The sequence below is a fragment of the Melanerpes formicivorus genome, unplaced genomic scaffold (genome assembly GCF_026170545.1).
Source record: "Melanerpes formicivorus ecotype bairdi unplaced genomic scaffold, bMelFor1.0.p_v2 SCAF_60, whole genome shotgun sequence".
NCBI lineage: Eukaryota > Metazoa > Chordata > Aves > Piciformes > Picidae > Melanerpes > Melanerpes formicivorus.
Genome location: NW_027142412.1, coordinates 2,121,976 through 2,409,547, shown reverse-complemented (window position 1 = coordinate 2,409,547; position 287,572 = coordinate 2,121,976). Strand labels below are relative to the sequence as shown.

Below are 287,572 nucleotides of genomic sequence, written 5' to 3'. Positions count from 1 at the left end.
TTCTTGGGTTCCCTTCCAATCTGGCATTCTGGGATTCTGTAATCCTCTTTTCTGTAGGATGTCCCATCTCCTTTCTGCCTGAATGGAAGAACACGAGCCCTGCCACTCACTTAGTCAGGAAAATGCACTTAACCCTTTCCCAGCAGGTTCAGCAGATGTTACTGCATAGCATTTGAGCTAAATACAAGCTTTTTAGTTCCTCCCCACCCCATCTCATTTTTCTGCAATCCTTTGCTTCTTGCTAAATCTGTATCTGCCCTGGGATTATTTAACTGCATGAGCAGCATTTTCCCCTGCCAGAGCCCTGCCTGTCAGTGCAGGAGCTCTCTCCTTTTAATACAAAGCAGTCATCCATAAATGAAAAGAAGGTGAAGAGGGTTCAAGGATGCACACCAGTGGAAAAAAAGGCAGGCCATGGGTGCTGGAGCAGCACGCCTACTGTGATCTACCTTGCCCACCCACCTTGAGCAGAGGGGCTGCAGCAACATCTTTGTCCTCTGAAAGCTGTAGGCTGCCTAACACAATAAATAATGCCTTGGAGCAATGTGACCTGTGGCAAGCAGTAAGTGATGACACTGTCAGCCGTACACAACTGTTGAAACAACCAGAGTGTAATCATCATGCTGTACCCACGGAAAGACATTTGGCAAATGAGATTCCATTTTCACATTGGTCTGTGCTGAGCATGTCAATTTCCAGTGGGACAACCAGCATTAGGGATGTGTAATTGATTGTCTGAATTATAATAAACAAGCTGTGACAGGTGATCATCCATCATATTCCTGCTGCATGTTCCAGCACCACTGCGAGACATGCAGAGAGAACAGGAATGAGGAAAATGAGAAGTCAGATTTGCACAGAAAGAGAGAAGAAGAGGTAATATGGAAAAGGATCATGGTGGAAGGGAGAGGGGACTGCAACCAGTTAAAAAGCATGGATGGAAGACAAGCCATGGAGTTAAAAGCATGGATGGAAGAAAAGCCATGGAGTTAAAAACATGGATGGAAAAGGCTGATCGATTTCTGTGACATGTTAGAAATTTTGTTGAATGAGAAAGTTCCTTCTACTGTTCCTGCCACTGAGAACTGGCAGATTTGCTGCAGTGGCTGGTATTTGAAGCCAGGCGTGCTGAGAACTGAATACAGAGGAGAGGAAAGCATAAAGGAGGAGCTGTGATTAGAGTAGAACCAACTACAGAATAGCGCATGTCTATGTCTGTGAGTGAGAGAATGAGGACTCCACAGCTTTGCTGTCTTCTTCAGGCTTAGACACTTCGGTCCACAACTGAAGTGACAAAAGCAGCAGCAGGTTTTTATGGTCATGCTAAGGAGAATTCTTTGCCCCATGCTTTGGTGTTGTCAGGCCCGTGCTTTACAGTGACACTGTTTCAGAATCCCAGTGAGCTCAGTGGTGGCTCTTTCCTAAGGAGCAGGGACAGGAGCCTAGAGCAGTTCAGATCTTTTGTTCCTTGGACCAGCCTTGCCAGGGAGGAAACGATTGGTCTTGGAGAGGAATGTGGAAGTGTACTGGGGAAAAAATAAAAATACAAATAGGGCAAGTGGTGTCTCTGGCTAGATTGGCCAGTGGGGTTTTCCTGAGCGTTTGTAAGCATGCCTTGGCAAATCAGTGTGGGCTTCCCTACCCTCTGTACTGAAGAGAGCTAGGCAAGCATGGAGTGTGGGAATTACTTGCCCTTTATTATACCCACTTTCTCTTATTTTACTTGTCTGTACAGTATGAATGATCCTCTTTTTCTTTTTTTTTCTCCCAAATTTAGGCAATTTTGGATCTTTCAGACTTGCTCATGGGCAGCTTTCTGCCATTATTTGACAATCATCCAAGCTGTTCTGGTATTGCTGTCTTTGCTGTTTGAGCACATGCTGAGATAGTACCCCTCCAGGCTTTTGCCCATAAACATCTGAAATTCACTTTGTGCCAACATGACAGTCACCAGAAATGGTGGCAAAACTGCTTGTGCAAAATGGATATGGACACAACTACTGCAAATTCACCTGAATGCAGCAGAAGAATGAAGTAAACCTGGTGGAAATTGGTGAAATTATTGTGAAATTTTGAAGACAAATGGTATTACAATCATAAAAGCTGGAATTTTAATCTGATCAAGTAGCTGTTGGAAAAGATTTCTTACTGTGGCTTAAGCTTGGAGTTTAAGCTTTTTTTTTCCAGAAGGTAAAAATAATCCTATGCTTTTTTGCTGATAGTTGACTTTGGTGACACATCTCTTACTGAGGCTTCCCCACCCAGAGGTCAAATGTCAGTCCTGTCTGACTGAAATCCTGAAATCAGTGAAGCAGTGGCCGCTTGATTCCTGAATTCTTTAGCAGGAATTTGATTTAGGCATCCAAGTCCTCTGTGTGAACAGAAGTGGTGGAGAGGAAGGTGCAATGTAAACCACTGGTTTCTGAAACTGGGATCAAAGATTCACAAGTTGCATTGAGTTGCCAGGCACCCTCAAAGGTCACCTTGTCCAATGCCCCTGCAGTCATCAGGGACATCTCGAACTAGAGCATGTTGCTGAAGGGTCCATCAAGTTTGACCTTCGATGTCTCAGGGACAGGGCCTCAACCACATTCCTGGGCAACCTGTTCCAGTGTCTCACCACCCTCATTGTGAAGAACTTCATGTGGGAATGGAAAAGCTTTCTCGTGAAGCAGGATATATTCTGGACAGAGAGTGTCTGGATCCAAGGCAGAATATTTATTTACCTTCTCACTGTTTTCTTTTCTGGTGGTTGTTTTGTGACTCAAGGAAAACATGGGAAAGAGCTACATTTGGAGATGAAGTGAATAATCTCTGAGGAGGCTTTATCTATTAAGGGAAATGGGAGATGGTCTGGACTGGGAAGCTGCAGAGTTCCTGGTGTTTGACTGTAAGTAACTGCTGCTGGCACAGCAGGGGTTTGTTTTGGCCCAGACCTGCCCTGGGAACAGCAGAGAAGCTAACGCTCTTGGAATTCTCTCCCTTTACTATTCGCTCAGCAACTTGGCTTCAAAAAGAGTACTAAAAAAAAATAAAAAGGCAGGAAATGTATCCAAATATTGAGGCCAAGGTTTGTATGTGAAACTGTGAGGAGGGGTTTAAAGACCCAACAATCCTGATCTCCCTGACTAGAAAGTTTGAAGGGGGCTGGAAGGAAGGGTTTGTGTATAGATGGAGGGATAGGAAGGTTTTGGGGGCAGTGGGTTCTGTTCTGAAGAGCTTACTCAGCCCTGTGTGAAACAGGCTTGTGATCTCAGGAAAGGGAGTCACCTCCTTCCCCAGAAACACTCCACATTTGCAGGATCTGTAGCAGGGAGAAGAAAGAACTGAGAGGCTGTAGGGAGGGAAGAAGCAAAAGCTTTCTTTTTTTTTTTTTTTCCTTCATTTGGATGTTTCTGCCCATGCAGATTGTGTTGTTTCCATTTGTACTCCTGCTTTTCCCCCAGGGCTACCCTCTTGCTTCCTTTTCCAGAGGTCGTTGGTTTTAATGTTCAGCTCACATGTGGGAGGTGTAGCAGGGGGTAGTGAGACAGCAATGAATCCAGCAATGGCACGAACAAAGCACACCATAGGATGAAAGTCATCCAGTACATAATGGTTGAAACTGGTTCAGGTTAAAACATCAGATCTGGGATTTATTTTTTTCTTCATTTGTAAATTGCAGCAAAGCTGTTCAATCAGCTCACCTGGGACATGGCTTACTCTGCGTGAAAGGAATGTGAAATCAGAATTTCAGCATGGGTACTATTTGTTACATTATGTATTTTTAGCCCAGAGGATGAATTACAGATCTTAAATACCTGTTTCAGCAACTAATTCGCAGCCCTGTGGCCAGATCTGGAACCTTCAGATTATGTACAAAGCAAAGAGGATAGAATTTGTTACTGTTGTAATGGTTTGTGAAAGGGCAACCCAACAGCTCCCACCCAGGAACATTATCCAAACAGTATTATTTGTAATCCCAGACTTCCTTGCAAATAGGGTTTCCCCCTCTTTTTCTTTCCTTTGTCCCAAGCCCCAGATCATCTGTTAAGGTGGACATGACAATATTTTTCTCCTCTTTTTTAGATTTATTTTTTAAACATAAACAGAACTGAACAGAGAGAAGAAATTCTCTGCAGCCTCAAGATAGCCAATTTTTTCACTTGACCTTTATAAAAAGTCAATCTGTGCTTTGCTCCTTTAACATGAAATCTGAAGTGCCCTCCAGTCACTTCCTCACAGTATTCATTTTTGACCATAAGCAAAGCAATTCTGTGTTTGCTCTTTTCAGGAACTGCTAATGCTCAGGAGAGAGAGGATTCATTTCTGCTTTTCATTTGTACTGGGGAGTTCAGGTTGCAAAGAGTTGGTGTCGCCACCACAATGTCATTCACTTTGCAGCTAACTGTGCGTTGCAAAATGTCAATGCAAAGCTCAGTTTGAGAGAGATAATGGGTAACTGTAGACTGAACAAGGACTGAAACTCCAGAGTTCTGATTTTACATCTGTTGTTGCCAAAAACAAGTTAGGCAAGTTGCATAGGCCAAAAGTGGCAGCTCAGTTTGGGTGACTCAGCCTTGTAGATGCCCCACCAAGACACAGTGAGTCTAACTTTTTGGAGCAGGATATTTCCAGGTGATGGGTCACAGGAGCTGCAGAAGTCCTTTGTTATGTTGGACAGGTGTAAGAGTGTATGTATGGAGTGTCCTCTGTGAATTAATATGCTTCTGTTTCACAAAAAATCCCAAGAGGGCTTTTTTCATATAATTTGAGGTGTTCTGGATGTGGAGCTTTTGTGGGAGATTTGTATCATAGTATCAGAATGAGTGTATCATAGTATCAGTCAGGGTTGGAAGGGACCGCAAGAATCATCTAGTTCCAACCCCCCTGTCATGGGGAGGGACACCCCACACTAGATCAGGCTGGCCAGAGCCTCATCTTGACACCTTCAAAAACCTCTGAGTAAATCTTGTTAACTTATTTGGCAGACTATTAGTAACTTCAAAAGATGGAAGTTACTTGTAAAGATTGCTGCTGCACTGGGTTTCACTGAGTAAGTTCTGCACTATGAAGTCCCTTGATCCTGTTCCTCATACTGCACACAGTGTGTGTATTTTTGGACACAAACGTGTGCTTATCATGCCAGCTGTTGCTTAAGCATTTCCACAAAACTCAGGGTTTCCAAAGAAGATGCTGCAGTCTATAAATGGTAGTGAAGAGTCACAGATTCCCATCAATATCATGCACTTACTGTACTGCTGGGTTAAATTTATATGCATCTACATAGGTGTCACTGGGCTGAAACTCCTATTGTGGTGTGACTGATCATAGCAGTGGCATTGCTTTGCTGGCTGAACCAATGTTTGTGATCCACCTGGTTCTGGGATGCCTTAGAAAAGCTGTAAGGCTAGCAGAACTGCATGGATTGAACATTATCTTGTTCACACAACCTTTATTTTTGCACATAGCCATGATTTAATCAAGGATTACATTTTTGGAAGTTCAAACACTGTGCAGTATGCCCTAATTGTGTAGTGCTCCAAAAATAGAGTTAATGCCAAAAATCAGCCATGCAAAATAAATTTAGTATCTCCTCTTCAAACTTTCTAATCTGTGATAATAAAAATTCTGCTTGCAAGGTGTTTTATGTATTTGGTGACAGTATGAGGCATTTTAGTTAGGACCTCAAAATGCTTTATGAACACAGATTTGTAGAGTCTTGTGAGGATCAGTGGAAGCGTGATTGCAGGGGAAGTCTGCAGTACAGTTGGAAGGAGAAAAAACCTAGGCCTCTTGATTCTGTGACTCCTTTCCTTTAAGCAGAAGGTCATCCTTTCACATCTGCAACTCAAAAGCAAAAAAACCCAACCCAAAAAGTGATTTTTCTTCAGTGCAATGAGATGTAGTAATTAGAATATGGAAACAATGTGTGGCCTCTGAAAGTGTACAGATGTCACTACTGCAGTTTATAGTCACTTGGGGTTTTGTGGTTAACTGGAGATAGAACTCTAACTGTCCTCTTCCAAAAAGCAAAGACTCTTACCAGTTAGGCTAAAAAAAGACTCTGCCCTGGCTCCTTGCTGTAAAGGGCTTGTGATGTTCACATGTGATAAAGTAGGATTCTGAACACTTTAAATGATAGTGTGTCATTCGTGTGTACATGTGAAGGATGCAGCAGTAAGAGTTCCTGGACAGTTTTTAGTAGCTCTTAATGTCTGCCTTATTAATCAGCCAATTCATTTAATGCAGCTTTGTGTGCAGAGTGATATGGTTCTATGTTGGATAATTTATTTCTCTTGTACAAAAGACTCATTGTCCTGGTTGGCCAATATGACCTTGGAAATGTGTGTGTGTGTTTCTCAAGCAACCTCTATTTTTCCCCTCTTTCTGCTTTGGTTCCTGTTTTTAGCCATCTGCTTGATATTACTGTTTGCCTTTTATGCCTGCAGAACCCTCCCAAGCCATTGCAAACTGTGCTATCCAACTCCTCTGCTGTCATCCCAGTGTCACCCACCCATAGTGCCAGGGAATAATGATGCACAGGTGTTAAAAACCATCTTCACTGACATGCTTTCCTAAGTGCCTTGGTGTCTGAATATAAGGTTGGTCTCTAAGCATTCATCAGAGCTGAGAACCAGGATTTTAGACTTTGTTAGAAATTGTTTGACTCTGGGTTGGTGGTGGTCATGGGGATAGATCAGGAGAACATTGTACCCTTTTAGGGTTTTAAGAAATAAACACTGCAAGACCAGCTCTAGACAGAAGAGTGGTTTTCTTAGGCTGGGCAATAGAGCAAATTTTCCTGGCCTTGTCCACACAGAAAGTTCTACTGACCCACCTACCCACAGGGGTGCAATTCCAGTGCTCAGCTATCCCAGCATAGCTTACCACACACATGTGCTCGTTCCAATGTAAAAACAGCCACTCAGGGAGTTCTGTCATTACAACAGTAAGTCTGTGTCATGCATATCCTCAAGGAGAGAAAATCTTTAAGTGCTGAAAGCTTTAAGAAAGAAACAGAGGTGGCTAGTGAAGGGAAACAATAAAGTTCTGCTACTCTAAGGAAATTGGCTTCCTGTATTTGACCTTGCCTAAGCTAAGGAGTAACTAGAGTGCTACCTCCCATTCTTACAACAAACATATATCTGCATCATCTTGGCTATGTACTTTTTTCCCTCCAAAAGCATATTATTTGCAAGACATTTGAAGATGTCATCCATTTGCATAGATTTCAAGCAGCCCAGCAGCCTGGCCAGAACAGTGGCTACTGCTGCAAGCAAGCTGCAGAGAAGATCCTACCTATCCTAGCTATATTAAACTCACTGTGCCTGTGTTACAGAGCACAGAAGCATGTTATTTTTACTCAGGATTTCCCCAAAGTCAATATGGCTTCCTACCCTCTTTTGAATTCAGATGAACTTTGGCTGATGCCCAGAGGCTGCAGCCACACTTAAACCTAAGCTATGTTGTTCATAGGTGGGAAAAGCAGCAGCCCTGATTTTCTCAATCATTATGTGAGCAGGAAGTTTTATTTAGCCAGAACCAGTGACCAAAAGGAAATGCTTTGTGATTGCTTTGTTTCTCCTTTCCCAGGAATTATGCCTTTCCCTGGACTTGTTAGCAGTGAGCCACTTGGTTTGCAACACCCATATCCAGCCCTTAAGGACTAAAGCAATAGATCTTTAAACTGAACATTCATGCACAAAAGACTGCTGTCCATCTTGCACTTTGTAACTAGATGAAGAGAAGGAAAGGAAAATATCCTCTGGCAGTTTTTGCCCTTCCATACTTTAAGCACCACCTGCTTTTCAAAGTGTTCCTGGAGTCTGGAAGTGAATAAATCCTTGGAGAGGAGAGTTAGTGTACTGAACACAAGTGAAGTGGCCAGGGTTGAATGAAAAATACTATTTATTGCCTCATAATTCTACCCTTTCATATGCATACTTGATAAAACACATATTTGTTGTTAGCTGACGTGCATATAAATGCTCCTCATTTATATAGCCCAACAAAGGCCTGCTGCAGTTCTAAAAACTGGACATATTTTTGCTCCAAAAAGGTCACTCTTAATAAGTTTTAATTACTTCTTATATCCCTACTATGGCTTTTTTATTCATTTCAGTCTGACTGTTCCTTCTTTGTGGGTAGGTTCTGGGCAACACAACCAGAGCAGCTCAGGAGAGGCTGGGTGTAATTTCTGTGTAACAGGATGAAATATTTCTATTGCTGGCATTCAATGGGGATGATTAAAAGGGGAAATCCCTCCATGCAGAAACCTTGAGGTGAGAACTAGTGAGGAGAAGGTAGCCATCACATTATGCTTTTTTTGCACATGCTTTACGGTGCCAAGAACATTGCAAATAAAATAACACATAAGCAGATAAGATGCCAGAAAAACCACTTCTAGCTGAGGTTATTGTATGAAGCCCGTGATTGTTCCAGCTTCAACAGAGCCTCTTTGGGGAGAGAAATGTTTGTGTCTGAGTCAGCCATTGTCTTTTGCAACAACCTCAACATCAATGCACTGGAGTTCAAGTATTACTCAAACTGCCTGATTTCAAAGATAGTTCTGTCATTGTAGACTCTCCTCCAGATCTGAAGTACCTTCTGTTTCCAATTGTTGTGAAAGTGTGCTGCCCTGTAATAGAGAGAGTTTTCATATCCACTTGTAGTGAAGAACAGAGATGGCTAACCAGCAAGGAGAAAGCAGCAGATCCTCAGCAGTAGAGGACAGACAATTTTGTTGTCTATTATCAAGCTATGCTGGCATGATTTTCAAACCAACAACATACTGCTGTAATCACCACCAGGAAAAGATGTGAAGAAGAGAGCCTCACTGCAACTCCTTCAAGCTATTTTTTTAAACTATTCTAAGGAGTCATAGAAAAGATTCTTTGTGTTCTGGAAGGAAACTATTTCTCTTCTGCCCCCCTCTTTTCTGTGAGGAGAGGACAAGAACCCATTCACATTCCTCTGTATCTGCAACAACAGTGAGGTTCCATAATTGTTATGAAACATCCCAATTTTCTTAGCTAAAGAAGATTAGGACATAGCTAGAAAGCTTCATAATAATCAGGGAGACTCTTCATTAAGAGGTTATTGGATATTAATTGCCTATTGATACTGCCAAATATTTTATAAGTAAGTTACTTTTCAGTCTACAGTTAAATCATTGATGCTTTTGCAGAGACCACTAATGCTTGTGTGGCCAGTACTACAGAGGATATTCTGGCATTGTATTACACTACAGAGATGTGTCTGAGGGCATTTATGCATGAGAATTGTCATTTTTGGTCAGGCAAGCTGAAGTGGCAGGTTGCAAAGTGCCAAGGAGGTGACAATGAGCTCTCTTTCACTAAAAAGTGGGGGGACCATGGGCTGGCAGCATGTCAGATAATTGCAAATTGATTTGCCTCTGAATCTGGGAGAACCCTTCGAGGGAAAGTAGTGGTTTCATTTAGAACAAGCTAGGAGTACTAGGCAGAATTGGGTTTTAATGGGGTTCATACAGACAGAACAGAAACCAAATTTGAGTCTAACAGGCACACGCAAGATGGAAAGAGAAGCAGAAAGCACGGAGCAGCTGAGAGGCTCGGCAAGCAGTGCTCAGGCAGCCAGTCTCCATTAAGGTCCTATCCATAATTTATGAGGTTTGAAAACCCAGGGGACTGCCCAACAAAAAGGGAAGAATCCTCCCAACTACCCTTCAGAAAGTGATGGGTACATTGTCCCAGAAGAGAGCACTCTTAGTAAGTAATGGTTCACTTTGCCAGTCGAGGTGATAGAGCACTAATGCACTACAAGCCAAGCGCTGGCTTCCCTTCCATCCCACTCCGTTGCTCTGCTGTTCAGGGATCACTGCAGAGAAGCAAGGCTTTTTTTATGTCATCAAGATGACTGTTATGTTTATTTTATTTTGAGCAGACTGCAGGAGGTAAACCCTGCATTAAATTTCCTCTCCATCCAGGAATGCCAATGTCCTCCTGACCACTTGGTTAACAGGTAAAGGTTTAAAGGTTTAACTCTTTATTACTCTGGCATGGGTCTAAAAATACTGGGTGTCTATTTCAATAATTCTGAGGTTTAGAAGAACCCATATTAAGAATTTTGGTTCAGATAATTGAAGTTCTAGAACAAGGTGGCTAGCCTGAAAATGTGGATTTGGACTTTTCTTGAAACACTGGGACTTGGTCCTTACCAAGGTGCATGTCTTTCCAGATGAAGTTATGGGCCACATCTGCTGTCAGTCACTGAAGCCTACTGGGTGCCTACATTACTGGGTGTTCCAGTTGTGTTTTGTACCTGCATCAGAAAATCCCCTTCCACTGAGCATTTCTAACTTCTCTTCAGCACAAATGCAGCATCGAGAAGCAAAATTATTAAGTGAAATCTCTTCCTCATCAGATTAGTTCTGCTAGAATGGAGCTGCAACATGCAGTGATTGCAATGGCTGAAGAAATGGAGCTTGGGAGTGAGAAGGTATTACTCAGCTGTCCATGTTTTATCTTCTCTGTGAACTTTATACAGGAACATAGACCTGAGACTGGCCTCCTGGGTCTTCACAAGGACTGTGGTTTATGACCTTTTCCATCAAAGAGGAGAGGGAGGATCTCTGTGTTCATACATGCCCAGTTTATTTGCAGCAAGCTACAGAATTCTAGAGAATATAAAGCCTAAGTCTCAGACACTACAAAGTTTCAACTACCCAGAATTCTGCAGACAACAGAGAGCAGAGTTGAAAAACTGCAGAGATCAAAACTGCAGAGCTATGAACAGCTTTGGCTCCATTTTACTCTAGCACTCAGGAAGTACCATGGTGAATTCTCTTCTCAGACCTGAGAAGTCTCAGTTCCTCCTTCTTCCACAGTAGGGCTTCCTACATCCTGCATGGGATTCAGTTTGACAAGGAAGATTTGTAGAGGTCTTCATGTTCTTGAATTGATGGAGCAGGCCTTAGGGTGAGACAAGCAGAAGATGCCTGAATCAGAATGTTCAGATCACCAGTGGAGATTTATGTCAGTAACCTGAGGGAGAGGGGCAATAGTGTTGGTCCTTCTTCTGAAGCAAAGGCAGAAATAAAATTCTTTAGCCAACTACAACAGAGACCTACTATTAGTCTCTGAGTACGTGAAAGAGTGGTGTAAAAAGGGGGAGGGAATCCATTTTTCTTCAAGTTGTGGTGGGCTGAACAAGAAAAAACAGCCTATGTGTGGGCAAGGAAGCCTCAGACTAGGTTTTAGGAAACCTTGTCTAATGATAGTGGTGAAAAAGCACTGAAAGTGATTTCTCAGGGAAGTTGAAGGATTTTAGAAGAATTTGTACAAGCACAAACTGATCTTGCTGGAGAGCAGGGAGAAGGACTAGATGACAAGATTCTTCTAAGCTGTGATTCCATGATTTTATGCTAAGTTACACCTTTGAGCAAAGTCCTGGGCTTGTGGTGCTTAATTTGTTCTACCCCATTTTCATCCATCTACCACAGACAGAGAGTGGGAGTAGGCTAGGAAAGTTTATTCCTGTGCATCTTTCTTTTTATTGTTATGCACCTTTCCTCTTACTCATGTGCCCCCATCCTTTCAGACACAGAGTTCTCACTCCAACCTGGAATCCAAAGCACAACTCAGTGAGATTAAGATGACTGAAATTTAGAAAGGGCTGCTTCTGAACTGCTCAGATTACACATTTGGCCTCTTCCCATGTTGGCACATGCTTCTGTGGGGAGCCTATGCAGCCAAGGTAAATGCTGAGCAAGCCTTTCTCAACCTTTATGCCAATACATGGGAGTCTGGCAGTGAAGTCTCATCCATCCAGACGTGCTACATTGCCAGCATGTGCCAGGTAGTTCGAGCTGCACTCTGCACAGCACTTGTCGAGTGAATGTAATACATAGAATAGTGTCAGGCTTAATTGTGCTTCCTTTTAGGTACAATTTATTCCTTAATGCATGGCTGTCAGTGCCTAGACCCTAGGGGCTGAAGAAAATATGACCTGTGGGTTTATGTTTGGCCCATAAAAGTGATAGATTCTTTCTACCTATCTACATACCTGTAGAGTCCCCTGTGACATCTGGTTCATCTGGGAGGCAGTTTAATGTTTCTTTTGCCTCAAGGGGTTTCATTTAATACTAGCAAAACGTTTTTGGTAGTTGCATTTCTGTCTCTCTAACGACTTTCTCAGCTGTGCTGTGCACTTCTGTAGAGATCATGTTACTTCCACTTGACAAGAGCAGGAGGTCACCTTGTAGGAGCAGCCACTGCAGTCAGTGGACATTGACCTGCCAAGTAATGAATTAGGGAATTCAGGAACATTCCTAAACCGTATTCTTGCTGCATTCATGTCTCTTTTATAAAGCTACTCAGACCAGGGATCAGCAATGCAGACCATTTTCAGACCATTCACAGATTCACAGAGTGTATTGGGTGGGAAGGGACTCCCAAAGGTCATTTTATCCAACCAGCAGGGACACCTCCAGCTACATCAGGCTGCCCAGGGCCACCTCAAGTCTGATCCTGAATGTCTCCAGAGACAGTGTCTCAATCACATCCCTGGGCAACCTGTTCCAGTGTTTCACCACTCTCACTTTGAAGAACTCCCTCCTGACATCCAACCTAAATCTCCCCTGCTCCAGTTTCAAACCTTTGCCCTGTCACCACAGGCCTTTCTAAAGAGTCCCTGCCCAGCCTTCCTGTAGGTCCCCTTTAGATATTGAAATGTGGTTACATGGTCCCAGATCTATGGAGAAGTTCACTGAGCATGGATGTCTTCCAGATTATCACTCAGAGGCCTGTAATCAAATTAGCTTTGTTTTCTTCACGTTCAAAATGGTTTCTAGGCTTTCCAAGAAAAGCATCAGAAATGCTGAGCCAAGATGACTTCTGCTGGTGTCTGCTGAAGGAGCTGAAATAAACAGTTTTCATTTTAAGTCTCCTTAAAATTGTATTTTTTTTCCATTGTATACCTCTCTGCAGTCTTGCAAGAATGCTTTCTGCCATCCTTAACCATGTGTGTGTGTGGCAGGCCTGGCTTTTGCCTTGCTCTGAACAGAATGCATTAGGTCTATTTGTCATTACCATAACCTTTGTCTCTAGACATCTACTGATGGTGCTCAGGTTTTGCAGCAATTATTGTTTGCTGTAGCTGGCCATGGCTGCTCTTTCCATGTTTCATAACCACCTTTACCTTTACCATAGCTGCACACTGCCATTTGGAATGAGACCACCTGGGAGGAACAGATGTGAGTTTTAAGTGATGAGAAGGTGTTAACTGATTCTCTTTGAGCTTTCTCTTTTCTCTCTCATCCACCAGGTTGTCTGTACATTTTGCTGTAGATACTGAGAGAACATTGTAACAGGTTTGTGTTCAGATCTCTGGATCCAAAGTCTTTTATTCTGCTGTTGCTGATCCTGACCTGAGAAACTCTGAGGAGAACTGGTGGTGTCTTCACACCATTAGGAAGGTTTCAGTAGAAGGCGACCTACTGTGAGATGGAAGATCAGTGCTCCTTGCACAGTCCTGTCAGCACATTTCCAGGCTCCTGTGCAGACAGCCCTGGAGGAATTTGTCTTGCTGTTGGAGATGGCAGTTGTATGGAGGGTCATGAAGAATAGCAGAAGTAAACCCAGACACTTCTAAAACAGATTGAGGGTGAGTACAGGATCCTGTGTTTGCTCCAGACATGATTTTGCAGAAAACCCAGTGTTCAGCTTGTTTTGAAAACAGAGAGATACTTGTCAGCAATTACTGCTGAGCCAGGGAGAGTACAGTTAAGATAGATAAACTTGTCAGCTTTGTCAACTGCGATGATGGAAGAGCAGAAGGGCTTGCTGTAAGGTTGAAACAGACCTTTGCATTTGAGATGCAGATAGTGAAAGTTGCTCTTGCATAATGCTGCAGAATGGTTGAGTTGCCCTTGTTTTTTTATGCACTCATTCCACAATTGCTACTGGAAAAAGAGCCATGAAGGATAGGCTAAGAGGATGGCAGTATCACCAGGACTCATATTTGCTGTTGGCAACTTTTATTTGTAGGTCTAAATGACCAAACATTTCCATTTGAGCTCCCTTTGCTATTCAAGGGTTAATTGGACTTCTTCTACACACTATTGGTTTGCTCATCATCTAGCTTTCATACTCTCTCTTGAAAATTGTAGCTGCTGCTGATTTTTTCCAAAGGATTTTCATAGCCTTGGTTGAATAACTACCTCAAGGGTACTTCTCTTCTAAAAGTCTGATAGTGCAAGTGTTTCACTATGACACCAAATTTGAGACTGGCAGTGGGTACACTGAAGCCTTGAGAGTGTTGGGCTCTGCTAGAGGCATGGATTCATAGAATGGAATGGTTGGAAGGGACCCTAAGGATCATCTAGTTCCAGCACTCCATGCCATGGGCAGGGACACCTTCCCCTAGACCAGGTTGCTCAAAGCCCTGTCCAACTTGGCCTTGAACACCTCCACAGGGAAGGGGCATCCATGACCTCCCTGAGCAATCTCTTCCAGTGTCTCACCACCCTTGCTGGAAAGAATTTCTTTCTAATAGCCAATCTAAATGTAACCTCCTGAAGCTTCAATCCATTCCCTCTCATCCTGCCACTACATGGTTGGTTAGAACCATGAAGAGTGACTTGGAAGGGCCAGGGAGAATGAAATATTCAATGAACTTTCCAAATGCATAAACAGAGTGTATCCAAAACTGTTACCAGGAATTTCCTTTCAATGCTACCACTATTTTTTTATATAAAAGTAATAGTAAACACATTTTGGTTTTGTAGGGCCTAGACAAAATAACATCCTCTGCTCTGATTCCTGAAAGCCAGCAGAGGGAGTGAAAGTTAACCACTAAACCACCTTGGGTAAAGCTGAACTGAGGTACCAAGGAAAAATCTTTTGCACACACAAAAAACAACCCTGCACATCACATTCCTTTCAAGTCCCATTAGAAATGGAAGACTAAATAATCAGTCTGCCAGACAGAAAAATGTGATAGTAGTAACCAAAAAAACCCCCAAACAACCCCAAACATTTGAATTCCATGCTTCTAAGTGGATCTTAGCAACAATAACATTAAACAAAATGAAACCATAAAAAAGTACTCACCAGTGCCATGTTCATAGCCAGCATGGAGAACTTGATGAGGCTTCTGATGTGTTCTCTCTGTGACAGATGCTAGCTAGCATGAGGGAGGTGAAAAATCTGTGTGTTGTCCTTGGCTTGTTGAGGCTGTTGTTGTGTTTGTTTCTATAATATTACTCTCTTCCCCACCCCACACCCTGCAGTAACTCATGGGTTTCAAACACTTTTGCTCAGTCACACTGAAAGATGTTTAGTGTGTCCTCACTAATATACATGAAATGCTGTTCGTGTTCTCTGCTGAGAAGGTAACTGTGGCTTTTCCATCTCAGGTCTCAGATGTGTGTGAGAGAGTGGGAGAGACAGGGAGAAAAGGAAAGGGGAAGTGAAAAGAGTTGGTTTGTGTATGTATGTAGGTAGCTTAAAAAAACAACCCAAAACAATCTGTTTTTTGGTTCTTGTAGAGTGTATATTACATATCTAGAAGACTTTCAAAGCAAAGACTCATTTCAAGCAGAGTAAGAGAGGGAGATCTTTTCCAAGTGATAAATTTTAAGACCCATCAGCCAGCTTTCAGTCAACTTGGTGTTTGTCATGTTGGAATGTGTGTTTGGACAGTGACTTTTGACAAGGGCTTGCAGTGACAGGGCAAGGGACTATGGATTGAAGCTTGAAGAGGGCAGATTCAGTCTGGAGGTTAGGAAGAAATTCTTTTCATTGAGGATGGTGAGACACTGGAACAGGTTACCCAGGGAGGTTGTGGATGCCCTCTCCCCGAAGATGTTCAAGGCCAGGCTGGATGAGGTCCTTGAGCAATGTGGTCCAGCACCCCATGGCAGAGGTGCTGGAATGACAATCTTTAAGGTCCCTTCCAACTCAAGCCATTCTGTGAATCTATGTTGCTATGATTCTTAATCAGAATTTCATATTACAGAAAATTAAATGTCTTCTGCAGACATGAGACTGGAGGAGTGGTCCTTGTTTTCCCCCTGTTTGCATGACACAGATGACATGAGCATAAACTCAGTGAGTGAGGTCCCCATGTATCAATTTATCAGTAACAATAACATAGAAAAACAAAAACAATAGAACATGCATCTGTCTAATTAGTAATTACAGATTGTCAACTGCTTGGCCTTGTCTAGACCAGTTCTGATGTTAATAAATGGAAACAGTTTTGCTGTCAAAATAAATCCTAGTGGTTTGGCTTCTCAAGACAGGAAGATGAGTACACCGGCAGGTTGACTGTGAAACTGTAGCTATGTGGTAAGGATAAACTAGCTAATGAAAAGAATACATGTTTTTTTAAGTGGTACAAAGTCAGGAACATTGGCTTCTTCTGAATGAAATTGTACTCTTTTCTATTTGCTGCAGACAGATCCTGTCCAGCGATGCCATCCCTAAACCATCTGCATTGTAGTCTGTGTACAAGTTCTAGTGTAAAGAATTTTTTACCTAGTAGGGGATATTTATATCAGCATCAGCTCAAAGGGCAAAATATCTGGAGGTTTGATTCATGAAGGGAAATGAAAAGAGTTTTTTATGCACAATTGTAGTGGTTTGAGCCTTAACTGGAGTTGAAGAGCTCAGATGGTAGCAAAGAAAAACTGAGGATTCCTCCCCCCACTCCCTGAAGAGACTGGAGGTAAATCTACCAAAAAATAATCTGTGGTCAGTTTGGAAGTAGGAGAAAGAATTTTTTTTAACAATATATATATAGCAAAACCAGGGAGGATTTACAAGGGTAAGGAATAAGGATGAATAGGAAAATATACAAAACCAGAATTTGGATGGCCTTGTATTTCCCTCGATGGATGTGGATTTCAGTCCTTCAGAGAAGCGTAGATGCAGCAGGGAGAGGATCAGGCCTGACCATGTGGCAGAACCAGGAGGCTGGCAGCAGCTGTGGATCCTTTCAAACAGGCGAGGCAGGAGCAAAGAAAAAAAGATGGCTGCCATGCCTATCCCTTTATAGTCTTGCTGGACAGGAAAGGGGAGTGGAACAGACCAACTTAGACCCAGGGGACTTCTCCTCCCAAGAGGGAGAACTCATGTCCACCTGGATCAGGTTTCTTTTGTCCCCTAGGGGAAGCAGGGCACTCAGAACCCTCTCCCCCCAGGATGGGTGTAACCCAGCACAACAACTTAGAAAAGAAGTGCAAGAGAGAAATGGTCTGATAGTCTAAAATGTTTCAGTAAGTCACAAATGCTGTGAGGTTGCAAAATAAACCCCAGAACACACAGCATAAAACCCTGAGGAAAAAGTCAGGGGGGAAAACGTTAAGGATGATACACAGGAGTGTTATTCCTTGAGGTAAAACGAAATGATGAAATTTGTTCTTGCCTATGAGTCAGCATACAGAGGAGCACATTTCTAAGAAATATAACAGAAGGAGTCTCTTAGTCACTGACTAAGACTGAGTAACATTCTTAGAATACACTAATTGCTGCACTCCTCAGGATTAAGGCCTGGATAGCCTCTTCAGTCTCTGATTTTCATAATTGTATGGATTTGTTCAATGTTTCAGTACATGGCAGGTAATAATATTTCATATTCTTGCAGTGTCTTTCAGCCAATTATTTTAAATGGTTTTAATTAGTACTTAAAATTGCCCTTTGTGATCAACAAGTGCTCTGCTTGGTACACACAAGCTGGTAAAGTGAGATGAGTGTGAAATGCAGATTTATGGAGACGGCCCTCTGCACTGAAATTGTGCCAGGGGAGGTTTTACTTGGAGATTAGGAAAAAATTCATTGCTGCAAGAGTGGTCAGGCATTGGAACAGGCTGCCCAGGGAGGTGGTGAGGTAACCATCCCTGGAGGTGTTCCAGGGTTGTGTAGACATTGCACTTTGGGACATGTTTTAATGGCCATGGTGGCATTGGGTTGAAGGTTGGAGCCAATGATTTTAAAGGCCTCTTCCAACTGAAACAATTCTGTGATTCTATGATTCTATAAGATCTGTGCATCACTTGGAGTCACTGCTGCCAGAAGAGAAACAGAGAAACACCTGATCCATGTCACTAAGTAGCTCATCCTGAGCTGTATATATGAACTGTCCACCAAGGCCTGTCAGCAGATCAGGAATTATCCAGTGAGTGAGTTTGTGAATTATTCTGATAAAAGTATGTTCAAGGATTTGACATCCAATATGTGAAGAAAGTGAAATTAATTGGAAACTTCTGCTGAGCTGTAGGAGACATTTATTCAGCTGCCGTTGACAGGGAAGACTTTACCAGATGACACCTCATAAGCATTACTTGCTCCTCATTTTATGTACTCCAGGTAAAGTCCAGAGCAGTGTAGTGAAGAGTGCTCTGATTTGACACAGAACTAGAGAGTATGAGGATCTGAATCAATGTTTGAAAAGAATCAAAGGCTCTTTTGTCTACTTTGACACCTGATACTCTGCAGCAAAGATTTCCACTTCCAATGAGTAAAACTGCCGTAGGCCTTATTTCCTACTCCAAATGTCCAGGGAGTAAATCTCTCCAATTGTTAAACTGCATCAATAGAGAACATCAGGAGGAATGTGCAGCAGAATGGATATAATGTGAAAAACCTACAAGGCTGAAAATAAAACCTAAACAACTCTCTGATCTGCACTCGTAATCCCATGGTGCAGCTGACCCAGAATTGTAATGCAAATATTGTAGTTCAATCAGGCTATTTTAAGACAGGATAGGAATGAGGCTTCTGCTTTCCCCAGAAGGAATGTACATCATTGCCTCTTCTTTAATTTCCTTTTGATTAAAAAAATATTAGACTGTCTGAAGAGGATGTGCTGTGTGTTGAGGGAAAGAGCAAAATCAAAAGGAATGAGAAATACAGGTGAACTTGTCAATTTGAGTTCACTGGGAACAGCTGGGAACTTTTTGTTAGATGCTTTGCCTATCATTCAGTTTGCCTGATTAGAAAATTCTATTTCTTTCCTCCCCCCCCCCCCCCCCCCCCTTAAATTCTACAATCTACCATGAAGGGATCAAGGAAAGGTGAGTTCAGTTTCTGTGCCATTCCTCCCTATCCAGTTGCTGAAGGTTTATTTCTGTAGCCGTTAGCTCAGTGGACAGGGAGATGCGAGGCTTTGATACCTGTAGCCAAGCAAAATAACTGGTAGCAAAACCTTTCCTTTGGAACTTTGGCTGCTTTTTGAGGTTTGCAAAACACTTGCAAAATGCAAGAAGGTCTTAGAAAATCTCCAAAAGATTTGTTGTGGTTTTAGTGTTTAACTGACTATGCTGGCAACTTTCTGTGTAGTCTTTGTCTGCTTTTCAGCCAAATGGGTTAGCTTGTTGTGGTCAACATGGGAGTTTGAGCAGCTGCCAGAGCCTTTGGATGGCTCATGGATAAAACCTATCCAGGCCCAAGAGATTTAGCAGAACCCAGTTTTACTGTGTTTCACAGTCTCTAAGAAAGTGTTTGGGAAATGTCAGATGCAGAAAACATCTTTTAAGTGCTGGGGACAGTGGCTCTTCCTGACAGCATCATGGAGACACCAGAGAAAAGAGTAGTATTTAGACCAAAAAATCTGGGATGATGGCTTTCCTGTGAAGAGGACAATAAAGAAGGTGTAGGAAAGAGAACTGCTGACACAGAGAGAGAGTTATACGCTTTGTCAGGAATATCCTCAAGCAATGGAATGTTGAATTAGTTGAAGCTCTTGAATTTCTATTTTGGTATCTGCTTTTACTGGCCTACAGCTCATTTGCATTGGGGAGCTGTAGAATGGCAATGGGAGTGAATGAGATACTGGTATCATCCTTTAACATGAAGATTTACATGTGGGAGATAGTGAAAAATCAGACTCTGCACTGCATGAATATACACATAAACCCAGGTAAAGGGATGCACAGAACTCATTTAATTCCTGACTTTAGGGAGCCTTCTGTTCTGTCGAGGTTTCTCTGCTTTAGTGTGGAATATTATGTAACAGTTTCTAGTACTTTGTGTGTTGATCTGTCACTCCCACACTTCTCTGCTGCAGCCAAAGACGGTTCTTCGCACAGGAAACTTGGAAATGTGGAATTTTAAATCCTTCACAGGTTTCATGAGCTGATCTCCCCTTCCAGAGATGCTCATCCCATTTGATACAAGCTGCAGACAGTTGCATGGATTTTAAAGCTATGTGGGATTAACTGGGAGATTCTTTATGCAGTTTTGTGTGTTGATGAAGGGACCAAACTCTTTGTTTTCTGGAGTCTAGGTGTGAGGTGCCATGGAGTTGTTTGCTAAAAGTGTGAACATCCTGAGCAAGATAATACTGTGATTCCCAAAAAATGCCCATAAACCCATGCCTGCATTCTCCCCTCTTCAGTGGTGTCCTGTGATAGGACAAAGAGCAATGGACACAAACTGGAATACAGGAACTTCCACCTCAACATGAGAAGAAACTTCTGTGAGGGTGTTGGAGCCATGGAGTAGGCTGCCCAGAGATGTGGAATTTCCTTCTTTAGGGACTTTAAAGAGCCATCTGGAGGTGTTGCTGTGTGACCTGCCCTAGATGACCTTGCTTGGCAGAAGGGTTGGACTCAATTATCTTCAGAGGTCTCTTCCAACCCCTATGATTCTATGATTCCCAGTGTGGTTTTGGATTTGGTAAAGACACTTCCTTTCTTTGGCCTTCATAATTTTTTAAGGGTTTGTGTTGTGTTTTGTTTTGTTTTGTTTCTTTAGCTTCTTCCCCTCTTCTGCAATGCATTAGTTACTATAGTAACTATGCTGTGAATGGTATAGAAAGAGGCTAGTGCACCCTGGCAATGAAGTATAAAGCCACTTTATATAATGGTTTAAAAATTATATCATGGTTTTGAAAATAAAACAGTTTTGTGGTGGTTTCCATGACCACTTATGTGGTATAAGCACATATATAGCACTCTGAGGTCATCACTGGTAATTACTGAGCTGTGTCAAAAGAAGCGTGGCCAGCAGGCAGAGAGGTGATTCTGCCAAGCTACTCTGCTCTGACCTGTGGACCTCACCTGAAGTGATGAGTCCAGCTCTGGAATCCTCAACACAAGAGAGACAGGAGGACACAAAGATGCTCAGAGGGCTGGAGCACCTCTCCTACAAAAACAGGCTGAAAGAGTTGGAGCTGTTCAGCCTGGAGAAGAGAAGGCTCCAGGGAGACCTTAGGGCTACATTTCAGTGTTCGAAGGGGATCTACAGGAAGGCTGGGGAGGGACTGCTCAGAAGGGCCTTTGGTAATAGGATGAGTGGCAGTGGTTTGAAACTGGAGCAGGGCAGATTTAGGCTGGACATCAGGAAGAAGTCCTTCACAGTGAGGGTGGTGAGGCACTGGAACATGCTGAGCAGGGATGTGGTTGAGGCCCTGTCTCTGAAGACATTCAGGATCAGACTTGATATGGATCTGGGCAGCCTGCTCTGGTTGGAAGTAAATCAACCCAATGCAATTTGTGAATACATGAATTAGCCTCTTCTACCAACATGTTAACAGCTCTGCCTGACACTCTGCTCCACGGGCAAAGTGTTCTGAAATAGACATACAGGCACCTTACCACCACCCCTTTTCACCTTCTGAATGTATTTAGCTATTACAGAAAAGTAATCTGGACCTGCAGGCAGAATGTTGTATTTGAGTTAGTTTAACTTCCCCTTACCAAACAGAGGGTTGGTGAGGGCTTGCACCATTTGCAGGGGATTGAATCACCTTCCATCACTATATAAATCTATAGACACTATAGTATAAAAGCCATTTTGGATGTGCTGTGATCCTCTTATCTCCCCAGCTAGGCTCAGTATTTTCAAGGGTGAATGGCAAGCACTGCAGAAAGCAAAAGCAGAGTAGGAAATGTTTGTGAAGCCAGTTCTGACCTGTTGCTTCAGCGTAGCTTCAGGAGACACTGAAGTACAGGGTATTTCTTGATAATGATGTATTACACACCTGGTAACTTTGGCCACTTCTGGTCCTAAGAGGCTTTTTTTATTATTATTATTCAGAGAGCATATTTAAGCCCAGCCTGGTGTAAATTCATACTTTAGTAATTGTGTCCTACCTGTCCCTGGAGTTTTGAGCTAAAGCATTACCATTCATTACTGCCTGTCCTAAACACAGTGCTGCCAACTCTCAGGATTTTATTGAGTCTCAGGATAGTTGTTGTATTTTCAAGGGGTTCCAGCTCCTGAAGTAATGCAAATATGTGAAATCTTTTTCATTACATAAAGGGCACACATCTAATTTTCACAGCTGGGGGAAAAATCTTGACCTAGCAACTCAGTGCACTGTTAAGGCTGGAAGAAAAGTAGTCATTTAAAAATATGTTCTCCTTAATATAGTCTCTGATATAAGCAACTATCCTTCTGGTTCCTGACTCATCAGTTTAGGATGTTTAGACTTTAGAGTAAGGTATTGTTTGTTTGTTTTGCTCTGCTTGGCAGCTGGAGTATGTCTCTCCCTGGTAGAATGTCCTTTGCATTGCTTCATACAAGAGGAAGTGTAAGCTAGAAACTCATTTGGAATATTCTGAGATCCTCGGATGGAAGCTGTGAAAAACACATCTGTACTCTTAAATATGCATTAATTAGTGATGTATATTTATAAGTCAGTTCTTAAAATCTTATTCCCATGATCTGAAACTCTGCTGACATCTCTCTCTGAGTGTGGCAGATTCTCAGTGAGCAGGCTAATTCCTTATGAAAACCACTGAATAGATGCATCTGGAATACAGGGCTCACTTTTGGGCTGCTCACTCCAAGGACACTGAGGTGCTGAAGCAGGTCCATGGAAGGGCAATGAAACAGCTGAAGAACCCAGAGAACAGGTCTGGTGAGGAGCAGCTGAGGGAACTGGGGTTGTTCAGCCTGCAGAAAAGAAGAGTGAGGGGAGACCTTCTGGCTCTCTATAACTCCTTGGAAGCAGGTTGGATCCAGGTGGGAGCTAGTCTCTTCCACAAAGCAAGTGACAGGGTGAGAGGAAATGATCTCAAGTTGCCCTAGGGGAGATTTAGGTTGGACATGAGCTAAAATTTCTTTCCTGCAAAAGTGGTCAGGCATTGGAAGAGGTTGCCCAGGGCAGTGGTGGAGTCCCTGTCCCTGGAGGGATGTAGAAGTCATGTAGATGTGGTGCTGAAGGACATGGCTTAGTTGTGACCTGGCACGACTGGACTCAGTGATCTTAAAGGTCTTTTCCAACCTAAATGATTCTACAATTCTTAGGGTTCTAAGGGTACAGCGAGTGAAAAGCAATAGTTACAACTGGAAATTGGCCAGGTACTGCAAGATGCAGAACAGGAGAACAGCAGTGTGTGCATGCAATTGTGTGTGCCCATGTGGTTGGTAGCGTTCAGCACTGGAAAGGCAGGGGGAGCACTGGTTGGGGAAAAAAATGGTGAGCAGATTAATTCAAAGCTACCTGCTTTCTGCAGGTCTCCAGGGCTCTTCCCTTTTAAATGCCTGCAGCTGACCACTGACAGATAATCTCAACTCATCTCCATTGTCAGTGTCCTGCACTTCATCACAGAGCAGCTCAAGCTTGGATTTGTTCCTCCTCCTGCAAGTTGTGTCAAGTATTCCTCACGGTGCAGTAGCAAGATGTTTATTTTAATAACGTCAGCTGATGGATTCCTGTAACTTGGAGCCCAGAGAAGGGGAAAGAGCAGAAGAGAAACTGAAATGATGTTGCACACACCTCTGGCTATGGAGCCCAGTAACCTCTCCAAAGCACTGTCATACTTCAGCCAAGTTAGAGAAGGACTTGGAAGCTTGCTTGAAGCAGGCCTAGGAGGAACTTGCATTGTTCACATTACTGTTGGTGTTCTCTGGTGTCTGGGCAATGGCCAACAGGAAATTCCTAGGAGGAATCTTTCCACATTTTTTTTTAATTGAATTTTATTTTTTCTTAATACAATATTGGGGGGGGGGGGGGGGGGGGGAATAAGGAAAGAATGAAATTAAGTCTTACAGAACAAAGGAGCTGGTATCAACCTCAAATCACAGAGATCCAAAGTTTTGGGTCTCCTTTGTGATTTTATTTTTCCCTCTGCATGATTTATGACCTCACACACATTGTCTCTGTGATATCAGAAGGGGTTACCATGGGAACCATTTTACTGTCAAACCCAAAAGAATTTTGCAGAGTTCTTTAGCAGCACAGGACACACTGCAGAGCATAACCCCCTCTCTATTTTTATCTGGATGGTAAATCTGTTTTATTTGGCCCATGATTTTTTTTAGCTCTGTCCTGCTAGAAGCAAGAAGAAATCTGGCAAGACCAACAGCAGTTGCACCTGTTTAATCAGGGGCTGAATTTGTCCCTACATGCAAAATCTTGGGAATTTCCTTTCTTGTCTCCCCCTTCCAAATGACTGATAGTTCCCAAATGCTTTAACATATGAGATTAAGCAACAATCTGTTCATACGAACTTTACAGGAGCAAAAGCTTGATAAGTAAGAGGAAGTTTGTCTTGCTGGGATTTGGGCTATTTTAAAATGAGAGTGCACAATATCGAATGCAAGTGGTGCAGGATGAGGTATTGAGGATTCCTGTTTTGCTTCCAGAAGACCTCCAAAATCAAAGGAGGTATTTGGTAGTTTGTGTTATGAAATGCGGAGCTCTCTAGTTTGGGTTGAGATATGAGGGTGAGACTTGCTGTCTTCAGCTGTTGTGATGGATGCCCATGACTGAAGTGGTGTTATTGAGCATGGGTAAAATGTAGCAGGACGTTCAAAGCCCAGCTGAAAACCTGGAACAAACCTGCTAAATACTAAATGTTAACATGTAGCAGGTTGAGGAGACTTAGAGGGGCCAAACAGAAAGCTGGGGACAGACTTTGGAGCAGGGCCTGTTGTGACAGGACAAGGAGTGATGGTTTGAGACTAAAAGAGGGTGATTCAGAATGGAGAGAAGGAAGACATTTTTTTTATGCTGGGGGTGGTGAGAGCCTGGCCCAGGTTGCTCAGAGAGGTGGTGGAAACCCCATCCCTGGAACCATTCCAGGTCAGGTTATTTGGGGCTCTGAGCAACCTGGTGCAGTTGCAGATGTCCCTGCTGGCTGACTGCAGGGGGTTTGGGTTGGATGACTTTAAAGATTCCTTCCAACTTACATCATTCTATGATTCTATATCCATAAAAATAGCAAGTGTGTGTGAGGTGAATATATGCTGAGAACATGGATCTTCCCTTTCCAGAGAGCACTCTCCTCCCTCTCTCAAAGCTAAGAGGCAAAGCAAAGATCTGTATTTCTAGGTGCAGGGCTTCTGCAACTTCTCTGGGTAGCCTGTGCCAGGGTATCATCATCCCTACTGTAGAAAAGTTCTTTCTCATGTCTGGTCTGGATCTGCCCTCTTTTGTTTGAGGCCATCACCCTTTGTCCTGTCATGGCAGGCCCTGCTGGGAAGATTGTTCCGTCTTTCTTGTGGGCCCCCTTATGTACCAGAAACTTTCCAGGTCAGGTTGTTTGGGGCTCTGAACAACCTGATCCAGTTGAAGATGTCCCTGCTGACTGCAGGGAGGTTGGACTGGATGAGTTGTAAATGTCTCTCCGAGCCCAAAGCATTCTACAATTCTATGCAAGTCTTAGGATCAGATCTACATGCAAGTCTACACACAGAGTTTATCATAACAGGGGAACAGCCTGGTTTTCCTTCAGAAAAATTATCACCCTGTGCTGCTGAATAAAGTTGTTGGAAGAAATGTTAAGAATTCCTTTCACATATGTGTCCTGCTCTGGTTAAGATTCCTCAGCTGCTGAATTTAGTGCCCCAGACCCGTTGCTGTACTCCAAAAGACAAGTGATCTCATTGCCGTATATTTGCTAGTGTAAAAGTAATCCCCACCAGGGGATAGCAGGTTAAATGCCATATGGTTAACCCCAGCAGTTCTGCTTCCAATGGTTCCCCCTCTTTGGGCATACATCAGCAGTTTGCAATGTTTTGCTGAGCTTTTGTTTTGTAACGAGGTAACCTGGGGAGGGAGAGCACGAGAGGAACAGTAATTACTGCCGATTTATATCTGCTCCCTGTCCAACCCACCTCTACAAATGGATTCCTGTGGACCCAAGCAGCTTAGAAGTGGATCTAAGGGAATATCGAGGATGCAGAATCCCAGCATGGGAAGAAGAAGGAAAGTGCTGCTTAAACATTGACACATTGCCAGATGTAGTGCTTTTTAACATTGGTGTAGGCTTGTTCACACTTGTCAAATCATCCTGGGCTTGCTAATGCTGCATTTTCATCAGCTACATTAGCTCACTCTCTAGTCCCACTCTTCAGCCATGCTCTTCACTTCTCCTTTCTTACCTTCATTCCACTGCCCTTTGTTTTCCCTTTTCACCCTTATCTTGTGGCTATTTTCTCCCTTTCTTTCTGCCTGACTCCTCCTTGGATGAAAAGAATCCATCTGACCCAATCTACATTTTTTTTAGAGCACGTAGGTTAAGCAGATGCCTGTCTGGAGGAATTTCCAGTCTCATCCTGATGTAGGCATGCAAGGAGCACATCGACCGATACATGACTGGGAGCAGTTAGCTGTTAATCAGCAACTGAAGGATGCACACAAGAAATATGTTTGGGATTTTCTTAGGGGGAAAGCAGCAAGGCAGTGGCTGTCTGCCCTCAGGAAAATGGATGCTTTTTTTGGAGCACCAGTGGGTAGTGTCGGTGAAGACGTGGAGTTCAGACCTGAGGAGCATTTTCTGTGGAATAGTAGGATGCACCAAAATAACAGATTACAGTAGGTGGGAGTTTCTTATAGGTGAAAAAGTGTCTCCTAATTTAGTTGTGGAAAATAGCTGAGGTTTACAAAGAGCTGTAAAAAAAACCACACAGAGTAGCAGAAGGTTCCCTCTTCCCTCTCGTTTCAAATGTACACAGCCAAAGGAAGTATTCTCCTTCCTTTGTCCCCTCAGCTCTTCTTCCCCATTTCCCTGTGTCACATGGAAGGATAAAAAGAGAACACTGAATGCAGAGTGTCTGATTTGGTTGGACAGGAGAAATACTGAAAAGATCTTTGCTGAGGGCACATCTGTAGGCAGCAAACAGGGGTGAGTGGAAAGGAGATGTCCTGAAAGGCTCTTATCTAGCATCTCATTTCATCCAAGTGGGGGATGTCTGACAAGTACAGACAATACAGCAAGGCCAGTACTAAAACCAGACCCTTGCCCTGCAGTGGTTTGGGAGCTGCTGCTGGAGGGAAAATGTTAAGCAGCACAAAATTCTGTAGGATCACTGAGATAGTGTGAACTATGTGGGTTATGTGGTTTAGCTGGTAGTGAGTGCTCTTGGGGGCAGGTATTGTATTTTGTTTCTTTTACTCTAGGTTGTAATACCTTGTATTCTTATGGTGAAAAATGCTAATGGGTCTAAGTTTTCTTTTCACACACAGAAAGCTCCTTGATCCACCAGAAAATGGAAGAAGAACTACAGATCTGTTCTTCATAACATTACAATGGGTTTTCCCTGCTTTGGTACAAGCTTAATGTGTCACATCCACACTCAATGTGATCTAGATTCCTAAATCTGAGAGTTACCAACCTTGACTGAACTGTTTTGGAGTCCTCATCTCTTCTGCATAGCAAGAGAACATAACCAAGTGGGTTTAAAATGAGTTCTGTTTCTTGCTGTTGTTGAGGGAAGGGGCACAGTGTGTTGAGGGAAGGGTTATGCCTTGTTCAGACATAGGCTTAGCATAAGTCATTCCCATTGTGTACCTGAGACTCTTCTGTGTTTGGGGAAATACCTGCAAGGGACTCCAGTGCAACTCAAGGCTGTTTCTTCTTATTGTATCAATTTTCACTAAGGAGAGCAGACTGGCACCCACCTGGCTCCAGCCTCTTTCCAGGGAGTTGTAGATAGCCAGAAGGTCTCCCCTCAGCCTCCTTTTCTTATGGCTGAACAATCCCAGTTGCTTTGGCTGATGCTCATAAGGCCTGTCCTCCAGACCCTGAGTCCAAAGCAAAATTCCAGGACCACATTTAGTGGACTCTTTGATCTACTGCTGTGCTCCTATTGCAGCAAATTATTTTCAGGATGTAGCCAGAAGTGGCTGTGGTTTAAATGTCAGAATTAAATGTAAAGATGAGAAAGAACTACTCCTATGCCTGTATCCCAGTTCGTCCCAGTAGTTCACACTGTGAGCAGCCCTGTACCTGCCCCACAGCCACATGTTAGCATTAGGAGATACAACAAGTTCTGCTCTTTGCCTGCCAAATCCCTACAGTGAATTCCATCCTTCTTTCCCCCATACATGACTGGAAACTGAAGATTTATAAGAACCAGAAAAAGACTAAAACTAACACTTGCCATTGAGAAAGGAGAAGAGTAAATGGTGTGGTATGAGGAGTCCTTAGCCCCTCCTGCATGCTTATGCATGGCACTGCAGATTGATCTCCCTGCTGTTCAAAGGACAAGGATGTCTAAGACAACCTCAGGGAACTCATTTTGGATTCCCTGCCTTCCACACCAAAGTTAGTCTGATGAAGAAGGAAACTGGAGGTAAATGTTCCTGCTTTTAATCTGTGAGGTGGGGCAGCAATTTCTAGCTGCATGCTATCATTTTTGCCACTACTCTAAAAGAGGAAAGCTTTTAAAACTTTCATCTTAGAACTGGAGAACAGCTGGGGTGAGTCAAGCCCTCAGTGCCCTGTGGCTGGCTGCCCTTTCTTCTCTTTTCAGGGCTGGCACCAGTGTAATCCTTTGGTTCTTCTGAGAAGGGAAGGCTGTGTTTGTTTCTTTGGAATCACTAAGATGCAGCCCTGGGACCCTATATTGGACTTCTGGTTAGAGAGAAGAGAACTGCTATGGATGTGGGTGCAAGGAGAAAAGATTTAGGCCTGCTGCAGCCCCAAGACATGGGAAGGGATGGGACACAATGGATTCATGGGCTGAAGCAGGACTGAAGGCGGGAGTGCTGCTAGAGGACAGGGGGGTTCTGCCATATGCAGTGGTTCATACGGGGTGAGGAAACAAAGGGATGCTTGGAGAAGAGCAGTGCTGACATTGTTGTCAAGTTAAGCTTTTTGTCCTCATTAGTCCCACGAAATTTCATGGAGACCCAATCTAAATTATTAGCTCCTAATGCTATTGTTTCTTGCCTTGTTTTTGTGAGAATGTTGTAAATCTTCATTCTTGTGCAGCTCTGCTTGATAATGCATGGATGCTTGGGCACAAGATTTCCAATGTTAGTTAATAAAGCTGTTAGGATTGGGTTATCTGTGTCTTGGAGCTGGCAGTGTAATCAAAATACATTAATATTGACTGAGCTTCAGTGTTTCTAGATTCTCATCTGAGAGTTTAAACTCAGCATGCATAGGAATAGGAAGAAGGAGGTTTATGGACTGTGTGTGCACGGAGGAATGATTTGTGGAAAGTGCTGAACCTTCTCGTTTAAAGCTTCGGCAGCAAAAGCCTAGAACATCTCAGTTTCACTCCTTCATGCTGATTTATGGCTGGATTTGTAAGGAAAGAGAGAACAACCTCATTTCATTATATGACTATGGACCATTCAAAATAAATCAGATCCCAGAAACAAAGAGACAGCTCTAGATTCCTTTTACTTGCTGGGTGGCCTTTAGGATTCAGTGTTTCAGGGATGACTGGGATGTCATTTCTTGATCCCAGGGGCTGGATCTTGGCCAAAACTACAAAATACTGCAAGACCAACCCGAAATAGAAAGTGATGTTTGCATATACCTCGACTGCAACCACTGTGGCTGTTGTAGTCTGATGTGTTCTGTACTAGTTTAAATAGGAATTTGTTCTGCTTGCTCCACCTTAAATCCTCCACCATCTGCCTTTTACACATTCAAAATAAGAATTTTCCCCTACAAAAGTAATCAGAATGATATAGGTCTAGAGAGGAAAGCACAAGGATGGTACAGAGGAAGTTTTCCCTTAGATTTAATTTGGGTAAAATTAGTTTTGACCTTTTCTTCCCTCTCCTATTGCTTCTCTTCTCCTGTGAAAGGGGAATGAACGCTGGGATTTCCAGGTCAGAGTACAGGAACATGAATCAGACCAGAAGTCTGTGGGAAGCTTGCCAGTGCCTGCCTACTCCTCACTTCTGTCTGCTGCTCTGTAATATGTATGATTACTAAACACTGCTCTAAAATAAGGAGAGGAAACAGGTCTTGCTCAGCATGGAGAGGAGTAAAACCAGAAAGCAGGGGAAAGAAAGCCCTCCCAAACAGACTGTTTAAGAGATGCAGATTTGACTGCAGACACTTGCAGCATTACTTTTACTTCAACTCACCAGGCAACACCAGGTTTTTCCTTAACTCCATCAAAAATGGATCTTGTCCTTTGTGGGCATTTTCAAGGAATCTGCTCAAAAGCTTTTCAATGCATGTGAGAGGAAAACATTTGCAGGGCTGACCTGCTGCTCAATACAACCCTCAGAAAGCCAGAGCCCTCCAGTTGTCCCCACTAAGCTACCAGTCTTGATCTCTCTTGATTCAACCAGTAATAACTCTGCATTTGCCTTGCAAAGGTGCAATAGCCATTTGAGATGAGCATCAAGTCAATTTTTTAGCTTAGCTGCTCCTTCCCCATTTGCTTTTAACAGGAGTTGTGCTGGCAGGTAAACTTCTTCATCCTGCATAAAAAGAGCTCAGCAGCTGACTTTGTGCTCCTTCCCCTCGTGCTGCCATTTCCACATGCACGGCCCTAGCAGCAGCCCTGCCTGTCTTGTAGTTGCAGGTTAGAGGCAGAAAAATGTCCCCTTTCTGTCAGTAAATAGCACTCCTGAGTGTTTCTCAGCTGGTAGCCCCAGTCCCCTGAAGCATTTTCATTGATTTTGCAGGCTGCAAGGAGGGTAATTTGTACCTCAGAGAGCCACAGTGTTGCTCCTGCTTGGGAAGAGCCAGCTGCATGTCAGATTCCTGCTACTCTGGTCCTTCAAGAGAGGCTGTCAGTTTGACTCTGCTTCAAAACTGCCTCAGTTTAACAAGCCTGCTGTTAGACTGCAAATTCAAATGTAAGCCTTCATTTTTTCTGCTTTCTTGACACGATTATTATATGTATCAATGCAGTCTAGAGATGCAAGCAGGAGAAGGCAAACAAGCATGTTGGGTGCATCACTTGGGCCACACAGAAGTTGTACATGATGCCTCTGGGTCTTTTCTCAGAGTTCATATCCACCCACCCTTACTGCCAGCCCAGGTGGAAATGGCCTCTTCAAAACCTGTATGTGCCTGAAGGCATCCTGAAATATCGATGGAACCAGAGCGTTACCAGGAGGCTTCTTCCAGCAGCCTTTGCTCAGGCTCTGGCTGCCCACACCTGACTCTGGTTGTACCAGAGATTCAGACTGAGAATTGAAAGCATCATTTCTCTGGAGATGCACTGAAGCAGCTCAGGAGAGCATCAGCTCAGCTGGTGTCAAAGAGCTGGAGATTTTGTTAGGAGAATCCTCTGTTGCCACCTTTTAAGAGCCTTTTGTAGAAGGAGCTTGAGAGAGGGAGACTCTGAAAAGGGAGAGTGGGGCTACACTCTTGAGACTGTGATACCCTTCTGAGAAGATGTCAGAACAGCTCTAGGATTATGCTGGGAATGCTGTGAAGTCATAGTATACAGTCTTCACTTTTTTAAGGGAAGAAACAGTCACAGATTGGTTTGGCTGACAGGCTCTGTCACACAGGTCCATGAGGCTGCACCTTTCTGCAGGTGAAGGAGAAGGATGTCTGTGGTATCTCATTTTTGTCCTTCCTAGCTGACAGTTAGTGGTCTGTGTCTAAAGAGCACAGACTATCAAGAAAGAGATCCTACCTCTTTTAAAGAGAAAGGTGAGACTACAAGACTGCTGGAGGTCACCTTTGTGCTGCCCAGTTTGCATGCTGACAAACACAGCTGAAGGGTTCCGAGGGCTCGGTTACACCGAGTGAGGTCAGTGGATGTTTTTTGTGCTGCTCCTTAGCTGAGCTGAGGTTGCACAGAGTCACTCCAGAAGTCTCCTCAGCTTCCAGAACTGTTTATTGCAGGTTTGCCTGCTATTGCTCTCTCCATTCATTGCCAGATTTTGTGCAATGTTAATTTCTTTTTGTATTATACTTCATTTGGCCCCCTCAGTCACACAGCATTGTGTCTGCTTCCTGAGTGATACATTTTGAGCTGGAATGTGCTGCAAGGACATTAAAAAAGGGAATTTAGCCACCCCTCCACCCCGTGGGATTAATGAAACTGTGGTTCTTTTATTTTTGCTCTTCTGACTGTTCTCCACAAAAGGAAAAATATCTAAGAAAATTGCTTTTTATTTTCCTAAAACAAAGGTCCCAGGCAGTGAATGCCCCACAGAAAACAGGGCTTCAAGAAAATACTGTAGAATAGAATGATGGAATTGTTTGGGTTGGAAAAGACCTCTAAGATCATTGAGTCCAACCTTCAAGCCAAGACTATCATGGCCATTAAACCATGTGCCGAAGTGCCACATTTCTTGGACACCTCCAGGGATGGGGACTCCACCACCTCTCTGGGCAGCTTGTTCCAATGTCCAACCCCGCTTGCAGCAAAGAATTTTTTCCTAATCTCCAACCTAAACCTCCTGTGGCACAATTTCAGGCCATTTCCTCTTGTCCTGTCATTTAATACTAGGGAAAAGAGACAAACCCCTTGCCCAGTGCAACATCCTTGCAGGGAGTTGTAAAGAGGAGTCAGGTCTCCCCTCAGCCTCCTCTTCCCCAGATTGAAAGATCCCAGTTCCCTCAGCTGCTCCTCACCAGACCTGTTCTACAGACCCTCACCAGTGTTGTTGCTCTTCTCTGGACACGCTCCAGCACCTCAACATCCTTCTTGGAGTGGACAAAGCTCTAGCACTCCCCCAGATACAACAGCTCTCGTGGTAGACAGCAAGAAAAACAAAAGATGCCACCCATCATGAATGCTCAGGAGAAAATGCACCATGTTTTTCACAACCCCCCCCCCAACACCACAAATGAAACCAGAACTCAAACAAACAAACAAACAAAAAATACCCAAGTCATTTATTTTTATTCTTGCCCTCCAGCTGCTTTCTCACTGGCTAATTTTTCTAAGCAACTTTATGATCCTAGGGTCAAACACCAAATAAATGAAGCTCCAAGAGTCTGGGGAAAGCGGAGTTTACTGTCTATGAGAATAATGAATGAGAAATGCTGGCAATAGCTGATTTATCTCCTTCACTGAGCTCTTCTTAACATTGTGTCCTGTTTTCTTTTCAGAGTCTGAGTATTTTTATTAGGATAAATGATGTGACTCTGAGGATAACCTTGCTCTGTGGTATTATTTACAAGCAAAAAAGAAGATATTTTTGTCCATTGGATATAAATTTGCCATGTTTTGGTTTCATCCTAGCTTTATCAAGCTGGTGCAGGTTTTCCAGGAGGCCACATGTACAACTTTTGCTCTCCAGTAGTGTTGGCACCATGTTGTCACTGATTTTAGAACTGTTTGTCTCTGTCTCCTATGAAGACAGGCTGAGAGAGTCAGGGCTGTTCAGCCTGGAGAAGAGAAGGCTCCAGGGAGACTTTAGAGCAGCCTTCCAGTATTTTAATGGGGCCTCCAGGAGAGCTCGAGAGGGACTTTTGACAAAGGCATGAGGTGAGAGGTAATGGCTTCAAAGTGGAAGAAGCTGGATTTAAATTGGACATTAGGAGAAATTCTTCCCCATGAGGGTGGTGAGGCACTGGAACAGAGAAGTTGTGGAGGCTCCAAGGCTGTAAGTGTTCAGGCAAGCTGGTGAGAAAGCTGGTCTAGTAGGATGTGTTGCTGTCCATCATAGAGGTGATGGAACTAAATCTTTAAGTCTCTTCCAACCCAAACCCATCCTATGACTCTTTGCTGGACTGCCCTGGCATTTCTGTGCACTCCATAGCCAGCACCCTGCAGTGAGACTTGTGACTCAACTCATTGGCCTTGCAGGTTATGGGGCTCTGCTCTTGTGCTGCTCTTCCACAAACATCTGCTCTGCATGCTTGCCATGTGTGTTAACCCACAGCTTAGTAAATGGTAGAGTAAACAAGCAGAGTGGCTGCAGCCCAGCAATTTCTGGCCTCCCCTTGCACAGCAGTGTACTCCCACCGAGCATTGTTTCATATTCAATCCACAGCCATAAACCCATTCACAGCTGAAGGCATTTTCTTGTCCTAAGGCCATCTCCAAACCCCACACAATTAGTACATGTGAAACCCTGCTCCATTTCTAGCAACTGATTCTGTTGGCTCTCTCTTTTCCGCTTGGCTTTCTGCTGAATCCCACTTCATTTTCAAGATCTTGTCTTGGGTTTGCCTTTGTTTTCCAAAGTTGCTCTGCAGGGTGGCCTTGTCCTGCAAAAGCAGATCGTTGATGAGCCCTCAAGGTCCCTAACTATGGAGAGAAAGCTTATGTTGTATAGGAAACTTCTAAGTTTGGGAAGGCTCTCCTGTCTACATCCTGATGCTTTTCTTGTCTGTAACTTTTCAACAGGAGTTAAAGGACAATGAATCAAGTTCTGAGTCTTACCTTCAGCCCTTTGGTTGCTGTCTCAAGTTAAGAACCATCTGCTGACCTTTGATGTGAAGGTGCCAGGACCTTTGGTGCCTGCAGTTGAGTGTAAATCTGGGACTGCCCAATTCTGGTCTGTCTGTAGCCTTGACTGCTGTGTTTTGTCCCTCCTTTCTGATTTTCAGTAGCTTTTCTGGTTTGGACTTTGAAAAATGCTTCAGTGATCACTGGCTGAAAGTAGAGAAATCAGGGGATGTCTAAGGTGAAATTTGATTTACTGAGGATTCTGTACCCAGGATAGGATTCACTTGTGACAAGTACTGCTGGAAAAATATTTGCTAACAGAGTCTGTGAGAATGTAGCTGTCCAGTGGCACTGTAGCATTGCTCAGGCTAAAGGCAGAGAATCACAGAATGCTAGATTGGAAGGGACCCTAAGGATCATCTGGTCCAACCTTTCTAGGTAATGGTGGAGTTGAAGTGAGCTGGCCCAGCACCTTGTCAAGCTGAGTCTTAAAACTGTCCAATGTAGTGGAATCCACTGCTTCCCTTGGGACATTATTCTGATCTCCAGTTGTTCTCATGGTGAAACATTTTCTTCTGCAGCTCAATGGGAGTTTCCCCAGCACCTTATAGTATTCAGCAGTGAGGTCTGAAGCAATCCACGCTTCAGCCAACAGGATTCCTTGAAGGTATTTATTTACTCAAAACCCAAAAAACACAACCAAACCCCCTAGACCCTCCAGAGGCTGACTGCTGCCAGGGTTTCTTATAAAAAACGTCCTGTTGGTTGAGGTTTTGGGGGGAGGGCTGGGGGTTGTGTCTGGCTGTGAGGGAGCAACATGTCGCTGTTGTCGGATGTGATGTGGAAGTTGCTCTGGCGACTCCGCACGGCTCGCTGACTGCCAAGGTAAATAATAGCAAAAGACATGCATGCACTATTATTCTCATCATTTCCTGCTGCCCTCAGGCAGTAATAACTTACACACCCTATTCTCCAAGTGGTTCTAATTTATTTCTCATGAGCAGAATTATCTCATAAGCAAAACTCCTCCCCTCTGCAGCCGGTCCTGCCTCTTCTTTTACAACTGCCACAAATGAGGTGACCCGTCAAAAGAAAAGATTAGGCTAATCCTATTTACTGTTAACTGCTGAAACAGAAAGGCTGCAGCACACAAACTCCTCACACTGCTCTGCTGCCTCAGCTGGAGCTTTGCAAGTCTCCCTTTCCGAGCGCGAGTTCTGCATGCGACGCTGCCCGCAATTCTGCAAACATATTTCATTCCTTATCATCCCAGATGATGTTTCTCATGCAGCTTCTGCTTTTATATCTGAATCTTAGACTGTGATATCCTTGTTATTCCAGTCCCACGTCTGTCATGTGCAGCTTGAGCTTGATTTGCAACATGCCTTTTATATCAGCTACTGAGCTTCTCTTGAGAAAGAGCAACAGAGAGAGGAAGCAGCCAGTTTTGTTTTCTTTTCACATTAAGGCAGCCACATAGTTCTAGGCCTTCAATTTTCCAGTGTTGAGGGGCATCTTTATTTTTTTCATACTTTTTTTCCCCTTCATTGCCATCTCTATTGACTTTTGAATTGGTTTTGAGAGTGCAGCAAGTGATGTGCAGTGAGGACCGTAAGATAATTGAAAACATAGCGGAAAACACACAGCAAACTGCGATTTTGAAGATTGGTTAAGCAAATAAAGTGACTCAAAAATAGCATCAAACCATTTCAATGATTGCTTAGGTTAAACTGCACTCTGCAAAGGATGTTCCTGGGCTGGACTGTAAGGAAAAGATGTCCCTGGGCTGGGCTCTAAATCCCACTTTGTGACTCCACTCCTGCCTTAACATCCTGAAGCATGAAGGTCTGCAGTTTTTTCCAAGCTGAAGAGTGAGGGAATTGTTCCTAGGTGACTCACTGCTGAAATTGATATTTAACTTCTTGGTCTTTCTTATTTTTGGGGGGCCCAAAGAATAAATTTCTTACAGAATGCATTTTACATTTTGGTTTTGAATAGACTGCAGTGCAAAAGCACAATGTGACTGTGTGAAACCGCCGTGTGCATGTCTCCTCTAAAAAGGTTTTTGTGCTTCCCAGCCAAATTTCTTAGCACCTACAAAGGTACAGAACTCAGAAGCAGACACTGCAAATCTGTAGCCATGCTGCACATGGTTATAGAAATTAAGTTGTTGATAGAGATTTGTAGCAAATGCTGTTTATTTGGGGAGACTGTTTACAAAGGTGTGCAGTGACAGGACGAGGGGCAATGGCTTTAAGCTGGAGAAGAGCAGATTTAGATTGGATGCTAGGACCAAGTTCTTTACTATGAGGGAAGTGGATCACTGGAACAGGTTTCCCAGGGAGGTGGTTGGGACCTCTTCCCTGGAATATTCAGGGTGAGGCTTGACAAGTCCCTAGGCAGCCTGATCTAGTTGGGGATGTCACTGCTGCCTGGAGGGATGTCAGACTAGATCACCTTTGGAGGTCCCTTCTGGCCTGGGCCATTCCATGATTCTATGAATGATTTCTCCCTTATAGTCATGTAGTTGAACCTCTGAACTGGAAAACAGGATTTGTCTTCCAGCACCTTTTCACTTTCTCAGTCCCATGCACCAATACAGCATTATGGTAACTGGATTGCAAAACATCTGAGTTGTTACTTTTCTCAGGAGTACACAAAATACTCAGGTTTTGTTAACATATTGGAAAGCAATCAAGAAAAATAAGGATTTTTCCTCTTTCTATTCCGTCTTTTACATACTTTACCCTATTGATGGTTGAGTGGGTGGATGTGCTGTGATGTTCTGAAGTATGGGCTGATTCTTATGAGGAAAGACTGAGAGAATTGGGTCTGTTTAGCCTGGAAAGGAGATGGCTGAGGTGGAATCTCATTGATGCTGATCAATACTTCATAGTATCATAACATCATAGTATCATTCAGGGTTGGAAGGGACCACAAGGATCATCTAGTTCCAACCCTCCTGCCATGGGCAGGGACACCCCACACTAGATCAGGCTGGCCAGAGCCTTGTCCAGCCTGGTCTTAAACACCTGGCTTCAAGGGTAGGTGTCAGAAGGATGGGGCCAGTCTTTCTGCAGTGGTGCTCAGGGGCAGGACAAGGGGTAATGGGCACAAATTTGAACATCAGAAGTTCCATCTAAACATAAGGAAGAACTTATTTAAGAATGATGGAGCACTGGAGCAGGCTCCCCAAATAAATGGTGGAGATATTCAAACCCCATCTGGATGGGTTCCTGTACGACCTTCTCCAGGTGAACAGTCCTGGTCACAGGGATTGGACTCCATGATCTTCAGAGGTCATTTCCAACCCCTTCCATTCTGTGATGGTGAGGATCAGGCCAGTTAGTGTGGGCTCTGTAGTTGTGAGGCTTCCTCCAGGGCTGCTGGCCTAGTGAGTGAAACTTCAGCAGGGCGATGGAACTGGTGGCATGGTGAGTGGGATAAATCTGTGAGGTTCATCATCCAGCAGATGAAACTTGAAGAATTTTTTTGTATTATTTTCCCACCATTCTGTTCAGGTTGGGCTTTTATAGGGCTCTTGTTTCCTTCTTTTTGTGACTAAGTTTTCATCTCCCTTTCCCCCCACCCCTTTTTGAGTGGCCATTGTCAAGAAGCTCACTTGGCAAGGATTTAATTTTGATCTAAGACAGTTGCTTTGTGCTAAATAAAGCAGCAATTAATTATTAAAAGCATACCTTTTGTGGCTGAATATTCTCCCTCATAGCTGTTAAACTCTCTAAGACATATTTTGCTTTTTAATAATTCATTTTTTTAATTTATTTTGTGAGTATACAGTAAGTGCTTTGTGGGGAGCTGGGAGAAGTATGCTCTGGCTGCTGTTTGAGACTGCTGTGTGACCCAGGATCAGTTCCCAGCTCTGATCTGTGCTTCCTGAATGGCTGAGCATGGAGCTGGAAGTATCACCTCCATCTGCCTTAATGCCTCTGCAAAAGCAGTTGTCAGGTTACCACTGATGAGCTTTAGTAGCTCTTCTCACAGGACCCAGAAGGACCCTGCCTGTCAGTCTGTTCAGGGAGCTGTTCCAGAGACCAGAAATTTGAGAATCATAGAATTGTTTGGTTGGAAAAGCCCTCTGAAATCATTAAGTCCAGCCACCAACTTAACACCACCATGGCCTTTAAACCATGTTCCAGAGTGCAAGTGCGTGCATTTCTTGAACACTTCCCTGGGTAGCCTGTTCCAATCCCTGACCACTCTTGCAGCAAAGAAATGTTTCCTAATTTCCAGCCTAAGCCTCCCCTGGCACAACTTCAGGCAATCTCCTCTTCTACCACCTGATCCTAGGGAGGAGAGACCAACTCCCCCATCACTGCAACGTCTTTTCAGGGAGTTGTAGAGAGCAATGAGGTCTCCCTTTAGCTTCCTCTTCTCCAGACTAAACAACCCTAGCTCCCTTACATGCCCAGCAAAAGTGAGGGAGGCTGACAGCAGAAGCTGTGTGTTCTCCTCTTTCCCCATTGATACCCTTGAGTCAGAACAGTGCCTGCCCAGGATTCTTGAGCGAAGGTGTAGTTGTGTCCTCGTTGCCACCGCAGCTTTGCCCTGAGAAAAACTGGTTCTGTACTGGTTGTGTAGTGCCAGGGAGATGGCAAATGTATTTGCTTAAGGCTTGAAAGATATTTATGAGCTTTGGTAAGGAGGAAATTTCATCTTTGAACAAAGCCTCACGCACTAGATTCTTTGTGAACTGCCTCAAGCCCTTTGCTGTAATTATTCATCTGATGTGCAGAGGGTGGATTCAGCCCAGCCTGCTGCTGCTGCCAAACCGCCGCCGAGCGCCGCAGCGCTGCGCTTGGAGCCTCTGCTCTGTGCTGAGGACACCGCAGGAGCCCGTGAAGGCTGGAGCTAAACTCAGTTGGTGCCAGCAGTCTGTGCTGTTACGGTGTGGGAGCTACGGTGGCAAAGCAAGAGCAGGAGGAAATGGATAATGGGACCAGACAGGCAGCACTTCTTACCGGGGTGATAGAAGATCTTGTGCTGCTGAAAGTGCCGCTTGTTTTCTAATGAGAATGAAGGCTGCAGCTCTGACTTCCCGTTGCACGTTAGCACTTTCTGCAAGGGATGAGAAATTTGGGAGCTGGCCAGATTCCAACCTACACTAAGTTCTTATATTTTGCCTGCTGAGCTTCTCTCTGCAATTTCAGGTACACTGAGTGCCCTCCCCTCATTATCCTGACCAGTTTAATCTCTGTTAGCAGGATACAGTGTCACTTGCCACTCCAGAAAGGATGCACTACAGTGAGCAGACTTCTCTCTCTGAGTGCATACATGTGTGAAAACAACGAGTGATGGACAGGGAACATTTTTCCTTCTTTCTTACCACAGTGTCTTTGCCTGCAATCTGAGGGAATGTCTGCTCTTCTGAGGCAAGGAGGATAATGGTCCCAAACAAGGAATGATTTTCTCCCATATAGTTCTTAAGAAGGTGTAGTTGTGTCCCTGCTGCCAGCTTTGGATACTACTCCTGTGGAAGGAGGCTGTCTCCAGGGTTTTGAGGCCAAATAATTTAAGGATTCAGACAGTTTAACAGTTTGTTTCAGCCCCCATGTCTATCTAGTGTAAAGAGCCAAGCACTTCTGAGAAGACTGCAAAGGTCTGGAGGCTCTGAGTGAACAACTGTCTAAAGATAGCCTAAGGATCAGTAAGTGCAGGCATTTCAGTATAACAGAGGCTGTGTGAATTTGTTCCTTAGGGCTAGATATGGTAATAGATTTTATTCATTAACTGATTAATATGAACTTGGAGAAGAGTCCTGGAAGCAGGGATCAGAGCCCAGAATTCCTTCTTCCAAGTGTGTGTTGTAATGACTGGGATGCACAAGCAGGCTGTCCTTTTCTGGCCAAAAATATCTTCAATCATTTCAGCCTAGAGGTACAGCAGAGAGAGGCTGCTCTATGAAAAGTGAGTACTACCTGTTGGAGCTACTGAGAACCAGCACTGAGCAAGAGTCATCTCTGCTCCACTGAAAAAAAGAAGTGTCAGAAAGAGCCTGTCCAGAAAGGGGGTTCTGAATTCTGGAAGTGCCTTTCTTCAGCTCTGAGTCTGAACAAGGCACATGATCCTTAACAAAAGGGCAGAGTCCATATCTTCATTGCCCACTGCTGACTGGCACTGGGCAGCACCCTGCTTTTGGACTGCTGAGGAGGTGAGTGCTCGGGTAACTCAAGGTTCTGGCATCCATCCTGAGCAATAACCCTGGGCTCCACCTGCAGCCTGGGAAGACTAGAGAGCAGTTCCAGAGGCAGAGTTAGCTGATCTCACTTAGATGGCTTTTTTCTGTCATCCTGACTTAGATGCCTAGGTCAGGACAAATTTATCCCACACTGGAAAGCTGAGATTTGGAAATTTAGGCTGGGTTTTGACACAGTAAAGAGAGGCAGAGGAAAAGTTTTTTATAGTTTTGGAAACCAAGAGTGAATAGGAAAAAAATATTTTGCAGAGGAGGTAATGAAGTGCCAAGGAAGGCACCTGAGGCAGAGAATGCAAATATCTTCAGGAAATACCTGCTGGAGCTTTTGTTTTTAGAAAATGGATTTAGAAGGCAGAATATAGAAGTAGGGAAGTGGGACTAAGAGCAATCAAACCAGGCAGATCTATGGCCAAGGGTAGCCAAACTCTCTTCTTGAAGTTTCAAACAGGATTTCCCTCTGTTCTTAACAGCTGAAGTGCTGAGAATGTACTTAATTAATCAAACACGAAGGGGCCTGAGCAGCCCAAAATGAGGCCCACTGAGTGAAATCAAAAGAGTAGATAGTCCCTGCCCAAAGGAACTTACAGTGGAGGAGAAGACAAAGGGTTAAAAACAAAGAGATCAAGGGAGGCAACAGCAGCAAAATGCATGGTTTGTGATTTTTTGAGGGGTAGAAAACTCTGGAAGTGAATGAGAGGTAGGTAGGAAAAGACATAGAGGTGATTGATGGTAACCAACCTGGATTCACCAAGGGCAAATTCTGCCTGAAGAACTTAGTGGCCTCAGTGGGACTGAGGCACCCTCGGCAAGTTTGCTGATGGCACCAAGCTGTGCGGTGCAGCTGGCACACTGGAGGGTAGGGACTTGGACAGGCTGGAGAGGTGGCCCCAAGCCAACCTCATGAAGTTCAGCAAGGCCAAGTGCAAGGTCCTGCACCTGCATCAGGGCAATCCCAAGCATGAATCCAGGCTCAGTGAAGAGTAGCTTGAGAGCAGTGTGGAGGAGAAGGACTTGGGGATGTCAGTTGATTAGAAACTCCCCTTGAGCCAGCAATGGTTGCTGGCAGCCCAGAAGGCAGCCATGTGCTGGGCTGCATCCAAACAAGTGAGAACAGCAGCACAGAGAAGGAATTCTGCCCCCCTGCTCTGCTGAGACCCCACCTGGTGCACTGTGTCCAGTTCTGGTGCCCCCAGCACAAAAAGGACATCAAAGTGGAGACCATGAAGATGATTAAAGGGCTGTAGCACCTATGGGGACAGGTTGAGAGAGTTGGCACTATTCAGCCTGGAGAAGATAAGGCTCTGGGGAGACCTTAGGGCAGCCTTCCAGTACCTGAAGAGGGCTACAGGAGAGCTGGGGAGGGACTTTTGATAAGGGCTTGTAGTGACAGGACAAGGGGCAATGGATTGCAGCTTGAGGAGGGCAGATTGAGACTGGAGATTAGGAAGAAATTCTTTCCAGTGAGGCTGGTGAGACACTGGAGCAGGTTGCCCAAGGAGGTTGTGGATGCTTCCTCCCTGGAGGTGTTCAAGGCCAGGCTGGATGAGGCCTTGAGCAACCTGGGCTAGTGGAAGGTGTCCCTGCCCATGGCAGGGGGGTTGAAACTAGGTGATCTTTGAGGTCCTGTCTAATCCAAACCATTCTGTGAAGTTGCCAGCTCCTCCCACATATCATGTGATGCCCAAATTACCAAATCATTCTGATTTCCAGATCAGCACAGTGGCATGAGATAATGCATTTTCATATTCCTACAAATTCCTCTCCACCTTTTGCTACAACTGCATCACGTGGCTGAATTTCCATACATAGCATCTCCTTGGCCTGGGCTCCTTCCATTTTGTTGGGTTTGTTTCCCTCCTGTGTGTGCCTGATTCTTAAGATCTGTCTCCTTGAGAAGACAGAAGACTTTCTTTGTAGTAATTGGGAACTGCTTTTGAGTCTATCTCTGGAAAACAAGCTGTACCTCTTGGTGTGAATGATTATGCTACACTACACCCATTCAAAAGCAGGGATATTGCATGTTCTGAGGGCAAGGGGAGACGTCGAGCTTAGTTAAAAGAGTGCACTGAAATTGGCAGGAGCGTTGCAGCGTGGTGCTGATCAGACTGCTTATGAGAGCAGCAAGTCTGGAATGTGTGCTGTGGAAGCAAGGGAGAAGAGAGATTTCAGCTACCTTCTGCCCAAATTAATTAGCATTATGTAAGTGGAGAGAAAAGCAAAAATGTAAAGGGGAGGGAGACATCTGTTATGTCTCTGAGTGTTCAAGCTTGCCTGCAAATAGAGGTCTTCTGAAAAGGCAGAAGTATCTCTGTGCCTTTGAACCAGTGAGGGGAGGAAGTGATGAGTTTAACCATCACCAGCCACAGATGATAGAATGTGAGAGGTTGGAAGGGACCTCTGGAGATCATCGAGTCCAACCCCACTGCCAGAGCAGGATCACTTAGGGCAGGTGACACAGGAATGCACCCAGGTGCGTTTGGAATCTCTCCAGAAAGGGAGACTCCACAGCCTCTCTGGGTAGCCTGCTCCAGGGCTCCAACACCCTCACACCAAAGATGTTTCTCCTCACATTAAGGTGGAACTTATCCTTGTTCTGTGTCCTATTGCTGGGCAACATTGAAAAGCATCAAAGCACCTTTGTCTTGACACCCACCCCTCAGATATTTATAGGCATTGATAAGATTCCTTCTCAGCCTTCACCACACTGAACAGCCCCAGATTTCTCAGTCTTTCTTCACAAGCCCCCAAATCATCCTTGAGTCACTGACTAAAGTCCAGTGGTGTGGTTATAGCTGCTCCTGGCTCTACTCTTCCAGTTATTTATCACAGTATCACAGTGTCACAGTAGATTAGAGGTTGGAAGGGACCTCCAGAGATCATTGAGTCCAACCCCCCTGCCAAAGCAGGATCACCTAGGGTAGTCAGCACAAGAAATATGAATAATTATTATCATGTTATGATGGAGATTATAGAGCAGCAAAGTGTGGGACAAACTAAACCTCCTGGTCCTTTCCCAAGAAATCCAAGCAGAGTGGCAGTGTCTATCAGACTGCTGGATAAAATTCCCCAGCCCTCTTATCTGCAGAGTAAGGAAGTTTTTTGCAGTATCAAGGAATTCTCCCTCAGGAATGTGTTCTGTTTGCTCTAAGGTGCTGCTGGCAGAAGCGTGGTGGCTCAAGACCACTCTTGAATGTGTACCAAGCAGAGAAATGATTACAGTGGCAGGGTGGGAGGTAATGTTCCAGCAATTTGGAAATGGCTGTTGAGGGTTAGCTTGTTTAGTTAAGGCAACACTTCTCTGAAACAAGACGTTAAGGCAGTCTGATTCCTTCTCCCCCTGCTGCTTTTCTTTGGTGGATTCTATTAACGTGTGTTGGGAGGAATAAAAGGAGCGAGGTCGGGTCAGACTGCGTGGCAAGGAAGGTCAGACAGGGTTAAGCAGGTCAGGTCACATTTCTGTGTCTTCTGTGGTTCTCCAAGAATTTGGGGTCACTGCTCAGAAACTCTGCTATTTGATCAGCTGGTGGTAATTTGAGCATTACACAAGAGCAAGTGGAATCAAAGCTGATTCTCGGAGGTGAATGATTGGAAAGAGGCACTGAATGGAACACTGGGACATTAAAAAAAAATAATAAAGACACCAGTCCTTCATTTTATTTCCATTTCAAATAAGCTATCGTGGCTGGTTGACCTAGAAACTAGCAGTGTCTGGCTGAGCAGCCAGAAACGGGCGTCTCACTGCGCTGAAACTAACGCAGCAAGGTCCAGGTGGCCGGGAAAGGAGAACACCCAGCTCAGACATGTGCAGGAGGTGTTGTTTCTGCGGAGAAAATCAACCTGTCACTCCAAAAAGGGCTGGGCACCAAGCTTGGACAATAGCTACTTTGAATATCTGGTAAGAGATGGAGTTGTGTTGAAGGGCTAAGAATAATCTTTCCCCAGTAATTGCAAAGTATTTAATGACTTGGTTTAAAAAGTCTGCTCTCACGAAGTAGTTTTCATCACCATTCATCAGGCTGGCAAACTGAGACAGTCAGAGGTTAAATAGCTTGCCTGAGGTCACAGCAGACCAATGGCAGCGCTGGAGGTAGTGCTGAGCTCTAAGCCCTGCCTGCTGAAATTGCTGTCTCTGAAAGAAAGTAAATTTGTGGTGGATAAATTAACTTCTCTTGAATGACAAAAATGTCAGTAGAATCTAGAGGGGTAAACCCCTGGCACCAGCAGCTTGGAGAAGGTAGTGCCAGGGTAGATTTCCTGTTCCAAGGGGAATAGAAGAAGATAAAGGAAAATGATGTTTGTTTGGGGTCTTTAGGTTTTGGTGTTGTTTCCCTCCCTCACCCCCCCCATCTCCTCCCTCCTCCATCCCCACCCCAGGTCATGTAGTTTGAGTCCTGGATAGGATTTTGGCTCATATGTTCCCAAATCTCTTGCTCTTTGTAGGCCAGTCTCATTGCAAAGTAACATTTGCAGGCCTAAAAGTGGCTGCACACACAGAAAAGCAAATCCACTGGAGACTGTTAGCTTATTAGAAACTTCTTTAAGAGTTGCTCTGGGCAATGAGAGATTCATGCAGCTCCCTTCCCCCTGCATCTCCTTCTCTTGAGTTCTCCAGCCCTGGGAATGACTCTCCAGCACACAGAGCTTATGCTGGGAAAAACCCCACCTTTCTAGTGGGGAGCAGAGGGAATACTCTCTCTATACATTCAATAAGGAAAGTCTTGTCAGAGACAAAAAAGAATTTGTTTGCAGCCCAGCAAAGGAAAATGCATTTCAAGGAGACAGATTTCATGGGTGCTTTCCTGAAATGTTTAGGACCTACACATACCCACTTATATCACTCCAGAATTTTGTGATGCAGCTCAGAGTTCCTACTTTGTTGTTTTCTTCTGCCCACTCCTGCTTGGCAGTGTTTTGCTCTGAGCATTGGTTTTGGACCCATAACAGATCTCTGCACAGTGATCTCGCTGCACTGTGTTCTTTACAGTGTTTTGCTCTGTTCAGATGCTCCTGCACCCCTCAGACTCTGAGCATGCTCTATGCTTGGCGCAGAAATGGCTACTTCTGAGTTCAGTTATGGTTGGAGTAGAAGCAGCAAGCCCAGCAGCTTGTGTTTATTGCAGCACTCAATGGACTTACAGCACAGCTTAATTTTATATACGGTAAAACTGACATACTGCAATAGTTTTATATGGAGAGAGTGCTTTTTAACAGCCCCAACACATTTCATTCATGGCACATTTACCCAGTTTCTGGGTCTTGAGAATACTGCTGTTGTTTTAGAGAACAAAGGAAGAATCACAAGTGTGATACTACATGAACTTCTTTGGCTTATCATCTGCTTCACAAAGAAAGGAGCATCCTTGTACTTGTGACTATTTGGTGATCTGCTTGAAGAGCAGGGTTAGAGAGGTAAGTCTTCCAAGAAAGGCAATCCACCATCTTATCCTAAGCCACAAAGCCCCACCGAGCTCTTCTCCATGCTAAGGCAGCTTCTCCAGCCTCCTGTTGTTTGGAGTGTGTGCTCAGATCATGCTCCACCCCTAGAACACACCCATGTGACTTATTTTTCAGATGTATTTGAGGAAGAACACCACAAATCAAATTTTGGTGGCTAAGTATGATCTTTCCCTACCTGGCAATAAAACAGCCACTTCAGCATTTCCCTTTTGACTGTGAAAAGCCTGAAATGCAGACACTTCAGTTCCATTGCCTCATTTCCAATGGCTTGTTAATAATGTGTACATTTCATTTTCCTCTATAGTACTGTCAATAGCAGCTCATTTCAAAACAACACCCAGGCAAATAAACCCTTACTGTTTATAGCAGGAGGGAGGAAGATGAGTGTCAGTCAGTCAAGGCTAGTTCCAAATATGTCTTCAACTAGGCTTCCTACAGAGTAAGTGATACTGGCCGGGTGCCATCTAGAGTACTCAGGGCTATAGCTCTTTAAAGAGTGTTTGTTATGGATTTCCACAGTGGAGATGTTTACCAGGGAAGAACAAACAGATCCAGCTACTGTGTTTCCTGGTAGAAGGGCTCTAAACTGTTTACAGTGTTGCCTCATACTGTTTAGATTAGTTTCACTTTCTGGATGTTGTTTCATCCTGCTCTTGTGTTACTGTTTGGGTAGATGCAAACTAGCTGAAAGAGCTTTTCCAGACTCCCATAGTACACCAGTGGTCTGGCAGAGCCTCACAAGGGGCACTTGTCTTAGCACTGGGCTAGGGAGTAGAGCAGGGGTTCAGCAGAAAGTATTCAGATTCATTTGCTCCAGAACAGTACAACTGTGGAGCTGAGGCAGGCTGGGAAGCTCTTCAGCCTGCCCACTCTGCTAACATTCAAATCTTTGAGCTTAAACCAGTCTTATGCTTCAGGGTTATTCACCTACAAGCTCATTTGCTTGTTCAGACAAAGCCTGGGACAAAGCCATCCTGAAAGCTTTCACACCTGGTCTGTGGAGTGTGTTAGGGTTGTGTTGTACCTTCAGAAGGTGCTACAGAAGGTTGCTCCTGTCCTTAGGCTTGAATGATACAGAGAGCTCAATGTAAACTGGAGGATGAATTTCACTTGGCAGTCACTTTTGTTTCTGCCATAGCCTCAAGATATTTGCACTATATTTGTATAGTTTGCTTCTTTCGCAGAATCATGGATCCATAGGATCACTTAGGTTGGAAAAGGCCTTTAAGGTCGTTGAGTCCAACAATTCTCTAACTTCTTCACTTCTCTTAAGGAATATTCCACAGAATTTTTCTAGTTTCACAGAACTCTGCAGTGCTTCAAGCAGTTATCCAACTTACAACATGAAGGGACAAAAAGTTACTGCTTGTGGACAACCCCAAATATCTAAATGCTATTTTACAATATTTTTATAATGCTATTTTACATCGAAATTACATTCTTTAGGGTGTCTCCACATGGCATTTGCACAAAAGCAAATCTGCTAGGGCAATTTATTCTCCCATGAAGAGCAACACAGAGGCATTTTTTGGATGTTGTTTGTTTGGTTTTGTTCAGAGGGGATAGAGTTGGAGAGCAGTTGTGGCAGCAGTGGGATTGCAGGGACTGAATGTCAGAGTATTGTCACTGGGCAATGTGGCAGAAGATAACACTGAGGGAAAAGCATGGGCTAAAGGATGGTGGCAAACTGGGATGAGAGGGGTTTGGAAGTCCATCAGGGACTATGTAGTGTTAGAAACTAGAGAAACTCCTGAGGTAGAAAGAGACATCCTAGAAAACATGATCAAAGCTGCACTGAGGGAGATGTCCCTGCACAGAGTCTTCAGCCTGGCCTGGTGCTCAGTATTTGTTTTCCTTTTCCTTGCTTTTTAATTGCTGAGGCCAATGGCCATTAAGGCAGTGGACCTCCTGCTATTGGCTTTATTTCTACTTTTACAGTCCTGTCAAGCAGCAGTAATGCAGATAAGCTGCTAGATGGAAGCTGTTCAGACACTCATTAAAACTATACTGAGAATTACAAGGGAAAATTCTGCTGTACTGATATCAAAAAGAAACTTAAAATAGAAGAGATATCAGTTCAGAGCTGCCAGTCAGATGGCAGCTCTCAGCTCTGCTGGGCCAGCTCCTGCCTCCCTTGACTTCAAGATTTAGCCAAACCTATTATTACACATTTATACAATAAAGATATGGCCATGTTGAGAAGAATCCACTCCCTGCATGACATAATCAAAGCAAGCCCTCACATAAAGCACTTCATGCCTGCTCTCTCTGCATTCTGCCAGGGCAGCTCCTTGAATTCCAGCAGGGATGCTGTTGACTCCAGCCCCATGCTTAAACTCTGGCACAGGTACCTGCACTCTATTTCCTAGTCACGTCTGGCCACAGAGTTATGCTGTAAAGTGTTAGCAGGCTTTGAATCAGGAGAAGCTTTGGTAACCTTTCACTGAGGTTTTTGACACAATCTATTATTTACAGTCCAGTTTGTGAAAGGAATTCAAGAGCTGAGGCTGGCAGCAGCAAAGCAATCCAGCAAGTGAAACCACTGCCTTCTGTGCAGTGTGTCTTATTGGGTAAGGGCAGCTATGCAAAGAGCAAATATAACAGTTTCATACCTAGGTATTGCCAAAGGCAGGGCCACAATCAATGCCACTACTCATTAGAGCATTAGCGTGGTTGAGGTGTCTGAAACAATGAACTTGAGAGGCCAGGGCAATTTGAGGACACCTTCAGTTTAAAGAGGTGTACACCCATAGCCAACAGAAAGGATTAGAGTGCATCTCTGACGCAGGTAGGATGGAGGATACCTTGCTGTAGGGGTAGCCATGAACCTGGCAGATGGATGGGATACAGACAGTTGCTTCCTGTTCTTCAAGGACAGAATATAGGTTTGCCTCTAGAGGAGGGCACATGCATGCTGGCTAATTAATACAGCCATGATGAAATGGCTCTTTGGCTTAGTTCTCTCTCTTCTGACTTCAGGCTTGATGAGCCTGAGGAACAGAGAGCTACACAAAACCACTGCAATGTCTTGGGACCTTCCAGCCAACAGAGAACCTGCTTCATGATGGCTGTTTTGTTGGAAATAATATCCATGTACCTGTACAGAGCTCACAAGCATCCTTCCCTCACACACAGGTTTTAATGTGGCACTTGAATAGCTCCTGTCACATTACAACTACAGTATCAAGCAGCATTTGGGCCATATCACTCTGCAGCAGGAAAACATACTAGAAAGTAGGTCTTGGAAATAATCCTGCTGGTTCCAGTAATCAGAGTATACAGTGGGGTTGAAAGTTCAGAGTGAGTTAGGGAGTGCAGTCAGAGAGTTTCACTTCACTGAGTGCTGGACATGACATATTGTCTCTGAAGGGCTGCTGGAAGGAGGATTTCTCCTAAGTGAGGCATAGCCATCAGCTGGGCCTGATAAAAAATGCAAAGTTTACAGAACCATTTCTTCCCTGGAACCTTCTGTTTGCCTTCCTCAGTGAAGAATAAATTTCTTCAGAGCAGAGACTGGGAAGGCAAAACTTGCTCTGTCTCTACATTCAGAGGTGCAAGTTCCACATACTGGAAAGTTTCTGGACAGCTCTGTGATGGTTTGTTCATTCCTTCTTCCCATACCCAGTCACTGTCATGGTGGGTAAACTAGAGCTGTGTGTAGGCTGAGTTCCTGCTTTTATATCCTCCTGCCTCTTTGCAATTCCTGGCTTCTGGTGGATCCTTCCATGAGGGACACATACAAGCTATCGTGTTTTAGAACCATCAGTAGATCAGTACTCCACAAAACAGTTTAAGTCCTTTCAAATCCCCTTTCCTCCATAACATCCTGCATCAGTGACTGTCACCCTTTCAATTAGGGAGAAAAACCTTTGTCTCGTCTGGTTTTAAACTAATTTATCAGATTTCTTCACTCTGGATTCTTAATCCTTGTAATGTGTGAAGCAGTAAATAGTATTTTATCCATGTTACCCATAACTCTCAGGATTTATCTCTCTTCTCTGAGCTGAAGAGAAGTAATTAATCCAACTCCGCCACCTCCCTGGGAGCCTGTTCCAATGCCTGAGCACTCTCTCAGCGAAGACATTTTTCCTAGTGTTCAACCTAAACCTCCCCTGGCACAATTTCAGGCCTTTTCCTCTCATTCTACCACCTGACACTAGGGAGAAGAGACCAACCCTCCCCCCACCTTTCAGGGAGCTGTAGAGAGCTATGAGGTCTCCCCTCAGCCTTCCCTTCCGCATACGAATGAATTCACAGCGCACAGGTGACATCAGCAGAAACTTGGTCACCCTCATTCACGAATCACTTTTCTTCCAGAACACAGATGTGGATCACAGGCAGCAGGTTTTGCAGATGCGACCATTATTTGCTAGGACACACTCCCAGAATTATCTTGGCTCCACAACAGGCATATTCCTGTGTGAGAAAGATGTGCAGTGACCCCATTCAAAACATTAGTTGCTATTAACTGAAAGAAGAGTCTCCCACACCCCCTTATCAATGCCTTGCTCATGAATCTCAGTTCATATAGTGCACCCCTTATTCCTGGACCAAAGAAAGGGTGAGTGTGTAACTTCTTCTCAAGTCATTTCACCATAATTAGACTTTGATTTGTCTCTTTCAAACCTTTTTTCCTTGCCAACTCTTTGAGATTACTATGAGTAAAGAGTTTAAACAGCAACTTCTAAGGTTCTAGCAGATTCTTTTTTTGAGTGGGATTTGCTTATAGCTACTTTCTTAATCCTTAAAGCTTGTTTTTCCCTTTCAGACTGTCTGTTCAGATCACTTTGTTTTACTTCATGTAAATACTCCAGCACACTTCAGAACCAAACAGTGATGAGTGTGATTAGAATCAGGTCTTTGTTAAGTAGCGTGAGAAGATCCCTTATTTCATCAAGGGAGATATATCACCTCTGGTGCAAATTATATCATGCTGACAGAGTGAAGTGTACTGTAACCTGATGAAAAAAAAGAGCATGATCTAACTGTGTTGTTACAGGAGGAGAGAAATACACACACTGCTCAAAACCAGGATGGCAGGAAGAGGTCAGGCTCTTTCCTTGTTTTCATTTTCTGAAGCAGATAGTGAGGTAATTGCTCCTCTGGCTGGAAGGGCACAGCCAGTGTCTGGCTGATAGGTGGGTCTTACTCATTTGCTCTTTAATTGACAGCTGACAGTATATATGACAGGGACAATCACAGGAGGAATGATGAAGAGCCATCTCCAAGAGAAAGCATTACAGGACTCCAGCTTGTCAAATTGTACGCTGAACACTTTCTAAAGCCCTTTTTGCAGGGAAACAGATGGATTGTTTGCAGGCAATAATTGAGACCATGTCCCCTTCCTAAAATGCTTTTGATGTCAGGGCCAAATTTCATTTACTGTTACATCAAATCTCAGATTAAGTCATTATCTACTTCATCCAAGGCAGCAGAGACAGTCTGGATTAATACAGGGGTTGTTGGGAGGAAGATCTACTTAAAGTACTTGTATAGCAACAGAGAAAGGAAAGCAGTGTCGTTGAGAACTAATACAAAGCAGAATAATTTAGGTCTGTGGTCTTGTTTGCTGCACTGCTGGGCACAGTGCTTTGCTGAATAGATCCCAAAATAGGCTGCAATTCACAGACTCAGCTGCCTGTACAAAAATCAGCTGTGATTTCTGGATGTCAAGTAGGGGAGCAGGGCTCATAGGGGATGTTACAAATAAGTAAATCCTATCTTTTACTGTCAGTGCAGGTTAAAGGCATCATTGTATTCAAACCCATGGAAAGAGAGTAGCAGGACTGCTTGAAATATTGTCCTGTGGACACAAACCAGGCTGTTTTATCACTCTTCTCAAAGCTTGCTTGATTTTGCAGTTGAGGCTGAAGCTTCTTGCATGGACTCACTATACTCCTGCCAAAGCAAGTTCTTCTTGGGTCCTGCAGTCACTGACACTGCCAAACCTGCCAGGTTTACTGCTCCTTTGCTACACTCTTCATTCTAATCCCTTGCTACAAAGCATATTTCTGCTGAAGAAAGCCATTTCCAGGTGAAATACAACACAAAGCTCCCACTACACTTACTTTGTAAGCCTAAGTGCCTATTTTTCAGCTCATCAGGTGTATCAGTAAATGTACCTGCTCTTTGTGTTTGTTAAACCTCTACTTAAACTGGGCTTTGAAATGGCAGAAAATTGCAGGTTAGGTTTAACATTAAGGGGGGCAGCAAGGGGGAGAAGGCAAAAAGCATTGTCTGGTGGATGAATAAAGGAGAAAGGAAGCTTTTTATTTCCCCCTCGCTCATTTTTCAAACAATGGTGGCTGCACTAAGGAGGGAATGAAATGTCCCGTGGCCTCTATGATAGTCCTGACCAAATGTGTTAAATCTGAAATTTATCCCAAGATTTGAGGGGGGAAGAATGTTCTCAGCCACATCTGAGTTCTTGCCTGTAATTCCAACATGAGAATTTTTTCATGGCATTCTTTTCTTCTCATTCTACACTGCCAGGAAATATGGCTCTACCGAGATGACTCTAGACCGCTCCTATCCAAATAAAGTCTCTCTTAATGTCCTGGGTTATGATTTGTTCCTAGACAGTCACCACATCACCAATAATGTGTAGTTATCCCTACACATCAGCTGAAGTTTTCCAAGTTGCTTGGATAATTAGCAAGAAAATAAGTCTGTAATGTCCTGTGTTGTTCCTGTCAAGCCTGCAAGTGTGTGGGAGCGAAGGTGCTGTAGAAAGGAATCAAAGAATGGAGTATTTTTAGAACATGTTACAAATGGCAGGAAGGTTGCTGGGGTTTCCCCACATACACACTTTTGAACTACTCAGTTCCATATTACCCAAATGATAATTTTCTGCACATGTATAAAGCAAAAATAGTTTCATTCTTAAAAGATGTGATTTGGCACTTAGGGCAAAATTTTCCTCTCCAATCTGCAATGCAGATGCCTTCACCACAGAGGAGATTTCCACTGCTGCTCTGCCTGCCTTCCATCCACAAACCTTCCACTGAGGGCTCTGGGAGCTCCATGCCTGGGCTCTGCTCAGACCTCGCAGAACAGGCCAGAGGGATGAACATTCCCCTGATTTACCTTGAGTGCCCAGGGCCACAGGACAAAGACTAATGTGCTGGTAGCCGCCATTTTGGACATGGCTCTTACAGGCTCCAAAACCCTTCTTGGAAGAGCTGAGAACAGGCTGCGGTCTGTTGGAGAAGCTGCTCTTGTGGCGAGGGTTGGCAGAGCCCTGTGCCTAGTTTCTCTCCCCTGAGTGGAAGGAGAGGTGATAACTCTGCAAACCTCCCAGCGCAAATTTGCCATCGAAAACAAATCATTGCAGGCTCTGCTGTGTGCAGGGCTGCTACCAGCACGCAGGAAGAATTCATTTCCTTACAGTGCTGCCGTCAAGATGTCTGTGTCTCCTTCCATTAGCAGCTATGCTGGAGCGCTTGGCTGGTGAATCCACCACCATCCCTCCAACCCATCCCTTCTGCCACATACCCAAGATGAGGTGCAAAAATTCTGCAGGGAGGAGACCCTCAGGATGGAGTGGATGTGAATCCTCTCAGTGTTTGCACAGGGGAAGGTTCCCTCTGCTGTGTAGGAAGAATGTGTTAAAGCCAGTACCAGTTGCAGTTTCTGTGTGCCTTCAGGCGATGCAAGCAGGATTTTCTCTTTAAATCACTGCTAATTAGAATGAATAAATCTAAGGAAATAGCAGCAGTGAATATTAATTGAAATGAAGCCCCAAATCTCACCTAGACCTATTCTGCTTTTTTCCTGTTGTGGTTTTTTTTTTCCTTTTTCTTTTTTTTTCTGTTAAGAATCACACAGATACATTTCTGCTGGGTGTCCCTGCCTAAGAAAGTGTGAAAAGGCAAGTGAAAAATCAGAGACACCAAAGGAAAGGTATTTTGGTAGAAATTTCCATCAGAAAAATTTATTCAGCCATGTTCAAATCTCTTTCCTTTTCCTCCCTAAAACACTGGGTTTGAGAAAAAGAGAAGAGGGGGAAGACAATCATCCAGCTGAGCTTTCCATGCCAGATGTGGCAAGCAATTAAAGACACAGAGGGAAAACTGGAGAACTACTCTTTGTTCAAATGAGACCTGAGCACCAGCAGTCCTGCTGAGCATGGCTGGGGCTTGGACACACCAGTCCAAGTCTTTTAGCAGTTTTGAAGTGGTATTTGCCTGGTTTCCAGGACTGAAGGTGGTTCAGGGGAGCTCGTGAAACATCTCCACAACACTTTGCAACGCCCTGCAAACAGAAGAAAGGGCATAGTGAACTAGTGTTACACATGGTGGCTGGGTACAGTTCAGAGAATCATAATAGTAGAGACTGGAAAGGACCTTTAGAGATTATCCAGTCCAACCCTTCTGCTAAAGCAGGATCACCTAGGGCAGGTGACACAGGAATGCATCTGGACAGGTTTTGAAAGTCTCCAGAGCAAGAGACTCTACAACCTCTCTGGACAGCCTGTCCAAGGCTCCAGCACCCTCACACTGAAAAAGTTTCTCCTCCTGTTCAGATGGAACCCCCTGGGTCCCAGCTTGTACCTGTTGTGCCTTGTCCTATCACTGGGGCACCATTGGAGAGGACCTGGCACCTTCCTCTTGACATCCACCCCTCAGATATTTATAGACATAAATAAGGTCCACTCAGCCTTCTCCTCTCCAGATTAAACAGCCCCAGGTCTCTCAGTCTTTCTCCGTAGGAAAGATGTCCAAGTCCCTTCACGTCCTTGTAGCTCTCTATTGGACTCTCTCGAGCAGATCCCTCTCTCTCTGGAACTGGGGAGTCCAAAACTGGACACAGTATTCCAGATGTGATCTCTCCAGGGCAGAGCAGAGCGGGAGAAGAACTTTCCTTGATGTGCTGGACTCACTCTTCATGAGGCAGCCCAGTTGGCTTCATTTTTCCAGTTGCAAGATCTCAGTCTCCTGTCAGTCTTGTACACTTCAGTCTCCTTTGACTTCACTGAGGCCATACACAATTTTATTGTGTTTGCAGATCCAACCACTTGATTTGGTGATCTTAACACCAAAGCAGAAAGTACAAGAGCAAAACGGCTACATTTCACCTGTGTTGAAATGGTGCAATAGAAGACTAGCTCACCTGAGTGCAGCAAAGGCAGCTTCACCCAGCAGTGACACTGGATGGGATTAGGGAGAGTAAAACTATTTTTGGAGAACAGACATTGTAACAGGAAGCCAACACATTTGTGCTCTATAGGAAGACTTTGTATTTAATTCCTCACTACTCAAATTTCTGGCTGACTATTTAAAACTAATTTCCTTTATAGAATGTGAAATACAGTATCCCATACACCTTGGTCTGGAATTTTGGTCTATATAGGGATATTACTTTTAAATGTCTTGGATGGGATGAAAAGCCTTTCAGTTTAAGTGCTTGACTTGCTTCTGTGGCTCCTGTGTTTGGTTTCTTCTCTATAATTTTTTCCATAACCTTGGGCACGTCTCTTACTACCTGTAGCTCATTCAAACCCAGACTGGATGCCAAGAGCTGGAACCTGCCTGTTAACTTTACCCTCTCCATAGACTTGAAGAGAAGCCTCAGTAAGGAGGAAATTGAAAGATTAATTAAGATCCCTTGCTCTGGCATTAATCATTCACTCAGTAACTTGTGTATAAGGTACAGTGGGATTAAGTGGCCAACGCTGATTTAAGTACATCAAGTGGACTATTTTAGAAGAGAAGGTGCTGCCTCAACCTCCAATGTGTTCTTAGAGGTAGTGCTCTGCTTACCTGATTTCTGTATTTTTATTGATGCATTACTGATCTTTTCCATTTAGGGGAAGTGCTGACAGAATCAAATTATCCTTTCCAGCCACAAAATAACACAAAAGTCAACACAATGTTTTAAACCTTTCCCTTTTTAAGATGTAATCAACACCAGCACTAGAACACATCTGAGGTTTGCAAAGTTATCAGCTTCAGTTCCCCCAGACCAGCTTGGAGTTGTCCCATTACCTGCCTGGTAACAGAGGCAGTGAAATCCTGGTCCTAGTGCTCAGTCTCCCAACCCCTGCCTGTTACTGCGTTACACAAGAAATCTCCAATTTAGCCTCTAATCCTGGCAAGCATTTCTTGGACCACATCATTGTCCTTTCATGTTGGCCAAGTTTAACAGGGGAGAAGGAGGAGGAGAAAGATTAACCAGCTGCTTTTAAAAGCCATCAGTGCATACTGTATTTAGTGAGAAGGGTAATAAAGCCCAGCTCTGGTCCTTGTGTTTGCCTTTTGGATGAAGACATTGTGTTCTAATTGGGGAAGGGAGATTACGTTTTCTTGCGCTTGTGTCCTGTGATTGGTGTGGGGCTTAAAGACGATGAGGAATAAACTCGTGCTCCAAAGGAAGTTGGCAATGAAGTTTGCTCTATAAAAAGAAACCTGCAGTTAGGATACAGTTTCCTATTCTGAGTCAAAGCAGGGTGTCAAGTCAGAAATTCCAACCCAGCGGGGCAGGAAGGATTCCAGGACTTCTTGAATCACAACTAAACCACGCTGCCTTCCTTTCAGCCCTTTGGCCCAAGTCCCACTGGGATTACTACTGGGAATTATTTTGTTCAGTGTGCTGTGTGGCTGGTGCTTCACGTGAGCACACGCTGAGTTTTCCCCGTGCTGGAGCTTCTCTTCCTGTCTCAGCTGACTACTCTTGTTTCTCCTCTGCATACTGTGCACATACCCAGTCCTCCCCCACCGTTTAGAAGACTTTGTTTTTAATTCCCTGAAACACAGGAGATGCTGAACTCTACCCTAAAGTGATGAAGGTAACAACTCTTGCTGTTTTCAGTGTCCTCACCCAGGCAATTTCACTTGTGCAAGAAAAACATTGATGAACTTCTTTAGAACCTCTTTGAGCAGTGCTTTTATTCCATAATTTTTTTCCCCATTGGAATTTCTTTGAGGACACATGACTTTTTAAATTAAGATTTCTTCCTCCTCTAAAAAAGCTTGGGAAGGTGATTCTTGCCCTTTACTCTGCTGGTCTGAGAGCCCACCATCCACCATCCAGTTCTGGTGTCCCCAGCATAGAAGGACACAGAGCTGTTGGAGTGAGTCCAGTGGAGGGCCACAAAGATGATCTAAGGGCTGGAGCGCCTCTGCTATGAGAATAGGCTGAGGGAGCTATTCTCAGCCTGGAGAAGAGAAGACTCTGGAGGGACCTTAGAGCTGCCTTACAGTATCTGAAAAAAATCCTACAGGAAAGTTGGAAAGGGACTTTTCCTAGAGATGTCTAGAGACAGGACAAGGGAGAATGGTTTGAAGCTGAAGGGAGAGTAAGGTTAGATTGGACCTTAGGAAGAGGTTCTGAAGTACAAGGGTTGTGAGTCACTGGAACAGTTGCCCAGGGACGTTGTGGATGCCTCCCTGGGGGTGTTCAAGGTCAAGTAGGATGAGACTTTGGGCAGCAAAGTCTAGCTGAGAGGCATTCCTGCCCACAACATGGAGGTTGCAGTAGATGACCTCTGAGGTCCCTTCCAATTTAAGCCATTCCATGATCTGAACAAAAGCAGGCACTTTGTTTCCATATCATCACATTTACAACCAGGACAGTGCACCAAACACAACAGTTTGATCTGTACTGACTGGGATTTTGTGGACACATTTGCATTAGGAGGTTTTCTCACCTGTCTTTCCCTGTAGAGCAGCTTGGCATATGTAGATGGAGAGTAGGAAATACTTCTCATGGTTGTCATTCTGAAGTAAAAGGTCACAAAAATAGTGTAAGAAGCCATAAATGATCAAACCATGTGTAATGTATGAGTCTGGGGTACTTCATGATGCGAAGAAGTGGAAGTTTCAAGTCTGTCTTGGAAGAAGGAAGGAGGCAGAATGCAAAAGGAGTGAATCTCCAGTAATGTGAAATAGCCTAAACTTGATGAAATGGGCTGGCAGGATGTACTTACCTGGATGGCTTTACTGAGTTGGGTGATTTATTGTATCCCATCCTCCTGGTTTTCTTCCCCCCAAAGGTACACTAACTGAACTGATGACAGGGTGTCTTTCTCCCCACCATTCTGCAAGCAGCACACGCTAAGGATGAGATGTTCAAACAGAAAGATAATGCAGCAATTGGCAAAGACAAGAGGCAACTAAAAAAGAGAAGAAAACCCAAAAGGTGAAATAACAGCATTAGAGAGGAAATTAACTTCTAGGTAAGTGAAATTCATGAGATGAGCAAATTCACTGAAGTTTTAGTGGATCAAAGAGCAGCTTTTTGCACCTGATGTCATTAGGTAGAGCAGTAAGTGGTAGAACAAGGCAAAATAAGGCTGTGTCTTGATCATTAGGCTTTAATAATTCTCCTCCTCTTTTGCCCAAAGTGCCTTTCACTCTGCTACACGCTGGCATAGCATCAAAGGGTGGGTGGAGAATCCTCCACCTAGAACACCCTGCCATTTAGTAGTGAGGTCATTTTCACAGGACATGTGGATTTGAACCTCCTTCAGCAGATGTCTGCCACTTCCTTCTTACTGTATTCAAAGGGGACATTACCCCAGCAGCTTAAGAGAACAGTTTCTAAAACTATGACTTTAGGTACATAAACTTGAGGAGAATTTTCTTGGCTGGCAATCCTGTGCTGTTAGAGGTGAGCAAAGGTGGCCATGTAGGTCAGCAGTTAATATTTTTATGGCTGTCTTGCTGAGGAACCAAATTTTCTTCATGAGTGTGCAGGCTGCACACTGAGAACAGTGCCTTCCTTTGGACAAGATGATGCACCAGCCTAAATCCCTTGTAAATCTACCCCCTTTTTTTTCCCCAGTCAGATTAGCACTCAGGTTTAGAGAAAACCACCTAAATATTCATGAATTCGTGCCATCACCACAAGGTCTTGATCTCTCTCCGCTTTTTAACAGGAAGGTATGAAGTGGTCAGGCATTGAAGACATTCTATGTTGACTTGGCACATGTCAAAAGGACAGAGAGAGTGGGTAAAGAAGGATCCAGCTCTTATTTTTCCTAAACATGAAAAAATTCTGGCTCAAAAATCCAGTGCCACACTGCAAAGGCTGCCTCAGGTTCCCTTCCCACTCCAGACACTGGAGGTTGTTTATCTTTCTTATTTCTCATTTGCTAGGCAATAGCCTACAAGGCTTTAAAACTGTGAGAGCAGGCAGGGAATGGCACTCCTTCCTTTCCTGCTTTAGCTCAAGCACATGCAGGTCATTTTAGAGCCTTTTTGTTTTCTCTCTTTGCAGGAGAAACAATGAACTGTATGAGTAAAACGTTTTCACAGCAGTTGAAAACCATTGCTTGGCTATGAAGGGGAGCAGGAGAACATTAAAGACAACGTAGTAATAACAGACAGGGAAGAAAGAGAGAGATGGGCTAGAAGATAACAGGGTATTGAGTAGAGCACACAAGCCAAACAGGAAAAATTAGATGAGGAAAGGAATGTGGAAGAAATGGGGAGGTAAAGATTGAGAAATCTGTCTTGCCAGGTAAGCAAGCTGTGTTGTCTCACTTTGGGAGAAGGGAAAGTTTGAGCTGCTGACTGCCCTCTGATGAAATACAGTCTGTATTTTCACAACATCTTGATATGGGTAGTAGTGTAATTATGCTGATAATGGGCTGAGAAATGGATACTTCCAATACTGATTTCTAGCACTCTGGCTTGCTGTTGTAACTGCCAGGATACCTTACTCCTCCTAACTCTGTCATGCAGGGCACTGCAGGTACCATACAGCTGTCTTTTGCAGGGCAGGCCATGGCTTTTCGCTGGATCTCTGCTGGACCCATGTGTGTTCTTCAAGTGCATGCTTGTTTTGTCTGAGGCAGTCTTCTGGAGGTGAAAGACAATATTTGGTGGCCGGAACTTAGGACATAATTGAAATATCATGGCTTGGGGTTTCTTCAAGGAGTTGAAGGCATGTGGCCAAACACACAACTGATCTGTGTTTTGGTGAGACACATGTCCCTGTACTGAAACCTGAAGAGGTTTTGTTTTCCTCCTATTCTTATCCTGGAAACTGCTCTTAAATCTGTGTCCAACAGACTTTTGCAGTGGCTCCTCCGTGTAGTCCAAGGCAGACTTGCAGCTGGTGTGAACCCAAACCAACTGCATATCTCCCAAAGGCAAAGCCTGGAGGCTCCTGGCTTGTGGGCCCTGTTTTGTGGTGTGCCCTTTGGTGGAGGATCAGACAGGTAGCATTTGCTCCACCAGTGATACTGAAGCACATACCTAACAACACCTTTCCCACGGAGCACTGCTCCTCCTTTTCATCACCTTTGCCTTTCCTCTGTGCTTTATTTGGGCACGGGGTCTCTTACACATGCAGTCACTTCATAAAGCCTGCAAAGAAGAGCCTTTTTTGCCTGCTGAACCTGAAGGCAGTGTCACATTTCACAGCCAGAGCCTCACTGATCTGAAAACCTGCTGGTGACAATCCCGTGCAGTTTGCCCTGTAGCTGAATCAACCCAGCTCTGCAGGAGAAAAGCCCAGACCCTGAGCCACTCCACATCTCCCTTCCACACTACCTCAGCCTCTTTAAACATGGCCCATTTATAATGTGTGGTGTCATCTCACAGGCTCTGCCAATGAATGTAAATGGCAGAAAGAGCATGTGGAACAGATGGAATGAGACATGCACGTAAAGAATTAAAGTATTTGTGAGGGAATTTGGCAAGGATATTGGAATGCTTCAAGCACTGTGTATGGGGGTGGAGGGAGGGAGACCAGGATGAGTTGGGGGGGCTGTGTGCTGGTGATCCATTTCTTTCAGAAACAATATGTGACCTATTTCTGTGCTAAACACAGCAGCAACTATTCCTTTTTTTATACTTTGTATTTATGTTTTTTTGTCCCCAGCTTCCTTCAGGAAGCTTTGACAACTTCTTTAGTTGGAGTAAATATTTCCTTGAGGAAGAGCTGTGAGTTGTTTGATTCCTCATTGCAAGTATTAGAACAAAGGAAAGATTCATAGAATTGTTTGGATTGGAACTGACCTTAAGGATCATCTAGTTCCAATCCCCCTTCCATGGGCAGGGGCACCTCCCAGCAGATCAGGTTGCTCAAGGCCTTATTCAACCTGGCCTTGAACACCTCCAGGGAAGGGGCATCTACAACTTCCCTGGGAAACCTGTTCCAGTGTCTCATTACCCTCACTGGAAAGAATTTCTTCTTACTCTGCAGTCTAAAGCTGCCCTCCTCAAGCTTCAGGAGGATAGTGAAGAGAAGAAATAAGGAATGGCTGGCAATGGGGTTACAGTCAGCAGAAGTGTTAAGTCTCTGGATAAATGCTCTTTTTCATTCAAGAAACATAGAATCACATAGTCATAGAATGGTTTGGGTGGGAATGGGCCTCCAAAGGTCATCTAGTCCAACCCCCTCTGCAGTAAGCAGGAGCATCCTCAACTAGATCAGGTTGCCCAGAGCCTTGCCAAGCCTCACCTTGAACATTTCCAGGGATGGAGCCTCAGTTACCTCCCTGGGCAACCTGTTCCAGTGTTCTACTACCCTCATGGTAAAGAACCATTGCTCAGATGAAACATCAAGATTCGTATCTGTGAATGGAAGGTTTCTTCTAGCCGCAGGAAGAGCAGATCCATTAACTGGAAAGATCTTTGAAAGAAGAACAGCACTCACTTGAGCAATGCAGACAGGCACTTAGGAACAGGTGATGCCTAGTGGGTTTCATTAAATCACTGACACAGCTTCTATTGGTGGCACTGGACTTTAAAGGCAGCTCACATACAGTGAGTTACCCAAAACCAAATCCTGAAACAACGTTGTGAAGAGAAAAGACAAGTCAGGTTCCCTTGACAGTCATCAAGGGCTCCAATTACCTCCCTTTCCATCCCCACCGGGGGCATAAATACTTCATTTACGAGAGTGTTTGCGCATGACTAATCTACTGCTGCTTGCTAATTGTGATGAGTAATGTGTGTTACAAAACAAATATTAGCTTGTAATAATACCTGAACAAGGAGATTTAGAAGTGTTAAGCGAAAATACAAACAATTAGCAGAAGCTGACTGGTATTATCTTCTAATTAACTGCAAAGACACTTTCTGGTTGGAAGGGTAGGTCTGAAGGCTTCTCAAGAAGCTGTGGCAGGAGCTAGGCCAAGCTACTCTTCTCCTCAAAAGAAAAAAAAAGGCAGTAGTCAGGTTCTTGTTAACTTTCATAGGAGCTGAATTCAGTCATACTCCCCCCACTGACGTCAGTGCAAGGAAAGCACTTTGGGCTTGTTCATACCTGCTGAGACCATATGTCCACTGGGGAGAATTTGGCAGACATCTCCCAGTAGACGTAATTACAAGAGACAGGAAAGGTACAGATCACACAGTCCTGGAGTTATTTCTGCACTGCCCAGCTAACTGACCACTGCTCACAGACATTGAGCTGAAGGAATGTTGTCGAGCAACTGCTTGGTTTAATATATACAATGCTTTTGACTTGAACTGTTGTGCTGTGTATCAATAGAAAGTGAGAACTCTGAGGTGATGGTGCAGGTACTCCATGAAAATGGGTTCTCTTTCAGTGAGGTGGAACGTCAGCATGGTGAGATTTAGAATGGGTTGCCCAGGGAGGTCGTGGGTGCCCCCTTCCTGGAGGTGAATGAGATCTTAAGCAACCAAGTCTAGTTGAGAGGTGTCCCTGCCCATGGCAGGGAGATTGGGGTACATAATCTGTAAGGTTCCTTCCAACCTAGTCCATTCTGTGACTCTATGACCATTTTGGAATGTGTCTCTGATTTATGCAGTTGATAGACAAAATACCAAAGTGGTTTTCCAACCATTGAGACATAAAGTTTGGGTACTGGTAAAAGCCTAAAAGCTCCTCAGCTCATATTTTGTTTGAAAATGGTATTCAAAGGAACTCTGTTGACTTTGATACTTCCTGAACATGTGTTTGAATGCTCACAAGACAGCACCTCTGGTGCTGTACCCTTGTTATCTGGGAGGCAGAATTCAGGTATTTATTCCCTCCTCATGCCAGAATGTTCTTGATAGAAGGATACTTGGTTAATCCATGCTAGAGTCCAGGTACACACCACAATGGTGTGTGAAGAGAGAATTCGACCTCAGGTGTTGTCACTGAAGCAGATGTAGACAGTCTCTGAAGGTCAGTGAAATTTGGCTCCTGACTCCAAAGTTCCAACTTGGATTTTGGTTCGTAAATGGTATAATTACTTCAAAAATAGTGTTCTGGAGTAACTACTTATGATAAGAATGTAATCCTGCTCTTCAAATCTGGGAGTATTACCTAAAATACTTGACCTATATTGCAGACAGTCATCCAGAGGCCAGCTGGCTCACCTGAAACCACAAAGTGAAGTGAGGTTAATGCAGGAAATGTTCTCTAGTTCTCCTGCTCCCAGTTCCTTTCTTCAGCTTGGGTATCTTCCAAGGTTTTAATATTCTGATAAGTGGTCACAGAATTGTAGAATCACAGAGTAATTCAGGATGGAAAAGACCTTTGAGATCATGAAGTCCAACCATTAACCAGCACTGCCAGGTCTGCTGCTAAACGATGCTCCTCAGAGCGATATCTACACGCTTTCTAAACACCTCCACGGATGGGGACACCACCACTGCCCTGGGCAGCCTGTTCCAGGCCTTGAAAACACCTTTGGGGGATGAAATTGTTCCCCACACCCAACCTAAACCTCCTCTCGTGCAACCTGAGGCTGTTTCCTCTCATCCTGTCACTTACTGCTTGGGAGAAGAGACCATCTCTCACCTGGCTCCAAGTGCCTTTCAGAGAGTTGTAGAGAGTGAGAAGATCTCCCTGAGCCTCTTCTTTTTTCCCTCCAGAAAAGGAGCAGATTGCACACTGAGAAGCAGGCTGGGGAGGCTCCCCTTTTGGCAGGTATCACAAGTGTACACTGCCTGACTGTTCAGCTGCAGATAATTACAACCCCAAACTGCAGACTGGAAATGTGCTGAGCCTGCAACTCATTGGTCTGCATCCTGTTGAATCTGGATAGAGATTTAGTGAATTTCCAGTGGTAAACAGCAACAAAACAATGATTTCTGTGCATTCATTCACTCCATCATTCTCTCTTAATATTAAGAGACCAAAGTAAAGAATCAGTAGAGTTATTAAGCCAAAGTTTTTCAGTTTACTCCAACTACAGAGCTCTGAGTTTAGTTTATATTTTACACCAAAATGTTTCCTCCAAATGTGAATTTAGAACACCAGCTGGCTTTTGTCATTATATTAGCTTAAAGATCTAGAACAGAATTTAGACCCTGCAGGGTGCTGCAACTTGTAGCTTTGTCAATCATTTAAATCAATCTCTCCCCATTCTTCAACCTAAACCCCCCACTTTTCACAATTAAGTTTGTATCCATAAAGCCCAAACAAATGTGGAATAATCAGAAAGCACAAACATGATTTGTTTCCTAATATGAATAGAAGGGTTTGTCTGAATCAGCAGAGTTGATCTTTGCCCAAGTTAGGTCCCTGTGCCAGAAAGCTGAAGGTCATCCTTGATTAGATTAGAGCAGGATCAGAAAATACAGTTGCTGATGTGAACTGCTGCCTCCTGGACAAAGTGGGCAGGGAAAGGCAAGAGCAGCTCCATGTTGGGACCAGAAAGCACACTCCTGTTTGACCAGGTCGTTGGTACTCTTCCCACCTGGCTCTGAAAGTCCCTTGGAATGTTTGATTATTCTGTATAAAACCTCAGTCAAAGGCTTTTCAGCAATGGTTTTAGCTGGGGTGCTACACAGGTATGAATTACATTGTGTGTCTTCAATGAGGCCAAGAGCAGAACAATAAATATCCCTGTGTAGTTCCTTTCTTTGTATGTCAAGCAAAGACAAGGATTTCAGATTCTTCCTGAAATGAGTGTCAGGAAAATCCCAGACAGCAACATTCGCTGGGCTGCAGAGGAACAGGAGGCTGAACGGACACCTCGAAGCTTGCCTAGCAGAAGAATAGGTTCCCTTTAAGCTAACATTTCAAACCATGGCTGGTTTCTTGAGTAATCAAGAAAGCACCTGATTAAATTAAAGGCAGTTGAAATATTTTATTATATGGGAATATAATTTCTTATAAGGCAAATGTTTTATTCTTTGGTAGGAGGAGTTGTAGCAAAATAGGATTTGGTCTGTAATTAGGGCTTGTGAAGCCTTAAAATGCCAGAGAAATGACTTGTTTCACTTCCTAGGGCTTGGAAACAGGGATGTCAACACAGGGCATCTGTGGAAGCCTTACATCTCTAATTCTTCTCTTCCTTCTCATAATTTCAGCAGAAGCTTTCAGCACAACACTTAGCTGCAGATGATGGATCACTGAACACTTGCAACTGAAGAAAATGAACATCAAAGATAGCCAGTAAATTATTTTAATGACTGGATCTTTGACAGAGCAAGCTTCACCTTCTGTGTGGTTTATTTCCTATAAAAATACAGTTTCTGTGTTTTAAAGGCAGAATTTAGCCATAGCTCACTGTTTGCTTTGATTTACAATTCTTAGAACCGAGCTGTAAGTGAACCTGACAGCTTTGTAGCCACAGGGAAGTCCTGATGCTGAGGTTCCAGAACAAAAGAGCCTTAATGAGGTCAGAGTGGTAACAGAATGTAAACCAGAACATTTTTTACTCAGCCTCATTATTACTGATGACCCTGCAGTGGGTCCTCACTAGCTGTTCAGACTTCCAGTTTGGAATGGGGTGAGAGGAAGCAAAGAGAGAAGTGAGAGCAGGCCTCAAGTGTGAATAATACAGCAATGACCACACACACTGAAACGTGTGTGCCTGCTCAGGGGCAGCTGCACAGACATGGCCTTTGCATCTCTGTCAGTGCACCTGGGACTGACCAGCTCCTTTGGTTTTCAGATGAGTGATTTTCAGGGATGTGAGTCTGAACCTTGGTTTCTCTCTAAATGGTGAAGTCCATGACAATGGCATCTACTTCAAACTGGTTTCTGCACATCTCATAAATGCTCACTGAGAGCTTGTTGTGCTTGGGATACAGCAGGAAGAGCTGCACAGCCCTTTGCAGATCCAAAACTTGTCTAGTGTTGTGCTCTCTTATCACTTTCCAACAGAACTTTTTTGCCTTGAATATCTAGAAGCACAAAATGTGGGAGTGCAACAGTAAGATATGCTTTTAGTGGTAAGAAAAAATAAATCCAGAGGAAAGAGGAAAGGAGAAATGCAAATTTAGTAGTGTGTATAAGGACCTGGATGTGAACGATGGATGGATGGATGGATGGATGGATGGATGGATGGATGGATGGATGGATGGATGTACAAGGAAATATGAAAAACTATTTCATACAAAAAGTCTGCACCCTGGGTGCTGAAGGCCTGAAGTTCCAGAGCTGTCATCTAAAAAGAGCTTACAAAGACTTTCCAGATGGTGGTAACTGTTTCCATCTATCCATACAGAACAGCCAAGGCTTTGCTAGCATGGATAGTGCTTTCTTCCTGTCTTCTGGAGGATCCTGGCTGTCATTCTTCCAAAAGAGTGTGAAAGTGTTTACACCCAAGTACAACAGGAAAAAGCCAAACAACTGTAAGGATTGGTTGAAGTCAACTCCTAACAGAGCTTTTATTCACTTACAGCTGCAGGATCAGGCCCCAAGTATAATTTCATGTCATCTGTATAACACCAAAATTGCCTGTAACTGAGAGTTATCAGCTCCACTTTTCCCAGGTCATGATGGTAACATAACATTTTAAATTCCCATCTCTTTGGGGTTTTTTATTAAAGTTTCTTTATAGTGCTTCACTTTGCAGAAGGATTGTGGAATCTGTCTGGTGAATTTAAAACCACAGCCTGGAAACTGCAGAGGTTGCAGCAAGAGGAACAGTAACTCGAGAAAAGAAAGAATGAATATTTGAAGGGAGATAAGAAGGAAGGTAACAGAAGACAAAAGAGAGAGAGAGGACTACATTAGTCCAGGCTGTAGCGTGGTCAGTGATCACAGACTGTAAGCCACACTTTCTATTCATCTTTTTTAGTTACAGAACCTGAGCATGACTTGAAAAAAAAAACCCTGAAGGTTTCTTAGGACTTACAACAAAACCTTTGCCTTATCTTTTCCTGATACAGTCAAGCAAAATGATTCTTAGAATCACAAAAGACATGTTTGGCGTGGTAGACTTGCTGTGCCACTTGCTTGGACTTTGGCTAGAAAGGCCACTCTGCCCCTGGCAGATTTTCTTCCTGTTGTAATTTTAAGCTTCAAAGTAAACCTTGGGAGTTTGGCAGGAGAAACCCATGTATATTTCAGGGCAATATTTTGCAACTCTTGTTTTTATAGCAATAAACACCTTCTAATGCCAAGGTGAAAGAGGACTTCAATCCAGACAAAATAAGATTCTTAAACACTGAAAGCTGCTCTTAGATTTTAATATTTGAGTTCCCATGCCAAAAGTTGCACATTCCACATGTGCAATAGGGGATGTTGCCTGGCTGGCTGCTTCTGAGGTCGGAGCACATCAAGCTACAGCACCCATCCAGAGTTACCCTACAATCTAGTCCAACAAATAAACGTGGAGTTTTGTTCTCAGAATGTGTTTGCCAAATGTTATTTCCATATTTGCTTTGCCTTTTAGCTTCAAATATTTTCTTTTTCTTTTTTTTTTTTTCTCCCTCTTGTAGTATTTTTATCCTGTATCTTATTTAACACCTTTTAATAAGCTGAATTCTTACCAAGCGAGCACAACAACATCTGAAAGATGAAATCTATCTCTTTGATGGTATGAAACCATGACCCAACAGGCCCATCCTCTGCCTGGAGGGCTAGCAGGAGCTTCATGTTTGATTATTAAATCCTTTAGAAACTCAGGTATGTTTATTCATAATGCAAGGTATCTAGCCAACATCACAATTCTCTTTTGAGTGCAAAAATCATTTACAATTAAAAAGCATTTGCCATTTTGCTCTGACTAAATCACGCTCCCCTTTTATTCCTGAAGAGTTTCAGTTGTCATTTGCTTCTCTCTGTTTTTCCAAGGAGCTCATTTGCTTTGGCTCTACCGAATATTTAAATGAGAATTTACAGTCGTGTCTCACAGAAACCAACAGGGCATGCTGGTGCACAAAACTGCTCCTCATCCTGAGCGAAAATAAACACATTCCTTTGTCTTCCTTTGGTGGCTGCCTTTGTAAGACCTCACTGGCCGCTTCACTCTGCACCGAAACTCAGACCACTGACACCTGCAGCTCTGCAAGGCCCCTGTGACACACACAGAGCATTCTCATTCCTGTCTGAAATCAGCAAGTGAAAACTTGCCACCACAGTGATAGCATTTTGACTGTCAAATGGGACATCATATCTGGGACTGCCTAAAGGCCTGGGGTTTAATCTTACCTATGACTCTTTTCAACAACTTTTATTTTTAGCATTACATCTTCTTGAAAGTAACGGTTTGCATTTTGCTGTTTGCCTCCTCCCTTCCAGTTCTACCTGAAATGTCATCTAAATATCACCATGATGTAGGCAAGAAATCAATCTACTTCTCTGCTCCTGAGCTGCTTTTATCCTTCCACCCAAAGCCACATTTCTAGACACTCTCCTTGTCTATTCTCAAATTGCTTACTGGCATTTTGAACTTCACATGGCCAAATGGAGCTGTCCTTCTTTCCTGACTCCATAACACTCTCATCACTAGTAAGGCACCATGCCACTAGTATGGCTCTTTATAACTAGTCAGGCACCTTTGATGCCTTCCTTTCTTCCCCTGTTCATCCCACTCTTCACCACTCTCAGTTCCTGCTGCTACTTCATCCATAATAGCAAGAGATGACCTTTCCTCTTTCTAGACAGTAAGAAACCTTGTCTAGACTCCTCTTGCCCTCCACTGCTTCCTCTCCTGCCTCTCTCCTACCTTTCACAATCCAGAGAGCAAGGAGCTGCTAAGATAATTGCTCTGTTTTTTGATAAAAATACAGGAGTGCTTTCTTTTAACTCCATGTACAGCTTCATGTCTGCTTCACCAGAGTAAGCTTAAATGTCTCATTCTTGTCATTATGACTCACTTATTATCTTGAACTTTAACTCTTTTCTCTTTCCTAATGATATGACCTTCAGTTAATCTAACTCCTCTACAACAGTTTGCAGATTTCTTTCAACGTTATCTTGTAGGTGGGAAAACCTCCCAAAATTGGCTTTCCAGGTCATTAATCTTTCCTCAAACTGTTCCTAGTAGAGTGTTCACCTGAGAAAAGAAAATAATTATCAGGGAATTTTCCCATGTATAACTCTCAAGAGGGATGTTGCACTGACCTCTGTCACGGGTGTGATTTTCTGAACCCCGCCCCAGTTCTGACCTTGAAACAGTTGTGCCTTGTGAGAAGCTTGTTCGTGTAAGTGGATCCCAGGGATATCAGCAGATTTAGTCAACAGAACCTATTTATTTGTGAAAGGCATTTGCAAAATCCCTGCAGTATAACTACTGTGGGGTCCAGCATCACATCTGGCAGTAGCCCTACATTTGGTCTTTTCTTCATCCTGGAAGAGGAAAAGAAACAGAAACTCTAAGAGGTCCCAGCAGACTGTCCCGGCTGCTGCTGATTATCAGAGGACAGTGGTGAAGCACTGATGAATGGTAGCAGTGTAAAAATCTCAGCTGGGAAGGTTTGGAGTCCTATGGGCTGTGTTTGACTTGCTTTTGTGCACTATGCAATACTCCATCTGATTGATTTTGACAAAAAAATGCATAGTTTCTGTAGCTATTGCTCCGGATAGGGATGGTTGTAAGCAGACTGCACAGGTCTGTCTTGCACTATCTATTGATACTATCAAGCAAGGACAACTGATTCACAGCCCACACTCTAATCACTAGCAGGACTTAAACCATCAGTCTCATGAACAAAAGTTTTGCTTAGCTATTCACTTTCTTCTTAGACAGAAGTGGCCATCCCTTCAGAAGAGCGATATCTTGGTTTAAAATTCAGGCATTTTTACCTTTCCTAGGAATGAATAAACATACTCATGCAGCCATCCCTGTGTCTTCATAAAATGAACATGACAATCTGTAGATTATCAGTGCTTCAAGAAAACAACCACACACACACACAAATCTACTTAGGATTGCTTAATGCGTGGATTTTTCTTTTCATTGTTTTTGATGATAAAATTAAATGGTGTTCATTTCTTTATGCCAGGGAAAGAGTTGGGTCGGTTTCAGTTGGGGCTTTGGTTTAGTTTTACTTGCCGGTTGGGGTTTTGTTTTTTCCCCCCACTTTCGAGTCTTCAGTTTATGGAAGCAAAGGCTTTTGGTTTAAACCCAAAAGCATCATGAGTTTTTATTTACAAACACTTGTACAACAACAAAAAAAAGGTAAAATTATTGGCTGAATTAATGCAACCTTGTGAAAAGCAGACAATGACACCCCTGGAAACATACCTGAAATAAGGCTGTCCTGTACCGTGCCAGAACATACAATAGCAAACAACAGAAACCAGGGAGAAAGCACTTCCAAAATTCTTTGAGTTTTAGTAAGCATTGATGAAATTAATAACCTGAGGAGAATGTATTTAAGTGCAACTCAACAGCAAAGGGGAAACAAAATTTCTTTGTTGCTTTTTTTGATGTGCAGAATAATTAAAGACTATTTGCTTGCATGAAGTTCATGATTTGGGTCTCCTATCATTTTCCCCCTCCTGTCCTTTCCATCACTGGGATTGCAGGCAGCTGAAGAGGAAAAGTTAGAATAAACAATAAAAATGACACTTGAGTAAATTGGACACAAGACAATTATTCCTTACGCTGCCAGAGCTGGAATTTGTGCTAGTGAATAACCATTGTGTCTAACTCAAACACGTGGAAAACCACTTTCTACCTAGAAATGAGTTGTCTTTGATATGAAACATCAAACACTACTTCTTTTTGACACAGAAAAAACTTGGCTGAACTCCAGTTCTGCTGCTGGTGTAGGAAAGGCCAAACTCTCTTAACCCAGACTGGAGGAGCCCTGTCTGAAACGAGCACTTAAGTCAGTTGTGTTCCTCATGTAAATAATCTTTCCTTCAGTTGGAGGTACTTGAAAGTACAGCAGAGTGGTTGTATGTTAATACAAAGTAAACCCAAGCAACTGTTTGACATTCTGGCTTTCCTTCAGCCTCCTGACATCTTTGTTTCTTCCTCCATCTTTAGTTTGAAGCATAAGCAACACCTGCTGGTGGAAACAAAGTCTACGGAACTGCTGAGCCATCCCCCCGGCAGAACAGGTTTGATCATCACTGTGAGCTCTGGGTAAGTTGGTCTAGAAATAAAATAAGTTAGGACTGATTTTGTGAGGGCAGGTACCTGGCTCCTGCATGGAGTGCTTCTCAGCTCTGTAGGGTGAAGGCTAAGCGTCACCCAGCTGATCTCCAGGAGCCTGGAAACTCCTCTCTGCTTCTGGGTGTTGCAATTGCAGCTTGCACGTTCATACACCAGGGAAATGCAGCGAGAGGTTCCTGTGTCTTGCTGCTGTTTCGTTGAAGCAGAGGCCCCGGTGTTATTGCTTGTGTTCATTGATTGGTCTTTAAAAAAGAAGTGAACAATAAAAAACAACAAAACAAACCAAAAAACCAGGGAATAAAACCAGGGAATAAAACCTGAGTACCCAGAGCTGGGAAACATGTTCCACCACATACCATCTAGGATAATTACACATGAGCAAGTGTCGCTTGTATACGATATCTGTGAGGCGAACAACTTCTGCTCTCAGTCACGCTATTGTCAGAAGACAGCAAGGGAACTTTGCTAGTTTGGGGCTGTGAAGCGAGTGATTAGACTGTAATGATTTCTCTGCCCTGTGATCACTGCACACAATGTAAGCCCAAGTGACTGGCAAACAACCCAAGGAGATGCTGTCTGTATGCAGTTCAAAACCAAAATGAACTTTGACACATGGGGACATGGTCAAAACATTTGACTAGCAACCTTTTGACTAAAGCTAGCAGCAACCCTTCAGCTTCAGAACACTGACCTACTACAGGTGGTTTAATTAATTAGCCTGAAAGATTCATCAATTTAAGGAGTAGATAATAGTGTTTATAAGAATCCTGAGCAATGGCCATAGTATGAGTGTATTAACATTTCTGCCCATGAAAATGGATCTGAATCATGTGTTAGACCCCACATTTTCATGAGAAAATCCAGCATAATAAGTCATCGTGACTTGGAAGATCCAGGAGAGGAATGCTGACAACTGGAAATACCATTTGGAGGGGAAGCAGCATATGGAAGGAAGATGAATTCTGCACAGTATTGTTAGCTTCCTTGGGCTAAGCAATTATGTGTTTCTCAGCTTCAAAATATTTCTATAATACAAAAATCACATTTTTGATGATAAGGGATGTTCTTTTATTCCAGCAACAGAATGAATACTTCCTCAAGGGGTTTCTTGTACCCTAGGTGTTATTCAGGGATGGTGCAGTGTCTTTACAGAGAACTGTACTATTTTAATGTGGAGGGATGTGTTTTTTGGTTGGTTAATACACGTTGCTTGACATCTTTACCGGTGTTTATAAGACTGATTGATAAAAGGAAGGGGTCCTAAAGGGGTCCTGGATGGTCCAAAGTGCTGCCCTGATTCTGGATTGCCAGGCTGCAGTGTGCAATTTGTAGACTATGACAGTTTGGGTACTTTGTCAGCTCTGCTTCTCAAGAATTTGGGGCTTCTATAGCATCTTTGTGCTGCTTTGGTCCTCCTTGATGAACTGAAGGAGGACAAAAGTTTCTCCCTAGGGTGAGTCCAGGCTTTCTTTGGCTGACTAACATGTAAAAACAAAACCAAAACAAAGCTAAACCCTGCAGTTGTAATTGAACTGAATAGTTTATCTGTGTTGGAAAGCATTTTTCTTCTGAGTGTTAGAAGCCCAGTCTTTGCAAGGCAGAATTGCCGTTCAGGGTGACAGCGGTGGGAACAGGGCACGGTGGGTTGGATGTGTCAGATGAAGAACAGACGTAGTAAGAAGCCTGGTCCTGGTGGAAACATGTTTCTGGCCTGAATTCAACCTCCCCGTGTACGTAATTGAGGTAAATGGCTGTGCTGCTCGTTTGACGTTAGATTTGGCACTCTGAGGTAAGTCCAAACAAACCCCATTCAGTCATTAGAGCAGATGCTAATCTTCATTTGGTACTGAGAAGAGTAAATTGCAAAAAAATCAGATTAAAATCCCGATAAGGAAAGCTGCCACCGAGCAGAGTGAGAACTTTTTCCACTGAATCAGGCCAGTGAAAAGGTGTGACATTTCTGTACTGAATTGCTGTATTTGTCTTACAGCAGAACTGCTAAATAATCTTCACCTTTTGAGCAGCAATGTTTGCTTTCTGTCACCTGTGGAACACTGCTGGCAGTGAGGAGCTCAGGTAGGGGAGCTGTAATCTCTCTGAGCAGATCCTCTCCTGCTGCTTAGAATCAAAGGGGCATTAAAAACAGTGACAAAGTAATAGGCTACAAATTACATATTTTAAACAAAGTTTAAAAAATATCTGTTATCTGTGTCAATCCGGTCTTCTTCTCCGGAGCAGGACTGTTACGAGAACTAATTCCATTTGATTAATTCCAGTATTTTCCAATAGATTTGACAGGGCAGTAACTATTCGCTGTGCTTAAAGCTGTTCCCGGTGGCAGGAGCCTATGGCTGCTTTGGACTCCAGCGCAGCTGCGGCTCACGGGCTCTGCAGATCTTGGGGCTGAACTTGACTTTTCGCAGGGCGCGTTGTGGAAGATGTGTCCTGATGTAGAGACCGGAGCGAGTACGTTGTGAAGCCGGTTTGAAACTACAGTGACAAGCCCCAAGTGTCGGGGGAGGACCTGTCAATGTCCGTCCCGAGGGTGAAGTGCGGAGCAACAGATGGGAGCGGGGTCGGGCAGAGCCGGCAGCTCCGCCCCGAATAACTTCTTTTAAGTAACGTTTTCTGGCGGCGAGAGACCCCTCGGCCGAGCCGAGTCGCAGACGGCAGGAAAGCTCCCGTGCCGCTGCTCTGGCAGCACCAACAAGAGCAAAGTTTGGGGGGTGGAGGGCGGGATCCACTCCTCGGCAGCGACGCGACCCCAACTCGGCCTCCGCCGCTCGCCCGCTCCCGCCGTGGCCTCCCCGGGCACCGCCGCCGCCCGCTCCAGCGCGCCCCCAGCGGCCCGGCGGGCGCCACTGCGACGGAGGGAGGGGCTGGGGGGTGCCCCACCGCCGGCGCCCCCGCCCTCCGGCGCGCGTCACGTGGGCCGCCGCCATCCAATGGCGAGGCGAGCTGCGGCTGGCGGCCGCCATTGCTGTCAGAGTGGAGAGAGGCAGAGGCGAGTGTGTGAGGAGGAGCGGGTGAGCGGGGCCGCTGGGCGGGCAGCGCCAGGCGGAGCGGGGCGAGGACGGGCAGGGACAGTGCTCCCTCTCTGGGCCGGGGCTGCCGCCCTCCGCCCGCAACACCGGGAGTCCCGCACGGAGCGTAAACAAGGCGGCGGCAAGCAGCGGCAGCGGCAACAGCAGGAGGAGGAAAACACCATCCACCCACAGCCAGCGGCGGCAGCAGCGAGGGGCGGCCGGGCGGGGAGGGGAGGGGACACGGCCTCCGCCGGCACGCCAGACAGCGCCCCCCGCCCGCCGCCGCCGACACTGCCCGGGGCCGGGACCCTCCCCCGCCCCGCCCGGCCCGTGTCCCGCAGGGGCCGCCGCTGGGCCGCGGGAGGAGGAGGAGGAGACGACCCTCCTCTCTCCTACCTCTCTGCCCTTCGCCGCAACGTGTGCCCTGGCCGGGGGGGGGCCAAACCTGGACGCGGAAGGAAGGCCCCGGGCCCCCCCCCCCTTCTTCTCTTCGCCTCGGCGGTGCTGAGGCGGCCTGCAGGACTGGAGGAGGCTTTCACCCGCACTGCGTGCTGAGGGGCTCGCACCGAGAGGCGCCGCCGGAGCGGGCCGCGCGGGCTGAGGCTCGCCGGGCCGGCTAGAGAGGAGTGCTCCCTCCTCCCCCCTCCCCCCCCCCCCGTAGCGCGCCCCCTGCCGGCCGCCCTCCTCCGCTCCGCGGCGAGGGGCCGGCCCGCGGCCACCACCGAGCGGTGCCCGCTGCCTCTGTCCTCCACGCTGCGCCCGGCTCCTCAGACATGCCCCGCTCTGGCGGCCGGGCTCGCCGAGGATCATGACTGCGGCGGCGAACTGGGTGGCGAACGGGGCCAGCCTGGAGGACTGTCACTCCAACCTCTTCTCGCTGGTGAGTGCCCCGGGGATGGGGAAACGGCGGCGGTCGCCGCTACTTAACCGGGCGCTCCGCCGCGCAGCAAGTTTGCCGGTTGGGTGCAGCTGCCAGGGGCTTTATAGTCGGGGCCCGTGGGGCTGCTCCTGCGCTGGCCCCTCCCCCGGCCCGGCTCCCCGTGTTTATTTTGCTCTTTAACGTGGTTTGCTGCGAGTGAGTGGCTGGCGCTCTCAGCTGCGCTCCTCTCCAGAGGAGAGGGCAGAGGCGACGGATGCTGTGTCCCCTGCCTGCACGACCATCTTCGCCGGTGAACAGGCTCGTCTCCTCGCGTCCCCTAGCACTCCGTGCCCTGCTGCTTTGTGCCTGCCGAGCTAGCTGGTAGGGTTTTCCTTTCTGTTCACAGTGACAAACGTCATTTCGGCAGCAGCAGCCAGCAGTCGTATCGGGTGATAGCCTGTCGAACTTGGGCTCTGGGCTTGTGTGACCGTATGTCAGCTGTTGTTACAGCGTGGGTTCTGCTTGGCTTAGATCGTGCTTGGGGGCAAGAGGTATAAAAGCCCCAACCTTACAGTTTCCTTCTCTGAAGAGAAACTGGCTGCAAAGGCAGTACGCGGGATAGCTCGTTTCAATAGATGCTGTCTGCCCACCTCACTGGGAACTGACAACTTCCTACTCGTGGTTTAATGTGGCAGAAATTGTGGTGTCAGCCTTGGCTAGCTACAGGTTTGTCATTTAAATATAAACTAAGAAAACAGTTTGTGTAAGGGCAAAGCCGCTTGGAAAGACATGGCTTTATTTTACCTGACACATGCTGGACCATTATCCCTCCTGGCTGGGCAAACAGCTGGGTGAGTGAGAGAACTGTTTGATCATCAAGAGCCTTCTAGTGCTGCCAGGGATCATATTGAGGGGAAGGAGGGACCGCAGTGCGTGGCGTGGTGTAGTTAAGTGAATAATGCAACTTTGGGGCTAGCATGAGGAGAGATTTAGTGTGGCTTCCCCCTCCTTGCATCAAAGCTCTGCCAGAACTGGAGGTGGGTGCACATGTTGTGCTTTTTCTAATAGAAAGGAATTTTTAGCTCCCTTGTAGGAAAACTAATTAAAAATGCAAATGATCCAGCTCTCTGGTTTTTGTTTTTACCTTTTGCTTGTTATTTTGCCTCTCTTTTTAATGTCTCTATGTTTGGGTTTTATTTTGCTCCTAGCTTGTAAGAATCTGGGGCAAGAGCCATAGCACACAGCTAGAGATTCTTCCTGGAGAATAAATGCAGTTCTTTGGCTTCTTAGGGCACTGTTCTGTTCTTTAAGCTTGTTTCTGTGCTTCTGTTTGATGGTGTGTTCTAATATTTATAAATACCTCTCAGGGCTGTGGGTATGGAGATGCAGGAATTGTTACAGTGGTTTTGACTGCGCTGCTCTTACCCAGTCAGAAAAATCAAGCAGTGAGCATGATGTAGACAATTGGATCTGATTGTAAGAGCAAGGTGGTGGTGAATAGTTCGTCCTCTGCAGAAGAGAGATGTGGAGCCCCTGTTTACTAATGGAGAATTGAGCAGCCTGGTTTTGAGAAGCTTAACTTTTCATGTGGTTGCAATCTGCAGAGCTGTCCCTGGTAACAATGAGTGTTGGTGTGCAATTAGCATAAATTATCAAGTGAAGTTATTCCATCGTTATTGTGGCTTGGTCTTTTGGTTCCCCACTCCCCCCCTTACTAGGCTAGGCAGATGTTAAATCTTAAGTGGGTGTGTAATATCACTGAAATGAGTTTAGCAGAATTCTTTTGCAAGTGAGTTTAATAATAGTAATGAGCTTAATGTGCAACCCTTTAATCTGCCCTGTAATTTTGTGGGAGGTTTCCATACCTGTAATGTGGTGCTGTGTATTAAACTGTAATTTTTTTATTGTTTTCTGGCTCTGGTTGCCAAAAAGAGAATGCAATAAATTGGTATGAGGGTTTTATACTTTTTTTGGAAAGTATTGGGATGGTTTGTTTTAGAGGATGTTAGAATTGGTTAGGATTTATGTATCAGTGACAGATAGGGAGAAAGGAAATGCTGGAGATAGGTGGCCAGCACCACTGACCCTTTCCCCTCCAATGGTCATATTCATTTCAAAATGTATGAAGTGCTCCAGCTACAGTAGTCTGCATTCCCAAGCAGAGAGGCTTCTGCTAATCACTTCCTTTCTCAGTGTAACAGAACAAAACCTTGCACAAACTAAACCTGCTGTGCATGGGAATTTTTCCTCTTCTCTAGGAGGGAGCTGCAGTACAAAGCTTTCTGAGACTGATTCTGCTGTTAGAAGTTGACAGTTTTTTTTCATCACAAGCTTTGTTTTGGGTGGGACTCACAAGGAATTATCTTGACTGGGGAACTGGAGTTCTGAAATAGTTCTAATCTCGTGTGATCCCATTCATTTGGGTTGAAATACTATTTCCTCCCACAAACGTTTGTGGTGTTTAAGAAGAATGCTGCCTTCCCACCCCAGGGAAGCCAGAGCTCTCTGCTGAGCCTGTCTGCTTGCTGTAAAGGATTTGGGTGGCTTGAACAGCTCATGATTTCTAGCTTATTTTTCTGTCAGCTATAGACAGCCTGTAGAGAGGTTGGGTACCACTTTTTTTTTCCCTGGATCTTCTTACACAAAAGCTTTTCTAAAAGCTTTTTCATAATTGGTTCTTTTTTTCACCAGAGAGGTCCAGAAAGTACAGAGCTCAGAATAGTTCACCTGAGGGGAAGGTACAGTCTTAACTGAAGGTTTTAAACTCTGAATGTCCCGATGCTGAGTGTGATCTCAGGCTTGCATAGCTGGGTTTCAGGAGGTGTCCCTCGGGTCTTGGTGACATGAAGGGCTCTTGTCCCTACTGGGCATTTCTCTATACTGAAGCAGAGATCCAGTGCTGCTCTAGAAAATGGGTTAATAATGGTTGTGTGCTCTCTCAGGCAGAAAAACCTCACAGACAACCCACACAAAGAACTCTGAATTCTGCTCTAAATGTAAAGCACTTCTTAGTAAAGTGATGCAAGGGGCAGTTTGCTTATTTGTCATCAGGATACAGGTCAGGTAGAAGCTTGTTCATAGTGGCATGCACTGATAGGCTTGGTCACTAGGAACACCCTTGCTGTTCAGAATCACTGTTTCTAGCACAGCAGTAGAGGAATTCTGTTTATCCTAACTCTCTCTGCAGCAGTCAAAATATCTGCTGCTGCTTCTGCAAAGGAATGCCTGTTTATCAAACCAGCATTTACTAAGCAATTGTTAAGGGCCAGTTTATTTAAGTACTAATTAAGAGTTGTCTAATAACTATTTAGAGACAAAATGTTCTGAGGTAATACACTTTATGTTAAAGCTTCAGACCCTGCTGGCAAAGAGTCTTCCTGTGAATAATCCTTAGCCATAAAAGTAGCCTTACTGAAATTAATTTGACTTTTCCTGTGACTAAGGGTTAATCATATGACAGTGAGGGCTTGGGTGAAGCATGGAGAGGTCTCCTCAACTGGTAGTGGTGGACCCACAGGGATAAGTCAGTCTCTGAAAGCTGGGGTGAAGTTGCATAACACTTTGTGTGCTGGAGGTGGAAAAGGAGTACAGCAAAGGGTGTCAGGAGTGACCTGAAACTTGGAGTAGCTTTTATGAAGTGAAAGATTAGATACTGTAGGAGTCTTCAGCCTGGAAAAAAACGTGATTGTGTTCTTGGAAAGTGAGGCCTATTTATAGAGGGCTTCATAGCAGCTGGTATGGGAGATGTCGTGACTGCTCCTTTCAGTGTGTTCTTGCAGAAACTGCTGCCAGGAGGGTCTGAGGAGCAGGGATTGTCTCTGTGTTCCACTTAATATGCAAAGGCAAGTGTACAAACTGTAAAGGTCGGTGCTGCTGTTGATTTTTTTCGGTTCCCAAACAGGAACAGAAGTTGTTGCTTTCCCTCAGTGAGTTTTGTTGTGGTTTGTAGGAAACTGAAAGGAGCCAAGGAAATCCAAGGTGGCATTTTGAGTTTTCCCCTTACGGGTTTCTGATGGCACCACAAAGTGAAGAATGCAGAGGCTGCCGATGAGGTGCTCTCTGGTGGTGCATAATTATCAGTTAAGGACTTTGTAGTAAATGGTTGATTGCCCAACCAAATCCTTAAGTAGTAGTAAATGAACCAGTAGTTGTTCTTGCTTGTTGTAGTCTCATAAATGCAGTGCTCCAAGCAGTCGGCAGGTGCTTTGGCATGCAGGATGTTAGATCACTACGTGCAACATGCCTTGCTTGCTTCACTTTTGTGTAGGTGTCAGTTTGCATGTGGGTACACTTAAGAAGTGTAATTAACCTCTCAAACTCTCCAAAAGTATTTGACTCTTTACTTATCTTTATCCTGAATGTTATTAGGTAACAAGATAGCAGAAGAAAAGTGACATTAGAGAGCTTGCTCACTTCCTGCTAATAAAAGATGCTTTCAGGTTTTAAATCCCTCCAGCAGCAGGTTTTTATGATGTCCTGTCAGAGTCTTGGACAGTTTAATGGTATCTATAGGGTGTGAGTTTGAAGAGCAAGGGCTCAAGATTTGCAAGAAGTTAGGGATGGAGAGACATTCACTCAGCTTGCACTGCTTCAGGAGTGGGTTGATGACTCTCTGCTGGGTAATGAACCTTCTCTGAACACCGCAGAAAAACTTGGGGCTTGCAGGGGTGACATCTGATCAGGACAAAGCCTGCTGAAGAGTCTCAAGCTAGCTACTGAGAAATACTGAAGTGAAGTCCTGATTGTCTCCTGAATGTGACATCTGCTGGGGCTGGGAATCCCTCTGCAGTGTCAGTGTTCTGATTTGGGTGACAGTGTGAGCCCTTTGGTGGCGTGGCTGTTGGGAACATCAGCCTGAGTAAAGGATACACAAATAGCACAAGTATTAGGCTGCTGTATTAAAACAGTAATCCCAGGTAGCTGCATCTTAAATGTCATCATTTTCACTTGCTGTAGTGCTGTCTGAAAATACAGATTTCTGGATTTTTCTACAGAGTTACTGCAGTACTGCCATCAGAACCCCAGTTCTCACAGGATCTTAGGGGTTGGAAGGGACCTCTGAAGATCATCAAGTCCAAGCCCCCTGCCAGAGCAGGACAGGTCACACAGGAGTGCATCCAGACTCATTTGATCTTGATTATTAGTTTGTTTTCCTTTTCCCCCTTCTGCTTCTGGGAGCACTTCCTCAGCTGAAGGAGAGCAAAGAAGGAACTCCTTAATCCTATGCACTGACCTTTCTTCTATCATTTCCCTCCTTGACAATGCAATTAGTTTGAAAACCTGAACAAATGGAAATTTTGAACTTCAGTGGGGACAAAAAGAAGTGGTGGATATGGAAGGTGTCTGCTGGATGTGTTAATTTGGTTAACTTAGGTCATTAGATGAAGAAGGGATTTTTAGGGACTTTCATTTTCCTTTAGTCTCCATGTTTTCAAGAAGTTTGTGCCTTGGTAGAGGGCTGTAAGGGGGGTGTGCAGATGCCCTTTTAAAAGAGAAAACTCAATGTTAATGGGATGTTCTGCTTTGTAATGAGTTGAACGTCACACCTCTCGCGTGAAGCTTTTTCTGTGCTGGATGAGAAAGCTTAACTTGCTGTCTCCACTTTCCTTTGTGGAATTACACCACTTCCCCCTCCTGCTCTTAATTGTTACATCCTTCAGTTCTAGGAGAATCCAGTATCTGTCAGTGGGGTTTGACTACACCATCCCTGCTTGTAGCAAGAATGCTGCTACAAACATTCTCCCTCATCCCGTGCCTGGGACCACACTGCACCTTCCTGCATCTTTCATTGTCTTCCCTTGCTGTTGCATCTCCTCACAGTGCTTACACTTCCTGAGCCCTACTCCTCCTTTGCACTTTGCTTACAGTTCTGTCTCCTGACTCCAGTACACACCAGTAACATCAAATGGATTTTTTCCTCTTTTTTTCTCCTTTCTTTCTGCTTGCTCCTTTGTATTTGGGGAAGGTCTCCAGTTGATGCCCACAGACTTACTACACTGCTGTCCTACAAACCCTTTTCCTAAACTGGTCTGGGGGATCCTACAGATGACTTAACAGCACTGAATAGGTGGTGGGTCTTGTCAGACTCCTGCTTTTAAGGCTGCTAAGTGTAGGTGTAGATTCTTCCAGGTCTGTGTGTATTCAGTTGCTGTTTCCTGGGTGAGTTGAGTGCACTTCTTTGTGTGCAGAGTCCAGCACAGCAGGATTTGTGACTTATTTGTGTTAATATGGCACCAACATGAAAAAAAAGCTGTGCTCTGACTAGAATTGTGCTCATTCTAGCATTAACTTGCCAGTTTTAAAGTGCACAAGTGTTTCCAAGAGAGGATCCCAAATAAATGCAGATTTGTTTCTATGGAGCTTGTATTTACACGGGGGCATCCCTCTTCCTCAGGCCAAACTTTTATACTGCTTTCCTTTGAAGCTCTAAGTACTGGTTTAAAAATAGATCCTCTCCCCTGAGTTCCCCACCACCAGCCTGTAGTTTCAAAGAGAAACCAGCTAATAAAAATACTCTGCTCTAGCAGATTTCAAAATACAAGTACCCCCTCGTGTTAGGTTCCCCCTGCACAGGGTTGTGAAGTGCATAGCACAGGGATAACAGGGCTGCGATGCTGGGAATGACAGCCTGCCTCACTCCCTGCTGTGGCTCCAGCCAGCTCTGCAGCCTTGCCTTGCTCTGATGGCTGTACTCTGAAGTGATAACGACGTTTGAACAGGAACCACTTTGATACCGTACACTCAGAGCTTTTCAGATCAGGAGGGTTCTTAGCATTCTGCTTAGTAAGATGATGCCTGTTTTCCAGTGTCTCTCAGACAAAAGGTTTAAGGGTTCTTTCCTTTGGCTTGTTCTGGGAATTTGGATTAATTTTGATAAAGCCTGACTCTCACTCCTTGCCTCAGCCTGCTTAAGAAGTGTTCTTTCTCACCGAGTCGTGTGTGGCTGGATTCACTTCCCTGAGCAGAGTGGCAGCAGTGCGTATGGAAGTGATGACTTGAGCTTTCGGTGGTGTTCTCTCTTTGTTTCTCTGAGGCAGGAAATGTTACTGTGTGTTGCTGTTGTATAATGTGCCCCTAGGCAATATTTACATTTATGTGACTGACACAGATGAGCTCAAACATCCACAGCCAGCAGCTTAGCACAACGGAGCAAAATCAGCAGCCCTCTGAAATTGATTTTCAGTCTGAGATCTAACACACTTATTTCTGTGTCATGTCTCTGCTCCCTTTAGTCAGCCAGTGTTACAGTGTAGTGCTCATTCTTCTTTATGAAAAGACAATTATTAATTACAGAGCACAAGGTGTGGATTTCTTTCTCCCTTTTCCCCCCTCCATACCCCTTCATTCCCATTCCATGCCCTGGTGACCCAGTAGGATTCGTAAGCTCACGTGTGAACTTGAATTGGGCAACTGACCTGCAAAGGCATGGGCTGAATTGAGATCAAAGGGGCTGTGTGACCACAATCCATGTCTGAGAGAAGGAAACTTAAAGCTTGCTCAGTAAAACTTTATTAATTCATCTTTAGCTCCAAGAGGGCTCCAAGTGCCTTGTCAGTGCTTTGTTGCCTATTCTTATGGCTCCGTCTTTGCCTGTAAAATACAACATTTTACCCATAAAATACAGGGTTTTGTGAGAACAGAGGACTGGAAACACAATTCAGGGGAAAATTCTTTTGTACCTCCTGACCAGGCATTGGCAACCTTCAGGGTCTTGTTAATGATGTGTTCAGAACTAACAGTTTCAAGACCTAAGTTTCCAGGAGTTTTGGTTTGTTGCCATATGGATCCATGACTCTTTGTCTTTGAGTCTTTGGCTTGCTGGGAAGCTTTCAGATCTAATCAAGTGTATCTGCAGTCTTTTAGCATCAGGTGTTTTATGAATCTCAGCTCATCTATGGGTGCAGTGTTACTGAATTGGAGGGCAGCTCTCAGAGTTCCCAAATCCATCCCAGGAACATCTTGTGACCGTCTCAAGTAGTTTTGTAAAACGATAGCTCCTGTGCTGACAGAAGAGGTTAATTGCTTCAGTTACTCAGAATTCACTGGTTTCAGGTTTAACTCGGTGTTTCTGGCTGTTTGATTTGCATGTGTATGTTAATACAATTCAGAGTTGAGCTCTCCATGAATTTCCTTCTGGCAAGAGTTGCTGGATTCTTGGCTTTGCAAGAATGACCGTAAGAAAGCTGGCAAAATGAAGCTACAGGTCCAGTCCTGTAGTGGATTTATTTACTCCTTTCTATATTAAGGGAGATTCTTGAGGTGGTGTTTTCAGAGGGCTCAGGGATCTTGGCAAACTGTAACAATCTGAGCTTTACTTGATGTCATTGCTCAAGACAGGTTTGATGTTGAGAACCGGGGCTATCTGCTTGTATATTATAGAATGGCTTAGCTTGGAAGGGACCTTAGAGATCATCTACTCCAACCTCCCTGCCATGGCCAGGGGTGCCTCCCTACTAGGTTTGGTTGCTCAAGGCCTCATCCAGCCTGGTCTTTAACACCTCCATCCAGGGAGGGGGCATCCACAACCTCTCTGTGTGTTCCTGTTCCAGAGCCACACCACCCTTGTACTGAAGAACTTCTTCCTAAGGTCCAGTCTAACCCTGCTCTCCCTCAGCTTCAAATCATTCCCCTTTGTCCTATCACTAGACACCCTTATGAAAAGCCCTTCTCTGACCTTCCTGTAGGATCCTTCCAGGTATTGGGAGGCAGCTCTAAGGTCTCCCCAGAGTCTTCTCTTCTCCAGGCTGTGACCTGTCTGGATGCATTTCTGTGCAACCTGCACTGGATTCTATGGTCCTGATCCGGCAGGGGGGTTGGACTTGAAGATCTCCAGAAGTCCCTTCTAACCCCTGCATCCTGTGATCCTGTGAACAACCCCATCTCCCTCTGCCTGTCCTCACAGGAGAAGGGTTTGCAGTCCATGGATCATCTTTGTGCCCCTGCTCTGGGTTCACTCCAGTAGCTGTGTGTCCTCCTTACGCTGGGGACACCAGAACTGGATGCAGTATTGGAGTATTTCTGCACTGCTCCCACCTTCCCAGCCCAGCGCCAGGTGGCTGGGCCAGGGCACATTTGGGCAGGCAGCAGGGTTTGCTTTGCAGGTCAGCGATGGGCATGTGTAAAAGGGCTGCCCAAGCTGTTGTTAATATTCAGTGAGCAGTTCTGCTTAGATGTGCTGTACAAAAATGTTCTAGTATTCAGTTCTCAAATGCAGGTTTTTGTTAAGGGAAGAAAAGGAGCTGCATTCTCTAACTCACTGTGCCAAAGTTTACTCTGCTCAGCTTGTTGCTTCCTCCAGCCCCTCACCCCCCCATATGTCAGATTACTTGGTTTGGGAAACATCTGATAGTCCATTGTATGACTCTGATGTTTGACATTTCCTTCCTCCTTCAGCTTAAAAAAAAACTACAGTTGGAGCAAGAGAGAAGATTCCTGCATTTACTTGTGGATCTGCTCCTACTCTGGGTATTCACTGAGCTCTGATTCCCTTTTTGAAGGGCTCTTGGAAATTTGGAAACTTGGAAACACTGTCTCAGAGTAAGGAAGGGATTCCTTGGCTAGCGAGATGCCACTTTGCTTGCTGTTGTGTGCTACCTGAAGTGTGCAGTGGTAGTTTGCATTTCACTGTCCCTTCCTAACCAGCTCCTCAGAATAAGTTACAGGGTAGTGTATTCTGTTTTTAAAAGAAGCTGGCTGAAGTGTTACTGAGCTCAGAGGCACCTTTGAGTCTGCTCTGTAAAACAGTGTCTGTAAGCTGACCCACAAGGGAGGTCACTACCGAAGCCTAGGGTTTGCTGCAATGAAAAGAATGTCTTCAGTAGCTTCTGGTTTTTGTCTTGGAGATGGCATTTTGCCTTCAGGCATTATACATTTGGTTCTGATATGGGTGAACTTCACTCCACTTCTTCTCTTTCCTGTAAAACTGCCTCAGATCAAAACCCCACATGTCTCGTTTTGAAAGGCTTCCACCTGCTTTGGCTTTCTAAGGTGATGTGTTCTCCAGGGACCTGGGGAGGTCTTCTGAACCTAGATTGCTACCTGTCCACTACCTGTTCAGTTGTTCAAGCTGGCCTTTCCATTTTCCCTTTCTCACATGTGGCAGTGGGATTCTATCAGGACAACTTCCCGTTTTGTGTCTCAGTCCAGCACCAGTGTGGAGGTGCTTGCCCCTGAGATGCAGCCATGTGCTGTCACTGCCATCTTCCAGTTTCCTTATGTTTTTCTCTTGAATCTTTTTGACTTGAAAGCATCTCTTCAAGTAGTGGCTAAATCTCAACCCTTTGGCTCCCAGCCATGCTTATCACACTGTCCTTCTACAGCTCTGCTTGATGAACTTGGTTCCAGCCTCTCTGGTGGATGAGAACTGATGACCCAGGTTCCACTTTGGAATGGAGCTTTTCTGAGTCAGTTAAGGAGCTGGAGATTTGCTAACCAAAACCATGCCCTGAAGGTGAAAGGTACTGATGTAATTCAGAGTCTTTCCTCAAAAATCCTTCTTTTGTTGTTCTATGATTGTGGGGGTTTTTAACAGCTCATGGAGTTGATTCTGAATAACCATTACTGTTTTATTGATGGTATCTGTCTGAAGAACATGGCATGGAAACAGCTTTACGGAATCAGAACAAATTCATAAACTCATAGAATGGTTTGGGTTGGAAGGGACCTTGAAGATCATCTAGTTCCAACCTCCTGCCATGAGCAGGGACACCTCCCACTCACCCAGGTTGCTCAAAGCCTCATCCAGCCTGCCCTTGAACACCTCCAGGGAGGGGGCATCCATGACCTTCTTGGGTAACCTTTTATCAGACACTTTTGTCAGATTGCTCCTTGTTTCATGCCTGCCACTCAAAACTTGTTGGGAGTTTCTACATCTGCCAAAACTGTTGAAATCCAAACATTCATTTTGGAGCTCTTTTATATTTTCCATGAGGAAAGCTGGTACTCGGTTGCCAGCTCAGATGGAGACTGGTCTGACTTTTTTCCTCTTTGAAACAATCTATTTCATGCTACCTCCTCCCACAAGGGCAGAATCCCACCTACATCTGGGAGAGAGAGGGGGAAGACCACCTCAGTTCTGTCACGGCTGGTTCCTGCTTAGGCCTAGCAGCTCATGCTATTAGTGTGTGGGGGTTAATGATGGTATGTGGGCTCTTTTGTTTTAGAAGTATCTTGGGGTTTCTGCTCCTCAAATCTATGCTGTAGTATCTCAGATGCCCCCAGGTGCAGCAGTTCATCAGGAAGATATCTGATAATAGGATTTTGGTTACGGTTAAATCCTTCACTGAGCCTTGGCAAAGATAAAAGTTGACATAGAAATGCCCTGACACTGTTGCTTGTCAGAAACAGCTCTGAAGTAGTAGCATTTAGATAATCTGTTCCAGGGGGTATGAAGGAAGAGGGCAGCATGGTATGAAGAGATTTATCCAGCTCAAAGCCCTTCTGGCCGCACGTGCTGCGTGCAGCTGTGTGCTCAGGTTCTTCCTGTTTTCAGGAGCAGATGGCAACAAACCAGGGTCAGCTTTCACATCCTTCAGTTTTCAAAGATTGTTGATGGCTGTCCTTTATCCTTTCTGTCCAGCCACTTGACTCTGTGCTTGTAGAGGACAAGGATTAAAGTCAAATATGCCATTCAACTGGTGATTGGTTGCATATTAAGAGGAAGGAAGCTCAGCTGATTGTTCAGCACAGGTCTGCTGTTGGCCATGTAAGGCTCCTCTCAAAATTAGGTTTTCTTTCTAATGCATTGTTTTTCCCATTCTTGAGTTCAGAGTATAAAGAAGTTTGCAGAGCTCTTGCCACCTTTTCTGCCAGTAGCTTGGCCCAGCAGAAGGGTCCTGCTGAAGCTGAGCCACGGCTGGGTGGGTGCAGGCCAAGGCCTCCGGTGGCTGCCCTATGCTGCCTCCCTCTCTGAGGGGCAGAGGGGATAAGCCCCGGGGGAAGAGAACACAAACCATTCCCTGCTGTTTTCAATTGGGTAGGATCAAGAGGGGAGTGTTAATGTGGTGTTTAGGAAGTGATCTGATTTCAGGCCACTACACAGAGCTGAGATAGTTTTGTTGGCTTTGTTAAAGCAAGAGCGATACAGACCCGGGAGCAGAAGATGAGAGACTGTCTGTGTACAAGTGCTTGTGCTACCTCAGCCTTACCATGGTAAGCTGTGCTATCCACAGAGGAATCTTTCCTAGACTGCAGAACTAAAGCACAGCTAGGAAGAAAATGATTTTAAAACCTTTTAACATTTCTTTTTGATGAAGCAGTTTCTTCTTTTCCTTGATGTGTTTCTTGCCTCTCTTCTTTCACTTCACCTGATGGGGACTTAGGCAGATGTTAGTAAATATTTGATGTGAGTGGGAGTGAGGGACAAGAGTTCTTGTCAGCCTGTGTTTGTCTCCCCCGTAAGCAGGCGTTCTTACAGAGCAGTTTCCAGTCCTCCAGTCTCTGTCCTTTTGTCCTTCCTTCCTTCCTAGTGAAGTGTATGGAGATGACATAAATTCTTTCTGGTATTTAAATGGCTGGAGCAGAGTGTGAAATGATATTTTGTTGCTGTGTGAGGATGATGTAGTGAAATGAAACACTGAAACCAAAACAGATGGTGCTAATCTTGAATCTGTCTGCAAGATCTTATAGCATTTAATTAAAATGGTGCTGTAATTCCCATGACACCTTTAACTACAGTTTAAATTCTTGGACTGTGAACTAAGGACTTTCTTATGCAGATTTTTACTCCTGTGCATAGTCCTTAGTATGAGTCTCTGGTGGCTTCAGAATAGCTACTTACTTGAATGAAGCTCTCTAAGCTGAGGCTCTAATAAACCTGGCAAATATATATATGGTGTTTACATTTTTTATGTTCCAACTTGAAGCATAAATTGTAGATTAAAGAGACTTGGCAGCCAGGGTATCCTACACAGAAGCAAACAAAAATAGATAAGAGAAGTTGTTTAGATTGTGCCTAGCTTCAGAAGCTGCTAAATACAGGAGGTTGAGGTACCTGGGGCAGCTAGGCATCTTCCCCTTGCTTAGAAGGGCATATGCTGAGAGCTGGGTTTTGTGCTGCCTTTGGCTAACTGAAACTTCTTTGTAGCAGCACCTGATTAATGATGAGGGTTAGTTTGGTTTCTCACATGCCTTTTTTCTCATAGACACCTGATTTTTGTTGATAGAATTCCAGGTTGGAAGGGACTTCAAGGATCTTTTAGACTAACCTTAAATCCGTCTTGAGTAGCACCTTTTGGACAGGTAATTGGGAAGTATTTTTATACTTGGGGCTTTCTTATGTGTCTTTGATAGGAGGACTGAGATAAAATGACCTGAGCAGTGTCATGCTGAAAAGTCAGGGTTGGAGCTGGGGGCCTGAGTGATAGATACCTAGTTCTTAGGCTTGTAGACCCTTCAAGCCTTTCCTGGAAATCTTCACCTCCTTTTCAGGTACATCCTTCCTACTTTAGAAGTACTTAGGTACTGACTCTCTACTCTGAGGCCTGAACCTGCCTTAGCTTTTTTCACCTTTCTGTACTCTATGAAGCAGGAAAAAAGAGCCTGGTAATAGAAGTTTAGCCATTGAATTTCTCAGACTTGTGATGCTCTGCCTTTTCCTGCTTCTGCTGTGTCTGCATTCTTGTATAATCTCTCCAAGGGAGCTATGTGTATGAAAATGGGTGGAATTACTCAAGTCTAATGCAGGAGTCCATTTAGAATTGATCTGTCCATTTATCATACCACATGTATAGTCCAAAAAGCACTTGCTGGAGATGAGGGGGAAAACAGAGGAGGTGGAAGATGTTTTGTTTGGGATCCATCTGCAAGGACTGCAGAACAAGGAAATAGTCACAGTGGCTACACAGCACTAATTATATCTTCAGGGTTGCTGGTAGCATGCCAGAATCAAGTTGTGCAGTGTGAAATGTTACTGGGATGTTGTGATTTCTAGCAACCTCAGCTCTGCCAATCTGAATGGAGTGCTATGAGATCAGCAGGAGACCCTTCCTCCCTCTACAGTTCTGATTTAAGCCTGGGTGGGGTGGGGGTGGGGGGAGAGAATTGGATCTTAGGTTTTACTTCTATTAAGAATTTAGTTGTGGATGGTGTCCTGGAGTTAGGATGGCTCCAACCCTCAGCTGTTGAAGCTAGATGGCAAAGTGTATTTAGGGCAGCAGACTAATGGTTGTAGGAGGAAGTGCTGATTTGCTTTCTCTTCTGCTTTCTTATGTGTGTAGGGGACATCAGGGCCTCAAATAGTCTTGGTTCATTTCTTCTGAAGCCTTTTCAGTCTGCAGAGTCACCTAGGAGGAAGGAAACCTCTGCTTGCACTCCTTCTCAGAGGACATTGTTTCTGTGGCCATGTTTATTAATGACAGCATAGCTACAGCTGTGTTTGCATTAATACCTAAATTTTGGGTATATTTTGCATGCCCACGTGGAATTTTGGGTTTGAACATGCTCTTCTACCCTGGTACTTTATGTGTCTGAGAGCAGCTCCTTGGGAATTGTACTGTAAAAAGTTACTCAGGATCATGGAATCGTTTTGGTTGGAGAAGATCTTTATTTAGATGGAGTCCAACCGTTCTCTAACTGTATCAAGGTGGTGCTAAACCACAGCCCTCAGCACCACAGCCTTGTGTCTTTTTAAACACCTCCAGGGATGAAGATTCAGGCACCTCCCTGGGGAGTCTGGTCTGGTGGTTGGGAACCCTTCCAGTGAAGAGATTTATTCAAATGTCCAACCTAAGCATCCCCTGTTGTAACTTGAGGCCATTTCTTCTCCTCCTGAAAGATTTGGGATGCTGGACACAGAGGTCTGATTTCTGTTTCCTTGCAGGCTTGGCTGAGTGCAGTTAGAACAGGCATCTTGCACACACTTTATCCTGTGTCCAATTGCACTTAACTAACTTCAGAATGAAAACATTGTAGAAAAGCTGCTCTTGTCTGGGGAGCTGATCCCCCCACAGCTCAGCCCTCCAAAGCACATACTCCTTCATAAACCAAAGCAAAAAGTCTCTTGCATAATCTACTACCACAGCAGTAGGGATTTTTAAGTTCCTTTTTGTCAGGGTTTTTAGTGTTAAGAGAGTGTAGCAGCCTAGTAAGCCAAGCCTGCACATATGGGCAAAGGTACAAGAAACACAATGGATGACATCACCTGGCAAGACTCTGGCTTTGTTCTGCATTCATTTCGAAGCAGTTGTGAGTTAAAACAGCTTTCTCACAGTTCTGTCCTCAGGCTGGCAATCCTGGGTTCTGCCTCAGTGAGTACTTCAGGTGGTGTAAAGCCAGCAGGCTTACTGAAAGTAAGAGGAACAGCTCTGCTCTCTCTGACCTGCTTTGCTGTCCTCTGTCTTGCTGCTATGAGTGTCTCTGGCTGTTCAAATGAATCAGGTAAGGAGATTGATTAGGGGGAAGGAAACGTTTTTTTTAGTCAGTTGTCCTCAGTATGAGTCTGTTGAAGGAGCAGCACTGCCAGGAAGCAGAAGTGGTGGAGTCAGCAGCAGATAACTGATGCAGGGAAGGCAGGCCAGTCCAGCAGGGCTTTTAGCACCAGTGCTTGCTTGTGTTGGTTTAAGGTGCACATCAACAACAGCCTCTGTGTGCAGTTTAGGGTTGTGTTTTATCTGATTGGAGCTGTCACTGAAAGGGGAGATCCCACTCTGCTGCTGCTCTCAGCTGTGTGTTCTCCCTCCTGCTCTGGTGCTGATGTGGCTGCAGGGGAAGCTGTCACTCTGCTGAGCTGATAAACACTCTTCTTTCCTTTTGTTTCTCATCTTTCATTTGGTGAAGTGATTCCATCCACCCAAGGATTGCATGATCACAAGATCCAGTGTCAGCCTGGGAGGTGGAATGGTGTGGCTGGGCGTGAGTCAGAGGCTGCCGTTTTGGTAGCAGCCTTTGACTGCTGATGAAGCACGAGTGAAACCACGTTTAGGTCTTCAATACAACCACCAGAAACACTGGCCAGTGGCTTCCAACTACAGAATGAGGCCTTTTAAAACTGGTGATGTTTGTGTAGATTGATGAAAACATCTTGATGTGGATACAGAAATTCTCCCTACACTGTGCTGAATGCTTTAGACAACACATGCTGCATAATCATAGAATTGTTTGGGAAAGCCCTCTAAGGTCATACAGTTCAGCCATCAACCCAACACCACCCATGGCCATTAAACCATGTCCCAAAGTGCCATGGCTGCATGTTTCTTGAACACCTCTGGGGATGGTGGCTCCACCACCTTCCTGGACAGTCTGTTCCAGTCCCTGACCACTCTTGCATCTCCAACCTAACCCTCCCCTGGCACAGCTTCAGCCCATTTCCTCTCTGCAAAGGCATAGAATATGTGGGAGTGTTTCTGGTGTAATCTTCTCATGTCTGCTACTTCTGGATTCAGATCCTGTTTTGAATGAAGTTTAAAAGTCCTGAGGAGTTAGTTACCTATTAAAAATATGAGCACAGTCAGACACATTAAAAGTAGTGCACTGGGCTACAGCCCTGCAGGCAGGAAATGTCCTTTTGTGCTGGTGCTGAGACCAAAGAGCCCAGTACTCATCTCCTTTCCTTGGGAGTCACTTTCCATAGGTGGCCACTAGTGATCATGGTTGTCTCTTCTCATTCCTTAGAGTTTACAGAATGAACCACTCCAGCAGTTAGTTGGTGTAGAATTAAACTGCTTGCAGCTCTGCTGGCTTCTGTGAGCTTCTCCTAACTCCATCCATGCTGCAGTTGAAACGAATGTTGTGGGTTGACACCTCTGAGCTACCAGAATGCTGCAAGAGCTGCTCTGCTGCTTTGAACAGTTCTTGCTGTGTTGATCAAGTGAGCAGTGCTGTTGAGTCACCTTTTTTGTTTGTTTGGGTTTTTTGGGGTTTTGTCATCCTCCTCTTCCATCTTTTTTGTGACTTACCATATGTTGCTGGTGGCTTATGACAAGTAAACATTGAACATTCTTTTCCTAGGTGCTTATGCTGGCAGTGATCTTTGGTGTTTTGTGGTTCATAGCCACGCTCATGATGCTGTTGCTGAAACTCTGCACCTTCCTTTTCCCAGCTGTAGCTGGAGATCCTGATAGAACAGATGTAGATGTTCTGGAGAAGCACATGCAAGCACTTTCTTTTAAGTTATGTAATGTGTGAGCTATGCCAGTGTTACACAGCACCCTACTGGGAAAAAACAATTGTTGCCCTTCCTCTTGCACTCCTGTGCCCTCCCTTGTTCCAGGAACATGGCATGTTTGCTAGTCCTGCCTGCCTTCTAGTTACTTTGCCATATCTCCTCAACACAGAGTGCAAAAGCACTAGAAATGCTTCAGCAAGTGTTTTTGCTTGTGTTGGTGTGATAAGCACTGCCTTTTAGCTCCTCAGCAGTTCAACAGCAAGCTCTGGAACAAGTTACTGTGGTGAATGAAGTGAACTTTCAAGTTTAAACGTCTAAATAAGCTGTGTTTGTGAGCTTGGAAAGGGAGATTGTTCAGTGCATGACAGGTGCTGTGGGGCTTGGAGGAGCAGTGTAGGCCAGTAGTTAAGTGACCTTGTGCAGATGAGGAACGTAGGAGGAGTGCAATGCAAGATTTGCAAGTCTTTGTTTTCTTTAGGGGTAAGAACTTACCCTTTTTCATCTTGATACTCTTTATAAGTACTGTCCAGAGAAAGCTATGTTTACTATTTAGATACAGCTTAGCTTATTGGTGTGGAGCAAGGGCAGGGGGTGGACACTGCTGCAGCTAGCATGTCCACTGCCGTGCCTTTCCCCTTCTCCCTGGCAATGAAAGGTGCAGATGCTGTACTGGAGTTTTTGCAGCTTGTTGCTGTAGCTCAGCTGGCTTTTCCTGTAGGACCACTTTAGAGCTGAGCATGCTGGCTGCTGCTGAGCAGCAAAGTGAGGGTGTGAATACTGTCAGAGGTGGGAACAGCAGTGAGAATGTGGCAACACGGGTTAGAAACCAGAGTCCAAGCCCACTGAACAGAACATACACATACCACTCTGCTTGGTAATGGTAGTTGGGCTAACTACACTAAAAGCCACAGGAGTATTCCCCCTGTGGCCTGGGCAGGCTCCCAGAGGCAAGGAAGGTGGAGAAAGAGGAGGATGCAGCACTAGCCATGGGGCAGGAGGGGGAAGGCAGGCAGCAAACTGGAGAGAGGGGAGGAAGAATGTGATGGGAAGGATAATAGAAATGCATTAAAAAGCAGCAATCAGGACATTAGAGAGATGGGAGGAACTGAATGTAGTAGCCCTGAGTATCTGCTATGAAAAGTGAAAAGAGAAAGGGGAAAAAACAAAACACTGCCTTGCTGACCTGGTTCAAGCTGCCAACTCCTTAATGGTTTCAGTGCTTTGTCAACTTCTTCCCTGGCAGTTGTTCATTCCCACTGCTCTGCACTGAGACATCTACACTCCTTTGGATTTCTACCATGTGTAGAAGGAAGATCCTTCCCCAAAGTCCAAGTAGCCATTTTCCTGTTCATTTTATTCTGCCTTGATGGCCAGTAGGAGAGTTCTGTCTGGTTGAGAGACAGCACATCACAGTTGTCCTTATTCTGTGTTTGTTCATTAAAACAAATTAGGAAGTCTGTGTGGTAAACCTGTACCATCCCAGCACTTCACTGTGTTTCAGCATTTTCAGTAAGCCCCTTGCTTGCTTAAGTCCTGTTCTATTTGTGACTTTCCAGTGTGCAAAGTTTGGGCTGACACTGAACTCCTTTGACCAGTGAACAGTAGGCAATGGACTTTGTTTGTTTTTCTTCTCAGTTGTAAGATCAGAAAAACAACAACCAGTAAGGTTAGAATTGAATGAATCAGCTGGGAATCATAGAATGGTGGAGGTGGGAAAGGACCTCTGGAGATTTATCAAGTCCAACGTCACTGCCAGAGCAGGGTCACCCAGGGTAGGTCACACAGGAATGCATCCAGGTGGGTTTGGAATCTCTGCAGAGAAGGACGCTCCTCAAGGTCTCTGGGCAGCCTGCTCCAGGGCTCCAACACCCTCACACCAAAGAAGTTTCTCCGCACGTTGAGGTGGAATTTCCTGCTTTCCAGCTTATCCCTGTTGTTCCTTGTCCTATTACTGGGCACTACTGAAAAGTGAGTCAGGTTGTGGTGGAAAACCTGAATGCAGGGCTAAGCCAGGTTTGTGCAGTGCTGCTTCTAAAATTGCTTTCCTTTTACCCTGAGGGAGAAAAGAGGAGAGTGGAAATTAGAGGAGTTTTTAACTTGGAGCTAAACACTAAGAGTTAAACCATGAGAAGGAAAGAAGCTATTGCTAGGACTGTAAGTTTTGGAGTAGTGACTTAATGGCTCTTCTTTCTGTTTCCCCCAGGCTGAACTCACAGGCATCAAATGGCGTAGGTACAATTTCGAAGGTCATGGGGACTGTGGCCCCATCATTTCAGCCCCAGCGCAGGACGATCCCATTCTGCTCAGCTTCATCCGCTGCTTGCAGGCCAACCTGCTGTGCGTGTGGCGGCGGGACGTCAAACCGGATTGTAAGGAGCTGTGGATATTCTGGTGGGGAGATGAACCCAACCTCGTAGATGTGATACATCGGGAGCTGCACAGTAAGTGACTCTCTTGCTTTCTCTCTTGATTCTTTTTGTCCAGTGGAAAGAACTTTGTCAGTGAAGCCTTTAACTTGCTGCCATATGGGAGTTCCTCACAATTTATGCATTAGGAGCTAAAGGAAACTTGTGAAGGTGGCTTTGCTGCTGCAAGCTAGCTGCAGATTAAATGCAAAATCAAACCTGAAAGAGCTGAGGACCTGAGTATATCCAGCAAGGTTCCTAAGGGCTTTTTGAAATCTCAGCTGTGCTGTGAAACAGGAGTGAATGCTAGTTCAGCTGATAATACTAAAGGAAACACTGTGGTGCAGGGGGATAGCGGATGGAAGAAAACGCCTCTGCTCGGACTTAGGTGAGCTGTGTGCCACCACAGGTCAATCTGCAAGGTCAGAACTTGCCACGTTGGTCATGCCACAGGATTAGAGTGTAAACAGAGGCAAGTTGTAACAAGTGGATGTAATAAAAGGAAGGAAGGGGAAGGTAGGACAAAGGTGACAGCGATACGTTTGTGTGATTAGTAAGTGTTATGCAGCTGATTGCCCTCAGTGTCTCCAGAATGTGTGGCCTTAAAATTACAGCTCACTATCTGTGGCAATCCTTTCTGGCTTTGACTATCCACTACAAATTAATTCCTTTTCAGCAGTGAATAGACCTAGTTTACCTGACAGCTTTAGCTTTTAGAAGGTATTTTGTTAGACTGCAATGAGTCCTTGTCTCATGTTTTTAACCTCTCGCATTGGATGAAAGCAGAGTTGACTGATCTTGCAACGATAATGAGCACTACCTCCCACACCTCAATAAGGATCAGTTCTTTGGGTTTGTGAACTTGTCATCCTGGTAGCCTTTGGATCTCCTGGTTACAGGACAGCAAAGTTTGTATGCCTGCTCAGGTGTATAGCATGTTGTATTTGTCAGGTGTGCTTCTGCTGTCCTTCATCTCCCCAGCTCTGCCCCAAGTGTCTTGGTCCTGGGTTATGCTCTGTTGATAGCCTCACCCGTTATCCAGTTGTAACCACCTGTCTTCAGACCGTTAGAGCCATCATACTTTGATGCAGGCCAGCTTGTTTATTGGCAATACAGCCTGTGAAATCACAGATTTAAATGCTGGCTGTCTTCAGGTGGATGCCATGCAGGTAGCTTTGTGATCATCTATAATTAAAGGGATGGCTCAGAAGTGCTGCACCAAGCCATTCCACTGACATGAATTTTTGATGAGGCACCTGTTTTGAATGAAGGCATAGGTAATATTTCTACTTACCCAGCAAAGCTTTAATAATACATGCTTTTCTCTTTGTGAAATAAACTAGATTTAATACTTCAAATGCAGTATATGGGACTTAAGTGTCTTTTTATTTGAGGGGGGTTGCAGGTGAGAGCTTCTGTTTCTGGTGTAAATTCATGTAGCTTATTTATCTCTAACATGTTGGTTGCCACAATATGGATGCTGCCTCCAGTGATAATGGCAGGGGGAAACATTTAAATGTATGAATAGCTGAGCCTGCTCAAATCTGGTGTGGGACAGGGTGGAGCAAATAGAGAACAGTCACTTTGACATAGGTTGTTGGTTTGGATGGTGTTTTTTGCCTGGTCCAAATTTTTATGAAGCATTTGGGCTGGAGCCTTCAGCACAGTTTTGGAGTGGAATGAAATCTGGAAAGTGTCTTCAAGAGCACTGTTTTCCAAGTGTCAACAGCAGCAGTGTCACAGTGGTGATAAACAGTCTGAGCACACTGTGCTTCACAACCCTGCAGCCAGCTCTGCTGAGTTGTCTACCCTGGTAGAGCAGCACCATTGTGGAGTGATCCTTCTTGGCAGTGCTCTCTCACATTGAAGTTAGAATGTCTGAAAGAAAAAGGCTGTGCAGAGGGGTATGAAGAGATGAAGTTGGGAAAGGACTGTATGTAACTCAGAGGAGTGAACTACACTGAAAGAAGGAAAATGCTGCTGCTGACTGTCAGGAGCCTATAACAGTTAGGGAGGTAAAACCAGCTTCTGCTCCCCCACTGCAGGTCTTGGAGTTCTGTCATGTGTGTAGACCATCTAATGATAGGTGTACTTGTTCTACATTGAAATGCTTGTGATGTCTTACTGTCTAACAGTTCAGTGATGTATATTGTACCACGGTTAAATTCCACAGCTGATAGAGCTGGCTTGCTCTCTTCAGTAATTTTTTTTGAGTTCAGACACCAGTATTGACAAAATATTGACCATCAAATTCTGCTAGAAGGAGGCATTTATGTACATGGATCCTTTGAAGTATGACAAAGGACACTCTGCTCAATGTTTCATGCAGCAGCAGGGCAGAAGAAACAAGGTTATTTTTGTTTTTCATGATAAGCAGACCTCAGTAATGAAATATTTGGTAGCTGAAATGAGTTTCCTGAGTTTCCTTGCTCTGTGAAATATAAAGGGCTTTGCATGGGGCCATACAAACAGAAAAGAAGTAAGTTCCTGAAGCACAGTCATTTCCTTGCCTGTCAGCTGAGCCACCACAGCAAGCTCTTTGTTTTGGTATAACCTAGTCAGGAAATAAGCTGCATTGGCTTCAAATCCTCTTCCTATGGGCTGGGTTGTCCCTGTGGTCAGTACCTTAGAGGTCAGTGGCCAGGGCTTTATGTTTGTACTCACATGGTTAGGAGCACGAGTCCCAGAAGTCTGACACTGCACATCCAAATGGGAGACTGAGTCTATCCTGAACATTGTCAGCTTTACAGATGCTATCTTTTGAGCTGTAGGAAATAATGGCTCTTAATAAGATCCTGAATACTTACCAAGTATGAAGTGGCTCAGTGGTTTGGATTTCCTTTGTACTGCTTAGGTCTTGTGCTTTAAAAGTGAAGTTTTCATTGGTGGGGGCGAATTAGTAGCAGCTTAAAATGAAGTCTTTACTTTGGACTTGAATGAATAACAGGTAGAATTAGTGATTTATTTCTGAAGAGCAGTGGCACTCAAACAATTTAGTACTCTGATTAAATAAATGAGAAGTCCAAACTGAGGCTTGTCTTCCAGAACACTTTAGTTTGTGTATAGTAACAGTATGGGTTGCCTTATCTTTGTAACATTCAGGATGGATGATTTTGGAAACAGCAATCTGCCTTTCATGAAAGAATTTCAAATAGTCATAGGGAAAACAACTTAGCAGTTATAAACAGGAGGTATGAGGACCAGTTGTTTATGTAGTAGCTTTCCAAAACCGTGTGGATAATTAAATGCTGTCATGGGAGCTTAAGTAAAAACAACTATTTGCAGAACAGCTCTAGAGGAGTGAAGCTTAGCTAGGCAGCTGTGAATTGCATAGGTGTGTCTCCAGCACTTACTCCTACATTGCTTTTCCCTGCCAGCCCCAGCTCTTGTCTTCTGGGTTTTATTATGATTGGATTTTAAATGTGAAGAAAGACAGGAGAGCTTTCTTCTGTCCCAAGTGAGAAAAGCTAATTGTGCAGGGTCACTGAGTGGGAAGGGAGGGGGAAAAAAGAGTGATTTTACAAGTCTGCAATCAGAGTTGGGAGTGTTTTAGTTTGTGACAGTTTTGTTTTCTCAAGGATAAACACTATTTAGTGATAGCACCGAATGAAGAGGTTTGACAAGTGCTACAGTTGCTCTCCCTTTCCCCAGACAACTTTTTTTGGTAAATTCTCCAGAAGAAATGGAGAGGAAAGGAGGTAGTGTCCAGTGTACTGTTGGCAGGCTTTTTTGACAGGAGAGTTGTAGATTCGCAAGTTGGAGTGACGGCGTTTGCATTTGGTGACCAAATACTGTCTGGAGCAACACAGAGCTTACACCGGACTCTGGGGATCTTTCTTTTCTCCCTCTGCCTTGCACCCTGTGCGTTGCACACATATTGTAAGCAAAGCTTTTGCCAAGAACAGTTACATCTGACAGTTCAAACAATGGCACTTGGGGACAGGGTTTAATAGCCATGGTGGGGTTGGGTTGCTGGTTGAACTTGATGATCGTGGAAGGCTTTTCCAACCCAAACAATTCCATGATTCCTATGGAAACTGTGATGAAGAGTAGAATGTCTTGAAATAATTAGGCAAATATTTCCTGAGAGGAGATTGCTTGTGATATTCACACAACTTAACAGCTTGCTAAGTTTAAAAACCATGGAGCTTCAGTTCAGTGCTGCTCATGAATTCCGGGCATATTGGGCTGAGGCAGTTGTAACCCCCAGGTGCTGATAGATGGTGAGAGGAACAAAAGTTAGCTTTTTGTGAAGCATCTACATCAGACCATAGAGTTGTGGCCCAGACTTAATTTCTGCTGTTGTTTCCCTACCTGCAAATTGCTGGTGGGCAGATTTTCATCCAGGGGAACACAGAGCCTGCCATCTGTGTTTTGAAGGATGTTTCCTGAGAGGAATAATTTGCCAGAGCTCATTTCAGATACTTTTATTGCAGCTAGGAGGGGTTCATGATGCTTACTTGTTAACTTCCATAGTCAAAAGTTTGTTTTATCAGTTAAACCTTCTAATGAAGTAAAAATGTACCCTAGAAATATTAACTAGATGTTTTGGGGTTTTTTTGGCATTTATTAGAGATTTAGAGAACAACCATGGAAAACCTGCATTTTGGGGGGGAAAAAAGGAATGAGTTACCTTTTTACTAATGTAAAAGCAGATAAGGGAGGAGTGCAAAGTGTCTTTTACTTTCCAGTTACACTGAGAATAAACTCTTGAAGGTTCTTTGAAGGTACTGTGCTTTATTTACTGCAGCTGTAAGGACTTGGGAGCTCTTTGGGGAGGCACAAAGAACACTCCTAGCTGCTGTGTGGTGAGAGATGTTAACCATTGCATGAGAAGATGCTCCTGTCTGTTGAGAAACCATCTTTTAAGTGTATGAAGCAATGTGTAAAATCCAGAATAAGCACCCCTGCCTGTGGAAGGGATGCCCAGATTGCTGGTGCAGCTTGGAATGGGAGGGCTCTCAAATCTTTTATTCCAAGATGATGGAAGTGGGGAAGAAGGCAGTGTTGTGCTCCTCAAACTGCTCTTTTGCTCAGCTTGGATGTTTTCTTGAAAGGTTATCTCCTTGTTTCCTGCTTTGGTAGGTTTAGTGGAAGGGTGTAGGGGCATGGAATGTGTACTACAGCATTTTGCTTTATATACTTGAGATAGCTACATAAGCCCCATCGCTGCTGGTGCGCTCAGAGGTACTTAGAATGAGCCCAGCTAATACATGGAAGAGCAGTCTGTGAGCGAGGACTGAAAGGAAGCTCCCAGGAGCTGAAGTTTGGAGCCTTTTCCAAAGCTGCAGAAGCAGCTATGAATATCAAGCAGCTAAGTACCACTTATTAATAACTTGAAGCGAAATCTGAAAATGGTTAATTGCTGGTTCTTGAGTTAAGAGTGGAATTAGCAAGTAGGTTCATATGACAGAAGACTTTATTGGAATATTAAGTTGCTGAAAAGTCTGTTTGTGGGTTGATTACTTTCAATAATATGAGTAATTTGCATTTTCTTAATTGCCTAGCATAGACTATTTGCAAAGCCACAAAACCAAAGTTAAACTCTGACAACCTTTTGGAAGGGAGATAGGGGTCGGGGACTGAATTCATACTTTCTCAGCTCACAGAATTGTTCTGTGACCCTTATATTTGACACTGTTAATTGGTGTCCGGTGATTGCCAGTTGAAGTTCAGCTTAGACAAATAAACTTTTTCTTTTAAGGAGGCATATTAAATGAGGTTATTATGCCATCATTTGGGATTAAGGAATTGCTTCATGGGAAAATGCCAACTCCTTTTATACACACCAAGTTGACAAGAGCCTTATTGTGTCTGGGCAAGATGTCTTGATTTGATTTTGTTTTCTTTTGTATAGTAAATATTCTTCCCACCACCCCAACATCTTCTGTTTTACTGCAGGCTTGTAGGGAAGAAGGGGGTGAGTTGTTTAAAAATAAAAATCAAAATCAAATCTGAGCCTACAAGTCAGGCTGCTCTTACCTTTTCCTTAATCCTTCTGTTCTTCAGTGGGTTTTCTCTCTCCGCTGACAGCGAAGCTGAGCGCTTGGAGCGGTAGCAGATGAATACATGTGGCACTCATGAATTCATTATCAGCTCTAGTCAGTGAAGCACCCTTCTAACATGCTGCATTTTGTCTCCCTTTTTCCAGCCTGCAGTAGCTGCAGTCTAACAGGTGATACACACACAAAAAAGAGACATCTACCTGAGGGCCATGTGTGAGAGTGCCTAAGGCTTGCTTTTCTTTGTCTTTCCTTTCTAAATCTCCTGACAAATCACATTTGAATGCTTTCATATTTGGAAGTTTCACTGTTAATTGCACCAAATTCTGAATATGGTTTGAAGGGAAGAGACTGATGGAAGCTAAAGCCAAGAAATCCTCTACTGGATGCTGTCCTTTTCCCTCTTTCTGCTTTCAAAATAGAAGCTTAGTTCAGTGGAAATAGTTGAAATGCTGAGTAATTAATCTTTCACTTTTATTGGCCACACAGTAGTTACTATTTTTCTGTTGTGTGTTTGTGGGCAAAAGGAGTTGGCATCCATTGTGAAACATTAATGGCTGCCTTCTGCAGGGACTGTCAACTGATTCTTTTGCAGGCTGGAGCTCATAGCAAGCCCTATGCATTGAAGGGTGCTACAGAAGTGATCCATACCAAGGCTGGTGTAGCTCAGGAGCCTTCTCAAGTGAAAGCTGGAGTAAGGTGTTCCTAATGACTTGTAGAAAACTCTTGTACAAAATGTGCTTGGAATGAGCTAGAATGTGGAGACCAAACTGAACTCTAACTTTTGAATGTAAATAAAATTGATGTGTTACCACAGGCAACTCAGTGAACCACGTAATTAGGTTTTTTCCATGAAAAATGAGACATTCTCCTGCAGCTGCAGCAAGGCAGAATGTAAAGGATTTAGATTCCAGTTACATGAAAATTAAACAATCATTAAAAGATTGTATTTTTAGAAGTCCTGCTTGGGGGGGGGGATGTGAAATGAAAAAAAATCCCATCAGGAGAATTTATTTTTCAGCAATGTGTTGGGCAATATCATCCACAGTAGTTGATGTTTTGTTGGTGGTTTTTGCTCCAGGGAATCTTTTTTTTCCCAATGAAATGAACTCACTTAACTGTGTGAAGTAAATCTAAGTTAGCTCCAAGTGAAATCTGCATTAATAGAGCTCGTTACTGGTGGTTGTATTTTCATCTAGCAAGTAATCCTAAGAACACAGGGTAAGCTCCAGTGGTACACTTAATCTTTAAAAGTAGATGAAATGCCACCTTCAAAGAATAATAATCAAAAAGCTGTCAAACACAATTGCATTTTGTTAATGCCATTTGGAGAATAATTAATGAACTTGTAGTGACTTACATGAGTAGGAACCTTAGAACCCGGCTGCAGTTAACCCATTGCTTCCCTGATGAGAGGCATGCTTTCCAGTACTTGAGAGTTACCTTCTCTTAATGTTCCTATCACAGAATGTAACTCCTGATACAAACCCCCTGTACCCTAATTCTGGAGCTCAGTGTGTCAGTGATCAGCCATGACACTGGAGAATCACACAATGCTTTGGGTTGGAAGGGACTTTCAAGATCATCCAGTTCCAAACCCCCTGCCATGCACAGGGGCACCCCCCGCTAGACCAGGTTGCTCAAGACCACATCCAACCTGACTTTAAACAGACCCACAACTCCTCTGGCTAACCTGTTCCAGTGCCTTCCCCTTGTGGGGAAGAATGTCTTCCAAATGCCTAGTCTGAACTGAGCTTCTTCCAAGCCCTGTGGTGCACTGAGAATGAGGGTTTTACAACAAGGGATCTGTTTCCTAATGTCTTTTTGAAACTACAGGACATGCTGAAGTCATCCTGTGCCATTTCCAGCCTAGCCTGCTGTGAATGTACACACAAAAATACATTCTTGCCTGGAGTTCACAGAAGTGCAAAGCAGTTGAGCTGTAGTACGTGGAACAGATCAAGAATCACAGATTGGTTTGGGTTGAAAGGGACCTTAAAGATCATCTTGTTCTAACCCCCTTGCCATGGGCAGGGACACCTTCCACTAGATAGGTTGCTCAAAGTCATAGCTGTCTTGAGTTAACCAACACCTGGCTGGTTCCTCAGCCTTACAGAGGGTAAGAAGGCAGAAAAAAATTGAAAGGGTAATGAAAATTGTGGGTTTGACCAGGGAAAGCCAAGGGGGAAGTTTTGCTATTAGTTAAATATTAGTTCCTCATTTAAAAACCCAGACTGTGTTGCAGTCACTCATATGGTGACAGCTGGAACTTGAGCTTCCAGTGGAACAGTGTTGGATTGATTTTTCTATTTAACATTTAAGAGGTTTGAAGGAAGCATATGCTAGAGGAAAGGCAGGCTGCTGAAATGCTGTTGTGTTCTCCTTCATCTAAACCACGCTTGAAGGTGTTTCTGCTTTCAGCTGAGCAGTGTAGGCATGACTTGTACCAAAGCTACCTGTGCTCAGTGTGTCTGAGGTCAGAAAACTGACTGGTATGTGCCCTTTGGTCTTCAGGTGCACTTGAATTGTCTTTGTCTTCCCTTAGTTCGGGTACAGGCTGGTGTGAGCTAAGTTACTGTTTCAGTTTCAGGTTGTGACAAGGTCTAAAGCATCACAGCCCTCTCTGGAGCATCACAGCCCTCATCTCACTTTGTTTATCTGCCTTTTACCACCCACTGTTTTGACTGGGAATGAGACCACTGCTGCTGCTGTGATCCATCACAGCTGAACTGGGGAGTTTGCCTTAGTACCCCATTGCTACAGCCTGAAGTATCTGCCTCTGCATGCAAAAGCTGTGGCCTTCAAACAGCCATTCCTGCTGCAAGACCTTTGCAGTCCTTATTTCTGTTTTCCCAAAATCTTGGGGCCTGTTTTGCTTTGGAATAGACAATGAAATGAACCATGAGGTCAACCAGGAATGTATGATTTGATTTGTGTAATAAATGGGTGGGTGGATAGTTGCAAATAATGAAGCTAAGTTAGCACCTGACATTTCAGAAGTGTGCTGTGTGAGTGTATATTAATAGACTTGGACTCAGAAGGAAGAAGAGAAGGTGGGAGATGTGGCAGTTTCTAAGCAGCACTCCAGGAGAGAAATCTCTCTTTTTAAAGGAAACATTTCTTCTTTTCTGGTTCCACTTGCTCCATACCATTCTCCTTGGTCTGTCTTTCCTGAAACAGAAGTAATACCTTTGTTACAGCCAAGGGAAACCTCAGATCAGAGCTGATGAGAGTATCATATTCCTGTGCTTTTTTTTACCTGGATGGCTTGAAGAACTTCCTATCTATTGTTTAAGCTCTCTGAAGAGGTGGGAAGTATGAAAATGATTTCTGTGCCTACAGGGGGAACAGGAGGGCTTACAGACTTGTGTGTTTGTGGGTTACCAGTTGGGACATGGCAGTTAGCTCTCTTGGCCCCTTTGGAGTTCAGTACAATTTATTCTGTGCAACATATGTCAACAACATTCACCTGGAATCTGTTCTCAAGGCAAGAGAGGGAGAAGTGTGGGTTTTGTCTCCCTTGTCATGGGTTTTTTTCTCTCCTGTGTGAACAAGATGCTGTTTCTGATAATAACAGGTGTGACTATAAAGCAAGGATGGCTGCTGTATTTGAATGGTGGTCTCTGGTTAAGCAATGGATATGACATTGGGCAACACTGGGTTGGGATGGGATGGTGAACTCAGGCTTGGTGTGGTCCTGGGCAGCCTGCTCAGGTTGGAGGTGTCCCCTCTGACTGCAGGGGTGTTGGACAAGATGACCTTTCAGGGTCCCTCCCAACCTGATGCAATCTGTGAGGCTTCACTGAAGATCCTGCTTCTTTTCACTGATATTCTTGGATGTGCCTGGGAATTCTGCCACTTGAAAGGCTGCTTAGCAAGAGGAATGTGTGTTTCTGACAAATGTTGTATAGCTTTACTTTGCCATGCCATTGGTTCATTGCAAGATCAGATCTTGTTGTTTTGTACTGAGTTGTATTTTGAATAACTTAAAAATAAGGCAGGGTTCTGTTGCTGTCCTCAGCAGCCCTCAATGGGGTGAAATTCAGTTCTTTTTTCTTCAAAAAGCAAATTAAGATATTTTTTCCCCCCACTGCTACAACACAATAGGAGCAATTATGAAAATGAGGTGGGGTTTTTATTGTTGCAAAAGAAAAAGATGCAGCTATTCACCACCTGGAAAGTAAAGTGGTTCTTCTCTCCTTGTATGTTTCAGTAGTAAGTGGAAGGAACATCTATACTGCAACTCTTGAATGGCTCATGTGAATGGTTAGCTCCTCTTCATGGTGAAAAATCACTTCAGAAGAAATGAAAGATAGAGACTGAGATACTTCTGCCTCCTGGGAAGGGGAGTGCAGTTCAGTTTGAAGGCTGACAAGCCATTGAAACCTTGGTGCCATTTCACCTTTGGGCTGTGTATAACCCAGAACATCTCTCTAAGCTTCCTGTGGGGAGCCATAGCTCTTGATACAGATTGCAGTGTGTTGAAATGTTATGTTGTGTGTGCAGTAACTATGGATTTGGGGGTGAACTGCTGTCATTCAGCAATGTGAGAAAGGGCTGGGATGAGTGAGGTGCTGAGCTGATTAACAGAACACACTGAGAATGTGAAGCTGTAGCCTGATGGCAGCACATCGCTGCTGCTTTTCTGCTAGCTTGTTGGTACTTCCAGCTCAAGTAAGACCCTCTGTCTGAGACTGCACAAGATCAGGGCCAGAGTTTATACCCAGAAGAGCTTTCCAGCTCAAGTGGAAGAGTTCCCACTCATCTGTTCCCTTTCCCTTTCTTTGGGAAATAACTGGTTCAGGAGCTAATAAACATAAGGGGTAAAGCTGAGGGTAATAAACAGCAATGTGTTTCAGGGGTCTCTCTAGAGAGTTATTGTACCTGGAGAAGCTATCTGAAATGTAAAACATCTCCACAGGTAGCCACTCTCCCAGATAGATCTGGAGTTATTGCCCAGTTGTGTCCTGTTCCCAGTCCTTGCTGTTGCCCTAAATAAACCAGGCTGCAGTAAGCACCACTAAGTTCTTATTAATTCTTTTGCTGTAAACCACACTTAAGACATGGAAAGTGGGAAGAAAAATGTTTTGCCTGTGAGACTATTACTGCTTAGGCTCAAAAGAGACACACTATGGTACTTGAATTCCAAATGCCTCCCTTTTTGGTGTGTGGGTTCCTGCCTGGCCTTGTCCTGAATGTGCCTCAGTAGGCCTATGAAATGTGTGTGATTGGTGAGTGAACATGGCACACAAGCCCTCTTCATTCCTTACTGCATGTCCTGTCCTAGACAGCTCTCTCAGCTTTGTGCCCCAGAGAGAGCCAGCTTTTAGTGTGGCTGATCCTGTCTTTTAGCAGCTTCTCAGAGTGCTCAGACTATTGTGTTATCAGTCTAACCACAAGGTCACAATGCTTAAAGATACATTATGTATATAATTTATATATATAAACATTACTGTCTTTGAGAAAGTAACTTTTTGAATGAAATGGGAATCAGCATGAGCTCAGTTTTCATTTCTCTCTGTGATTTTATAGCTGTTTCACTAACTTCTTCTCAAGTAGTAAATTTAGCAGCAAACCTGTGTTATATTCTCTCTCAAAGATAGCTGGTTGCTTTTTCTTTGCCTCTTCAGTCACTGAGTACAGTTTCCATTTTATTTGTTCCTGTAATGCACTGCATAGAAATGAAAAACAACTTCCTGAGCTCAGAACTGTGGCCAGAGTACAGAATCTGTAGGGGGGTTGTGGTAGATACATTAAAACACAACCCTAAATTACCACTTGGTATCTCTGTAGGCCTCCTGCTTATGCTCCCCTGTCCCCTCCAAATCATGGAGGAAGCAACTGAGTTTTTAGTATTGCCGTTGGAATTCAGTTCCTTGGTTTAACTGACATGTAATCCCTGCAGCAAGAAAAGCAGAGCCCTTGGATTGCTCCAAGATTGGAAAATCTCTGGTAGCTATTCATTATTAAAGATAGCATTTTATGGAGCTGAGTGGTATATACAAGAAACATGATGCTGATTTAGCTGAAATAACAGGGGGATGTGGAGGGAGCTGCACACTGATAAGGCTGCATGATTCATTATGATGTGAGCTGGGAATCTTTCATTGCCCAAACTGCTGAGCTCTGTGCTTTTGTCCTGTCATTTGTCTTTGTTTTAATGGGATTAAGTAATTATGTGTGCATTTTCTTTCAACTAACTAGCCTGATAAAAGCATGCAAAAGTGAATAGCCTATAAATTGTCAGCTCTTCTGTTCTAGAAAAAGTGCTTTGATGGCACTGCAGTTTTCAAATCTTGGTGCATATATTTAGGTGACCTACTGAGGTAAGACGATAGAAGCAGTTTATGTAACTAATGGGTTGGGGGGCTCCCCTGGGAGTGTGTCTAGTGAGAGCAGATCTCAGCCACAGTGCAGACATTTCAGAGACACAGCATTTGAAAGCAGAAATAACAGATAGGTAACTTCAGGCAGTGTCAAAGAACCATAGGATTGTTTGGGTTGGAAAAGACCTCTAGGATCATCCAGTCCAACCATCACCCCCACACCACCATGGCCCAATATTCCAAAGTGCCATGGCCACACATTTCTTGAACACCTCCAGGGGTGGTAAATTCACCCATCCACAGTCACAATCCTTGACCACTCTTGCAGCAAAGCTGGTTTTCCTAATCTCCACCCTAAACTTTCCTGGCACCATTTCAGGCCATTTGTTCTCATTCTGTCACCTGGTACTCTGGAGAAGAGCCCAGCCCCCGCCTCACTGCAGCCTCCTTTCAGGGAGTTGCAGAGAACCAGAATGTCTCTCCTCAGCCTCCACTCTTCCAGACTCAACAATCCCATTTCCCTCAGCTGCTCCTCACCAGACCTATTCTTCAGACCCTTCACCATGTTGGTTGCTCTTAATCATAGGTGATCTTAGCTCTTCTCCCTACTCCTCTTTGGAATTAGTCGTATTTGCTATTGGTGTTTCTGCTTTGGCTGCATCAGTAGTGATTTGAAACACAAAGTTTGCTGCTGCTTTACAGAATCTGAGGCTTCTGTCCTGAAACTGAGACCTTCACTATTTTTTTTGCTGATGCCGCCTTACCCATCTGATTTATGTAGTATCTATGCCATGTGAAGAGGAGTGTTTGTGTTTAATGGGGTGGTCAGGTGTTTAGTGTGTCGTGCCATCAGCTCAGTGGGGTTCAGAGCTTGGTCCTTTCTGTATGGCATGCTTATACATTCAGTTTTGTCTTTAGCAGCAATCCATTGAGAGTTTGTGTAATGGCTGTAATGAAGTGGTTGTGTTAGCTTGTTGCTTCTTTGTTTAAGCATTGGTCTGTGGATGTAAAGCTTTTAATGCATTCAATATGACATCCAGTTGTAACTATCCTCTGTTAATTCATTCTGAAGTAATCAGCATGTAAGAAGGTTTTTTGTTTTTGTACTGTCTCATTATTTTGTGCTAGAACAAACTCCTCTTAATTGGCATTAGTGCTCATCTGTATGTGTCAGAGCTCTGGTTCTTCGTTCCTCTGCTGGCTTGCAGCTATGTGTTAGCAGCTCCACTTCTCTTCTGGAGTTTGCATGGTGTGCTTGTCAATACAGATGCTGCAGTTTGTGGAATTGTGACTGCTCAATCCCAGACAGCCATTTGAATCAACCTGTTAGCATGGGTAATGAATAATTGTACCCTAAAATAAGTTTTCTTCTTGTCTGAGCAACTTGGCAGAAGGATTTCTGTGATGGATTATAGCAGCACTGCACACATTGAGCAGCCTTGGTTTAAGGACAGCAACTTGTAGGACCCATGACAGAAATAGGCACATCCTCAACACCTTTCTTTTGAGTTCTGTGGCAGTAAGCAATGCAGTTCATGTCACCTTGTTTGCTTGTTAGCCTGCCTGATTAGAAGAATTGTTTGTATCCTGTTTCCTAATAGAATGGAGAAGTTCTACCTGAATGTTGAACCTCATCTCCTTACCCTAGCTCTTACCTGGCTATTCACAGTGCTGTGTCAACTCTTCAGTGGGTTACTGTAAGGATACCTGATACCCAGGGCTACTCCTGCTTTGGACTTTTGAGCTGCTGAGCTGATTGTGATGAGAATCTTAAGGATACCTTAGCCAAGGGACCTCATTTTGGATTTAACATTTACCCCTGGCCACCCCATCTAAATTCCCTCAGTGGAGATAACTTGTGAAGTTAATCAGGATGTGAGACTGAGGAGGAGAGAGTTCTCTGTGCTTGCTCTTCTGTGCAGTGACCAGGCTGTGGAAGTTAAGGCTGGTTTTCTTATGACTTCACCTTGTCTTTGTGTTCTGGCAGCAGTGGCAAATGGGAAACAGGAGGGGTGTTGTGGAATTGTTTAAAAATAGCAGATAGCCAGTGTCCTCCTTTTGCTTACAGCACTCCCAGCTAAGCCTTCATGCTAATCCTCATGTGATTAAGAATGTTGGATGATGACACAAAGACTGCCACAAAGCGGTGCTTAAGAAAGGTGTCTTGCTGTGTGTGTTTGATGCCACACAGGGGATGAGACTAGGAATTAAATACAAGAAAATACATCTCTGAAAGCCCATGAGCTGTACCTTTTAAAAAGCCTTTCAATAGAGAGAGTATGAAGCAAGTGGAAGGAGTTAGATGTTTTGTGTAACTATGTTAGAAAAGAACCCAAGAGTGCATTCAGAGAGCAGAGACTGGAGCTTTCTGTGCCATGCTTGTTGGTGTGGAGCAGAACACTTGGTATTGTCTCAGTTCTGTCACTGGCATGTGTTGAGCATTTGCAGTTGTAAGTCCCTATCATATGTCAGAAATGTGAAGTTTTGCAAGCAAATTAAAACACACAGAAGCTTTGGATTCCCTGAACTCGATGCCATCTACCATCACTTGGGTTGGAGCTTCTGCTCGGTGTTGCTGCTGGCCAGTGTCTAAAGCGAGCTTTCAAAACAATGAACCTGCAGCTAGGTTTGTGTGATGGCAGAGGCTGTGGAGTCTCCTTCTCTGGAGACTTTCCAAACCCACCTGTATGCATTCCTGTGTGACCTGTCCTAGGTGATCCTGCTTTGGCAGGGGGTTGGTCTGGATGATCTCCAGAGCTCCCTTCCAACCCGTAACATGCTATGATTCCATGAATGATTTGACTCGATACTAGAATTCTTTCCCAGTGTAGACAATTGTGTGAGCATCAGTGCTGTGTGTGGGAGGGACAGCCTCTGGTCCTGGGCCCCTTCCATGAACTACCTTCCACTTCTAAAGTCGCTAAATATTTTAATGTTTCATCAATATTAAATCTGGGGGGGGGAAAAAGAAGGAAAGAGCAGCCCCACTAGTGAATTAGGATGGAAAAGGGCTCTTGGATGTTATCTAGTCTGAGGAAATAGAGTTGGTAAAAGATGAGAAGCCTTTAGGGTTGCCTGTTGGGTTTCATCTTGTGGGCAGCGTGCTAATGGTTGGTTTCATCTTGTTCTGGATTCAAACAAACCCAATAGAGGGAATGATTTGCATGGTTTAAATGATTTGGTTGTTGCTGTGTTTGCCCGAGTCTTCCCGTGGGTTTTTGTTAGGCAAATGCCTTCCTTGCTAAATATTTGTAAAGAGAATTTTGAAATCCTGTGATTAGTTCTTTTATTTTGGAAGAAATAGTTAACAAATAGGAAAATGCTGTTGGAGTGCTCAATTTCTGGCAAGGCCCCTGGGTACAGAGTGTACTGAACTGTAAATGTTGCCGAGTTAGCACAAACTGTCTGATAGAAAAAGCACGTTTTTGTTATAAACATTGCCTGCTCGAGCAGAGCTTTTTGGTCTTACAGAGCAGCTTTAAACAGTGACTGTTGCTTTTGAGTAATATTAAATATTTGTTCTGTTGGGGAAAGAGAAATCACTGGAGATGACAAATAAACCAGGCCTTTTGTTGTGCAGTGGGAGCACATTTGAACTTCCTTGTTTTCATCTACAATAAAACGACCCAGGCTAGATGTTTAGAGGAGGTTATTCATCACTTGGGAAAGTTTTGGGGGGGTTTGGTTGGTGTGGTTTTTTTCTTCTTTTTTCTTCTTTTTTTCCCCCCCTGTCTCATCAGAAAACAGTATTTGTACAGGTGTCTTCTGATCTCAGAACTGGCTGTGTTCTTCCTAAGCTCTATCTTGTTTTCTTTCTGCCTTTGTACTGCCACTTCAGTGTGGCTGTTTTTGTAGTGTTTCAAGTGACAGGAGTTGCAACAGTAATGGAAAATACCAACCTAAGTAAACATGTTCAGGAAGTAGAAAGCAGTGTGAATGTGTGAACCTTTCCCAGCTCAGACTCTGTAAAAACCTTCTCTAGGGTTCTGCCCTTTGAGAGCCTTGCTCCTGGGTTTATCTTCTGGGGCTTTTGGTAATACTAAATGCGAGGAATATGTGGCATCCAAGGTGTCTCTAGACACTGTGCTTTGTGAATGATGCACAGACTGCAGTGCATTGGAAGGGACTCTCAAAGCTCATCTTATCCAATCCCCCTGCATTCAGCAGAGACACCTCCAACTACATCAGGCTGCCCAGGGCCACATTGAGTCTGATCCTGAATGGCTCCAGGGTCAGTGCCTTAACCACATCCCTGGGCAACCTGTTCCACTATTTCACCACCCACTGTGCAGAACTTCCTCCTAATGTCCAACCTGAATCCTGCTCCCATTTCAAACCACTGCTTATCCAGTCCCAACAGACCCTTCTACACACTCCCTCCCCAGTCTTCCTGTAGGTTCCCTCCAGATACTGAACTGCAGCTCTAAGGTCTCCCAAGAGCCTTCTGCTCTCCATGCTGAGCAAACCCAATTCTTTAGGGTTTGTATATTGAATCCTAGGCTTTGTCACAATTCCTCACTTTGGCCCTGTGGTGTAGATCTTTCTTTTCTTCCTGCTGCCTCCCTGAATTCAGTTAGGGGAAGTGATGCCTTTTAATTTTCCTTACTGTAATAGTGCATACTAAGAAAGGACAGAGTGGAAACATTTCTGTCTTGGACTTAAGCTGTGTTTTGTTAACCACAATGGGAAGTTTGCAGCCAGGGGTGATAATTTCTGAGCTCTCTCTCTATTTGGATTTGTAGTCGTTGGAAGAAGAACCCAGAAAGTTAACTGGACTTATGTATCTCTTTAAAATTGAACCACCACAGTGTGATTTGTTTTGTCACTTCAAGTGTGTCCTTATTATTTTACCAAGTTTTTTTGTAGGGCTGTAGATGGCCCAGTTTAATCTTTTGTGTTTGCCAGACCTAATGTAATGGGTATTAGGAAGAAATTCTTTCCAGTGAGAGTGGGAGACACTGGGACAGGTTGCCCAGGCAGGTTGTGGATCCTCCTTCCCCAGAGGTGTTCAAGGCCAGGCTGGATGAGGCCTTGAGCAAGCTGTGCTAGTGGGAGGTGTCCCTGCCCATGGCAGATGGATTGGAACTGGGTGATCTTCAAAGTCACTTCCAACCCAGTATTCTATGATTCTGTGATGGTCTGCAATCTTTGGAAGACAAATACAAGGAGCCAAAAGCCTCTTGCCATTCTGTACAAAGCATTTATGTACCTTTGTTAGTATAGCTATGGTTTTGGATTGGGATTTTACCTTCAATAGCAGATGGATGCCTAGGACACTCCTCACAGGCCTGCTCTCTGTGCTTGCTCTTTGCCCTCTTCCTAGCTCTGCAAGCATCAGTCTCTTGTCTGCTCTGGGAATTGCATTGTGGTGAGACTCTCTAGTAGGATGCTGTGCAGGCAGACACTTAGGGTAAGGGCAGTAGCAACTTGTTCCTTGCTGATAATGTGTCCAGACCTCAAGGAAAGGGGTAGCAAAAGGAGTTTTCATTTATTTATTTTAAAGCTGAATAACTTTTGGTTGGAAATGCAAAACCTGGAAATACAAGGGCAGTTGGAAAGGAAGGTGGGGGCTTGACAAGCTTCCTGTAAAAGGTGTCCCTTTTCTCTGTGCCTGCTAAATGCTGTGAGCCCATGAATCTTGCTTGGTTTACTTGAGCACTTATCAGGCATAGATTTGTGTGCTTATAAAACAGTGAACTTGGTTTGTGACTGGGTAAATGATTAGCAATGGGAGAAAGTTAAACAAGAAATACTTTGGAATGTTAATTGTAAATCTAATGACTTCCTCCTAAAATGAACCTGAAGCAAAATTCTGGTAACTGCTATCAGGACTAAAGAACTGTGGGAGTATAAACTAGATTAGGCTTGCAGGAGTTTGAAGGGGATCTGGTGACTTGAGCATAAAGGGGACTTTCCACTGGCATTACTAACGTTTGGGGGATGATTTGCAGCTTATAATGGAACTGCCTCATGGGATCAGGTTTTGAATCCAATGCATTTCCCCTCAGAAACAGTTTTAATTTCAAGGCTTGAACTTGGGATAAAAATACTCATTAGGAGAATTGAAGGAAATGCAATTTTGGGTTGCTGAGAAGGTGTTGGCAGCAACAGCTCTTGTGTGTAAGTGGTTATGTAGGTGTTTTAGAGCTTAGTTACCACTTCTGAGGACTAGTTAAACAAAACATGCAGCAAGTCCACACAAACAGCAGCAAACACCTCCCCCCCTAAAGTTAGACCTGGCTTGAAGTTGGCAGTGTTAGATCTTCTTTACTTCAGTATCATCAAATGTAAGGCCATCACAGTGCAAGCCTTGTGGTGATAGGGTGAGAGGGAATGGATTGAAGCTGGGGGAGGGCAGATTTAGACTGCAGTTTACGAAGACATTCTTTCCAGTGAGGGTGGGGGGACACTGGAACAGGTTGCCCAGGGAGGTCATGGATGCCTCCTGCCTGGAGGTGTTCAAGGCCAAGTTAGATGAGACCTTGAGCAACCTGGGCTGGTGGAAGGTGTCCTTGCCTATGGCTGGGGATTGGAACTGGATGATCATTAAGGTCTGTTGTGACCTAAACCATTCTATGAATCCCTGACTACAGTTCAAACACTGACTGCGGTTCTGTGTGTGACTTACAGAGAAGACTCTCAAGAACAAGGGGAAACTGTAAAGCTAACAATGGAGGTGAAAAAAAGATCAAAATTCAAGCCATGTGTTGTGTGAAGAAGCAAAACTGGGGGGATTTTTACTGCAGATTCTCTTGTGCTGTTACTCATAGCTTAGAGTCTCATAGCTTAGAGTCTCACTGGCTGTTGGCAAAGATGGATGAGGAATTACATTATGAGGACTTTGCTGTCCTGCCCAAACAGATCTTTGTATGCTTGGGGGCATGCACAAACAGTTGTGTACTTGTGAGTGTGTCTGCCAAGTTGGGAACTGGGGATGATTCTTCCTATTTCAAGGGGGGCATAAAACTGACACTGCTGAGCCAGCTGCCGGATGATTGCTGGTGCAAGCGGCGCGGCACGGCACGCTGCGGGAGCTGTGGTGCAGCCTGGGGTGTGCTGAAGCCGTGCTGGAATATCTGGAGTCTTGGGTGAAGGTGGATAGTGAGAAGTGCTGCTGATAATGGAAAGGAATACAAATTGTCTGAATTCAGTTAGAAATTACTCCTTCCCACTCTCTTTCAGTATCTGATATATAAAAAGAACTCCTCACTCATTCTGCCCCAGCAAACCACAAGAAGAGAAGTAGTTTGAAGCAGCTGACATACTTAGTGTTGCCTTGCCAAAAGAACTTCTGCCTTTCAAACTGTAAACACTTTGGGGTTTTTTCCTTCTTGTTCTGAAATACTGATCTTTTTACTCTGAATTGCATTTCCCTCTGCAGCTAGTCCCTTACTCGCAGGAGTTTATTTTTGTAAGGGTTTTCCAGCTCTAGGAGCTGCATTTGATGACTCATAGCATTTTTTGTCATCCCCCCACCCCCTGCTTTGCGTTCTGCCAGGTAGCAGCAGCTGCGTACTTGGTAATGAGCTGACTCTCTGCCTTTGCTTAAACACTGCATTCTTTTTAGTGTGCTCTGGCTGAGGGGAGAAAGGAGCCGAATTTCTCTCCTGTTTGCTTTTTGTGTGCAGCCTACAAAAGCCAGTTTTACTAGGCTGCTGAAGCAGCCAGAATATTTAAGTGGAGCATCAGAGCAAAAAGAGGACTACAGCACTGCTGTAAATAGTTCCCCCCCCCCCCCCCTTTTTTTTTTAATTCCTTTTTCTTCTTTTTTTTTTTCCCTTCCCCTCCATGTCTCCCTTTCTCTGAACATTGTAATTCTGGATGGGATTGTAAAAGCAGAGAGGCAACAAAAAGCAGATGGTTACTATAGTTTCAGTGAATGGAGACACAGTTTTACTTGGCTGAAGGTATTTTTCTTCTAATTTCTGTCATCTTGCTTGACAGTCAGGAAAGGCTCTTCTAAAGGCACTGAAGCCCTGGCTATTTTCATGTAGCATTTTTTAACCTATAAAGGCAGAAGTACCATCTCTGATGGTTTTAAGTCCATCCTTATGGTAATGGTTCTATTGCCAGTTTACTCAGAGCTGAACTGGTTTCCTTACACTGTCGTTCTCAGACCTCTGGAAGGAAACACCTCCCTCCTTGGAGGAAAGACAACTGTAACTTCAGGCACAGCTTGATTCACTTGAACTCCAGAGAACAAAGCAGCAGCCATCGCCTCAGTGTATCCAGCTGAGGCTGTGGGACAGGAAATCAGAATAATTAGAAGTGCAGAGGATGGTGCTGTTAAGAAGTTGCAGTGTCTGTGGTCATCAAATAGATAGCTGATGCTGGTAGATGTTATGCAGGAACCTGTGTTAGGATAGAACAGACACTCCAAATTGTGCAAAGGATTCCATTTGTTATTGAATTGTTTTGATCTGCCCTGTGGAAAGCCTTTCTGTTGGAAAGCTGATGTGACAGTGGGGAAGTGGCTTTGTAAATCCCAGCCACCAAAACGGTCCCCTTCTCCCTGTTGGGAGATCTTTTGTATGAGACTTGCTCTGTATTCCCCAAACACCCTCTCAGGTCTGACAGCTGTTTCAGTAGCCAAACATCAGCTGTGATTTCAAAATTCTTGGCCCTTTGAGTTCAGCAGCAAAAATGGTTCAGCAGTAGCCTGGTGGCATCCCCTCGCCCCTGCAAGCGAAGAGCTTGGACACACTTCTGCCAAAGAGAAACTGCAATACAAGGGCATTGCCATGGCAAGCAAGAAAATCTTCCTGATATTGAATGTTGCAGACTGAAATGAAGAAATAAACTCTTTTGTCACAGGAGATCTTTACTTCAGACTAAACTTTTTTGCTGTGAGGGTGATGGAGCCCTGGAGCAGGCTGCCCAGAGAGGTTGTGGAGTCTCCTTCTCTGGAGAGATCATAAACCCACCTGACCATTGTGATCCTGGGCAAGCTGCTGTGGGTGCCCAGCTGTTGGACTGGATGATGTCCAGAGGTCCCTTCCACCCCCCACCACGCTGGGATTCTGTGAGTTAGCCGAAGCCTCCCCAAGTGGGGCTGTGCATATTGTCACTGCTAGGTGCATGTGGCCATGCTTTGTTCTGCTGTCTGCTGCTGAGCAGAGTTTTTGACAGAGATGATCCCTTTTAGCATGCCTTCTAGCTAAGTGCATGCAAATACATTTAGTAGTGTGGAGGAAGGCTGTTACAAATGATGGCTTCCATTATGGGGATGTAGTTTTGATTTCAATTCCTTGGCAGTTCATGAAACACAGATGACTTTGAGAAGCAAGTAGCAGGACAGGTCTGTGGGGTAGGTTTGTTAATTTTTCCTTCCATAAGTCAGACTCTGCAGCTGCCATCCTTCCACACACCCTGTACCGTTTCCTAAACCCCTTGTTTGTGGGGGGGAGGTAACAAAGATGACATTTCAGGAGGCTTCTGACTGCGCTGAAGCTGTGGGTGGTAGCAGTCTGGATGGTCCGGGGGCAGGGGGTGGCGGTGTAGGATGGCTCGTTTGTTTGTTTTCTTTGTTCTTTCCCTGGATGCTTATCTGCTCATGGCCTACTCGCTACCCTCTCACTAAAGAATTTGTGATGGAGCTTTCTGCCCCCAGCACACTCTGCCAGGTAAAATGTGGCAGAGCATTTCTCCTCTGCACAGCTTTGGAGGAGGTGGTAGGCTCTTGGGAAAGAGGCTGTTTGTGCAGAAGCCCTGCTCCAAAGCAGAATATTTTTCAGCTCTAACAAAGCTTTCATTATGAATTCAGGTGTTTTAATCAGAAGTGGTGTTTGCTGTGGGATCAGTGAAGTGTTTCCTCTCTGGAATTGCTTAGATTTTTAGCTCCTGGCTTAAACACTTCCATTTGGGGAACCAGAAGCCCTCTGGCTGATCTTTTTTAGTTTCTTTGGTTAGCCGAGGAGTGTGTTTGTATCCACACAAATGTATCTGCTGAATATCTAGGAAACCAACGATCTTCTCTGCTTGAGTCAGTTAGCAACTCAGCATCTTCAGAAAGATCCCCAGGACTGTTCACATGAATGAGTATTTGATTGCATTAAGGAGCACAGGTAGGGGTTTGTGAGCATGGGAATCTGGAGCACGCTAGGGACTCTGCTCGTTGCACCCCCTTCATGCTGTGTTGCAAGGTGGGGATCATCATGCCTTTGGCATCTGTGAGGTGCTCATGTAGGCAGCATCAGAGAATAGCTGTGTTTGGATGGGATGTTAGAGATACCTACTCCAGCCTTCCAGCCATGAGGAGGGGTGCCTCTCAGCTAGACCAGGGTGCTCAAGGCCTCATCTGGCCTGGTCTTGAACTCCTCCAGGGAGGGGGCATCCACAACCTCTAGAACCAAGGAGGAGTAAACAAACCCAGCTATTCTAAACTGCAGATAACACTTGGTTTTTAAGCTGGGGTGAAATTCAGCTTAAGCTTCCTTTGTGCAATAGCAAGCAAGGAAAGAATTTAGTTATAAGGAAGTGTATGTGAAAAATCTGCAAGTGGATTATCCAGTTATTGATACCACTGTGAGCTGATGAGGTTTTGGCTACAGTTTATCTTTTAACTAATAGATTACTCCTCAGCAGTTGTTACTGTGACTGTTGAGCAGTTTGGCTTTTTGTGCTTTAGAGAGTTGTCTTTTGTGCTGTCTGTGAAATACCTGCATAACATAGTGTTGAACCACCTTGGCTTTCCTATCTTACTCTGGATGAAAAGATGGAGCTGCTAGAGTAGTACTGAACATAGGAAAGGTTGCTGTGCCATGGACCTGCCAGCTGGGAGCAGAGAATCACAGTGAGACAGGCAGAGGCAGTGGCCTCACCAACAAAGTCACAGTATCACAGTACCTGGTCAAGAAGAACAGATGGTCTAGGAGAAGGTGACCAGCCAACAGTCCAGCCCACCTAACAAGTCTGTGGTGGTGAAGCAGATCTGATATTAAGCCAGAAAGTCATGTCAGTGGCTCAGGATTTGATGCAGAGATGGTACCAGGCATAGGTGGGCACAGACCTAACTGCAGCTTAAGTTCAGGCTCCCACCCTTAGGCTCTTCCTGAGCTATGAGCAGCAGATGGGGGATAGACCCCTGCTGGGGCTTCTAACAGCTCTTGGTTTCATGCTTGGATGGCTGCACCATCAAAGTTGGCCTGAGCCCAAGTATTTGAGCCCCCAGGAGTGAGGGGATTAGTTCATGGATCTGACAGAATTAGGTAGGATCAAAGATCCATTTAGTATCCTATAACCATAATGACCTAGCAATTGTCTAGGGAAAGGATGCAAGAAGAGAGCAGGAATACAATGAAATGTCTCCACCTCCAAAGCTCCATCAACCCTAATGACATTTCTTAGCCAGAAGCTGTTTCTTTGTATTTCAAGTCCTTGTTTGTCCTGCCCCCTGTGTTCAGCAGAGCTATTTCTTGAGGCCCCATTAATTGCTGATATGATGAGTAGACTGTTGTGAGGACTTCTCCATTTGAACCCATTCATGTAACCAACTTCTCTTGGACCATGCTACCAGTAATATTCCTGGGGTCCCCCTGCTCCAAGGTGCTCCAAGGTAATTCTGTAAGGGAGAGAAGGTTCTGCCACCAAGCTGCTTGTTGCCCAGTGCTAGTGGACTGAGGAACTGGCTGGGTTCAAATGGGAGAAGAGGAACTGACAAACCACTCAGGGACCAGTTTTGGGTGAGAGATGTGTTTATCTTCTTGCTTAATGCATTGTTGGAATGATGCAATTTGTCATTTGTGGACAGTGGAACACAGAGAAGGCAATGCTGAGGAGCACCGAGAGAGGTGATTTGACTCCATCCAAGGTGGAAGTAGCCACTTCTGACTGAACATTAAAGCAGCTAATAGGAAATCTTGGGTTTAAATCTTGTTGAAAGTTTATTTGTTGGTTTTATTTGTTACTATTTTCCTTGTTTGGTTTTGGTTTGTGCTTGTGTTTTCTCTTTCCCCTGATAAATACGACTGAGCCATGGGTGCAGGTTTGCAGCCAAACCTACCACCCTCTAAGCAGGAAAGCAGAGCACACAGGTACACACACATAGTTAAAAAGACCTACTTCCAGAATGGTGATGATTATTTAGATAGCTCTGTCAACTAGGAGGAGTTTTGTTTCTTTAATGTTAGATTCCTATTTCTTACATTTTGGCTATCAAGAGACATTGCACAAGATAGAAAACCTCTTCCTTTGGGCTGTGCTGTTTTCACTTGGCTGAAATGTAAGTTAAAGATGTGGAATAAAAATGATAATCCTACAGCTAATCCTTTATCCTAAATAAACAAAGGTCATAAAGGTCTTTACCAACCTTGATGATTCTATGGCACACACAGGCTATGAAGCTGAGTTAAACCTCTTTACCTTGACTCTACCAGTTGCCCTTTTACAACTTACCTCTTTGTGGCAGTCATGGATTAGCACCACCAATCAACAAGTGACTTTATTTAGCATCTAATAATTTATTGATGAACAAGTTTATCCTAATACATTGATTATTGGCTTTCCTCTTCCAGTATAGTAGATCAGTGAAAGGAAGGTGTCTGGTCTGAGGCACTGAAGGCATTACTTGAGAGATGGAGACAGAGCCATCAAAGTTGCAGCTATCCAAGCCAGTACAGAACAGGGTTTCATTTTATGTAGGGAATAAATATTGAAGTGAAAAGCTGGAGTGGAAAGATTTGGGGGAGGGCAAATGATGCTTCTGAATTTGGGCAAGGAGGAGACCCTGGTCTGTTTCCACCACAGACTTCGGTGGTTGTCTTGAATTTCCCCCTCCTTGCTCTATCTCTCAAGGCTGGTTTTAATGAATGCCTTTTGCAGCTTTGGGTAGAAGCCAGATGGACATGTCTAAGAGAAACTAGTGCCAGGACAGGAAAATCTCCACCAGGATTACTATTTCTAGTTAAAAGGTTGGTGAGGCTGAAACACTGAGGAGGCTTTACGCAATCTGTTGTGAGGAAAAAGAATGATTCAACAGTTTCCAGTTAAAGTTATTAACTATTCCTGGCCCTGGCCCTTCAGCTTCAAGTAGCAGCTGTTCAGATCAGAACAGGCAAAACTTTAGTGTCTTATCTAAACCAGGTGGTTTAAAACTAACTTCAGTCTGTAGAAGAAAATAAGTTTTGTCTCTAGGCAAGCAGATCATTGCTGACTTTATCTGTGGCTGCCTTCCTGCAGGCACTGGTATCAGATGGGTCCTTGCATTTTGATAACTATCAAAGTAAGTTGGAACAGAGTCAAGAAGCCTGTTAATAACACAAAATAACAACATAATGCTTTATCTCAGATGAAAGCTTACGATATGGCTTTTGAATAATGGGCCTCAGTAATTCTGTTTTAGCAACAGCCCTTTCTTTACAGGCATCATTGATATTCCAGAGTTGTTCTTTTACTTGAGAGATGCTCAGGATTTATTCCTGGCAGAGCGAGCTGGGGTGGGGCAGGGCAGACTCTTGACTGGCTGTGTAATTCTGTAAGTAAATCACTCCTAAACCTTGCCAGTCTGCCTTAGATCTGCACACCCCAAGCCTAACACACAGAAATGAATCAAATTTGTTTAGTCTGCTTGAGCAACCAGCATTCCTGGGGTCAAATAAAAATTCCCTGGGAGGAGGATGATCCAGCATTCAGCCACTTGTGGGCCAGCCTGCTTCGGATTTCTGCAGTTAGTTCTTCAGTGTTAAAGCAAGAGGAAATTGGTAGTTACTAACTAGGGTCTTAAAACCCCAAGACACTGAAATAAGCCTATTTTGTTCTACAGAATTGTGACCCTGATACCCAGGAGGGAATAGAGGATAGGTTAAGGTCTGTAGGAGCTTCACTTTTTTTTCAGAGAATCATAGAATGGTTTGGGTTGGAAGGAACTTTAAAGGTCATCTAGTTCCAGCCCCCCCTGCCTTGGGCAGGGACACCTTCCACTAGATCAGGTTGCTCAAGGCCTCATCCAGCCTGGCCTTGAACACCTCCAGGGAGGGGCCATCTACAGCTTCTCTGGGCAACCTGTTCCAGTGTCTCTCCACCCTTGCTGTAAAGAATTCCTTCCTAATCTCCAGTCTAAGTCTGCCTTCCTCAAGCTTCAATCCATTGCCCCTCATCCTGTCACTACAAGTCCCTCCCCAGCTTTCTTGTAGCCCCCTTCAGGTACTAGAAGGCTGCTTTAAGGTCTCCCCAGAGCCTTCTCTTTCCTGCTTTAGTTATGCAGTGGATATGTTCCAAACCCTAAATATCTTCATCTCTTAAACAGTGAGAAAGGGTTTTTCCTATTGCTGGAGCCTGGAAGACTTTGATGTTTCTAAGCATAAGGGGGTGTAATTGCAAGGTACTGCAGTGTCTTTTTATTGGTCTTTTAGTAAGTAATAAAGATCTAGATGGACCATGATAGGAAAATACCTCGCTGCAGGAAAAATTCTCCAGGATAGTTAATTATTCCCAATATCTGCTGCTGTAATTTAGTGAGGAAAACCATAGAAGCAGCAGTTTCTGCTGTCAGTGTTGTGTGATCTTAAAAGATCTGTGGTTGAGAAAATGAAATAATTTTAAAAGCTATTTTGCTTGTCATTTCAGAGGAAGTTTAAAATTGATAGAGGATTGGGGTAATTAGGAGGCTGTCATTGCCTATCATTTTCAGAGTGTCTGGCTGGGGGAAAAAGAGCACCCAACATTTTATGGCATAATTGCCTTTCCTTGTCCTTTATGTTTAAATTTTATTCAGAATTATTGTAGAAAATACATAATGCTGGGTGCACTTTTCTGATGACTTCTCATGTTCATCTGCTAAGTGCATGAAAATCACTTCAGCACCAGAAGATCCATTAAAGCAAAATAACTGCTTTCTCTCCTCTACTGACTGAGATTTTGAAGACTAGCTGGAAAAATAAACAGTTTGGCTCTGTGTTACTTGGATTTCAGCATGGCAGAATCCTTGTCTTAAGTTGCCCTTCTGGAGCCGGCTTGGGCTTTGTGTTTCTGCTTACAGGCACAGCATCAGGACTTCTTCCCTCTCTGTAATGCAGCCTTGGGTACCAGAGGCACAGAAGGACTCAAGATAAACATCCCCACTTTGGTACTGCTCAACCCTTGGCTTTACCCCATTATTCCTTCCTGCATTTTGCATTGGATTTCATGTGCAGTGCCTTTGGTAATAACAATGATAAACTACCCTTTGGGCTCTCTGTTGTTTTGCAGATTTCTGTGAATCCATCACTTCTGGATTGGTTTTACATCTTTATCTCACCATCTTCACTGTTGCCTGCTGAATTCATTTGAGCAAATAGAGCTGAACAATGTATGAGAATTACCAAACACTAGTTCATTAATGGTATTTTTGACCTGATTATTTTTCCCTAAACCTCTGCTTTCTTTAATGAAAATGTGTATGAAGCATTCATAAATAAATTTGAAATATAGATTGAGCTGCTTAGAATTCTGAATTGCCAGAATCACATTAGACTTTCAAATTGGACTTTGCAGTCAGAAGAGCCCTATCTCCTAGTGAGCTGCTTATTGAAGATCTTCTTGCTGCCTAGGGCAGTGCAAGTAATTTCTCTTCAGAGAAAGAGCAAAAATTCTTAGTTAAGAAAAGCCCTTCTGTTGAAGCCCAAAAGTTATCTTTTTAAGGAGTGGGTTTTTCAAACAGCTACAATAGTAAAAAGCAATTTCCTTTACCTCTGGTTCCAGTAGATGAAAGTCTTTGGCTGAGCCCAGGTTTTTCTGCTGTGTTACTCTGTGTTCTGTTATTCAAAGCATTGTAGGTAAATGGTGCTCTGTGCTCCCAGGTGAGGATTCAGCTGGTAGAGGAAGGTGTTTGGCACTCCAGTGTTCAGAGTGGAACTTTTTCTTCTCTCCTGTAATAAAATCATTGGCCACCCCTGACTGCCTCTTGCAGAGCTCGCTAGAAGCTGGTTCAGTCCAGCAGCCAAAGTGTGACCATTAAAATATTTCCATTTTTGTGGAAGTGGACTGATGGATGCTGCCTCATCCCACAGCAGAAGAGAGATGATGGCTGGATAGTGTTCAAGAAGTTGCTTTCCAGAATTGAGCCTGGCAGGAGGTTATTTACAGTGAGAAGCTGGTAGCAATAAATACCCTGATGCATTCCCACTGGTCTCTTTTATTTGTGTTTGTGTGTTTCAACATTGTTCAGCTTCCTTGACACTTCTGAAATGAAAAGAAATTCCTTGGGCAGCAGAAATATTGACTCCTCTCAGGATAAAATACTGGTACATCAATGGCTTTTCCAGCTGATCCATACAACCCCTATGGTGGATATCCTGCAGTGTAACTCTTCAGCCTCTTTAGCCACTGTGCTCTAGTGCTTCAGCCAAAGCTGTTGCTGTTGAGGGAGCAGTCAGAAGCTGCAGGTGGCATGTGGGTTGCTAATAAGTATCCTATCAGGACTGGCTGGTAGTGCTGTGGGCTCAGAGGATGTGCTGGCAGTGTTTCCCTACCTTTCTTTTCTTCAGCAAACTTTATCAACCTTCTAAAAGTCTTTAGACAGAGCCTTCCCAGTCATTTTATGGATTTGAATGTCATTGTCTTAAATCTGTGTTTTGTTGTTGCCTGTGTGCTTTCCTTAGGGCTGTATCTGCCCAGCTCCAACCCTGCTCCCACACTGGGCTTCATTCCCAAGTGATGCTGCTGCTGCTGGCTTAGACAGTCAGAAACCCAGCTTTAGGGACTTGCTTTTGTTTTGCTTAACCTGAGGTTACAACTTTTCCCATCAGAAAGAGGAGGTGGACTCCAAAGCTAAATTTCTCTATTTCAGGAATTTGAGTGTATAATCCTTAGAGATGGATTGCTTCTGGAGGGGAAGTTGTCTTGGGATTCTGCTGGCTATGGCTGCTGCTTACCTCATTTAAGTAACAGTTGATTCTTCTTTTTCTGTCCCCCCCCCTTTTTTTTTTTAACTTCTTGCTTATTTGTTTTCCCTCTCCAGCTCTCATGTTGAGTGAGGGAAGAACTCTTGTCAGCTGTAAAAATATTTGACTATACTTTAAGATGTTTATTTCCTTAAACTGGGAAATACTGTCACTAGAAAAGAGCTTAGTGGAAGGTGATGAGCACAAGTGAGATCTTGTGGTGCTTAGTCACATGAGTGGGATCTACTTGTGTTTAGTGAGACCAAAATTGTCAAGAATTCAACTTAGGAAGCTTCTAGATCCTGTTGAAATTGCCATTTAATTGTGTTGCTTTGGGTTGGGACTGCATTAGCCTGTTGATAGAAGCTAAAGGTATGTAGCTGTCTGGTCTAAACTGGGTAAGTTAGAGGGTAGCATTCACTGCTATGGGACTGGTGTTTGCTTCTTTCTTTGGAGCAGACAAGTAGACAAGGTCTGTGGGCTTTGGGGTCCCCCTCTTCCTGTGAAAGCACTTAACTTTTACTCTGCACCCCCTGGCTACAGAGCCACGTGAAGCAGATGTAGTTCCTGGCAGCAGTTGTGACTTTCAGTGCAGTGGGGCTCCAGTGAAGCTGCTGTGCTGTGCTGGAGGTGTGTGCCTGTGTGCTGACCTCTTCAGATATTTGAAGATTTCAGTTGTGGACTGGGGGCCACTGAGTGCTCTCTGAGTGTGTGCTTGGTCTTTGCTCAATCCAGACCCACTGCCCTACTGCCCTTCTCTGCTGCAGTGGTGCAGTTTGAATCCTGTGCTGTGGAGGGAGCTTCCACATACTTTGTTTTCTAGGGAGGCATTGGCACTCCTCTTGAAACAAGCCAGAACTCAGCTGGCAGTGTCTCCATTTGCATTTTCGGTCACTTGTAGCCATCTCTGGATTATGGAGTCCCTATACTGAAGTGCACTCAGCTTGCAGTGTGTCTACAACTTAGTAATTTGACAAGTAATTAAAGCACTGATTCTGTTGGGTCCCAGGGATTCCTGTCTCCCTTATCTCCATTCCATCTCACTTTACAGGATAAGAGAATGGATTCTATATGTAAGGTCAGCCTTGGTAGGGTTCCTACTGCTGTTGGCACTTGGCAGTCTCCAAGGGCTGCTGGGTTTCATCTCTCAATGTTACATTAAGCAGCTGTCCTGCAGTACAGAGTGAGGGCTGGGCTACTTGGGTGAGCTGTCTGATGGGCTTCAGATGCCAGTAGGCAGAGATGAATTCATATCTGTGTTTTGTGAGCAGAGAAGCCATAAACAATCAACTCATTAGATTTTGGGAGTGGAAATTCTGAAATCATAGTAATTGGTTGAGGTTGCTCCTTGTCACAGCTCACAGGTGTAAATTACAGCTTCACAGATGGCATTGGATTGGGAGGGACCCTTGAAAGTCATCTTGTCCAATCCCCCTGCAGTCAGCAGGCACTTCAACCAGAGCAGGCTGCCCAGGGCCACATCAAGACTGATCTTGAATGGCTCCAGGGACAGCACCTTAACTGCATCCCTGGGCAGCCTGTTCCACTCTTTCACCACTCACTATGCAGAACTTCCTCCTGATGTCCAACCTAAATCTTCCCTGCTCCTGTTTCAAACCATTGCCCCTTTTCCAATCCCCACAGGCCCTTCTAAGCAGTCCCTCCCCAGCCTTCCTGTAGGTCCCCTTTGGATATTTAAATGCAGCTCTAAGGTCTCCCCAGAGCCTTCTCTTATGGAAGCTGAACAGCCCTAATTCTCCCAGCTTGTTTTCATGACAGAGATGTTCCAGCCCTCTGATCATCTTTGTGGGCTCCTCTGGACGCTCTCCATCAGCTCCACATCTCACTTGTGTTGGGGGTTCCATAGCTGGATGCAGGACTCCAGGGGAGATGTCACTGTCCAGAGACAGTGTGATTTGCAAGTGTGTTCACCACTGCTGTATATAGGACTGAGAGGAAGAAAGAGTAAAGTGGGGACAATAATTTTAAGCCACATGATTATTATTACTATTTCTATTAAAGATTATAACTGAAATGGGCAGGGAGGTAGGAGGTAACTTGTTCATGTGACTCTCTTTGAGTGTGCATTTATTACCTGCTTTGCACTGGGTATTTGCAGGGTTACTGCATTCAAACTACTACAAAAATAAGATGTGGAAAAAGTTGTGGCTTAAAGGCCTCCAAGGAATCCCTTAATTATCTCACACCAAGTCATGGCATCATCCATTGGATGAGTTTGGCTCATGACTGGAAATGAAACGACTGAAATCTGGAGTTTTGTCCAAGGGCAACGAAGGTGAAAACCAGGCTTGATCAGCACACCTGTTCAAGGACTTCTCTTGCAGACAGTAAGCAATTGTTGGATTTAATGGCATCTCTTTAGCAGAGAGAGCAGTAAGTGCAAACATATGGAACTTATTCCCTTGGCAGGCCATGGCAGGGTTATTTGTGTGCATAATGAGCTGTGCAGAGGGTTTGAGTTGCTCATGTTTGAACTAGTGCTGGGACTTTGCTTGTGCTGCCTTGCTGCTTCTTTCTTTTCTTTTTTTCTTCCTTGATTTTAATTCTAGGCCAGATGTGGGCTGAGATACACGTTTGCTTGAGTTATCAGAGCTATGTGGGACACTTCAGCTTTCTGAAAGTCCATAGAGCTGACTGCTTGTTGATCACTTGAAATGTGGTGCTTGTCTTGAAGTTAAATTCCAGTGCCCATCTTCTACACAGCCCTGAGGCTCAGTGTTATACATGGAATTGTTTGGATTGGAAAAGACCTCTAAGATCATCCAGTCCAACCATCAGCCCAACACCACCATGGCCATTACACCATGTCCAAAAGTGCCATGGCAGAGGTGTTTAGGGATGATTGAGTCAGGTACTTAATGAGAACTTGTGCCAGTCTTCTGTTCTTAACCACCTCTCAACCTGCACTGTCTTTGCTGGGGACATAGATTCCTAGAATGGCTTGCTTTGGAAGGGACCTTAAAGATCTTCTAGTTCCAACCCCCTTGCTGTGGGCAGGGACACCTTCTGCTAGCCCAGGTTGCTCAAGGCCTCATCCAGCCTGGCTGTGAACCCCTCCAGGGAGGGGGCATCCACAGCCTCCCTGAGCAGCCTGTGCCAGTGTCTCCCTACCCTTGCTGTAAAGAATTTGTGTGACCTGGTGGTTTTAGCCTGGCTGGTTGGAGGCGATTCTTAGCACTGGGACAAAGATGATAGCAAAATGCCTCTGGCTTGTAGAAAGCTGTTGGACTTTGTTTGGGAGACCAATCTGAGTAACTGAGGGACTTCCAGAGGTGGAAATGTCTTTGTAAACACCTGGTTTAGAGCAAGTTCTGTAACAGCTGTATTTGGGTGAGGAGTATTGGCTAAAGTGTGAAAAGCAGTACATAATAAACCAGAAGAGTCCATAAAGAGTAGAGTGTCTGCTGCACTTCAAGCAGTGGAAGTCCAGCAGCAGCATTGCATTTTTCCTTTACCATCCATTGGGGCATCACAGATAAACCTAAACTTGTGTGGGTTTAAGGCTACCAGGAGGAAGGTGTGTGTAGAAACATGGTTTCTCTGAAAGGTGCCTGTGTGGTGTGGAGCTGGGGAGGGAATAATGTTTGGGGGTGGGAGGGAAGTGGAGTGGCTTTACCTTTAATACACAGAGTGACATAATTTGTGAGGAATTTTTTAAGTGTTGCTCAGTGTTAAAGCTGAAAAGCTGAGTTTGGACAGGCATGGACTTGATGAAAACAGTTGGATCATCTTTCAGAGTTAGCACATATTGGCCATGTGTAGGTGGACTCCTTAAAATGTAAATCAGGATAAAATGAGCTGTTAAAAGCATACTGTGAGTAGGTTTTGTTGGATTTGTTTGTGATCAAATAATGCAGGCAAGGATTTGTGAAACATAAGGAGCAAAAATTCTTTCTTTGTGGACAGTTTTGATAAGCAACAAAGTGACATCTCCTGCTTCTAAACCTCCCTCTCTGTAGCTCTGGTTGCTGCACTTCAGCTGCAATCCAGCACAGGTATCCACACGGACAGCAATTCTTTTCTGAAGGCTGAGGGGAGCAGCACCACTTTTCCATTCTGTTTACTTTTAGGCTAAGTCAAACATGGTGCTGGAAAATGAACCTGCAGCCAGACAGGGCTTGAATTTTGCAGTAAAACTGCTTAATTATCTGACTTTCCGCTGCCTTGGCGGGCTCCAAATGTGGGAGTTTGGAGGCATTCAGTATTTTATTTAGCCTGCCTGCCATTATTAATGGCATTTCATATCAGCTGGTGCTTTCAAATGAAATGTGCTGGTTTTGCAGTAGTTGTGCCCAGGGCTTTAGAAGGGGGGAATGGGGTGAAACTAAGGATAAAGCCTCCATCTTTTAGTGGGTTTAGATGCAGCAGTGATGGTCAGATTTGGAATGGAATGAAGCTGGATGTGGGGAGATTCAGGCTGGACATGAGGAGGAAGTTCTTCACCATGAGACTGGTGAAGGCCTGGCATGGGTTGTCCAGGGAGGTGGTTGAGGCCCCAGTCCTGGTGGTGTTTAAGACCAGGCTGGATGAGGCTCTGGCCAGGCTGATCTAGTGTGGGGTGTCCCTGCCCATGGCAGGGGGGTAGGAACTAGCTGATCCTTGGGGTCCCTTCCAACCCTGACTGATACTATGATACTATGATCTGAAATAGGAAGGTGTAGCAAGCCTGCTGCTCAAGTACTCTTTGAAATGCAGTCTGTGTTGTGCTGAGCAAGAAAACCAAATGTGTTTGCTGTAGTGCTAAGTATGGCGAGGAGACTCAAGTGGCATGAAGAGCGGTGTGGGTTTGTGTGCTCATACACCAAGTGATGGGACTGGATTGCTTCAAGGGGACTTGGAACAACTCTGTCCCTCTTCCAAGACAAAGCAGTGAGGAGCAGAGTTGTTTAAAGCTTCACTTGAGTGGCTGAGAATCAATTTTGATTTGTAGCTTTTTGATATTATAAAGTTTCCACTTTTGGGAGTGGAAAAGAGTCCTAATTGCTGTGGCTGGCAGAAGCCAATGGCCACCTGCCTGGCTGTTTGTGTTCCTGAGCTGTTGTTTTCCAGACACTCCTGATTGGGTTCTTTTGAAAACCATATTTTATGAGGCTATCAAAGAGCTTTCCTGCCAAAATCTGCCATGCAGTGTTAGTTGCATTGATGTAGACATCTTTGGCTGCTTCTGCAGCAAGCTATCTTATCAGGGTTTCTATCTTCCACAGGGTGGTTGGGAATAATGGTGTGTGTTGAGCAAACACTGTAATTGCAGCCTGTGGTAGGTTTCTGACAGAACTCCACATGCAGCAATTGAGGAGTAAGTTCAAGTTGGAATATAAATAGTGTCCAGAGCAAGCAATTGCCTGTGAAATGCAGTTTAATGGAAACAGTGTTTGAATTCCATGAACTGTTTAAGAGATTAACCTAAACCCAGCCTGTAATAATAAAATAATGATACTGTAATAATAATACAGGATCATAATTTCATTTTAATTGAAACTCTGAATAGCAGGTGTTGCTCAGAGTACAAGATTAATTACTGCACAGTAATAATTATCTCTGGCTTTAATGTTCTGCTGATAAAGAGCCTTTTGCTGGTGCATCACCCAAACTCCTTGCTCTTGGGCTGTATCCTCTTTGAGACAGGATGCCCTGTGTCTCTGTCGTGGATTGGGTGAGTGGAGATGGGTGGGTGATGGGCACACCTGCTACTTCACTGGGCTGCCTTTTCTGTGGAGGCTGTTTCACTTCTCCTTTCGCTCATGCTTTCATCTTTCAGAGCTTCAGAACTGGTTTTTGTCTCCCTGACAGAATAAGCAAGAAGTGAGTATTTGCATTTTCAATGTAAGAGCTGAGAACAGGTAGACAAGTATGAAATGCCTCTCCTGTTTGCTGGGAAGGCTGTGTGGAACTGTGTGACCTCTGCATTTCCTGCCAGGGTTGGTCTGTTCACAGTTGCTACCTGTGACATAGGAAATGGAAGCTGAAGGAGTTCATGAGTTGTACAAAATGAAGTCATTCCTCTGCCTTTGTGCTTCTGTGCACAACATGCTTGCTTTCCATACCTCTGCAGCAGAGCCTTCAGAGGAGCTAGTGGCTGCCAGGTCAACTTTCCTGTTTGCTGCTCTTTGTTCTGGGATCCTGAGGCTGAACTCCTGGAGAAAGCAATTTACATTCTCTGAGGGAGATGTTCCTGGAGATGTGGGCTTCACAGTGTTTGGGGATTGAAGTTCATTCACCTCACCAGTAAGGGGCTGCTTTAGGGAGTATGTATTTGGATTAGTCAAGGTTCATCAGTTCTAGTGCCCCCAGTACAAGAAGGATGTGGAACCACTGGAGTGGGTCCAAAAGAGGCTACAAAGATGATCAGAGAGCTGGAGAACCTCTTCCATGGGGACAGGCTGAGGGAGTTAGAGCTGTTCAACCTGGAGAAGAGAAGGTACTGGGCAGAACTTAGAGCAGCCTTCCAGGAGGGCTAGGGAGGGACTTCTGACAAGGGCTTGTAGTGACAATCCACTGCCTAGTGGATTGAAGCTTGAGGAGGGCACATTGAGACTGGAGAGTAGGAAGAAATTCTTGACAGTGAGGGTGATGAGACACTGGAGCAGGCTGCCCAGGAAGGTTATGGATGCCCCCTCCCTGGAGATATTCAAGGCCAGGTTGGATGAGGCCTTCAGGAACCTAGTCTGGTGGGAGGTGTCCCTGCCCATGGCAGGGGGGTTGGAACTGGATGATCTTGAAGGTCCTTTCCAACCCAAACCATTCTACGGACCTATAAGGTTGAGTTATTTTTCCGGGGGCCTCAGAATTTGAGCAATTAATTTCTCCAGTAGCAGAGCCTGCACAGTATGGCATACTTTGCAGCCCTTGTTCTTCATGTTTTATGGGTTTAAATGTCTTCCTTCAAAGCTTAAAACTTCATGTTAAGTAATATGACATCTGTGAAATTCAGTCTGTTAATAGCTAATGAAACTTGTGAGGCTGTGAGCTTTGCCATTCCGAGCTGTCCTTTGTCAGTTCCATCAACTTCTACAGGTCCTGAGCTTAACTGATGAGGGTTTAATGTGTACATCAAACTAATTTGCCTCAACTGTCATGTAGGACTGAGGAAAATGATTTCTGGTGTTTGAGCTGAGCTGTTCTACCTCAGAGTGAAGCCGTAGCAGGCAAGTTTTCAGTACAAGCAGAGTTCTTTCCAGTAAACAGGTCTGCTGAAACCTCACTGCCACCTTTCTTTGTGTCCCTATAGTCAGTGACAAAGGGGAGGCTTGGAGTGCCACACGAGCCATCTAAGACCCTGAAGGCACTCGTTTATTCATTCATGATTCATGGGCTTGCAAACAAAGGCCTTATCTTTCTCCAGAAGTCTAAGAAAACAAAGTGAACAGAAGTGCCAGCAAATCAACAGCAGGGCATTGCTGGGCTGGAATCGACTTACAAATCAAGGAAACAAAGCACTTCTCACTAATCTCCAAAGTGGAGCTTTAGCCATTCTTAGATCCCTCATTTATTATGCTTCTCTTAGTGTTCTTATGCCCTTATTATACCTCATTTCTTATGCTCCATAAAACAACTGGGAAAAAAATGTTCTCTGTGGATGTTTTGATGAAGCTTTTTTAACCTATTTGTTGTTTTGTTTCTGCAACTTTGCTGTTCCTTTTAGCAAGAGCAAGACTCTCTTAAGCTGTCGTTGGTTTGGTTGTGTTTTAGCTTGTTTGGGGATATAAATATGCCAGCTTTCCCAGTCCTCTTTGTACTTATTTTTCTCTAGGCAGTGCTTAAAAAAGTAGAAATGTTATTGTTTGAAGTGTTTCAGCTCGGACGAGTTATTTCTGGCAGAGAACGTGCCTCCTCTCAGCCAGCTGCATCTGCTGTGCTGGAGCTGCTTCCTGTGGGGGGACCTGATCCTTCAGTTCTTTCTTCTCCAGGTAGTCAGGGACTTGGGGTGAATGAGAATTGCTGCCAGAGTCTGCAGGACAGGTGATGAGGACAGGAATTGGTTGCTGGATTTGTTTATAAGTTGTACTTCCAGCTGCATATTAAGAGCAAACCTGAGCTTGAGCTGCAGGGCAGGTGAGTGACCTCAGCTCTGGGAACAAGTGGTGCTTTCCCAGCTCTGCCAGCCCCATGGGTTTAGGAAGCTCAGTTACAACAGGAGCTGCAGTTCACTTCAGGTATTGAATCTGCAGGGTTTGTGTGTGTGCACTTGATGTATTAAAGTTCCATTAGGTTTTGGTTGCCCAGCAGGGTGCGTGGGAAGGGTGTGGGGGGGAGCTCCATGGGCAGGCCCAAACCCATCTTCATTCCCGTGCCTGTGGTGGTGAGAAGCAGCTGAGGATGGTGACCTTTGGCACAGCTGTGGATCTGCATCCACAGTGACAATGAGAAAGATGAAAGATTTGCTTTTAAAGCAGCTAGAGCAGAAAAATCACTTTCATAAGAAATTATCTTATTACCAAGGTAGTTGGAGAATTCTCAGGTGGCTTTGCACAGCTGTGTTACCTTCAGCCCTGAACACCACTCTCATACCTATGGGCTTTTTGTAATGGATGTTGCAGGGCTTTTTTTCTTCTCTTCCAACTTAGGCTTTCCTTTCTTCTGCAGGAACATGTGTTTTTAATATGATGAAGAAGAAAGTTGAAAACCTCTTCAGAGCTATATTCTGTTACAAATATCCTAAGAAACTCTACTGTTCTGTACGAGTGTATCTCATTTCAGAGCAGAAGTCCTCTGCAAGTTTCATTTAATCACCTCCTGAAAGCTTTATCTGACAGGCAGGATATTCAGTCCTTTTCTGTCTGAGCTATTTTTATTGGGTATTCTTTCAGCAGTTAGGCAATGGGAGTTTTTTTCCCCTTGACCTGCAAAAATTCGAGTGTGTACTTTTACTGCAGTTCAGAGAGAGTAAATCTCTTGCCAGACTTCTCTTTTTGCTTTAATTCAGATTAATTGGCTGGGGGTAGTAGCTGTTCTTTTAATGATTTCTAACAAGGTCATGTATTGAACAATAACATCTCTAAAAGGTTGCAGCAGCCTTCTGAGACGGTGTGCTGCTGTAAGGGAGGTGTTTTGTGAGGGAGGGCGATAGGCTGGGAACAGCGGTGCTGTACGGCAGCCCGGGCATGAAAAAGCTATTAACCACACTGACCGAATGAGAAATGTGCTGCTGCTGGCTCTCTCCTCTTCTGCAGGCTTGCATGTAGGCAGGCCAGACTTTCCTGGCTGTTTTCAAGAGGCCATTTGCTGGTTTTTGTCAAGAAGAAAAAACCTCCCTCCCTCCCTCCTCCGCCCCCACCTCTTTTTTTCTTTTTTAAGCAAAAGCTGTCCAGGCCCTGTGAATTATTAAGATCTGTTAGCACAGTTGCTCTTTCTTTGGGAAATTGGCTGTCAGAAGTAGCAAGAGAGCTCTTAGGAGTCTCTTTGCTTTTGATTAAGTGAAACAGTTGGATTGGTAACAGATTCCAGATTTTATATGACAGTTACTCATTTCTAGGCAACCTGTGCGAGGAGAGCAAGTTCTCTGCAAGATGCATGTGTGGCTCCATGCATATGCCTGTGTGCAGGGAAGAATCTGCCCTAATCACAGGCATTGTGTGTGTCTGCAGACACAAACACAAAATGGGACACTCTTCAGCTCACCACAGCCTTTTCTTTGCTCTTCTTTGAGCACAGAAGGTTCCAACATGTCTGTGGATTTCATAGTGGTGGTTGTCTTACTAAGTTGAATCTGAAGTGAGAGGTATTGAGCCCACGGTGTCCAGCTAGGGGACTCCATCACAAGGGGGACATGGACCTGCTGAAACAAGCCCAGAGGAGGCCACAAAGATGGCCAGAGGACTGGAGCAACTCTCCTATGAAGACAGGCTGAAAGAATTGGAGCTTTTCAGCCTGGAGAAGAGAAGGCTCCAGGGAGACCTTCAAGATGGATTTCAGTATCTGGAGGGGATCAACAGGAAGGCTGAGGAGGGACTCTTTAGAAGGGCTTGTGGTGACAGGACAAGGGGTAGTGGTTTGAAACTGGATCAGGGAAGATTTAGGTTGGACATCAGGAGGAAGATCTTCACAATGAGGGTGGTGAAACCCTGGATCAGGCTGCCCAGGGATGCAGTTGAGGCCCTGTCTGTGGAGACATTCAAGGTCAGACTCAATGTGACCCTGGGCAGCCTGCTCTAGTTGGAGGTGTCTCTGCTGACTGCAGGGGGGTTGGACAAGAGGGTCCCTTCCAACCCAGTGCAATCTGTGACTCATTTTCTCACAGGTACCACAGGTTTGATAGCAGGCAGTAACTTTGTTTCAGATCTAATACAATTATACCACAAATTCTTTAAACTTCTGAAGTACTGCTTTTGCTTTTCCCTCTTTCTGGAACCAGGCTGACTGGCACTGTGCAATATTTTCTGTCCAGTCCATCTGTTTTCTTTATCCTCTCCATGGAGGAGTAGATTTCTCCTTATCAAGTCCATCTTGTCCACCCGTTGTGGACAAATGGTTGTGCTTGATTCACTCTCCTGTGGAGCTCATTTGCAGTGCAGTGTGCTGTGGTATGTTTAGGTCTGGGAGATAATGAATATGTATGGCAGTAGAAAGCTCTTTTTTGATACATGTTTTGAAGTTTACCTCTTCTTGAAACAGGTTTTCAGCTCTGAGGATTAGCTTAGTGAACTGTTAGCATACATTAGCATACATCACTGCTGGGGTGGTGGAAGGAAATCTGTTTGCTGCAGGAGCATCAGATGAAATATGTTTGCATCCTTGAAGAAGAATATTTTGTTTGGACAATTCTGGCCTATGTTGGTTCAAAAATCTGGCAGAACCATGGAGCTGAGCCTTCTAAAGGGGTAACAGGATTAGAGAACTTTGGGTGGCAAGATCAAGGTGCCAGGCTCTTTTCAGTGGTGTCCAGTAACAAGACAAGGAAGCACAGGTACAGTCTGGAACCTGGGAAGTTCCACCTCAGTGTGAGGAGAAATGTTTGGTGTGAGGGTGCTGGAGCCCTAGAGCAGGCTGCCCCAGGGTGGTTGTGGAGTCTCCTTCTCTGGAGACTTTCAAAACCCACCTGGATGCATTCCTGTATGACCTGTCCTAGGTGACCCTGCTTTGGCAGGGGGGTTCCAACCCCCAGCATCCTCTGATTCTGTGGATGTTCTGATTTCAGTGCTGTCATCTGGACTGTATTTGGCCAAATGTCTGCCTAATAGCTGTAGTGGAGACCTGGCTGAGCTGATTAGTGGTTCAAGGTGTAGCTGCCATTCTAGGTTAGCAGTGTGGTTTTCCTAGAGTTAATACTGGATGAGATGCAAAATGTTGCACCTGAGACAATGAAATCCTGCACCAAACATCACCACCTGGGACCAGCAAAGTAGCCTTGTAGGAAGTGATCTGGGGTTCTGGTGTGAAGCAAGTTGGCTGGGAATTGCTGTCAGTGCCTGTGTGGATAATTGCCTGCTGCTCTGGGTGCTGGTTACTTCTTCTCTTAGGGACTGGGGAGACTGCATCTGGAGAACTGGGGTCAGAAGGATAAGGCTGAGGGTGCTGGGGCTGTTCAGCCTGAAGAACAGAAGGCTACAAGAAGACTTTAGAGCAGCCTTCCAGTACCTGAAGGGGGCTACAGGAGGACTGGGAAGGCCCTTTTTGACAAGGGCTTGGAGTGACAGGATGAAGGGCAATGGGTTGAAGCTTGAGGAGGGCAGATTGAGACTGAAGATTAGGAAGAAATTCTTTGCAGTGAAGGTGGTGAGACACTGGCACAGGTTGCCCAGGGAGGTTGTGGATGCCTCCTCCCTGGAGGTGTTTAAACTGGGCTGGATGAGGCCTTGAGCATCCTGGTTTAGTGGAAGGTGTCCCTGCCCATGGCAGGGGCTTAGAACTAGATGATTTTGAAGGTTCCCTCCCACACAAATCATTCTGTGAATCCTGTGAACTTATGATTTGGTCCTGTTCTGACCAGGGAGTTTGCCTGAAGAGGTCTGCAGTTTAAATTATTCTGAGATTCCTCTGCTTCAAGTGTTTTTGGAAGCATCTCCCTTGAGGAGGTCTGTGGCCTATAGCAGATACAGTTGCAGGCCTTGTCTGCAGGAAGAAGCTTCCTGTTTTGTGGTTGATGTTAGGAGATTGGACATGATGAGTGAATGAATGCCATGAATAGAATGTTTCTCTTTATTGCTCTCTGTGCCACGCAGCTTCTGCTTTGTGCAAATCCTCCCTTTTACTTCAGCTTGTTTCCTGAGGTAGAAACATGTTCTCTGTAGAATTTCAATCTTAAAGACACTGAAGTTCTCTGAACTGCAACATCTCTTCTGCTATTTGGAGCAGTCTGAGCATTCATCAGTGGTGCTGCATTGTGTTCTGACCCCTTTTTATATCCTGGAAAGCATTTAGTGCCTGCCCTGTAATGCAGCCTCAGCAGCAGAATGCAGCCTTTGCCATCTCCATCCTTTCACCCTTGTTTTCTCCCTTTTGATCAGGCCAGAGTTGCTTTCTGGTTGAATTTAGCATTGTAATTTCCTAAAATACCACAGCCAAGGCTGCAGATGATAAAAATGGAACAAAAGGAGTGTTTCATGCCAGGCTGTACAAAAGACAGCAAAATTAGAAGACTTGGGGCACTGGCAAACCTCTAGAACTTAAGTCATGAGCCAGGCCTGGGCTGTCTGTAGATTTTACTTGGTCATCTGCTTGATAGGGATGTGTCTTTGTTAGACCTTCTTGTTCCTTCTGTTTGGTGCAGCTGCTTTTAACTGCCAGCTGCCTTCACAGAATCTGACTGGCAGGGGTTGGCAGGGGCCTGCAGAGACTGGAGTCCAACCCCTCTGCCAGAGCAGGGTCACCAGGGCAGGAACACCTCCAGGTGGGCCTTGAAAGTCTCCAGAAATGGAGACTCCACTGCCTCTCTGGGCAGCCTGTTCCAGTGCTCTGCTACCCTCAGAGTAAAGAAATTCCTTCTCATGTTTACATGGAACTTCCTATGTTGAAGTTTATCCTAATTACCTCTTGTCCTGTCACTGGGGACCACCGAGAGGACTCTTCTTGACACCTGACACTCGCCCCAAGCATTGATAAGATTCCCCCTCAGCCTCGCTGACTGGGACTGGAGCATCAGAATATTGTGTGACTTCCTAAGGGGACTGATTTGATGGGAATGGCATTTTGGGGGGGACCTGATGTTCACTGTGCTCTCTGGCAGCAGTGAGGAGTTTGCCTGTGTGAGATCTTGTGTGCCTGACATGCAGAGCAATCCATTCTCCAGCTCCAGTGATGTTTTAGAAAATGAGAGGAAGTTGGTAAGAGGGAGTGAATAATTAGTGAGATAGAATCAGGTTATTTTTCTAGCATCTTATCTGCTTCCTCTTTTAGGAAAGTATTTCCTCCCAACTCTCATCATATAAAGGTCCATCGTGTGAATTTATGCTCTGAAGGCAAAGCCTGCCTCTGGGAAGCTGCTCATTAGGTAGAAATGGGATTTAACCTGTCTTATCTGAAAAGGCCACTTCATCCTGTCCTATCTACAGCCACTCCTGAAAGCACAAGCAAGGATCCTTTTAACACAAGAAGTCAGGTCCTGGCTCTGTGTTGAGCAGCATTGTCAGCAGTTCCTATGGGCCAGAACTTGTTCCTTGTTTTCAGACAGATTATTGAGTATCTGGGGAGAAATGGTTTGCTAGCTGCAGTATTACGGCATGGCAGACATTGATAAGGAACTGGGCTGGGTCTGTGCAGTAGCAGCCCCATAGTTTAAGTGTAGCCAAAACTAAGTAAAACCTTCCTTCTGTATTAACAAAACTGCATCTGCAGCTGCCCAAACCAGAAGGGTTCTGTGAGGGCAGCACCAAAGCTGCCCCAGGCAAGGTGAAAGGTTTCCCCTGAAGTAAAACACTGCAGTTGCAAAAGGCAGAGTCCAGCTGAGTGAATGGTGTGTTCATTTCAGAGGAGGTGGAGGAATTGCCAGGGAAGCTGGGTCAGGGGAGCTGGAGCCACAAGCAGAATGAACTTTGGAATGGAGCTGTCAGAAAACCTCAGAAAGCATTGAGATCATTTGTTGTGTGGAAGGGAGCTTGGAGCTGGGAGCAGAACTGCTACTCCGTGCTGTTTGATTTCAGCTCTGTTCAAGGAACTGGAATAAATCTAAGGATGAAGCTGTAATCTCTTCTCTGTGATTAAAATCTTCTGGTGGTGCTGTGCCTGGGATGGATTCTGGGAGGCAGTGTGCAGGATGTGCAAGTAAAGCTGGGTTCAGGTTGGGATCCATATTGCTATGATAAATAGATAAAATAGCTTAGGGAAGCTTTTGTTAAGATCTGTGGTTACTTGTATATCCTTTTGTGCCTTGGAGGAAGTTGGAATGATTTGCTGGGTAAAGCAGGAGGTTTAAAGCTAAAGAAATGTTGGATTTTATCCTTAGCCAGCTTCCAGCAGGAGCTGTGGTCTGCCTCTTTCTTCCTTTGCTGTGTGCTGTTCCTCACAACTGAACAAATGAAAGCCCCTCCGTGCAGGAGGGCTGTCTCTCAGATCTCTCCTGCACTTCTCAAGCCGTTTGAAGGACTGTGTATTTGCAAATACTGATATTAATAACACACACAGGAACTACTGAAAGTTCACATCCACCATTGTGGATATTCTACCTTGGCCTTCACATGAGATTACTTGGTGTGGCTCCCAGGAGAGCTCCAAGCACTTCTGAATCCTTCAGAGTTATTATATGCTGACTTTAAGAAAAGCAGCCCCTTCTGATATGTTGATTGTCTTCCAAAAAGCACTTACAGGTGGCACTGAATAGTGCTCAAAGAGGAGTTTCCATTCCAAAAGCACAGGGCATAGTAAGCACATAAAATGTTTATAGGGGAGATCAGACCACTTGTCTGTCTCAGTCTACCTCAGCTTGCTTTACCAGTTCTGTTTCCTGGAATCAGTTTTTCAGTACAGCTGAAATGCAACCTTGTGAAACTCTGCAGTGCAGTGAAACATGAGCAGTGTGTCTGCTTGGTCAGGATCTAAGGTAAGGCAAAGCCAGCAGTGGAAGTTTGGGCCACAAAACCTGTCAGTCTCTCACTGAACAAGAATTTTGGAGGAACCTTGAATATTGGGGTCACTTTTGGACCCCTTAATCCAAGAAGGACATGGAGGGGCTGGAGCAGATCCAGAGAGAGGCAACAAAACTGGGGAAGGCTCTAGAGAACAGGGCTGGTGAGGAGCAGCTGAGGGAACTGGGGTGATTTAATCTGGAGAAGAGGAGGCTGAGAGGAGACCTCTTTGCTCTCTACAGCTCTCTGGAAGGAGGCTGCAGTGAGGTGGGGGTTGGTCTCTTCTCCCTAGTCTCAGGTGATAGGAGGAGAGGAAATGGCCTGGAGTTGTGCCAGGGGAGGGTTAAATTGGACATTAGGAAAATCTCTTTTCTGCAAGAGTGGTCAGAGACTGGCAGAGGCTGCCCAAGGACGTGGTGGAGCCCCCAGCCCTGGAGGTGTTCAAGAAATGTGTGACCATGGCACTTGGGACATGGTTTAATGGTCCTGGTGGTGTTGGGTTGGACTGGATGATCTTAGAGGTATTCTCCAACCCAAACAATTCTATGATTCTGTCATTCTCTACATCATTATGGAGCTCAAGAAAAATTTGACTGGGTTCTGAATTCCAGGTGGTGGAGATGGAGATGAAATGACAACTTCAGACATGCTTCAGATGTTTCTATTAGTGCAATTATTCCTACAGCTCAGGGAAGCCAGAATTGAATAAAAGAAAGGACTTTCTGCTCTCCAGGAAAGAGAGTGGGCAGCAGCTAGTGGCTGTCAGCTCTTGAGCCTTTGGGGGTGTGGAGTGCTTCTGAATGGTCTATGCTATCCAAATCAGGTTAGTCCTGGGATGGAAGAGGCTTACGGAACGGGGATAAGTAATTAGAAATTAGGTTTTGTTTTTCAGCAAGTAAGAAAAAAAATAATACAAAGACTAAACTAATAAAAGATTCCAGATCTTTGTCCTCATTAGCTGGAATAAATGTGAAGGGCTGCAAGGAAAAGCAGTGCCAGCAGGTTGATACTCTTTCCAGTTAGAAAACTCAAAAGCCCAAGCTGTGAGTCTGATTATTTGTCACCTTTGTGTCCATGCTAGAGGAGGTAACACTCTGCTCCTTCCCCTTAAGCACTCTCTTGATTCAGAACACACAAAGCCTGGCTGAAGAGGTTAGACCAGGCTGTGGAATGCACTTACATCTTAGAAACATCACTGGCAGTAGCTGGAATCCACCAGAGGAATCCTTGGGTGAGCACACCAAGTCTTGGTCCATTTAGCTTTTGGTTTGCACATGACTGAGAAGGGAGCTCTGTGCCTCTGGCTGCCTCCTGTGAGTGTTTCTCCAGTTTGGTGTTTCTAGTAATGAGAAACATTTTATCAGTGTCTTCCTTTAAACTACAACTCAGTGTAGATTAATCACAGTTAGTGGTTGCTCCTAAAGGAAGCTCTCCTAGGATGGATGGCTTGTGTGTGTCTCTAATATGTTGATACTTCTTGTTGAATAGAGTTGCTCACACTGAGTGTTCTCTGGGTAATGGAAGATGAGTGGGTGAGGGAATTAAATCCCCATTTATTCAATGGCTTATTGTCTCTCTATTTCATCCCTGAAAACTTCTGAAAGATTAATTAATGGATGACAAACATCACAGCTTCAGATACCCATCTGAGGTACACAACTTGTCTTGCAACTCACAATACATTTATTGTTATATTAGTAGTAAAAAGATCTGAAACAGTGCAAAACTGCCCCAAGTCACTGCCTAATACTGATAAAAGGACAGAGACTTTATAGTTCCATAGAAAGGGTAGGGTTGCAAGGGAGCTTCAAGATCAGCTAGTTCCAAGCCCCCTGCCATGGGCAAGGACACCTCCCTCTAGAACAGGTTGCTCAGGGCTTCATCCAACCTGGCCTTGAACATCTCCAGGGAGGGGGCATCCACAGCCTCCCTGGGCAGCCTGTGCCAGTCTCTCACCACCCTCACTGCAAAGAACTTCTTCCTCCTCTCCAGTCTCAGTCTGTCCTCCTCAAGTTCAATCCATTGCCTCTCATCCTGTCACTACAAGGCATTGTCAGAAGTCCCTCCCCAGCTTTCCTGTAGCCCCCTTCAGGTACTGGAAGGCTGCTCTAAGGTCTTCCTGTAGACATCTCTTCTTCAGGCTGAACAGCCCCCAATGGTCCCTGAGCCTGTCCCTATAGGGGAGGTTCTTCCAGACCTCTGATCATCTTCGTGGCCTCCTCTGAACCCTCTCCAGCAGTTTCTGTTCTGTTGGGGACCCCAGAACTGGATGCAGTGCTCCAGGTGAGGTCTTACCAGAGCAGAGGGGCAGAATGCCTTCCCTTGTCCTGCTGGTCACACTTGTTCCACAGCTGTGATACTCCAGCAATCCAGAGTGCTTAGCTCTCCCTCACTGCCGTGGAAGCGAGCCCAGTGCCGCATTTCCCAGGAGGAAGGCAGAGCAAACGTGCAGCGGGGAAGGCTGCTTTGCGACTTCATTTTGTCCTGCTTGTACCAGTGGGCATAAAAGGTTATTCTTGCAAAAGCACTACAAAATGTGCTAATATGAAATGCCTTCCTCAGGCCTCTGTGGGTGCTGTGGAGAAGTTATTTATGCATTGCAGCTTTGTGCCACTGAAGCAGGATTACAAGCTCTCGGCTGCTCGCACAGCTGTTCGTTAGCCCTTCAGGCTGTACAGGGATCCCACGCTGTATTGGTAATTGCTCTCTTACATGTGTAGCTTGTTTGGATGCTTTAGACAGGGCCATGTTGTTTATAGCATGTGAGCCCTGCTGCACAGTCAGGTGTCTTGCAGAAATTCCGTGTAAGCAGTAATTAATCAAGCAATTGGTTTCCTATTTCCAGAAGTTTATTTCCTCCTTAGACCCATAGTCTGAGGGGACTTGGAAATCTGAGGTGCTCCTGCCTCTAGGAGGAGATGCTTCAAGCTGTGTTTTCAGGATCATCTTAATTTGGATCTGATCTGCTTCTGAAAAGAAACAGCTGATTTCTTCCCCTGTGCCTCCAGATGTGCTTTTCTGCCTCTGTCTTTGTCACTGTTAGTGACTGCAAGTCACAAGAGGTCTGCATGCTTGCAAATCCTGATAGAAGCTGATAAATAGTCTGAGGAAAAAGTGGAGAAGGCAGAATGAAGAGAAATAGGGGGAGGGCAAAATGATAGAGAGCAGGGTCAGGCTGTAGAAGCCAGGGAGCAGATGTCACAGGCAATGATAGAATACACATTCAGCCTGTGTTGTGACATGGATGTTAAGCTGTGAAGTTGTAGACCTTGAAATACCCTGGGGGTCTTCAGCATAGCAGCCTCTAAGCTGAGAAGAATGGAGACTGAAGAGCTTGTACAAAGTTCAGACAAATCTGTATGCCTGAGATGTTTCAGTACCATTGTTGCTGTCTTAGTATGTCCTGGACTCTGCCCTAGTGAGGCCACATTCTGGAGTCTTGAGTCCACTTCTGTGCTCCCTAGTTTGAAGGAGACAGGGAGCTACTGGGAAGAGTTCAGTGGAGGCTGTGAAGATGCTGATGGGCTTGGAGCATCTCTGTGAGGAGGAAAGGTTGAGAGCCCTGGGGCTGCTGAGCCTGGAGAAGAGCAGCCTGAGAGGGGACTTGATCAATGCTCAGCAAAACTAAAGGGTGGGGGCAAGAGGATAGGGTCAGACCTGTTTCAGGACAGTGATGGGACAAAGGGCAACAGCACAACTGGAACCCAGGATGTTCCATCTGTGAGGAGAAACTGGTTGGTGTGAGGATGCTGGAGGAGGCTACCCAAAGAGGCTGTGGAGGTCTCTGGAGAGATTCTAAACCCACCTGGCCATTGTGATCCTGGGCAAGCTGCTGTGGGTGCCCTGCTTTAGCCGGGAGGTTGGACTGGATGATCCCCCAAGGTCCCTACCAGCCCCCACTCTACTGGGATTGGGTGATAGGTGACACTGGGGGCATCTGTAAGCACCAGCACAGGAGCACTGCCTGGGTTCCTGGAGCTGCACTGAGCAGAACAATGAGTCCTGGCTGAGCAGGGTGCCTGAGCTCTTGCTTCAAGTGCTCAGTGGCACACCTTGGTCGTGTTTCCTTGTGTGGGAAGCTTGTGCACATCTCTGAAACGCCAGTCATGATTTTAGGAGTTTAAATCAACAGCAGATGCTGGTCTCCAGCTCTCCCAAGGAGTCACTGCAGCTGCCCTGGTGAAGCAGCCATTGCCAGGCAGTGTGCACACAGAAGGGCACAGATGACTTCTGCTCGCGAGGAATTGGATGGGTTTATTGCCTCTGATCCAGGAACTATCTCTAGTGGCAGGTTTTTACTGCCTTTGGAAGAGGGCCAGAACAGGAATGGCCAACATTAAAGTCTGTGGTTGTACTTTGAGCATTGACTTTGTGTCTTGCTTGTCAGCTAGCATGGCTGGAGTGGAGCTGGCTTCAGGGTGTGTCTGAAATTCGTGTCAGGAATTGAGTACAGCAAATGTAAATCACTTTGCCTGATGGGAGGGCACAGGGTAGGGTGTTCTCAGAGGAGTAACTGTGTTCCTGTCTCTGACATAAACAGGTGTGTTTTTCAATAAGAGAAGGAAACCTCAATTTTTAGTGGCTGTGGTGGTCTTAGTTTGATGGTCAGACTCGATGATCTTAGAGGTCTCTTCCAACTGGAACAATCCTCCAGTGTTCCAGGTTTGTTTTCATTTTCATTCTATCCCAAGCTTACCAGAATTAGTGCTTTGTGCAGATGAGTCACTGCAGGTCTCCTGAATTCAGTTGTCAGCCACCTTTGTGACTCACTGCAGGAGGACTGGGTTTGTGCTTGCAGAGCTCCCTCTGCTCTAGCACTAACTCCAGGGGTACAGCTGCCTCTGACTTGTTGCTGATCTTTGCAGTGTAAAGTTCAAGAGCTGTGCAGCCCCAAGCCCCCTCGGGTGGCTTTGGTGTGCTGCTGATGGAGCAGGGTGAAAGAGCATGGGTGGAGGGCAGGGGGAACTGAGAGTGCTTCAGGCTCCTCTCACTTGGCTCAGTCACATTTCAATCTGTTATTTACCCACACAACCCCTTTGCTCTGTCCCTGTGTTTTGGATTTATAATGCCTACAGCCTCTTTACCTGTGTATGTTACTCACAGGTGGTGGGAAAGGCTTGGTGGGGGGGGAAGGACTTCCTTTGTGTCTCTTGAAGATGAATAAATTCATGCTGTGTGGTATAGTGTGGGCATACAAGAAGGCTGCAGAGGGACTGTTTCCCAAGGCCTGTGGTGATAGGACAAGTGGCAATGGTTGGAAATTAGGGAAGAAGAAATTTAGGTTGGATGTTAGGAGCAAACTCTGCACTGTGAGGGTGGTGGAACACTGGGACACGTTGCTCAGGGAGGTCTTTGAGGTCCCATCCCTGGAGATATTCAAGGTCAGGCTCAACAAGGCTCTGAGCAACCTGAATGAGTGGAGGGTGTCCCTGCTGACTGCAGGGGAGTTGGCCTTTGGAGGTCCCTTCCAACCCATCTCTGATGATTCTGCCTTGGTGCCAAAGCACAAATACTGAGTTACTTTGTTAAAGTCATTGCTTTGCAAGCAAGGAAAAGGAATAAAACACAGCATTTCTCATTCTTATTTACCTCAGAGCCTTATTGCTTCCTTCCTATCACTTTCTTTTAATCTTGTAAAGGAGTAAGTCTTGTAGTACGAGCAGCTTTGTGTTCTGCATTTTGATTTCCTTCACCAAACACACCAAGTAGTAAATATCCCATTGCTTTATTGCAAGAAACCCCAAACCCCCTCAAACCAAACACACACAAGAAGCCTCCCACAAATTCAAGACAAATGCATGAAAAGCTGATTTTATGTGAAGCATGAATTTCTGTATCCTTGTGGCTCTAGCTTCAAGGCATAGATCAGGATCTGTGATGTGGTTTGGGGGGAGCTGACAATGACATTTCCCAGGATTTTCTTTGAAACCATATTTTGTGTTCATAAATTGTTATACCATTTTAAGAGCGTTTTTATTCAATTTACTCCCCCCCTTTTCAGCTGTGGATGTTTTGCTGCATAGTGAATGCAGCTCTCTCTCTCTATGCATATATATAACCTCACCCCTCCCTTGGTTTAGAGTTCTGAAAAGTGGCAGAGGTGATTCTTGTTCAAAAAAATCCAACCACTCCAGATCAGTTTTAACCCAGATATTTCAGAGGTGATTTGGGTTGAGGGAAAGAGTTCTGTGAATGCTAACTAGCAGAGCTCTCCTCCCTCTGGGCAGATGCCATTAAATAAACATGTGTTCACTACTACAGAAGAATATTATTTTTTCTAATGTGGCATATGCATGACAAGCACAGAAGGCTCAACTGTCAAGCTTGAAAAAAGAGCTGTGTAGCTAATTCTGTGCTTGCTCCTCAACTGCCTTTTGCATATGCTGCAAGGGTTGTTTTTCTGCATAAAATTCTGTGCTTTTGCTTTTAAATATCCATGATAATACTGGGACTGTAATAAACATCCCTGAGTCCTTTCAGGTAAATGGTCTAAAGGGGAATATATGCTTAAATGAATGAGGTGGTATTCAGACACCTTTGTCACTGTAGAATCCCAGCCCCACAGAATGGTAGGGGTTGGAAGGGACCTCCAGAGATCAAGTCCAACCCCCCCTGCCAAAGTGGGATCACCCAGGGCAGGGCATACAGGAACACAACCAGACAGGTCTTGAAAGGCTCCAGAGAAGGAGACTCCATAACCTCTCTGGGCAGCCTGCTCCAGGGCTCCAGCACCCTCACACCAAACAAGCTGCTCCTCATGTTGAGGTGGAGCATCCTGTGTTCTAGCTGGTACCTGTTGTTCCTGGTTCTGTCACTGGGCACTACCAAAAAGAAGCTGGCACCTTCATCTAGACACCCATCCCTCAGGTATTTATAGACATTGATAAGGTCCCCTCTCAGCCTTCTCTTCTCCAGGCTACACAGCCACAGGTCTCCCACCCTATGTCACAGGAGAGATGTTTCTGTGTGATTAAGTTGATTGTATTGAATATTGTTGGAGAACTTTCTCCTCTTTGAGACATTTTGAATGGCTGAATAGAGGGAAGCAAATAAATATCCCATTTGCTTCTCTGAAAATGAGATCACTTGAACTGCCTTGTGGAAAGTGTCAGTTCTGCTCATCATAACCTATCCTGCAGGTAGAATCACAGAATGGCTAAGCTTTGAAGGGACCCTAGAGATTGTCTAATCTCCCTGCCATGGACAGGGATGCCTTTCAACTACTCTTGGGTGCTCAAGGGCTCATCCAGCCTGGTCTTGAACACCTCCAGGGAAGGGGCATCCACAACCACTCTGGATAACCTGTTCCAGTGTGGCTCACCACCCTTTGTACTGAAGAACTTCTTCCTAAGCTCCAGGCTGCTCTCCCTCAGCTCCAAACCGTTCCCCCTTGTCCTGTCTCTAGACACCCTTAGGAAAAGTCCTTCTGCAGCCTTTCTGCAGGTATCAGGAGGCAGCTATGAAGTCCCTCTGGGGTCTTCTGCAGGCTGAACAACCCCAGCTCCCTCAGCCTATCTTCATAGCAGAGGTGCTCCTGGCCTTGGATCATCTTTATGGCCTGTCCTGGAACAGACTTCCCCAGGCAGTGGTGGGGTATTCCTGTGAGGTATCAGACATCATGGAGGTGTGGTGCTGAGGGCTGTGGTTTGGCAGTGACCTGGCAGTGCTGGCTTAGCAGTTGATTTTGGTGGCCTTTTCCAACCCTAGTGACTCTGTGGTTTCTGGCTTTCCTCAAGGAAGAAGGTAGAAGGAATACAAGGTTTGCTGGCTAAAAGAGACATCCTGTTCTAATGCCTAATAGAGACATCTTTAAACACAAGATTTTTAATTATTCTCTATTAATATCAACAAGCTGCCAGAGCCAGGGCAGGGCAGGAATCCTCCCTGCTTAAATCAGCAGCTCCTCTTGTTTGAACTGTGCAGAAGGGGCTGTTCCTCCATCGGGGTTGCTGGGTGAGGAGGCTGGGGTGTGTGCTGATGAATGGCTGTGGCAGTGCTCTGCTGGGATGCTGGAATGGTAATTTTTCAGAAGTGTTGTAATTTACAGTGGAATGAATGGGATAAACCTCTCATTTGCTTCAGCTACTTGTATATAGGCAACTACAGATGATGGTTTTCTTCTGTTATATATTGCTCTGGACCATTCCTTGTTTGGGTTACTGAGGAAGTGAGATTTGGGTTTTTTCACTCCTCCTTCTCTCCAGACTCCCCAGAGGCAAACTGGAAAACATGGGAAGGTTGGAGCATGGGGTGCCTGTGGGACATATTGGGATGCTGAAGCTGGGGGCTCATCCTGTGAGGGGGAAGGCAGGGGATGAAGGAGCCCTGTGAACGTTTTGTTCTGCATCTGTGCCCTCTTCCCCACCTCCTCTTTCCATTACCTCACTTTCTCTTGTGTAGCCAAATGTACATTAACTTTGGGCCAGTAGGAATAGGAGCCCTTGCTGTGAGCAGAAATGCAAAAGTATGGGTGAGACTTGAGCATTTGATAGTAAAAGGCAGGGAGTAGGATGGCTTGAGTCCCATCCAGCAGGAAGCTGATAGGTATGTCAGTACTTGACACAAGCTGAAGGGAGAGGAGTGGTTCTGGAGAAGAAGAGTGTAGGTGAAGGTGGTCTCTGGTGTTTCCATACCTTTCAGCTGTTACTTTCCTGCCATCTAGACTTTAGCTTGCTTTGTATCCTTGTCCAGCAAACTCTTGACTGCAAAGTTCAGCAGCAAATAGTGGTTCAGTCTGTGAGTTGGGAGGAGAGGAGGATGAGCAGTTTTGTAGGATTGCAGAATTGATTCAGGCCCCATGCAGCCTGGCCTTGAACATCTCCAGGGAGCGGGCAGCCACAACCTCTCTGGGCAGCCCACTCCAGAGTACCCTTGTACTGAAGAACTTTTCCCTAAGCTCCAGATTAACCCCACTCTCCCTTAGCTGCAAAGTACTCCCCCTTGTACTGTCACTAGACACCCTTGTGAACAGTCCCTCTGTAGCCTTCCTGTAGCCTCCCTTAACTAACTCCATATGGCCAAAAGCATGCAGTCAGCCTTTAAGTGGGACAAAGAGTGGTGGAGTCTTAATGAAATATGCAGTAATCATCAGGGCTGTGTTAGCTCTTTACATTACTTCACACTGCTGCTTTGAAACAAAGAACAGGATGTGGCACATTTAATGCTTTCCCCTTGAGAATCAGTTGGAGTAAAGTTCAGTTTTTAATTCAAAAGGCAAAGGAAGCTGTTATGGAATTGAAAATGTGGATGCTGCCCAGCTGAGCTATAAATAAGCCATCCATGAACAGCAAAACCTATCCAGTAGATAAATGTGCACCCCTCCAGCAGCACACCCGTCCCAAACCCTTCCTCTCAGCTTTGGCTTGGGGCTTGTCTGCTGAATAACTTACCTATAAAACCCTGCAGCTGATTCAACTGGAGGATGCAGGTAAGAGTTGAACCTTGCAAGCATAAACTGCAGGTGCCTTTTGTTTCTTTGTGAGGTGAATCTCTGCTCCCTCTGCGTTCTGCCATTCCCACCTTGTGTGGCAAAACAGTGCTTGTGCTGGTTGGGCTGTGGGTGCAACCTGTGCTGCTTGTTCTGCTGAGGCATGAGGAGCAGAGGGGCAGCAAGCTTGATTCTTTGGCCTCACAGACTTCTGTTTTTTTCATTGCCTGTCTCTGTCCAATTTACTGTTTAGCTTCTGTGCAGGTTTGCATAGCCCATGGTTTTGGGAATATGAAAAAGGTTGAAGCTCTGTCTCTAGCTGGCAGGCAGAACAACCTGTGACACAGAGACTTCATAGTGTAGTGAGCACATGCACTCAGCTCATTTCAGGAACCCTGCAGTCTGCAGTGGGTGAGCTAGCAAGTACAGCTGTACTGATGGTAACTCTGGGGTCAAGAGTATTCCAAGGCAGCTTTGACTGGTGAATCCATACTTCTTTGCCAGTAACATCATGGAAGGATGCTTCTTGTCAGCAAGCTGCAGTGGGATCCTTCTGGTGTGTGTCTGAGGTTCTTCCAGATGTTGAACCCCACCTGGTTCTTCCAGTTGTTGAAAAGATGACTAGCAGCAATCAGGGAGGCATGCAGGGGCTTCTGGGCTCAGAATAACACCCCAAGGAACACTGCTTACTGTAGGGTAACTGTTCTTTTTTGGCAGAGCTCCCAAAGTGAAAATGTTGTTATTGTATTGAGGTAATATTTCAATCCTGATAGATTTGAAATTGCTTTTGAGCTTCCTCCCTCCCATTCTGTTGTTTGGATTAAAATGTATTCTGGTATCCACTGGGCAGGCAGCCAGTGCTAAATTAACAGCTTCCACCGAAAAGCTTTTATGTGTTGCAAGGTTTTAGTGTGCACTTGTTTGACATGAGTGTCTTGGAGTTTGGAAGGTATCGCTGCTGAGCATTATGAGTGCATTGTACATTATGTACTCTCTGGGTTTCCATTTTGTGTTTAAAAGTGTCTTTGGAGCTCTCTGCAGATTGAATGAGTGAGGACTTTATTTGAAAGTTGATCTAATGCTTTTAAAGGGTGGCGAAGGGTGTAAGACCCTGCTTCCTTTATATATGTCAATCTGTGCACAGACACATACATGCACATCTTGCTTTGGCATGCCCAAGTCAGAGTGTATTAAACAGCTAGAGGATGCTGCCTGCCACTTCCACTTCTTTCTTAGTTTATCATTTAAAATTGAGCCAAACAAAAGGTTGATTCATTCCCCCCTCCCTTAATGAAGTTTATGTGTATTTTGAGTCTGTAACTTTCACCCCGATGAGTTTATTTACGGATAGGTGTTTGCACCCTCTGTTTCTGTAACCTCTGCTTTCAAACTGCTCTGCTACATTTATGTAAGGGATCCTTCCCCTCCCTGGCTTGTCACCTTCTCTCATTTACTATTTCATAATGGCTATGGGGGGTGGGTTAGTCATCTCTCAAATCCTTCTGCTGCCCTGTAGACAGTGTTGGGCTGGGATTGGTACAGAAAGCAGTCACTGTTGGTTTGAGCTGAGTAAATAAGAGTTGCTGGGAATTGAGCAAGCAGCAAGTTCAAAGAAATGTTCATTAATCTTGCCAGCACTTCAGTTTTGTCATTTTGTTTGCTTGTCCAGTTGGGTGTTGGAGAGCAGTGTCTCCTGCTGACAGACACAGTGACACCCTGTGCTGTTCTGAAGGAAACCTCAGCTGCACAGCATCTGCCTGGGCTGCTGACACCCTGAAATAGCGTGGAGGAGGGGGTGGCTGTGCATCTCTCTGTTGTGAAAGACCCAAATGGTGATTTAATCTGTTTGTGTTTCATGAACATCTGCCTCTGGTATAATCTTTTTAATATCAATGCTTGTATATTGTCTGGGGTTTTTCTAAACCTCTCTGATGTCAATGTCTGCACGTTAATGCTGTTGATTTAGGCTGTCCTTGGCTGAGGATGTAGGACAGAGGAAGGACATTGTCATCTGGGGAGTTCTGTGCCTCTGTAATGGGTGCAGGGAGGAGAAGCTGTTAGTTAATGCTGTCATTAGCATCGTAGCATCTCCAGCGTGATGGAGTCTGAGGACACCTTACAGAGTTGCTGTACATGTCTGAGTGCTTAACACTGCCCTTAACCTTGCTTTGGAAGCCACCAGGGTGGGCACCAATGGGGGCAGCGGTGCTGAACTACAGCAGGAGGAAGTGATGCTGAAACTTCTGAGTGTCTCAGACTAATGTGGGTCTGATGCCATGCAATAAGGCATTGTGAAACACATAAAGACCAAGGAGGAGTCGAGTGGAATAGATGTTTTGTTTGAAATGCAGAATAAATATAGCATTCCACTGGTGCCATCTTGTCAAAAGAAAAGACATTCCCAACACTTTTTGGTGGAAAGTAAAAACTGACAGCAGTGAGAACAAGTATGTATTGCCTCACAGATTTGCTGACAACTCCTCTGGAGTTTGTTAGGAGGGAGAGGAATTTGAGGTATAAAACTGCCTGGCAAACTTGTTTTGCCGTTGTGGTATGAAGCTCTTGCATTGCGCTGTGAGATGTCCTGGTGGAAATGAGCTACTTGTTAAATACTTTGTCTGCCTCTTCCTATTCTGCTTTGCAAAACATTGCCATGGGTGGTGAGATTATTTAGCCTGCTTAAAAATGGGAACATCATGCATGTTCTACCAAGGTTCTGTAGGCTTTTGTAACCTGGTTGGCTTAAATCTTGCCCAAATGACAAATAACAATCCTTTTCCAGAACTGCCTCCATCCACTTCATTTTTGTGCCTTCTTAATGTCACAGGCAAAACCCACCACGTTTTCTATGGCTGAAACTAGGTTTTGGAGATAGAGGTTAAATGCTAGCAGTAATGACCTCTTTTTGTTGGTGTTTTCAACTAAACCAGAGCTGGTGCAATTACTTGGCACATGATATGCTCTTCAGTAATTGTTATTAGAAGCTGCATCTTGACAGTTTGAGTGGAGCAATGCTTCAGTGTAATCAACAGGGGGGAAAAAAGGCACCACAGACCATAGATACTGGTTCTTAGTTGTGAAATCGAGAGAGATTTTGCTCCTCATGTGATACTTCCTGCAAAATATGGGGGCAGTCTTCATGTCTGCAGCATTAGTTCTGTGGGAAACATCCAAAATGCCACAATGCTGTTGCAAGCTAATTCAAAGAGGTGCATGACCAGAGCATCACTGCTGGTGGTGGAGGGAGCAGGCAGGTACACTTGGGTCAGGAGGGACAGGAAGCTGTGACCAGGAGGTAAGGAGCACAGAGATTGATGCAGAAGGCATTTATTCTATTCATTTATTTAAACACAAGACAGCTTAAGATGGTAGCTCAGAGCAATTGCATCTGGAGTTATTAAACTGGGATTATCTCCCTATTTGCTACTCTCCTTAAACAACCTAGATATCTTTTGTAAGCATTTACATGTATTGTAGCTGGAGTTTGGTGCCATGTATAGTGTCTGGAGTAATTGTGGTGGTCTGTGCTTGAAGGCAAAGGCCTCTTGCAGGTCCTGTGGGTATCAGGTAAACAACAAGGAAAGAACAGAGGTAAATAAATGAAATTGCCAGTAGTGTCAGTCAGTGATCTGTTGGTTGTGTTGGAGTATTGCTTTCTTCTCATGCTAAAGAATATATCATGTAGTCTGTTTTGAGCAGGATATGATTCCAGTTGATTTATATTCTATTTAGGGGGGGAGGGGGAAGTAAGCAAACCCCAGCCTTAGTTTACTACTTTTCAGTTGGAAGCCTCATTTGCTGTCAGATTATGTTTAAATGCTGCAAGCTAGTGAAATTCTCTGGCCAAGGGAGATCAGGCTGAGCAGGGCTGCCAGCCTGATGTGATATTTCAGATGGGGATTTTTCATTGTTAATTTACAGTTTCAACTGGAGGGCTGTGATTTTTATGTAGCTGTGTAGGAGTGTGGATGTGGTTTGCAGTAGTTAAGAGTTTGCTTTTTCCATCCATAGCATGACAAAGTCAATTAAGTGTGGCTTTGCTGTTGCTGCTGTAAGTAGGTGAGAATTTGTGTAGGGCTGGAGGCGTTCTGAAGGGAAAGGTTTATCATGTATGTAAAGTCAGCTGGTTTTTGCTTCCATGAAGGACAGAGAGGGAATATTTGTGCTGTCCATTACGGTGTCTAAGCGTCAGTTAAACCAGCCCGACACCAGGTTTCTTTTTTCCTCCCTCCCCTGCCCCTCATATTTGATAATGATCCCACAGATTCCCTGTCATACTCAGTCAGGATCCTGAATTTGCTTGTTACATTTCTGGCATGTCCAGAGGAGTTGGTTTGACGTACATGAGAGGAGGCTGTGGCCTAAGGCAAGCACAAAAGGACGAAACACTTCAGTGCTCTGCAAGTGTGATCTGAGGCTAATGCGTGGTGACGTGGGCTGCATGGTCAGCCAGAAGAGAGTTTGGGCTTAGGGCGTATGGAGATTGCTGGGATCACGGTGTCAGCTCTGATTTCAATTAAGTCTTTGCAAGGAGTGCTGTGCCTAGGTCCTTCTGCTTGACAGATAAGGTCTTTCTCGCAGGAGACACAAATAGGTGGTTATTTACTGCAGTAGCAGGAGGCTGTTCAGCGGGCTGCTCTGCCGCCGTCTCGGAGCTGTGTTTTAAACAGCATTGCTTTTTTATAGAAAATACACCCTCTAATTTTACTTGGTGGTGTTGTTGGGAGCAGCATTTAGTGTTCTCATGTACACAAGCCCCTGGGCTAGATGCACAGAAACATTTGCAGTCTGGAAAGAAACTGCATGACTGTGTGTGTACGGCACTGTCCTTGGGTGGATTCCCGTAAAGAGCTGCTAGCTGCCAGCTCATGAGTGTGCAGAGCTGCTCTGTGTGGATTGATGAGAGCAAACCTCTGCCAGCCTGGGGATCTCTGCAGCACATACTGCATCCTGCAGCCATTCCCAAATGCCTGGGCTGCTCCTGCTCATCATTGCTTCCATTTGGTGAGGTTGATACTTCAGCATGATGCTGTGGTGTGAGATCAAGGCCATCCTGTAGGCTTGTCTACATTTTATTGTCTACATTTTATTGTCCTTTGACCCTAGGCTTTAAGTGTGTGGAATTATACGATGAATATCCTTCAGGGAAGATAAATTCTTAATGTTATTCCTTGTACAGCAGCTATTGTTTAACTGTTCAGAACCTGTCTGCATGGCTGAGCTTCTGCTGGCATGCCTATGTTGGGTGGCCCCAGCCCCTGCAGAGATTGGTAATTTCTAGAAGACAGAGTTGCAGGACCTGGGAGTCAAATTAAACACTCACAGGACCTGGCATTGGAATTAAACACAAGAAATGCTTTCAAAATGAGCAGTTAGTGTGAGCCTATAACCTTGGCTTTTCTAAATGGGAATGGGTAACCAGTGAAATACCAGTGTGAAGAGAGGAAAGTCAAAACAGGTAATGGGTGGCATTCCTCCTTGGTTCCTTGGGGTTACACTTCAGAAAGCCTTTGCCGTGTGTGGCAAAACTGTCTGGTGTTTGATCAGCCTTAGCTCTTCAGCTGACCCTTACTTCATTCACAAAGCTGGAAGTTGGCAGGTGGAGGGTAATACACCACCACTTGCCCCCTTTCCCCAGTACATTCTTGCATGATATCTCTGTCTCAAGTATCCAGAGGATGACAACATCATTCAGGGTGGTGTCAGTTTGTGCCTGATTTGCCTCTTTAAGCTCCTTAGTTACAAATAGGAGTGGAAACCCAGTGTATAGGTGACCCTTGGTTAGCAGAGTTGGTCAGAATGATGCAGAACACCATAGGCTCAAGTAGAAGTGCTGGTAACATGCCAGAGAGGTGCAGCCTGCTCCCAGGGGCTCTGCTTGCTGTGGGACTGGGAGGCTTGCTGCTGGCTGTGTTTCATTAGTAGCAGCAGATCTCATCTGCAAGTGCATTGCCCAGGTTAAGAGAAGGAAGTAGAGCATCTTCCAAAGCCTAGTAAAGCTGCAGTTACAGACTGCCACTCTTTTAAGAAGACAACAAGAAACTCTTTTTGGTTCTCTGACTGTTCAGCAATGCAGTAGTCATCTGAGTCAGAGCTTGGAGTCGCCAGGTCTTCTTCGGGCATCTGTTCTCTTTCTGCAGGCTCCTTCTCTCTAGGTGAGTGGGGACAGAGGAACAAAAAGGTATTGAATGAACTGTGATGGAGAGCTGAGTAGTGAGACACTTGGAGGAAAAGGCTCTTCATGTGATTAAATGGGGAAGAGGAAGCCATGGATAGGACCAGGGGAAATAATCTTAGACTGTGAAAGATGAGCTCTGTTGTCTCAGCTGTGTAAGTGTTGGGTGACTGATCTGAATTTGGGTTGGAGTTTTTCCATTTCATATGCAGTACAAGTAAGTTTGCAAAGGGGAAGAACACTTCATGTTCTAAGTGACTGGGGTACTCCTTGTTGAACTGGTAGACTTGAGTAGAAGTGCCACAAGATTTCAGGAGCACCGGCCAGCTTTGAGGCTTGTTTTCCTGCTGAGCAGACAAAAGGAATATTCAGAGGTTGGCAGCAGTGAAGAGGGTCAGACAGCACAAGAGTTCTCCTTACAGAAGTTCTACCTCCACCTTTGGGTGGATCTTTGGTGTCTTGGTGACTGATGGCAGGAGATGGGTCTGTGGTGATCCCTGTGTCATGTGAATGGTCTAATTCCTGTGTAGTTCCATGCTTGGCAGGTCTGAGCAGGCAGAAATGCCTATTCAAGCCCTGCTTGCTGTGTGTCTTCTGCCTTAATGAAATCCACTTGCAGAAAAGCTAAACTGTGTGGGGAAAAGATTAAACAAGACAGTTTAACTAATTGAAAATGAGAGAAATCCTGGATTCTCCTCACTCTGAAAGATGTAAATTGACTGTGAACACTGGGTGTGTTTTATCCTGTATTAGATTTTCTCTAAGCACAATTATTCTTCCCTTCTCTCGCTGTCTCTCTACAGTAGATTAACTTATCATAATCTGAACTGCTATCTCAATAGGCAAAGTCCTCTTTTGGTGCTGTTTATTCCTGGACTCTTTGGAGAGCAAAACTTGAGAAATGTGTGTTGGTAATAGCTTTTAAGGACAATTCACAATCCTGACTTCACGTTTTTAAGAAGCTAAGTCCTTGCACTTGCCCTGCCTCTGACATGGCCCACACACAATTCCCTGGGTGGTTAGAAAGCAGCTGGGAGAAAAGGAAAAGGAGGAGAGGGTGGTTAGCTGTTGTCTGAAATCTAAGCTGAGAATTCAGAAACAGCTGAGGTGTTTTCAGCAATGGTGAGAGGCTAAAGTGCTGTTATAGTTGGTGCTGGGGAGGTCTCTGTCTGCAGGTCAGAGTCCAATAGGAGTAGCATTAAAGGTGATTTGTAATCTTGTAGCTTGCTCTTCTGTAGAGAAGCATTCAACGTGGAAATACAAATTCCTGAGTTGTCTTCTGTGTGTGATTTGCACAAGAGTTGCTCATTCTTAAAGAGGCTTTTCCTGGATGGGTTCTTGCTTGCTGCTTAGAAGCCCTTTCATTTTGTTTCTGCAATGAAGATGTAACAATTTATGACATCACATTAATATCCATGGCAACAGACTGTAAAGTGAGCAACATATTACATTTGCATTGCAGAATCAGTGGTGAGGGAGATGGCTCCTGTTGAAACATGGATATGTGAAATAATCCCAACAGGGAACACAGGAGTTGCCTGGAAGGGGGTGCTTTGCTTTGGTGTGTGTTTGGGGCTTTTTTTGGTGGGTGTTTGGGTTTTTTGTAGATGTTTTCTCATATCATCAATTTGATCTTTAAAAGGAGTTCCAAGAACAAACGAGTCAGAAGTTGCATCACTTCCTTGGTCAAACAGGGTGTCATCTTTTCTTCCCAGGCTGTTCCTCTCAGTGCTAGCTTATCAGTGGAGTCACCCTCAGTTGTGTCTTCTGTCGATAGTAGCTGTTGTAGAAAAGACCTTTACAGAGGAGCTCTTCATAGAGCAGGCCTGGCTTTAAGTTAATTGTTATCTGTATCTCCAGCCTTAATGCTGATGAGGAAGGGTGTGTGGCTCTGGTTTCAGGTGATGATACTTACTTTATTATTGAGCACAATTCCAAGGATTCCTGTATTTCCAGAGTGGCTCTACAGTCACCTGTTTTTTCCACCCTCAGTGCTGTCTACCATGTTGTCATCTTTTTTCCTCTGTAATACTTTCTGCTTATTAGTGAGAGTGAATAAATATATTTGTAGAAATAAGAATGTGCTGCATAAGAATCAGGGGGGTTTGTCCCCAGCTGGAGGAGCATCTCTATTATTCCCTGCTTGAGAAGATAGATTGGAATAGATGAGGACAGGGAGGGAGAAGTTGTTCTCTGACAGTGAGCTCTTAGCACTGGAGGCTCGGGGCACCGCTCCCTGGGTTTGTGCCTCTTGCTTTGGCTGGCCAGCCTCACAAGCAGCTGTGTTGTGCTTGTTGGATTGCCATGGGGTGTTTCTGTGAGGGGGGAGGGAGAATCTGAGCACATCTACATGGATTAATTTTCTAGCTGAAGTTTCCTGTGCTGAAAGGTGCTGCCAACACAGCAATTGGAATGATAGGTAGCGTCAGGGAAGCTCAGCATTATTAAAAAGCCTTCTCGGTGTAGCACAGTCACTAATTGTTGCAGCAGCCTGGTTAAGTGTCAGCTGGAACTCAGAAATACTGCAACTTTCCAGGAAAGACCAGCTGTGTGAATCACTGTCCCTGGAGGTGTTTAAATACACAGAGAACATAGAATCATGGAATGACTTGAGTTGGATGGGACTGTAAAGATCATCCAGTTCCAAGCCCCTGCCATGAGCTGGGACACCACCTACTAGATCAGGTTGCTCAAGGCCTTATCCATCTAGATCTTAAACACTTCCAGGGAGGAGGCATCCACAATCTCTATGGACAACCTGTTCCAGTGTCTCACCTCCCTCATAGTAAAGAGTTTCTTTTTAATCTCCACTTTAAATCTACCCTGCTTTAGTTTAAATCCATAGCCCCTTGTCCTGTCACTCCCAGCCCTTGTCAAAAGTCCCTTCCCAACTCTCCTGTAGCCTCCTTCAGGTAGTGGAAGGCTGCTCCAAGGTCTGCCCAGAGCCTTCTCTTTTCCAGGCCGAACAGCTGCAACTCTCTCAGGCTGCCTTCATAGGAATGCTGCTCCAACCCTCTGAAGACCTTTGTGCCCTCCTCTGGACCTGCTCCATGAATGGTGGTCCTGAGAGACAGGTTTAGCACCAGACTTGGTAGAGTTGGATGACTTGATCTTAAAGGTCTTTTCCAACAGGAACAATTCTGTGATTCTATGAATGTTAACTAATTAAAACATAAGGTGTCTTCAAATCTGTCAGTAGCCCTTCAACCAGTGGAGGTGATGAACAAAGGGATTTTCAGACAGCTTGTTTAGCCTTTCTCCAGGGATCAGTGTAGTGGTTTGATACTGGGCACTTGGGATTATTTTCCAAGGAAGCTCTGCTTTTAGAGCTGCTTCATTTTTACAGCAGCAATTAAGCTGTTCTGACTCAAAACCTGCCCTCTTCTGATATGTTTATTATTGAATGTGGTCACTTTTTTTCCAGAGGTTTTATTTTTAGCATGTATGAGCTCGTATCCTTTTCCTAATCTGAAAACCAGATCCTAGGTGAGGAGTCCAGGCAGCGGTTACACGCAGCTCCCTCTGCCGGCCTCTGTCAAGGGGATGTCAAAAGTCCTTTGCAAAACCTGCTGGATGTTGTGCTGCCTCAGTATCAGAACATGCTGTTGGTAGAGCTCAGTCTCTGGTAGGGCTGCACGAAAGCTGGCTTTTCACTTCTGCTTCAGTTTAAACAGGGTCAGACTACAGTAAACATCTGCTCACAGAAGAGCACAAAGTGTTTTGGCATGCTTCCTAGGGAGCACTACAATCTAGGCAAGAACAAACAAAATGACAAAAATGTGGTTGTCCTCTCTGTGAAGTCTTTTCCAGCCCTTTATTCTGTGCCTGTGGTTTTGAAAGTTTACTGTTCTCCCAAAAAAGGCATGCATGAAGGAAATGGTTTGCACCACCACGTTTTGAGAGAGGCTTCTTTCCAACCACTCCTGCTGTCCTTAATACCTACACTTCAGGTGTGTTCTGAGGGGTTTTGATTTGTTCAAAAACTACAACTGAGAGCCTGGAAATTCACCTTTTAATGTGAAAATACAGCACTTGATTTACAAGCAGCAAGTCTTGACCATAAACATTTTTGCCCTGTTAGGTTATTGCTGAACCTGACCCTCTGCTTCCAAAGCAGGTATAAACATTATACCCTGCAACGTATTGCTTAGCTTTGCTACCCACAGTCTGCCAGCAATATTAAAGTGGAGTTTGCCACTGCTAACTATTGTGCATTTGGTGATTTATGTGTGGGGTTTGGGTTCTTCTGAAAGTGCCTCAGAACTTCTGCTTCAGCGTGTTTGGAAGTAAACAAACTGCAAAGTCAATTTTGTAGTTTACTCCTGCATAAAGTACTGTAATGAGTACCAGCAGGGAGGAGGGAAAACAAGTGGTCAAAGAGGATTTAAAACATTATTTTCAAGCAATCTATAAACTAGAGGCAAATGGCTCTTTTTTTTCCTAGTTTTCAGAAAGTAATATGAAGAGGACTTACAATGGAATTAGTGTTGTGCTTCACACTTACAACCTCTAGCTGTTGTGTGCCTGTGGTCCATGTGTGTTTGAAATGTGAGGCTGTGGTAAAAGTATTTCCTAAGACTCCTTAGTTCAAAAATGTTTTCTTACAATATAACCCTGCAGAAGAAGATTTTTCTAATGGAAATGGTTATTGCCATAACCATTGGCAAAGAAGAAAACACTGGTTTGTAAGTAATGACACAGTGCCAGGAGAAGTGTGAACAGAGGGAAAAATCAGCACAATCCTGAATTTTGTGCAAAAGAGTAAACTCAGATTGTAGCTAATGGAAAGCCAAATATTTACTTGGTTAAATAAGCATACAGCTGAGGTGGAGACACTGTAGTGTTTTGTTCCACAAGGTACAGCTCAGCTGAGTGGAAGGAAGATAGCTGTGATCATGGAGAGGTTGGGCAGCATTCCAAGCTGGAATTTCTCTATAAACCTATCTCTGAATAGGTTGGTGACCTTTTTTCTCTTCCTTACCTCTCTAATCTTAACATATCAATGGCAAACTGGGGCAGCCTGCAAGCACACTGCGTAGCAGCAAATGCTGACAGAAGAAGCTGCTTTCCTAAAGATGATTACATTTTCCCCTGTCTGCAAACGTGCTGGTTGTGTAACACAAATGCATTATGCTCTATGAACTGAAAGGCAGCAAGAAGCAGCTCCATTGTTAGCACTCCAGGCATGTCTAATGAATCGTGTTTCCATGTTCTCTTGGTCACGCTGCAGAGTGCCCTCAGCCAGGCTAAGCCTCCTGTAAAATGCTCTTTAGGAGGGTTGTAGGAAGCTCAGCAGTGCCGGCTGAGGGGGAAGAGGGGAGGGAATGATCTGCTCTGCAGCTGCAGGGGCTGCTCAGCGGGGCTGGTATGGGAGTGATGGCAGCCAGTGGAAGGCTTCTCAGGGACTTGGCTCCTCAGAACTGCAGTTCAGAATGGAATTGGTTGTCTGGAGCTGGGCAGCTGTGCTTGAAGCAAACCTGTGCTCCAAAAGAGTGAAGGAGGCGTCCCAGCGCTGCTTTCCAAACATTCTGTCTGTATTTCAAGAGTGACGTCTTGCATACTTTATAAATGAGAAAAGACTTCTGGTTCCTTTTGCTCTTCAAGTGTGGATTAACACAAACTATTTTTCCTAAGCAAAAATCTCGTTCAGCCTCTGGTGATGGCTGAACTTGCTCTGACTTCTCGTTGGGGAAAGGCTGCGCTCAGGCATTCTGTTACCTCCGACAGAGCTCCCTGACTGTAGGGGAGGCAGCAATACACTCAGTGTGCTGTCAATGAAAACAGTTATGAGAGAGAAGAAAAATACAAGTCCAGATTCTCAGTGCATTGTGGATGCAGAGAGGAAGGTCTTAGCGATGCAGATGTAATTCAGTGCTTGTATTTTCTTTGAAGCTAGCAACATGAAAAGGCAGACGTGGGGGGAGTTGCAGCTGATGTGTGGAATGAGGCTTGCAGCGGCCGTAAATCTTAGGTGGTCAGTGACAATGGGAGGAAATGAAAACAGCTTGGAGATTTGGAAGAGGAGAGAGGAGAGCAAATCAGGTTTGGAGAGTGGAGGTTGTTTTGTGGGATTAGGAAAGCACGGTGATGCTTTTTGAGAGCACTTGTTTGCCTTCACACTGCTTTTTTTGGATTACAGTTATGTTCTGAGAAACTACTTATCCCCTGGTGCCGCCGAGTCACAGAGGGAAATGAGATGGAACGGAAAGTGAAAAGTTCAGAAACGTGGAGGAAATGCTGGAAACTCCCAGGAGTGAAGTTAAGCAAATACTTCTTTCCTAGGGCATCCGCAGTCCTGAACGCTTCAGAGGAAGGGGGCGAGAGCCTCGCCAAGCTCTCACTCCATTTTCACTGTGAGCTGGTTAATGCTTTTCATCTATGGGAAACACCTCTGCAGAGACAGATGAAGTAGCTTGAAAATGAAGCTGCTGAACACCAACACAGGGTGGGACAAACAGGGACTTGGGGGCGGGGGGGGATTTTCTGGCACAGGAGAGCAGGTTTCACACTGCAAACAACTTGTGCTGTCCTGTAGGAAGCAGTGTAAACCGCGCAGAAAGCGTGCCGTGCTGATCTTCACTTTGTGCTCTCTTAGGACAGAGCTGGTGATTGTAAGAAGCATTGAAAGCAGAAACCACACAGCAAACTTCAGTGTTGTGTTTGGAATCTCTGGAGCGAGCTGCTGAGCACTCTGGCGTAGCTTCTGCTGCATTCCTGTGTAGAAAGCAGACCTGAGCTATAATTGCACAGAAATGTTTATAGTGCTTTCCTAAATAACAGTTTGGGGTTTGGAGCAGTTAGGTATTGCCCCTAGACTGCTGGGATATTTGGGAGGATATTTCTAAGGAACCAGAAGTGGTTGCATATTTTATGTGACCAGGTTGTTCCTAGTGCCCTTGGAAATGTTGCATGGTTAACCATAGAGCTGAGAAAAGGTCACTGTAAGGATCCACATCGTGGGGTGCTGCAGTGAAAAGTAAAGGAGATTGGGCAGGAGAGGAAAGTTGTGAGAGAGAGAAGGGGAGAAAATGTAATATTTATTATGTACTCTAAAAAAAAAGGCTGAGAGAGTTGGGGTTGTTCAGCCTGGAGAAGAGAAGGCTCTGGGGAGACCTTCTGGTGATCTTCCAGTCCTGAAAGGGGCTGGTCAGAAAGCTGGGGATAGAAGATAGACTTCTGAGCAGGGCCTGTTAGGACAGGAGAAGAGATGATGGTTTGAAACTAAAAGAGGGACACTCAGATGAGAGAATAGGAATGTTTTACACTGATGGTGGTGAGTGTGGCCTAGGTTGTCCAGAGAGCTGAGACATGCCCCATCCATGGACCCCATTCCAGCTGAGGTTGTTAGGGGCTCTGATCAACCTGTTCTAGTTGCAGATGTCCCTGCTGACTGCAGTGGGTTGGGCTGGATGAGCTTTGCAGGTCTCTTCCAACACAAACCATTCTATGATTTTTGTACCTATCAGGAATGAGAAGGCAATAAAAGTAATACTTTAAGTAGTGGTAACATAATCTAAGTGCAGATAGTTACCTACCATCTGTTTTTCAATAAGTAGCTATTATGCTAATTTCTGTTTCAATGCACAACAATTACAGCCTGGTAGCATTCCTGGGATATTCGACAGCTGTTGCCTTTGAAGGTTTTATTTATCTTTCTGAAGTGCAACAATTTGAGTTTTGCTCTGCTTGGAAGTGTGAGTTTTTATATAGAAAATTGTGGGGCATTGAAATGCAGACCAGGGTCGTGCCTGAGCAGCGAGCTTTAGCCACAGTTTGCATTACTATCTGATTTCCCTGGAAGCGTGGTGCAGAATTTCATAGAACAGTTTCATAGAATCAATAAGGTTGGAAAAGACCTCAGAGATCATCAAGTCCAACCTGTCACCCAACACCTCCTGACAACTAAACCATGGCTCCAAGTGCCACATCCAATCCCCTCTTGAACATCGCCAGGGATGGTGACTTCATCACTTCTCTGGGCAGCATATCCCAATGGCCAACAACACTCTCTGGGAAGAACTTTCTCCTCACCTCCAGCCTAAACTTCCCCTGGCACAGCTTGAGACTGTGTCCTCTTGTTCTGGTGCTGGTTGTCTGGGAGAAGAGACCAACCCCCACCTGGCTCCAACCTCCCTTCAGGGAGTTGTAGACAGCAAGGTGGTCTCCTCTGAGCCTCCTCTTCTCCCGCAACCCTGGCTGTGCTCCAGACCCCTCCCCAGCTTTGTTGCCCTTCTCTGGACATGTTAAGTATCTCAATATCCTTCTTAAATTGAGGGTCCCAGAACTGGACACAGGACTCAAGGTGTGGCCTAACCAGCTGTTTAAGGATACTTTGGCAGGACACTGATTGTAAATGCTTCTGTGCACATGCAGCCTTTGTTCTCAGCGCCTCCTGTGAGCAAGGGGTGGTTGTGGTGGGCATTTCTCCTGCCCTACTCCTCATTTGGCTGACAAGTTGATCTGGGAGACCGAGAGCCAAGATGAATTCTCAGTGCTGTGAGAGTGAGCAGTACAATTTCCCTCCGATCATAGCCAGTGCAAGGAAATTAGATCTCTAAGTGGGTTGAATCTGATTTAGTAATAAGTCAATTTAATCCCTAATGACTTCAGACGTGGATTTTACAAGGTGATCAATGGCAGTGTAACAATGATGGATCAATAGTGTTGCCTTTAATTGGATTTTTATGGGTGTAATATAGTTTTTCAGAATTAATGTACCATTGCATGGCTTTGTTACTCTTCTACCTCATTTCTGTAGAAGAAATGATGCTTCAAAATGCTAGTTAGTCTTTGAAATGTTGTTTTTAAGGGCACATTAATAAAAATTAAAATGAAAAATGAAATGCTTGCTTTTAGTAATTGAATTTCTGATTGTGATGGAGTTATTTGGCTGTGTGTTGGTAAAAACTGTGTCTACACAGGGAGAAACCCCACGGCCTTCATATTTCATGGGAAGGAGGAGACAAAGTGTTGGTGGAAGAGGGCACACAGGCTGCTCTGAATGTGACTCCTGGGTAGCAGAGTAACAGAGTAACTCCCCGTCCTCAGCAGTTTGACACAGTCATCTTCCCTCCCAGTAATCTCCTTGTCCCATGCGTCCTGCTTTAATCTATCAGCGTTTCTGCAGTGTGCAGCGAGAAATTGATTTTCAGTAATTTTAATGGCTGAATAACTGGTCCTGTCCCAGAGTGTTTTTTCATATTTGCAGTGGCCAACGTGGTAACTGAAGGCAGTGTTCTGGATAATAGGTTTCATTAGTTTTGATGCCTGAGGTAAAAAAGCAGTAGGTGGGAATAAAGACCGGGTTTGATGTCTAGACGTTCATTTCAGCTGTTGCTGCAATATGATACATTAAAAGGAAATATGTAACATAGCTCTGAGGAAATATGTATTCTTTGAAACTAATTCTGCTTTTAAACTGCACAAGGCAGTGTGACCTGAATTATTAAAATGTGGGTGGCTGCATTTCTTAAAGCTCTAACTATCTCTGCAGTGCCGACACAGTCTCGACTCGCTCGCTCGCCTTCCTTCCTATCTTTCTTTTAAGTAAAAGATGTCAGTTTGGTCACTGAAGCAGAACAGAGATCTTATTATCTTTCCACTATCTCTGCTGGGAGACCTAAAATTATTGAAGTGTTTGCTTTGATATTTTGCTGTGACTTCTCTCCTTGAAATTTTTATAATAGTTTCCCCCCCCCCCCCCCCCTTTGAGAACATGGCTGGCTTCAGAAAAATCCTTGGGCACTTTGAAGACCTTAATTCTCTGACTTGAAAATAAAGACAGACCCCAAGCTAACTAAGCTGCTCATTAATGTATGTTTAAATTATAAATTTCTGGTGTGAGTCTAAATCCTTGTAGTTGCCTTTAATTCTTTTAACATCTGCTCTGCAAGAACAAACTTCAGAATCAGGATGGGTGTTCTGTTCCTCTTTTGAAGCTGTGATAACAAACATTTATAAAGTGTATATGTGAAGGCTATTGATGAATTCCCTTTCTGTATGGAGAGTAGCAGTGAGATTTAGCACCTCAGCATTAGGAAAGTGTCACATGCACCTTCTTTTTTTCCCTTTGTGGATTGTCTGCTCATTTCTTGGCAAGCAGAAAATAAACAGCATTTCCTCTGGGTGAGATTTGTTTGATAACCCTGCATTGTATCCCCTTCCAGCTGGTGGTTGGGGTTTTTTCTGCCTTATTCCTGTCCACACATGTATGCTGGGTAAAGGCAGTAGCAGGTACTCAGCTGGATCAGTAACTTCTAGCATTATGTGCCCTGTCAGCTTTCACACAATTACTTCTTGCCATTGTGTCTCTGAAAACGTGGCTCTGGTGCTTTATTAACTTGCCATGAAAATTTGAATGGCTGCTTTTTTTCCCCTTTGCTAAACTCCTCCAGAGTGAAACATCCCTCTTCAGTTAGATGAATAGAATATTCCCATACAAAACTGGCTGTCTCAAGTCTCTTTGTTTGCTTTCCCTGCATGCAACATGTGAAAGATAACTGCAAATTTCACACTTGTTTTAGGATCCATGTGGATTTCAAGTCTCCAGGGGATTTCAAGAGCATCTTCTGAGGAGGATATAGGAAGGGCAGTTAGACAATTCCTGGATTCACAGAATGGTTTGGGTGGGAAGGGACTTTAAGATCATCTAGTTCCAAGCCCTCTGCCATGGGCAGGGGCACCTCCCACTAGACCAGGTTGCTCAACTGCCTCAGCTAAGCAGTTCACAGTTTCAGTTAATGGCAGAAAGGATGTGACTTATCTTCTTGGTGATTTTTTTCCTTGTGACTCCAGATTGTTCAAGATGGGCTATTAATAGACTGAGTTGTTTAATTTGAGATGTGGTATCATTAAAATAAACAAACAAAAACCCCAACCAACCAAACAAAACACACATAGTAGTTGTTTGTTTTGTTGGGAAGCGTAGTGGTGAAGTCATCCCTCTGTTACAGGACAAACAGGGAGAAAGGAATGAACTGCCTGTCTCCCAAGCCAGTAACTGCTACTCCCAGCTGTCAGCCTTGCTCTGGAATGCACACATGCTTGGAGAAGGTAGTGAGCAGGTACAGATAAATATACACTAGAGATACCTACTTGCACAAATCTGTCACAATAAGTCTGACAGATCAGGAGACCGGACAGATCACACAGGTGAGAAGGACTTTTAGAGGTCACCTGGTCTGAAATTCTCAGAATGGGATTGCCACAACCAGCAGATCAGATTACTGATGGCTTTGCCTGGCTCCTGGAAAGTGGTGACCCACTGTTTTGTTCCACCTGCCTTGCTGCCTCTTTGAAACTCTCTCCTCTCTGACTCCCATGGAGGACCTGCTCTATTGTGCTCTCTCTCTTACTGAAATTCAGCCTTTACTTGATTTCTCCTCTAGAAGCTTTCTTTTTGGCAGATGACTTTCACAGCTCTTGTATAGTGTCAAATTCTTTGCCTCTGAGGAGATATATTTAAACTAGACTAACAAAATACCTTCAGGACAGGATATAGGTGCTTGGCATAAGTCTGTTTCTGCACCTATGCAGCACCTGCTTTCTGTTAGCTCTATGCCTGAGAACGCTGTCAAGCAGCACTGGAAGTTGAAAGCACTGAGCATTTGAAGCCCTACAAATCATTGTGGAGACAGAGAGCAACAATTAATTCCTAGTCTCAAACCTTCTGTAAGGAACTGAAAACACTCTTCAAAATCTAAAATCTAGTTGCAGTGTGAGGAACTTTGCAGCAGACAGGGGCAGCTAATCTCTAGTGTTTTGTAACTGGTCACCACTTGCATCTTGAGGTTGTAACTTGCTCCAGCTATTTGAGCTCTCTTGAAGCTAGGAGCAAGTGAAATGCTGCAGTATTCCCCCTCCCCCTGCCCCCTTCTTCATTTCCACTGCAACAGCCATGTGGACATAGCCTCAATTGTGAGATGAACATTTTTAGTAGGATAAAGAAGTAATAGAGGTAATTACAGTAAGTACAGTGCATTAATGTATCTGGGAATCCAAGGCATTTATTTATGATAGGAAAATGGTTATGAGGATGTCTTATGATATACTTAAATTTAATAAGGAAATAGTCCAAATTCTATTTCATGTATAATTTATGTGAATGCCAAGTAATAAGAAAGCCAATTTAGAGAATTAGAATATTGAGGGATGATACCACTTCAGCCTGTCCCCTTTTCCCTGTCCCATTCAGCTGCTGCTCCTCAGCCATCTGATCTCCTTGGGGACTTACCTACAAGGATCTCTACTGTGAGGCTGATTATGATTTTTTTCCAGCTTTTCCCAGCCTTTGGGACACATCCCCTTGTACAGCCATTCCTTCTCCTGAATGCAGGGTAGCCATGAGTACAGCTGTAGTGTTGTGAGGGCAGAGTGCTGCTGGTTTCCAGTCCCTTCTGCTGGGAGCTATCTTCCATGGCACACCATGGGGAGGAAATGGGGGGTGGATGTGTGTCTCATTCTGTGGGGGAATGGCATAGCCCCAAGAGAGGCTGTGCCAGTCACACTGAAGCAGAGAAGAATACAGGTGATGTCTAATACCTAAAGAATTTGGTACTTAAAACTATTCCAGTTCTATAGGGTATTACCTTCCATACAGCATAAAGCAGTATGGTCTGCTCTGATGTCTTCTGGAGTCAGCAGGAAGAATATATGTGCAGAAAATAGTTTGGGGATGTTCTCGAAGTTTCACTGAGTCCTGAGTTTGTTGTGCACACCTGGGAGCAGCTACTGTGTCCTGATTGAGAGCATCAGAGAAGCTTCCTGTTAAGTCATGGAATAGGCTCTTGACTCTCCCATTTTGCATGAAGCTCTCAATGAGGGACAGTGCTGGCTTCTGACTCGGGTGGAGGCTCTGAAGTTGAAGACAACTGTTTTAAACATGAAATCTGAGGCCATGTGAAGTTCTGGCTTGTAAGCAGCCATGGTGCATCACATACTGGATGTTGTGAGGATTTGCCAGCCTTCAAGGGGCCTTTCATGGTTTTGAAGGGAAAAGCTATTTGGCTCCTGCTTGTGCCCAAAAGCACGAGTCTGCCTTTTCAGTCTTCTGAGGAAGTACCTGTGCTCTTGGGTGAGGTGATTTTGGTGCTTTTCCATCCTGTAAAAGGAGAGAGACTGTTACAAATATTAGCATATCACAACATCCCACCTTCACAAAATGCACCTCCCCTTGTTTGAGGTTGTGTGACTTAGGTTTGCTGGGAGGGAGAAGCAGCAGAATGACGAACAGCGCTGGGTTTTGAGACTTTGAAGGTCTAGGTGAAGACTGCTGGCAATATTGGTGTTTTTCATCCAGCAGAAACTCCTTAGAAGCCTTACTTCAAACATGATAGTAGAGTAAACCACACTTAGATAATAACCTCTGCATGATAGACGTGCTGTTGGAAGGTTTCATCCTTTAAATTGGCTGAGGAGGGTGTTAAGTATTCAGCTCTTCACATGCTGTAGAATTTGGTTTGCATTTCTGAAGATCTGCAGAGTATTCTGTAAAACTGCAGTGACGGAGCACTGACAATTAACACATCCTTACTCTTTGACAAAGTTAATCATCTGTTTGTACTCTGCAGCTGAGAGAGCATCTTTTAGCTGAGTGAGATTTAGAGTCTGGTGCAGGCATACCAAAAATAGTTTTACTCTTGGTAGTTTTAGCACCCAGAAGCAATGGAGTAAGAGCAGCAGATACTTGTGAGATGGTACATCCTCCAGAGCCTCACTCAGGTGAGCAGTTCATGCTGCACTCCACTGTGGGAGATTTGTGGATGACTTCGTTTTAACTTTCTAAAGCCTCTGTGGTTTGGTACCGAGTTTACCATTTTTGTCTGGGAATAAGAGGCTGCTGTGTGTTCCTTTCATGTTTGCTGTGTTTTAAACTGCAGTGGTTCATGTCAGAACAAGGGAGGAATTTCACTTGAGTGTGGCAGTGAGAGGTTCAGGGTAGTTGTTTCATGTTGTTTAAGTTATGTAAATTGATTTTACACCTTTGAATGCTTCACTTTGTTTCTTGATTGTCTGCATCTGTGGTTAAGTTTTAAAGGATCTCTCAGAAGTCGCGGCAAAGGAGGATGGTGAATTCCTCACCTCCTACTTCAGGACTGAATGCTGTGAACAAATGTGTTGGGTTTTGTGATTTATGCTTGCCTTTTTTTTAAATGCACAGTCAAGTGTTTTCAGCAAGTCAAGATTAAAGCTGCCTTGGCAGTATAGGTAATAGCTGAACTGATCTGAAACTTGCTACTGTTGAAAGTGGAAGCTGCTGGCGTTACACTTTGTGTAAATATTTGCACTTCCCCATTCTGAGCATGTTGACATTTTCTGTTTTTGTAGTGGTGGAAGAAGGACTGTGGGAGAATGGACTCTCCTATGAGTGTAGGACCCTGCTCTTCAAAGCAATTCACAACCTCCTGGAAAGGTAAGAAAAACCTCTACTGCACTCAAATATTTCATTTTGATATTTACATCACAGACCATTTGTATTATTATTGATCTTAAACCACAGTTTTCTATAAGCAGAACTTGAGTACAAGAAAGGTAGGGTAGAGGTGGGTCTCTTGAATCATTTTCTCTGGTAATGAATCCTAAAATGCTGTGCAGACTAATTAAATGCTCACAGGAAGAATAATGTCCATTAGGTGTTTCTGCTTGCATTTCTTCTTGGCAAGTGGCTTCAAAAGAAAAAAGAAAGTTTTCACTTCTTGAGCTGTTACAGCAAACAGACTTGCAGAGAATAATTGTGTCTGATCTCCAACCCCTCTGGTAAGGTTCAGTAGTATAGATCTAAAAAGATAACATTAAAAAGATCTTACCATTTATGTGCATGTTGAAATGTGACTACATGAGTGCACAACATTCAGGGTGAAAGAAGTTCAACAGTTCCTGGCTCTGACAGGCCTGATGTATCCTAGCATGGTGTGCTTTTGTCTTGACCATACCTACAATGTGCCTGCAAAGTTATTCACTCTCAGCTGACACACTGGCAGCTCTTTCTGTAGCTTTCCAGCTGTCAACTCTTAAGCTTCCTGAAGATCATCTTGCTTTTAGGCCTTCAGTGTATTACATTGCACCTTGGACTATTGCATTTTATTCTTCCTATTGTGCTGCCATTCCTCAGGTCATTATCAGCTCTGTATTATATTTCATGGAATCACAGAATGGCCTAAGTTGGAAGAGACCTTGGAGATATCTACTCCAGTGCCCCTGGACAGGGGGCAGGAATGCCTCTTGACTAGATTTGGTTACCCAGGGCCTCATCCAGCCTGGCCTTAAGCATCTCCACAACCTCTCCGGGCAACCCATTCCAGAGTCTCAGCACCCTTTGTACTGAAGAATTTCTTCCTAAACTCCAGTCTAAACCTACTCTCCCTCAGCTTCAAACCATTCCCCCTCGTCCTGTCTCTAGACACCCTTATGAAAAGTCCCTCTGCAGGCTCCCTTCAGGTATTGGAAGGCAGCTCTAAGGTCCTCCTGGAGTCTTCTCTTCTCCAGGCTGAACAACTCCAGCTCCCTCAGCCTATTCTCATAGCAGAGGTGCTCCAGCCCTTGCATCATCTTTGTGGCCCTTCTTGGTACTCACTGCAACAGTGCCATGTCCTTCTTATGCTGGCAACACCACAACTGGATGCAGTATTGGAGATGGAGGTCTCATCTCAGGGTTGTCATTAGGCTATTCCCAATTTTTCAGTCTTTATAATACTAACAGAAACAAATACAATGCACCTCTCCTGTATCTGTTTTGCAGAATTTAGCATAATTTTTTTATTGACAAATACTTTGATCTTGTCTCATTTGGTTTCCTGTTTGCTTTGGTGCAGATTTAGGAGTGATCAGGTTTGCATTCCTGAGGTCATTTCCATGAGTGTAGTAACTGTCCCCTCTCCTGTTAGCTGCCTGTCCTGGTCAGCTGGCTACCTATGTGCACATGTGTAGGTACAAGAACTGGTTGGTAGAGTTCCTTCAGTTTTATTAGGGGATTTCTATGTAGGTAATAGAGTGCTCAGAGTGAATAAAAATGTGAAAAGGAAATTCCCTGTCTGGAATGTTCTCTCCTTCTTTAGCAACTTTGCAGTGTAACAGGGAAAATCATTTGATGCATGTTTATTAAGCTGCAGTACCCAGCCAACCGACTTAACTGGGAGTCTGAGTAGATGTTTTTATTCATTGGACCTTTTCAAGCCTGTGAAGTAAATTTGTAATTATGGTTTGGCTTTTTTAAGTAACTTAATTGAAATCAGTTGGCAGTTAGCAGCCTCGTTCTGTCCAGCTGTGACCGATAAGTCTTCAGAGCTCTCTTGCTTTCAGCAGTAACCTTTGGAACACAGTTGATCAGCATGCAGGTGTTAGCTGACAGCCTCATTTCATGGCACTGGAGGCTGATCTGGCTGGTGCCACAGCCTTACCCTCTCACCCTTGGAGATGTGGGTCCCACAGCTCTCCTGCCAAGTGCCAACAGCAGCAGTTCTGGGTTGATGGGGCTAACAGTGTTGTGCTCTGGAACTGGGGAGCTGCTGTGGGGGCACACATTTGAGAACACCCTTGTTGTAGAAGTGTTCTCAGGAGTAGTTGCCAACATGACTTAGGATGATGGTTTACCAAGTATCTACCCAGTTAGCTGCCTCATTTCAACAGTATCGTAGCTGATGCAAGTTACACACTTTTGGGGGTGGTCTTTGTTCACCATACCAAATCTGAAGTTAACATGATGATTGTTGCATTTAAAGTCAGCAATACATCTATGGGCTTTGTTAAAAAGAAGTAACACTTTCATTTCAAAAGACTCCTTTTACCCTGTGTTTAGGGAAAGCTTGGGTAACAATAAAGAAGCCTTGCATTTCTTTTTGATCTTATCAGAAGGTGAGAGGGCTATGGGGACGATGAAGGAACTGGAACATCTGTCCTGTAAGCAAAGGCTGAGAGACCTGGGGCAGTTTAGTCAGGAAAAGAGAGAGGAACAAATACCTGAAGGGTGGGGGTCAGGAAGGTTCCAGTCTCTTTTCAGTGGTGTCCTGTGGTAGGATGAGGGTCAATGGACACAAACTGGAACAAACCCAGGAAGTCCCACCTCAGCATGAGGAGAAACCTCTTTCCTGTGAGGGTGCTGGAGCCCTGCAGCAGGCTGCCCAGAGAGGTTGTGGAGTCTCCTTCTCTGGAGACTTTCAAAGCCCACCTGCATGTGTTGTGTGGGGCCTGGCCATGGGGCTTGGATTTGATCTCCAGAAGGCCTTTCACCCTGCCCCCCCGCAGGGTTCTCTGCTTCTCTGACAGGGCTGTTGCCTGTGCCCGCACTTTGGTGGGCTGTTTGGGTTCTCTTGCTGTTAAGGACAGATTCTGGGCTCTCAGAACCCTCCATGTGCCACTAAGGTGTAATGGTCTCAGCAGGCTGCAGGTTGCCTTTTCTGAGCAGCCCCAGTGCTGGGTGACAGAGCTGGTGCAGGGCGTGCTGGCACCACAGGGCAGGAGGAGGCTGCAGCAGCCTGGTGCCACTCAGAACCGGTTCCGGCTGGGTCCAGCAGGCTCTCTCACAGCTCATCTGCCGCTAGCCAGAGCTGCCCACAGCAGCACGGCCCAGCCCTGGCCTGGGAAAGGAGGGCAGCTGACGGGCAGGGGGCATGGCAAAGGTGTTAGTTGTGGTGGGAAGCAGTGTGGGGAGGGTGACCCCACTCCCACCTCCAGCTGTTGCCTCACAAGGAGCTGGAGGGACCGAGTGGAACCTGCAGTGGAAACAGGGAAGCTGTGAGTAGGAAGAAGCAAGGTGAGCGTTCGGTTTGTGTTAACCCCGGGAAGGACAGGGGGGGAAGGTATTTGCACAGCTTCTTATTCTTGGGTTAGCTCAGGACCCAAATGTGTGATCAGAAGTTAATCAGCAGTGTAGAAAATGTTAGAGGATGTGAGGAAATAATACTCCAAATGTTGTGGTGCTATTTCCTAATCATTAGTGTGCCCTTGGTGGGCCATGGGGGTTTTCCATGGAGAATCAGAGGAGAGGTCAAGTGGCAGTGAAATGCTCCAGCAGCTGTAGTGCTGAGGGAGAAAATACCACTAGAGAAATGAGCCAAGGAGTCCAGAGTGCTCTATGTCCTTATTTCAGAAGATTAAATAACTGCCTGCAAGTGTATGCTCATTTGGGCTTTTATGACCAATTTTTTGTTAACCCAAGCCCATTGTTCCTGTTAAAGGCTACTCACCAGCTGAGTGCTAGTGCAGCAGCAGTAACTCCTTACTGTCACTTGAAATCCACGCTTCTGCAGTCGTGCGTCCCATTTCATGCAGGCTTATACCTTAAACCACCTCTGAATCAGCTCAGCAGGTGAAGGTTGGCTGATGGTTATTTTTTCAGTCCTAGTCTGCCCATGAAGACTTTTTTTCCTAGCAAAGTAGCATTGGATTGAAGCAGTTAAACCTGCTACCATGAGACATGCTGATGTGCCACTGAAGTGTGTGTGATGGGAAGAGTTTGTGACATTTTTTGCTGCTACAGATTATTTTCTTTGGTGATCTGATGTAAACTTCACAGGCTTCCTTTTGTTTGTATAAAGCACACTGACACTGACAGACTTTCTCTGATAGCAAATATTTCCTAGGGAAATGGTTGCTGAAACATACTTTTTTCCCCCCTATCAGCACGAGACACACTGTCTTTAGATCTCTGCTGGTTTAGCTTTCATATTCAGTTTAAGATACTGGTATATTCAACTGAGCTGGATTCTTTTTGCTTTGAGAAAGCACTGTTAGAATTTTCCTCGGCATAGCTTTAGCTGTACAACACCCTGCCAGGTTTCTACAGCAGAATTAGGAGCACAGTAGTATCTGTTGTTTGTCATCTATTTCCCTTAGGTCTTTTAGGTATGCTTTTGAAGTATAGATCTCACAGTTCTTTTAAACCTTGCAGAATGTACTTTCCCAGAAGGGTTCGTGTGATTTTGTTTTGGTTAATCTCTAGCAAATGCTATAGAAATAGACTATAGGAAAACTTGAAAGAATGGAGAAGTGTAGTAGTTCTATCTAAATCTGAGGCAGGGACCTGCTGGAATAGATCCAGAGGAGGGCCCCAAAGATGATCAGGGGGCTGGAGCACCACTCCTGTGAGGACAGGCTGAAAGAATTAGGCCTGTTCAGCATGGAGAAAGCTCTAAGGTCTCCCTGAAGCTGCATTTCAACATCTGAAGGGGATCTACAGGAAGGCTGGAGAGGGCCTGTTCAGAAGGGCCTGTGGGGATAGGAAAAGGGACAATGGTTTAAAAGTGGATCAGGGGAGATTTAGGTTGGACATCAGGAGGAAGTTCTTCCCAATGAGGGTGGTGAAATGCTGAAATAGGCTGCCCAGGGATGTAGTTGAGGCCCCATCCCTGGAGGCATTCAAAACTAGACTTGATGTGGCCCTGGACAGTCTGCTCTAGTTGGAGGTGTCCTTGCTGAGTGCAAGGGTTTGAACAGGATGTCTTTTGAGGGTCCCTTTTCCACCCAATGCAACCTGTGAATCTGTAAATAAAGATGACATGAAATGTGTAGGGAAAGCTTGGGTATTACTTGCACTTGGAACTAAACTGACCAGTTTCTCAGAGTTTTGGAGACCTAATATTCACCTTACTGGAAGCTACTCCTTCCTAACACATTTCTGTGTGTGACCCCTTGGGCATAGTGTTCAGCTACATGTTTAATGTATGAAGCATGCTGGCATATTGCTGGTGTGATTCATCTCTACAGGTGGACTTAGAAAGGCATGAAGCAGTCCTTAGCTTGTCAGTCTAAATTGGTTATTGATCACTTTGCATCCTTACTGCTATTTTTTTTGGTTTGGTTTGTTTTTTTGTTGTTGGCTTGTGGTTGTGTTTTTATTAAGACCCAGAACATAGAGTCTCTGTAAAGAACTTGTGCACCACACAGAGTGGGTAACTTACTGCTTGACACCTAGTGATGTGCAGTGAGGTTTTCTGAGAGGAAACAGTCATTATGGGAGTCTCAACACCTGAAATCATGCTGTGGATCAATGTGAAGGAAAAATGGTTCAATGTTGTATTTGCCTAATCCAATTTCCTGTCATTCATGGACTGTACTGTGCCATTTACATGCTGGAAATACAGAAATGCATATTGCGTGGCAGGAATTCAGAGAGAAGCATGGTGTAGTAAAGACTTGGGCTGATGAATTGTCTTTGTGCAGAAAAAATGGGATGAAAACAAGGAGTAGCATGGAGCAGAAAAGGTTGTGTCAGAGAGGAGGGGAAAGTGCATATGTGAAGATCAAGGGTGGCAGCGTCGTGAGGCTGGGCAGGAACTCTGTGACTTAGTGTGGGAAAACGGAAAGCAGCGAGGTTCCAGGGAAGCCAAAGGCTGCAAAGTTGATTCCAATATGATGGAAACTCAGCTGCTTACTCTTTTCAATTCACTGTCGTCCAAGACTGCTTTTAACTGCATCTTAAGACACAAGTAGTAATTGTTGCTGTAATTATTTTTCTTAGGTGCTTGATGGATAAAAACTTCGTAAGAATTGGCAAATGGTTCATCAGACCCTATGACAAGGATGAGAAGCCTGTTAACAAAAGGTAAGGTGATCTCTGTATCCAGCACTCTTCTGGCAGTGTTGTATGTTCCATGATGGGAATTTGATGCTGCATTTTGGTGGTAGTTTCCCCACTTCTTTTACCATGTAATAAATGCAAATGCAGATGCTGTTTGTTCAGGTCAGTAATACCCAGAAAGCAATTACAGCTTTTCAGGCCTTGTTATGATGCAAAGGTGAAGTTAGTTTAACTCCACAGAAATAGAACTTTTTTGTATGTATATTTTGAATAGCATCTGCCTGTTTCTCCCATTATACAACAGAATTGTAGTTATGACAAATGATTTGAATTTCTGGGCACTTAACCCCAAGCTGACATTTTAAAGCAGCATAATAAATCCTGGATGGGTTTAGTTATGTTCTCCAAAGATGCCAGCCGTGATACACAGCTTTCACTGATTAGGCAGCCTGACAAATCAGACCTGTATATCTGATTAATGTGCTTCCCTTGCAGCAGCAGAGCCATGGAAAAGGGCTAGCTCTCTCCACTGGCTCATTGCTATTTCCTCTCCTGGCTGTAAAGGTTACAATGTTCTCAGATCTTCTGGTACTTGCATTTATAGTCATCCGCTAAACAAGTTCTGTCAAAAATAATCTGAGTTAAGCTGAAACACAGATTTTCTAGCGGGAATCATTTTGACAGAACTGGGTTAGGAAGTGACTAAACATGCAGTTATGCTGGAAGATTGGAAGGTAATGAGCAAGTAGAGATGAAGTGGGGTGGCAACTTCTTCATCCAGCATGGCTACAGTCACAATAGTGTGTCTGATGGCAGCTGTAGGTACAGGTGAAGATAATTCTGTGGATCATCCACAGCTTCTCCTTCATCTCTGTCTCGCTGCACTCTTACAGCAGAAATGTCTTACCTCTGGTACAGTGTGATGCTACAAATGGTTGGCTTCCTCTGTAACAGATTGTGTTAACCAGGTACTTCCAAGCAGCAGTAGTTTTGAAGATAGAATGCAGTAATTGAACATGGATTTCACATTGCTCTAATGGCAGGCAGCCTTTGAAAGGTCTGGTTTTTTTTCCCCCTACTTTTCTCTGTCCTTGCTCTTTTCTCATGTCTTCTCTGCTGCTTTCCTGATCACACCAAGATCTAGTTTACTTTTCTGGAAGATTAATTCCCTAGAGAGACATAAGTAGTGGAGTCTTTTCCAGCTTCTGCAAAAGGGAGACAGCTACTGTCCACAAAAGCGAATTGTTTTATCAACTTCCCTGCAGCCTTTGTGCTCAGATTAACTGTATTTGTAAACCTCATGTTGTGTATTGTGGTGTTCCGGGTGTGTATCCATTCCAGAAGTGAAGCCATCTGATACTCTGTGGTGTCTGTCAGAAACAGCAGCAGCTCTGGTATGCCAGCTACTGTTACTGCAGAATTCTGGCAGATTAGTAGGTCCCGTGTCCTCTTTCCCTGGGCGTAACAGCAACTCACTTGTGCAGCAAGGGGCTGATACCTGTGTGAACACAGGTACAACATGCACACAACTGCCTGCTTTGAAACATGGCACAACAAATGAATTCCTGTTGAACTTCAACTGGATTTGAACTATTCCTGTGTATAAAGCTGACATTTTTAGAGCAGATCTTAGGGTTTGAAGAATCAAGAATTGTGGATTTGTTTCTTTCTCTTTTTTTTCCTGAAGTACTTGTCACTGCAGCTCCAATGGAATACAGTCTTTCAAAAGCATTTATTTAGTTTGATTTGAGGTAGATTTTATGTTGTTTCAGGCTGATAGTTTTTTCTGCTACAAATACATCATTGGAGTTGACTGATCTCACTGAAAGATGGTAGTGAAGACTGCTAAAGCTGACAGTAGAGTCAGCTGTGGACAGGAAGCAGCAAATAGGAGGAGACTTTGGGGACTGATTTGTCCAGACAATTTTTATTTGTCTTCCTCAGTGTGGCACAGAAATCTGTCTTTACAAAAAAAGTGATTTGTGTTAATTCCACATAAATTATTTGTGAAACCTTTGCTCTGAGCCACTTTTTGCTGTAGATAAAGCAATAAGGAGCAGCTGCAGGACGAAAAGGCCAGCTGAGAGCATTTAGGTGTTTTAGCACTGTGGGTAATGCCCTCATGACCAAACAAGTGGTGTTCTTAAAAGCAATAGCTAACCTCATGCTTGTGTGTAAAATGCTGGAAATAAACTGAGTGTATGTGCAGTGTGGGAACAGATACTCCCTGCTGCAAAAGTGGAACGATAAAGGTAGCTCTACACAGCTATGTACTCTCCTTGAACAGAGAACAACTGGACAGGTGTCATTCTGGCTAAGAAATACAAATGCCTCCCAAGTCTGCTGGCATCCTTCTACTGATGGCAGAGTTAATACTCTCACATTTCCAGCACCCTGAGTTACTGACATCATTTCAGGAAGGTACCCAAAAATCTTAGGCTGGGTGTGAATCAACAGGGAAGGAGGTTAACCTCCTGTGGTTGGCTTTCAAGGAGTGAATTCCTTCAGGGCCTGTGATTTTTGTGAATGGCATTAAAGGAGACGGGCAGGGAGAGCTGTGATTTATAGAATGAAGTCAGGGATGAAGTGGATCATGGCAGTGGCCATGACCTAGTTAGTCTTGGGATGTGGAAAGGAGGTCTGGGAACAATAGCTGACCTTGGAGGTGACAATGTGCGGGAGGAGATTTTTCTGGCCTTCTCGGGAGCAGCAGAGGGGGTTGAAGGCAGACCCCTGTGCTGCTGTCTTGCTTACAGCGTGGAACCAGATGCTTCTCACAGGAAATTTAGCACAAGAACTTGTGGGGTTTTCTTTCCCAGCTATCTTTAATATTATGTGCCACTTAATAAAAAAAAGTCCTTCCTGTTTTGTTGTCTGCTCTGCAGCAGTGGTGTCTAAAATAATGCTGCTGCTGGAAAATGGCAAACTTCTTTGTTTATCTACACAACTTTCTTAAGGACAGAGAGAGAGATGTGTGTTTGGAGTTTACAGGAGTGGTCTGATACAGGGCTTTGATAATGCCTGCCACTGTCTGGTGAGAATTCATCTTCACAGTCTGTTCAGAATCACTTTCCAAGTTTTGTACAGGGCTTTTTCTTGCTTTGTTAAACCTCATACATCTGACCTTGGCCCATTGATTCAGCCTGTCCAGATCCCTCTGCAGATCCTTCCTACCCCTGAGCTGATCAACACTCCCACTCATTTTGGGGTCATCTGCAATCTTCCAGAAGACACACTTGATTCTCTTGACCAGATTATTGATAAAGAGAACTGGTCCTAGCACTGAGCCCTGGAAAACACTACTTGTGACTGGCTACTGACTGGATTTAGCTCTAGTCCCCACTGCTTTTTGGGTCTGGCCATCCAGTTTTTCACCCAGCAAAGTGCACACCCGTTGAAGCCATGAGCAGCCAGTTTCTCCAGGAGGATGCTGTGGGAAACAGTGTCAAAGGCTTTAATAAAGTCCAGATAAACAACATCCACAGCCTTTCTCTCATCCTCTAGGTGGGTCACCTTGTCATAGAAGGAGATTAGGTTTGTCAGGGAGGGCCTGCCCTTCGTGAATCCCTGCTGTCTGGGCCTGATCATCTGGTTGCCCTGCACAGGCTGCATAATGGCACTCAAGATGCTCTGCCCCATGACGTTCCTCAGCACAGAGGTCAAACTGACAGGTCTGTAGTTTCCTGGGTCCTCCTTTCAGCTCTTCATGTAGATGAGCATCGAATTTGGCAATTTCCAGTCAGTTGGGACCTCCCCACTTAGCCAGGACTGCTGGGAAATGATGGGAAGTGGCTTGGTGAGCGCTTCCCCTGGCTCCCTCAGTACTCTCGGGCGTATGCCATCCAGTCCCAGAGGCTTGTGTATGTGCAGCGTTGCCAGCAAGCACCATCCTAAGGGAGGAAAATAACAAAAATCAGTCTGATTTGGTTTTAAATAATGTCTGCTTATTCCTGACTTGCCAAAATAAATGTCAGAAGAAACACTGAGTAGAAAGAAATAGTGCCTGTTTCTCAATCCTTCTTCCTACCCCTGTAAAAATAAGCTTTGCTGTTTCAACTGGAGAGGCTTCCTTCCCAGACAAATATTTTCCTGTTTTTGAGGTTTAAGTTCTGAAATGTTATGTTTATCTTTGCTGAGTTTCCTCTCAGCCTTCTGGTTTCAGTAAAACTGTAAACCAAGCTTGTGTGTTTTACCTGTGGTTGGCTGGGTTGTGGTGCTGTGTGCTAAAGCTGACTCAGTTCTTACCCACTCTCAAGGCCTGGGTAGGGCACCCGGTGGAATATGATCTGCATTCAGATGGCAGCAGAAGGAATAGATGGGAAGTGCAGATAATGAGTGTTTTCACAAGCCTTTTCCAGCAACAGCTGGTGTCATTGATATCTATATACTTAAATATGTTTTAAAGTAATTTAATGTAATTATATTCAAGTATATTAATCTAATACCATTAGTCAGTAGAATGTAGTCTCATGTTCTATAGACAGAAGACAATAAAACATTACCAACAGCCTGGGGTTACTTAAGGATGCTATTAAGATGGTTTGGGAAAATGCTATTCAAGCAGCACCATTTTAATTACTATTCTCTACTGTGGTGAGATGCTACTGGTAGTCTGAGGTTATTTTGTGTCATGTTCCAAGAATTTTCTGTGTAAAATTCTCAATTGAAACATGTTAGGGATACTGCTGGAAAAGAAAGCATTTTGGACTGGAGGTCTCAGTGTTCCTGTGCTGCTTTACCCAAGTAATAACAAAGCTATAAATTAAGGAGTGTTGTGTATTCAACTGTCTGATGTTTTTCATTTAGCAATCAAAACAATAAACCAGAGTTTTCTGGGAGATGCTAAGTGTCACAGCACCCAGTGTAAAACTGTCAGTGTCCCAGTTTGCAGTTACCTCTGCACAGCTCTCCGTCTGGTGTGTAGCTGCAGCTGCTTTCTGAGTGGCCATCAGCACGTGGAACAAGAGGCCAGAGTGGCATATCTGTAGCAGCTAGCAGTGAGGGTTGCTGTCTTTGTGACAGCTACCCAACCTTTTCAGCTGCTTTTTTTTTTTCTGGGATGAGAGCACTAAAAAAAGTGGCACACCAGCTCCACCCAATTGTCACGTTCCTTGATCCTTGCCAATGAGGAGCAAGACAGTTCTCGGAATCACAAGAAAACTCTCTATGTGGTGTCATTGGTGAGAGATCCTTGAGGTCCCTTCCAACCCTAACAACTCTGTCATTCTGTGTCACTGGAGCAGTGCTTCTGGCCTGCTGCACATACCCACTGCAGCTGGTTCAAATCATGCTGTATCTGACACAGCTGTTTACTGAATGTGTGGAGCTGAGCCAGGCAACTGAGGTGAAGCATCAGGGTTGTTAGAAGATGTGCTGTTGGCTGTTCAGCCCTGTGATAGTCTCTGGTTTATTGATAGACCTGAATTTGGAATTCCCTCTGTGCTGGTAAGCCTTTGTCTTGGTTATGGGTGCAGTGACATCTTTATCTGGGTGCAGCGTTATCTCAAAGCAGGACTGCTGCTCATGACATTTCTGTTGGTGTTTGTGCTGTGTGTTTTGGAGCACCTGGGTGTCTCTGGCAGCCACAATGTAAATTGTGGGTCCCTTGTTTCATACAGAAGCTCCAGAAGGTGGGCAGGCTGGTGTGATGCAGGAGGGTGCACAGCAGTGTTGGCAGAGGCTGGTAATCTGGCCTGGCAGAATCTTGTACAATGATGTTTCTAAGGTCTAGTTGCTTGGCTCTTAGTGAACTTCCAGCACAGAAGCAAGATACTACTGATCAACATCTACCAGTTTGAAATGGATTGTTAGCAGAATTCCTATCCCCTTTTGCCTTGAGAGAGAAAAATTCCATCTGGCCCACTGCCTTTAAAGGCAGATTGTCTTCCTGTGCTGTACCTGAGCCAGGAGATTAGTCAAGCTGCTGTCACAGTGTCGTGGAGCTTTCACAAGCTGATTTTGGTGGGGTGCCTGAGGCTTTGGATTGCCTTTTTCCTTCTGAAATACTCTGCCTATTTTCACCATGTGCTTCTAACTACCCTTTCCTTGGATGAGTTTGAGGAAGCCAGGACATATGGGTTATGTCTGTTGGGATGTATGTGTTTCCTTGTACAGCCAGTTTGGGTCATCTCTTTGACCATTTTGGGGGGCTGTAGTGGCACACATGTTTGTGGATTCCAGTTTCTCTCTGGAATGTTGAAGTTCAGGATCTTTTACTCATTCAATGAAAGTAAATGAAGATCTATATAAAGTTGCTCTTGCCATTCTCTGGATGTGTACAGCTTTCCCTTGTAGTTACTTGCTGGCAACATTTAGTCTGTGCAAATACTAAGGAATGCCTACATGTGCTCCAGTTACTTCTGTTATGTGATGTGATTGAGGCACTGCATTGCTGTTCACACTTGTATAACTTCTACAAAAGAGGGTTGGAATATTTGTGGCCTAAGGCTGCACAAATGGCAAGTAGTTAAGAAAATCAAAGTTGTGTGTTTCTGTTTTCTTTTGTGCCTTGGTTTTATTTGTGTAGTTTAAAAGTGACTTAGTGTCTTCATGAAGTGTTTTTGGATACACTGATGTCAGACACTTGAACTTCAATAATTGTATACGAAGCTTGGCTTAATCAGGACTGGGTGACCAATTAGTGAAGTCCCACTAATGTTTAAGCTCCTTTTCTCATTATACACTCACTATTGGCACTGTATATAAGGGATAAACTAAGTGCCCCTGATGTGCTGTTAATTAGATTTGTCAGGACTCCCAGTTGCACTGTCTGCCAAACACAAGTGTTGTCACTTACTGTATCAGTAATGAATTGACTTAAGGGCTTTTGGAGATATTTAGAGGGCCTTAGTTTTGAACACTTAAATCTGTTGCAGCCACAATTGTATTTACAGCTCTAGTTCCACTTACTGTAACTGTGAGAACCTCCACAAACAATTCCAACTTTCTGGAATTCCTGACAAATCAGACTGGATTCTTGTGCTTAAACTGGTTTAAAATCCCTGCAGCATGTGGTCTTGTGAGTTCTGCAAAAACAGTGGCAGTGTAGGATTTGTTTGCAGCCCAGTTCAGAAGTAAATACACTTCCCCATATTCCCAAATAAAATTGGTGCCTGAGGCCAAAAAAATTCTTCCATCTGTTTCCAAAAATAGGAGAGAGAACTTCCCTTGTAAGCAATTCCATTGAGTGACTTCAGTCAGCAATGATCCTTTGTCATTTGCTTTCTGACACGATTATACCTCCTTCAAATAACAACCTTGAAGTACAACTTACTTTCCAAACAGAATTATTTGGGTTATTTATTCTGAAAGTGTTTTCTGAGACTTATGTTCACTTAAAAATGTTTTGCTAGCCCTTGTTTTTGGAGGAGGTGAATGGAGTTGTGCTGCAGTGTGTTTGATTGTCTGGGGGTTTGGCCAGTGGGGAGCCATTCCATTCTTGGTTAATCTGTTTGCTAGCACACCTTCAAGCATTAACACCAGTTTTGCCATCGTGTTCACTTTCACTGATTGGAATAATGATTTCAGTCTCTCTTCTCTACTTTCCTTCCCCCTAGTCTTTCTTCCCCAGTCTTTTTTGTTCCTCCTAATCAGTTTTGGTTGCACTCACCTTTAGTGAGCTCCTTTAGCTGGAGCAGGCACTTTGCCAGCAGTGTCCAGTGCAGCTCTGTAGCAGTCAGCAGAACAACTTACTTTAAAACACTGTAAAGTGAAGTCACCTTTGTGCAATTCCACACTGCCCATTAGGCATCATGCAGTCAGGTTGCTTGTTTAGGAAATCATCAGGTCATGAGATAGCAATGGACTGTTCTGTGACTGAGAGATCCAAACAGTTATGGAAATGCTTGTTTTTAAAAGATAATTGGCTGGACTGGATGAGCTCTTGAGGTCCTTTCCCGCCCCTGACACACTGTGACTGTGTGATGAGCTTGCCTTTAGTATTACTTGACTGATAGATTAGAAGATGGCAAGCCTGAATGAACACGTGGTGTGTAATCTAGATGAGGCTGTGCAAACCAATTCTGCTGTGTAGGTGTAGCAATAGAAACACACCTACGTTCTTCCTGTCCACAATGACCCAGGGAGCTGTAGGCCATCCTTGCCGTGACGTGGACGTAGCAGAGGACCGCTCTGCTGATGCACAGTAATTACAGCCTGGGTACAGTTTACAATGCATCATCATTAATGAACTCAGTTAGCTTCAATTGGCTTGGCAGCTGAGTAAAGCAAACCAAGTTCTAAAGCATGGCTCCAGTCCATTGCTGAGAGCACAGAAGTAATGCTCACTGAGGTTTCTGAGTTACTTCTTCCCACCTCTCTCCCTTCTTCTTGCTTCTCAAGCTTCATTCCTGTCTCCTACATAATCACTGGAACTGAAGCTCTGATCTTGGTGGTGTTTGTTTTTAAACCTGTCTAGAACAGGAGGATCTGCAGCTAGAGGAGTTATGTCTGGTGGTACAGACTGGGTTTGGTTAATAAAGTGTACTAAGAAGCTGCTGGTTGTTGTTGGATGCTTTCTGGGAGTGCATTGGAACAGGAAGCATTGGCTGGTGACTAGGCTTTTTCCTTTCATCTTTGAAAAACTCATCTTGGAGAAGTCCAGCTTCTTCACTTAGAGTGGGGCAGGGAAGTGGAGGCTTCAGCAACAGATCTGTGATTGGTTGTCTGCATACCTCCCTTAACTGGGATTTTTGGAGTGAATTCTTGAGAGATTCTGTCTTTTGATTATAAAACCAGAGGGAAAAGCCTCCTGTTGTGCTTGGAGTTGCACAGTGCACCTTGCTCCGTCAGTCTGGACTTCAGATAAGTTGTATGTGGTGTAAGGCTGAGACAGGGTGAGGAGCGTGTGTGGAGCAGGTCATTAGTCTGGCAGAGAAGAGACTGGATCCATTCTGAGGCTGTGCACTTAGGAAGCTGACAAATGCTGCACAAGTGAGCAAACACTGGGTCCAGTTTTGAAAAAGAAGCCTGGGGCACCTTGCTGTGTTTGGATCTGAGCTGACCAGATTCACTTTGGCTGTGTCCACCTGGATGGCACTTGCTTCTGACTTCAGAGGCGGCAGGCAGGCCGGCCTCTTGGTCACGTTGGCAGTCATTTGTGTTAAGCTTTCTCTGAAAAATCAATAAACATAAAAAGTGCTCTTAATACATTGGACTGCATTTAGTCTAGCTCCAGACTTCACCCTGGTGATAAAGCTAAGATTAGTTACTAAGGAGCAGGCCTTTCCTGCAGGTGCCCAGCAAAGTTCTCATCTACTGGAGCATTGGCAAACTGGGCTTTTTCCTGCCAATAACGTGCTTCGTGCTGCCATCACGTTTGGTCACTGCATTTCCTCCCAGAGGAGGGGGGGAAGGCATTGCATGAGAAGTGGGAGCCACCACCTTTTAGGTAGCTGTGCGAATCATTGAAGGGCTTCCAAAATATGGTCTCATGGTTCGTGACATGGGAGAGTGAAAGGCTAATCCTAACAGCCACTCCAACTGCATTCATGGCAGGACTGGTAGGAGAAGAATCTTGGAAGGACAAGATGGTAACTCAGGGGTGGATTGAATTCCTCATTAGCAAAGGGAATTTTCTGTTGTCTTTGAGGAGAGCAAGCTGCAAAGATTACTTTGAGGGATCTCATCTCTCTTAATCTCTTCATGTTACCAGCTGTTAAAGACATGGAGAACTGCAAGTGTGTTTTCAGATGATGCTATCAGCACATTGATTTATATAAGTTTGCTGACTGGAGAGCTGATGGAGAAGGTCTGAAGGAAGAGCATTGAGTTTTCTAGTGGTTTTTTTCTTGTTGAAGGATCCAACCATCTAGTTCATGGAACTGGATGTCTAATCTATGGAATTACCCTTTATTAGTCCTCAGAGTGTGTAGAAATGCCTTTATGCACAGTGTTGTTCAAACCACATTTATGATCCATTGTGTTGGAGAACAGCTCCCTAGCACAGGGACATACAGTGTAGTTATTTGCTGTCCCACCCAATTCCTAGGAAAAGATTTACTTTAGCAAGGAGCAGAAAGGTTGCCTGAATAGTTTCAGACTCTGTTGGACACAGCCATGATACACATGTGGCATTTAACCAAGTAAGATTAAAAAGAAATGTAATGTATCCGCCCTGGCTGGTTCAGGAAGCTCTCTGCTGTTCTGTGCTCCTGGTTTCCTACAAGGAAATACACCCAGAAACTCTTCCTCAGTAATCCCTTCACGTAAGAATTGTCTCCAGCAGTGGTCAAAAGTGGAGCAGCTCAGGGAAGGCCATAAGGTCATGCCAAGAATACAGTTATTTTTCTGAACACTTGGTCAGCTTCCTGCTGGTTTTTGGCAATGCAACCTGACATATTTTTGTGTTTAACAACTGTTGATGAATTTTTCTTTTGTCAGTTTAATTGGGTTTGAACCCCCACAGAATTCCAGCATGCACAAATACTTGCTGGTAATTAATACCATTGCTCGTCTGTGGATGCGATGGGTGGAAAAAGGACTGGGAGCTGGGTCTAACTTTTTCATTCACTAACAGAGTGTTAGGCCTTCTACTTCCTGTAGGAAGGAGAAAATGTAGCTCTAGTATCCTTGTGTTGTCTGAATGTTTTTGATTTCAGTATATGTCTGGTCTCTTCTCCCAGGCAGCCAGCACCAGGACAAGAGGACACAGTCTCAGGCTGCGCCAGGGGAGGTTTAGGTTGGATGTTAGGAAGAAGTTCTATACAGAGAGAGTGATTGCCCATTGGAATGGGCTGCCTGGGGAGGTGGTGGAGTCACCATCACTGGAGGTGTTCAGGAGGAGACTTGATGGGGTGCTTGGTGCCATGGGTTAGTTGTTTAGGTGGGTTGGATTGGTTGATGGGTTGGACGTGATGGTCTTGAAGGTCTCTTCTAACCTGGTTTATTCTATTCTATTCTCTGCCTGCTCAGTTAACCTCCTTCACAATGACATCTCCTTATCAATTTAGCTATTCTCCCTTGGAAGCCATTTCATATTTCTTATGTTTCTTGGTACCCCCTTGTGCAGCTCTTCTTTTTCTTGTCATTCCTTTGAACCGAGGAGCTCAGGATGGCACCCACGTTTCTATGAATGCTCCCTGGGTTTCTGGACTGCTGCAGTGGTGTCCTCTGTTTGCTCTGCATCACTTCCCAAATTCTGAACATTGCTGTGGTTTTTGTTTGGGGTTTGGTTTGTTATTTCTGATGTATCTCTAGACAAATGTTTGCTGTAGGTTCAAGAACTTCTTTCCTGGTCAGTAATTTTTCATCCAAAGCCAGAATTCCTAAGAAAGGATTTCTTAACTTTCCTTTTCCTTTTTTTTTCCCCTTTCTTTTTTTTCCCCTCCAGCACCTTTTGCTTTATGTTTATCACTACTGAATTTGATTGGCTGTTGGTGGGAGGGTTTCCCCCCCTCTCATTCCATTACTCTTGTGAAGTTGTATGGTTGAGTTGTGGTTTTCATGTTTGTGGGTTGTTTTTCCTCAGCATCATAGTGGTAGCAGAATTTGTTGCTGTGCTGTTGACCCTCTTCTTCTAATTCTTAATTGTTTAGCCTTAATTATTGTGACATTTAAATACAAAGTTATGTCTAGGGCTGTGTCTCAATGCTGTGAAGAAATCAAAGGAGTCTTAAGTGATCTCAGGAGAGGTACTTAAGTAGCCCTAGTGTTTGTATAAATGAGAGAACTAAAAGAACTAATTAGAGTAAGCCGCAGCAACAGAGAAACTACTCCCACAGACCTGTTTAATGCAGTTTTATCCAAACCTGCAGGACCTTGATTGTATTAATCACAAAAATCAATAGACAGATATTTTACTGAGCATCGACAAAGCTGATCCAAATGAAGGAATTAAATATTGTAGAACAGTTGATTGAGAAATTCTAAAAGCCAGGGGGGTTAATTATCCATTCTTCCCCCCCCATGCATCACATCCTAATGTTATTTAAGGAGATAGGACTAATTCTGTTAATGGGACTAAATCTCTCCTCTACGGCAGTGACTGTTCTCCTGTTAGGCAACAAAGCCCTGCAGTGTGGCAGGAGTTTCTATGGTACCTCATTGTTCTGACCACTGTTATCCTCGCAGGAACTCAGCGTTCACAAACACGTCACACACACTGCTCACTCAGCTGTATTCTCCTTTTCCCTTTATGGAATAGCATTTAGGATCGTTGAAGATTCATTTTGGATGTAAATGACTTCTTCAAGAGTTTAGAAAGAAAATCTCTTTAATGTTCCAACTGTGAAGGACTGCAAGTGGAGATGACTTAGGGAGAGTTGAAGAATAGTGAACTACTCAGTCCTGCTACAATGAAGGGGATGTGGTAGTGGGAATAAGAGTGAGAGTTCAGTGCTGTTTGGTTTGTTCAAGTTGAAAACTGTAAACCATTGTTTTGAGGCTGGATAGACTTTTGTTTTATGGCATATTTTGTGTGTGTCTTCTTTTGATTACTTTTAAGAGCAGCTTCATGTGCTGAGGATTTGTCACTTGCGTAGTGTTACAGCAGGATCCAACTCCCCTGGAGAGCAGATGGGCCAAACCTCCATGCTTGTTTTAGAATCTATTTCTGGTACAGTGCAATCAACAGCAACAAAGAACTAGAAATAGCACTGCTTTATTTTAGGCTGTCATGATGCCATTCTGCTTTCTGACAGTGTGCTTCATGTGGCTTACACCTCTCCACTCCTTGGAGGTGTGGGGTTTCTTTTTCCACTCCCATTGTCGCTTTCATAAAGCTGAGCACATAATTTCCTTGATGCAAAACTCAGGAGATTAAACTAAGAGCACTTAGCTTCTACGACCCTTGGAGCCAGGGGATTATTGTTCTTTCTTCACTATGCCCTGTTTCAGGAGGTTTTGAGATACAGTTGTTACAGAGTTCAAAAGTTTCAGAGCTCTTTTAAGAGAATTAAGCATTGCTCTTGAATTGAGTAAAGTTTATTGTTTGAAGAATGATGAAGAATCTGAGCCAAAGCCTTTTTAAAATGCTGATGCTTTCTTTAACTGGTAATAAACAATTAGAATCACCCTGCCTATGCAGTTGGCAATGTTACAGTCATTTCACTTGTCTTTACACTTTGCAGAGGCACTTTACTGAAATTCTACTACTTCATTTTGAAAAGCACTAAACTGGCTTTATTGATGTGATTTTACTGTTAAGCTTTTAAATATCATTGCTTGTTATAAAGGTCCCTATAAAAGCCAGTCAAATGAGTTTTTACATACTCCATTGGTAGCATATTAAAGCAAATAACTAGATTAAAGCAGCTTACAGCAAAAAGTACACTGGAAATGTAAACACCTATTAAGTAAGAAAAAGCTGTGGTTAGCTACACCCACAACACGACTGGAGGATCAGAGAGACTCAGCTGTATTTATTAACAGTCAGGTGGCACTGCTAAGTAACATCAATGTCATTCTGCCAGAAGCCAGCAGATCAGCTGCTGAGCTGTGCAAAGGCTCCTTTCTCTCTTCTGCTCTTTCTAAATCTGAAAGATCATTTTCCATTGTAGTGAAAAATCTTGAGAAACTTGTTTTGGGGGGCAGTTAATAGCTTCTGTGTGATTTAATACGCAGGTAGCTACTTGTAGGCTTTCAGACGTGTTTGGGCACTGGCTTGATGCATTTTTCACTTGGAGCTGGGCATTATTTCCCTGCTTCTGGTATCTTTATTGCACAGAAACCATGGCTCCTAAATTAGTTGGTGATGTGCTCAGAAGTGAGCAAAGAATATCACATCCATAAACTACATGCAGTGGTTTAAATGCCTGAGTGTTTGTTGAGAAAAGGCTTGCAAGTTTTTGGGGAAGTTTCATGGGAAAGCTTTAATTTTATCACTGTTGCCATTAGTGGTTGTTCTCAGCTTCTCAAGCAGTTTCTGTTGAATGAGGAAGGCTTTTCCAGCTGTTTCTGAGAACAGCAATAGAAATACTTCTGTTCAAGTGTTCAGTTACAGGCAGAATTATTTAACTCTGCATTCATATGGCCCTGTGTGTGCTTATGTGCACATAATATACAAAGAGAATTTTTATGCATGTAGTTTCTGTCAGCATGCTAGAGAGTAGTTCATGAGCAAAACCCTCTCAGCTGACACACTGCTCTTCCTGCCTTTCTTTGTTTTGAAACAATTCTGGAGCATCTGTCATTGTTTCACACAATTTCCTGCAAAGCTGCCTGTGGCAGTTGCGCTCATTCTTTATTACCCAAGGGCTTTGCTAGCTATAAAATAATGTATCTGACTACCTAATAGCCTAATATTCAGCCTTCCCTGGAGAAGTGGGAGTTGGAAAGCTGTTTTTTACTTTCTTTTTTGCTGACCATGCAAACCTGACCCAATCTGAGGAGCTTTAATCTGTAGTGTCAATGAAGTTGAAGGGATTTCCTATGATAATGGCTTTCCCAGCTACTAGATGGCCCCTTCAATCTACCAGAGAATAGCACTGATCAAATGATATTAAATGATGGCACAGCTGGATGGGATTAACTTTTTAAGAACCTTTTGGTTTCCTTGCTTTGTTGGTTTATTACTTTAGAGGCCACTCACACTGAAATAAACTGGGGAACCAGCATGATGCCTGCAGATGCCTAGGTCATCCTGTGGTCCTGCTTGTAGGACCCTTGAAGCATATGCACACATCTGACCTCATCTGTACAGGTCTATAGATTTCTGTGGCTGCTGTTCTCTTTCACTTGATTTTTTTTTGGTAAGGATAAATAATTTTCAGCTATTTTTAGTGAGAAGCTGAAATGCCTGTGCAGAGTGGCTCTTCTCTTCTGTAGCTGAATAAATTAATGTGGTTTTTTTCTATAGAAATTCTTCCTATAAAAAAACCTAATTAGCAGCAGTTAGAATTAATGTAAATTTCCTAAGCCAAAAGGTATTGCTGAAAAATCAAGCAGTGGTAAACACTTTGCTGTTGGTTAATTGTGCAGGTGAGCAGTTCCATTGGGACCACTTCTGAAACCTTGTAAAGGTATGCCTACAGAATTAAATCCCTCTTGTATCTGTCGGTGCTGGAAGACCCCCAGCCATAGACCTACTCTGCTAGCATGCCCTCAAATTCCAGGTTATTAAAAACAGACTCCCAAAACAGCAAAAAAAAAACCCAAGCAAAAAGCACAGAACAAATGAATAGTTAACTACTTGAGTTCTGTTTAAGTGAGTTACCTGCAAATACAAATATGCTAATGCAGGTTTGACTCCTCATAAGCTACACCTCATGAGTGATGAAAAGTGAGAGAAACTAATGAGCATCATGGTCAGGAAACATGGGTTTGTGGGTGAATTTCTCACAGTGAGCATAAACTTGATACACATCTGTGCTGTAGAAGGCACCAGTGCAGTGTGTTCTGAGCTGGAGTAAATAATGAGATGAGAAAAGCATTTCAGATGTGTCAGCTACAATAGAGTGTAAAAAGTGCTGTAAATGATGCATGCTGGTTTGAGTAGTACTGAGTGCTTCAGCTGTAGTTTGATTACTTCAAGTTCTTGTTTGAAAACCACTTGAGCCATACATAATTTCAGAATACCACATTCCACTGAAGCCATTGTAAGCACATGATGGTTTCAAGTCATGTCCTTACTTCCTTGTCTGGCTGGATTAGGATACAGTCTTCATTTGTACATTCCAAACTCATGAGCAGTTTCAAAGGGATTCTTTTCTCAGCCTGCCAGAGATACTTCAGCTTTCTGATGTGGAATCAAAATTGCCATTTTACACTGAGCCACACTTTTGGGATGCTTCCTACAGTAGGTATTAGCTATGTTTAGAATGTAACATGGTGTGATGCACTGTAAGGCCTTAACTAGCATTTAAGTGCCTAATTCACTGCTGGGCTTCCCACTTGCAGAGCAGTTCACCCATCCTGCCTGTGTGTTAATAAAACCACTCTGTAGGTACCCACACATGCAAAACAAGCAATTGTGTGTTCATCTGACATGGGCACCTCATGCTGTCTTAAGGTAGGTAATTAGTATTCACATGCTGTTGTGATTAGTTCATTAATTGTACACCAGCCATGTACCTAGGCAGCATTAACTCTTTCCCAACATGATGTTAGGTTCCAAAGTACACTGTGTTTACTCACAGGACAAGGACAACTACAGAATGATGCAGTCATTAAGACCTTTAGGATCAGTGCCATGGTCTAGTCATGAGGTCTGTGGTGACAGGTTGGACTCGATGATCTTTGAGGTCTCTTCCAACCTTAGCGATACTGTGGTACTGTGATTGAGTCCAACCATAACCCGACTGCTGTGACCACTAAACTATATCCTCAAAGCACCACAACTACAACGGCTTGAACGCCTCCAGGGATGGGGACTCCACCTCCCTGGGCAGCCTGTTCCAATGTCTGACCACTCTTGCAAGAAAGAAATTTTTCCTAATCTCCAACCTAAACCTCCCCTGGCACAACCTAAGCCCATTTCATCTCATCCTATCTCTGGTTACTTGGGAGAAGAGACCAACCCTCAGCTTACTCCAACCTCCTTTCAGGTGGCTGTAAGAGCAGTAAGATCTCCCCTCTTCACATTAAACAACCCCAACTCCTTCAGCTGCTGCTTGTATGATGCCCTCCAAATCCCTCACCAGCTTTATTACTCCTCTTCTATGTATGACCTGAATTGGCTTCTTCCTCCCTGTATGACCTTTAGATTCCATACAGGTGATTGTTTGGAATTGGTAATGTGTGAGAGCATGGATATAGCTCCATCTGTGTTTAGAGAGAGCATAATCTTCTAATCCCTCTCTTCTTGTGGTTTTTTCCTAGTTAAAGTTTGATTTTGTGGGATGATTTTACTGGCAGGATGCACAGAGTGTAGCTTGCATTTCAAGAAGCACTTCAAAACATTGCCATATTTTTAGGAGCTTCATTTTAGATGTGGGTTTTGTAGGTAGCATCATTTAAGTCAGTATTTAGAGTTTCTTCTTTGCCACTTGCTCTGGCCTGGTCTTCATAGTAGAAGCTAACATTTAATGAATGTTAACAGAGTGTTTTTGATTACAGTTGTGCCTTTCTGTAGTAACACTGTGAAAACATTGGTGGTTGAAAACTGTCAGCTGAGCTGTGCCACCCAGGTCATTCCTAATGCTGCAAGAGTGGTGTTGAAAGTAAGAAAGGAATGCAGGTAGTCTGAGTCTGTGCTGGGGAAATCAATTATGCTGATGCAGAGTTCATCTTTTATGTCTGCATCTTCAAATGCAGGTATACTATAGTACTGTTTTGTCATTTGTCTAAATCCCATTGTGCTAGGCTAATCAATGAAACCACAGCAACCACCTTCCCACCCATGGCTCAAATGACACAAGAGGAAACAGCTGAGGCAGTGTAAGAGAGCCGTGGTACAGGGTTGACCTCTCTAATAGATGGCAATTTGACCACCTCCAAGCAGTAGCATAACACTTGCTGGATCATCTGTGTGATGACTTGCCCATAGGTGTTAAGCTGTGAACTGAAGGACTAACACAGGCAGGCAAAATTGACAAGGTAAAACTAACAGAGGCTTTATCCATTTCTCTTGCTGGTAGTGCCCTCTTTAGCCTCTGTTAGCTCACTCTTGATACACCTAACTGTTCACCCTGCGTAGAAAGCAGCACTGTGACATCCTGCCGTGCTCAATAGCTGCTGCTGGCTGGTTCGGTTGGCGATGACAGATCCCATGCTGCATCCTGGCAAGGTGTACTGGTTGTAGAATTTTTCACCCCTTTTGGTAAGAGGAGCTTGTTACAGAAAACTCACCTAAAGAAAGGAGCAGTCACAGTTCTGTTGTGCTGCAGGGAACAGAAACACACTTCTGGAGTGGGGTGGCAGGGCTGCAACCTAGCCAGGTGCCTTGGGTTAGACACAGGGCATCTGGCAGGAAGTTCTGGTGTAGTCATTGTGGACTACAGGAATTGGTCATCTCTATGTGACTTTTGTCAGGTGTTGTCAGTGAAGCCAGCCAAATCCCAGGAAGTGGTTGAATTCAACTTCAAGTATGTCTGCTTTTACTTAAGAATCTGCTTACTACATAGAGGTCAAAGGTGGAGGCCAACCAAAGAATTACTCGGTCCTCATGTTTGTACCACTTGCTACTGTTGGCTTAGAAAAGGAAATGAATGCCCCTGCCCTGGATGAGGGCAGGTGGGAGTGCTTGGAGAGTAATCCTAAATCTTTTTGTGGCTCTTCCTAATGCTTTTGTTTTGTAATCCATGTGAGAAGGAATGGCTCCGAGTTGTGTGTCACAGGTAGAGAATACAGATGTGGAGTACACAGTTACTAACAGGACTGGATGTAAGCCTTTTCTTCATCCTGCCCTCTGGAAGAAGGGTCAGATCATGTTAGTGTTTAACCCAAGCTAACCCAAGCAGAGCAGTTCCTAGGAAGAGTCTAGAACTCACACCCAGGCTGCCACCATGGTGCCACGTTTGGTTACTTCATGTTGATGGTTGCAGTCTGTGCTACTAGAAGGGAAGAAATCACAGGGAAATCTTTTTCTTCCAGTGACCTAAATAATCCTCCTTATTCCTAAACTCAGCTGTGTGCCACTCTTTGTGCATGCAGCATTAATAAGATCAGATAATGTCGAAGACTGGCTGGGTTTTTTCATAATGATCTGTTTAACCTTGTGATTGAGGGTAATGCATCTTCTCCATCTGTTACTAATTCAGCTGAAGTAAGACTGGTTTGTCTGTTGGAGGCTGTTGGCCTAAATGCTGATGAATAACAGTGAGAAACCGTGAATAGTGTAATTAACTTACTTGATACCACTTTATAAAGGTAAAAATGGTTATTGATGCAGGCCAGCAGAGTGAATTCTAGGTCAGAAACATTGCAAAGCTCTGTTAATTCTGATAAATGTTTTGCAGTCGTCGTGTGAAGGAATTTTGTAGATGCAGTTTCAACTTCCATATTCTGAAACTCATCACTGCACTTCACACTAATGAACAGGCTGGGGAAAGAAGCCAAGAAATTAATGGACCATAGAAAGTAAATTACCCTTTCAACCCTGAAGGAAGTCTTCCCTCGTACTCGACTCCTGAATTGATCCTAGCACAAGGCAAACAGAACCTGCTAAAGCCATTTGACAGCAGTCTCTTGCCTTGATATTTAATAGCCATATTTTTACAAAACCAAACTATCTTGTTCCTAAATAGTTTTCCTAGACTTAGATTTCTTTCTGACTTCCACATGTAGTAAAGAATTGGCTTCTATCTGAAGTGATTTACTTGATATATTATTCTTTTCCCTCTGCTCCTTTGAATTCCTGGGGCTGCTGGACAACTGCAATGGAGAGAGGTTTGGCATTGGAAATTCTAGCCTGAGTTGGTCCTGCTCTGCTTGCAATCAGCTGCTTTTTTAATGTCACAGAAGAACAAATTGGGAGGAAAAACACAGTTAGCTACAAGGTTCTGGTGAGACACATATTTTAGGGACTTCAAGAATCTTGTTTGCCTAAGAGCAGGTAAATCCAGCCTGTAAGGAGTTTTGTATGGTTTAATTCTTTGGCAACAATTGCAGTGTGTGTATTGTGCCCAGCCAGGGCTGTGTGTTCACGGGTAGGCATTGCTGGGTAGCTACTACTGTTGGTAATAATCATTGCCAGTTTTCCCAGTACTGAGCATTCTCTAAACCATTGTGTGTCTTACTCCAGTAGCTTTGTGCTGCAAAAGGATGTTGGCCTCCTCTCGTTGCCAGAGAGGCACAGCATTTTATGGCAGTTGTGTGCTTTTTCACTTAGGGGACCGTGTTCTTACAGTTCCCATGTACTCTGCACAGTCATTATAGCTAAGCTCTTACTGACAGGGTCTTTAAAAGATCGTTATGCCTTGTTTCCAACACTCATGGTGACTGCTGAAAAAGATGTCATGAAAGAGATGGGTTTTCAGTATGTGCACCTGACCCTTCCTACCTCTGAAGGGTTGACTATGGTAAGTCAACAACCAGGACTTAGGAAACTCTTTTCCTACTTGAAGCTTGTGAAGATTTGGGGCACCAAGCCCTGTCTAGTGTGGGTATAGGCCAAATTTGAAAGAGTCACTGTGTTCAAACAGTTCAAAGAAGGTCTCAAGAAATTGTACTAGTGAAGGTAACTCCCTGGACGTCAGATTCATCTTCTGTAGGGCTTTTGCCAGCATAGGGCTCTCTGTGAGGAGTGAAGGGCCCTGGAGCTTCTTTCTTCATGCCAACAAATGTTTTGAAGTACTGGCTGTGTTCTTCAGGATTTTTACAGCTGAAAAATCATCTCTTAAGTGTCCCATGCTCCTTTCATGGATTCATAGGATGTTTTGGGTTGCAAGGGACCTTCGAGATCATCTAGTTCCAACCCTCATGCCATGGGCAGGGACACCTTCCACTAGCCCAGGTTGCTCAGGGCCTCATCCAGCCTGGCCCTGAACACCTTCAGGGAGGGGACATCCACAGTCTCCCTGGGCAACCTGTTCTAGTGTCTCACTACCCTTACTGGAAAGAATTTGTTCCTAATCTCCAGTCTAATTCTGCCCTTCTCAGAGCTTAATTTTTCATCTTAAAGTCTGTAATCCTAATTACTCTCTTGGTGAGTGTGGGGTTTGGTTTTTTTCCTCAAGGAGCAATCAGCAAAATAGGTCAGGAGAACTGACTGGATGTTTTGATGAGATGAGCTGTTTCTAATGCTTTTAACTCTCCTCAAGGTATCCTTAGGAGTACCAGAAAGAACAGCTTCCCTTTAAGCCTGCTGGAGGACTGGTTGTGTGATGGAAATGAGAAGAAAATCATCTTCCATCACTGTGTACTCTTACTTGCTTGGAGAAGAATGTGCAACACACAGCTGCCAGTCGCTGGCTGCCACACAGCTGCCAGCCTCTCAGACTTGGGCAGTGCTGCCGCTGGGAGAGCATAGCAGGAGATTCCTGCAAGATTTGTGATCCCGGTCTGGCTTGGAATCTGACTCCTCCTGTGACAGCAATAAGTCTGACATATGAATGTGTACATACATTTCCACCAATATACAGTTTAATTTTGATCACTGGAATGTTTCTTCCTCTCAGCAGATACTTGCTGAAAGGGATATTTATGCAAAGCACAACTGTGTATTTCAGCTTTTTACATCATGTAATAAATTCCTGTGTAATGCATACACAGTCAGAGACAAATGGTCTCATTGCTGGGACTCAATGGAAGTTGCTAGCTGTATAAACATGAAATGTTCACAACTTCTGTCACTTAAGTGTTATTAGTCAGTGTACCAAAAAACCTAACACTTTGAAGATTGATTTTCCATTTAATTTTTACAGGAGGAGTGTTTAAAATGCAATATTCCAGGCAAGCTTTGATTTTTCTCTCTGAAAGCCAGTCTTAACTGTCTTAAAGAGGGGGAAAACTGTGTGTGAAAAACGGAGGGACTTTGATCCTCCCAGGCCACTGAAATACCAAGAAAGTATCAAAACACTCTTGCCTCTTTTGGCTTTAGCTGGGATTTTGTGCTGGGGGTGGGAGGAAGGGGTTTGTGTTTTGGTTTGGTTTTGACGTTTGAGCAATTCCAATCAAGCTGTGTGGCTGAGTGTTGGAGAAGAGTCACATTTAGTAACTTGAAACTGCTGCTTCTTGTGGCTTGGGCTTTGGTCAGGAGGTAAAACATGACGTGTGATCTTTTGTTTCCTCAGGATCATCATTTTGGTTGGTTGGGTTTTTTGTTGTTGTGTGGTTTCTTGGTGGTTTTGTTTGTTGTCTTTTTTCCTTCAGTTGAAGCTCAGAGACTTCCCCAGTGTTTGTCTCCTGTCTGACCATGCTTCAGACACTTGCAGGGCTGGGCTGATTGGCTCTGTTTCCATCTGTTCCAGACGCTGGGTGCAAGAGGGGGCCAATCAGTTGGAGTTGTGTAGCAGTGTAGTGCTCACCAGTACAGTTCTATTGGGAATACCAGTAAATACTGATCTTAAATGAAACCTTCCCTGACTGAAACCCCAGAGGTTTGCTTGGTTTGGACAAGTGATAAGGCAGTGGGTTTATCTTTGGTGTTTGGTTGGGGTTTTTTTGTTGTGGGTGGGATTTTTTTTTCTTGTTCCTTTCTTTGCAAAACTGAAGTGTCCTTTAATTGCTAAAAAGCACAGGCACCTGATAAGAGCCACACTTGTCTCATCAGCTCATCAGTATTAGCAGCTGCTGCTGCAGTGGGAATGGAGTTGAAGCAGAATCCCCTGTGAGGTTGTTTATTGCTTGTCTGCATTCCTATATGCAGCATTTGCCATATCTTCTAGAGGAATTGTTCTGCTGCTGTCATTTGCTTTGCCCTTGTGCAGTTAGGCTCAATGAATGCCACTTTTGGATCTATCTAAAGATGATTTTCTGTATTTGTTCCAGTGTTTTCTTCTTGAAGCAGCCAGGTTACAAGGAGAAAGGAGGAAACATTTTCTTCAGCTAGGGTATTTTGCTGAAGCACTTACCATGGTGTCTTAGATTAATGAGCAATTTTGTATTTGTTTTATTTTTCTCCATCCTAGAGTCATAATTGTGCTGAACTGTTGAATAATGGCATAGACTCCATTATTTTCTTTGCTGAAACAGGATATGTTGCTCATTACAAACCATTTCTAATCGATAGAAGCCAGTTTTCTTTACACTGGTTGGCCTCAAACTTCTCTTAATCCATCACAGCATTGTTTTTCCTTGTGTTTCCATTCAGGGAATTTATACAGTGCATAGGAAGCTGCAAAGTCCTAGGAGTTGGAATTGGCAATTTTCTGTTCTGTGTAGGTGTGGGAGGAGCATCTTGATGCTAAATACTGGTTTAGGGCATTTGAAAACTTACTTAAACTCATGATGGGGTTGCTGTGGGTACAGTGTAATGTAAAGAGCAGTTTTCCTTTCTCTTACTCCATTGTGGTTTCAGGTACAGAAAGGTAATTTCTTTAGCAATCTAAGAGGTACTCATTTTGGTTATTTCATCTTCTGTCACACAGAAAGCTCCTGTTATCAGGGCCGTGCTTACTGTAGTCTGCTGTGGTTGGAGAGTAACAGAGAAAGACATAAATGTATGAACGCTGCATCTAACAAGCAGAGATCTCAGCAGGAATGCAGCAAGATCTTTTACAGGTTCTGATGTGCTTTCTGCTTCCTGCTCTGGACATAAAATAGGCATGTGATTGTTCTTTGCAAACACATTACCAATAAACTGTGGACTGACTTTGAATCTGCATTCACAATATCCATACCTGAAGTTCTCCAAACCCATGCCTACCCATCCTATCCTGCAATGAAAGGCAGATTTTGACTCACAAAGTGCCATAGAAGTTACCAAAGCTGTAAGAATCAGAATCATAGAATGGTCTGGGTTGGAAAGAACCTCAAACATCACCTATTCTAACCCCCTATGCAGTCAGCAGGGGCATCCTCAACTGGATAAGGTTGCCCAGAGCCCTGTCCAGCCTCACCTCGAATACCTCCAGGGACAGGGCCCCAGCCACCTCCCTGGGCAACCTGTTCCAGTGTTCAACCACCCTCATGGTAAAGAACCTGTTCCTAATGTCCAATCTAAATCTGCCCTTCTCTAGTTTGAAGCTGTTTCCCCTGGCCTAATTGCAGGGGGCTCCCAGCCCACTCCTGAAACACAGCTAGATGCTTGCTCACCCCTCTGTGCACGTTTGAAGCTATCACATTGTGTGTGCTTGATGCATGCATACAGCAATTGGCAGGCTTCTGCTCCCCACACTCCTGTGTCTGCCATGTCCCAGGCTTCAACTGGCATCTGACTTTGCCTTGTGCTCATATTGATACTTTACTGGCACAAGAGAGACTTGGGGAGGACGGAGGTGAGGTTTTGCCTCATCCACCAGAATGAGAGTGCACTTCTCCATCTTACTGGTTGGAAGAAATGGTTGGTTGTGAAGTTTGGAGTTGTGATGGGAAGAAGGAGAGAAACTAGAGAAGTCCATTCATTTTCCATGAAGAAGAGAGCAGATCTAATCTGAGATGAAGCAGCATTCAAAGTTCACTTTTCCCTGTTGTGTACTCAGTGTTATTGAGGTGGGCAGTGGGGAAAGAACAGAGGAAGATGATCTTCACACGTTGTGATTCTGGCACTGGGAAGAGTCTGCTGAGTTCTGGAATTGTTCTCCATGTTTGACCATGCAGTGAATGATTTGGTCTCTTTCTAGTCTCTGTTCAGTATCAGGGAGCATGAGCAGAGAAACATGAAGAAGCTGTTGGGTTTGTTCTGACAAGGTTTACACTAAAGACAACAAGGAGGAAGAAAGCTTAGGGGCTTCCTGCAGTAACACTCTGCTAAGGTCTGCCAGGCTAGGCTTAGAGCTGAGGTCTCAAAAAACCAAAACCCCCTAACAACCCAACCCACTCCCTCTCCACAAAGAAACCAGGAAACCCTCCATAAATCCAAGCACCCCAACCCCCCCCCCAGAACAAACCTCCCACTTTCCACTACACTGCACCTTCCAAAGTAAGTAACTTGATTTTCCCTCGCTAAAAGGGAGAAGTATATTTTACAAACTTAGTGTTTTCCTTTCTTCTGTCTCTCTTTGGCTTGGCAGCCTAATGTACAGCTCATAATTTCTGCCTGCCCAGAAGAGTCAAAGACATTCAGAATTTCAGTCTCACCTGGACTACTAAAAGAATCTTCTCTTACTGATTAAATCCTTTAAAATGAATCAGTAAATCAATTAATGCTATGAGGCTGCTTGGAGAACAATGTCTACAGCACATGGAAGCATTCTTGTATCCTGGCCACTTACAGGCATTTGCTGGTCTGTTAAGTCTGCTGTTTCTTCCCAGTAAATATATTTTTGAAGGAAAACACAGCCACAACTTCATGAAATAAATGCCATTATTATTAATGGAGGGGTAAGAGTAAAACAGCCACAAAAGAGATTTTAATTGTCCCTTAATTGCCTGCAGAAGACAAATGCCTGTGGCCTGATTTTCACAACCATCCAAAGTGCCAAACATTTTAGCCTCGCTACACACGATGCTGTCCTAATGCAAATAGTTTGTGAATCCAAAAGTAATTCCTTGAGTCTGGCTTGGTATCACTTCTGGAGGATAATGACACTCATGAATTACTTTTGTTCAACTCATCCTTCATACATTTCACAGAGCCCCAGCACCGTGGGGGTTGGAAGGGCCCTCTGAAAATCCAACCCCACTGCTGGAGCAGGGCACCCACAGCAGCTTACCCAGCATCACAGCATCCAGGTGGCTCTGGAATCTCTCCAGAGACACAGACTTCACAACCTCTCTGGGCAGCCTGCTCTGGGGTTCCAGTTTGTGCCTTTTGCCCCTTCTCCTATCCTTGAGCACCACTGAAGAGTCTGCACCCAGCTTTTGGCCCCCCCACTCTTTGTCTCTTCCTGAGCACCGATCAGATCCCCTCTGGGGCTGCTCTTCTCCAGGCTCAACAGCCCCAGGGCTCTCAGCCTTTCCTCATCACAGAGATGCTCCAGGCCCCTCAATGCCTTCACAGCCTCTACTGAACTCCGTCCAGTAGTTTCCTGTCTCTCGAACTGGGGAGCTCAGAACTGGACCTAGAACTACTCTAAGGCAGAGTAGAGAGGAAAGAGAACCTCCCTGGACCTGTTGTTCACTCTTCTTGTGTCAACTGTAAAATGACATGCTTTAAACTTTCAAAGCACACAGAGTTCTTATTTAATGTCAGAGTCCCTTTGTGAGAGAGCACAAGCAGCTAGACAAGCTAGAGTTTGCTGAGTACTTTGTACTCCCTGGTACCTCTCTGCACTCAATGTTTCCCAGAGTTATGTACCTGTGCACTGAGTAGACTCTTGTGTACTTCTCATCTGTCATGAAAAAAACCTAACAGAAAAAGAAAATGATTTATGTATCAAGGTGCAGTAACTCGGAGCCTTTCCTACACGTGATGGATTTTAGACTGCCCCCCAGTTGTACGCTACTCATCTTGGTGAGCTGTGATCTGCTGCTCAGAGTGCTGCTTTACAAGGTTTGGATTTTCTCAGAGGAACAGTAGACACCCTGCCTAAAAATAGCCCCCGTTCCATCTGCACCCGTTTCGCTCTTCATCTGGCGTGGGCCCCGCTCACAGTGCTGCCGATGCTCTGCACTTCAGCTGTGCCTACGGGTGGTGCTGTGTGCCAGCCCATGGAAGCGACACAAAAGCACTCGAGGGAATGAAGGGCTTTGTTTTAAGCCTCCTGAAAGAAGAGTTTTTCTCATTTTCTGTCCCCTGAGTACGTAGTTGTTTGGGTTGTGATACACTCCATTTCCAGTTAGTGACACTGAGCCTGTAGCAGTTGCTATGGTAACAGGGTTTAAGTAGTAAAGCTGCAGGTGTGATGTCACTAGGGCAGCATTGCCTCTTTTCCCCTCAAGCTGAGAACAGAGGGAATTTACAGATATTTTTGAACAACATTGTGTGGCTCCATTCTGCACTGATTTTGTGCAGACAATCACCTCTTACATTTTAGACTTGCATTCTGGAATAAAATGCAAGTGTGGACTTAACCTCGTGGCCACTCCATTGATAGGAACATTTCCATGGGCCAGTTCTGGATTTGCTGTGACAGCGAGGTCAGGAAAGTTTTTCAGTCAGAATAAAAGAGCTCAGTGGTGCCTTTCTGTGCAATGTATCTATTGCCATCTGTAAATAATGGCATCTGATTCCCAGGACCTCCTCTAATACCTGAAAACAGTCTCATTTTACAGTGGAATTTTTTAATAGGTCACTGAGCATCAACAAAGGCAGCTTGTGTTTTTCTGGTAGTTAAATTGGGTGGGTAGCCTGCCTATTGAGGAAATCATATGCCCTCAAGGAAGCAGTGAAATAATTAGCATGTTCTTTACTCCATTCATTCATTTTCAATCTTACTATTCCCAACCTCTTCCACACAAAAGACCACACATTCTAACCTTCCCTTTGCTCTTTTGCCTCTCCTGTATTTATGTGTCCTTTTTTCTAGACCGGTTGGATGTATCTCATGCAGTAGCTGATTGTGCTAAAACAAAGGAGCTTGATAAAGGTCTATGTGCAGACAGCTATTGGAGTGTGTGATGGAAGGCTGACATCTCTGTGGGAACAGTGTTAAGATTATGCAGCCTATTGTGCTCGCATCTTCAAAACCCTTCTCGTGTTTCCTGATAGAAATCGGCCGGGTGAACAGTTCCCTCTTTTAGCAGGGTATTTTCTAAAGGAAGCAACTCCCCTGTCACAGGGCATGTAAACACAATATTGTGAGGACTCTGCCTGTCTTCAGATGTCAGGGGTGAAAAAAGAGCAGTTCAGTGTTACCCAGAAATTCCTGGGTTTGTGCTGTTGGCTCTCTTGCCTTTGGAACAGAGAGGTACCGGGAAAGAGCATCTGCTGTAACTGCTGGGATGTAAATGGATTCACACAGCTTAGGGTGGATGAGTGGCTGTGGAGAGCAGGCTGAGGACCACCTGAGGCTGCACGTCACACAAAATACTTGTCCTCACCATGGAGGGGAAGATGTGGCAGTAGAAAGACCAAAGTTGGAAGAGGCAACAGTCTCCTGCTGATGCTGTGGGAGTTCCTGGTAGGGATGATATCTGACCATTCCTTTCACTGTCTGGGGTTATTGCCAACTAGCTGCACTTGTTCTTGTCCATGGTAAAAAAGCTGCTGGGAAGACTCACAGGAGTGATTCCTCAAGCATTCCAGGAATTCTCAACTGCTGACAAAGAAAAATATTCTGAGGTTGCCTTGCTGGATTTCCAGTGGAATAGCAAGTCCTAATAGCACAGAACATGACATGTCAGCCATGGAGTGAGGATGTACTGAACACCCAGCCTTGCATTGGAGTCATGAGAAGTGCTTCCAGGGGGTCAGCACAGATTAATGGCAATTGAGGCTGTGGGAGTGAAGACTTGTTCTTTTCTTTTCCTTCTTGTTTTAAATTTGCAAAACAGCCTCTAAATGAATTAGCTGCTGAGACATTATGGAAGTGAGCAGCTTAAAAAATGAGAGTAGGGGAAATCATGTACAACTCCTTTCCTTTTGGTTGCACTTTATTAATTGTGGTAGGAGGTATTTTCCATAGGCTAGACTGAAAAAGCTTGGATCCTGAAGCTGCAGACTATACAGAAGGTTGTCAGTGTGATTTTAGTCTAACTCATTTCCCTTCTCCCACACTGACTGGTGCCACCTGTGTTCTCTGTTTCTGGATCCCCCAGCCAGAGGATGGTAACAGTAATAGCTGTAGCATGACTTGGGTTTAAATGTTCAGAAATATTGGCAGGCTGTCAAGTTATGGATGGGAGGAGGAGGAACCAGATTTGGGAAGTGGTTATTTTTTTTCTTTCTTCACCCTATAAATCAGTCAAAATTTAACATTGTTTAATTGAAGGCATGGAGGGAATGTTTCTGACCTTGAGGAAAATCCTGCCAAGACTTAGTGACCTGTTAGAAATAATGAGTCCTTAGGAGTTTTCAGGAAAGCTTTCTGTATAACATAAAGACTCCAAAGGTATGTGGAAGTATGGCTGCTTTGCTTTCCAATAGCTGGTGGGTGCAGTTCATGGGGTTCAACTTTTCCTTAACTTGGATTCCCTTTCAGCACCTCATCTGCTGAGACTGGTTTGAAGATCCAGGCAGGCTGCATCAGTCTTTCCCCACATGGTGCTTACACAGAATCACAGAGTGGTCTGGGTTGGAAGGGATCTCCCAAGGTCATTAATCCAACTCCCTCTGCAGTCAGCAGGGACTTCCCCAACTAGGTCAGGTTACCCAGAGCCCTGTTAAGCCTCACCTTGAGTTTCTCCAGGGATGGGGCCCCAATCTGCAGGTGAGGTCTCACCAGAGCAAACTCAATCTGCTGGCCATGCATCTTTTGATGCAGCCCAGGCTGCCATTGGCCTTCTGGGCTGCAAGCTCACACTGCCTGCTCATGTCTAGCTTCTCATCCATTGGCATCCCCAAGTCCTTTTCCACAGGGCTGCTTTCTGTCACCTCATCCCCCAGTCTCTTGATAGTGAGGATTGTTCTGGCCCAGGTGCAGAACCCTGCACTTGCTCTTGTTGAACCTCATGAGGTTCCCCTGGGCTCACCTCTTCAGCTTGTCCACATCCCTCTGGATGGCATCCTGTCCCTTTGGCATATCAACAGCACCACTCAGCTTGGTGTCATCTGCAAACCTGCTGATGGTGCACTTGTTCCCACTGTTACATCATTGATAGAAATATTAAACAGTGCAGGTCTCAGCATGGGCCCCTGAGGGTCACCACTTGTCACTGCTCTCCATCTGGACACATGTTTGCACTGTCCACCGAAGCTCAGCGTTCCCTGTGTGTAGATCTCTGCAGACAGTGCCTGTGCACATGCCAGAGCAGCATGCTCTTTGCATCATCATTAGTGGACTAGGGCAGCTCTTAGTGTAACTTCTGCAGTTTTGTTTCCATTTTTGGTCTGCAGTCACTTTGAACAGTTGTGTTTCATGCAAGCAAACACGTGCCATCGCAGCAGCTGGCATCACAGAACTGCCCTCAGCTTTCAGCCATTCCATTTTGCTCCGTGGCTGAGAACTCAGAGCAAAACTGATGGCAGCAGCACATTCCTGCTGAAGGAATTGTTTGGGCTGGCAGAGATCCTGAGTCAGCAGTATAGCAGGCAATATAGGCTAAGGCATAGGCACTGGGGTTTAAGGAGGCTGAGCCTGCTTAGGGCATGCAGACAGGGCTCCTGGGTTTAGGAAGGGCAGAACCCAGTGACTGATATAGTTGGCTCACTTTGCATTATCCCAGCTAAAGTTGGAGGATGTATCAATGCCACTGGTTTTTTCTTTCTCTGGTGGTCATCCTGTTTCAGTGTGCAGTGTGAATGGGTGCTGTGAATGGGTGCTGTTCTCCAGAGCCTTCTGCTTGGTTGAACACACTTTGCAGCACAGTTTCTAGTTGCATTCTTGCAAAGGCCCAAAACTGGTATGCCAGGCATGTATACAAGCTCCATCTCACTGCAGAGATGGGGTTGTGTGTGGTCCTGGTTTGCTGGGTTTTTGGTCATTGCTGGTTTAGCGGCGGTTTCAGGCAGAAAGTTGTTCTTAGTTTGAGAGAAAAACTAAGGAGGAAATAATTTATGTTAAAAGATTATTTGGTGGAACCTGAAACAGGAAATCTTGCATTTAGTATGACAGCATAATTGTTTTTCCTTCTCCTGTGATTTATTGGAGCTGTGTTCTCAGAACATGCATTCTTTCCTCTTCAGATAATTTATTTATCATCTATCTATGTAAATGTTTAAAACACAGCATACACTGGACTGATGGACAGAAATAATGTTCTCCTTCAGCTTCCATTCATTTGAGCTTCATGTAGTTTCAGGAGATGTTTTTAACTACAAGTTAGTTGAAATAACTTTTCTTCTCAGCCTGTTTGATTGGGCAGCTTGTGAACTCCCTGACTCATTTGGAAGTTTCCCTTTTGGGTTAAATATAGAAATCCCTTGTTCATTCTGATACCCCTCAATGTGTTATTTTGTGGGAGAGTAAAATGGCCTCTCCACTTCTAATGAGTGGTTGTAATAGGCCAAAAACCTCCCTTCCCCCCTTCTAAGATTCTGTTGCTGGAGTTTACTGCTTTGGGATGACATCCAGTATCTCCTGTTAACCATCTGAGGAACAATTCCCTTGTCTGTCAGGTCCATCTCTCCCAATCTTTGATAACAAAGCCTTTTCCCTATACCTCATAAAGAAATGGAAGTGTGGTCTCCATGAAGCAACAGAGCACAACACCACGTGACTCAATCTGTTGACTAGGTGTGTGTGCTTGGCAAGAAGCAATGAAATCCTAATGGCAGAAGAGTAATCCTCGAAGGAAGATGGCTGTTACCAAATCTGAAATGTAGGGCTTTCAACTCATGAAATGAGAGGTTAAACAAGAGTTGCAACTTGTGTGTACCACAGAAGAGCAGAGGACTGAGGCAAGAGAGGGAAAAGGCTGTGGAATTGTATTGAAAGAAGAGAGGAGCAGGATATGTGAGGACTGGAAACTACTGCAAAGGAGAACAATTGTCTGGGACCTGCCACTGTCATTTCAAACCCCTAAATCATTCAGGGTATAGTTGGGAGCTGGAGCACTAGAGATCAGCAGGAGAACATGGCTGAGTTGTGAGTCTATTTTTAATAGCTCCTATCCCTGCTAATGTAATTCTTTCTCTGCTACCAAATGTGATTTGTGTGCCACCTGTTTCAACTGCATTCACTCTCCAGGGATATCCAATGGGAGCCAGCATGGAGAAGCTAAATCATTTGGAGAGGATTCAGTGATTGACTTAAATGTAAAGGGATTAATTGGTCCCAAAACTAGTCAATTAAACCGTACTCTGGAAAGTGGAAAGATCACAACTGCATGGCAATCAATAAATTAATGCATTTTGCATGGATTCAGTGTTTTCTGCATGTTGCTTAATGTAGTTTGGAATCACAAAATGTATTCCATTAATTGTGATCATGCTGCATAATGGATATGTGAAAGAGTTGTGTGCCAACTGTCCTCCTAAAGGGCAGCTGGTAGTGGGCTTACAGCACACATTCAAATCATGGGCATAGGTATTTACATCTTCTGCTGCCTCTTTTCCAGCCAGGACAGCAGAGGATGACATTCTCCCTGCACCCATGCTGGAAAATGAATGGGATTCATGGTGCTTAAAAGCTGGGGCCCGTTCTGTGTACCCTGCCAAACCTTGTGCTCTTCAATAGAGCTGTGGCTGTGATTAGTCTTTGGTCCTTCAGCAAGGTGTGCAGGACACAGAAGCGCAGAGAGATTCAGATTGTTTATGTTGTGGCTTGGGGGGGTGGTGTGTGTTTGGTGTTTTGAGTTTGTAGTTCAGTCAAGGTACAGCTGAGGGTTTTTTCCTGTTAGGGGACAGAAAAGGCGTTCATTTTACAGTGGTGCTGCCTTCTTGCCAAGTGTAGGGGTTTAGCTGCAAGTCCTAGGAATATTAAAGCTCTCCATCAAAATGTTCATCTCCTCATGTTCTGTAATTTGAATCCTGGGTTATTGTCGTAGGTTTAGAACGATGTAAAGGGATCAGAAGATTTGTTTGAGGGGTGAAACAAAAGCGGAGGGGAACTGAGTCTGCCAGAGCTCACAAATGATGTTTCAGTTGCCATTTTTACACCAATCTAAGATGGTCAGAAGTTGCCTATCTTACATGTCCTAAGAACCTGGCTGCTTCTTCACTGGAGAGCTCCCAGCTTTGGAGCACTAAAAATGGGGTTCCTGGGTTTAACACCTGCTGACTCGGGATCTTTTTGAGGTTGTGTGAGTCCTATAATGTATAACTCATGATAATGGTTTTACTTCTGCTTTTCCCTTGAGGGGCCCATGGAAAGCAGCTGTCTGGGAGCACAAATCAAACCTGCAGAAATAATTTTAAGAATCTTGGAAATAATATTATTCATCCTCTTTTAAAAATTATTGCTTTGATGACACTAAAGAGCTGCATTTCCCCCTGTTTCTGTGCCTGCCTTGTGAATGAGGCTGACAAATGTCATTTCATCCCCGAGGAACTTCATGCCAACAAAGCACTGAGCTTATGGCCCTTCTTTCCCTCCCAGTTTACCATATTTTTTTCCCCCCAGAATATCCTTTCTGAATGGCCTTAATCTAATATAATGCTACTTTGGGTAATAGCATTCAGCTTCAGTGGGGTGAAGGGAAGAAGGGTGCATTAACCTACATTAGCAGCCAGCAAAGCCAGGCGTGTGCTGCGAGGCCTTGCTGAGCAGAGGGCTGGCATTGGATGTGCTCTGCTCTTATTTTTGTACCTTGGACGTCACAAGTGTGCTGCGTGTTTGTGGTCTGGTGTCTTAACTGTGGTGTCAGAGCCTGCATGTGTGTCTGGAGAGCATCTCCCTGGCTGAGCTGGAAAGTCATTTAAATCCAGATACAGCAAATTTGTTGTAGTGTCTATTAACTTGTGAATTGCTGTGGAGCGAGGCTGCCATGGCAGTGCTGCTGCAATTGGAGAGGGATGAAAAAAGACTGCATGCTTTATTAGCAAATGAGGCTCTGTTACTAAAAGAAACATTTGTCTGATAGGAGATTGCAACTTTCATGACTGCTTTTGTAGCCCCATTTCTAGGATTTGAGCACAGTGATCTGGTAATTGAAGATCTTGGACAAAATCATTGCCAGGCTGCTCCCAGCCCTTCCCTGTGCTTAAACACATCTGCAAGCAGGAGTGTCCTTCTCTCTGCCTCACTTCTGTTTCCTCGTCCTGTTGTCAATCTAAGAATCTTCTCCCATCCCTGTATTATTTCCCCATGTACCTTTTACCTTCTAGTTGGGTGGTTGTAGAGCAGTTGACAGCTGGTTTTGTTCTGTGTTTGAATGTTTCAGATCCCTCTAGCCGTGTTTGAACAGTACTGCAGTCGTTGTTTGAACTAGATATTCCCACTCTGAGAGGATGTTTTGTGGCTTAGTGCAAAAACTCAGAGCTCTGTTACTTGTACAAAGAGGGCCACGTGGACTGTATAAACAAATAATGTGGCATTTCAGGCTTTGCAGATGTAATTATATAGTAGCCCTATAAAAATCCATACAGCAGTGCTTGTCTGCTTCACAATGTTCTTCCTTGAGAATAATCATTCCTAATGAATTGCTATTGAGATCAAAGCCCTTTTGAGGTAAAAAGGATTATCAAACGTCTTAAATTTTTAGCTTTCAGAGCTAATTGTGATGTAGCCATCAAGGCAGAATGTAGGCAATTTCTGCACATTGTGCAATAAAAGCAGTTCTCTATTATCCCATCTAAAAAGCCTTTTCAAAAATGGGCAGTTTTAAAGTCACCTCTTTTTCATTATCCAGGCTCTACAGACGGAGCAGGCTGTGCCTGTCATCTATCAAATGTCAAATCTCCCACCATGTCCCTTGCCCTTTCCCCCTTTCCAGAGGGGTGGGAGGCCTCTGCTTTCCCAGTTAAGCTGTCTGGCAGAGGGTAGCTGGCTCAGCTGACGGGCTGAATAGGTGCCTGCTATTGAATGCTTTAGGAGCCCACCGATTGCCAGCATGCCACAGCTGCTGATTCTAGAGCAGCATGACACAAATATTAATGGGAAGGATGATATTTGTACTCACTTGATGACTGCTGAAAGCATCTTTATGGGGAGTAAGGGGAAGCTTCAGTTTTATGGGGTCTGTGACCCACAGGTGAGCCACTGTGCAACTGTGCCAGTCAGCAGTCCTAACACAGCTCACTTGGTGAGATGCAGTGGTTGATAACTGCAGTACCCATGATAAAATTACCAAGAAATGCCTAAATTTAGGGAGATTCAGGGTTTGAAGTCTGCAGTACTGAGCTGTTAAGCAAAGGTCAGTTTATGCCTTAGGCTGAAGAAATGGAATAGTTGGTTGGCGAGCCTCCATCAGTCCTAGTCAGGCTTGTTCTTCAGTTTTAGGGTTTTAATATTCAAAAGGGTTTTTTTCAGTCCTGATCTCTAGACACAACTGCTCATGGCAGTTGTGAGGTGATTTTGTGCCTGTGTGGTGTTTAATAAAATGCTAAGACTAACAGCTCAAAAAGAGGGCTCTTTTGGAGATGTCACATGAAACTTCACATGTAACTTATTCATGTGCCATGAATAAGTTATGTTTCACTTGGAATAGATGTGCTTATCTGGCTGCATTCCTGGCTTATAAAGAGGAGCAGCTCTTCTATGGACCTGAATTTTCCAAAGGAGGCCATTCCAAAGGCTGAGCAAGAATGCAGTGGTTCAGACAGGGAGGGAGATGGCAGGGTGCTGGCGACAGCAGTGATTCCAGGAGCCCTGTATGTGGTTCTTCCTGTTGTTGGTATGGTGAGGGCGCTAAAGCAGGGAGGGTTGGGTCCATTCTGGGTCCATTCTGACAATTTGCTAGTTAATTACAGTTAATTTTGTAGTTGTTACCAGCTGGTGCTATTGATGTTGTAGTAACTGGTAATACTGGTACTGATAGAATCATAGAATGGTATGGGTTGAGAGGAACCTTAAAAGATCATCTAGTTGCAACCCACCTGCCATGGGCCAGGGACACCTTCCACTAGAGCAGGTGGCTCGAGGCCTTTTACAACCTGGCCCTGGAACACCTCCAGGGAGGGGGCATCCACAGCCTCCCTGGGTAACCTGTTCCAGTGTCTCACCACCCTGACTTGAAATAATTTCTTCCTAATCTCCAGTCTAATTTTGCCCTCCTCAAGCTTCTATTCATTCCCTCTTGTCATATCACTGCAAGCCTTTGTCAGAAGTCCCTCCCCAGCTCTCTCGTAGCCCCCTTCAGGTAATGGCAGGGTTCTAGGGTCTCCCTGGAGCCTTCTCTTCTCCAGGCTGAACAGCTCCAACACCTGCAGCCTGATATAAGTGACTTCCTGATTTTAGTTAAGGTGATGTATCTGAAACAGCTCAGCATTTGCAGTAAGAAAATGTGTGTTTATTTCAGCATTAATGTGAGTGTACCTTTAAATAACCTTCATGTTCCTTTTTTTTGTTGTGAATGTTTTAATCCTGCATTACAACAGACCCATGGTCACAATGACTTCCTCAACAGGGCAGGATCCAGTGTCCTGTCACAATGAATAAGGCTTTCAGCATCAGTCTGCCAAACCTGCAGAACCATTTTTTGGTGCTGACATTTTATATCATTCTAATCTAAACCAGCACTGTTCTGAAGTGTGGCATAGGTGTAAAACAAACTACTGCATTCAGGGATCATTAATGCCTCAAGCTACACATTCTGGTGTAGTGCTTACTACATCACTTACCTGCTGCCAAGGGAAAACACTGGTTGTGTAGAGATTTTGTTTCCTAGATCCAGAGACCTTTGGTTTTTTTGGTCAGTTTTACCTGGGAATGATTAGATTCAGTTAAATCTGGATTAGTTGTTTGGGTTTTTTAATCTTAATTTAGCACATAACATTTCAAAATGATCTGTATTTCTCTTAGCAGGAAGCTGCTTCCCTGGTCAGAGCAAGGGTAGGCAGTGTGCTTTCTAGCCTGATGTGCCTTAAATGTCCAAAGGTTTGCAGTATCCCTAGGAAGATGCTCATAATCCCCACCTCTTCCACTTCCTGTCATTTGATCTGCAGGTGATAGCCTGCTAGAGAGAGAAATCACATCCCATTTGCAGAGTTGATTGGAATGGGTTCTGCTTCTAATCACAGAGTGTTACCCAACACACACACCCATCCCCATTGTTGCCATACTCTGCTTTTAACTTGTTCATTTTTATGTCAGCAGATGTATTGACCAAGCTTGTCAGGCCATCTCTCATTGTCCCATATTTCTGCATACCTGGCATGAGGATAAATGCTGCCCTTGTTCTGGGGCCTCTCAGCCTTCCTCCTTATTCTGTGTTGCCTTTGGGATTAACTGATAGGGAGGACAGGATTCGCCCCTGAATGTGGAGAAAAGAAATACATAGCAGTGGTCATGGCACAGAGATGTTGTGTACTGTGTCCAGTTCTGGGCCCCTCAGATTGGGAAGGAGGTTGACTTGCTGAAAGGTGTCCAGAGAAGGGCAAGAAAGTTGGTGAGGGGTTTGGAACACAGCCCTGTGAGGAGAGGCTGAGGGAGCTGGGGTTGCTTAGCCTGGAGAAGAGGAGGCTCAGGGGAGACCTTCTTGCTCTCTACAACTACCTGAAGGGAGGTTGTGGCCAGGTGGGGGTTGGTCTCTTCTCCCAGGCAAGCAGCACCAGAACAAGAGGACACAGTCTCAAGCTGTGCCAGGGGAGGTTGAGGCTGGATGTTAGGAAGAAGCTCTATACAGAGAGAGTGATTGCCCATTGGAATGGGCTGCCCGGGGAGGTGGTGGAGTCACCATCATTGGAGGTGTTTAGGGGGAGACTTGACAGGGTGCTTGGTTGCATGGTTTAGTTGATTAGGTGGTGTCAGATGATAGGTTGGACTCACTGATCTTGAAGGTCTCTTCCAAGCTGGTGTATTCTATTTCTATTCTATTTTGGATTCTTTCTTTAGTAACTAAATAGAATCATAGAATCAATAAGGTTGGAAACCAACAGTCTGGAATTGCTTCACCTTGCATCTAGAGAGAAGCAAATCTTAGATCAGAACAATGTGGGGTTTTTTTGACAAGCCACATTATTATAGATGTGTGCAGCTAGTAATAAATCAATACCTCTCCATGTTCAACAGGCAATGTGTATTTAATACAGAAAAATAAGGATTTTATTGTGAATTTTTATGGGAGCTTTTCACCTCTTATGGTGTAGCATTTCACTAGGGATCACAGGAATGAAACTGCTGCTTCAGTTGTGCATGGAAGAAAGTCTGACAATGCCAGTGTACTGGGAGAGCTATTTTAAAACCCCATTAACTAAACCCAGAGTATTAAACACTGCTTTAATGTATTGTAAAAATATACTGATGCCTTTATAGATAGAGGTTTCAGGGGAAGAATGGGATGGCTGTTACTGTAGAATGTGTAAAGGAGGTTGTACTGAGGTGAGACTTGGTCTCTTCTCCCTGGTATCAGGTGATAGAAGGAGAGGAAATGGCCTGAAATTGTGGCAGGGGAGGTTTAGTTTGGAGATGAGGAAAAATTTCTTTGCTTCAGGAGTGGTCAGACATTGGAACAGGCTTCCCAGGGAGGTGGTGGAGTCACCATCTCTGGAGGTGCTCAGCAAACGTGTGGCCAGGGCTCTTTGGGACGTGGTTTAATGACCATGGCTGATGGTTGGACTTGATGATCTTAGAGGGCTTTTCCAACTGAAACAATCCATTGTTTCTATGAAAAGCAAGCTGATCTTCTTTCTTAAAGTGAAAACTTCTCCTAAGTTTGAGCACTGCCACAGTATGACTCACTTAGAGCCTGCAAGCTCTGGTGCATTGTCCAGTCGCCTCATTAAAAAAGACCAAACATGGAGTTATCCTGATCTGAGCCATTGTAAGCAGGCAGTGTGTAAATGCAGAGCAGTTGGACTTGTGTTGGTACTAAAGGTTATTTACGTTATACGTGACCTTTCCTCCAGCAAAGGCTTGAAGTAGGTCTTGTACATAGAGACTGCAGTATAATTACTCCTCAAAATGTTAGCTAATGTGATGTGCAGCAGTTTCCCCTTGACTTCTCGGGGCTGTTCACACTGCTGTTAGCCCTGTCACGCTGCAGATTGATGTATCCATTTGAAGTATAAACTCGGGTGTCCCTCCAGGCTAGCAGGTCATCTTGTGCATACATTTATTCAGAGGGAAGAATGGAAGGTTGTTAGAGATGGGATGAGGGAGAGAATCCCGATAGGGAGGCATATATTAGCCTTGGCAAGAGGTTTTGTTGGTGACAACTAAGGAAGTGTTGAGATAATAAGTCTGTAACACAGAAAGCGTTTAGATAACCATTATCTAAATGCTTGCTGCGTTGTGAAGCTCTTATCTAAGTCCTCTACTCCACCACTGGAAGAGTGCTGAAGGTAATTAATATTTATACCAAGTCTCTGTGCGTGCAGCTCGTACATTAAAGCCAAAGAAATCCAGCAGAACATGTGAGACAACATATTGACTGATAAAATGCAATCATTAACAGACCTGGGTACTTCTGGGAGCTCATGGTCTTCCCCACCTCCCTCCATCCTTTTGTTTCGAGGAATGGGGGGAGAGAGAAAGCGACAATAAAAGAAGTGCAAAGGAGTCCTTGCCAAAGCAGCCTGATTTGGTCTGCAGCTTGGTCTCCTCTGTTCTTCTCCCCACACACAGGAATGTGTCACTGGGCAGAAACCGTGACACAAACAGATTGTGTTCCCTGTGTAACCAGGTTTCTCCCACTATCAGTTTCCCTTGTTCGTGAGACCACAGCCTGTGCCACATGAAGCAAAGGTGTTTCGAGTCCAGTGATGCAGTGAAATGGCTACAACCTGTGGTTTCAGCTTGCTCTTCCCCAACCTTCAGGCCAGCTCCTGCTAGCGGGCCAGCTGCAGTTCAGTGCCACAGCCCTCTCTGCAGCTCTAACACACAGCACATGCTGGATGCAGCTGGACAGCCAGCCTGTGATTACCACTGCCTGATGTGTGGAGTTAGAGAGCAGGAAGTAGGCTCTAGGCTGCTTTCTCACATAGTTGAGTATGAGCCTGCATCTGAGCCCATAGCACAGAGCAGCCAGGCAGATGAGCTTCATGCCTGGTCAGCTTTGTGCTGTCTGCTGTTTGTTGGAAGGCTGCTGTAGCAAGAAACTCTGGAACTGCCTCCTGTCTGGAAATGCTTTCCTCTTTGGTCTAGTTGTGGCTTCTGCAAAAACTGTTACTAATTATGCCATGTTTCTTGAATGTATATTGTGAACTACTGAAGCTGTGCTTCTGAATCACTTTGTCTTACTTCAGCTTGGGTAACGTTCAGATTCCATCTGGTAGGCAGAGAGTATGTTATGGGTTACTTGGAAGCATGAGAAATGCCACATGAATGTTTTGCCTCTCAAGCTGTAGCTACACTACTCATTAGACCAGACAGGTCATGATCTCAAGAGCTGGCGTGCTGTCATCCAGACTGCTTTGCTGTAGCACCCTCCCTACTTGGCTCTGAGCAGTGGCAGCTAGCTCTTCCAGGGCAATGCCCAGGAGAGGTTCTGGGGAAAGCATAGCCAAAGACCATTTCCAGTAAGTCACCGTGGACAGAGCCTCCCCTTTTTGGGATGAAGAGGTTTTACCATAAGAACATGCAGTTTCCCCTCACAGGCACAAAATGTGTCTCGACATTTTTTGTTTGCTCCTAGTGAGAGAGGCTCAGGTCCAGGTCCTCTTCTGCTCCCTTGCTGTGTGTGAAGCAGCTCTCTATGCTACCAGAGCTGCCTGGCAGATCTCTGTGGTACCAGTTCCTAAACTGGACCATTGCATGTCTAGAGAAATGTGCTGGAGATCTGCGCTCTGTGAAAGTTCATTTCTCATTTGCATTGGACAGAAGGTCTGATTTCACTACAATGAAAGCAGCAGGCCTGTATTCACTCATCCCACTACATTCAGTCTGTGGTTGCTCTGGGAGCTTGTTCAAATTCCAACTTCACTGAGGATATTTGTTTCAGATTATTTAAAAAGAGGTAATTTCCCTGCTGGGCTGTTAATTTACTCTCAGCTGTTCAAGAGTGTTACTGTCTGTAGGTGTGTCCAGGTGCTGCCATCTCCTGTCCAGACCACTGCTGTGCCTTGCTAGCAACTGTGCCGGTGCTTTAGACAAATGTGAAGGAAATTTTCTCATGCTTTCACTTATGTTCCAAATCTGTGCAGGACCCTTTCATGCCCTCTCTTTATAGTCCACACGAAAGAAGTGATCAGCCTCATTGCTACGTCTGTCTTCCTGATGCCTGTGGCTTGCTGCTGCCTCTTTTCTGAGACCAGACTGTGATAAAGCTGTTTTGGGGTGACTGTGAGTGGAGGCCTTTCAGATCCTAACCCTAATTGTGAGGGGAATTAGAACAGCCATACTAATTACTGGTCATAAATTAGAGTTGATTGTACACACAAGCTTTATGGACAATTGCTTATAAACGAAAGGAGAGGAGCAAGAGCTTGCCAGCAGCCTGGTGACAGGGCAAGGGACCTCAGAAATCAAGTCTTTAAAACATTCTTATCCTTGAAATGGGTCTGAAAACAGGGCAAATGTTTACAAACTTAGGCTTGCCAACTTTTCACCACGTTCTTCTAGGTAACATTAAGTGTCAGTATTGTCAGCTGGTTCCCCTTGCACTTCCTGGGTGTGCAAGCAAGCTGGGACCAAACCTAGGTGAGAAATTGTACACTGTGCAGCAGCAGGTGTTCTGCAGAATGTGAAGGTGCTTTTCAGTGAGTGATTTCAAGTCACTGAAATAGTAATGATTGGATTTGTGTCATAGAACTGCTTTTAGAATAGCTCCCTAATAAGGAAACCCAATAGTGACAAGCTTTTAAGGGTTTTCCTAGCTGCTTCTGGTGCCTCCCCTAAAATCCCAAAGTAGTTGCTGTTGGCATTTCTTTTTCTTACTGTTTTTCTGAAGTGATTTCCTTATTTGTCATCCAGAATGAGGTATTTGAAGTCTGTTTGGAGGTGCAGTTTGACTGTTGCTTATAACTATGTACATGGTGAGTGCCAAGAGGATGGAGCCAGGCTCTTCTTGGTGATGCCCAATGACAGGACAAGGGGCAATGGGTGGAAGTTAAGGCATAGGAAGCTCCATGAAAACACAAGGAAAAAATTCTTCCCTGTGAGGGTGACGGGAACACTGGAACAGGCTGTCCAGGGGGGTTGTGGAGTCTCCCTCTCTGGAGATACTCAAAACCTGCCTGGATGCATTCCAGTGTAATCTGCTCTAGGTGACCCTGCTCTGTCCGGGGAGTTGGACTGAGTGATCTTTCAAGGTCCCCTTCAGCCCCTAGCATTCTGTGGTTCTGTGATTGACCACAGCTGTGCCTTTCTATATACAGTCAGACCTCAGTTAGGAATTGCAGTATCTTGGCATTTTTCTCACGGGGAGTGTTTAGATGGAAAGAATCTCTTTACAGTGTGAATGCAGACTAGTGCAGTTGGGTATTTATATAAACCTACTAACACATGGAAAATTCCATAAATCCATCAGATGCTCTCCTTTCTCTGCCAGTGTTGTGCAGTTTAAACATAAGCATGTTTTCATAATCCTCATCTGACTTTTATATATAAGTAAATGTGATGTAATGTTATTCCCTTTAAGTCATTTACAGTAACTGAGGGATTGGCATTCATGAAGATTATGGGAGTTCCTAAATACTCCCTTGACAAGGTGTTCAGCTGGTTTTAGGCATCTCAAAGGTCATCTGAGGTAATGAAGATCCCAGAGGAAACATCTGCAAGACCATTGTCAGTTGCAGGTGATTAGGTGCCAAATGGGAGGTTTGGTTCATGTAAATACAGCTTTTTGGAAGAGTTTTCTGTGTTGCTGGGGGCAAATACACCTGCAGTCCTCAGGAGAAGGACATGGATATTTTCTGTTGTTACAAAAGATTGTAGGACATTGCTATTCTATTTCTTTGGGCTTTTCCTTACCAGTTTCCTTGCTCATAAAGGTAGGGATCTAAGCCCCAAGAACTGTCAAACTAAAATGAAGAGGAATGGCACAGAGCTTGTATAACTAGCTGGGGAGTGATGGTTTTGTTGGGTTTCTTTGTATTTCTGTTAAAAGAAGCTATTTATTTAACCAATTCTTTTAGTTTTAGCATGTAAGTCTCTCTCAGTGAATAGAGTGGAAATGTTCCTGAAAGTGTATGCTCAGGTGTGCTGCTGGCTCCAGACCACAGTGCTCAGCAGTTTTCAGCCCTTGGCCTTAATGCAGGTGTATTTGGCACTAGCCTATTGTGTGTACATTGGATGTATTGGGAAGATGGCATCGAACTGAGGCAGCTGTCAGTCACCTGGAGAGGAAAGAAAGGTTTCTTAAGAGGTACCTGTGAAAAAGAGACCGCAAGTCCTGCAGAGGGTGGTGAGTCAGTAGTTTGCAGCAGCAGTTTGCCCAGGTGGCCAAGAAAGCCTGGCTTGTATCAGAAACACGGTGGCCTGCTGGAACAGGGAGGTGATTGTCCCCTTGTGCTGCACTGGGGAGGCCATACCTTGAGTGCTGTGTTCAGTTCTGGGGCACTCACTACAGGAAGGACTCTGAGGTGCTGGAGCGTGCCAAAAGAAGGGCAGCAAGGCTGGAGAAGGGCCTTGGAGCACTTGGCCTACGAGGAGCAACTAAGTGAGATGGTGATACTCAGCCTGCAGAAGAGGAGGCTGAGGGGAGACCTCATTGTTCTCTACAACTCCCTGAAGGGAGGCTGGAGCAAAGAGGGGGAAGCCTCTTCTCCTTGGTGACAGGCCACAGGACTAGAGGAAATGGTTCCAAGCTGTACCAGGGGAGGTTCAGGCTGGATATCAAGAAATACTACTTCACAGAGAGAGTTCTCAAACATTGGAATGGTCTGCCCAGGGCAGTGCTGGAGTCTCCATCCCTGGGGCTGCTCAAGTGGTGAGTGGGCCTGGTGCTTAGAGAGATGGTTTAGTGTTGACCCTTCAGTGCTGGGCTGAGGGTAGGACTGGGTGAGCTTGGAGGTCTCTTCCAACCAGATACATTGTGGGGTTCTGTGACAGGACTGTTACAGTTTTGCATTGTTTTAAAGGTTTCTGATTTCTCTCAATGGGATGAAGAGAATGGGTTTTACTTCAGCTTGTGTTGACATGTTCTGATGGAAAACTGCTGCAGTTGCCACTGTCTCTGTGGCACTGTTTGTATGCCTGCAAAAAACCAAGGGAAGGAAGAAATTAAAAACCTCAAACCCTAAGTGGTAGGTAGCTGAATCAATCCATCTGCAGTAGATTTCATGCTGAGGTCATGGGTACTTGGCTCAGCAGTGTCACTTTGTAGTACACCCGAGGCATGAAGAATTGTAGATGCCCCCAGCTTTTGAAAGTGTTTATTTGGTTTTGCTTTAGATTCTTCAGTCTGATTTAAGTTGATGATGTGGAACTTCTAGGGAATATATGGCATGTTGCAGTCACAGAGTCACAGCACAGTGGGGGTTAGAAGGCACCTCTTGGGGATCATCCAGTCACAAGCAGAGTCACTCCCAGCAGCTTGCCCAGGATCACAGTGGCCAGGTGGGTTTGGAACCTCTCCAGAGGAGGAGACTCTACAACCTCTCTGGGCAGCCTGCTCCAGGGCTCTGTCACCCTCACATCAAAGCAGCTTCTCCTCCTTTTCAGATGGAACCTCCTGGGTTCCAATTTGTGCCTATTGTCCCTTGTCCTGTTGCAGGGCACCACTGAAAAGAGTCTGACCCCATCCTCTTGACACCCATCCTTTGTATGTCCCCTGAGAAGGATGAAGAATGTCTAATGGCTGGCTCAGGATGGTCACTGTGCTGTCACCTTGGAGCATCTTTGTCCCTGCTTTTTTTCCTCTGGTTAGCAGTGCCATTCATTAATATGTGCAAGGTAAATGGATGATGCAGCTGTTCATAATTGCTGGTGTTTTGATTGTTGTTCTCAATAGGTAGGAATTGACAGCTCAGGGTATTCCAGCAGAGCAGAGTCGGAGAAATAGTTTGGAAGCCATTTCATATGTATCTCTGGTGGCTTGTGATAGTTTGAATGTCAGGGAGATAAGAGTACAGAAATGAGTAAGTTTATAAACCCAGGGAGATACTGAAGTGGATCTTCAAAAGCTTGTCAGCTTCAGGTTTTGAATTGGGTTGGAATAAATTTAAATGGAAAAAAAATCAGTGTGAAGATGGTGCTGAACACTTCCAGCAACTCTGATCTGCATGTGGAGGTTAGCTTCTAATGGTGCCTTTGTTATCACAAAGAGGAGCAGATCTGTTAAGAAAACTGGATGTTGATAAAACACTGCTGGGAGGCTGTGGTGAGAAGCTGAACAATGAATGTGGTTTAGGGCTTGAGTCTGCAGTGTGTGGGTCCTGGTGAACACCGTTCAGCTCAACTGAACGGGGGCTGAAAGGAAAGCTTCAGTGCTCAGGCTGCTGACTGGATTTAGCCTGGGAGGTTTTCTTCTGCTTGCCTCGTAGTGGGAGCCCCTGTCTGAGATTTGTGGGGAGAGTGATTTCTGCAGCTTGGTATCTGAGGAACTGTGTGAAATGCACTAAAGGCAGGAGTGGCAGGAGGCTGGGGGGCACATGCCCGAGTGGGACACAGCTCAGCCTGCTGACGCTGCCTTCTGGAAATAAAATTCATCTTTGCTACTAAAGTAAACAGTGTACTCACAATCTGCCAGAGGCTTGTTAGGAATGTAGGAAGTCCCCAGGCCTTGATCTTTATTATTTTTGGTCTTGAAAGCTGAGCTCATGGCAGTGACTCTGGCACCAAAGGGAGCGTAACATCGCCGCAAGTGTTTGTGCTCTTGCGAGGCGCTGTCAGGCACCCCAGGAAGAAGGGCTGGGGAAGGGAGCAGGAGGAAAGCTTGATGCTGGGTATCTGCAGACTGGTTGGAGGCTGGCTTGCTCAGCAGAGAGGGATTCCTACCATAGTGACTAGTCAGCTGTGGCTGACAGAAAAGGAACACTTGGGTGACTGAAATGGGTTGGTTCTCTTTCTGTAGCTGAACATGATCCACTCGGGATCCGGTGCTAGCAACGAGCCAGCTATTACTAATGAAGTCTTCATTGCTGCCCGTGGGTAGCAAGACTCAAGACTGTTACTCTTCATTCTGTCAGTTGCAGGACAGTAAAATGGGCTGGTACTGTATTTGTATATCCTTTCCCCCCTGTAATTCATAGCATACACTTTTGGTCCCAGGCAGTTTGATTTTTCTGAACTTCATGATTAATTTTGGTGTTAGCTGATTCCCAGCTGAGAGAGTTAGTGATGTGCATGCCCTCCCCTGCAGTAACAAACCAACCTGTTCTCTTTTAAACTCTAGTTTTGTCTGTTCCTTATTCTCACTGTGTTTATGGATGGTTGTGAATGTCACATATAAGATTGCACATGATTTGTTCATGCCAGAACACTTTGCAAGAGACTTGAAAGAGTCCCTGCAAGGTCCCAGAAGGCTATTTTTTCCCTTCAGATCAATAGAAGACAAGCAAGACATTCACAGTCAAACGCTGTAGGAAGCCTGCAGAATTGGGAGGATTTCTGTGTAATATCCTCAAGACAGGAGTTGGAAATGACTCCTTTACAAATAGCTGTGCTCTCTGCTTGAAGAGGGCTGACCTGCTGCATGCTGAACTCTTTGCAGAGATTATCCCCACTTGATCTTAGACCAGATTGCTCATGGGTTTGTAGTTAAGACCTTTCTGATAGCAAGGGCTATCATCTTGTGTAAGGAAACTAATGGCTTTTGATGAAATAATTTGGCTTTGCTTTTATTTTTGTCTCTCTTGTATGTGCAGAAATCCCATGTTCCTTTTTTTCCCCCCACATGAACTGATTTGTTTTACTTTGTAGAAGAAGACAGCTGGATAGAAATACCTGGAATCTGATCTGCTTTGTCCTATGCTCTGTTCCCTCCCTTCCCCCATGTAAATTAATGACCATTTTACTTCTGCAACACCAATGATAGTGAAATTTCTTTCCCTTGTGAAAAGGGAAATCTAATGAAACCTCCAATTCCATGAAATCAAATTGAATTTTGCTGCAAAGTACTTCGGAATATGGGATGATAGCACCAAGGAAGTTCATTTTTTATCTGTCATTTAAGTAATCTTTTTCTCTCCAGCCTTTCTCAGTTGACCATTCTCTATGGTTTGCTTTTAGGTAGTACTTGAGGCTCAAGAGTGGGAGTGCAGGCGGAAAGGTTGCTGTGCACAATGTGTAGAACTGCTCAGAGAGGTAGTGAGGTTAAACCAGCTTCCTGCTTTAGACTGTCAGAGCCTCTTTACAAAATACCTGGCAGCAGTAGAGTGGTTGGTTGACTTAAATAGTGAAGTGAAATTGTTACAGTTTCCTGTGTCATTTCTTTTTGGTGAAGGTAGTCAGGAGCTCTCTTTTTAATGCTGGTTGCATTCTGGCTGGCCAACTGCCAGAGCCAACAACTGTAAAACTCTGTGCAGCTATTGTATTGGGCAGAGAAGTGACTGCATAATCACTGCTTCAGCTTGGGACTCTTTGAGTTGATTAAAATGATGATAAAAAGCATGAGACGTGGTGGTGGTGTTTTTTTTCTTGTGGCATTGTGGCAAGGAATATTTAAGCAAATGGTTAGCTCTGCTGGGAAGTCATTCTATGGGTACAATTAGGTGGGAGCATTTTAAATGCCATTCATTTCAAATGAAGTTTGATTGTCAGTGGCAAATCCATGGTTCATCTTAAACCACTGTCAGCTTGCCTTATTCACGTGCTTCTGTTGTCTTTCATGGCGATTCTCATGAGGTGTTGGACTGACATCTTCATTCCTTTGCAGCTAGAACCCACTGCAGAGTGAATGTTGTTGAATTTCTGCACACCTCTATCTTTACTGTTTGAATCTTGGATAAAATCTTGCTTGTTGTAATGATCTTATCAATTTATAGAAGCAGGAAAGCAAATCTTTGATGTAGTTGCCGACGTATTTGTCTAGTGGCAGTTCATCTTGTCCTGTATGGCTGTCAGTCAGTCGTTGAACCTGTTATTCAGCAGCCACAAGTGACAAAGCAGAAGAGTGTATGTTGGACTCCAAGGCTATGGAATCACAGCCTTCTGTGAGTTCATTCACTTGGTAATAAATCTGTTTCTCCTTTGTCTCCCCCCTCTCCAGTGAACATTTGTCATGTGCCTTCACGTTCTTTCTTCACGGGGAAAGCAATGTGTGCACAAGCGTGGAGATTGCTCAGCACCAGCCCATCTACCTGATCAATGAAGAGCATATCCAGATGGCCCAGTCCTCACCCTCACCCTTCCAAGGTAAGGGAGCAGCATTTGGATCTTTGTGTGCTTAGCCTCAGTTTTGGACTTTGCTCCTGCTGATGGTATCTTCAGAGGTGAATGAAGTGAGATAAAGTCACTTTTCAAAGGGGTTGGATTTCTGTTCAGGAAGTTGTGGATATAAGGGGAAGCATTGTTAGGACTCCAATACTGTAGCCAGCTGAGTGGGACACGAGTTCTCCAGGGGTTTCTATCCATAGCATTGATTTTAAAGGTGTACACATACAGTAAACAAATTAATCTTGTTTGTTTAAAAGACTTAGTTATGGAAGTGAGTGCACTGGTTTGGTTTCCATACATGGTGTCTAGGTCAGCTGGCTGAAATCTGAGACCTTGGTGCTACATGAATACAAATACTGAGCTGATCTAATGCAGGAGTGCTTTTCATTCTTACATTCTCAGCTTTTGGATGGAGTTTTTGATACCCTAAAAAAAGCAGAGGAGGTGTGAAAATGTATCAGAAACAATGGCAAAACTTGAAGTACTTGTGAGGGTTTGTTTGCCAGTGTAAGAAATTAAGGTTTTACAGAGTTATGTTAATGGCTTATTAAATTCATGATGCAATTGTGGTGCAACGCTCTACATCAAACAAACATAATGATGTTTGAGTCATTGAGTTGCACTGTCTTACTGCAGTCTGAAATGATAACTTCAAAGCAATTCTAGCAAGAAATCTTTGTAAAATTAGTGTTCATTTATAGAAGACATTAATTGATAGAAGCTTTATTGAAAAACATTTTGCTTCTGGATGTAAAGTTATGACAGAGGTTCAGTCACTTCACTGAAGTCTTAGGAGGTGTTATTGCAGTGAGCTAAATTCATTACACTCTCCAATCAAATATGACCAAAGGCAAAATCGAGTCTGAATGGAAATGCCTGTTGCTGAGCACGTCGATGCCCTTATTCGTCATGCCTGCACTCTGCTCCGTGCATTGTTCTCTCTCTAGTTTTTAATGCTGAGAAGCCTTGAGTACTGTGTGCTCCTGGTAAAAACTCAACTGCTGACCAGCTGTCTTCTACTGCTTCCATGTATGGTCATCCCTTTGCCAGAGCAAGTGGTGTTTCCCCACACTTAAATTAGTTCATTGTGGAAACCATTAAAGTGAGCTGCAGAAAGGTCCATGTTTTACTCAGTGAGGCTGGCTGGATAGGAAGCCAGAGCAGCCCAAGGCAGCTGCAAGTTCACAGCCCTACCTGATTGTTGCAGTTGCTTTCCCCCGAAGGCAGATCCCGAAGTCAGCCTGTGGATGGGACAGTGACTGAAGCTGGAGGCTGGCAGAGATGTGGCTGAGGCACACAACCTTTAGGGCCTGTGCTTTCCTTCCTTTGCAGTTTTGGTGAGCCCCTATGGTTTGAATGGCACCCTCACGGGCCAGTCATACAAGATGTCAGACCCAGCAACTCGCAAACTGATGGAGGAGTGGCAGTATTTCTACCCTATGGTGCTGAAGAAAAAGGAAGGCATGAAAGAGGAAGAAGAGCTGGGATATGACAACGATTTCCCCGTGGCAGTTGAAGTCATTGTTGGTGAGTCTCAGTATTCTGCCTGAAGAATCATTTTCCTCTCTGTGGTTTTAAAAAAAAAATCTAATTAATCAGAAACAGCCATTATAATTTTCTGGCTTCTGTTGTAGCTCTCTTGACATTGGAACATCTGACTTGTTATCTTGCCTCAAGCTTCTGTACTCCCTGTATCCCACATGCTATTATTCACAGTGGCAAGCCACTTGTTCCAGCTCTGCAATGCTTGCAGAGGGTGAGGTATACATTCAGATGAAATTCCTCAGCTCTTTCTATTTGGCATAAGTTTTGTCTAACTGACATTGAAAACAAGTTTCAGTAGCTAGGGCTGCTGAATATTATCAGGTATATTCAGGACTTTTGTCTTCCCCTTGCTTGGCAGGTGGTGTAAGGATGGTGTATCCTTCAGCCTTTGTTCTCATCTCCCAGAGTGACATCCCCATGTCACAGAACGCTGCCAGTACCGGAGGCCATATAAATGTGGGACAGCAGGGGCTTGGAAGTGTAAAAGATCCTGCTAGTACCTGTGGGATGCCACTCACTCCACCCACTTCTCCAGAGCAGGCTCTTATGGGTAAGTAATAGGAGGCTGGAGTTGGTCTTTCATTTCTGACTGGCTCATAAGTGAGAAGTATGTGAACAGTCAGAGATTGAAGACAGGCAACAGACTGAAAGTTACAGGAGAGATTTTGCTGCAGGTGTGTGGCAAACCAAAGCCAATGCTTTAAACACTTCTGAAAAAGACACAGCTTTAAACAAAACTTGATGAATTCAGTTAAGCTTCATTTTCTGTAGCTGCATTATCTTTGTGCAGAGTGCAGGGCAGATGCAAGAAAGGCAGCACTTCACAGGGAGTGCATGGAGATGTGAGAAAAATCTGCAAATGCTCTTTCTGCCCTCCATAGGCAAGTTTTAGTCAAGGACCATTCAGAGGAAGTGCATAAGCCTCTGGAACTGGTAGGCAGGAGCTGGGCTTCCCAAATGAGGTCTGACAGAGGCTTGCATCATGTGCAGTTGGCAGATGCAGTGCTGCAGGTTCATTACATGTTTTGACTGCATGAAGTGTGCCCCTTTTGGGAGTTTGGATGCAGAGTTATTTCTGATCTCAGAAGCCACCCAAATATTTGGCATGTGGGGTACTGCATCCTTAACATTTTGACTTGTTGAAGTGAATAAGTATATCCTGCTGCTCCTCAGGAATTAAAATCTATCACCTGTCATCACCTGGAGTGCAGACAAGACCTTCTGATGAGTTGCTGTCAGGGTGGTTATGCTGTAACAAGCTGAGCAGTCAAATGTCTGCTCAAGTGCAGGCTTCTAAGATAATTAAAAAAACACTTTAAAAATCTGATCTAGAAAAAGAAAGTTTGGTTTTCCCCCTCAAAAATGTTTGGAAGGCATGTTTACAACTGAGTGCCTGCTCTTTTGCTCTGTGCATTGTCTTCTGCAATCACTTTTTACAGCCATGACAGGTAATAAAAGGTTGTCAGATAGTTGAGGTTGGAAGGGTCCTCTGGCAGCTCCTGCCTGAAGCAGGATCTGGCAGAGCAGGGTGCTCAGGACATTGGCCAGTATGGGGTTTGAATATTTCCCAGAGCAGAGAATCCACAGCCTCTCTGGGCAGCCTGTTCCAGTGGCTGACCATCTTCCCAGTACAAAGTTCTTTCTAACCAGTAAATGGAATTTCCTGTGTTTCAGTTGGTGCCTGTCTCCTGGCATTGTTTCACTGGTTATACCCTCTCTGTTCAGCCTGTCAAGTGTTTGTACACACTGATAAGGTTCCTCCCCCAGCTTTCTCAGCCTCTCCTTGTAACTTCTATTAATAATAATTTCACAAGCCCTGGCATGTTTTATGCTTTGCAAATGACTTATTTGGAATTTTGTTGTCAGTTCACAGAGGATTCTCTCAGTTGAGACACATTAGCAAAATCCCAGAATCTCAGCATGGGGGGGTTGGAAAGGACCTCTGGAGATCATCCCCTCCAACCCTTCTGCTAAAGCAGGGACACCCACAGCAGCTTGCCCAGGATTGCAAAGTCTAGGGTTTGGAATCTTTCCAGAGAGGGAGACTCCACAAGCTCTCTGGGCAGCCTGCTCCAGGGCTTGAGACCCTAACAGCAAAGTTAGAAAATCATCAGAGTCCACTCACCACATGGCAGCCTTCTGCTGCTTGAACTTGTACTTCTCAACTTGTTGATTAGTGTTCATCAAATGTCACAGTCCAGTAGAGGTGTCCAAGACATGAAGTTCCTACAAGTCTCTGTGACTTAGCAGCCAGGCTGGGGTAAAGAATCCCTGTTACACCCTCACTGAGGTCTAAGGAGCTACTGAGCAAGCTTAGTCTTTATTACATAGTTCTGCCACACCAGCAGGATCACCATTGGTTTTGTTGCCATGGGAGTATGTGTCTGCATTCCCTGGTCCATCAGCAGTGTCTGTATATGAAGACAGTCAGAGGTCTTCAGTATTCACTGCTGATAACATAGAATGTGAGGTTTAAATTCACTTTGAATTGTTTTTCAGGGCAAGGGGTAGTTAAAATAAGCAAAGAAAGCTGGTTAGTGATTAACAGAAGCAAGACCATCAAGTTCTAAACAGCAGTCAGCTGAAGTATTGCTGCATGTTTCAGTGCACCATTGTGGTGTTTAATTTCTCAGGCCCCTGTTAAACTTGTACAGTGTCACAAGGGGATTCTATTTTAGAGCATTTATAAACTGTTAATATCTAAAAAGTATTCCCATTGTCCAACCTGGCAGGGACAGTTTTTGTTTGAACTTTGCTGTTGTTGGAGGGCAAGATGGAATTGTATCGGCAGGGGTGCCTCTGCAGGGAGCAATGAAAGGACTCCTTTATCCTATACCATTTTAAAAGGCCTTGGGAAGCTGGAGAAATGGCTCAGAGAAACATGACATGCAGCTCAGAAGCACTAAAAGGGATACATAAACTGGATTAGTCTGAAGCACTTAACTACAGTTCTGCCCACTACTACTAGTGAAGATGTGATGGCAGTGCTGTGTCCAGTTTGGAGCACTGGAAAGTGTGGACAGGCAGGAGGGAGCCCAGAGAAGTGCAGCGAGAATGAGTCTGGACTTTGCAAGCAGGACCTACAGGAGAAGGAAAGAATTGAGGCCGTTTAGTCTAGAGAAGAGAAGTCTGAAGGAGAGACAGTGTAACAGTCTTTGGAGACATAAAAGGAGAAAAGGAATCATCTTCTGTGCAACCAGTATGTGATGAACCCAAACTGGAGCAAAGCAAAACTAGGTTAAACAGGAGGGAAAACTTCCTCTGAGGAAGGATGCTGAAGTACAGAAGGGAGAGTGCTGGGGAGCTACAGGATTTCCATGGGCAGAGAGGTGGGTGGGCAGTTGGGGTTTTGTTGGGGTGGGGGGTGTTTGTTTTTAAGGAGCAGGTTAGTCAAATATGTTGATCAAGCTTTGAAGCAGGGGTTGGACTTGATGATCTCTTCAGGTGTCTTTCCAGTATTGCTACTGAAGCTAGGAAATGGCTTTCCTCTAGGTGGAAACAGACTGCAGCCCAGGGATTGCACCCTGGTGGTGGCTTAGTTGTGTCCTCCAGGATTTGTGCCTTCCTTTGACATTGTCAGTGTCTCATCCAGTACTTTGTTAGGGATTTTCATGGATAAAAATTAGCATCAGGGTATGAAGACAAGATGGGTTTGCCTGTTGGGAGGTTCCTTTCCATGTTATGCCATATAATACTGTATAGGATGAAAATGTTAGAGTGTGGGAAAACAATCATTAGTGCTCTCAAATGGAACTGGGAAGCTCTGGTAGCTTCTTGCTTATCCTCTTATTTCCCTTTCCATCATTGTAGTATTTTTTTCCCTGGCAGTTGTAACTGCCCTGCAATGCATGCAGTCTGTGTGTGTGCATCATGTTTGTTTATGCACACACATTCCTTCATGCCCACCCCCCCAGAGGAGGACAGATTGGCTGGTTCAGAAGTTTTGACTTGGTTTTGTGATCATTTGGCAAGTCCACAATGACTGTGGCAAGTTCACAATGTTGTAGAACACTTCAAAGCCAGTGAAATAAATTGCTAGAGCCACAAGCCTCAGTTTGTCTGGGGGCATATGCCTCTGACTGCTTAGAATCATAGAATTGTTGCAGTTTGAAGTGACCTTCAAGATCAGAGTCCAACCATCAACGCCACCATGGCAGTTAAACCATGTCCCAAGTGCCATGGCCACACTTGAACACCTCCAGGGATGGGGACTCCACCACCTTCCTGGGCAGCCTGTCCCAATCCCAGTCACTCTTGCAACAAAGACATTTTTCCTAATCTCCAACCCAACCCTCCCCTGGCACAATTTCAGACCGTTTCCTCTCATTCTGTCACCTGAGACGAGGGAGAAGAGACCAAGCCCACCTCCGAGCGACGTTCCTGCAGGGAGTCAGAGAGAGTAATGAGGGTTTTAAATTAGAATTTTCTTACAAGAAGTGAATGAGGGAAAATCTAACTGGATAAAAAATCTATAGGCATAGAGGGTCAAAGAAAACAGAAGGTTAGGCAGCTTGTGCACCATTTGAGAAGTTGTTTTGGAAGTCCCCTTACAGGTAGCAGCAGAATTACCTCATTAGATGCAGTGATGTATAGCAGGGACTCCTTTCAGCTCTTCGTTCTTAAGGCTTCCTCCATTGCGTCAGGCAGGAGGATGAAGTGTTCTGAACACTGCTGTGACCTTGTTAAAATGCAGCATGTCCTCACTTGCTGCTCACCCAGAGCAGGAGCAGCGGTGCTCGGCAGCCGGGCCAGGCGAGCCTGACGCTCCCTCTGCTGTTGAGTTTGTACAGATGGCTCTGCTCCACTGCAGCTCATCTGAAACAAAAACAGGTTTCCTAGGAGCAAAGGGAACAGCTGCTTATACAATAGCTAGTGAAGTCTCTGCATCACAGATGGAAAGGAATGAAGTGCAGGATCTATTGAAGTAGCAGCTTCATTTGTTATCTCTTTGATAACTTACAGTATTGCTGAGAACCTCACCTGCTGTTAATAGTAGGCACTAATGATCAGCTGCTGAACAGTGTCTGTGGTGCTATACACCTTGACTGCAAGGTTTTACCAAAGCAGCTTCAGATTCTGCTATTTCAATTCAAGCAGCTTGTCAAGAAATAGCATCACACTAATCAATTCCAGTTTTTCAGTGAGGTTTTGAGTCAAAGGAACTGATTCTTGCTCTGAAACAGTCTACATAAATTAGTGCTCTTCTTAACTGACACTTTTCAAACCATCCATATTATAATGAGCCTAGTCTTTAAAGCAAGTCACCAAAGGCAGGATGCATTCAAGCTGAACACCCAGGGTAGCTGTGAACAACCCCTCTCTGCACTAAGTGATTCAGTACAAGGCCACAGGGGGTCTTTCCAGGCTGCCTCCATTTCATTATCTCAGGTGAGGTGCAGTACTCACACAGCTGTGCTGCACACGGACCTGTATAACCTAGTGCCATCTTGGGTAGCCCAAGGGCCAGTGTTGCTTTGAAATGTATCTTAGCCAGTCTTCTGTAGTGATGCTTGAAGCCTTTTCTAGTGAGTGTGAGCATCTGTGTAGGCAGCAGCCTTCCACGAGGGAAAGTCTGGTCAGGAAAAAACTATGAATGTTAAGAACAGCTCTAGCATTAATGCTTGCTTTACATTGCAGGAGAAAGTGGATGCTCTCAGAGCAGTGTCAGCCATTCAGCTGTGCAGGAGGGGACAGTCAGTGTGCACAGTCCAAAGAAATCAGGCAAGATTGCTCCAAAATTTCACAACCATATGGTTCACCGTGTCTGGAAGGAGTGCATTCTCAACAGGTCACAGTCCAAGTAAGTCAGCAGTCCTGATGGTTTTGTTTGTTAAGAGCACATAATGTGTAAGTTGTAATGCTTCTGCCTTAGGTTATGTTATTCCTCACAGAGTTCTTTTGCCACTAATCAAAGCCAATGATGCAGAACAGCAGCGTCAAAGAAAACTTGTTACTGTGTTCAGCTGAAAACTCCAACACTTAACAATGTACTCACAGTTGTGTGTCTTAATTGTGACAGGCTTTGAGGCTACAAATCTGCAATGTGTGCCTTCAGCTAGATGGTTTCAGATGTATTGATTGTGGTTTCCAGTGGCAATTATAGTTACTAGACTGAAGAACCTATAGTATCTAGTTGGTATTTAGAGCACCAAGGGTGGTGTGTGTAAAGCATTACATGGGTGGGACTAAAATGCCAATCAACAAGGATTTGGTAAGTTCCTGTTGTTACCACCATAGGCCTTTATTCCTGGGAGTCAAAGTATATTCATGGCATGGAGTGCCCTGAAATCTTGGGTTTCACTAGTTCCATGCAGTTTCCTTCCTGCTTATGTCAGAAGGCTTTCCAGATTTAGTTTAAATTGCGTGCCCCTTGCTGCTTCTGCTCAACCTCCAGACAGCTGTCAGAGGTAGAGCTGGTACCATCCTCCCACATAAATCAAACTGTTAAGTTTTAAGGAGAGGTAGAGGGAGCTGCTGTTAGATACAGAGTTCTAGTTCAAAGCTGCAGTAGAAGGCATTTATTTGATGGGAACATGTGAATTTATGCATGTGCATCTCAAAAAACTTTGTTCTACAGAAGGTGAGAACTACTAAAATAAATCTCTCTTCCTCAGGAGGAATCAAATTACAACTGCAAATTTGGAAGAGGAAGTCCCTAACAATACAGTTTCTTGGGATTTTGTGGATCCAGTCCAAAGAGTCAGTTGTTCTTGTTCCAGGTGAGCTTTGAAGAGAGTGAGAGCTTCTCACATTGCAAGAGCCTTCTTTAATTCAGACAGAATTCCCTTACAGAAAGGAGTTGTGTTTTAGCTGAGAGAAGAGGAAACTAGTATCAAAAGTGTGATCAGCACTCATGTTCAGGTGGTTAATACCTAGCATACTGAGTGGAAGAATGATCCTGGACTAGAGAATGGGAGCTAGAAGCACTCCAGTGGTTCTCACTGCTAATGAAATCATCCTTTGGGCTTTTCAGAGATGTGAACTTTGAATGCTTAAAGTTCTGCTACTTCTCAATGGGGAAGGCAAACCAGCACCACCCTTCTTTGAATTATCAGAGGCTAGCAAAAGCACTGGTGAAACAGTGAAATAGTCCTGGGACATTTCTAATTCCTAAGGCCACCATCTCCTTATAAGATTGGTAAAGATGTTTTTGTGACCTGAAGAAGTTGTTCCTCAAGTATTCATAACTGTAAACGTCACTGGTATGATCAAACAGGAACACTGACTGTGCTATGCTTAGCCCCTTAGGGGCTTGGGAGTTGCTTTTGCTGTCTCATCACTCCCTAACTGTGGTAAGGGTCTTTGTCAGAACAGCAGGGTGTGAAGTGAAGGTGTTGCTCTTCTGCAGCTTTGCTCTTCTCCTCTGATGAATTTGTTGCTTGTATATGCTCAGGAATGCAGAACAGATGAATGTATTGTCAGGGTTCCAGGTGTTTCCTGTGGAAAGCAGGTCCAGCTTCACCTGGAACGCATGAGGAATCAACAGTGTGCAATGAAACCTGACTCTATGGATGGGTTCAGCTGCATTTGCAATTCCACACTGTCTCTTAATACCTCCAGTGGTAATTACATCATGCTGGAGATAGCAAACACAGCAACTGGGAAGTTAAAACATGTTCCTTAGAATGAAGGTGACACCTGACTTCAAACAGCAATGGAAATTTCCTCTGTGCTGAAAAAACTGGAGAGCTGCTGTCATATAGATGTTGGATTATTCAGTGCTGTGCCCACTGTGGGTATTGTAGAAGTGTCAAGATAGGATCTTAAATCCAGAGTCTTGTCTGATAGTCAGCATCAAATTCAGTCTTCTCTGGACCCAGTTCTGTGTGCTGGAGAACTGAATGTCTAAAATGGTTTTCTGGGGTCAGTTAAAATAGAGTGAATGAGGAAGAATTAAGTCAATAAAATGTTACAAGAACATGCTCAAGGCAAATCTTCAGTTACTAGGGCATTAGCTCCACATTCTGGGTGACTGCAGCTACAGACCATCTGCTGCAGCAGAGAATTTGCAACATCCTGATAACAGCAAAGCCCACAAAGGAAGCCAGGGCAGCACCACACAACATGGATGGTTACAGGAAAAAGAGGCAGCAAATTCAAGAAGCTGTGTTTGTACCTTTTGACAGCTGCTGTGGGCTATAAAATTGGGGTGTTTTCCTAACTAAGTTGTAAAAGCAGATTTGTTTTCCTCACTCCAGCAGTCCACTTTCCTTAGATAATGTAGTTTGTGAGGTAAACATTACATGTTTGGAAATGTTTTATTGCTGTCCTGGATGTCATTGTTTATGAAGAAAAATAGGGAGGGAGTGATTTATTTTGCAGCATATTTAACTTGAAGCAGGTGTGAGTATTAAGCACAACACATCCTTCAGTTGCTGCTTATCATAGAAAAACCCAAACCAACACATAGATAGTGAAACCCCAAACAACAAAGAAGGGCAGGAAAAATATGGCCAGTTAGATGTCCCTGTTGCAAGATCCTTGGGGCAACCATCCTGATAAAATTACTGAAATACTGAATTTCAGTCCTGTGCTTTCCAGGCTCAGAGGTGCTGGATACCAATTGGGAAAAGCCACGTTAAAACATGAAGGCAGTTTTATAGATTCATAGAATGCTTTGGGTTGGAAGGGTCCTTAAAGTTCCAACCCCTTGCCATGGGCAGGGACACCTTCCGCTAGACCAGGTTGCTCAAGGCCTCATCCAACCTGGCCTTGACCACCTCTAGGAAGGGGACATCATCGACCTCCCTGGGCAACCTGTTCCACTGTGTCATCACTCTCACTGTAAAGAATCTCTTCCCAGTCTCCAGTGTTAAGCTGCCCTCCTCCAGCTTAAACATTTGTGTGTTGCATTTTTTGTTTGGAATATTTGAAATGTTCCTGCTTTCTTCATCAGTGGGTAGTTGCTCTTTGGGTTTAGTTTAGTTTTGGACTAGAGCTCAGTTATTTTTCCTTACCTGCAGTGGAGGAGGAAACTGCCATGGAAGCATCCTGCCAGGTACTGTGCCTGAACCGATCTAAACCGATTCCCATTTGCTCAGGAGCGTGCAAGAGCAGTGGTGTAGCTCCACAGCAGTCAGGCTATCTGCAGGGCTGTCTTTCTTCAGGGGGGGAAAAAGCAGCAGTAGTGTGGATATTTTTGTTGTTGTATTACCTTCATCTGAGCAGTACTAAGCTTTTACAAACATTAAATCTTTCCTTTGAATGCTGCTTTCTGGAGACTGTTGTTTTCCACTCTGTAGCTCGGAAAGGCTGCAGCCAGGCTGGGACAACCTGCTCCAGCTCTGGTGGCCATTCCAGAACCTGTTAGAAGATCAGGAATGGAGATTAGATTTCTCAGTGCTGTCTTTTGAGCTGTTTCTTTCTCATGAGATGAGATAAGGGTGTAAACCACCCAGTGACTTGTTTCTGGCTCTGCTTTCAGGCACAAGGTTTTCAAACAGCGTTGTGCTGCTGGCTCCAGCCGTCCCCCAACGATAAATCAGCCAGGCTTCAGCGTGGGAACGTCATCGTCCTCAGCATTGCCACCTCCTGCCTCTTCAAAGCACAAAACCACAGAGAGACAGGAAAAAGGAGATAAGCTGCAAAAAAGGCCTCTGATGCCATTTCACCACCGGCCCTCGGTGACTGAAGAGCTATGCATGGAGCAGGACACATCAGGGCAGAAACTGGGATTAGCAGGGATGGAGCCCTCGTTAGAAGTCCCTGGTTCCAGGAAATACGAGAAGCCGCTCTCTATGCCTGCTAGGAATCCAAGCAAGCAAATGAATATGAATCCTATGGATTCACCCCATTCCCCCACTTCCCCTCTGCCTCCCACACTTAGCCCCCAGCCCCGAGGTCAGGAAGCAGAGAATCTGGACCCACCTGCCGTACCGGTAAACCCAGCACTCTATGGCAGCGGGCTGGAGCTTCAGCCGCTGCCCAGCTTAGATGACAGGACAGTCCTGGTTGGACAGAGGTTACCTCTGATGGCAGAGGTCAGTGAGACAGCATTGTACTGCGGGGTGATTCAGAACAATGAGTCACTGGATATGTGGAGGACATATAGTGTCCCTTCAAGTGATGATCTAGAGTTCAGGCCACCGGATCTGCCCTGTGAGAGATACGATGCCAAGATGGAAGTAAGCTCAGACAGTACTGCACTGAAAAGGTAAGAGCATGAGCTGAGCTGGTGGTGGTTCTGGCACTGCAAGCATGTCCAAACTCTGGGTTCAGTTGAAACTGCGATGAGCAGAAGGCCTCCTACTAAAATATCAAAGGTGATGTGTGTTGGGGATACCTCAGAAACTGAAGCAGAAAGGTGGTGATGTAGTAATGGTTTTGCTATCTGGCTTTCTGTTGGACCATTAGAGGAACAGATGCATCTTTTGGTAACCTGTATCACAGGAATTTGAGCAAATGTAAGGGGTTTATTGAGCTTATGTCTTCTGATCATTTGAAGAAGAGAAAAATCTGTAGTTATGCAACCTTCCAGCTACAGGAGTTTGAGTGAAGCTCTGTTTATGGCACAGTGAAGGCACTCGAGTGTGGTTTGGTCAGTTGGTGTATGTTTAGAGTTGCACTGTGTCGTGCTTGTGGGCTCTGTCAGATGGACAGAAGCTTGCCAATTCACTTCAGTCTCTGTAGGAGTGAAGCTCAAAGCCCAAACTGTCTCTCAGGTCTGCACACAGAAAAGAATGAGAAAATGAGAGTCTCTTGGCCAAGTTACTTGAGAACACTGTGGGTGACCTGCAGTGTCTTCCTCAGTGGAAAGCATGACCCACCTGCATTGTAGGGAATTTTCTTTTAGGCAGAGATGCTCTGTCTGCTTGTTTGTAACTTTAACTTTAGCATGAGAATTTGAATCAATTCTATGCCAGCCTAAAAATGAGTTTTGTTTTCTGACAACACATAGGGAAAAAAAATGCACCAAAGAGAGGAGTTAATGAAAATGTAAAAGCTAAAACTAACTGAGGAAGAACTTGTGAGTGATGACAGTGCAGATTTTGGTACTGCCAGTGGAGCTGGCTAGGCTGGCAAGGTTTTGTGTATTTCAAAGTGTTTGATTTATATAGTGACAAGCTTATAGACTCATAGCATTGGTTTGGTTGGAAAAGCCCTCTAAGATGATTGAGTCCAACCATCAGCCCAATACCACCATGGCCACTGAACCATGTCCTACAGTGCCATGGCCACACATTTCTTGAACACCTCCAGGGATGGTGACCACCATCTGCCTGGGTAGTCTGGTCTGATGCCTGAATTAGTTTGTCTTCATTGTCCCAAAGAAATTCTTTACTGAATGTAGGCAAATGCAGCCCTTACTTGAGTAAAAAAAGTATTTGTGCTTGACCAAGGAGGGTGGAGTGAGGCATGGCCTGTATTGATGTGTGACAGCTCTTCTCCCTGGCTGTGTTGGTTTTGTTTCACCATGGCTTTGCTTGTTTGTTTTGACTTTCAGGCTATTAGCACAACCTAATAAACGGTTTAAAATCTTGGAAGAGCAGAAACCAGTGCAGACACTGAGCTATCTTGACCCCTTGCCTCTACTGCAACAGCCTGGAGAAGGCCTGGGAGATGCTAGTGATCCGTACACCTTTGAAGATGGTGATATAAAGTATAGCTTCACTGGCAATAAAAAATGCAAACTAGGGGCTGAGAAAGATCCTCTGAAGAAGAACAAGGTAATGTGTAAATCCAGAGGCTTTATCCTTTATAGCCTTACTGGATTACTGAGCTGTAGTACAGTATTTGCTCCACAGCTCTCAGAAGTCACAAGCCTGTTCCACAGATCAAACTCAGAGATGATGTGTTTCTTTCCTGCACTGCCTCACAGGAAAAGCTTCCATTTCCCCATGGTATTTTTGAGCTGGTGTTTGCTGGCATCCCTCTGAACCTGTCTGTGTATGCAGACACTGCTGATGCAGGGAATATTCCCTGTTCATGTATACCCAGCTTGACTGGCACTGGCAGCAGGTGTCAGAGTTCAGCTAAGACAGGCAATATTTAGAGCCTTACATTCACTTGCATGATGGAACACTTTGTTGAGCTTTTTCTGCCTTGACACATCACCTCACTGCATTGCTCAGATCTCTCCAGCCCAGGTGTTCTTTCAGGTTCACAGATTGCTTTGGGTAGGAAGGGACCACTAAAGGTCATCTTGTCCAACACCACTGCAGTCACCAAGGACATCTTCAACTAGATCAGGCTGCCCAGGGCCACATCAAGTCTGATCTTGAATGTCTTCAGGGACAGGTCCTCAACAACATCCTTGGGCAACTTGTTCCAGTGTTTCACTGTTGTCAGTGTGAAGAACTTCCTGATGTCAAACCTTAAATCCCCCTCATCCTGTTACTCCAAGCCCTTGTAGAAAGTCCCTCCTCAGCTCTCCTGTAGGTCTCCTTCAGGTACTGGAAGGCTGCTCTGAGGTCTCCCTGGAGCCTTCTCTACTCCAGGCTCAACAGCCCCAGGTGTCTCAGCCTGCCTTTGTAGGAGAGGTGAGAGATAGCAATTTGGTCACCAGTCTTTGGTCATCACCTGCTCTGTACATGGAGTACTTGTGTGTATCTCACCCACTGTGAAGCTGTTTCCCTGACTGGCTCCTCACTTGGGCAGGCAGCCACCGTTCTGGATGTTTTCTGGAGAAAGTGAGGTGGCTAATGGTCTGTGCTGGCTGTCCAAGCTAACTGGTGTCTGTGGAACCCTTTGTGAGTTGTACACAATATGACTTCAAGTTTTTCCTAAGACACAGATAGACAGCAGGCAGCTCTTCTTTTCCTTTCTTAGATTGATTCTTTGTATTTCTTGAAGCATTTAGTCCAGAGCCCTGACTTTGGCTGAAAGCTGCTCTTTACATAGCATAAATTAATGTCCATTAAAAACTGTTGTGGTATTTTTTTTCCAGTCAGAAGATGGAATTGGTACCAAGGAGATCCCCCCGACAGGGCACTCCACACCAGTCCCTGAAGGAAAAGATGCCATGTCCATTTTCAGTTCTGCTCCTAAGACTGGTGAGTAAAAGCTCTTTAATTTGCTCTGCAAAGCAAAAATACACAAAGGTGTGCAATAAGATCTGAAAGTCACTGGATGTTTTACTGTAGCATAAGACTATGCAGAGCTCCTGAGATGGAGCAACCTTGATGGTGGTTGTCCTTTTCATCACAACATCATTAATGGATATTTTTCCCAGCATGTTGAAGCTGAGCAGTAGCTACTTGCATTCTTTCCCAGTTGATTTTTCAGTGCTTGCTTAAACCATGCCTGCAAGGCTATTTTGAGGCTCTACCATAGAAAAGAGACCTCAGTGGTCCTTGCTCATCCTCTGTTTAGAGGGAGAAATCAAAGTGAGAAAAGGTAGTTGTGTGTTTCCTGACTTTGCTCCCATTTTCCTGTGTTCTTCCCTTTCTCTTTGACAGATACCCGGCAAGACAATGCTGCAGGCCGAGCAGGCTCTGGTAGCCTCACACAGGTGACAGATCTGGCTCCATCACTTCATGATCTAGATAATATCTTTGATAACTCAGATGAAGATGAGCTTGGTGTAAGTCTTTGTGGGGCTGAGTGTTCTGTAGGCTTAAGCCTTGGCCAAAAGGAGGAGGAGAATGGAATCCTAGTGGGAAGCAATTACCCTTAATAGATAGGAGAGAGAGTTTCCAGGCAGGCAGGCTTGGACTTTGACTAGGAAGAATTGCTAGCAAGGAGAAGGCTCCTTTCAGGAGATTCATCAGAGAGAGAAATCATTGCTGGTTGTAATTCAGGTGTATTAAGAGATCACCTCAGTGACATCAACACTTGTGTTGTCTGAAATTTCCAGTCAGGAGGAGAAGCTCTGTACAACTGACTTGCTGCCTCAGTCACAGCCAGGAGATGAGAACACTTCCCAGGTGAAGCAAGCTTTAGAAGTGCTTTGCATCTAGGTTTGTGTCCTTGGCATCTGTCAGCACTTGGGGTGTGACTGAGAGTTATGGACAAGATCCTGCTTTCATTAACTGAGGATTTGTGGGTTTATCTCCTCTGAGAAGCTGCCCAAAGGAAAACAAATCTAACCTTAGTGAATTTCAGTGATTCTCTGAGGCGTCTTCCTTTCTCTTCCTACAAGCAGTTTACTTCAGTGCAAAGAGGAACAGTTGCTGAATATTAAGAAATAAAAATAGAAAAGCAGATTTACATCAGTTACCCAGGGAAAGAGACACATGGAAAGGCAAAGATTTGAACAATTACTGGGTTTCAGCTTACTGTAATAGAGCCTGAATGGTACAGAAGGTGATCCTGAACTGACTGATAACAGATAAATGGTTTAGAAGTTGAATGTCTGATTCTTGGCAGTACTTTTCAAATGCACCAATTTATTTACCACTTCTCCCTGTTTTGTTCCACACAAAGTGCACTTAGGAGGTTGCAGTTAATGTGTGAATCTACTAGAGGGATATTCCACCAAAATAAACATCATCTTTTGCTGTGAAGTTGGCCTGGACAGACCTCGCGTTCTTCCTGTCTTAAAACTTGCACATGTTGAGATGGTCTCCTGTGGCAGTCTGTTCATGGCATTCATGGATTCATAGAGTGGTTTGGGTTGGAAAGGACCTTAAAGATCATCTAGGTCCAACCCTGTTGTGGTGGGCAGAAACACCTTCCAATAACCAGGGTTGCTCAAGCCCTCATCCAACCTGGCCTTGGATACCTCCAGGGAGGGAACATCCACAGCCTCCCTGGGCAGCCTGTGCCAGTCTCTCACCACCCTCACTTGAAAGAATTTCTTCCTAATCTCCAGTCTAAATCTGCCCTCCTCAAGCTTCAATCCATTCCCTCTCATCTTGTCACTGCAAGCCTTTGTCAAAAGTCCCTTCCTTTCTCTCAGTGTTGTGTTCTCACTGTGATCTTGGCCCAAACAGGCAAATATTGCAGAGACTTTGTTTTGCTTTAGCAATGAAAAAGAGGAAAAAGGAATCCAGACTCCTTGAGGGGAGTGGGTGGGAGAGTAGACCATGACACTGTTTGTTTGTTATGAAATCTCATTTGGGGAGTTCTCAGAATTCTGACCAGCTTGTGCATTCTGCCATTGTGTCTCTGTGTAACCATGGGCTGTGACTGTTCTGCTTCCAGGCCGTCTCGCCAGCTCTTCGCTCGTCCAAGCTGCCTGCCGCAGGCTCTGAGGAGCGCCCGCTGGGGAAGGATGGTAGAACAACAGTACCTTACCCACCAAGTAAGTAGCACCAGCTGATTGCTGACCATTTGCTTGACAGTTCAAATCTCCTTGCAGCCTTTTGTAGGAGGCTTGCAAAGTCACTTTTTTCAGGACTGAGAGGTATTGTGCTGCTCCTGTTCTGTCATTACCAGATGTCAACATTAAAAGGCTAAGCAGATTTTAATGGGAACAGTGGATGTGACACAGACATATGTTTGTCGTGTGCCAGCTGAGGTTTGAGAGGCTCTTCTTTTGATACTGTTGTCTTAGATTGCAAGTGAGGGAAGGGTTTGTCACAAATCTTCATTTAGAAGCTGTCCTCTGTGTTCTCAGTTGTGTGTTTAATCTCAATTAGTCACTTGCACCATTACTGTATCCCTCTTTAAGTATAAATCATTCTTCATTATAAAGAATTTGAAGAGTGGAAAGTTGTGACTTAAGAAGTGGCTGTTAGGGTACAACCTGTCTTGCTAGAAAATTGCATTCAGCATTCAACAAATTCAGGCTAAAATCACCTTCAGGGTTTAATTGAGATGTGGAAGGACATGGTTAAGATGGAAGAGCACAGTTTAACTGCAGACACATTGCAGACATTTTACAGATGGTTATGGCAGAAGTGATGCTTGTGCAGGCACTACACAGGTACAGGAGGGCTGTAGGAGTGCAGGAGACTTTCAGAGGAAATTTAATATGCTGAAAATATATGAAATGCAGGCTAAGACAACAAAGATTTGTGTAAGGACCAGTGGAACAACTGTTGGGAATGATCACTTTTGCTCCCAAGATCCATGGGCTTCCTTGTATTTCCTGCACTTGAAAGGAGGTTGGAGCCAGGTGGGGCTTGGTCTCTTCTCCCAAGGAGCAAGCAACAGGCCAAGAGGAAACAGCCTTAAGTTTCACCAGGGGACTTTTCTTCCCCAAAAGGGTTGTCAAGGCCTGGCCCAGGCTGCCCAGGGCAGTGCTGGAGTCCCCTTCCCTGGAGGGGTTTCACAGTCATGGGACATGTGTTGCTGAGGGACATGGTTTGATGGTGCTGGGTTAAGGGTTGCTCTTTCCCAAGCAGAGTGATTCTTTGACTCTATGTATATAGGTGGCATTTATCTTGAGATGAGAGGGAAAGGTGTGTGTGTGTGTGAGAGAGGAGCAAGGTGAAAATTGTTGGTGTAACACTAACACATCAGTTTATGAGTTACAAATGACTTGTGGTGAGGAAGAAGAATGTTTGATTTTTGTGGCTGCTATAAGCAGAAATCAAATCTCTCTGCAAATCATTCTTTAATGCCTGCTCATTAACTTCAGCTGGTAATGAGAACAAATTGAGGAGAAGAAAAAGCCAGTCTGGAGGAGATGAGTCAGAGTTTTATGGACTCATAAAAGCTGTGCTGATTTACTCAAATGTAGAAGTCTGAAGCATACAGAGATTGGATTTTGACAGGTTTAGTTGATCCATAGCTTTTTAAAATATGCAAAGCTTTTCCAAGCATGAGGCCCATGAAGATGAGTAATGGTGGTTAGCCTGTTGCTGGAGGGTTGGGGGCTTTTGTAATTAAACTTTTTTTATGAATCTGCACTGCAGAATTTTGCTAACTGGTGTGAGCCTGAGTGTGAGAAAATGATACACTGGAAAGCTAAATAGGTACCCTGGGCTCTGGCTTGTGGCTGTCCCCTTGACACCAGCTGCTGAGGCAGAACAGTACCTGCAGGGCACTGCAATGCCTTGTTCATCATACTGAAGTCCTGCTGACCACATTGCATTTGAACTTTCCTGTCTCCCTTTCTCCTGAAGCACACTGTTGAGAACCAGAGGCAGCAGCTAATCCTGAGCTTATTGCATACTAACATTGGTGGAATGATTTTTTTTTCCATTCTGCTGAACTGTTTTTAGCATTAATTGATCCAATATCAGCACAAGACTACAGGCTTTCAAACTGAAAGAAGTGAGTGGGAATAATTCCTAGCCCATTGTTTACTCCAGGTTGTAAAAGACATTGGGTTCAGCTTTGGCTGTTGGTACCAGCAGAACTCCATTTGGAGAGAACTTCACCTCTTGGAGTTGTTTCACTTTGTCTGAAGAGTTGACTAGAGTTAAATGAAGAGTTAAATAGCCTGGCTGTCTCCTCTCTGTGCACAACAGAACAAACTTCTGGGTTTGGCTGCATTAGGGCAGAGTGGAGACTTCTCTGGAGGCTGCAGCATCCTACCAAAGTGTACTGTCAATGTACATCTTTGTGCACTGTGTATCTTTATAACTCCAGCTCTTATTTCTGCTTGTGTCCTGTCAGCTGGGGTTGGGTGTGTGTGTAGGAAGGGAAATGGAACTGGACATTCAGTCTGACAGGAAAAGTATCTCAGTGGAGACACAGCTGGGACTCACTCTTCGCTGATTTGAGTCTTTTAACAGCGAGTTCACCAGAGTGATGCTTATGTCCAGAGAACATCTGCCCCAATTCAAGTCAGGAACACACAGCTTATACTCTGAATTGTAAGGAAAATAAATACAGAAGCTGGTAGCTGGAAGGGAAAAAAAATGTAGCTGGGGGAAAAATGCAAGACTTTATTAGATGATCCTTGTGGTCCCTTCCAGCCCTGACTGATACTATGATACTATTCTGCTTAGTGTTTGCTTGCATTGCCCTTCATAAAGCACTTCTGTTGGGGGCTGCATAGAATCACAGAATAGTTTGGGTTGGAAGGGAACTTACAGATCATCCAGTTCCAACCCTACTCCCCTCCCACTAGATCAGGTTTGTGTTTGTTTTGCTTAAAAAAAGCAAGCAGCTGATGGATGATTGCATTATGCTCTTCTTTTAGTGGGAAGTCATTTAAGACTCTCTTGGCGTGGTGTCTGGCGATGGCAAACTGCAGTTGTCTTCCTCTGCCCCTGTCACTTTGGGATGCCTGGCAGTCTGATTGTTAAGGAAAATGGCTTGTGTTTGTTTTAGCAACAGTGGCCTGTCTGCTCCTCAGGAGCTCTGTTGCTATGGACCAAATGAGAGGACAATGGCTCAGTGGAAAAACACAGCTAAGTGCAGGCTGATCCCAGAAGCCACCCATTTCAGGGCTGGCTATCAGCTCTGACAAAGGGGAGCAGCTGCTCTCTAGCCCCTTTGTAACCTCTGCTGGGCAGAACTTTGCCTTCACGTCAATTCTTCTCTTGCATGATGTTTTTGTTGTTGCTGTTGTCATTGTACATGGGACTGGTGCATCTACCAGTTTGTTGTTGCTGCTGAACAAAAGCTTGCAAAGTACCCCTGGGGATTTTTGGAATGCAGCCCTAGGAGTTCACTTCGCATGGGTTTGTTCTGGTGTCAGGACTCCAGTGGTCTGTGCAATCTTCACTGGGTTGTCACTGATGAAATAAGAACTGGTCTTGAGTCAGTATCTTCTATTTTATTAGACTTCCTTCCCAACTCATGTTTTGGTGATTAACAGTGTGTCATTTCATTGTGTTCAGCTGTGGCAGATCTCCAAAGGATGTTCCCAACACCACCTTCTTTAGAACAACACCCTGCCTTCTCCCCAGTAATGAGCTATAAAGATGGAATAAGTTCAGAGACCGTGACTACCTTGGGAATGATGGAAAGTCCTATGGTTAACATGGTTCCAACACAGCTTGCTGAGTTTAAAATGGAGGTGGAAGATGGATTAGGTAGCCCTAAACCTGAAGAACTTAAGGTAACATGCCAAAGATGTGGTATTTTTATCATCTCATCTGTGTATGCTTTGATTTGTATAAGTGACATAGAGTGTGTGTAGCTGACTAACAGATGTGAACTGGAGCCAAGTCAAGTGCTGATCAGTCTTTAGTGGGGAAACTTTTTCCCTGGTAAAAGAGCTTTTTAACTATTCTCTGGTTTTAACTATAGGCATTTTTCTTCTTGTGATTTGCTCTTGGTAATGTTCTCTGGTGTTCTCAGAAACAAACAGTATTGTGTGTGAGATGAGCCCTTTCCCTAAGGGCAAGGATGTACATATGTGACTAAGTAGCAGTTAAATGAATGATTTCTTCAGATAATTTTTCTGTAGCACCTTTTATGTGTAGTCCAGTCCCTGGGGATGCAGCAAGGATAAAATCCTGCATGTAGCAAGGCTGCCTTTTTCTCTCTCAAATGTTGCCTTGTTTGGTTAGGGTTGAAAATCTCTGAGAAAGCCCAGGGGTTGAACTTGGTCTCTTTCTTCTTCAGCTGATGTTACCTCACAAGTGTTAAGGCCAGATGGGACCATTCTTATCTGACTTACTGTATAACACAGGTCAGGTAATATCACATGGTTTCTCCTCTATTGAGCCCTATAGTGTGTCTGAGTAAAGAGCTGTTTTAACTGGGGACTCTGCTAGGCCTCACCTCCCCAGCCTCACATACCAAGATGTGTCCATTTTTCCATAGCATCACATGAAGGGACTTAACATAAGCACCTGCTGCCCATTGGTTTGTATTTCACCCTGCCATCCTTAGCACAGTTTGAGAGGTAGGATAAAGCCATTCTGCCTGCTTGTGCATATTCTTTTTGGGCCGATTTCTGTCACTTTTTTGTCACAGGTTGTCAGTTTCATATTGCCATGCACAGAGCCTGAGGGGTTTTGCATTGAAAAATGCACCTTTCTGTGTAGAAATACAGATCACCTTGTTCTGCAGCAAGCTCATTTGTACACAGCTAAGAAAAATGGAGGTACAGGCTATAACTCTGTCTTCCCCAACCCTTAATTTTATAGCCTAATTCTCCTCTGTCAGGCCCACCCTATCCCTGTTATGGCAGCAGCCATTTCTGTCCCCAGCACCACCTCCTCCCTCTTTGGTGCTCCTGTGAGTGCTGGCATCAACCAAAGGCTTCACACATCTACACTGTTGAGAGAGCTGCAGGCAGAAAGACACAGCACTTGCAGTTGCATGGACAAGGAGTGGCTGCACATGAGTTGGTTTCAGTACAGATGGTGAGCATGAGTCGGTCTCAGTATAGATAGTGCAGTCAGTGAGGAGTTACTGCATTAGCAGTGTACCTTAGGCAGACAAAGTCAAGCACAGCAAGCCACAGGGTGACTGTCTCCCTCAGAGCACTCAGTTGTGTCCCTGGGACAGGAAGAAAGTTGTGTGCATGGGAGGCAGTAAGAGAGCTCCTGACTCAGTATTGTCATAAAGCATGTCTAGTGAGACCCAGGGGTTACCAGCTCCTAGGGCTGCCAGCCAAGCTAATGTCTTTGAAGAGGCTGAGCTGGTACAGAGGCTTTGCAGAAGTGTGAGGCAGTTGGTTACCAGCAGTGAAGACAGTGAAGCACCTGAAAGCTGGGCATATGGAGCCAGTCTGCTCTGTTAGTGACAGATCCATTCTTCCTTCTAACGTCCTAACCTGAAGGCATGGTGAGATGAGGCATCTTCTCAGAGGCTCTGCTGGAGTACCTCTGTTCCATTTGCCCTCTCCTGGTTTCATATTATTTCAGAAGCCTGAAATAAGTTTTTGATAAGGTTTGTGAGACTTTGCCATGCCATTGACCTTGCTGAGTTTTTTTTCCTCTTCTGTTTGTGCAGTAAACTCTTTGCTCAAAACTAGGATAATTTGGGTCTGGAAAAAGATCTATATTGATTTTTTTGGAGCTGAAAGTTTTTGATTGGGAGCAGATTGTAGGGTGTCATTGATACTGAAGATAGTGTCATCTCCCTCACAACCAGTTCAGAAGTATTAAAATACACAGCTGACATGCTTTTCAGTGTCACACTTGCTCATATACACCAGCAGGGCAAACAAGCACCTAAACCCATTGCTAAGCATGTTGAGAACATCTGAGGAGGTTTCTTGTGCTGAGTGTTCAGTGGCTGAAGGCAGTAATCCACACATTGCTCATCTCAATGCTTTGCAAGGTGCAAGGGAAGGAATGCAAAGATCTAAGGAGATGTTGAATGCTGGCATTCTGAGATGACTCTTACTCTTCCAGTCATGAGCTTTACTTTGCAGTAGTGCCTTGAAAGGAAAATAAGCTTGGGATAGCTCTAGAAACTCTGGCTGAAGTTCATGGCATCATCCTCTGCAAACCAAGCTGACAGGCAATTCAAGTCCCTTTGACTGGACTTCAGTGATATTTGTATTGTATTTTATGCTTACTGGATTGTTTCTATATTTATATTGAATATTCTGTTTAATATTTGGCTTGTGTAAAGTGTCCACTCATTGCTTGGTTTGTATTAATCCCTATTATTAGTGATAATAATGATTATGATATTGTTATTGTTAAGAGAGGCTGTCTTAAGGCACCTTTGGTTTCTTCTCACTGTCACTCAGCCTCTCTCTCCATTGTCAGTGCAGAAGTCCCACAAAGATCAATCTTTGAAGTGCCTGAATTCGGTGTTTGAAGTTAGGTAACACAAAGATCTCCTCATTCACTACTCACTTTTCAAACACAGCTTGTCTGAATCAGTCTGACTGGAAAATCTGCTGACATTGAGGTTGCATAGCATCTGACTCTAACAAGGAGCCTCAGCTGAGTTTCCTTGGAGGAGCTGCTCTTGAGTGGTTTTTGTAGAATGAATAAAGGATAAATGAATTTAGGGGGAAATGCAGTTGTAGAGGTTTCTCAGTACAGGCTTCAGTTACAAGTAAATATCTAACTGTAACCTTGCCATAGTTGTAAGCAGTGTCACTTGGATGTTACAGGATTTCTCATACGTGCACAAAGTTCCATCATTTCAACCTTTTGTGGGCTCCTCTGTGTTTGCTCCACTGAAGATACTGCCAAGTCAGTGCCTCCTACCTCTGAAGATACCAGATGCCTGCATTTTCAGGCCTTCTTGGGCTGTTCCTCCTAAAATTGAACAACTTCCTTTGCCACCTGCAGCCACTTTCATTAGAGATGGCTACAAGTAAGTAACATCTGGTAGGAAATCCCTTTTGCATGTGCATAATTTAAATGGTTCATTGATTGAAAAGTTTGTGTATATAACAGTGCTTTACTACACACCAGACCCAGAAAATAACCTTCAAATGTATTTCACATCTTTTAAATTTGTCAGCCTGGGATCAAAAGAGCTCTGATAGTAAGAATATTTGAACTGAGAACAGCTTTTGGAGCTCGCTGGTGCTGTGCTGTGTGTCTGCTACACTCACAGTGCTTTAACAGAACAGGAGAATGGAGCACTTGGGTTGTGATTTCTGCTGCAGGAAAATGTTGTAACTCAACAGAAACGAGAAGTGTGTTAGGGAATAAAATCAATGCACTTAACCCCTCCTGTCTCTGCCCTCCCATCTCTAACCTACAGTTAGATTCCCCTCTTGTTTTTATGTGTGTGGATTCAGTCTGAGCATCAGGCTGATGATACCTGGCCCTGATGATACCAGTTTGCCTTCTAAGGGCTCATAATATTTTGAGCAAGCCTGTGACAGCTCTCTCCTCCATGTGCTCATGTTGACTCTTCTGAGTCCTCATGGGATTTACCTTGAATTGGGTCACTTGGGGAGCTGCTTATCTGGCAGATGATGATGAGAGGTCTGCTTTTTCTTCCTTGCTAGCTGCTGAAAGAAGAGATGCCAAGCTGGAGAGTGCTGCCACCTACAAGCAAACACTGCTGTTAAATGCCTGTATTCCTTCCTTAGGTCTCAGAAATTAGCAATCTGTGTAGAAGAAACTCATTGCTGGGGGTTTTGAAAGCTACCAAGAATTTGCAACATTAAATTAATAAAAACCTCTTAAAAGGCATAATAACAGTTTAGAGGTCTCCTGCTGCACTGCATTCATTTCCAGAGGAAGTAGCCTGTATCTTTAAGTCAGTCTGTGAATCCTTTAAATCAGGCCTTTCCCAGCTCCAAAGGATCCTTCGGTGCTCCCAAAAGAATTGCAAAGAAGAAATTGTAAACCTTTGCTAGTGCCTAGGGAGCAGTTTAATTCTCAGGTTTTCTCATGCTGCTAACTGATTCAGCAGGCCTGAGCTGGTTATTAATTTCAGGTATTTGTTGGGGAAAAACCCCTTTCATTTTCAATGTAATCCAATTAGAGGCAAGATTATTACTGCAGGCTTCCGACTGAGTGCTGATTGCCAATCAAGGTTTCTAGGTCACCTTTTCTTATTAGTCTGAGGCAGTCAGTGTGCTTCAGATTCACAGCTCCCTCAAACCTTTGTTCCTATTTTCCTTCCTCTCCTGCTTTGAGCTGGACATGCATCAGTTCAAGGTAATAAGAGGATTCTGCAGAATGAGGTCTTCACTATTCTCCTTTTCAAGTCACTAATGATGTGTGAGCACTAACATAGCTCTCCTGTTAAACAGCACACAAAACACAGAAAGAGCAGACAAACATGAAGAAATCCTGTTTCCCATCTTTTATCCAGAGACTCATTAAGTGCTTCCAGCATTTTCCTTACCCTAGGATGTAATGGACACATTTCCAGACAAGTGAGCAGCTTATCAGCAACTCAGAAAGAGAAAAGTTCAATCTTACTCTTTTGGTTGGTCCTGTGTTACTTGTTCCTTGATATGAGTCATTCAGAGAGATGATAGATCTCATGGGAATGTACAAACTGTCCTGTGGTCACTTGAATGTGGCAGATGTTGGCTAAAATGAAAGTAATAAACCCCATTCATGACAGGTGGCCCAAAAATAGGATTCTTAGCTTTGCTGGAGTGTAATGGGATGTGTCACATTGTGCTGCAGACTGTCCAGTGCTAAATGAGCATTTCTGGTATCTGAAATGCCCTTCTCAGCTGCACAGCACCGTGAGGCCGTGTTGTATGTAAGTGCCACACACGTGACTTCTGACAGGGATGAGTTCTGAAGGAAAGGAAGATTTCTGTTCCTCTGACATATTTTCTTCATTGCCACTAATGTACATCTCTGAAGAGGTAAGTGCATTAAAAGCAGCCACTGGAATTCTTTCACTTTTCCCTAGAAGAATTACAAATATCCTAAAATCTTAACTTGACTGTTTATCTAGAGGTTCTTCTCAAGAGCATTTGAGTTGTAGGCCATAGGATTAATCTTTTGAGAGGGCTACGTGCTAGAGGATCCCATTTGATTATGCTGATAAGAGACAACAGTGCTCATGAGGAGAATTTCAATTTCAGTTGAGAGACAGGGGTGGAAGGTTTTGAGCAGAACATGTGTTCATCCTTTCCTGAGACTACAAAGAATTCCTTCCTTTTGCACCATCGTCTCCTTGTGTTTAGGGAGAAGCTTTGACAAAACCAATTTTGCAGCCAAGCAGTTTGGGATGACCTTTGACCAGTTTTCATTTCTGTTTCCTGCAGCAATGTGCCTAGTGTTGGGAGTTTGGCTGACCAAGACTATCTTCAGATGAACACTCCTCAGATGAATACTCCAGTGACACTAAACAGCACTGCTCCAGCCAGCAACAGTGGAGCAGGAGTTCTGCCATCACCAGCAACTCCCCGCTTCTCTGTCCCTACCCCACGCACTCCCAGGACCCCAAGGACTCCTAGAGGTGGGGGTACTGCAAGCGGGCAAGGATCTGTAAAGTACGACAGCACAGATCAAGGTTCACCTGCTTCTACCCCTTCCACAACCCGACCGCTCAATTCTGTGGAGCCAGCCACTGTCCAGCCCATCCCAGAGGCCCACAGCCTGTACGTCACCTTGATCCTTTCTGACTCGGTGTTGAACATCTTCAAGGACCGCAACTTCGACAGCTGCTGCATCTGCGCCTGCAACATGAACATCAAGGGTGCGGACGTGGGGCTCTACATCCCGGACTCCTCCAACGAGGACCAGTACCGCTGCACCTGCGGCTTCAGCGCCATCATGAACCGCAAGCTGGGCTACAACTCCGGGCTCTTCATCGAGGATGAGCTGGACATCTTCGGCAAGACCTCGGACATCGGCCAAGCTGCGGAGAGGCGGCTGATGGTCTGTCAGAGCAACCTGATCTCTCAGATGGGAGAAGGGGCTCGAAGGACCCAGGAACCTCCGATGAGCCTCCTCCTGCTACTCCAGAATCAGCACACACAGCCTTTCACATCTCTGAGCTGCCTGGATTACATGGCCTCCAACAACCGCCAGACGCTGCCCTGCATGAACTGGAGTTACGACAGGCTGCAGGCCGACAGCAACGACTCCTGGGTTGAGTGCTTCAACGCCCTCGAGCAAGGCAGGCAGTATGTGGACAACCCCACGGGTGGGAAAGTGGATGAAGCCCTTGTAAGAAGTGCCACTGTACATTCTTGGCCTCACAGCAATGGTATGGCTTACAACACATCTTTTCTTCCTTTGAATTTTTTGGTGACTTATGTTTGTTTGTTTGAAACTTGCCCATCCTGAGCCACTTGATGTGTGACCCAGTTAATAGTTCTCATTCTAGAAACAAAGCAGGTTTCTGGAAGCTCTGTAAATGATCTTTAAAGAACCAATTATCCAGTTGACCATAGGCTATGTGGTCTAAGTTGGGAAAGAGTCTGTGGAAGTTCACAAATCTGAAGCAGGGATGCGAAACAAATGCAGGCGTTCAGGGAAGGCAGAATTATAGCCCCTTTGTTTTAGGGAATCCCAGAATGATAGGGGCTGGAAGGGACCTCTGAAGATCTCCTTTGATGTCCAACCCCCTTGCCAAAGCTCAGTCACCTAGGGCAGGTCACACAGGGTTTGGAAAGTCTCCAGAGAAGGAGACTCCAAAACCTCTCTGGACAGCCTGCTCCAGGGCTCCAGCAGTCTCACACTGAAAAGGTTTTCCTTCATGTTGAGGTGGAACTTCCTGGGTTCCAGTTAGTGCCCATTGCCCCTTGTCCTGTCACAGGACACCATTGAAAAGAGCTTGTCCCTTTCTTCTTGACACCCATGCTGCAGATATTTAGAAACATCCTAAGGTCCCCTCTCAGAGAAGGGTATAAGCAGTCAGCAGAAATGAAGTGCTCTGTGTGAAAGTGTCAACAAAACAAAGGATTTTATGTTCAGATCTTCCTTGTTTGTCTGCTGAAGATGCTCTGACAACAGGAACATTGTAAAGGTGTGTGAGAAGGCCTAGGGTGACAGCTTTAGTTCAGCATTGTTTGCATAAAGTACCGCAGGAGATGCCATTAAGTTAATTAGAGTTGCACAGAGGGCACTGTGAAGAGCGATGTGAAGGAACAATAAACCTAAAAGTGCTGCCAAATTTCTTCTTCCTGTTCCTGCCTGGAAATGACTGCTGCTCCTTTGTCATTTCAGTACTGGACATCAGCATGCTCTCCTCCCAGGACGTGGTGCGCATGCTGCTGTCGCTGCAGCCCTTTCTGCAGGATGCCATCCAGAAGAAGCGGACAGGAAGGACCTGGGAGAACATCCAGCACGTGCAGGGACCACTCACCTGGCAGCAGTTCCATAAGATGGCAGGACGGGGAACCTATGGTGTGTGCACTGTGGTGTATGGCAGCAGTCAGAGGAAAGAACAGTGCTCTGGAACGGGCACATTCCTCTGGAGAGCCGTTAGAGCAAACAGGCTCTGCATGTAGCTCTGAAAGGCTTTCAAAGGCGTTTGGAGCACATGCTGAGCACTGGAGTGGAGGTTCTGCCCTTCCAGGCTGATGAATATGTGCATGTAGTGCAGAAAGGCTGGGTGAGGATCAAGCTCCCTATACAGATCTGGATTGTGGCATGCACAGAAGCTGGCTGGTGTGTAAACAGCACCAATAGAGGAAGCTGCTCAAGCTGAACCATATCACAGTGGGGAAGAGGGGCTTGCTGAGCTGTGCAAGCATCCGAGTGTGGAGGGTGTTCCCCACAAAAAGCTTTGCTGATTCTCAGGTTTCCCATGTTCCTAACAAGGAGTTTCAGTGTCAGTGTCTTCTGGCTCTGAGCAGCACTTTTGGAAAACACAGATCACAAACCAGACTTTTTATGTGCACATTTGCAGAGCAATGACAGCCAATTAAATGGCCTCCTCACCTGCACTGCATTCCACTCTTAACCCGTGCAGTCTTGCTTACAGAATTATGAGAAGATGTCATCTTGGGACACTGCAGGAAGGTTTCAGTGGTGCTAGGATCAGCTCCCTCTACTCTGCCTCACTGAACTTTGATTTTATCATATTTCTTAAGCACTATGTAAATCTTTTTTTCTCCATTATAAATCTTTTTTCCTGGGGAAGAAGGCTGTGGAGAACGTGGTTTCTGAGGCATGGTACCGCCTCGGTGAGCGCTTCCGCTCCGTCACTTCTAGGAGACCCTGTGCAGCAGGGATCAGTGATTTGCAGTACTCCTGTGAGAGAAACTTCTGCTGCTGCATCAGAGAACCCACTGGAGTCAAGCCAGTTATTCTAATGTTTGTTCTCTCTGTGTTCTCTTTGAAGGCTCTGAGGAGTCTCCTGAGCCTCTCCCCATCCCGACGTTACTGGTGGGCTATGACAAGGACTTCCTGACAATCTCTCCCTTCTCCCTGCCCTTCTGGGAGAGGCTGTTGCTAGACCCGTACGGGGGCCATCGGGATGTCGCCTATATCGTGGTGTGTCCAGAAAATGAGGCCTTGCTCGATGGAGCCAAAACTTTCTTCAGGGACTTGAGTGCTGTATATGAGGTCAGAAAAAGGAACCACACTGAATTGTTTCTTCTTGTCATTTCTGCTCTACTGCATGTTCCTTGGGAGAAATTCATAGGGTTTAAAGTTACAGTTGTTAGAATAAGGATTTATTACATTCTGAGGACTCTCTGCATTTCCAGAGTCCAACAGTGCTCTTGGATTGAGTTAGCTGTGGGTCTCTGTGCATCTGGGGGTGTTTGCTGCCACCTGCTCTTGCCAGTACCCATTCTCTTGTTTAACAGAGGATATAACACTCGTATTAATGCAGCTGCAACCTAATGCATGAAAGTCCAACCAAACCTAAGGAGCAAGGTGCAGATTAAAGGAGCTGTTGCTGGGCTACACATAAAAGCATTTCCTTTTCTACTCCTGCTCACTGTGTACTACTGAATATGTCAGATTCCTTTGTATCCTTACTTTTGCTGTAAGGGCAATTCCAGTCAGCAGGTGAAGGCAGCCTCCTGGGGTTATATTTATGAAGAAGCCACCAGCTGTGTGCTGGCAATAAGGGGCTGCACTACAAACCAGCCTGGGTAACTTTCTCAGGTGCTTGGCATCTAGTGACAGGCATTTCTGCTTTCTTCTCCAGATGTGTAGACTGGGCCAGCACAAACCAATCTGCAAGGTGTTACGTGATGGGATCATGCGGGTGGGCAAGAGCGTGGCCCAGAAGCTGACGGACGAGCTGGTGAGCGAGTGGTTCAGCCAGCCCTGGGGCAGCGAGGAGTGCGACAATCATTCCAGGCTCAAACTGTACGCCCAGGTCTGCCGGCATCACCTAGGTGAGTCCGCCGTGGCGCCAGCCAGGCTCTGCCTTCCTGCAGCTATGGCAGAGGCTGTTGGCAGTAGGTGGAAATGGGGCTGATTCTTAAGCCCCTGAGGATGATCTGTTTCAAAATATAAAAGGTATTATGAGGCTTTATCTTCACTTCTTCCTTCCTGGTTACATTTCCCTACTTTAGAAAGTCCTGTTGCTGTTTATCAGTCTGGTGATCATCTCAGAGATTCAAATGCCAATTCTTATCTTCATAGAAAAGTCAGTTTATGTTTGTGTGTCTCAGAGGCATTCCACACAAGGCTGAATGCATAAATTGATCTGGCTGGTGTGCTGCTGGGATGTATCAGCACAACAGTGTGGCAGAATGGTGCAAGTGGTGCCTTCAATCATGACATTTATTCATATAGAAGGTGTAAGTTCACTAAAGTTCTGTAAGTTCATTAAAACTCTGCAGAGGAAGGATGAGTTAACACAGGTGAAAAGAGAGAGGAACAGTGGCCTTGATCCCTGGGTGTGTGGATCCTGGGAACCACATTACTCTTGATGGCATGGTCTCTGGGCCTCATGGAAGCTTATTTCCATCCCAAAACAGTGACACAGTTTACAAGACTGTTCTCTTTTTGGTTGTTATGGCCACTTGCCATATTTGTTCTTTCACAAGGTAATGTTGGGTGTGCTTGTTTCACACAGAAGTGTGGAGTGTGGGAGGGTATAAAGTTTGCTTTACAGCCCTCCATACCAAAAGGCTGGTCCCTGATCTGACATTGCTCCCAGATTTCATCTGGAGAGGGATATGGCTGTTCCATTCCATAATGAATCCAGAGGCAATGTAACACGTTGTGTACGTGACCAAGAAATGGGATCTCAGTACAAGACACTGACCCATCCAAAACATCTCTGGAGATGCATTGCTGAGACAGTGCTGGCCAGGAAGGCAGGGAGGGGTGGTAGAACACCAGCCACAAAGATGCTTTGTGCTTGAACTGAAATGTGCAAAGTAACTTTTTGTTTAAAAAGAGCCAGGAACTTTAAAGTGATGTCTTGAAAAGTCCTTGCTCCCTTTGCTCTGAGAAAGGTGTGACAGCTCTGCAGTCTGGTTACTTGGTGGGTTTTGTAACAGAGCTGAAGCAAACCTATGGGAGGAGTTAGCAGGGCAGCTGCACAGACTGCTGAACACTTGCTCCAGCCTGCAAGGAAAGTTTGGCAGAAGGAGGGCTCCTGTCTCAGATGACACTGTTGCCTCATTCAGTCTGCCTTTAGGTTTAATTTACCACGTAACTGGGAGGGAGGAATTACTGCAACATGGTTTCACATAAATACCCCAGGCTTACCTGAAGAAGTCTGTAGCGTGTGCCCAGCCAGCTGGGCAGTCGAGCTGTTCAGCTCACAGCTGAGGCATCTGGCAGGGGCAGTGCTGGAAACTTCTCTGCTGGTGATTTACTACCTCCATGAGTACATAAATACTAATTTACTTATTTTTATTCATTTATTACTCAAAATGAATCCCTCTGCTGTCTATTTTCCCATAGTGAGGAGGCGAAATAACTATTAAAGTTTGTCATTATTGTAGCTCAGTTAAAAAGGACTTTAAGATTTTCAGTCTGGCAGAGATAACCTCCAGGAGATTGCAAAGCTGACCTCTCTATAAAGCTGTTATCACAACCCCATCTAGCTAGAGGTAATGACATGTCAGTACCAGCTTCAGTTCACACAGCTCTGCAAAGCCAGTCCTGTTCTAAAGACGTTTGATTACTATCAGTTAGAACTGAAACCCTCAAGAATGGTCAAACTTACACTGAAGGTTATGTTCTCTGAATATTCTGTATGACTTCATGGTTATTGCAGTTCACTCTGATCTGGCAGACTGTCATTAATCTCCCTCCCTCTTTATGTGCTATTTCAGCACCTTACTTAGCCACTCTGCAGCTTGACAGCAGCCTGCTGCTGCCACCTAAGTACCAAACCCCACCGCCAGCAAGCCAGACACAAACAGCACCTGGGAACACTGGACCTGTAGCCTCCAATTCAGCATGTCTCTCAGCTGCTGGAGCAGCACCAACAGGCAACTCTTTCAACTCCACACCTGGTGGTGGGACCAGTAGCCTTCCAGCAGGAAGCAGCTCATCCTCTGGATCCTCTGTGCCACAGCTGTCAGCATCCTCTGCAACGCCCGGCGTTAACCAGATGGCCGCTACCTCTACTCCAGGGTTCAGTGGGAACATCGGCTCGGGGCAGAACACCAGCACTGGGGCAAACACAGCAGAGCGCTCACAAGGAAGCACAGCCCCTGGAGGAGATGCAGAATCAGGTCAAAACTTACCACAGCAGCCGCAAGAAGGACAGGAGGGGTAAGTTACCTAAGTGCTCAAGTGACTCAGAGTGCTTCTAATTAAATCCACCGTTCTGCTTTCATGCACCTCCTACCCTTTAAGCCTTACATGAATCCTTGGCAGGAGAGGACCCTCTGGCGTGTGCAGTGCTCGTGCCAGCGGCAAATGCAACAGGGCCCATTTTTATTTATTTGTGAGAAAGGGGAGTTGGAAAAAAGCAAACCTCCCTTTTGTTGTTACAAGAAAGCAAGCCTGATTGGACTGCATGAGCATGGGTGTTGTAGTTCTGTGTGAGATGCCTCAGGATACCACTCCCGGCTTGCTCTGGCAGTGCAAGACAAACACAAGGTGTCTGGTAGGTTCTGTTCCAGGTCTCACCTGTGTCACCACAGAACCTCTCCTGTGGCACTGCATGACTCTTTCTTGGACAACTCCATCCCACCTGTGATGTTCACAGATACAAAACACACTCCTGGGGGGTGGTTCTCATTTACTGGCAGTGCAGGGGTGGTTTTGCAGGCAGGTGTGCTGTGAGGCCAGGAAACAGAATTATTTTACTGTTACTTTAAAATCAATTTTAGCAGCCCAGCTTTTTAAAGACTTCATTAGAAATAGTCATCCATCAAACATCAAAATTAAGGAAAGGGTTTTTAACATCTCATGTAAGTAACTTCCTGAGGGAACATGTTTTTCATTACTCTCACAGTAATGCATATTGCTAATAGTCATGATGTATGTTGTGGAGTTCCTGTATCTTAAGTGAAAAGCCCACATCCTGTTGTAGTTGGGGTGATCCTTAAGCCATCTGCTCCCTGGATCTGTGCACAAGGCTGCTTTATCAGCTGCAGCACAGTTTCTGACAGAGTAGGTCTGAGCTGCTTTTTATCACTTACAGATGTGGAGCCTCCTGTCCATGGCTGAGCCACGGGGGAGTGTTTTACCAAGTGAAAATGTTCAGTTGTTCCTTCCATTACCAATGGAACCTTCTCTGTGGCTAAACAGAGAGCTTCAGTCTCCATCAGTATGGATTTGGCACTTTTCCTTGGTTCTCAATTTCTTCTCCTTCCACCTTTCCAAAAAGAAAACCGTCAACAGCACTGTTAAGCAGGCTGGCACATACCTGACAGGGAATCTCACAGAGCTAATAGCATTGCCATGATCTTCAGGCAAAATCTATTCTGACTGCATTCAATGAGACTGTGTTGAAATTTGTGGCCAGTATCTTTAATCAAGAGCAGGTATTGTGGATGAAGAGCTGCTGCAGTGAGTGGACATCATCTCAGTCACTGTTGTATCTTTTTGTTCATGTTTTTGCTTCTGAACATGACAGTCACTCAGTTACTCCCTTCTTCCTTCCTCTGCTTCAGCCTTGCACACCCTCACAGAAAGCCAGCAGTTAACAGCTCTGTGTGTCTCTAGTGTTACAGAGAGGGAGAGGATAGGGATCCCCACCGAGCCCGAGTCTGCCGACAGCAACGCCTATCCCCCTGCGGTGGTCATCTACATGGTGGATCCTTTTACCTACACTGCAGATGAGGAATCTGCCTCAACCAACTTCTGGCTGTTAAGTTTGATGAGATGCTACACAGAAATGTTGGATAACTTGCCTGAGAATATGAGGAATTCTTTCATTCTCCAGGTAATTCTGCCTTCCTCTGTCTCTTCCCACCAGGGAGTCGTTCTGTCACAGCACACTTCTGATACACACACTGTACTGAAAGATAAAACGTGAAGGGTATCAAATTTAGGTGCTATTTACAGAGTATGTTGTTGACAGTCCAAGTCTTTATATTAAAAAACCCACTTGCTTTTGTTTTGATGAGGAAATGAATGTAAGGCAGTCCCAGTATCCTTGTATCAGATCTGTTGTGTGTTTCTAGCACTTGTGTTAGAGGCTTCCTGAAGAGGGATTTCAGTTATTTAAACCACAGCTTGGGTTGCCATTGCCAAAACTGTCCAGTTGCTCTTGTGATTGCTTTGTTTGCTTTTTATATTCTCTTGATTTATATTGTTTAATCCAAAAGTAGTATATGAAACCAGACATTTAATGCATAATTTAACTATTGTATTGTTATTATCTGCTGCTTAAAAATAATTTACTATGTAACTTGGCATATAATAATAGTTACTTACTCTGGAATTGCTTAAGAATTGAATTTGTGTAGCCAGAAGCAGAGCTTGGCCCATTGCCCAGGCTGCCTGCGTTCTGCCATGCCTCTTCCTTCCCAGTGGTTCAGTTGAAATAACTGGGGAGGGGGAAATGGGAGGCCAGAGACTACAAGCTGTGCATGTGCAACACATGCCAGCAGCAGCATGTGATTGATGCCTGTGTACCTTATTCATATGTGCTCAGCTCGGCTTTAAAGTATTTGAACTCAAATTAGAAAACAAAACAAATCCAAAAAGAAAAATAATTGGAAATTGTTACAATGTTTCAAGTTGGGCATGGAAAATGAGTCATTCTTGGTAATCTTGACCTCATTGTTCCCTGAAATGATGGGGAAATCGTCACCGAAATACTTCAGGATGAGCTGAAAGTCATACTGTGGTGTAGAGTGCAGGCAATACCACTGATTCAGACCTGAAGATACTGAAAATAGACTAGCCTCTGATACTGTGATGTCTGCAAACCAGGACCATGTAAACTGTACAGGGAAACTGCATCTTTGTCCCTACTGCTGGCCTCACCAACTCTTCCTGAGGACTGGTTATCTTCTGGTCACTTACCCTTTGTTTCTCTAATTGTGGTGTTTTGCCATTTTATGTCACACCAGCAGTCAGTTTTCTCTAAGCAAAGGGGAACATGATACAGCACAATGTTCTCCCAGCTGTACTTGCAGGATACACAAACATCCAGTTGCTTCAAAATAAATCAAACCCAAATGTTTGCAGACTTATCACAATCATCTTGAGAGTGCAGAAGCCCAGCTTCTGGAGTTCTTGGATGAAGACCTGGCTTTTAAAAACATGCAGTCGCATTTAGTAAGTAGAATGTGCTGCTCAGGTGCCAGTGGTTCAGGCAAGAACCAGAGAGTAGTAAAAGTTTTGTGAGAGTGAAGTTTTATTGCTGCTGAAAATATCTGTTAACTGACCAGCAGCAGAATTGCTGCACCTCTGCTGATCAGTGAATTGAAAAGGAGGAGTGACCACAGAAGTCACTGCAATAGAATCTTGGTTCTGATCTCTTCAGTCTTCCCTAGGAATGACACCGTGGTGCTGGTTCCACATCACCAGCAAATAATTCTAACCATTAAGTATGGAACCAAACCAACCTAGGCACAAAGCTCAGAACACTGAGGTTATGCAGTGAAGGCTACCTCGAAAGGAAGATGCTGATCAGAAAAAGAGCTTTAACAAGCTACAGGCATTTGGTTTAGGACTGAGGATTAAAAACATTAAAACTACCCTCAAGTTTTAGGGGTAGTTACTTCTTGTAGTATACTTTGGTAACTGCTGCACCTGTAGTTCACCACATGCCCTTCCCAGATTGCAGTAGGAATAAGACGGTGAACCTCAGAAAAATAACCTCTTCCCTTTGTGTGTCTGGTGGGGCTTCTCCTCCAATGAAAGCAAAACTAACTCAGAGTTTTTAGTAAGCTGTGTTTGTCAGCTGTTCCTGACATGTTACAGCCTTCAGTTACTGTGGCCCTGGGAGAAGACTCTTCCATTGCACTGGGCAGTAGGAGCCTGGAGCTTTCAGAGGGGTTTTGCAGCCTTAAATATATCATTAAGCTGCAATGTCAGGGAGTTTGTGTTTGTGTCAGGGAGTTTGTGTTTGTGTCAGGGAGTGCAGTCACTGACTCTCGCAGCTCTTCATAGCAAAGGGCAGCAGCCCTGCTAGGAAGCTACAGATACCGTACTGCAGTACAAAGTGCTGTGGCTGCTAAGTGACTAAAGAATGTGTGAGTCTAGGCTGATGTTAATGAGCAGCTCTCTGAAGGCTTTCACTCATGTTTTACTGTTTCTGTGATTCATACAGATTGTGCCTTGCCAGTACATGCTGCAGACAATGAAGGATGAACAGGTTTTCTACATTCAGCACTTGAAGTCCTTGGCATTTTCAGTGTACTGCCAGTGCAGGAGGCCCTTGCCCACACAGATCCACATCAAGTCACTCACAGGCTTTGGGCCAGCTGCCAGCATTGAGATGACCCTCAAAAATCCTGAGGTTAGTATTGGTGTCAAGACAATGAAACTGTAACCACTTCTTTCAATTATTGAAAAAGAGTAAAGAAAGCACTGTTAGGAATATTTTTTCAAGGTCCAGAAGGTAATGAAACCAGAAGGGGTCTTGGTGAGCTAATACTGAATGGAAAATGGTAAGGAAAACGTCAGACTCCTTCCTTTCAGCTTTAAGCTTCTGGGTTTGAGTCATAAAAGGTTAAAGATCAGTGTACAAGAAGAGGTGTCTGTGATTACCTAGGATTCTGAGACATCTTATAGCTTCAGTCTGTAGTACTCCTACAGGCAAGTGTTTATGCCACACCTTTATTTATGCACACAAATATATGAAAGAAGTTCCTGTGCCTAATTACAGGTGCTCTGTTAATTCCCTGAGGTAATGGAGAGCTCTCCCTGGTTTGGTGGGCTTCTCTCTCGTCTGTTTTTTAACACCACAGATATTCAGGCCCCGTTTCTGGAATTCCAGGGATGTCAAAAGCAGAATAATCCATCCTGCCTGCCAGGAATGGTTCTCGTTCCTTGAAAGATAACGATGACTGTTTTAGTTAGGTTTAATGGACCAGCTAAACACTTAACCACTTACCTTGGGATAAAGGCATGCTTGTTAGGGTTTAAAACCCTAGTTTCAGAATCATCATAAACCCAACCTATCAACATGTTTCATGACTCACAAGACCATAAGCCCTCCCTGAGAATTTCTAAGAGCACTACCACCTCAGGCGTGTCCACATTCTCCCCTCACGCTTCCCTCACAAAGGTATCTGTTCAGTCAGACAGATTTTGCAGCAAGTTCCAACAGTCATACTTGAAGCTATTTAGGTGTAAGGGGAAGAGTGATAAACTTGCAAGAGCCCTGCAAGCTTCTCCCTACCTCTAACTAATGTTTCTGCAGGGTGGTATCCTAGAAAGGGACATCACCAGAAAGACGATACCCTGTAATCTCTGGGAGAACACCATAGCTTGTCCTCCAAGCTGATTAACTTGCACTTTGCATTTCATCTTTAATTTCCCGAGGAGACAAAAACACCACAAGAGGAACAAATATTTTCATGAGCAGCTTGCATTTCACACACCCAGTGAATCAGATCTCTGCTCTTGCTGCTGTGCACACGTTCACACTCACTCAGTGCAGCAGACCTCCACACTCTGCCTGAGAAGAAAACCCCCTGACCATTTCTAACTCACTGAGCATGGGTGGGCAGGCCCAGCAGGTTTTTTCTTCAGAGAGCAGTTATAAAGCAAAGATGGGTTTGGAACTGACAATCTGGAAAGAGGCTTTGAAGAAGAACAACTGGAGAGCCTGTTGGCCAAGACAGATGTGAGCCTGCAGTTTGCCACTGCAACAAAGCAAGCCAACAGCAGAGGGGGCTGCCTTAGGAAGTGTACAGAGTGGTGATTATTCTCCCCTCAGCACTGGTGAGGCCTCACCTGGAACACAGGTCTGATTGGGCTTCTCAGTACAGGAAGTGTGATGTGCTGGAGTAAATCCAGCAAAGGGCCAGCAAAGATGAGTAAGGGACAAGAGCATCTGATAGCTGAGCAGACACTGAGAGCTGCAGTTGTCTAGCCAGAGGGGCTCTGATAAGTTTCTATCAATATCTGATGGGAAGGAGTACCAAAGATGGAACCAGGCTCTGCTCAGTGATGGGACAAGAGGCAGTGGGCACAAAGTGAAATACAAGAAAGTGGTTAAATGGGGGGGGGGGGGGGAGGGGGAAAAGCTTTTATACTGTACATTTGATTGAACACTGGAACTAGTTGCCCAGGCAGGCTGAACTTTCCATCACTGGAGATGACATCCAGTATCTCTGTATGTCCAGTGATGGAAATACTAGGAGTATTGAGCAGCTTACTCTAATGGACTGTTTAATCAGAGACTGCTATCAGCCTGCTGCCCAAAGACTGTTTTCATACCTTAGCTTCCCTATATGTAAAAAGAAATCTTTAGGTAAGATCTGAAGCACATCAGCTTTTACCTAGCAGACATGACTGGTCTACAGCCTCTTGACTACGAGCACCCTGAATTCACTGCCTGTTTCAAACTGCCATTGTTCTGGTCCCACTGCCAATCTGTGTTTGTTTCTTGCATTAAACTGTTGAGGTATCTACTGCTGACTGTGTTGACTTTATTGCAGAGGCCCAGCCCAATCCAGCTCTACTCGCCTCCTTTCATACTGGCCCCCATCAAAGACAAACAGACAGAGCTGGGGGAGACCTTTGGAGAAGCCAGTCAGAAATACAACGTGCTCTTTGTTGGCTATTGCTTGTCTCACGATCAGCGGTGGCTTCTGGCATCCTGCACTGACCTTCACGGGGAGCTGCTGGAAACCTGCATAGTCAATATTGATTTACCAAACAGGTACAAACCTTTTCACATTCTAGCTAGGGCTCTGGTTGGCATCCCTCACTCTCATCAGCTTCTTGCACGTCCCTTCTGATCCCGTTTCCTGCTGATCACGATGATGATGTTACAGTGACAACATTTCATTTGGCACTTCTATAAACTGCAGAGGGAAGAAGTTACTGTGCTACACTTGTTCTACAAATGCTAGCTTTGGGAGCAGCTGGCAGGTTGCTCAGCATATGGGCACCTTTTGTGTGTCACTGCAGTAACAGGACTGAAGGCAGACACGGAGATGTTTTCTGCTTCTTGTTAGTAAATGTCAGTTACGCATTCTGCAAGACTGTCAGAACTCCTCTAGAGGGTCAGCACTGGTGGTACAGAAGAGGAATCTGAGTACTGCCCCTGATTCTCTTTACTCCAGGTCCCGGAGGAGCAAGTTGTCAGCACGTAAAATCGGCCTGCAGAAGCTGTGGGAGTGGTGCATTGGTATTGTACAGATGACATCACTGCCTTGGAGAGTTGTCATCGGGCGGCTTGGCCGCCTGGGCCACGGGGAGTTAAAAGGTATGGAATGACAGTGGTTTGCAGTGGGGACCTGGCCTCGGTGTGCAAGGCAGAACTGCACTGGCCACAGACCTTTAAAGCCAGGGCACTGAGAGTGATAATCCTGCCCCAGCACTGCATTTCTGGGCTGGTTTGCATCAACAGCGTGCTTGTTTGAACACCAGGCTGGACACTGCTCCCTTGTGTCTCATGAATGTTGCATGGATTAACCAGGATTTGCACAGTGTGCCCCAAGTGCAAGTCATGGGTTTCACCATGTTAGGAGATCTGAACAATAGTTATCTTGTCACAGAAACAGGATTCAATTCTGATTCCTGAGCTTAAACAAAAAGTTCTTGCAAAAATCATTGCTGAAGGAAGAGATGCCATTTTCCCTGTGGTATGCAGAGCTAACTGTTAACCAGCAGGCAGCTGCTCCCTGCAGCCTGCACACAGTTCCCAAGATTTTCTAACAGCTTGAAGGCAAATCAAAGGGAGCTCTGAAGTTTTAGGTACAGGTGCCTTAATCCAGCAAGGGTAGGGACTGCCACCCTTCAGTAGTCATCCTTCTCATGGACTTCAAAGCATGCATTCAGCACCTTTTGTTCTATTCCTAATGGCTGTGGCCACTAGTCAGGTTTTGTTTGGTAACTGATTGGAAGAAAATGGAATCCTGAGAGGGTGCACACTGTCTCTACCTGCCTCCTGAGTTGGAACATGAAGATAAATTAGATAGGACAAAGATATTTCATGAGTGTTTGTCCTTTCACATTAATAACCGAAGGAGATGTGAGGTCCTCTGGTTAGCTTATTGCAGGAGATTCTGTGCTTCAGGAGATGGGATCTGTACTTCAGGAGATGGGAAAGGATTTAAGAAGAATGTACAATAACTAACAGTTGAGTCTGAATGCACAAACAAATACCCTAGGGGGGGAAAGCAGCAATGACATGCCTTCTCCTGAAAAATACCTGCAGGGAAAAAAAGCTAGTGCCTGCCCTGGTGGGGGATTTTGGTATCCAGCATACACAGGGGTTCCATACAATGAAGGCAGAGAAACAGAATTTAATCAGCAACTCCCTTCCTGTTTGGACATGTAACATTGCTTAAATGGCTAGATGTAGTTTCTTGAATGCACATCTGCACCTCCACTGAAGCTTGCTTTGTCTCCTGTATTCATGGTAAGATCCAACAAGATTTCTCTGAAGCTGTGTGTGAATTCATACCTCTGCTTACAGCTCGAGTATCTGTGTTGTGCAGCGTGCTAGATGCAGAGAGATGGCCTTTTGAAGAGAGGTGGTGCATTTCAGGAAAGGAGCTGTATGTAAATCAAAAACATTGGCAAACCTTTCAAAAAGAACCCTTCTGTGTTGCCCTTTTTAATATCAGATAAGTAGCTCCTGTACCCTGCAGGCAGAGTGAAAGACTTGTGTCACCTCAGGATTTGTCAGCTGCTAGCAACCCAGCAGACTGCCCCAGAATGAATCCCTGCAGTGACTGCTGCAATGCTCAGGGTGCAGACCTGCACATCTTGTTCTGTGTTTCATGGAGGGGAGCAGAAAAGAGGAAGGCAGGGTACAGAAATGCAAAGTGAGGTTACTCTTTTATTACATTCAAGCAGGTGCTGGCAGCTAGAGAATTGCACTCTGTCCTACCATAAGGTTCTTCCATTTCAGACTGGAGTATCCTCCTTGGGGAATGTTCCCTGCAGACAATCAGCAAACAACTGAAGGAGGTGTGCCGCATGTGTGGCATCTCTGCTGCAGACTCTCCCTCTATCCTCAGTGCCTGCTTAGTTGCCATGGAGCCACAGGGGTCATTTGTTGTGATGCCAGGTAAGCTTTACCCGACTCTTTAAATGTCAATGTAACTTTTATTCTTTCATGATACTTCTCACATAAGCACATCACCTTTGGGAGACTTCAGAGTCCAGCAAGAACACTGAATGTGGTAGGAAGTAAGTTGAACCAGCAGCATTCCCCCAAATAGCATGAAGACACCCTGCTGTGGGAGTGCAGGCTCCTGGGGAGCAGTGGCTGTATGGCACTGTCAAAGTGATGATCTTTCCCTTGAGGAGGTCATGTTTTCAGGTGGAGCAGCTCTCATCAGCTGAGCTGTGATGATGGAGATGCCCACGGCAGGGAGTTCTGCAGACACTGTAAGAGTCTGTGGTGCGTAAGAGTAGGAGTCTGCGTAACTGGGAGTAAGGACCAATCTTTCTATATGCTTGAGTCATTTAGAGACTTCTGTAACAAGCAGCAGTCCACAGAGTTAAAGTTGAAATTAAATAAGTAACTTTACATTTGCTGTATTACATTAGCAAGTGCTTTAGGAAGTACCTGGTGACAGATTCTTACAAACTACTCTGGTGTTTTAAGTTTAGAAAGAAAAGATCACAGAATGGTAGAGGTTGGAATGGATCTCTGGAGATCATTGAGTCCAAGCCCCCTGCCATAGCAGGATCACCCAGGAACACATCCAGGCAGGTTTTGAAAGTCTCCAGGAAGGAAGACTCCACAACCTCTCTGGGCAGCCTGCTCCAGGGCTCTGTCACCCTCACAAGAATATTTCTCCACATGTTTGGGATGGAGTTTCCTGTGTTCCAGCTTACACATAGAACAGAACTAAATACATTTCAAAGCAGGTATTTTACACCATAAGAAAACAGACAGCAAGCTATGCTTTTTTTGTGTCCACCAAAGCAGGGTGTATTTCATAAAGATACAGATGTGTGTGTCAGAAGTAACTTAAGCTTGCTCATTTAATGAGTAAATCTTTGATTAGGGGCAGCAGAAAGGTAAGATGGAGCACTGCATGGGAGCTCATACAGCTAACTGTTATCTGATCTTCTTTTCAAGCTGTGGTGGGTTGAAATGATATTCTAGTAATTAACTCTCTTTAAGAAGAACCTGGTTCACATGCATTAGCTTGCAGACCCAGATCAGCTGCACAGGAATGTGACTGAGCACTGAACACCTATTCTGAAGACAATGCAAATGAATCCCTCTGCCATTGTTTCTGTTCTGGCAGATGCTGTCACTATGGGCTCGGTGTTTGGCCGCAGCACCGCGCTCAACCTGCAGTCCTCTCAGCTGAACACCCCTCAGGATGCCTCCTGCACGCACATCCTTGTTTTCCCAACCTCTGCTACTATCCAGGTGGCACCAGCAAATTACCCCAATGAGGATGGGTTCAGCCCTACTAATGGTAAGTAATCAGGTGTCTGGTGTAGGGGGTGAAGGACTTGCCAGTGGTCAGAGCATCAGCAGAGCTGCGATCAGGAACAGAGTGGAGCGATGTTGTCCCACAGATCCCCTAGCCCCTAAGTTAGTGTTCAGAGAACACCACGGTGCTCTGCAGTTACAGGGTAATACTCTTTTGGGGTTTTTTAAGGAAGTGTATTTCAGATCATCATAAAAGTGATCTGGACCATCAGAACACCACATGGCACAGACTGGGAAATGCTTTTTCTTGCTGTCCTGACTCAATCAGCCCGAGCTGTTTACAGCAGTGGGTAGCTGTGTGCCTTGTTGTGTACAAAGCCTCTGAGGAAGAAGGTTCTTGGTTTGGAACTCTGATCTTCCAAAAGCAGGCAAAATAGGACCGACCTAACAGTTCCTAGTGTCACCAGCCTGCTTTTCAAGCATGTCTAACCCTATAGTTTGTGTCAGCAAGGCTGGCTAATACTTTATATCAAGTAAGTATTTTCCTAACTGTTTTGCCAGAAATCCTTAAAACTGATTGTAGAATGATTTACCCCCAGAGTAAGTGCAAACACTGACAACAGAAGAGGAAAGTTACAGTATGGGGAGGAAGAAAGGCCTACTACTTTGGCTCTAAGAGTCTGCTTTGATCTGTTCCTCCTGGAATTTCAGTGGGCCTCACAGGAGGGAAGTTACCCCTCTTAAGCAGCTGTCCTTTCAGGGCCCCAGAATTCTGACTGAAGACTGTGCTGACAAATATTTAACCTGCATTAACCTGCCCTTTGGTGCTCCAGATGCTAATTAGAATCAGGTACAAGAGCTGGTGTTTTCCAAAACGGTGTTAAATTTAATTTTCTTAACTCTGTTCTACTTAATGATTAAACTGCTTCCTCTGCTATTAGCCAGCTCATTTATGCTCTGGAGGCTAAGCAGAGCATGACATTAGTTCTGTTTACTGAGGTTGTAGGACAGAAGTTAATAAACTTAAGCTAATTCATTGCTCTTACAACCGAGTATTTCTCTTCAGAAGATGAAGAAAAACAGCCACCTCTCTGTTTCAGCACTAGGACTCCAGGTGAAATTAGTGTCAGACACACACATCCTTCTCCATTTTGATGAGGAGTAAATTTCCCATTTTCAATGGAAAATGATTTGTTACGCTATGTAGAAATGCATGACTCTTACCTGGAGCTCTGTGTTTCAGTACAGATTTGGCTGCAGTTCTGACAGCTGCCAATGTCCTTTCCTGTGCCCTAAAACGTACTTTAAATGCCATATACAGTTAAACATCTTTGCTTGCTGAGAAATCTGGGTAAGGAGAAGACCCCTATAAACCATATTGTGATGCTTGTAATTTTTTGCTCAGTGTTTCTGTATGGTGTCTTTAGCTTTCCATCATGTAAATTACTGGTGGCATCATAACCTGGGTTGCAGATGACTGGGTAATGCAATGTTCTTCTTACACAATCAAACACATTTTCACTGCCTCTTTATAGCCTTCCCATATATAACATAACCCAAAAGTTAAAGCTAACACAACAGCTTCATTTCTGAAATGGAAGTTAACTATTAAGAGCTGCATGGTAGGAAATCCTGGTGCAGTATTTGCAGTAATCATGCATTTACTTGGCCTGTGAGGCTGGAGCAGGCCCTGCTGCCCACCTTGATCCTGGACCAGTTCCCTGAAGCTGCCAGGACTGATCCCCGAGTGTTCTGAGCAAGTGTCTGAAGAGCAGCACCTGCTGAGAGTCACACCCCTAGGTTTGCTAAATGTATTTCAAGTGTTCTGTTAATGGCATTCAGTGAGCAGCTGCAGTGAGGTGCCATTTTCTCTGTTACAAACTTCCATGTGGGTCTTTGCTAAGCTGGTATGACAGGATTTTTGTTCTCTCTATGACCATTGTTACAATTCATGATTCTAAGAGACATCTGCCAGGTTTGCCTTTGTGTGGTTGTAGTCAAAGGTACTGAGGAGGATGAAGCAGTGAAGTGTTTATCTCTGCTTTCATCTGTCTCAAGAGTATGTTGAACCAAATTAAAAGGAAGGATAGTAAAATAAAGGGAATGGCAATAAATTACAGGTAGTTCTTGGCAAAATGGAGTGCATAACATTGGAAATGGTTTTCCTTTCTTTCTTTCTCTCCCCAGATGACATGTTTGACCTCCCATTCCCAGATGACATGGACAATGACATTAGAATTTTAATAACAGGGAATCTTCACTCTTCACCAAATTCCTCCCCAGTTCCTTCCCCTGGATCACCATCTGGCATTGGAGTGGGATCTCACTACCAGCATAGCAGGGTAAGGCTGTAGCACTTGAAGGCATATGCTAATTAAAACACAAAATAGACCCAAATCCTCCACAAAATCTTTTTTTCCCCCTGTAGATTCCCCTACAGCAAGCAGAAATTAACATTAAAATTGAAGGTGCTCTGTAGAAGTTGCCTCTTGCCTATTTGCATCTTGGAAGTGAATTGTTAGTGTAGAAGATAACTGAGAGGAAGAGGAGGAGAAATAAGCTGTAGTTCTGTGTGGCAGAGTCGTATCTAGTGACCCTGTCTAAATTTAATCTGTACTCTTCTGTTATTTCTGGAAAGTCACATGGAATGTCCCTGAACTAAGTGACAGGGCTCTGAGAGAAAGGAAGGTGTGACAGCTCTGTTCAGAGGGGAGGCAAGAAAGGAGATCATTCTGCCTACCCACCAGCACTGCAGGCATTTGTTTATGCAAATGGTGTTTTCTTACTAAAAATTAGCCCAGAGCAGTGCTTGTGAGAGATTTCTGTTTGAAGTGGCTTTTATAAAGTTGGTTCCAACACCAGTGATTGCTTAAAATGCAAATGATTTTGGTAATTTAGGGTATTTTTTTAGTTGGCTTCAATGTGATGTGGATCCTGCTTGATAGAGATCTTCGAGTGATACACTATGAGATGTAGCTGTGCATTTTCAGTGGTTTCCATCACAAGGATGTACAAGTTTGAGGCATAATTTCCTGTGGAGGTTTTACTCTAGAGATAGTACATGGAAAGCAGTAACTTACTACTTCTTTACTAAATAATGCAGTGCTTTATGAAAGATGCTGGCTAACCAGCTGACCCAGCACATTTAAAAGGTGTGGTGTAGTGATCTGTCAGAACTTAAGTGGATCCATGGCTGTCACTGATGGATTTAAACCTTCTCAAGAAGAATTATAAAGTTGGGGTGAAAGGAGGTGAGCACAGGTAGCCAGAGGAGTTGTAGGTACAGCGAGGATACCTGGCCCTGAGTGATGCCACTGCTTCAGCCCCTGTAACACAGCACTGTGCTTTCCTAAAGAAGATACCTTAAGAACAGAATTCTCACTCCCTGCAGATGACTGACTATACAATGGTAGTTTCACCACCTGGAAGAGGAAAGTCCTGTCTGTATTTTCCTTGCCATCTCTGCCAAAATGCTTCACTGCTCAGCTTAATACAGTCTGTGAGTGAAAACCTACCTCCTCCTCAGCCACAGCTAATACAGCTAATGCTGTATTTTGTGATCTCAGTACACAGCCGCCTGGCCTTAGGTTTTCAAAGGCTAAATAATTGCAGGTTACTGTCACTTGGTTGTTTCAAACTGGTATGTGGGCAAACGAAAGTTCTACATTCTGTTACTGAAGCCTCCAGCTATAAATCACAACTGAGCATTCAGAACATTTCACTCTCTTGTTTAGCTCATTCACCAGTCTCTATTCTGTGCCACTTCTAGAAATGCATTTACTAAACTACTCTCAGTGGAACTCCATCCAAGTGGCTTAAGAACAGTGCTGAAAGGTTAATGACCAAAGCGCTTAGAGACCTGGGCAAGCCATTGCTAGATGAAGCTGTCACAGTAATTCAGTTTAACCATTAACAAGGGCCTAGTAATTGATGTGTAATTTTTGGTTTTAAAAAAGCAGCAGCGTGTGATCATTACCTGTGGGTCGGGGAAGGTCAAGCCTTCGTCCATGTACCCCGTAATTGATTGCTGCAGTTCAGCAGTGTAAGTCCTGATTGCTCCACAGCCACTTCCAAGGGCTGCTGGTGGTGCCCACAGCCTTCTCTGAGCTTTATGGAGTGGTTAACTTTGATGCCTGAGTAAGATATTACCGTTGGAGAAGGGCCTGCTTGAAGGGCTAACAGTGAAGGCTTTGTGATTAGATTAGAATGTTCATGGATTAAAGGAATTGCTGTCCCAGTTCTTCTGGGGTAAGCCCCAAGCTAAACTGCTTTACAAGGCATCTTGGGGTTGTTCCTCTATGAAATGAAAGTAAAAGCAAAATAATAAAGGGTGTTTCCAAAACAAGCCAGATGCCTTTAAACCAGGAATGTAGAGTGGGATGGCAGCCCCCTTTCTGATACCTGAGGTAGGTTGGGTCATGGGCTCACGACAGGCAGGGATCTGAGTGCACACAGGCACTCAGGAAGAGGTGAGCAAGCTCGCCCCAGGCTGTCTGTCCAACAGCCTCAGGTGTGGAGGACTCTAGGTTTTGTTCTACAGAAATCAAATCACAGACATAGGTGTTGGCAGGCAGTGACTCCCAGTCTGGTGAAATTAACTTTACAGCCAGTTTTTCCTTGTTTAACTCTCTCCTCTCCAAATCACTCTTTGGTCCCTGTGGAAGGAGGTGAGTAACAAGTACTGCAAACCCACAATATCTAAATAAACAAACAGGTGATGGGAATTGAAAAGCAGGACAGCTGTTTCCTTTCCCCACACTTGGCAGCACAAGTACAAACCCATCATGTATCTTCTGCCCAAGTGTCCATAGCAAGGAAGGGCAAGTGTAGTGTTTTTCTCCAAGCTACCAGCCCAGCCCATTCCTGTGAGTTACTCTGCAGCATCCAATCCCATCTGGACTGGGATCAGTGTAGGAGGCTAACACTGCTGTGTGGGAATCCAAAATGGTTCTGGAATGTGAGCCTGGAGAGCTGAACTAGAGGGGGAAAAGGAAGGGCTTAGACAGCTTTGACTAAGATTCATGAATGACTGAAGGATAGCTCATCAATCACAAGACAAGACTGGATTGAATGCTGAGCAATTAGTAAGCAAAATTAGTGCCCCTGGAGTGGCATCTAATGACATAAACCAACAAACCTGTGCTTTCAACTCTCTTTCCAGAATCAAGGGGAACGTCTCCTCTCCAGAGAAGCCCCTGAAGAACTGAAGCAGCAGCCTCTCGCTCTTGGATACTTCGTATCAACTGCCAAAGCTGAGAATCTTCCACAGTGGTTCTGGTCATCCTGTCCTCAGGCACAAAACCAGTGTCCCCTCTTCCTGAAGGTCTGTCTGGGTCTCCTTTCAGAGGAAAAGAGAGGATTGTTGCTATTTAGATCCTATGAATTTTCTTTGGACAATGCCTCTGCATGTTACCCTAATTGTGACAGTACAGAAGTGCAGTTTTAGGTTTAGATTGGCTGCAGAGAGCTGGCTGTTGAAAGCCAATTCTCTGATGCTAAAGTCCTTACCTGAAAATGGAGTGTTTTGACAGAATCACCAAAGCTGTAGGTGGTGTTACAGAAGTGTCCCAGTTTTCATTTCCTGTTGGCCTAAGACAGGAGGCACATGCCTTGCTTCTGTTTTGCTGTAATCCCCCTATGACACACAGATTCAAAGCTAGAAGTGAGAGCAGCAGCTCCAGGCAGAGCACTGACTGTCCACCCTGGCTGCGAACGTTGCACAGTGGGGTCTGCAGACTCAGAGTGACCCCAATACCTTCCATTCCAGAATTGCAAGCGCTTGCAAGATGTATAGAGCAGAACTGGTACAACTACTGGAGATTCACTGATGCCTGTGGAGTGTCAGGGAGCTTCTTGTTTGAATGGATCAAAGAAATGGGAACTAGTGAGCATGGAAAGCAGGTGAAAAATCCACCTCGAACAGCATCGCATAACCAGCATACAGGATAATGAAGACAGTAACACTTACCTCATTCCCATCTTAATTAACAAATACTGAGTATTTTTGCAAGTCACTTAACTAAATTCCCTCATCCCTGTCTACCAGGCAGTTATCAGAGTAAAGCTGTTCAGTGTTTCCCAGTTCTTTGCTCTTGCACAAAAAGCAGTTTCAGGACATGCTGTTCTCAGTGACCTGCACTCAGTTTTATCTTCAGTGTAGCACCTCCACCAGTGAAACACTGAACCTTACTCCCTACACTTTGCACTCCTCACAGGTAGCTTACCCATCACTTGCTGATTTTGTCTAAGCTACAGAATGAAGATAACGTGAAAAATAAACCAACATGGCTTTGGAGCTAGAGATGAACACTGGAACAGGCTGCCTGTGGAGATGGTTGAATCCCCATCTCTGGGGGTGTTCTAAAGCTGCAGAGATGTGGTGCTGAGGGACATGGGTTAGCAGCAGACTTGGTAGAGTTAGAGAATGGTTGGACTCAATGATCTTAAAGGTCTTTTCCAACCAAGATGAAAACTTGAAACTACTATGTGTGTGTGTGTGAATGAGCAATCCAAGTTCAGCAGTAAAAAACCAGCAGAGCTCCAAGTGACTTTAGAATTCCTTCTGTAAGTTTGTACCAGATTGGAACTAGAGAAGGAGCCACCAACCTTCCCTGCCCCACCATCCCTAGCCCAGCACAATTGCTCTGTCAGATCTCAGCTGAATTAAGTGCTTAATTTGAGTAGGAAAGCAGGGGTTTGGTTTGGACAGATTGGAATGGAAGCAAGGGGCTGAGTTCATGCAGTGACTTGCAGAGCACTGTGGGAGCAGGAGCTCTGCGATTAGGAAACCTGCACGGTGTGTGAGGCAGAGACAAGTCAGCTCTGTCTGCTTTATATTAAGGATTTCTGAGCTGAAGTGTTTCACCTCTGATGTGTGCACCACAATTGGAGAATAAATTGGAGGTTTTGCCTCGGCAGGCTGTGTGGCATATTCGGCTGCCCACTTGAAAGGTTTCTGTGGTTGCTCTAACCCCAGCACGTGATCAGTGTGAAATCCCTTTCCTGCTCCTCTATAAACTGACACACAAACCTTGCTCCAGAAGAAAGATGAGACAGATGCAGGAAGTGTGCCAGTAGAGTGGGACAAGGGCTGCAGGAAGGCTGCTGGCTGGACACCCCCTCAATGTGGGTCTCTCTCTTACTGGAAGAGTTGGAAGACTCGTGATGATATATTACCAAAATGCCATGGGAACCACTGGCATAACCCAAGTGTTTCCCTCCTCACTTCTTCCCTGACCAGCACCAAGAACAGAATTCAGTATTTTGTTAAAGATCCTTCATTCCAGTCAAAAAGAGAAGTCAGTTTATTCACTATGGAACTTGGAAATGCACATGGTCGTGGTGGCTTCACAGAGAACTACCACCTGCTGTGCTGTCCTGAGCCAGTTGAAAGCCTGTCTGTTCCCTGGAGCTGCAGAAGTACTTGCTGTATGAAGAGTTAACTTTTGATGCTTTCCTTTACACAGGCCTCTCTACATCACCATATCTCTGTAGCACAGACAGATGAGCTGCTACCTGCCAGAAATTCTCAGCGAGTTCCTCACCCCCTTGACTCTAAAACTACATCAGATGTCTTGAGGTAATGCCTGTTAAGCTTTGCTCTTCCTGACAGGGACTGGGCTCTGAGGGACCTTTTCTTTTCAACCTGGCAAAATTATTTCTTAGCTTTATTAACACCTGTTAATTGTTGTGCCCTATATGTGTGTCTTGGAGCAGTGGGCAGCTGCTGCAGCTGATACCTCCACCGCCCAAGAGCAGGACTTTGAGGGTTACTGCATCAGTTTTCCATATGACTATACCAAGCTATGTAAGGAAACTCACAGAGGCCTGGGTTTGTCTAATTTGGGCTGTGTCAATAAGTCCTTTTACTCACCCATCCAAAGTGATTTACAGAAGGAGATAAAAGTGTTTTCCTGACAGCAGTATCTTAGGAATTGGGATGTAAAAGAGACATTCCTCCTGAATTAATGGGGGTTGTGTATCATACTGCTCAAGGTAACTAGAGGACTGATTGTTCAGTCCCCAGAAGTGGGATGGAGATAAAGATCTGCTTTATGAGACAGCACACAGGGTGGAACACACCAGTGGACAAACATGGGCATTTTAGAGAGTGTCACTAGAAAGTATCAGCAGGAGCCATGAAGAATTATCTCATCTAGGAGGAGTGGTGGAGTATGTACGATTCTAGAAGATCTGAAATTGCATCCTCTTGGAGGACTGAGCTGTCACAGCTGTCCTGGAGTACTGTGTATTTGTTTTGGGTTAAGAGTGGTGCAATACACAGGGAGATGATGAGACACTACAGACACAAGTTACAACAGGAGAAAGTCTAAGGAGAGAGAGGATCACACAAATATGTCATTAAATACTGGCACAAGTACCCCAGAGATGCTGTGGGACCTCTGTCCTTAGAGGTGCTCAAGACTTAAGGCTTTGTTTGAACCTCTTTGGATTCCATAATCTCTGCCATCAGCTGGGGAGGGTCTGCAGTCAAATAGCTTGGGTCAGGTTCAAACACCTTCAAAAGTAAAAATTTGTGTTCCCCTCCTTCTCAGAGGCTTTTCTACCTTGTCAACACCCCCAGCATGAGACAGGCAGGCTGGGCTCATGACACTGTATCATCAGGAGAAACCAGAGACCAGCTTCAGGAAACCTTCTAGAAAAGCCAAGAGGGGAGGAGCAAACAATCCCAGTTTCATCTCTCTCTGTTTCCCCCCTGCAGGTTTGTTCTGGAGCAGTACAATGCACTGTCCTGGCTCACATGTAACCCTGCCACTCAGGATCGCAGCTCCTGCCTTCCTGTCCACTTCGTGGTGCTCACTCAGTTGTACAATGCCATCATGAACATCCTTTAATCGATAGGAAAGCACTTGTTCTTCTGGCTTATTCCCCCCTCAACCTGAGAAACGTGCCACAGTCTGCAAACATCACAATTTTGCTTCTCTTCAGACCAGTCCTGTGCTGTGCTTCTGTTCCTCCAAAAGCACATGTGAATTCTGCAGTGTTCAAAACTAAACTACCCATTAACATCTCTGGCAGCTTCAGTCCAAAATCTGGGAACATCCAAGAACAGTGAACACAGAGTAACCTCAAGCCAGTGTTAGTTTGGTGGCCCAGTAACTACTGGTCAGTGTCATTATTTTTTTACTATTTAATGTTGTTTTTTTTAAGGAAGACTACAGAATCTTTTAGGAACTCTGATAACCGAGAGCAGTTTCAGCCCTGCGGGTTATAAAAACACCTTGTAGTGACCAGTTTGGGTTGTCCAGATCTTATCTTGTTTTGTTGTTTGATCATCAGAAACTGGGACTTTGCAGGAGGAAAAAAAAAAGAAAACACAACAACAAACCAACCAACCACACAGTTGTAGTCTCATATAAATATTGGAGTTTTCTGTCTGCCTGGAGTTCCTGTCAGAGTGGATTGGGATGAATGCATGCATTTGTTACCTGTCCATGTAGATATGAATGGTCTGGAGATACTTTATTTATTTTTAGGTTTGGGGAGGGGAGGGATTAAATTATAAAGGACCAGGAACAGTAGAATACCTTAAAACCCCAGCTCCGTTCCACTGTAGGGTTATTTATCTACGCACCTCTCACTCTCCTGGGAATCAAAGCCGAAGCTAATAACAATCAAAGCCCAAGCTGGGCAGTAAGGATGCGCTCGGGGTGGAAGGAATCCTCACCTGCAGCCAGCCTGGGGACAGCGAGGAATGGCCAGTGTTCAATGAAGGATAACACTACCTAATGCAGGAAGAGTGAGAGAGAGAGGTAGGGAGGAAAAATACTTTCCAGCCCAGCGTGAGGGCAAAAGGAAAGCGGTAAATTAATCTGTTGTAGAGCTACGATCGAGAGAGGTTTCCAGGAAACTTAGCGAAGTATTTACCCAAGCCCAGGTCGCCCTTTCCTTCCGGGCAGACTCGTCCCTGTACATATCCAAAAAAGATGCTTTCTTTTTTTCTTTGTTTACACTAAATCAGTCCCAAATCTGGTGTATTTTTTCTGACTATAGGAATATTATTTCAAAGAAATAATTTTTAAAAGATTCTATGATTAAATTAGTACTTGAAGTTATGCCACCGTGGTGGAAAAGCGACTTTGTTCAGTGAAACGATGGCCATTGGGAAGGTTAATGGCTAATTGAAGTATTTTTATGGCTCCTTCATTCCAGGCTTCAAGGGGTTTATATTTAAACTCCCATTTTCTAATGTTTGTTGTTGCACTGTGCAGCAGGCATGGACTGCCTTACGTGAGGGGGTCGGGCACTTTGATCAGGCTCTGTGACCTAGTTACCTATCCGTGGAGAAAAGGAAAAGAGAAAGAAAGAAACTAAAAGAACTCAAACCGCAACCTACACATTTTAAAGTTCTTCCAAAAGACTTTTCATCTTCTGGTTTAAAAAAAAAAAAAATGAAATGAAATTCTATGATTTTAAAAAAGAAAAGAAAAGAAAAAAAAGAAAAGAAAAGTATTTTTCTTGAGATGCTGTAACGTTTAAAACAAATTCTATAAAATAAAATAAAAAGCATAAAAAAATAAATAAAAAGAAATAAAAATAAATCCTAATTGCTGGTGTGATGAGAAGGTGAAGTCAGAGAAAGGGACTTGTAAATGGATTGGTTCATTCTCTGCACCGAGCCTGCCTGGTGGGTATCCTCTTTGCAATGTATAGGTTACAAATAAAAATAGAAATAAAAATAAAAGTAAAAAATAAAAGTAAAAATAAAATAAAAGTAAAAATAAAAGTAAAAGTAAAAATAAAAAAAGCATAAAAAATAATGATAATAATAATAATAAAAAAGAAAAGGCTCTGATATGAAACCATTTGTATCTAATATCTGTACAGTGTAAAATTGACTCGAGAAAAAAAAAATACTGCAGTACTATTTTTTCTTAATCCGAAAAGCCAATTCTCAAAAGGCCTTTTGAAGAGCATAAAAAAAATAATAATAATAAAAAAATAAAAAAAAAAAAGCTGAAGATTGTAAACTTGTATAAAAAAAATAAAAAAATAAAAAATTTAATGTGGGGAAGTTAAAAAAAAAAACAAACAACAAAACAAAACAAAAAAAGGCAAGAGCTGTAAAGTAGACATTTGTAAAATCTTTTAGCATTTTGGGGGTGATTTGTTCCCAGGATTCATCTGAACTTTGGATTCTTATTTTGGTTATTCCTTTGTAACTGGGCTGTTTTTAATCCTAGGGGTGTTTAGCCCCCCCTTTCCCCTCCCCCCCCCCCCAACCCCCTCCTCCCCAAACCTGGTTCTAAGCAAAAATGAAAAAGAAAATAGCAAAAAAAAAAAAAAAATTAATAATAATAAAAGAATAAAAAAAAAACCCCACAACTTTTAAGAAAGGGCAGCAAGGAGTAGTTTCCATCTGGTGTCTTTTATTTAATTCCTTTGGGTTTTTTTTTGGTTTGGTTGGGGTTGGTTTTTTTTTTTAAGTTAAGAGAAGCTGGTGACCTATTTATACGTTTTTGTGCAAAAGAAATGAATGGCAATAGATTTTAAAAGAGAAAACAAAACCCTTATGTACTTCAGTGTGAAAAGTTCTGTATAATATTTCCCTTAAATATGCATTATTTTACTCGTGAGTTTTTTACTGAATGAACCTGAACTGTACAAGCCCTGCCTTTCCTACAGAGTGAAGAAAGTGACTTTATTTTCCTTTCTTATTTTTTTTTTTTCCCCCCTTTCTTTTGTTTTTTTTTTGTTTCTTCCTTTCTAACTTTGGGAATTCATTGCCTAAATCCAATTTATTATTACAGTGGTTTGAGCTACAGGGCGAGGGAGGGGGTGGGGAATGTCCAGCATGCTTGTATGTATATTTCAGAACCTTTTTTAAATGTAAAAGCTGTACATTTCTGGGGGGGGAGTTCTGAAGTTCTTTTGGGGTTTTCTTTTTTTGTTTGGTTTGGTTTGGTTTTGGGTTTGTTTTGGTTTTTTTTTTTCTCCTCTCTGAGCATTTTGCAGTGAGCTTCTTTTATATATAGCCGACAGTTTGAAAGAAAACAAAACACACACAAAAAAAAGAAGTGAAGTTCATTTTAAATCTACAGTATATCGCTGGTACAATACACTAAAAAAAGACTTTGATAAAAAGAAACAATAATAATAAAGACCTCCATTTTAAATGTCATTCATATATACCTTGTGGATGAGAGCTATATACTTTTACACACTTTTTTAGATGAATAAATTATTGAATTACTGAAGCTGTTGGCGGAGTTTTATTCTTAGGAGGATTTTCACAGTATCACAGTATAACTTAGGTTGGAAAGGACCTCGAGGATCATTGAGTCCAACCTATCAACACAGACCCCATGACTAGACCATGGCACCAAGTGCCACGTCCAATCTCCTCTTGAACGCCTCCAGGGTCGATGACTCAACCACCTCCCTGTGCAACCCGTTCCAATGCCGAATGACTCGCTCGGTGAAGAACTTCCTCCTCACCTTGAGTCTAAACCTCCCCTGGCACAGCTTGAGACTGTGTCCTCTTGTTCTGGTGCTGGTTGCCTGGGAGAAGAGGCCAACCCCTTCCTGGCTACAACCACCTTTCAGGTAGTTGTAGAGGGCAATGAGGTCACCCCTGAGCCTCCTCTTCTCCAGGCTAAACAATCCCAGCTCCCTGGAGTGTCAGCACCCTAGAGTGTCAGCACCCTAGAGTGTCAGCATTGCTGGAGGAGGAGGTGCAGAGTCCCAAGTGTTACGAACAGAACTGAAATGATTTCAAGGCCCTTTAGTCTGCTTTTGCTTACAGACTTTTGCCTTCCCTGCACTGCCTGCCTTCTCCGCTGGCTGCTGCCGCCATAGCTTTGCCAGGCTCCCTTTCAGAGCAGCGGGGCTCCTGGAGATGTACAAAGGTTCACACTGCTACAGCCCTTTGCTTTGTAATTGGAGCAAAGCACAACAGTCATTCTATTTCAGATCATCTCTGTGGTGAGAGGAGGTTTGGTGCCACTAATGGAAATGCTGATATGAATGGATTTAAACTTCTGCCAAATGGGGCAAGTGGAAGCAAGCTGGGATAATCTGGTGACACACAGCAGTCACTGCCTTACGTTAGCAACCCAAAGCACAGGAGCTACAGCAATCCCAGAGTAAAAGTCTCTGTCTACAGCAGGTGAGTCTGGAACAGGGTATACCAAAGGTGATCAGTCCACTCACCTCCTCTGCAACAGGATTGCAGGTAGGAGACCTGGAGTCAGCCACAGATGAGGGGAACACAAAACCAGATCTGCTATGGGTTGCTCAGAGGAGCTATAGAATCCCCATCCGAGACTCTTGAGCAGCCTGATTGAATTATCCCTGTTTTGACCTGGGGCTTGGCTGTACTGTCAGACCCAGGAGGTCCTTTCCAAGTGAGACATTCTGTATTTGGCAGATTCATTTCTAAGCACAGATGTGCAAAAAAGGTTAAATTAACACATAGATCTCAAGCCTTCCTAACAGTGCTGCTACATCTGATCAAGACCAGAGGTTGGTTTTGCTTTCATCTCCCATAAGACTATTTCTCATTCAAACATAGAGAATATATAATTTTCTGTACTTAAGTGACAAATTAAGGTCTATTTTAAATGCCATATCCCTTGTTTTAAACAGGGAAGAACAAGAGCAGTCTCCAACCTGCCCCTTCCTTTGCAATAACCACACCACTGGCCACAGCCAGGCTGTGCTGCTGGTGTGAGCCATCTCTTTTCAGCAGCGGTGACTGGTAGAATGAGCTGAGAGAGTTTCAGCCACCTTCAAATGCTTTCAGAACTGGTCTTTGGAGCTTGCTCCCTTGCAAAGTGTACTGAAAGGACTCATTTTCCATGGAGAGCTGGAGCCCATGCTTGCACCCAGTCACAGCTGCTCTATCAAGGAACACCACTCCCAGTCACAGCTGCTCTATCAAGGAATCACCACTGGGTTTGGTGCTTTTGAGGACTGCTTTAATGGCCACTTGGGATTTCCTCAGTAGTTGTCACTTCTAGAGCACTTACACTTTGGTGCTTCTTGTTTCTAAATTTGAAGTTAGATGGTTAACAAAAACAGTATCTAAGCTTTTGCCTTTTCAAGCTTGTGTCTTTAGTTGACTTTACTATTGATACATTTGTAATAAATGACATTGTAGGGTTAGCTTAGACAAGTTCTGACAGAATAGTTACTCTTCAGCCTTCCACTCTGAGTGCTGTAAGTAGATGGGATTATTACAGGGCAATTTTTTTGGTTGTTTCTTACATGGAGATTAGTTTATGGCAAAATCATTGGCTTTAAAGACAAAAACTACCCATTAGCTATTCTGTTCCATGAGGACTGTAAGGGAGAACTGAATGAAAACACTAAAGATGATTTGTTACAGCAATGTAATCTTTATGACAAATGGAGGACAGCACAGTGGTGATGATCTCTAAAGCAAATAAAGAAAAAATAGGTAAAGATTAGGCTGACATGAAACTACTTTTTCCAGCTGCCATGTCTATTTTTGGCAAGACATTATGGCCACCTGAAAACAGTTTAAGCAGATGTAGAATGCATCACAAGTCAAAGTAAACAGGGGGTTTATAGTCAGTCTCTCACCATTTACAGTGGAAATAGAACCAGCCCTGATAGCCCAAAGCAGGAAGTCTTTGCTCTTCAACAACAAAGCAAAGTGATGCTGCTTCCACTTCCCTATTGTGAAACTGAACCTTGACTAAAGTGTGTCTGGACAGAGCTGGTTTTATGCTTGTCTCCTCTACCATGTCTCAAAGCAGCAGTCTCATAACCCTTTCTTGGGGAAACAACTCTCAGGGAACCTGAAATACTCTTCCAAAACATGAAACAAGATGTCACCTGTCACCAACTTCTGCAAGAGGCTAACTCTGAACATGCACAGCCCTCATCTTGTCACTGCCTGAGGTCCACCTTACCAGTGACCTGTACTCAAGTCAGTGTTCAGGTTCCAGTTCTGAGACCACTGAAAACATGTTAGCTCCCACTCTAGTTCTAGACTGGGATGTGTCAGTCAAGTGGCAGCCAAATCATGCTGTTAAGCTGAGACAGTGTAGTGCTTACAAGCTGTAAACGTCAGACCTGCTCCTTTAGCTGCATAAGCATTGGTGCTCTAAGTGCATGATACCCTTCAGTTTGATTTCAGTACTATGCCATGGAGAAAATGTCAAACTGATATAACTCCAAGAACAAACTACACTTGGAAAAGCACTGCTGCTACCTCCAGTTTTCCTTCCTGCTAATAGATTCCCATATCCAGAATTCCCGTTAAGAAAAGGCACACACGCATACACTCCTCTGCACCAACAGCTCACTGCTTCCTGCCCTGCTGGAAAATTCAGAGAAGGCGGGGAAAAAAATCCGATTATTTTAATTTAGCAGCTGGGTGAATACTTTGAAAGGCTTTGTAAGTCGCCCGTTCGATCAGTTCCCTGTCACGGCTCCCACGGACCTCTCTTGTCAGCAAACGGCGGCGGGCGGCCAGCAGGGGGCGCTCGGCGCCGACAGATGGGGCCGAGGCGCTGCTCGACTCAGGCCCTGCCCGGGCAGCGGCCGGCAGCAGCCTCCGGCACCGGGTATGGCCACGGCCACCACGCGAGCGGTGCTGGGGTCACTGCTCAAAGCGCTCCACCCCTCCTTCTAATCAGTTTCGGTGGTAATTTCATTAGTGCCTGGGGAAAAGACAAAGTAGGAACGAGGCAGGTGATGCGGTGAGGTGCGTATGGCCGGGCAGGAGGCTGTTAATCCCAGCTGGGTAATGGCCCATGGAAGTGCTAAAAGAAAGGTGCTGTGAGCAGCTCTCCTGGCTGCTGGGTTAAGCAGCCTTTTAGAGGTAAAAGTAATTGCCCTTGTATTTCTGTCTAGGTTCAAGAGTGTGCGGGGAAGGCATTCTGCTGCAATGACACACGCTAGTGCACAACTGGGCTGTCAGGCAGTGGGCAGGAGAGAAAAGAAACCTGAATGGGAACATGGACTGTGGAGTGCTTGAGCCCATACTCAGGGTGACTTTAGACATAAAGCAGGAGGAGTCCAAGTGGAAAACAACACCTGCTTCAGAGCAGGCCTGGCTCCTCAACAGCCATGTTGTTCCATGTTGCAGCAGAGCTAGCTGCAGCTAGGACACCCCTCGTGTGCTGCTAGCAGCAGAGGTGGAGATCTCCCCCATTTGTTCACCCTTCTCTTAGCACTTTCTGTTGCTGACTCATCTTTTTCATGCTGGGTCTTTTTTGCTAGTGAAGTGTTGCTTCTGTTTAAATGAATCATTCTTCCTCTAGCACACTCAAGCATGCAACACTCTTTCCACAAGTGCATTTTTGCACTGAAGTTGCAAAACCTTCTCTCCTTCAATGATGTCTGTCAGAAGCAGAGAGAACTTAGAGAGGGAAAAGGCAAGCAAAGGAGAAGGGCAAATTAAAATGCTCCAACAACTAATCTGGGAACACCTGTGTGCAGGAAGTGGCTGCACCAGCTGCAGGAGCTGGGCTGCATTTTCCCAGACCATCTCTGCCTTGGGTAAGTGATTAAGGCAACTTTGGTCACTGAGACTTCTTTCCATATAGGCAACTCAGCCCCCTCATTGTCTACAGGTTCTCAAGCAGGTGGCAGGACTTAGGGTGATCTCTGTTACATTTGCAAGATTGTCATCCTCCATGACAATTACTTTGTTACTTTTGACCCTGGTTAACTTATGTGCATTCTAAACATCACAGTGTAAGAGCCAAGCCCCAACGTAAGTCTACTCCTCTTTCTGCTTAAAAACTAAGAATGGCAGAAAGTTTTTGTCCAGTGCCATTGCAAAATAAAATCTCAGTGCAAATAAGGAACTCAGTAGCTGGAGCTCTCTTTTTTGTACGTCTTGAACACTGTGCTTGAGTTGACAGAGGGGATCACAGAGGACCTTGCACACTCTTGACAGATACCGATGCAAACAGCAAGCTAGACAGAAGGTCTTAGTCCCTCTGCTGGACCAAGAGCCATGGACAAACACACACGAGCAGCCAAGTGTGCAAGCCAAGTCACTCCTTGTCCTCTTGCAGCCATCCGGCAAAGCTCTGCACAGAGCTTCCACCAGGCCAGCCTTCCACCTTCCCTTTGGTTCTGCAGGAGACACCCAGCCTCCTGTGCTTCAGTCCCAGTTAGACCTCTGCCCACTCCTGTCTCCCTCCCTCTGCTGACATTTAGAGAACAGCAAATATTTTGCTGTCTCAGTTTCACAGGTGCTGCCACCAGATGAGCTATCAGGGCACGCAGATAGCAGCCCACAGTAGCCATGGAGGTGAGGGGCACCTGCACTAAGCATTAATGCCCAATCTCAGCATGCCTGAGGCCAGGCTCTTATGGAATGGAACTGCTGTTCCCAGTTCCTGTGCAGCTACTATCCAGCTGTTCAGCCTCCTAAACAATGTATTTCCAGTTATTAAGTCTACAGTTTCACAAAGGAACAGCTCCAGCTCTAATAAGCAAATAAGGGAGGCATGCTGTAAGGATTGGATAGAGAGAAAAGATTGACATTCTAATACTAAGTCTGCCAAAATTGATGTGGGCTTTGTTAGCCCTTATCTGTGTCACAAGGATCCTGAGAGGCCTGTCTGGATCTCTGGCTCATTGGAAGGGAAATACCCTCAGTCTGAAGAATGCAGACTTTACTCTTGTAGTAAGATGATAGGGAATTCTCCAGAACAATGGAACCCAAAACTTCCTTCAGAGACAGAAAGATCCCAGAACATTGATGAATTGGCCAACAAAGTGTCAGAAGGAACACAAAACAGTTTTGGATAAGTCATGCCATGCACAGATGTAGAATTGCCTCTAAAGTAGGATACCCCCTTAGGATATAGGGCAGATTGGGATGTAACTTTGGAAAGCTCTGATAGCCACTGCAGGTGTTCCCAAGAATAAAAGCAGCACAATGCCTTTGGAAAAAATCAGATGAACTGTTAGGTGCTGAAGTGAGAGAAGGAGTAAAACAGAAACCACAGCCAAGGCATTGTGCATGCACACAGCCTCTGCCTTCAGTGCTGCAATTCCTTGGGGCCATCCAGTCACAGGAGATGTGTGTGTCCCAAAGAGTCTCAGGCCTTCCTGGAAGAAGTAGTGACAGGGATGCAGCCAGCCATGCCTCTGGTGGGGATCCACCTGCATCCTTCCCCTCTGCTCTGCACTGCTACGCAGCTCCTGAAGGCAAATCCCCTTCAGAATCCACCAAATGAGCTGCCTCACTATGCCCTGGAGAGCTCGGTGGCCCAGCATGATTGCTCCCCTGAGGGGGCACTGTGGGTAAGGGGGCATGAGGCATGGCTGTTAGGTGAGTCAAGAGGGACATGTCCCAGCTCAGCAAGGCTCCTCCTCTGTGCAGGGCAGCGTGCCAAATGGGAACCTTGGGTATGAGAGATGGTGAGCACTTCCCTGCCGAAACTGGCTTCATCCTGGGCCCTGACTGATGCTGCAGTCCAGTGAAACACAGAGATCCCCTGTGGCTTCAGCAGGTTGGTAATGAACAGAGACTGCCCCTTCACTTCCTCTCAGGTATCCTGATAACTCCTCTGGCTGCACTACAGGTAAGGCACCTGGTTTCCATCAGGTTTTTATTAAAGAACTGCTCTCCCCATTCCCAACCCAGCATGTCTAAGAAGTTTGGCTGAAATTTTAGCATCGTTAACACCCCATCAATGCCGTGTGAAACATGCCTGTAGGCCAGCACTGGGTATGTGTCCATCTGGAATCCATCCCTGGCATGGATCAAAGTCACTTGAGAGCCTGCCCCTGGACATTTGGGAGACTCTGCTGTGGGGAGGGGAGGCCTGCAGTAGTCCTGAGCATTGAAGCTTTGATAAGGTCTAGTTGTAAGTAGCCCAAACTCTCTGTCCATGAATTATGTGCTGGTTGGTGGAGAGGATGCAGGGAAGAATATCCTATTGCAAAGGGAGCTTCATCATCTTTGACCAAAACAAGTCAGGAGAGCACTCACTGCTTTGGAAGATGAAACAAAGCTGAAGCTTCTAGCAAGGACCAAGTACTAGTTGAAAAGTCTGAAGTCCCACGGTTCATCTGAGCAGGAAGCAGAAGAGCAGGCATTCAGCAGCTGGCCCAGGTAAGGATTAAATCAGTATAGATATGGGACAGAGAAAGAAGGTCTGGTTTGCTCCTGTCATACTTTGTGTTTAAGGAATCAGAGAAGGAACTGTAAAATGTGGGACAACTTTTTTCCAAGCTGCATGCCCTACCTCACTGACTGAAGAAAGTGCAGACCATAAATGTGGTCCATGCCTAGCCCCAATCTGCAGTGTGCTCAGGGGCTACAGAAAAACCAGGCACACTTATTCCTCTGGGAACAGGGTTCTCCTTACCAATTCTGCACATCTCCAAAGAGACATCTGGTATTTCCACCAACCAGCAGCACAGAGGCAGGGGGTTTCTTTGGAGATAGTGCCTGATAGGTTCCCACACAGCAAGCTGGCTGAAGTTTAAATGATCTCTTTCAGAGCAGCGGAGAAATTATATGCTTGAACCCTCTAAGACTGGAATTACTCAAACACCTCCTCTGACTTCAGAAGGGGGCTGATTAATGCCAAGCTGTCACTGCTCTCCCTAAAGGCTCAAGGCCACAGGCATGGCATCTGTGATCCAGTAGAAGACCTTACAGTTGTCTCCACTGTGCCTGTCTCTCAACAGATGGCCTCCTTTTCCCAGAGATATTCACTCTGGCAGCACTTGGCCCTCAACACATATCAGCTGATATATAGTGCTTGTCTGGACACATTTGGACCAGGTCTGATTCTCTGTCCCTTTCTTCTCTCCCCTGATTTCCAAATAGCCATCCATGACTGTTTACTTTGGCAACGCCTGCAGAAAAAAAAAGTAGTCCCAATGAAAAAGAAAAATCCATTAGGAAAAGCCAGCTGAGTGCTAAAAGGCCCCTAATCAGTGGAAAGTTTAAAGAGCACCGCTTTGAGAGAGGCTGTGGTGCCTTTCCAACACCTTCACAGCAATGTGTGAGGCTATGACATGTCAAAATGAAGCCCCAAACACAGGCTGTGTGCCAAAAGAGCCGGTTGCTTTAGGCTGAGGAGAGCGTGGATGTCCGGGTGGGTGATGGGGACAGAGTTACTTAAGCAGAAACAACTGCAGCAAAGCAAGTCACTGCAACTGCATTCGTAAGATGTCCCCTAGCTGGTTACAGCACACAGCCTTGGTTGTTCTTTATCTGCAGTTCAGAATTACACCTTGACCAAGGCAGGAACTTCCATTTTAAGGACCAATTGCAGGTCAAAGTAAGGGCATCCCAGCAAAGTCAGCTGGGGCAGAAAGGCAGGGGAAGAGGATCTGGTGCTGTGGAGAAAGAAATACCCTTCAAGCTGCTGTCTTCCTTGATGTCTGAAACAATAAATTCAGTCAACAGCTGGAGAGAGCAAGGAATATAGCTCGTGCTAAACTGCAGCTGCCCAAGAAACACCTCTCAGCTACTGACCCCAAAGTGAGAAATGATTCTTCAGTAATCTCTCTGAGTTATCTCCTGCTCCAATCTCTGAGTAGACCAGAGGCTTGCTTTTGGTTGCAGAACCCTCTAAATTTCTTTTAACATTTCACAAGTTCACCAAATTACAGATTTCAAAGCATCACACAGAAGCCAATGAATTGCCCCTTTTATTTCTCCCTGAAGAAGAGAGATGCTTATTTTTCTTTCAGGGAGTGATCAAAATATTTGTAATGAATCTGCTGTTCTAAGAAGAGTGGGTTTTTAACTCTTGATAGAAACAGTCAGGATTAGGTTAAGTCCAGCCTCCTTCATCTTCTGTAGTTCTAAATCCAGCATGTAAGGAAACTCAGGCACAATAAGCCTCTCTAAAGTCTGTGCCATTAAAGTATGTACCCTTCAGGCCAGAGGTGAGCTCACAGATCAGGAAAGCCTACTCGAGCTGTTGCCTCTTGCCAGCTCAGCCTTTTGTGTGCACTGTACAACTTGTCTTGAACTCCAAGTGATCATGTTGTATCCCCAGCCTAACCCACTGCCATGACATCTTTCAGAGTCAGTGCTATCCAGCTGGATAGCTCAGGGTATCTGTGCAGTATCCAAACGTGGACAATAACCCACACCAGCCCTTCTTTGCACACCATAGCGAGCACAGCAGTTTCAAATTGCTGCAGGGTGAATATACTCTTGGAAGGTGCTTTGATTATTGAAACCAAAACCTTTAATTTTCCACAGAAGAGAAAAGGGATCGGATGCAGGGCTTGAACTGGTGGTACAGTGTCCTGTTACAGTGAATGTGATCTCTGGTGCTGCTCAAGATGAAGAATAGGTAGCCAAATTTGACTACTTGAGGCAGAGGCAAAATGGAGACACAAAAGAGAAAGGTGTTTGGAAATAACACTTGGAGCTATTCCTTATCTTTCCTATCACTTGTGCAGACTGTCCCACTCTCTACACAATTCTAAGACATGCCTAAAACAGTGTCAGTACTTTAAATTAAGTTGGGCTACATATAAAGCCATACAAGGGACTGAAGTCCCAATTATGTAAGAGACTTTCCAAGTCTCCAGGGTTGTTCTGAATGGGGAAAAAACTTGCTGCTCCTTCTAGTCAGTTTGGAAACTTTCAGTGAAGGAAACTTATAAGTCCTAAATGGAGAAAGCCACAGAATTTCAAAGTATGAAAATTTAATCACCAAACCCTAGATGAGAACCACACAGCCAGAAATGATTCAAGTACAGGATTACAGAATATATCTGGTTGGAAGAGACCTTGAAGCTCATCCAGTCTAACCTTCAACCCAGCACTAAAAGGTCAACACTAAACCATCTCTCTAAGCACCAAGTCTACACACTGCTTGAACACCCCCAGGGATGCTGACTCCAGCACTGCCCTGGGCAGACCATTCCAATATTTGAGAACCCTTTCAGTGAAGGCATATTTCTTGACACCCTGAACATCCCCTGGAGCAGCTTGGACCCATTTCATCTGGTCCTGTTGCTTGTCACTAGGGAGAAGAGGCTGCCCGCTCCTCACTCCAACCTCCCTTCAGGGAGCTGCAGAGAGCAATGTAGTCTTCCCTTAGTCTCCTCTTCTGCAGACTGAACACCCCCAGTTCTCTGTTGCTCCTCATAGGCCAGGTGCTCCAGGCCCTTCACAAGACTTGTTGCCCTTCTTTAGACATGCTCCAGCCCCTCAATGTCCTTCCTGTAGTGAGGGGCCCAAAACTGAACACAATACTGGGGCTGTGGCTTCACCAGAGCTGAGTATGAGGGATGATCACCTCTCTATCCCTGCTGGCCACCATGTTTCTAACACAAGCCAGGATGACACTAGCCCTCTTAACTACCTGGGCACACTTACAGACTCATATTCAGTTGACTATCAACCAATACCCCAGGTCTCCCTCCAAGTCACAACTTTCCAACCAGACATCCCAAAATTTGTTACTTACCATGGGGTTGTCTCGATCCAAGTGCAGGACCTGGCACTCAGCCTTATTGAACTTCATACAATTAGCCTTGGTCCATTGGTCTAATCTGTCCAGATCCCATTGTAAAGGTTTGCTACTCTCCAGGAGATCGACACAGCCACCCAGCTCGGTGTCATCTGCAGCATAAACTGAGTTTCCCTTCTGAAAACTAGAAAATAAACTGATAGAAAGGAATAAAACCAACAGTGTCCTGAACCTATTATCATCTGTAACAGACAGGTGTGGGAAGACTCAGTATACCCAAATGGGCAGAAGCAACAGGTGAAATGCATTACAATT

General features: G+C 44.6%; 1 protein-coding gene across 1 annotated transcript; it reads left to right on the top strand.

Annotated features, from left to right (window-relative positions):
* The first annotated feature begins 74,317 nt into the window (after positions 1-74,317).
* On the top strand, positions 74,318-277,066 carry MED13L (mediator complex subunit 13L). Its single transcript, XM_068161794.1, has 31 exons — positions 74,318-75,265; positions 94,549-94,786; positions 168,879-168,963; positions 175,006-175,089; positions 222,151-222,296; positions 223,650-223,844; positions 224,221-224,412; positions 229,500-229,662; positions 230,477-230,581; positions 233,287-234,015; positions 235,306-235,528; positions 236,749-236,854; positions 237,260-237,384; positions 238,947-239,046; positions 242,483-242,703; positions 245,671-245,876; positions 248,254-249,200; positions 250,163-250,342; positions 251,283-251,506; positions 252,099-252,291; positions 254,191-254,635; positions 256,037-256,256; positions 258,597-258,785; positions 260,935-261,158; positions 261,565-261,707; positions 263,361-263,519; positions 264,715-264,891; positions 267,036-267,190; positions 270,010-270,171; positions 272,315-272,427; positions 273,571-277,066. The coding sequence occupies exons 1-31, from the start codon at positions 75,194-75,196 to the stop codon at positions 273,701-273,703; spliced, it is 6,654 nt and encodes a 2,217-aa protein (XP_068017895.1). The 5' UTR covers positions 74,318-75,193; the 3' UTR covers positions 273,704-277,066.
* Positions 277,067-287,572: the final 10,506 nt, after the last annotated feature.

Coding starts and splice junctions, on each gene's coding strand:
- MED13L (XM_068161794.1), top strand. CDS start 75,194: ATGACTGCGGCGGCGAACTGGGTGGCGAACGGGGCCAGCCTGGAGGAC. Junction 261,708..263,360: donor GGGCCACGGGGAGTTAAAAG/GTATGGAATGAC, acceptor CTTCCATTTCAG/ACTGGAGTATCCTCCTTGGG. Junction 272,428..273,570: donor ACTACATCAGATGTCTTGAG/GTAATGCCTGTT, acceptor TCCCCCCTGCAG/GTTTGTTCTGGAGCAGTACA.